The 225,000-nt window shown below is 41.6% G+C and overlaps 2 long non-coding RNA genes across 3 annotated transcripts; both read right to left on the bottom strand.

The window, feature by feature from the left end:
- Window positions 1-52,668: 52,668 nt before the first annotated feature.
- On the bottom strand, window positions 52,669-66,042 carry LOC125937962 (uncharacterized). Its single transcript, XR_007462572.1, has 4 exons — window positions 65,822-66,042; window positions 59,126-59,233; window positions 54,063-54,175; window positions 52,669-53,002 (listed from the first exon to the last, which is right to left on the bottom strand). It is a non-coding gene; the product is annotated as an uncharacterized LOC125937962 (long non-coding RNA).
- Window positions 66,043-75,737: 9,695 nt separating this feature from the next.
- On the bottom strand, window positions 75,738-187,307 carry LOC125937897 (uncharacterized). Of its 2 annotated transcripts, none has more exons than XR_007462552.1 (8): window positions 187,183-187,307; window positions 160,525-160,584; window positions 159,803-159,905; window positions 133,381-133,460; window positions 132,095-132,277; window positions 83,043-83,130; window positions 82,719-82,918; window positions 75,738-79,377 (listed from the first exon to the last, which is right to left on the bottom strand). It is a non-coding gene; the product is annotated as an uncharacterized LOC125937897 (long non-coding RNA). The 2 variants fall into 2 exon arrangements; XR_007462549.1 differs by lacking the exon at window positions 75,738-79,377 and adding an exon at window positions 81,066-81,527.
- Window positions 187,308-225,000: the final 37,693 nt, after the last annotated feature.

Here is a 225,000-nt window from a genome sequence, read left to right as displayed (position 1 = left end):
ACAAGATTGTCCATGGAGCAAAAATCATAGTGTGGTTTCAGGTTCTCCCCTCACCTTTCTGTGCCTGCAGCTCTGCATTTAACAAATGGGGATAATGTTATCACATGACCTCTATCTCACGAAGCTCTTGGATGAGAAATTAGATACTGTTTTTGACCGTGAACCTTTACGTCTGCAACTTCCTCCGTGTGAAGAATGTCATCTTCAGAAGCAGCGTTGCTTTTATTAATTTAATTTTTTAAGTGAAGAAAATCATATACTAGAGGATCAACAAGGATCTACAGTGTCGAGGTAACCCACACTCTCCAGGATGGACTAAAAAACAATCAGTTGAGAAGCCCCCTCTCTGCCTATTGAAAGGACTGCCTTGCAGCTGGCCATCATAAGAAATGTCAAGGCACTGAATGACCTCACCTCGTCTCGGAAGCACAGCCTGCCAGCTTCCTTTGCTTTGGAGATTGTGACACAGTTATGGGGCTGGCTGTGAGGACCGGGTTACCTCTGTACTGCCAAGGCTATGTTGGGTGTCTCATTAGAGGATTCCAGAGAGCTTCTTGTTAAGTTAGACTTTCCTCTTCATTCATCTTTTCATTCTGGAATATGATATATTTTGGCAGAAAAGAGGGTGTTCCGGAGTAGGTAGTTTTCTCCCTCATTCTGGATTTCAGTGGCTACTGGAGACAGACAGACAGAGAGACAGGGAGAGAAAGAGGAGAAACAGGGTTTTTAAATTTCCTGTTAAAAATAGGCTGTGAGTGAAACCCTATCTCAACACTTGTTAGCATTTAGCATAGGTCTTTGTATAAAGAAGGAAATGCCCCATTCTCCTATTTTCATAAGAACACTGAAAAGAGGTCATTATAGTCTAGCCCAAGACCCCTTCCATCCAAGAACCAAGGCCCTTTCCTGCCTTCTCCCAGCACATATGGTTTCTGCTTCCTTCTATATCCCCTGTACTTTCCTAAGGTCTTTTCTCTAGAACAGAGCCAAAACACACACGTGGAACCTAAGCCCACACATATTCAGCAGACTCAAGACTCTAATGGGAGCCAGTTTCTAAAACAAAGCAAAACACAGCACAAAAAAAAAAAAAAACCCTTTCACTTATTTTTAATCTTTTTCCTTCCCTCATCATCCTTCTTGATTACTATTTATTTTTCAGTATTTCTCAGCAACACAAGACTTTTGTTTCTGCTCTGTTTCCTATCACCTTTTCCAGACAGCCTTGGGGAGTGAAGCAGACGTAAGACTGCCATCTTGTGCTCAAGTCTGTTATCATTGTTTCTTCTGAAATCAAATGTGATTTGTGGGATTTGAGAGAAGGCTTTGGAGTCCAGGTCTGATGCTCCTTGACCTGGGTTTTCCCAGAAGCTTTTGAAATTTCCCCTCCTTTGGCACTGCTCTTTCTTGGCCTTCCCTCACCAGGATGCCATGAGTCATCTATTAGTTGAAAGGCTCTTTCCCCCCCCCCCCAAATGACTCCTAGTGTGACTTAGGATAATTATAGTTCAGATGCAGCTACCTATGATTTTATGACTGGACTCAGTGGGCCAACTCGGGAGAGTGGGCACTTAATAGCTAAGTCACAACAGGTGGTTTAAAAACAAAGACCTAGTGAGTATTCCCCACACCCTACCACCATCTCTACATTGGAAACTGACAAACAGTGCATGGCATGCCAAGACCTTGGCTGGATGTCCTTGAGGTCAAGATCCCATAGGACCTAGGACTACCAAGATGGGCCACTTTTGGGTAGCATGTTAATGCTTACCAAAGTTGATGGTGGGCTTACATCAATAACCTGGGAGAGACAAAGCAAAGGAGAGAGGTAGGGGAAATGGAAGGAAAGTAAAGAAAGAACCACAGGCGAGGAAGAGAAATCTAAGGAGGTCACCAATGTAAAGATCTAAAGTGAATAAAGAGAGCTCCATACGGGAACAAGCACGAGGTAACTGCAACAATAATGCCGGGAAAACTATAATGAGGGCAAGGGACACCGACAAGAACCCACAGTGTCAGGGAATTGACAGGGATTTGTGGAGACTCTAGTGAACAAGAGAGATCATGTCTCATCCAAAGGGACATCTCAACTCAAGGATGCAATTGTCAAGGAAGAATGTGGCTCTCCCGTTACTGAAGCTTCTGGTTTTGAAAGAGAATTCATAAAATATACCTTTGCATATGAAATTTTCAAATGTTTAAAGTTGGCTCAAAATGTTTTAAAAGACACTGTGTGGGACAAATACATAGTGTTGGATTTCATCTGTGGCTGCTGGTTTAAAACCCTCCCCTATGCCTGACACAAAATTTTACTTATATATGGGGCATAAATAGGTATGATAGCCATACCTTCCCCTGTGTCTCCCTCTTATTCAAGAAAGTTTATGAAAACACAAGTAATGTTGTGGATGGTATGATGGTTCCTCATTTCTTTTCAAAACGCATTCACACAAGTGGACGTCCGTAAGCAAAAACCTTGACCTAAACTTCATATCTTATAAAGAATTTATTCAAAATAGATCAAGAACTTAAATGTAAAACAGAAAATTGCAAAATCTTCACAGGAAAAAAAAAAGCATAGGAGAACATCTTTGGGACATGCGGCTAGATGAAGAGTTCTTAGCAAGATTTGGTGTGAAAAGTATAATCTATTAGAAAAAAATTGATAAAATAGACCTGATTAAAATTAAAAATGTTTGTTCTATGAAAGATCCTGTCAAGAGAATGAAAAGACAAACTAAAGAGTGGAAGAGTATATTTACAGACCACATAGCCAACCAAGTGATTATATCTAGACTTCACAAAGTACTCTCAAAACTCAACATGAAAAAAAAATACAATTCAATCAGAAAATGGGCCAAGACATAAAGAGATATTTCACCAGAGAAAATATGAACACATGAAAAAGTTTTCAAAATCATTAACTATTAGAAAAATGCAAATTAAAACCACAATGGAGATATCACTACACACCTACCTGAATGGCTAAAATGCAAAATAGTAATAACATCAAATCCTGGCACGAATGCAGAGAAACTGGGTCACGCATACATTGCTGGTGGGAATGTAAAATGGCACAGACACTCTGGAATATAGTTTGGTAGTTTCCTCTGAAACTAAAAATTCACATATCATAAGACCCAGCAATTGCATTTTGGGGCATCTATCCCAGAGAAATTAAAACCTATGCTCACACAAAAACTTACACATGAATGTTCATGGAAGCTTTATTCCTAATAGCCAAACATTGGAAACAGCCCTAATTTCTTTAATGGATGAATGGTTAAACTAACTGTGGTATATCCATGCCATGGAATACTACTCAACAATAAAAAAGAATGAACTACTGGTATACACTACTTGGATGGATCTCAAAATAATTATGTCATAGAGCGTATGCTTATAGTATATAATACTTATGATGTAAATTGTACGATTCCATTTATATAATATTCTCAAAATGACAAAATTATAGAAATGGAGAACAGATTAATGGTTGCCAGGGTTAAGTTTTGGCAGAGAGGATGAATGTGGATATAGCTATAAAGGGTAAGCATGAAGGAGTTCCGTGGAGGTGGTACAGTTCTGCATCTTGATTGTGAATAGCAGTTACACAAAACTATATGTCTGATATAACTGTAGCAACTGCACACACACACACACACACACACACACACACAAATGAGTGCAGGTATAACTGGTGAAATCTGAGTCAACTCTCAATTGTACAATGTCAATGTCCTAGTTTTGATATAGTTCTATAATTATACACAATATCAACACTGGGGAAGGCAAGGCAGGTAAAGGGGTTCACGGAAGCTCCCTGCACATTTCCTTGCAATTTCCTGAGTCTGTAATCATTTCAAATTAAAAAATTTTTTAATTCCTATATTTCAGCACATTATCCGTAATTAAGAATAAGCCATTTATGCTATACCTTGCAACAGGGTATATGCAACAAGTATGACATTGTGTGTCATTGCACCTGAATTGAAAACCCACACCTTTTTCCTTCTCTCCAAAATGGATTGCACTTAACCTCACATGATGCCTTTCACAATAACTGACTAATCCTATGGCCTCAGAAGTAACTAAATAAAATATCTCAGGAACAAAAGGGCCTTTGTCATTCCATCAGTTCAGGACTTTTCCTCACGTTAAGTGAACTGTGAGTCACCTGCCGTAAAGATGAGTTGATGGATAAGGATTGTTCACAAAGACAGTGGAGTGAGGCCCTGAATGTATCAGCCAGGACAGGCTACCTGCTCTAAGAAACAACTTTAAATTCCAAGTGGCCTAATACAATGAAAGTTTATTTCTCACTATACAAAGGACAAAGCGGATATTAGTGATTGGATGAGCCTCTTCCCATGATGACTCAGGTACCCAAGCCCCTTTCATGCTATGACTACCCCGTCATCAATAGAAGTCTGGGATCACCCAAATGCCAAGAGTGGGGAAGAGAGGGAATACATTAAATGGAACAAGATGCTTTTTGGGTCAGCTCTGGAGGAGCACGTATCACTTACTCCAGCACTACTCACACAGCTCCTTCTAAAAGCAGGCGGGCTGGGCAATACAGTTTAGCTGAGGGCCCAGGAAAAGGAAATGGTTTGGTGAGTATATATAGCCAGTCTCTGCCACATTAACCATTCTAGAGGATCCCTCCTGAGAGTGGAAGTTGGCTGTTAAAGCACTGAAGAGATGGTTAGGCAACATGCAATTGAAGTTACTGAAGTGTGAGACACAGAAGGTTCTATGTGGAAGCCCTATTTTCAGGATCCAACAGAAATAATAATTTGTTGGCATTCAGAAAGATCCTGAAATTTCTAGATGATTGAAAATTGCTCTTACAGCTGCTGTGGTGTGATGCCATATGTTTTGGCAGTTATTTTTCTTGTTACTTGCACTGATATTGTCCTGATGATTATTCACTGCATGTAATAGTTATACACTATAAATTATTCAGACTTCAATTCTCCTCTCTCATTTCTTAAAGGTGAAATAACTCGCCAAATGGAGCCACAAAAAGAGGAAACTTCTCCCACCAAATTCTCCCCTCATCAGAAGCTAGACCTACGTTAGAACATAGGATGTTCATAGCTTTCAAAAAATGCAATTTTCTAGTCATCTTTTCAACAGCATTGGACGTGGCCAGGCCTTGCAAACAAGAAATCTGGTTGCATCATGGGGAGAATAGACCCAGTAACACATCTGTTCCTTGGTCACACTCCCAACTGAGCTAAATTTAGCTTTTCAATGGCATAGGTGGGTTATAAATAGATTTAGTCATCATAAAAATGCTCTGAATGTGAAGCAAGCCCTCTAAACACTTCTAATACATCCTTTTCTAACCCAAGATGGGAAACACGGTTTATTTCCACCCAAAATCCCTGTAGATGCCCCACTGAAAGGCCCTTCTTTCCCTAACCTCCCTGCAAAATCCTTGCCTACAACACAGTGCCCCTCCTAAACAAGCCCTGCTCCCACTTGGTCCTGTATTGGGCTTTCTAGAGTGGTCTCTTCTGTTAGGTATGTCACCACGAACCTGTTGTCTTTGGTGTAAATCTGAGTCATTATTATACCTTCTTTCTCTCTCACTAGTGTATGACAACATCAACAAGCGACTTGGAAGTTGATGTGACCACTTCTCTTCAAACCAAGCAGCCGAAACTTCATTAGAAGTGCTTTATCAGAGCCAAAATAACTCCCACTTGCTATATTCCTTTTCTGGGTGAAAGAAAAAATAACAAAAACTAAGCTCCTCCCGGAGATTTATTCACAAAATCAGCTGCCAACTTGCGTTGTTGAGTCACTTAGCCCTATCTTCATTAACTATAGTTTTCAACAGGGAAAACCAACATTCACATGCAAAGAATGTTCATGAACATTCCATTGGCTTTAAACCCTAAACCAGAAGGTTTTAGTAACAGTAAATGAAACAACCAAGGTTCCAGTTAACTGAAGTAGTTCCCCAGATGTTACTGTTAATGGAGAATTTTGTTGTATATTGGAGAAGTTGGTGATTCAGAGATTGGGAGCACATTGGAAGACATTTACTGAAGTGCCATGGTCCTAGAAGTTCCAGTATAATGAGCAGTTAGGAGCTGAAGGATATATGCATGGAAGATGCTCAAAAGTAACACTGGGTGAAACTAATAAAATAATGGAAATAATTTAACTCGTGTTAGTGGAGCACCTACTCCGTGACATACATTTAGTCTTCACCTGAAGCCTACCATATAGATAGATAGATACATAGATAGATAGATAGATAGATAGATGATAGATAGATAGAGATAGATATACATATACATGTATAGATATATATTTGTGTTTCTTTGACAGATAAAGAAATTGAGGCTTTGAAGTAACTTGACCAAAGTCCTACTTGCAATCCAAGAGGAATCAAATTTCAATCCTTAGATTCCTTTTTACTGCTCCAGTCCCCAACCCTATCTCTCATTCTTTTTCCAGCTTTTTTTGAGGAAAATGAATTTTCCACACCATGGATCCTCCATTAATCTCAGACAAACCTCACTAAATTTACCTTTCATCTCTGAGATTTCTGTTAAGCCAAACTCTCTCCCCAGACTTGTTTCTGTGTTAACCCCACAACTACATGGTTTGACACCATTATGGAAACTGCTCCTGAAATTTCATTCCTTGAAAAAGTCGAGATCATTTGAGCACAGAGTGCCTTCACTACTCTCCCAGAACATTCTCCCAAATCTCCATCTCAATGATAAAAACCAAGCTTTAGATATAAGTCTTTCTCTTAAAATACCATTTTGTGTAAATGAAATGAATAAACATCACACCCAGCAGGGTGGGCAGAGAAAATAAACTTAAAAAAAAAAAAAAGCATAAAAGCTTCCAAGTGCAGCATTGAAAAGTACCCACCTAGATGTAGCCACCTGGAAACAAGAGCAGGCAGACAGACAGAAGGTCAAAAATGACCTGGAATAAATAGGATGGTTTTTTGCCAGGGCATCATGGATAATGTGACCCTCAGAGGTAGAAGTTAAAAGAGTGCCAGCGACTGCAAACGGCAGCCAAAGCCACAAATCAGGACACTGGAGAACCTGAGTGTGTTGAGAGTGGGGGTTCGAAGAGGGGGGTCACTAAATCCCCCCACTGGCTGTACCTGTGCAGAATGACCACAGTGCAAGCATGCATTTGTGGGGGGAGAATGGAAGAGTTAGTGGGCAGAGAGGCCCTTTGAGAACCAGACTGGGATAGGAAGTGAGTTCAACCAGGAGTAGTAATAAAAAGAAGACTAATAATCTAGCACCAACAGCAAAGGAAATAAGCTCTCATCCTTCAGAAATGGAGAAGCTGTTTTAAATATGTGGCATGGGGTGTAAGCCAGCCAGGCAACAGCGAGTATTTACTCCCACAGGCAGCCAGGGTTCCATGCTTGTAGCACGGTCTCCAGAAATTTGGGAAGTGACTATACTCCTCGATTCTCCAATGTCCTCCTAAGGAAGGAAACAAACATCCCTGGTTGTGGAAGAGAAGAAAAGATTTTATAAGCAGTAGATGCTCAGGAAATTTGCTTATCATTTTAACTGTGTGTTCCATACTCTTTCCCGTTCACTAAATTTTTAACTGTGGTAAGAATGCTTTTGATAGGAGTAAGATGCCACCTTATGAAATTGGAGGAGCTTGTGAAAAATTATCTGATGCAGGTACCAAATCCTCACACACCTAATGTGACCAGATATGGTCCTACCTATTCCAAAAACACAGGGAAAGAATGTCGTTTGTAATAATTTGGCAGAAGCAAATGGAGGTTAGCACTGTAGCTGAAAATTGCTTAGAAACTTAGTGCTCAAGAAAGCCATAAAAAATTAGATGATCACGCAAGTCATGTTCTGTCAATAGGAGACAATCTCCTTGTCCTCTGTGGGTGCGTTCACAACATTCACCCGATCCATTCTGTCATCTCTAACATCTTATTGTGAGAGAGGCTGTCAGAATCCCTGTGCACTGGCCACAAGATCCAAGGAACAAATTGGAGACATCTGGCTGGGAAAATCATACAGAAATCTGTTAAAAAGACATTCCCAATTATCTGTAAAATCAAATCTGGGGAATTCTTGGATAGAAACATAAGAGAACTCTACACATTTCTCACCTTGATGATCAATAGTTGTGAGAATGTGGGGGTTTTTTTGTTTTATTTTGATTTTATTTTAGTGTGCGTACATGTGTGTGTTCATATTCTTGCCACACTGACCTCACCAGCGTACTGTTTATTAAAAAATCAGAATTCATCAACGCTGTTTTGCATGATCACTAATTGAAATATTAATTCCAATGAGTTCTCCAAACACGTGTAGTGGGGCTGGATCAGGGATCCACAAACTTTTCTGCCAAGGGCCAAATAGTAAATACTGGAGACTTTGCAGACCATATGGTTTCTGTCACACTTTGTAACTCAGCCATTGTCACGTGAAAGCAGCCATAGACAATACATAAATGAGTGACGGGGGCTGTGTTCTAATAAAACTTTATTTGCTAAAACAGCTGGTGGGCAGGATTGGCCCCACAGGTCCTACTATGCTGACCTCTGTGACAGATTAATCTCCCATTAAAAAGATGCAGATCTCTACAGATGCTCAGGGTTTCTCTTGGATAAAAATGTCTTTTCATGATCAAGAAACTAATGTTAACGGCAAATCACTATGACAATTTCCTTGTGTGACACAGATCCACAAAACGAGACCTTTAGCTACCTCTGTAAAGTATCTACCACATTTCATGCATTGCCGGGGGGGGGGGGGGGCTGATATTAACGTCAGTTCACCCAGCCTCCATTCCGATGCTCTTTGGCACACCAGTTGGTTGTGTATGAATTACATTGACTGGACTCCCTTGCAGCCAGGGAACCAGTGGTGATTCTGGCTCCCTGACTGTGGCGAAGGCGGCAGCTTCCTTGGGAAGTCTAGGTCTGTGTGTGATTTGGGAGTGGTTCCTGTAAGTTCAGGCTATAACCTGTTCTCTGGAACTAATAACTGTAACCAATACAAGGGATGGTCATTTTAGGAAGTTAATAGAAAGCATCTCCCAAAATTTTATTTATAAATAGATATATAATGCTATTTATATATTTACATAAATATTATTTTACCACATGTAACATAACAGGGACTTTAGTGACAATAAATCTCCAAGATCTAAAGAAACCAGACAATGCACTTTGATAATGTAGCTAAATTAAAATAATTTATGAATTCCCGAGATCATTTTTTCAATTGTATACAAGTCAACAAGTGCTTCCTGAAAAAGAATTCCTTAGAAACAAAAATATCAGAAACAACAAAATATCAGCAACAAAATATCAGAAAAATAGTAAGTCTGTCATTGTGATCTCATGTCCCCCCACCCCTATATATATAGTCACCATACAACACTGTTACAATAATTTATGCCTTTTTTATGCTAAGTTTCCCATCACAGACAATAAAATGATTGGTGAAGGATCTGATTGCAAGTTAAAAAATCTCTAAACAACTGGATGTTGATGGGAGTAAGGCTGAATTTCTCAGTCTACTTGGTCCAGGGATCCAATATGCTATGAATTAAGAAGTCTCCTATTAGGAAGATGTTAAAAACTGAAGGAATAGAGACTATACCATTCTGTGTAATAGCTTTTGACTTCCCAATCTAACGAAAGTGGTTTCAGAGATATATACAAGGCAATTTTGATCACCAATCTGACATAACATTTACCAAAAGTAGGAAATTCTACCTGTCTATTGATCAGGATGTTTAATTTAGCCTCTTATTAATATGGTTGTATGATTGTGATGCTATACCTGGTTCTACCCATTATGACTTTGTGCAGAATATACTAGAACATTCCAGAACCTTCTGTCTGCCTCTATCAACTCTTTCCTTTGCTCTTGGGCATATCCAGGCAAGGGAACACGATTCTATGGCATGGGTGGTCTTTGCTTTTCTTTCTTTCATTAACCCTAAGCTGCACAGTCCAAAATATCTATTCCCAATGTGCCAGCCTCATCATCTCCTTTTAACTCTTTCTAACAGCCAGTTTCCTGTTTTCAATAACTTCTAACGAAATGGCAGGAAAATTATTCCAGTGGATAAGATGCTTGCATTTTAATTTCCTGGATTATAAAATATTAAACATTGTAAGGGAATAAACTCAAGGAAACATGAGAAATGATGAGATGGGGATCCTCTCTGAAGCCAAGATATATGTAATAACCAATGCTTATTGAGCCCTTGCAAGGAGTCATTCAGCATCTCATTTAATCTTGACCCCAATTTAAAACATAGATGCTGTCATTATCCCCACTTTACAAATGAGGAAACTGAATCTCAGAGATATTAAGTGTCTTGGCCAAACCACACACCTGGGAGCAGCAGGGCTGGGATTCAACCCCATATCTGTCTGACCTTAGTCATTGCTCTTAATTATTATGACAGGTGCTCCTAAACACCAGTCCACAGTTAAGGCCGGCTGGTGACCATGTTTTTGGCAGTCAGCAGTGCCAGAACAAAATTTATTTAATTTCTTAAAATTATGAGCTAATACCTTTCCTACATCTTTTTGTTTTAAAGCACTCTTCTTTTTATGGAAGGGTGGCATATTGGGTCATTAATGTTACTTATTGCCTGTCACATTGTAGTCCGTTGTGAGTCAGGTCGCTCTAATGGCACATTTCCTCCAAGCAGAGACTCGGGAATCCTGGTAACTTCCATTGTGTGAACCCACCATCTTGGAGTTCTTCACTTTACCCATGGGCATGCGGAATGGAAGAAAGAGGGGGAAGGCACTTTGGCTCTTCATTGCCTTGGTCTGGTGCCGAACCAAGTCACTTCTGCTTACCTTCCACTGGCTAGATCACAAATCAAACAGCTCCGCTTAACTAGAGGGGAAACCGGGAAATAGTCTTCCTATGTGCCCAGGAAGAGGCTTGAACACTGGAAAATGCTTGCAAATTCTGCAAGGGTTGAGGATAATAGGGAACACGTGTTTGTATCAGTGTCCCTGTTTAGCAAAACCAACTGTTGGCAACTTTCGGTTGAAATCCAAAAATATTGTTATTATTCTTCTTTTTCACTAGTACATAAACCCCAAACTCTCTATTGAACCCCAATTTATATGGCAAATGGTAGGAAAACACAATCACTTTTACAATAACTAGACTATAGCAAATTAGGGGCAACAATCTGATGGAAGCTTAGAAAAAAAAGTTCATTTCTTACTCACAAATGAGTTTTTATAGCAATATTATTAAAAGAGACAGACTGCCACTAATTTCTACTAATATTTGTTTCTCATCACACTTTTTGTACATCAGATTCTCCAATCACAGACCCCATGGAAAGAGTTGTATTGTGATACTGAAAACAGTAGTTCAATTATGGATAGATTATTACCATCAATAAGCAAATTTATAAATATCCTCTGTTTATAATAAAAAGCATCCATTAGTGTCTTCAGTCCAATACTCAAAAATCTGTATTTTTAAAACCTATTTATTCAACTTACAGAAGTACAAGAATTGGTATAAGAAAAATAAAAATGTAGTCATTTTCCTAGCAGAGATAAGTCTGTGTTCCTTTTTTAAACCTATCTTCTAGAAATTGCTTAGTTGCCACATTAATTCAGTGTGGGGGGAGAACAATGAAATGTCCATAATCTGAAAGCCAAATAAAACAAACAAAAATTCAAATGCCTGAAATTGCAATGACATTTCAAAAGCATTGTTTTGGAGAACAATCTCTGCTTTTGGACCGGTCACCAATTTCTTGACTTTAACAATGATTTCTGGAGTGAACTTTAAAATGTTTGATATGTTGAGGAACAAAAAAAGGGAAAAGTATCAGGGTGCTTTGCTGCCTGCATGTAAACACTAACTGATGCTTTTCAGCTCTGATGTCTGTGGAATTGCCCTCTGATCATCTACCACTTAAGTTCAGAACAAAAGTAGGTCAAGATTATTATTGAATACTTCAAATAATCTCTCAGAGAGAGTGTTGGTTAAAGTCGGAAACTCTGAGGGCTGAACATTTTGACAGTAATCTGCAAATCCACTAAACTCATCTGGTTTTGATTCTCTCATTGGAATCAACACAACAGTTTGAGATGATGTCATTTGTGCCCAAAGTGATTTTTTTAAACAATTGTCTTTAAAGCTTGATTCGTTAAAATTCAGCTACCTTTACACGGTGATGAAATAAAATCACTACTGAAAGGTTTATGTAAACTTCTAATGCAATGAGTTTTAAACACACCTGCTCTTGGAGAAAAAAAAAAAATCTCTGATTCCTAGTTTACATACACAGATTTTTAAATAGCAGATCAAAAGCTCAATAAATAAAGACCCCATCTGAAACTCTTTTAACTACTCAGCTCCTTATCCTTCCCACTTTGACGTTCCATAAATTAAATATAATAAGACCATTTTTAATATATTTTTGAATTGTATTTATTTACTCAGAGAGAGAGAGAGAGAGAGAGAGAGAAAAGAACAAACAGAGGAGGGGCAGAGAGAGAGAGAGAATCCCAAGCAGGCTCTGAGCTGACGGCACAGAGCTAGACAAGGGGCTCAAACTCACAAACCTTGAGCTCATGACCTGAGCTAAAATCAAGAGCCGGACGCTTAACTGACTGAGCCACCCAGGTGTCCCTACCATAGGACCATTTTTGATAAAGTACAAGTAAGAGCCTCTAAAAACCAGATTTTAATTTCCCAAATGCACATACAATACAAATACATATAGTATGGCCAAAATTATGTCAAACAAACATAAAAGCTCTTCCCAAGGGAAAAAAATTAAATAGCTCAAAATATAAATAATTGTGTATAAGTAGCCAAAAGTGGTTTTCTCCTCCTTCTACATGGGTGTTTCTTTTTTAATCTATTCTATAAAAACCTAATTTAATCTGTGTGAGTCTATTCTTAAAGCTATTATAAACTTTATCATTTCTACCTCAGTTTTTAGTTTAAATTTTGGTACTTCAGATTTTGATTCAGATTCGATTTTCATATTTTATTTTGGGTATAAAAGTTTCCCCTGTTTTATGCTCTCCATCTTTCTCCTCAGGTTAATGGTGAAGTTATCTGAACTTCATGTCTGCATGCTGAGTCAGCCTTATTCAAAATGAAATGACAGTGGCTTTGTCAGCGAAATGATGTTTGTTAAAGGGTGGGAAATGGAAGCAGCAAATCCTCCTGTTAGTATCCATCCACCTCCATGGGACTAGCCCAAGATTTATGAGCAACGTAGAAATTATCACTTTTCACGTAAAGCAACATTCTTTGTGGTTAACGTCTTTTAGACACACACACACGCAAATATGTTTCTTCCCCTTTCTCTTTCCCTGTTATTCTGTCCCACTTTCTTTTTTCCCTTACTCTCTTTTCAAAAGTAAACAGCAGAGCACTTAGAAATTTTTTTCAGAATTAGGCAGAAGGTGTAAATGACCACTCTTTGATTTTCCAAAGTAAGATGCAAGTCTTCACTGCCTGAGTTCCAATTTGTGGGGGAAAGAGGTACATTTTCCTATTTGGAATGCCTGTGGAAGAGCATATCAAACCAGCCCACAGAGCATTAGCTACACCAGGGTTCATATCATAGTAATCGAATTCTGTGAGTAGAAAATGATTTTTCTTAGGAAAATGAATATCTTTGTTTCTTCCTTTCCATGTTTGCTTCTTACTATTACTATTGCCATATACAAAATTCACGGTCATCAAGAAGATGACACAGACTCACTGCTGAAATGATTTTTCTGATACGGTCAGTCTCTCAGACTTGTAATTATGACATGCCTTCTTCCCTGTCATCTCTTTCCTATTAAAAATGAGACTTCAAACACGAATTTACAACTCCCTAATGATTTGACCAGAGAACCAACAGATAGTGTTGATCCACAGATCGACACTAAATCAACGAAATCCACAATTTAATTTTTAGTGATGGGCTAGGTCACGAGTTGACAGGTTAAACTGTGAGAAGAGGGGCACCTGGGTGGCTCAGTCAGTTAAGCATCCGACTTCCGCTCAGGTCATGGTCTCACGGTTCCTGAGTTTAAGTCCCACTTTGGGCTCTGTCAGCACAGAGTCTGCTCAGATTAGATTCTGTGTCTGCCTCTCTCCCTGCCCCTCCCCTACTCACACTCTGTCTTTCTCTCTCAAAAATAAATATTCCAAATTTTTAAAAAATAAAAAATAAACTGTGAGAAGCACCAGTTTATTGCATGGTGCCTGGTCAGACGCTGCCAGTAAGCATTGCTGCGAAGACACTACCACTCTTCAAATCTTTTGGAAAAAGTAGTCAGGAGAATATTTTCTACTCCAGCAAAGACATGCTTCGCTGCCTCAGGAAAGACTGATTAGCATAACATAAGGATGCAGGGGAAAATTCCAATCACCGGTGGAGAACGATCAACATGTTTTTCTGCAAAGTTTGTTGAAATTATTAAAGAAGATTGCCGTTCAACACAGGTGTTTATCTCCTGGAAAATGGGAAGCAAGGGATCAGTGAGGATTAGGAGATGCTGTCATGGAAACAGCCGTTGCCTAACATTTGCCTTTCAAGGACTTTTGAGACTTTCACGTACAATGAATTTTTAATAATTTTCTAGATAAGTGACCCCGTTTATGAGCACTGTTCACAACTGGAGCAACAAAGAATGCTGTGTTGACTGCGAATTTCAACATCTGTAATTGAGATTCTCCATACCTTTTTTTGAAATAGAATTTTTGCCTCAAGACTACTTACAAATAGAAACGAAAGGCAAGTGCCTGATAAAATTGTTTATCAGCCCATACCTCCATTTACCCTGAGAACAAGAGGAAAGACAGATGGGGAACATTGTGGAAACAATATAGAACCTCGTAGGTTTTATGGCAGGTCCAAGGGACTCCTCGGGACAAGAAAGAGGGGCTTCTCACTAACTTCCAAGGTGAAAATAATTGTTTTATATTCAAAGGTTAAGCTGTTCCATTTGGAGACAGCTAATTCAAGTGTCTCTCCATTCAATGGCAAGAGCCTGACATATGCAGGGTGAATGGAGGCTAATGCATTGATCCCCATGGCAAACCTTGCCTAGGTGCGGTCTGCCCCATCTGGATCTGCAGCCAGGCCCCCAAATCCATTCCTCGAGTATCTTCCAGGACCCCCGTCTTGATAGGTAGTTTTTATTTAACACCACAGATACTTCTTTTCCTTTGGATTCGCTAAATCCACAACTTGTGGTCAACACACTGAGCTGAAGGAGCAGTTCCTTGTGGTATTTACAAATAGAGGCTCTGAAGTCAGACTCCTTGGGTTCAAATCTTCACTCTTCTGAGTGACATGGGGAAGGTTACACAACCACGCTCTGAGCTTTAGTTTTTTCATCTACAGAAAAAGGATAAAGTAGTAACTTCCTCAGAGGCTGTTGTGAGATGCCATGTTAATGAATATAAAGTGTTTATATATTTAAGTATTTGCCATTGATAATTTCCAAGACCTTCTCTGAAACCATGCAGAGAAGTTCATAAAAGTAAACATATATTGTTAAAAACAGAGGCATATATTATTAAAAAACAGTAGAATGGGCCCAAGTTGGAGTCACTTATGTCAAGCCCCACAACACCAAACTGAGACTTAATTTAATTCTAGTCGTGGATCTCCCAGAAATGGAATCTTAACCCAGTCAATCAGGAATCATGTGATACGCATTAACTGGTAAGTAACCTGCCTGATAAATGCTGTAGAAAAAGTAACTTTGCAATAGCAGATCCATTATTTTGCCTAGTACAACCAATTTGTTTCTGCTCCTCTGCCTATAAATTCTCATGCCTTGCACAGCTCTTCAGATCTCCTTTCTATCTGCTAAGTTGGATGTTGCCCAATTCACGAGTCCTTGAATAAAGTCAGTAAGATCTTAAAAATTTACTCATTTGAATTTTTCTTTTCAACAATTGTCTATATATTCTGACTAATATAAATTGGTTTATCCTTTGTAACATCCACATGCAATAAGCTGCTCTTTAAACTGTATTTTCAAACTGTAGCTGAACCAGAGTTGAGATGGTTAGAAAGCACTGTGGATAGAAAAGTACTGTGGCCCAGAGAAAGTGGAAGATTTCACCCCAAACCATCTTTATTGTAAACACTCAAGCCTGCCCAAGGAGAAGAGAGAAAGGCACGGGAGCATAAATGCCTAGCTCAGACCACCTTTCAAGAAAGGACTGGCCCTGTGGCCATCAGGTGCCTGGTTGGCACACAGCCTCCAGGTGTTAGCTCTCGTAGGGTTTGGCCCAGCTTTCAGGGCCAGGTCACTGCCCCCTCAGACAATGACTGTGCAAGGCAGTGGTCCAAAGGTTCATATGAGGTCCCAGCATGGGAACCCAGTGCTTCCCAGTAGACTGGCTGAGATTTTGTCAACTCAGCGTCAGGGTCTGATGGCTTCCTCCACCTAACCCTGCTTCCTCTCTTTTCCTTCCCCGGATGTTATCCTTCCCTAAACTTTCCACATTCCCAACTGTCCCAGCACCTCCTTCCCCGAACCAAACTAGCATGGCATCTTTCATCCAAACTTCATTAGACCAGCATTGTAAGAACCTCAGCCAGTCTAGCCCATGCAGAAAAATTCCCCCAAAGGAATTTTTCAGTGTTTCATTTTTTAAATGTTTAAAATTTGCTGTATCTATTACGAACATAATTGCGTTCTTTATAAGAAATTCAAATGTAAGAGAAATTCATACTGTAAAAAGTAAATATCTGCAGAAGTCCCAAACCTCTTAGCCATCAGGTGCTTATTCCTCAAAGTTTTCTTCACATGCATATGCTAATATGTCTGGTGGCCAATATTTTTACAAACAGAATCAGAACACATTCTTTTATACTTTGCTTAAAAAATACATTCTAGACAGCACTATCAACAATAGCCAAAGTATGGAAAGGGCCCAAATGTCCATTGATGGATGAATGGATAAAGAAGATGTGGTATATATATATATATATATATATACACAATGGAGTATTACTTGGCAATCAAAAAGAATGAAATCTTGCCATTTGCAACTACGTGGATGGAACTAGAGGGTATTATGGTAAGCGAAATTAGTCAGAGAAAGACAAATATCATATGACTTCACTCACATGAGGACTTGAAGATACAAAACAAATGAACATAAGGGAAGGGAAGCCAAAATAATATAAAAACAGGGAGGGGGACAAAACATAAGAGACTCTTAAATATGGAGAACAGAGGGTTGCTGGAGGGGTTTGGGGGGGGACAGGTTAAATGGATAAGGGGCATTAAGGAATCTACTCCTGAAATCAATGTTGCACTAGATGCTAATTAACTTGGATGTAAATTAAAAAAATAAAATAAAATTTAAAAATACATGTTAGATATTACCTATGCCCACATATACAGAAATACCTCATTTGATTACCAGCTACAAGAAATTTCATTGGGTGAGTATTTCATAATTTATTTAAATGTTTCCACACCAAATGGGCATTTGTGTTGTGTCCAGTTTTTCCCGATTACAACAGAGCTCTCACACGGTTTCATTTGTGTTTACATATTGAAATGTCTGTGAAAGGGGCGCCTGGGTGGCGCAGTCGGTTAAGCGTCCGACTTCAGCCAGGTCATGATCTCGCACTCCGTGAGTTCGAGCCCCGCGTCAGGCTCTGGGCTGATGGCTCGGAGCCTGGAGCCTGTTTCCGATTCTGTGTCTCCCTCTCTCTCTGCCCCTCCCCCGTTCATGCTCTGTCTCTCTCTGTCCCAAAAAAAAAAAAAAAAGTTAAAAAAAAAAAAAAAAAAGAAAGAAAGAAATGTCTGTGAAAGACGTATGACTTCGTCTGTATTTTCATCATCTCTTTTGGTATGCTGGAGGGGGGGAGCATAACATGGAGTTTCAGGGACGGAACCCACACTTACCATTTTGGCTCTTTACAAAGTAAGGGTTTGTGAATCATTTTCTTCTAATGGGGTTTTGCCCGCAGTGGTGAGAAGCTCTCACACTCCACCCATCTCTCTCCCTCACCTGCCTTGTGACCTGGAAGGCAGGTTAACTGAGGGCTGGGGGGTGGGTAGGGGTGGGACACTTGGAGGTGCTCACTTGGAGGGCAGACCCAGTCGCTCGCCACCTACACATCTTCTCCCTTTTAAATCTTCATGGCTTTGTGCTTCCAAAGGCCTCCTCAGGAACACTGACAGCGTGTGCAGTAACCTTCTAGATTCTATTTATTGTTCAAACATAGCTTAATCTCTATCTCTAGAAAAGTAAGCTTTTCTCGCTTTTAATAATTTGTTATACAGACCTCCTCTGGTCAAACTTTTAAAACAGGAAACAATGACCAAAGGTAAGGACATGAAAGCTAAAGCCCAATCAATGTCGGTCTCGCTGTTAGCTGAGTTTGGCCAGTGAATCGGATGATTCTGCCAAGGCGGATTCAGCCTGTCAGACATTCCCCTGGTCTTAGCTCAAGAGCCACCGGACAGTTTCTGCTAGTGGTACTGCAGCAGAAACATCCTTGGTTTACAAATGTCACGTGCATTTGCTTGGTTCAAGCACCCAGATAACCTCTGGGAGGCAGCGGGGAGCTCTCTCAGATGAGCTCAAAAGTCAAAACAGAATATACAAACACCAGTAAATGAAGGTAGTTGATAGAATATACCCACCAGCATCTCATAGACAGCTTCGTGTTCTTCAAACAGCTCTTTGGAAACCATGAGAAGCATTTATAAGTCTGCTTTAAAAAAAAACAAAGTAGGGGGCACCTGGGTGGCTCAGTCTGTTAAGCGTCCAACTTTGGCTCAGGTCGTGATCTCGCAGTTCTTGGGCTCAAGCCCCACGTCAGGCTCGCTGCTGTCTGCGCAGAGCCCGCTTCGGATCCTGTCTCCCTCTCTTTCTGCCCTGCCTTGCGCTCCTTCAAAAATAAATAAAACTTTTTTAAATGTTAAAAAAAAAGAAAGTAAACCAGTATTTTTTTCTTTCAGTCTTTCTTTCCTATTTGAACCGGTTACTGAGTTCCTGAATTTTTCAGTGTATATTCCCATGAAGCCAAACAGTAAAGGTATAGATGGTGAAAAACCGCACCTAATGAGTCATTCTCAGACTTTAAAGCGCTGAGACCCACCTAAGGAGCTCACCACGTGGCAAACTCCTTGATCCACTTCCCAGAACTCTGCTTCAGTGCATCTAGGGCAGGGTCCAGGGAATCTGCATTTTCATGACCCCAGGGGATTTCCATGAAGAGGACAGGGAGACCACAACTTGAATTGGCTGAACAATGGCCCCATGCCTGCAAGTCTTTTTTTTATTTTTTTAAACTATTCCTAGTCCATTGGTGAGTTTCGATACAGCTTTGGGCCAAGTCACATCCATCCTGCCCCAATTTCAGTCTGCAAAGTAGGGTTGGTCATATTTGCCACCTACCTCATTATCATCACATGTAGATTCATGAGATAATGCCTGTGAAGTAGTTTAAATTCCTCAGTAGAAAGGTGCTACCTTTCAAGTATTATCAAGTATTTATTTCTAGTATTACAGTGACACTTTGTTTTATGGGGACCCACAAAATGTGGTATCATTGGTGTGAAAGTGTGGTAATAAGATGACCGCACTACAGGTTCAATCAAATTACATAGCTTGTCCACTGAAGGGACTGGCTTCTGCCTCAACTTTGACTTAAAAGCTGACTGACATCACGGCCAAGTCTATTTTTCAACTACAGACTGTCTTGAGATTCTGTGGTGTATCACTCAGAGTTCAACCAGAGAAACACAACCAGTAGAAACTGTATTATCTCTCTATATAAACACAAATATACATATTTGTATATACATATACATTCATACCTCTCTCCTTATATATATAAATATGTATAGTAAATACATGCATGTATGTGTATATATATATATATGTATATATATATAGAGAGAGAGAGAGAGAGAGCAATAGAGAGAGACAGAGACAGAGAGACACAGAGAGAGACAGAGAGAAGAACAAAGGAAGAAAGGGATGACAATAAACTTTTATTAAGCTCCAACTATGTGGCGGGCACTGTACTTTTCACATAACTTATCTCACTGAATCTTTGCCATGTTCTAAGAAATTCTATTAAATAGCTCTATGAAGTACTCATAGACATAAACGTTTGAATATAAATAGACACTATAGTCTAGCTAAGTTGACACATAAAACTAAGCCTCACACACAGCTTCGTGGTATTTTTCAGTGATTGGCAGTTAAGTAATTTATTGGGGGTGGAAACAAAGAATCCAAGGAACTTATCAATGGCACTGGTGAAGTAAAAACTTACCTTTGATTCATTCTTTTTGTTACTGGGTAGCTTACTAGGGAAAATAGGCTAATAATTCAATTTTTAATGGTCTTGGAAAAGGTCTTGTACTTTTTTTCTATGTTGTAATATAGACTTTCTTTGTAAGGTCTTTATATTATATAAGAAAAGGCTTAGAGTAAATTTCTACTGTTTTTACCTACTTTGACTCCTTCTGGTGCCAGCCCCTAGACTCACCTTTGGAATCATGTCTTCCCCATTCTTGGTCTACCTCCCCTTCCAGGAGGAGGCCTGGCCACTCAGACAATTGCACCCTATTTCCCACAGTGAAGGGTTCAGGGATGGGCAGATGCCTCAAACCAGACTGATGAGACTCAGGGTTGGAAGTCTTGCTGGAACCAATAGGTTCTCAAAAAGAGAGAGAGAGAGAGAGCACAGAGAGAGAGAGAAAGAGAGAAAGAGAGAGAGAGAGAAAGAGAGAGAGAGAGAGAGAGAGAGGGAGAGAGACAGAATCACAAGCAGGCTCCACCTCCATACCAAGCACGCAGCCTGACGTGGAGCTTGATCTCAGGACCATGAGAACATGACCTGACCTCAACGGGACTAAGCCACCCAGGAGACCCACAGAAGCTGTCTTTTTGCTGTGATTATAAAGTTGGGAGGAAACAGTCTGGGAATTGTTAGTGACCATCTTGTCACAACTACAGAAGGACTTGCCTCACCAGGCACCTAGGTGGCTCAGTCAGTTGAGCATCTGACTTCAGCTCAGATCAGTATCTTCCAGTTTATGGGTCTGAGCCCCATGTAGGACTCTGTGCTGACAGCTGGGAGCCTGGAGCCTGCTTCAGATTCCATGTCTCCCTCTCTCCCTGCCCCTTTCCTGCTTGCATTCTGTCTCTCTGTCTCTCTGTTTCTCTTAAAAATAAACATGAAAAAGAAGAAGGAGAAGTCAGAGAAGAAGAAGAAGAAGAAGAAGAAGAAGAAGAAGAAGAAAGAAGGAAGGAGAAGGAGAAGGAGAAGGAGAAGGAGAAGGAGGAGGAGGAGGAGAAGGAGGAGGAGGAGGAGGAGGAGGAGGAGGAGGAGGACTTGCCTCAGAATGTAGAGGTAGATTAAGAGGTACAGATTCTGAAGCCATTGCTGGAGTAACTGAATACAGCATTCCGGAAGCCACTCAGATTCAGGGTGGCTTAACCAATAATTCCCTCTCTATGCTTAAAACAAATTTGACCTGTAACTTGCCACTAAACATTTCTGACTACACTATATCTCATGGTATTCACAAGGAGTTTGCTCTGAAGAGAACTAAACAGAGAAGCATTTCTTCCACTCCTCCCTCGGGCTCACTGTTGGAGCCAGCACTCTGATGTTCCCAGGAGCGCAGCATCTCAGATGGCAGCCAGGGCCATCCCAGGTTACAGTGCTGAGCAAAGTGAGGGCACTCCTCTTAAAGGTTGCTGTCACTCCCTCCTGGCATCTTCTTCTTCTTCTTTTTTTAATGTTTATTTATTTATTGGGAGAGAGAGTGTGAGTGGGGAGGGGCAGCGAGAATGGCAGACAGAGAATCTGAAGTAGGTCAGCGCAGAGCCCGAGGCTGGGCCCGAACTCACGGACCGTGTGATCAAGACCTGAGCCGAAGTTGGACGCTTAACCGACTGAGCCACCCAGGCGCCCCGGCTGCTGGCATCTTCTGATGGGCGCTCACTGCTGCTTGGGGCTCAAAAGCAGGTAGAGCAACAGCAATGTAGAAGGGGAAGCAAGTCCTATATCTCGGATCAACTTCTGTTTACACCTAGGCCGCCTCCAGCTGCTTGCCGATGGGGCCAGAAGGGAGGGAGGCAGGAAGGAAGGGGAGAAGGGGATGAGAATGAACTTTTATTAAGCTCCTACTATGTGTCAGGCACTGTATCAAATACTTTTCATATAACTTATCTCAATGAATCCTCACCGTGTTCTACGAAGTTCGATGAAATAGTTCTATGAAGTACTTATTACCATATTCATTTTAATTGATGAGAAAATTGATCCACAGAGATTACCTGACCTGCCCAAGGTCACATGCTTAGATAGCCAGAGGCAGAAATGGAGATCAGACCTGTCTGATTCCAGCATCTGTGTGTGTGTGTGTGTGTGTGTGTGTATTCCTTTCTTTGAAAACATTCTTGTAAGGAACTCCAAGATATGAAAGGATGGCCCACCTATTTATCCTCTCCTCAGCACCATGAAAGACTCGGCATCTTCCCCTTGGAAATGTGGGACTCCAGGAGCACATTTTTTTAATGTTTTATTTATTTTTTGAGAGAGACAGAGACAGAGTACAAGCAGGGGAGGGGCAGAGAGAGAGGGAGACACAGAATCGGAAGCAGGCTCCAGGCTCTGAGCTGTCAGTACAGAGCCCGACGGCGTGGGGCTCGAACCCACGAACTCCGAGATCATGACCTGAGCTGAAGTCAGAGGCTTAACCGACTGAGCCACCGAGGCGCCCCTCCAGAAGCACATTTTGAAAAGCACAGACAGGTATGGTGGAAGAACCTCTAGACTGGTTAGGACTCAGCTCAGACACCAGCTTTTTCCATGATGGGAGAGAGTAAAGAAGATGGAATAAATAAGCTAAAAAAATTTTTTTTTCTAATTAAAACAAAAAAGGAGCTCCCAAGTCTCTTACACCTCCAGCACCCTCAGTACTGGTCAAATCACTAAGTTGTACACCTAAAACTAATGTTGCATTGTGGGTCAGCCATAGAACTGGACACAGGAGAGGTACTTACTAAATGAATGACTAAATTGATGGTTAACACTGAATCACTAACTTGCCTAATTACAGTAAAGATAAGTGGGAAAGTTTGGACTCCTGCTTTTCTTTTCCTTGCAATAACAAGTTCCCTTCACGCTCCGCACTGAATTGTGTTCTCCGATGCTGGGGACTTAGTGAGGGCTTGCTGGCAGACTGCCTGATAAGATATGGTAGGCACATTATCACCACTTGATCTCTGGTCCTCCTATCAGAAGAAAGGATGTGCAAGGCTTTTAGGATTGCTGGGGAAACAGGATGAGTGGGAGTGGAAGGAAATATTGAGTAAAAGCGAGGTAAGGATGTACTTTCTTGCAATTCTAATGATGACATCTATTACCCTGTAAAAACAAGGTTCTCCAAAAAGGCACAGCCTGAAGGAATGCAGTCCCTGATATTAGAAGAGGGACGTGACGGGATAGATGGTAGGTATATTAAGGGGAACATAGCATAACATATAAACTTGTCAAATCACTAAGTTGCACACCTGAAACTAAGTTGCATTGTGGGTCATTCATATTCAAATTTAGAAACAAACAAACAAAAAAAACCAGCAACAACAAGTTCTCCAATGCCATTCCAATTGACACAACCCTGAGAAAGATGCTTTGGAGGGGCATCTTGGGAGTCCCAACACAAGAATAGGTCTGGAACCAGCATTTGTCGAGTTCCTCACAAGGGCCAGGCCTTGTGTACACAGGAGGCTGGTTTCTGGTGCTCTGCATTTACTTAGGCTTATCTCCAGAAGGGCAAGCATCCTGATTGGCAGGGAGATCCCATCCCTGCTCTTAGCCTCTGTGCCTGAGGACTCCACCAGACTGAAGCAAGTGACTTATGTCTGGCCAACAGGAGCAAGCAATTTCCCCAGCCACAGTGATTGGCTGGAAGAAAGCCATGTGACTCAGGCCGAGCCAGTCAGAACTCATCAGAGCTAACTCCCAGGAATCCCAGCTAGTGCTTTCCAGCTAGTATTTGAAGGTGTGGTTGGAGATGTCTTTCCTTCCTGTGAAACCTGAGAACAAAATCAGTAAAAAGAAGAAAAAAGGAGGAGCACCTGGATGGCTCAGTCAGTTAAGTGTCCGACTTTGGCTCAGGTCATGATCTTGTGTTCATGGGTCCAAGCCCCACATTGGGCTCCACGCTGACAGCTCAGAGCTGTCTTTTTGGATTCTGTGTCTCCCTCTATCTCTCTGCCCTTCCTCTGCTCGCTCGCTCTCTCTCTCTCTCAAAACTAAATAAACATTAAAAAAAAAAAGAAGGAAAGAGGAAACTGGAACTGAGGAGTAGAGTAACAGCAATACAAATAAACAAAGAGGATCACTCCGTTTGGCTGTGGATCCAATCTAAAGATCACCCTGTGACTTCTCAGTTACAGGAGCAAAGAATTCCCACTAGTTTGCTTAAAAAATTGACTTAAGCTGCGTTTTCAGTCAATGACAACTGAAAGAGTTGCATATGACACAGGCATTTTATACACTGCCTTTACTTGATGTCCCTATCCCAATTATTCCAATTCTACAATAAGCAAACCAAGGCCTAGGAAGGTTAATTTACTTGTCCGAAATTGAAGAGGGTGTCAATTCTAATTTTAGAGAATAGGGATAATTCTTACTATCTGTGACTGTTTAAAATCATGTACAAGTTGCTGTCACAAGTACTGAAAAGAAGGATTTGCTGGAAATATGAGAATGGATAACTTTGACCCTTTGAGGTTCCTTCAATATCGTGCGCGTGTGTGTGTGTGTGTGTGTTCATTAAACATCAAAAAAAGATGGTCTGTGTAATGGTTAAGAGCTTGGACTCTGGGATATGTCCCCTGGTTCAAATCTCAGCTCCACCTATATCAACCATATGACCTTGGACAAATGAATCTGTGCCTCTGTGTCCTCATTTGAACTTTGGAATGAGGATAACGATAGCATTTGCCTTTGGGGATTATCAGATTAGGTGAGGTAGTATATGAGAAGTACTTAGAAAGTACCCAGCATATAGTCAGTGCTGCTATTGCTATAAACATAATTACATGTGATGTTCCCCGTATGTCCCAAATTATAAAAACATGTATTGCTTGTATGCCCTTTATGCTGCCCTAAAAGATATAATGGAGCACATATTTACCAATCTCTTCTCCCAAGCACAGTCCTTCAGTAAAGTCTTCATACATCGACAACTGCAAAGCCAGAGTAGTAAAAAAGTTGCCCGAGCTAGGAAACCATTTCAACGGGCACCTGGATGTCTCAGTCGGTTAAGCGTCAGAGTCTTGATTTTGGTTCAGGCCATGGTATCACGGTTCGTGGGTTCGAGCCCTGTCTTGGGCTCTGCACTGACAGTGCGGAGCCTGCTTGGGATTCTCTCTCTCTCCCTCTCTCTGCCCCTCCCCAACCCGAGCGCTCTTTCTCTCTCTCAAAATAAATAAATAAACTTTAAAAATAAAAAAGAAACCATTTCAAGACTCTCATGGTGTACTGTCATTATTTCAAAGATTAGAAACATTTTTTTGCAAGTGCGGTGTCAGCTTCTAAGCAGGAGTTGTTTCAGAGCCAAGTCACAAGAGATACCATCACACTCACGAGGAGGAGGAAGCGACTACATCCTGGCCCAGAGGAGTAGCGATAAGATCCCTCACCATCAGCGGGGATAATTGCAGATCCTTCGGTGTAAATGCCATCCCACAGCATTTTGCAATTTCTCGTTCCCAATATGCTTATGGATTTTAATTACATCCACCTTAAGTTTCTACCCTGGATACACTTTGAGCTGGTGAGTCTAACGGGAAGACCTGCTTGTTTGAAAAGCAAAGTGGACTTTGTACCAGAGCATTCGTGTTGTCCCTACTATCCTTATTATCTTCACCCACTACACACTCTTCCTCTGGAGAAAAAGAAATGGAATCAGGCTTCCCAGCATCACCTGGGCTCTTCTAGTTCTCTGCTGTAATTAATGCAAGGGATAAGCCCCACCAAATTCTTATCTTCCACAATATGGAACGGGACAATCAGGAACCCAGCTTTCTCTGATCGAAACAGCAAAGGCACCTGGCAAAAGTCAGATGGTGAGAAGTGGAAGCACTTAAAAGGTGGCAGAGCTTTCCACCTCCCCTTTATCACAGTGGGAAGGAGTCAGCTAAGCACAAACTCGGGGGAGAGTGTCTAAGCAGAGCAAGCACCACCATTATTGTTTTGACAGGGTTCTGTGGTCTGGTCTGCTGGCTGCAAAACGGTTGAATCAGTAAGTAGGCTTTGCTTCTCTCCAACTCACACTGCGTAATGTCCGCTGGGAATCACTTGGCGCAGGGCTGATCAACTACAATTAGGTTTAGGTGTAAGTGGGATAAAATCCAAATTAACAATAACTTGAATTCGCTAAAAGGACATTTTTTTTCATATCTAAACCAAAGCAGTCCAGGACTGATAGTGCTCTCCAGGAGGACAAGGGTCCAGGCTCACCCTTTTTACTCCATCATGGTATACCTCATGGTCCAAGATGGCTGCTGCATCCGCAACCATTATTTAAATTTCAGTCAACAGGAAGGAAATGATTGACTGACGAATAGGTAAAGATGGTAGAGAAGGTGTAGTATAAAATATACAGTGAAATATTACTAAGCCATCAAAAAGAATCAGATCTCGCTCTTTGTAATGAGCCAGGATGTGTTGTGCTAAGTGAAATAAGTCAATCAGAGAAAGACAAATACCACATGACTTCACTCATATGTGGAATTTAAGAAACAAAACAGATGAACATATGGGAATGGGGCGGGGGGAGAAAAGAGAGGGGGAAAAACCCACAAGAGACTCTTAGTGATAGAAAACAAGCTATTGGTGGAGGCAGGTGGGTGGGAGATGGGCTACATGGGTGATGGGTACTAAGGAGGGCACTTGTGACGAATCACTGACACTACTCCTGAAACCAACATTGCACTGTATGTTAAATAACTAAAATTTAAATTTTTTAAAAAAGGGAGTAAATGAGCCAGAAGGGACAAAGAACATATGTAAGCATTTTTACAAGATTTCCTGGAACTTGCCCATGACCTCCACCTAATCCTTGTTAACATAGAGTTACCAGATAGCCTAATGAATAGATATCTGGTCTAATGGACCCCACACACAAACTCATGTAATTACAGTCTAGATCTTGGTCCCCAGAGCAGGCAGAGTGGGTAAGCGTCATCTCTCATGGAAAGTATTGCCTTAGCCAAACTTCTTGTCTGTGGTGCTAGACATCTCACACAGAGAGACTGCCAGCTTCTCTAGAGCCTGTATTAAGGTTAGCATTTTCTCTTTCTCTGTCTCTGTCCCCCTCTTTTTTTAAACTATAAAACAGACTCGCTTGCATCTCAACATTTATTTCAGATCATTAAAGAAATTTAATTTGAATGTTTGAATATTTAATTTGAATATTTAAATTGAATTTAATTTGGCTAATTTTTGATTATTATTTCTCTAATATTAATATTTAAATATTATTACCATTAAGTTCTTAAAATATAATCCTATCATCTAGAAACCAGATGAAGGGTCCACGATACTGAGATCACAAATCCTTGGTACTGACCTAAGCTTTCAGACTCAGCCTTGCCACAGAAAACCTAACTGCTTTGGTTCCCTGTCTCCTTGAATCTGACAACCTGGAAGGGGATGAGGGGCCCAGCACTTTCTATCCTTTTATATTGCTCTTGACTGAAAAATAAAGATCCCAACTGTGTGGTTGGGCCTGGTGGGCACTGCAACGTGGAGTGTTTCTTCAGCAGATGAGTAATGCTTGAACTGTGGTACAACCATTATAACCAGGTAGCCTGGACTCAGAGCTCTCGGTTCTACCATTTACAGGGTGTGTGATCTGGGATGAATTACTCTCTGCCTCAGGTGAGTAGGATTCAACATATGTGTCATATACGTCAGGTGGTTTCCGAGATGAAATGATTCCATAGGTGTCATTGGTATTTCCATCCAGATACCTGATGGAAAATGATGTGCTTAGTAAGTGTTAACCATTATCATTAGTTTATATATTAGAGGCGCCTCTGTATGAAAAAGTAAGCTGGACAATATTTTTGCCTTTTTAAGGCTAATTAAAAGAATTCATTCAACAAATATTACTGATAAATCACTATGGTTTATCTCAGTTAAGCACCTTCACCTATAGAGGTAGAAAGGAGAGAGAAGGAGGGAGGAAAGGAGGTAAGTGGGCAAACAGAGCATGTGGCAGATGGCCTGTGAGTGTGTATTTGGGGACCCAAGGCCATCACTGAGAACAGGAAGATAAGTCCCTCCTTGAGTTTTTATGTATTTCCAATCCCTGGGGTGAGGCTGTTCTCTGCGACTAATGGCTGTGTGTGCATCTAGGCAGGGAGCAGGTGTTGATCTACACAGACTAGTTAATAGCCACTAACAGCACTTAAAAATCCAATAAACTGAGAAGGATGTTCTAACCATTCACACCAGAACCAGAATTCTGTGGGGCCCTTCTTATGCAGTAGCACACTACATCATCCCCGTCCCCATCATCATCACCATCACCATCACCATCCTCAGTGGCAAGTCTTCCTGCCTAAGAATCAACAACACAAACATTTTCCCAACCAACCCTGTGTGCTAGACACTTTTCCAGCACTGAAGATAAAAAGGTTAGTGAGATCTGCTCACTGGCCCTAGAAGCCTATGCTATGGAAAGCAAAGCTGTCTGGAACTGACCATAACATAGTGTGATAAGAGCTATGGGAGGAAATTGAATCAAATTCCACAGGAGACTCTGATTAATGGTCTGTTTTCTGCTTGAAGGGGGCCCTTTTTTAACATCAAATATTGTCCAAGAGCAAAGGGATTCACCAAACAAAACATCACCGATGGCACAAAGCAAATGAACACAACTGACTGCAAAGGAACATGCTTCCAAAAAACCTTGTGAAGCTTCACGTAAAATGGCAGACTGAAGCACTATGTTAGTATATGCCCTTCCCTGGCCAGGCTCCAAACATATAGTGGATAAAATATCACCATTTAAAAAAATTCTAAGCTGAATTCAAAATAAAGATTTGAATACCCTTAGGCACCAGGAAATTAAAAAAAGAAAGAAATTAAAAGCTACATAGTTATCTTACAGATGATACCATGGCTGCCCAAAGAAAGGAGTGAATGGTATCAGAGACAATGTAGGAATTTTGAAGGGATAGGATATATGGCTTTGAAACAGACCCTGGAAGCGTTATTTGCTTTGAGAAGGAAGGGTCTAGAAAAACAACAACACTATAATAGGGTCTACTGAATGGCAAGGAAGTATACCTCTCCCATGCCATTGGATGGATAGAACTAAAAACCACATGCCTGTGCCATGTGTGATTTGGAGATCTCAAGTACACCCTTCCCTGCAAGGTGCCATGATGCCAACCCAGGGAAACGGTCCAAAGCAAGTAAAACCTGTTGGACACCTGATGGAACAAAGCAAAAACCACTTTATGAGGATACTTCCACATTCCAGGGATCAGGGACACCCTTAGAGGAAAAAATAGCTCCATCTGAAAATGAGCTCCCACCTGCAGATGAACTTTTCAAAAATGAAAATCTATGATAGGAAACTATCCCTTGTCAAGAAGACCCAACAGATGCAACACAAGAATACAGCAGAATACCTGAAAGAGACATTTTTAAAACAACAAAACAATACAAAACGAATTGTCCACGTCGACTTAACATAGCTGAATAAGCAAACTCGTATGACTGAATGGAGGAAAGCCTTTGCCCAAAGGTCACTCCCCCAACCAGTGTTTGACTATCAACTTTTAGTAGATCATTCTTTTGTATGAGGCATTTTCTTCTTTCAGCTATCCTTTTAAAATATGCATATACTCCTGGGAGAATTAATACAAGTTAGCCTTTCTCAAATTTCAGTGTTTATTGGAATCATCTGTGGAGCTCTTTCAACATGAGCCCTACCCAACAAAATTCTGGTTTAAGTGCATTCAGCATGAGACCCACGAATCTATATCTTTAACTAGTGTCCCAGGTGATTTTCAGAAAGGCTCAGGAGGGCAGTACAGGGAGGATGGACTTGAACGGCTGACCAGTCTACTGTAGAAACTATTTAAGGGGCAGAGGACAGCATGCTGGGGAACCTTTAGTTAAGAACTTGTATTTCACAGTAGAATAACTTTATTCCTATAGAACTATACATAGTCCATAAATATTCTTCTACACACACACCTTTTAAACCATATTGACTTTCTACCTGTCATTTAAGATTGATTTTTAGCATACTATTATGGTTATTGGTGGTAGAAATGAAAAGAAAGGAGAAAAAGAAGGAAAGGGATAGTTGCTAGTCAAAGCTAACAATTAAGCAAAACAAGGAGGAATTATTATCGTTATTATGTCTCTCAAATCCATCTTGGGGTATCCGAGACGTTTACTGCTTGCCAAACACCCATTGGACTCTTTCACATTCCCAAACCTTCTTGCAGTGGCTATGGCCACGTGGCTAGAGCCTAAGGGCTGTGTGCAACTCTCTGGTCCAGTTCCCCACGCATGGAGGTCAATTGTCTAGGAGGGTCATCTGACGCCCATCAAGCTTGCACAAGCCATGAATAAACCTCTGTGGGGTTGTTGCTGAAATTGAGGGAAGGGGGTGTTTGCTACCACAGCATAGCCTAAACTGATACGCTAGTCTGTAAGAAATGGAAATAGGTATAATCTTGTTAAAGAAAATGGTCTCCCATGCCTTAGTAGTTATAGATAACAGTTCCTGTCTTGCACCCTCTTTAACTATTTATGTTCCACCACTGCTTCCAACATCTTTAAATTGCTAAAATTGAATAGAGATCCCAATAACCTCCAGGGAACTACTCACTTCAAGAGTTCCATGTTGTTTGTGTGTGTGTGTGTGTGTGTGTGTGTGTGTGATGTTATTTTTAGGAAACAAAAGATCCAGATATTTCTGATCCATACAAGCACTTACTGTCAATATACACATCTCACTGACCTCTTTACAGTTAGTTTTCTTTTGCTGTAAAGAGAATAGCAGAACCAAGCAGATGTTCTGGCCACTCTGCAGCTGCTTGATTTACAATGTGACACCAAATTTATGAAATCAGCTGGGGGACCCCATGGCATCCTAAGGTTTCAGGAAAGGAAATTCACAGGTTTGAGTCGACCCAGTTTCCATGTTGTCAAGTACTCTGCAATGGGAAGTTTCTGTGAGGTCCCCAAAGGACAGCCATGAAAGCTGGGGGAGAGCAAAGAATGAACATAAAGCAACATGCTTCCTTCCTTGACAAGACCAATGGGAGGGCCAAGAGGAGGAGGAAGGAGGGAGAAAAATCCCAAGAAGGAAGGAAAGAGACCCCATTTTTCAAACTGATAGTTTCCCCTAGGTTTGCCTCCCAACCCCACCCAGCATGGGAAGGATTCAGGAACGTTTTCCACCATCGCGAGAGAACACCTGCCCTGGGTTTGTGCAGAAGGTTGCACCATCTTTCTGCGTGCTTCCCACTCCTGTTGTGCTCACAATAAAAAATGGGGTCTCTGTGGGCTGAAAAGAGGTCTGGTTTGGACATTAGTGAGCTAAAGAGAGCCAAATAAAGTTTGACAACATCAGAGTTGAGAAGTCTGTCCTGAGGCAACACATTTAGTAATTTGCAATGAAGCTTCAGTGCAGGAACTTGCAAAGACACAATCCTCACCACCTATTGTTTTCTGCTTCTAAGTGGAGTGCATGATAATTGCATTTTAAAAGATCTCTTTGAACTCTCTTGCTTTTAAAAAAATTACAAAATCATTGCCCCGAAGTTTGCCAGCCACCCTCCTGGTAAAAACAAAAACAAAACAAAAACTCAAGTGTCCCATAGGCCTTGCCGCATTTGTTGAATAAATGAATGGATACAAGGTCAAGAGGAGAAAGTAACCTGGGGATCAGTGGGAAATGTGGTTTTAGACACTTTGGGTCTGAGATGCTAATTGCAGCATCTTACACTAGACTGACAGATTTGACTACTTAAAAATTTTAAATTCTGTATGACAAAGGACACCACAAATAAACCCAAGAAACAAGTAATACATTGTAGAAAAATATATACAATGTCCTAAAGAAAAGATTATTATCCCAAGTATACAGATTTCCTAAAAAACCTATGAGGCCCATATCTCAATTGTTAAGTGAGCAAACGCTATAAACAGGCAATTTGCAGAGGAAGAATTACAAATGTCAATAAACAGAGTGAAATGTCAATAAAAAGATGGTGATGCTTATTAATAATAAAAATGCATATGAACAACCAGATATCATAAGTTTTACCCATTAGCTTGGCAAAAAAAAAAAAAAAAAAATATATATATATATATATATATATATATGAGGCACCTGGGTGACTCAGTCAGTTAAGCATCCAACTCTTGATTTCGACTCAAGTCAGGATCTCACGGTTCAAGGGATCAAGCCCCATGTGAGGCTCCGGGCTGACAGCACAAAGCTTTCTTGGGGTTCTCTCTCTCCTTCTCTCTGCCCCTCTCTCTCACACTGTTTTTCAAAATAAATAAATAAACACTTTTTTAAAAAATGGGATGATTTCAAATGTTGAAGATGCTATAAAAGAAAGAAGCATTTTCATTCAATGTGGAAGAAATATAAATTTTAAAGCCTGTTGGGCGTAGGGAGAAACAATTTGGCAAGAGCCATCACAATTTTTAATGTGCCTGACACATACAGCACTTTCATTGCTACCAACCTATCCTGGACAAAAATACACACTTGCCCAAAGAGCAGGACTAAGCCATTCGTGGCTGTTGCGTCTGTAATAGTGCACACTGGAACCAATTCAAACATCCATCAATAAGGGAGTGATTATGTAGATTATAGGACAGCCTTATAAAGAAAATGTTTTACTGCTATTTAAAAAGGAATGTAGTAGATTTTTATATGCTGATATGGGAAGATCTCCAAATCGAAAAGCAAGTCAATTGGTAAAATACAGAACATGTGAGCTCATTAAATTCCATGGAAAAGGGATTGGAAAATATCTGCCAAAGTGTTAACATTAGTTTCCTTTGGGATGGGCGATGGTTATGGGAAAGGTACAGGGGTTACTCTTACATTTTACTTCAACCATTTCCATGTATGCTTTACTACAAGGAATTTTAGGAGACAGGAAATTGATGGAGTATGAGGCAAGAGAATCCATTTGCTTTTATTGCTTCGAAAGGCAAGAATAGTGCAGTGGTTAAGATCATGGGCTCTTGAATCATATTTCCCAGTTTCAAATCCTGTCCACCCTGTTCTACTAAATACTGTGTGACCTTGGGACAAGTTTCTTAGTACCCTGGACCTCTACATGCTCATTTTTAAAGTAGGATTGGTAGACTTCACCTGTAAGTGATAGCATATAGCATTTACCTTTCTCTATCTGATTTATCTCAAAAATACTGTATGCTGTCACTTACAGGTGGAATCTAAAAAAGCCAAACTCATAAAAACAGAGTAGAATGGTGGTTATCAGGGGCAGAGGGTGGGGGGAATTGGGGATATGTTGTTCAAGACTACAAACTTACGACGGGTAAATAAATGAGTCTTGGAGATCTAAGGCAAAGCATAGTGATTACAGACAACAGCATTGTATTATAAACTTCAAAGTTGCTAAGAGACTAGATCTTAATTATTCCCAACACACACAAAACAATGATAACTGTATGATATGATGGAGGTGTTAGCTAACACTACGGTGGGCATGATGCTGCAATGTCTAAGTGCAGGAAATCAACACATGTGCACCGTAAACTTACACAATGTTACGTATCAATTCTATCACACGCGCACACACACACACACACACACACACACATTTTAAAAATAAATAAGTGGGCTGGTGGTATTCCATACATATTAGTGTTATGATTAATATTGCTTTGGGTGTTAGCAATTTAGGTTATATTTCCCTCTCTCAGAGTCCAATCACAATAATTTGTTTGGAAATAAATAATATTTACATAATAAAATAGTGCTGATTTTGGTCATTGTTAATACTCAGAAGAACATATGGTCGATGCATGGAATAATTAATCCTATCTATAGAACAGAAAACAAATGTTATTAATACTGACACTAGAAAAGTAACAGTTGTCAAAGTTATAAAAATAACTAAAGGAAGAATGAAAAGAATAACTAATATAAAAATGTTAAAGATGACTTACACTCGTTAATGGACACGGATTTAGCTGAAGCATTTCATAGTGGAGAATACTAGACCCTATCTGAAGTCAGTAAGTCAATAAAAGTGAGTAAGTCAGATATATGCAGCTTATCTGAAATATGGAGCTAGACATCAAAAGTACTAAAAAATAAATACTTCAAATAATTTTCCTCAAGGAGAAGCATAAGGAGACTTTTATTCAGCAATTGATGTCTTCTCATACAATTTGAGTTTTGTAATATAATGCACGTTTTCATGATACTCAAAAAATAGGACACTCTTGCCATGGCAGAGGCATGGTAGTGTGTGGTGTGTGTGTGTGTGTGTGTGTGTGTGTGTGTGTGTGTGTTGATTGCATAAAATTCACTAGATGGAGAGTTATGCCCCAAAACGTGATAGCAGTTACTATCACTGGGGAAGGGATGTGGGTAGCTGAGGGACAGCATTAAGGTGAGTACCTTTCAGTAAATCCGTTTTGGGTCTTTTAACTTTTATGCCATGTTCATGCCTACTCCCAAAAATAATACTTTTGCAAAGCCTCTGCCTTTCACAACATGGCTCTGTCCATAAAGGTAGAGCCCTAAACTTCCAGATGAAAATGTTACCCAGGCTGGTCCCACTCTCCAGCTCCTATGTCCATACGCCCTGTTACTCCTTTGTCAACCCCACCAGAATTCTCACCCACAATCACCTCCAGAATTACAGGTGCACCCCTTTATAGAGGGCTACAAATTCACATTTTGACTGTCCATTTTTGCAAAATGTTACCAAGCAATAAAAATGACTCCCCTCCTCCCATGTTTTGGCCATTCCACAACTGTGCATTAGAGAAGAATGCAAAGCAATGTAGGTGCCTGGTGACAGGGTGAGAAGGAAGGATGCCCCGGGCTGGTGGCTGAACCACAACAGGGAGCGGAGTCATCTGGATAATTGCCCAGCTTTGTTGGACATGTGTCTGTAGAAAGGAAGATTGGTCATGTGCAACCTAACGTGTTCAAGAACTATCATAATTTCAAAGTAATGATGAACGTAAACAGTACTTCAAGAGAACTGAAACAACTGTAATAATACACGAAAGTATCATTGATTTCTTTTGCTGGCAAAGCCCCAGGGTCATAGGTACAGCTAATATTAGTAGGGTTCATTGCCAACATTCATAACTAAACGAAATGTTGTATTTCAGTTCGAGGTTAGTGAAAATAAATATGTAAGTGTTCCTATTCAAGATCATGGATGCCTTGAATTTCATCTGTGGACCTGAGACAAAGACCCTGTTCTAGATCCAAGTATACCCAGAATTATAAATCCTATTTAAGGAGGACTAGTTGATCTGTAGCCAGGCTTGAAGCCTTAGACACATTTTGAGAACTGTTTCAGACAGAAGCCACATGTCAGACTAGGGAGGATTCCATACCGACTCAAAGTCAAATATATTAAAATTCAAAGGAAGAAACTAGGCTTTTAAATAGATTACCTGGGATGTATAGCATATGTCATGGTTTTGAGCAATTAGAATTGTTCTCATTCACTTTATCTCCCCAGGCTAATGAGAGATGATTACAGAAACCACAGGTTAGAGATATTTTGAGCTTTTGAGAAACTTGACTCCTTTAGCTGTGAATGGCCTGCTTTATGCTACATGCACAAAGATGTCAGTTAAGGTGCCGATCTGTATCAGTTTTAAAATATGGCCTCCAGTTTTGTGTGTGTGTCTTTCTTTTTACCTTCTTCGCATCAAGAGGTGGCGATCTATCTCCCCTCCCTTTGAATTAAGATTGACTTATGACTGTTTGGCCCATAGCATACTATAGAAGTGAGGCTACATGACCTCCAAAGTTAAGTTATAAAATATTATGGAGCTCCCACCTTGCTTGCCAAAAATACTTGCTTTTGAAGGTCCAAGCCACCATGTAAGAAGTCTGCCCTGAGGCTGCCATGCTGCAAGGAAGCCCAAAAAACATGAGGAAGCCAGGTGTAGCTCCCCCTTGACTGTCCCAAATAGCCCAAATACTCACTTCCTGTGAGTGAAGGAAACTTCAGATGATTCCACCCTCCAGCCATTTAAGTAGGACCCCAGATGTTCAAGCACTCCCAGTTGAGTCTCCAGTCACTGAGGAGCAGAGCCAAGTCATTTTTGCCTTGCTTGCCCAAATTCCTGATCCACAGAATCAATGAGCGAAACAAAAGGATTGGGTGTTATCATACCATGAAACCCTGAAGTAGTCTGTTACATGACAAAAATTAACAAATTAAAAAAAAAAAAAAAGGTCCAGTATTTAACTAGGAGGAAGCCGATGGAGTCAATATGCAGACATAGTGAGCAAACACCAGTACAAATTCATCAGAGCTTCCCAACCAGACCCTTTATATACATTAAATTGTTGTTCTAAACCAGTGTATTGGCTATAAGGTCAGAGGTCAAAAATCCAATTGCCATAAGGGCTTCTGATCAATGTGAAATCTGACCCTTCTCTACCTTTTTTTCCCTATCCACCACTTGCATACAGAAGACTCCAAGGCTCAGATGGCTATGCCCATGAGATAGGAGGAACCTGAGTCCCTGAATGATTCATTGTGTGAAGGAGAGCTATCCACTCCCTGAGACACCCGCACTGGATTGTTACATGGGTAACATGATATACTTCTATAGATTATCGAGTCACTGGGATGTCAGAGTTTACTTGTTACAGCATCTCATGTAACCCTAACTGATACAGGAACTCACTCTTGACCTCAGTGTCGAAAGAGTACTAAGCAGGGGTAAAGACTACGGAGAATATAAAAACATCAGTCCCAACTCAACTCCAGCCAATTTTTGTCATGTGGAAATGTGGAACCAGTTGCCAGATGTTCCAATTTATTTGAGAGATGCCAGACACCCTTATTTTTATATGGAGTCGTAAGTTTAGTGGTTTACTCCCTTAAAAAAAAAAAAAATCAGTGAAGCCAAACAAAACTCACCTTCAAGCCCATTCTGCCACATTGCACCTCTCTGGGCTGTATACCAAGATTGGTGGGATCCCTTTATAATGACGGTGTTAGCTGAAGGGGCTAACCGCTATCAAAAATCAGCTGTATCGTACCAGACGTTTATTCCATCTGTTACTTCTTCATCAGAGCTGTCATCTCAGAACTGCTCATATCCTCCTCAAAAGACTTCCACTTCAAAAGCCTAAAGTTCTTCTTTTCTAGTTCAGCATTCAAAGCCCCCACAGTCTGGCCCTCACCTAACCTCCTGCAGTATCTTTTCCAGCTTCATCAGACTCAGCCCTCCTGTGTGTCTTCTAAACCCTGTGCTCCACTCATGCTGCCCCTACAGAACACATTCATCTCATGGTTCAAGGTTCAGCTGATGGACAGCACAGGGTGAGAAACCAAACAGATCTGTGCTCGGATTCTGTGACACTTGCCGAGTGACCTTAGTTAACTCACCTAAACTTCTCCAAGCTGCACACCATAGGGGCTGGAAATGCCAGAAACCCCAGCCATCTACTCAGCTAGTTCAGGGGTCAGCAAACTCTTTCTGTAAAGGACAAGAGAGTAAATATTTCAGCTTTGCAGAACATTTGGTCTCTGTACAGTGACCTCTGCCACTGTAGCGTGAAATAGCCCTAGTCAATACATAAACAATTGGACATGGCTGTATTCTAACAACACTTTTATTTATGGACATTGAAATTGGAATTGTGTTTAATTTTCATGTCATAAAATGTTAGTTTGCTTTTGCTTTTTCTTTTCTTTTTTTTTAACTTATTCTTGGGAGAGAGCAAGCAGGGGAGGGGCAGAGAGAGGCGGACAGAAGGTCTCAAGTGGGCTCTACGCTGACAGGCTGACAGCAGTGAGCCCAATGTGGGGTTCGAACTCACGAACCGCTACCTGATGACCTGAGCTGAAGTCAGATGCTCAACTGACTGGGCCACCCAGGTGCCCCACTTTTGATGTTTTGTTTCAACGATTCAAAAACATAAAAACCATTCAATATAAAAATATAAACAATAAATAAATATAAATAAATAAAATAAATAAATAAATATAAATAAATAAAAACCAATAAATATAAAAATATAAAAACCATTCTTAGCTTGTGGGCTAAACATGAGTAGGTGGCTGGCCAGATTTGCCAATCCCTGAACTAGTTCATGGCCATGGAATCTGTGGCAAAGTTTTCCAGAGTGGTTTCCGGGAAACGTGTCCTCTTCATTTGTCCTCCCATATCAGAGGAAACAAGAGGAAACACTCCTCTTCTTGGGCTGGACATTGCCTTATCTCCACCCAATGCCATCCTGGGCCATTTGAAGCAAGGCGGGTGTCTTATAAGGATACTGAAAGAGGAGTGACAAATAGAAAGACCCTAGATGATACCATTAAGCTGCCAAAGCAACCCTGAAACCAGCTGACTCCAGAATTTATTTCATTAGAAACAGAATTTTTCTCATTGTTTCGCTGGGTGTTTTGCAGCGGTATTACCAAGTTGGGTGGGCAGCATGCCGAGTAGGGGGTACCAAGTGGAGGGGCAATCTACGTGGGTGTGGGCAGTAAGGGGGTGTGTGGTCTGCAGGGAATTTAAAAACAGTAATAAAACCAACTAGAAGTGCATCTGCTGGTGATAAAAAGCACCAGCAATTCTAAACCATGCCAGTGATAAAATACTCACCCCCATCCGGTCCTCTGCTCCCAGCACTCCCCAGTCTTATTCCCCAACTAATACTTTGTGCCTTGCCCTCAAGAGGCTCCTAATGGATATGCATGTCCCAGCACCCAGTATAAATGTTTACTGACGTGCTGCAGAGCCCATGATCCACACACATGCACACGAGGACATATATGAACCCGTGAAATAGTGAGTCATGTTATAATTGCATTCTCCTGGCTCTGGAAAATGAAGAGTATTTAGGTTTCTGCCACTTGACATTTCTTAAACCCACAGTGGAATCATGAGGACTCTACCCTATTGTGACCTCATATAGCTTTACAATGGTTTCTCAAGGCCTGGTTGTGTTTACCAGGACGGCCCTGGAAAAGGGTGCATTTGAATCAAATGCAAAAGAATCGAAATCAACTTAAAGCGATGTATTTGAATTTACTCAGGAAATGCAGTGTCCCCAAATAAGAAAATTAGCCCAACCGAGGAAAATGTAGCCGAAGTACCCAGGAGTTAGAACCCTGTGAAGTGGCGTATGGGCGGCAGAAAGCAGGCACAGGTCCGATGCAGCATGCCTCACTCCCCCTGGCCCTGCTCTGGGATCCCCAGTCATGTAATCGGGACTACAAGGTAGCAGGTTCTATAAAAAATGTGTGCCCGTGATTTAAACATCAAGCTTTAATTGTTACCAAGATCCTTTCCCAGCTGTATTTTCCCTGCACTGTCAAATCACACATGCATTCATGCGTACCCATTCATACACACACGTACATAAGCACAAAAACACATGTGCTGGCAAAAAAAAAAAAAAAAAAAAAACAAACACCCATGTGTGTACAGACAGGCACACGAATGCATAGGAGCAGGGCAGGGCTATGGATCTCCTCTTCTCCTTCCACCAGAAAGTAGGCTGTCTTTCCCTGTGAGCTGGGGGCCTGCTGGGCCTTCAGCACACACGAGGCCACCAGTTAGCTGATGGTCTGGCAGAAGTGGCACTTCCTGGGCTGGGGTGACAGCTTTGCATCCCCTGCACGGCAGTCTCCGACCTCCAGGGTTGTAGCACCTGTTTCCCTTTGCTCTGCTCTTCCCTGCGCGCCTCTCATTCCCCAGGCAGAACGCCCCACCAAGGTTGGGGACTGGGATAGATTCCAGGCCCTTAGCCGACTTCTTAAAGCCTCTTTCAGGCTCCAGAAGCCCCCCATGTGCAGCTCGCTCTGGTGCACAGAAACATCCACTGGGGGGGTCAAGCACAACCCTGGCAGCGGTGGTCACAGACAGGAAGTCGATCCCCGCGCGCACGCTGAACCGCTGTAGATGGCGGCACCGAGCATCTGTAAGCAGCTGTGGCCCCTCTGCCACCTGGCGGCCACCTCTCGTGCCAAGGCGCTACCACCTGCAAACTGTTGGTTTGACGCAGAGCCCACGGTAGTTGGCTGAGCCCGCGGCCCTGGGCCTCTAGTTGGGCAGCTGCGGGCCCCAGAGAAGGCCAGAGGCAAAAGGGCCAACATTCTCAGTCACGGTTGGCACCACATATAATAACCAGGAGCCAGACTTGAGACCGTGCATGTGGTTACCTGGTTCTGTAAGATTAAAAGAACCAAAAAGAGTTTTGTGTGTCCCCACCTGTCAGAAGTAGGTGAGGGCCTGTTAGCCCATTGGTAGCAACCTGCCACTACCCCGAAAGCCCTGCCCTGGGCTGCCTTGCGTCCTGCCTGCTCCAGACACGGGCTCCAGCAGAGGCCCTGTGGGTTGGGAGGGTGTCTGGGTTGATTGGCTCCCTTCCACAGCCCCTTCTCCCTGCACATGGAGTCTATTCGTGAGCATTTCCAGGAATCAGAGCAAACAGTTCTCACTTTGGAGAGAGGTTGGGTTAATGCTAAGCTCGAAATCTCTGGGGCTCCATCAGGGATAGCCAGGCAGGCAGAGATGTGTGGCACCCCTCACCCTAAGGCCTGACATTGGAGAGAAAGATGTAGATGACAGCCAGCAAAGCATGTCCCAGACTGGAGCAGCGTCCGCACCAGGGAAAGGGATCAAGGAGCTGAAAGAGTGTCTGGTCAGTTAAGCCTGGGTGGCTCAGTCAGTTAAGTGTCTCACGTCGGCTCAGGTCATGACCTCATGGTTCGTGGGTTCAAGCCCCGGGTCCAGCTCTGTGCTGATAGCTCAGAGCCTGGAGTCTGCTGTGTCTCCCTCTGTCTCTGCCCCTCCACTTGTGCTCTCTCTCTCTCTCTCTCGAAATAAATAAATAAACATTAAAAAAAAAAAAAAAAGATGATGAGGGATTAAATGGGGAAAGTCAAGACAGAGGTGATGATGGGAAAGGAGAACAGGATGTTTTCATGGCAATATCTTAAAGCCAGCCTAGGACTGAACTAGAACCATCTACCTCTAATTAGCTTTCCCTCTCTCACTCGCTCTTCTCTGCTCTCCCTAGGAGCACATTCAAAAAGTTGCTATATTTTCCTGTTACTTCATGAACTAAAATTAAAAATAGGTTCAAGAATGGTTTATTATTAACTGAGCCAAAACATCTGCACCTCAAGCCAAGGTCTACAACAAACAGTCTGATGCTATCCTGCCTTGCAGGAGTGCTGTTCCGCCTAAAAGTGTAGAGAGACATACACCAAAAATAATAAAGAAAGAAAATAAACAAAATAAAATTCAGTGACACAAACTCCAGTTCAAATCTGTTCCCTTTTGCTTCCAGAAGAGCAATAAGTATTGTTGTCATCTGAAATTGGCTTAATGTTTTCTATTTGTCTAAGCCTCGCGGCTTTCCTGAAATGTATAAGCCTTTCATGTTTAACAAGTATGGATAAAACATGGTTGAAACCCAAGAGCAAAGTAGTTTTAAATGGAGATAATGGATGTTAAGTTCCTGATAATGGATGTAGCTTTGCTGGACCCTCTCAGGAAAAGAGACTGGGAAGCTTGAGTGAGGTCAAGCCAGTGAGACAGGCTGGCTTTTGTGCTCAGGGCACAGTGGATGCTTCCAAACAAATTCAAGATCATCTTTACCAATAGTTTTATATTTAGAAAAAAAAAAAAGAAAACAAGCAAAACATGGAATTTGGCATCCATCTATGAAAAACATGGTTGTAAACACATATTTGTATTTTCTTCTATGCTTTGCCCTTATAAACTCAATTTCATCTATCCCATCAACATGATTAGTGCTTTTCTTGGGTGACGGCAGCACCATTAAGAACTAAAATGCTTCCATTTACCTATCAGCAGTCACAAAAAAAGTGCTCTACATCTCAACCAGGAGAAACTCACCTGACTAGTAAACCAAGATTGTCTCATCCAGGCTAGGCAAAACCGGGCCAGCAGAATTCCCCGAAAAATGCTTTGCTATTAAGACTTAGCTAGGACCTAGTAAGCCTGCAGGAAAGCTTACTGTCTCCAATAGAATCAGCAAGGCCACCAGAAAAACAGGAAAGGGAAGAATGTAGAGCTACAGGCATCAAAAGTAGAAGAATTAAAGATTTCGCTTTAAAAATTTAGTGCTCGTCTTGATAGCATGTAATGATAACGGTACTTCATCTCTGTGGTCTTCCTCCCAAAACTCACAACCCCACGCTGACTATGAGAAAAACATCGGACAAATCCAAATTCAGGAACATTCTACAAGACACCTGACCAGTACTCCTCAGTGTTGTCAAGATCATGAATGACAAAGGAAGTCCAAGAAACTGATACAAGCCAGAGGGGCCCAAGGAGATATGACAGGTAAATATAATGTGGTGTCTTGGATGGGATCCTGGAATGGAAAAAGAACATTGGGGGGAAACTCATGAAATCTGAGTAGAGTGTGGAGTCTAGTTCATATTAAAGTACCTATCGATGTTGTTTCCTTAGTTATGCCGATGTACCACAGCAGTGTGAGCTGTCGACAGCAGAGGAGTCTGGCTGAGGGCTGTGTGGAAACTCTCTGTACTATCTTTGCAGATTTTCTATAAATCTAACACTTTTCTAAAAAATAAAAGTCGATTTTTTAAAAATATTAGTGGTCATAACAGATAAGGAAGTGAGTTTAGTTAAAAACAAGGACTACCAAAACGCCCCGACGTTATTTGTGATTTTCCTCTTAACGGAATTATTACTATTAAAGCCTGCTACGTACCTAGTGTAGCACTAGGACACGGGAGAGAAGATTCATTTCTCTAGACAAAGCCCAGTTGACTGAGAAGTGTGGTATTCAACAGTTGACCCCATTTCCACATCTGTGGGGTGCCCGGCTGTCTGGACCACGCAGTCATGGCCAAGTCAAACCATCCATTCTCTTGGGAGAGGCTCACCAATGTCCTAGCTCAGTGTCCAGGAGAAAATCAAGAACTAAGGCTTGGTGTCATACACATGAGTCATTCATTCTTTATTCCACCCTCTCATTTGTTTGCTTAATTTCACTCATAAAACATTCAAAAACATTCACCTGGGGCACCTGGGTGGCTCAGTCGGTTAAGCGTCTGACCTCAGCTCAGGTCACGATCTCGAGGTCCGTGAGTTCGAGCCCCGCGTCGGGCTCTGGGCTGATGGCTCAGAGCCTGGAGCCTGCTTCAGATTCTGTGTCTCCCTCTCTCTCTGCCCCTCCCCCGTTCATGCTCTGTCTCTCTCTGTCTCAAAAATAAATAAACGTTAAAAAAATTAATAAACAAAACAAAACAAAAACATTCACCTAAGTGGCCACTAGCTGCTTGTGCCAGACCCTAATCCCTGCACCACAGGGCTGTTAATTGGTTAAAACCATGTGCTTGGAGTCTGGTTTTGCCGCCCGGTCACTTTGCAACCGTGGGCAAACTGCATGGACTTTCCTTACGTCACTTCTGTGAGTTAATACATGTGATGTGTTGAGCACACCCATTGTCAGCTCTCGTTCTTTGTCAACACTAAAAGCTCTGGGTGCTCGGGTAGGAGAATGAATGGAAGGCAATGGAAACAGATCGTTTTTCTGCCGCCTGGAAGCTGGGTAGCCTTAGGACATACGGAAACACGCTGGGACTCAGTTTCTTTGTCTGAAAAGTAGGAGAAAAATGTCCCACCTTAGGCTTTCAAGGGAATTAAAAGAAATAAGACATGTGACACACTCACCAAGGTGCCTGGCAGGTGACAGACTCTCAGCCACTGCGGGCTGTTACTCCTTAAATACGATAGCAAACCTGACAGTCACAGAACTAGATGCAAAGGCTCCGAGAAGAGCCTGGCCAAATACAATTAGAAGATAGTTACAACAAAACAGTACCTGAGGGGGCAGTTTTGGTTCCTCACAAGATGGAGATGACAGGTTTTGCTCAGGAACACAAATCCACACAGCTCAGCGTGAGGCCCCTTTCCCAGGCTGCCTGAAGTTACCCAAACTCCTTTCCTGGCGTTCACGTGGTCTCAACTCCTTCACCTGACAACCGAGGCCCAGCCCCATCTGCCCCAAATGCCCTCCCCAACCAATTGTGTCTCTCCTCGCCAGTCAGACCAGACTGTCTGCTCCCACCCCTGTGTGTCCTCTGTGCCCACGTCCAGCCCACAATCCACCTCGTGTGTGGGGCTGGTTTAACCACCACCTTTTAAAGGGCTTTTTTCCTGGTACTTCCCATTAAAGTCAATTCTTCCTTGCTCTCCATTAATATCCCACAATCTTTTCTCTGCTCTTCTCTCCTTTTTTTAATGTTTATTAATTTTTGAGAGAGAGAGGGCACAAGTGGGAGAGGAGAGGGGCAGAAAGAGAGGGGGACAGACTATCCAAAGAGGGCTCCGTGCTGACAGCAGTAGGCCCGACGTGGGGCTTGAACTCCTGAATGTGAGACCATGATCTGAGCCAAAGTCAGACACTGAGCCACTTGGGTGCCCCTCTGCTCTTCTCTTGAAAATTTTTTTAACATTTATTTATGAGACACAGAGAGAGAGCACAAGCAGAAGAGGGGCAGAGAGAGAGGGAGACACAGAATCCAAAGCAGGCTCCAGGCTCTGAGCTGTCAACACAGAGCCCAATGCGGGGCTCAAACTTACAAACTGATAGATTATGACCTGAACTGAAGCCAGACGCTCAACCGACTGAGCCACCCATGCGACCCTACCTCTGCTCTTCTCTTGAGGCACATACCACTCTCTGTCATCTTGGAGAGATATTTATTTCACCCTGCACCAAGTTAGAAGCTGCTTGTGGGCAGGCTCCATTTCCTACCTCACTTCTTTACTATCCAAAGCTCCAGCGTGGCCTTTCCACACAGACAGTCTGTAAGGATTTGCTGAACGTTCTGGACTAGAAGGACTACCCAGGACAGCTAGCTGGCACACACCGAAACTGTAAAATCTGGTGTGATCACTCAGTAAATTCTAAATAGCAGCCCTATAAGGAAAGCAGTAATAAAGATGAATTTTGTGGCAATCATTTGGTTCCGTTGCCCCGCTTCCCGGCCCCACAGCCTCTCTACGGGAAGCAAGGCTGAGCTGTGAAGTCAGAAGCACTTCACCCAGCTCTGAACCCAGTCTGGTGGCTCCTGGGCCTGGTGGGAGCCACCTGCTCTAGTGCCCACTCCACGACCTGAATAAATCAAGCCTGGGATTAACTCATACTTTGAGGACAACCGGCACTCATTTCTGTTGCCCTGCTTCGACTGTGCTTGCGACAAAGAGAATTGCAGAATGAAGTTTAGCCCCCGGCGTCACTGTGACATAATAAGAAATAGAAATATTGGTCTCTGCCCCCAGATCAAATACGTATACTGATCCTGACACCGAGCTCCCCAAACCCTTGTAATGTCCTGAGTGAGAGGGGTGCTAGGAGCATCTTTTGTCCTAATATTTGGTCTTTGACCCCCGTTTCTGACTCAGAGTTCCTAAAACCCTTGTAATAGCCTGGGTGATAGGACCGTCTTTTGTTCCAACGAGGAGACTCTGGGGGCTCCTGGACGGGGTTGGAGGAGGGCCGGTCACCAGAAAGACCAAATATGATTGGTAGCTTGGAACTTCAAGCCCTGCCCCATCCTTCTGGGAGCTGAGAGGGGCTGGAGAATGAGGTAATAGTCAATCACGCCTACATGAGGAAACCTCCATCAGAAAACCCTCAAACTCTGGGTTTCAGAGAAAACCCAGAGGCACCACAGGGAGGTGCTGGGAGGGTGACACGTCTAGAGAGAAAGTGGAAGCTCCACACCCCTCCCCTACTCCTTGCCCTGTGCACTGCTCCATCCAACTTGTCACCCACATCCTTTGTAATATGCTTTATGATAAGCATAAATCAGTGTTCCCCTGAGTTTTGTAAGCAGTCCTAGCAAATTAGCAGACCCAAGGAGGGATTCCCTTATTCAGAACAAGTTGGTCCGAAGTAGACGTGACCACCTGGGGTTGGCATCTGAAGGCAGGGCAGTCTTGGGCTGAGCCCTTCACCCGTGCAGGCAGTTAGTGACAGTGTTCAGTTAAACCCGAAGACTCCCAACTGGTGGCCACCCACAATTGGCTTGGTGTGGCAGAACCCACACGTGCGGTGTCAGAAGTGTTCTGGGAGTACACAAGAGTGGCTTTTCTTCGCTTTTTGTTTTCTCGAAATATAATCGACATCTAAGGTGTTTTTTCTTTTACTCCCCAGATCTATTAGAAAGTCTCCCAACCCCTCCCATCCAGAGAAAGACTTCCAACGTGCAAAGGAAGGAAGGAGGGAATAGGGGAAGCAAGGAAAGGAGGGAGGGGGGAAGGACGGAGAGAGGACAGAATCTAGCCAGCCACGTGTACTTACAACCAACACCTCTTCAATTCTGGTCAGTTTGTCCATCATTTGCTGGTATACAGCTAACTACCACAAATTTTCACCCCGACGGTGAGGATATGCTTAATATATCCGCTGAAACTGGCATCTTTAAAGAAGGAAACAGATACTGCCCAGTTATGAAGTTAAACACTCAACTCTAATGTTCCTAGAAGGCCTGCCAGAGACGTGTAGGACCCTGATTTGAGGCCCGGCTTGCCTTTATGAACATACTTCTCTCTTAGACCTAACTCAGGTGAAGGGGTAGCGAACCACTTTTAGATGAAGGCCACAGAGTTGAGCAAATTGGCCATGGGGAAGAGAATTCCAGAAAGGTTTTAGATTTTTTTTTTTTTTTTTTGAAAAACCGAGTTTTCAGTCTCTCCAAACTTTGTCTAGTTTGACATAATGTTTTCTTCTTCCTTTAAACCCTTCTTTTTTTCCAAAGGAAACTTAATTTAAACAATGTGTTATTGTAATTAAATAAAGGACTTAACAGATACAAACACCAAAATTCTTGTTTGAGAGTAAAACTTTCCTGGCTTCCAGGACTGCCAGGGAATTTTTAAAAGAATAGTGGCAGCTTTCAAGCTAAGAGTTTTCACAGAGCCAGGGTGAGACAGTGAACCAGAAATTTATTATCTGAACACGTTGTATGGAGCCTCAGGTGGATGAAACTCATCCTCCTTGTCCTCATAATCCTAACTTCATGTGTAGATTAGTGACATTTCTGAGAGAGCTCAGAGGTCTCAATAATCTTTTATCCGTGGTGTGTCCCCACCACACAATGACAAATTATCTGGGAACTTCAGCTGTGTTAGTTTATCGCCAGCCACTGGCAACCAAAATGATCAGTTGAGGGTTATTCTCGTGGAAAAATGTGAATTTTTAAATGGAACTACAAGACAGAAAGAAGATGCTTGGAAATAACTGAAAAAGAACAAAGACCATCTCAACAGCAAAGGACAGAATAACTGCCTGGGAGAAAACCGGAGACGTTACAATCCGGGGCCTCAGGACATGCCTGATTATCTTCTGGATTCACGTAGCACTGCATGAATAGGGAGTCATTTGCTGTGTGCTGGACCAAGGGCAAAAAGTCTATATTTTCATCTGCTTCCAATTGTGTATAAGAATCTACTGGGTCAGCCTCAGGCAAGGCCACCCTCCCAAACACCATCAACAGTGAGGCAGACGGAGACTTGGAGAAAGAAATGTGCTAAGACTGTAAGGGGCTATGCTGAAAAATAAACCTCGTCCCCTTTCCTCCTCTTGATAACCACCTGGATGTCTGGGCGTCCTCTTCGAGATAAGGCCACGTCATTGCTCACCCCAACGTATGGTGCTGCTAGCATTTTATTTCAGCTCAATGCTAAAGATCTAGGAATTGATGAAAGCTCACTTGTAGGCAGAGGACAAGGGTCCTCCGTCACCACTCCTCACTAATTGGGGCCAGAGAGGGTGCAGAAGTGCAGTGTCTCTTGCCTGTGATATAAAAAGAAATATCCCTTTGGTACCTGGGTAGCTTAACTGGTTAAGTGTCTGACTCTTGATTTTGGCTCAGGTCATGATCTCACACCTGCTTAGGATTCTCTTTCTTCCTCTCGGGCCCTCCCCCACTCGCACGCACACGCTCGCTCGCTCGCTCTCAAAACAAATAAATAAACATTAAAAAGGAAAGTAATGTTCCAGAAAGACCATTCAAGGTCATAGGCAAGAAAGCCGGTCAAGCAAAATTGTCAGCTGAGGGCAGGGTATGGAAGCCCCGTGACGGTAGGCCAAACAACACTTCTGAGGAGAGGAAAAGAAGTGGACAGATCACAGGAACTGGGTGAAATCTGAATGCTAATTGTCAAAACGTGGGTTTTAATGGGTGAAACAGGCTCTGTTAAAAGGGTTGCAGAGGAACAAAGATCCCCATACCCTCAGTATACAATAATTGATAACATTTATTAAGCATTTACTATGTGCCAGACATTTCTTTAAAAATCTTAATTACAGTGTGGCTAACATACAGTGTTAAGTTAGCTTCAAGTGTACAATATAGTGATCTAGAGGGTACGATGCTAAGCGAAATAAGTCAGAGAAAGACAAACACCATATGATCTCACTCATATGTGGAATTTAAGAAACAAAACAAATGAACATAGAAAAAAAACAGATACTTTTCTTAGGGCTTTATGCATATTAACTCATATTAACTCATTGCTTCCTCACAACACAGTTCCCTGAAGTAGGTAGACTAATCTGCATCCCCCTGTGTCAGGTGAAGAAATCAAGGCACAGAGAGGTTGAGTAATTTGCTAAGTCATCCAATTAGCAAACAGAAGAGCTGAGATCGAAACCCAGGCAGTCTGGCTCCACAGTCCGTAGGCTTAATCAACAAGCTCGTGGGGTCTCCGGTGTCTACTTCTCAGCAAGAGTTTGTGTCTTTGCAGCACTTACAAGATATTCTGAGGCTCAGGCAACCCCTCGACCCTGTGGCAGGATCACTTTAGAGGTGGAGTAGCATCTGATCTTGAAAGTAGAACTCCCTCTTTCTCTCCAGTATGGAGGGCCCCAGAGCCCAAGAGATGCCCCTGGAGCAGGGTCACCAGGAAATTTCCATCCTAAAAGAACAGGAAGCTGCAATCCTAGACGGAAGCAGCCCTGTGTTTCCTCCTGGACCCTGCAGACCAGGATGTAATCTCCTCATATTTACAGTGTTCAGTAAAATCCAATTTTAGACTCAGTATTAACTAGCAATGCTTTCTTCAGAAAGTCAACCGGAAGAGTTATTTAAGACATGAACTAAAAGATAAGCGGAAAAAGTTGAGCATGAAAGTAAAGACATTCTCATAAAATGGTTAATTAGAAGAGTATTTTAAACATTGTAAATATTCACACTTGGAACATCCCAAATATTTGCAGAACTTTATTCCAAGAGGAGTCTCAATGAGGAGGTTTCAAACTTTTAAAGGCTATAAAAAGACTAGTGTGTTGTTTTCCATGTGCTTGTTTTTGAGCAGAGCTCAGGAATTGTCTGGCAAACCCAAAGTGGGCCCCATTTTCCTTCATTGAATGTGTCAGTATCTACCTTCATTTTGGATCTAAACTCTTGCACTCCTGCCCACACAATACCCACTTTGCAAGAAGTCAACTTGGCACCACACTAAGGGTCAAGGTTATAGAGGGACAGCATACAAACCATCACACGTGGAGCTTGTGTCCTATTGGGTAAGACAGACGGTTAAACAAGTGAATATTTGCAGGTGTTGATTAACAATGGGAGGTAAATACACAGGAGCATCTGATATATCATAATAAAATAATAGAAGGAAAGGCAATTCCGGGACTGATGGCCACAGATGGCTTCTCTGAGGATGTGGCATTTCAAACAAAATTAAGAAAGGGTTTTTTAAAAAAGATAAGCAAGGGGCGCCTGGGTGGCTTGGTCGGTTGGGTGTCCGACTTCGGCTCAGGTCATGATCTCACGGTCCGTGAGTTCGAGCCCCGAGTCGGGCTCTGTGCTGCCAGCTCAGAGCCTGGAGCCTGTTTCGGATTCTGTGTCTCCCTCTCTCCCTGCCCCTCCCCTGTTCATGCTCTGTCTCTCTCTGTCTCAAAAATAAAACAAACGTTAAAAAAAAAAAATTTTTAAAAAAAGATAAGCAAAACTAACAAACCTTTAGCTAGACTAAGAAAAAAAGAAAGAGGATGTAAATAAATATAATCAGAAATGACAAGCAGACATTATAACTGATCCCACAGAAATACAAAGGACCATGAGACTATTGTGAACAATCGTACACCTACAAATTGGACAACCTAGAAGAAATGGGTGAATTACTGGAAATATACAACCTACCAAGACTGAATCAGGATGAAATCTTTAAAAATCTGAATGAACCAATAATGAATAAAGAGATTCAATCATCAATAATCAAAAACCTCCCAATAAAGAAAACCCAGGACCAGATGGTTTCACTGGTGAATTCTATCAAACTTTTAAGAAAGAATTAAAACCAATTCATCTCAAAATCTTCCAAAAAATTGAAGAGGAGGGAACACTCCCAAACTCATTTTATAGCATTACTGTAAAACCAAAGCCAGACAAGAACACCACAAGGAAAAAGAAACTTAAGGCCAATATCCCTGATGAATAGATACAAAAATTCTCGACAAAATATAAGCAAACTGAATTCAACAACACATCTATAGTAATCAAAACAGTATAATAGTGGCATAAAAATAAACACATAGATGGATTGAACAAAATCAAGAGCCCAGAAATAAATCCTTGCATGTATAGTCAAGTAATATTTGACAGGGGAGCCAAGAATACTCAATGGGTAGTATACATCTGAAAGTTGCTAAGAGAGTGAATTTTAAATGTTCTCACCGCAAAAAAGAAACATTAGTTATGTGACCTGATGAGGGTGTTGGCTAGCCAGTTCCAGTTGATCCAGCATCAGATCAACATGTTTTGCCCATTAAAGTCGCACGATGCTGTATGTCAATCACATCTCAATAAAGCTGGGGCGGGGCAGGGGAACGGAGATTTCATTGTAGAAAAGGTACAAGGAGACCGAGAATTTGAGCTCTTCCTAGTGCCGGAGATTTACAGCTTACTCATGACAATCCAGGTGTGAATCAGTATTTATGAATTTTGCATATAATTCTGCAACCCCTTGCTTCCCCTAATCTATACTTCCAATTTTATCTTTTCCAAATTTTTCTTTCCCCCCAAATCTCCCATTTTGATACAACTGGTCTATTTGGTACTCTCTAAATATGTTATGTCTATCCTTACTTCCTCCTCCCCCTTTTCTGTGTGTTCTCTCCACCAGGACTGTTCTTTCTTTCTTTGCCCAAGCCCAGCTCATTCCATCTATTGTATGAAGCTTTCCCTGGCTACCTCTATCCACAACTGACCTGGGAACACCAACAAACCATAGTGCCTGTATCACACCTGTGATGACTGGCATTTAGTGCCTTGATTATGAGCTAACTTTTCAGCATTTACATCTAGCCTCTTCAGATACATTATATATGACTTGAGGTCCTTTGTGGGGTTTTCTGCATATACATTTGCTTATACCCAGCAACAGGCCAGATGCCTCTATAGTCTCTTAGAGCATTTAGCATACCGTATTGCATTTGGCAATTTACCTGACTTTCTCCTAAATAACTCCCACATCCAATTAAGCATCAAGTTCTGTTGTTTGGGACTCATTTATATCTCTTGTATCTATACACCTCTCAGCATCATTCTCCTACACCTACCCTAGTTGAACCTACCAGCATTTTCCCCTTGAATTACTAGACCAACCTTCTAGCTGGTATTTCTGCCTCCATTACTGCCCTTGCAAGCCATTCAATATGAATGGCCAGAGTAACCTTTCTAGAGTGCATGTCTGATTACATTCCTTCCCTGAGGAAATCTGCCCCATGTCTTCCCATTGCATTTAGCATGAAGACTGAAACTTTCCCACGGTCTCCAAGGCCCTGCTTGGTCAGGCCACCCTTCCTCTGGTACCAGCAAAACTCTCTCCTGTTCTAAAACTCTTATTTCTCTTCTCGCTCCCTCCAACCATATCTCCATAACGTTTATTCCTGTTCATCCTTCAGAGCACAGCTCACAGGCCACTTCCCGAGAGAACGCGTTCCATCATATCCTCACAGGCTTATGCTGGTCTAAGCCTTTGTGGCTCTGATCGCAAGAATGATTCAATGAATAAATATGTGCTGTGTGATTTAATATCGGGCTCCCCCACTGCATCTATGTGCCAAAGAATAGAAACTTTTATTTTCTTGTGCACAGCTTTATCTGAGCTCCTAGCACAGTGCCTAGATCATAGTCGGCCTGGAAAAAAGTATTTTAAATAAATAAACCAATTCACAGTCTAGGTAAAAGCTCTTGAAGGCAGGAAATACGTCTAACTCATGAGTTTACCCCTTATATCTAGCACAGGCCTTTCACACGGTAGACCCCAAAAAGATTTTTGTTTCAATGAATGTCTCTATCTCATGGTGTTAGCTTTGTATTTTACAAATGTTGAAGGATAACAAGAAAGTCATAAGTACGGAAGCTTGAAAAAAGAAACATTAAATAATGAAACTTTTTAGAAAGCTCAACTTCAGTGCTTCAGTGCTGATTTCAGTCAAGCATGTGACTTGTATTTACCTCTATTGGCCAGAGAGCTAAGGCTGGGATTTGCACGTGAAGATATGGTCTTCAGCTTCCCAATCTTTTCAAATTAAATATGACTCCGACCTAAAGTTTAGGCATCATCGATGAATACAGATAGGAGCGGTTTCCTATGCTGCCTATGGCTTCAAGGTCACTGGCTGTTTGGTTGTTGGATTCCGTGCTTTTACCTTGTCGCACTATAAAAATAAGCAGGACATTTGTTTTGAGTTATCAGAGAATTTTAATCTTGGCAGCTCCTACCTCTGCTATATGTAGAGCCAGGGTCTTTCAGACATAAGCTACGCCCGTAGACATTTTTCTGAAGCAACATTAACTGCTTCAGGCAAGTTGGACAACATGCCAAGACCAAATGGAGATGCTTCAGTAAGGAAAGGGGCACAGCAGGGATATATCTAGGTGATTAAACCAAGCCTGCACCCCCAAGAAACGAAAGCCATGGTGGGTGCTGCAAACATGTAATAGTAATATTACCTTCCTCCTGAAAAATAACCCAACCATGAGACAGCAGTACAGCCTGAAAGTCTCCAGAACCGCAGTTCTAATTTGCATGCCTAGAAATATGGCATGTGTCAGTAAAGAGACCAGTTTGCTGAGGTTAAGTGTGAGAAAATAGTGTTGCTGATTGCTTCAAAGTAGTGATTCATGCAATGTTTTCCGTGGAGCACTCACATCGGATGATGAAGGGGGGGGGGGTTCCTATAATCCCTCCTGGAGATTCACCATGCATGCAGTCACACGAAAAGCCCTATAGTAAAGAAATCTGTTAAACCTGGCATCTTCCAAAATTAATTGAGTGTGGAACCTTTTCCTATGTTACATCCTGTTGTCATTTATCATTTTTTTTTTTTTTTTTTTTTTTGGCTGGCTGGCATCTGAAGTAGCTTCTTATGTTTAGGGAGTCCCCAACTGTGTGCAAATCTTCCTGGGAGGCAAGGCCCACCTCTCCCTTCGGCAGGTAAAAAGGCAGATGGTGCCCCCTGGGAACTTCATGGGAACCGGGGTATCACATGCCCTCAGGGCCAGTTGGCTGCTGCCTCCTGGGACTTTGACTCTGGAGGAAGTGGCAGAGAAGCAGGGGCAGTGCAAACTCCTTCCGGTGTCTATGATGGGCACAAGGTTCAGAGGTCAGGGCCATTGGGGGTGCAAGGAAAGTGTGAAGTATCTACAGGTGGTGACAGTGATGTCCTACCAGGTGGTCCCCAGGGCATGATTTTGGCTGTGATTCCAGCCACCTACCTCTCCCTTGGCTCCTGAACTTGTCTCAACCTGTTCTCCAGTCTTCCATCAGGGCTCTGAATTCAAGTACTCTTCTCTTCCTATTTAAGTCATCCAGGGTTAGCCTCTGTCGCCTGTAAATAAGAATTTCACTATGACTTGTCCTTTAACATCTGGGAGAGAACAACTTTGGAATATGCTGCATTAGCTAATAATATAGTGAATTGGCATGCCTTTACTTCCTTGACCAGACATATTAATACAGCTTCTAAAAGCAATTTACTACCATGTATGAAGTTCATGAAAAAAAAGCCTCAAAGAATTTCATCTCTAATTTCACTGTCACATCTCAGTTCCTCTGATTTGATCATGACTCCTCTTCCCTGACCCTCCCCACACCTCATCTATTTAGTATCCACCTTTATCTTAAACAGACCCACCCTGTCTTAGGGCTAAGCAGTGTGAGTTTTGTTCAGATGATGTGAACTGAAAGACTAAAAAGAAATAATAATCGTGCAACACAAAGATGTTTCCAGCCAACAGAAGACTTGAAACTGTTACATTTTTTTGAATGTTGAAGTTCAAAATAAAATATGTCACACAAAGTTTTCTAGTAGCAAGAACCACATTCAAATGGACCACCTGAGTAGCCACTGGAGTTCGACTCCTCCAGCATCACTGGCAAGGAACTGAAAGACACAAGCATGCAAGTAGATAAAAATGCTAGCACTGCAGATGTATTTTTTCTCCTTTCCTAGTTGGTGAAAACAATCTAATATATTTCTACCTAATAACATCATATCTTGAGGGTGAATTTGACTTTTTTTTTTCCTAGCGTGGGTGACCTCTGGACCTCTGTTTCAAAATACACCGTCATTAAATCTGATAAGTTTCCATGTTGTTAATTGTGCTATCTTGGTCTAGCATCTCGCTTGTGATAATGGAATAATAACGGAGGAAATGGGATTGTCTGTTTGTAACTTAAAAAAATAATAATAAAAATAAATAAAATAAAATAAAAAACTTTTGGTTTCTGAGCATAGCCCCTCTCATCAATACATATCGGGTAACTTCAACTTATCCACCTGATGGTTCTTATTAGAAAATGGGAGGTTCCGAGGGGCACCTGGGGGGCTCAGTCGGTTGAGCTTCCGACTTTGGCCCAGGTCATGATCTCTCGGTTCGTGAGTTCGAGCCCCACATTTAAATTTTTTTTTTTAATTTTTTAATGTTTATTTATTTCTGAGACAGAGAGAGACAGAGCATGAATGGGGGAGGGGCAGAGAGACAGGGAGACACAGAAACAGAAGCAGGCTCCAGGCCCTGGGCTGTCAGCACCAAGCCCGACTCGGGGCTCGAATTCACGAACCGTGAGATCATGATCTGGGCCAAAGTCAGTCGCTCAACCGACTGAGCCCCCCAGGCGCCCCTAAAAAAATTTTTTTAATGGGAGATTCTATACTATGACTTTTCAAATGTTTGACTAACAGAAAAGATTTCTACCAAGTCCTTAGTTTTTCAATTTGCATTCAAAATACACACGGTGGAAGAACTGGCTTATTTGGAGACATGATACTTTGAGATATTAACTAGAATGTTCTTTCCCTTTCCTCTTTACTGTCCTTCTCTTGGGCTGCAAACATGCATCTATAGTTTTTCCAGGGGTGGGGGAAGGAGGGTTTAGCGGGTCAGAAAGGAAACAGAACGAAGACATCATATTCTTCAGTGTAAAGCTCAAAAGCTAGGGTCTCAGGTACAAAAAGACAGTATTAAAAAGTAGATGTGTGACTCAGGACTGGACTCGTCTCCCTTTCAACCACCCACCAAGGATATGAGAAGCACAAGGCTGCAGTTCAGCAGGTCAATCTAAGGACCAGGTGACACCAGGCACATATCAAGGGCTGGCAGCAGAGAACACTGTCAGGTAGACCTCAAGAAACAGCCAAGTGCTACTTGAGTAAACAGCCCCCTTCCTAGACCTTAACATCAACCTGAGGGGCATGGATTTCGTAAAAGAGGAAAAAAATCCCACGTGTGGTTAAATGTTTAACCCGAGGTGACTGAGAAATTATGAAAATTCACTGAACTTACCTGTGAGTAAAAAGAACCCATTTTCTATATTATGAGAAGTGGATGCTCAAGGCCGGAGATAAAAATTTTCTTCCTGAAAAAATACTCCATTATATATGTGAACTTGAGAATGGCACAGTCAGCATCCATCTGAGTCAGTTTTACGTAAAAGAACTAGGCCTGAGGACAATCCAGTCAGGACTAGCTTTTCTTTTTTATTTTATTTTCTTTTTTTAATGTTTATTTTTGAGAGACAGAGAGACAGAGACAGAGACAGAGAGACAGAGCACAAATGGGGGAGGGACAGAGAGAGAGGGAGACACAGAATCCAAAGAAGGCTCCAGGCTCTGAGCTGTCACCACAGAGCCTGAAGCGGGGCTCGAACTCGAACTGCGAGATCATGATCTGATGCTTAACCTGCTGAGCCACCCAGGCGCCCCGGGATTGGCCGTCCTGATCAACCTGCACCGCTCAGGTCTTCTGAGACTCTTACTGTGGGCAACGCAGAGATGGGAACAGACATGGAATGAGGCGGCACCTGGAAAAGTTATGAAAAGTCCAAGTAGGAAATGAGGCAAGGAAGGAAATGGGAAGGAGGAAGAGGAAGGTGTCATTGTCTGTCTTCTCGGAAGTCCCAAGGGAGCAGATCCCTTTGCTTATCACTTATTCAGGCTCCGAGTGAAAGGTCAGGAGTTATAGGCAAGTGGAAGGATGTCTGCAGATGATGTAGGAGAGGTGGACAGGACGCAGGCTTTGCAGGAAGTATCTCGATTGGAAAGATAATTTTGAGGAATTTTAAAATAAAACATTTTCATGCATTGTAGCATGAGAAATCTATGTGGTGATATGAGTAATGAAACTAAGCATAAGCTGACAGTGGTTTTATCACCTTGATCAGAAGTCTGAGAACTCGTTCTTACTAGTAGTATGGCATAGTTCCAGTACCCGTAATTATATTCTACTTCCTTAACTCCCCCTGGAACATCTATTAAGCATGTTTCCTTTCCCTTTTGGCCCTGGGATATTCCCTGTTCTAAATCTCTGGTTCCCAAGGAGCTGGTGAGCCACAGTGAGCTAGTGTTTATCACATACCTGAGATGTCTGAACGAGAAGTGTTCTGAAAGTGCCAATTGATCTTAGCAAGAGCAGGCCAGCTTCCCTTACACTGGAGCGTCCTATTTCCTGTTCCATGTATCTCCCCTCCTTATTTGCAAGTGCTTCACATTTATCTTGCTCCTTCCCCAGCGCCTCCACTGTGAGCATCTCAAGAACAAAGAGTATGTATGTCTTCTCTTCCTTTGGTAGATTCCAGTGAATAATAAATATGCCATGGCATTGGGTGACGGATGGCTTAACCATATGTTCATAAAGCCATGGCAGACTCCTACCTCCTAAAGCCCATCATAAACTCACACCCAGAATCCCCCCTGCTGGTCCTTCTTTCCCAGCCATCTAAACTAACATAGCTCTTAAAAATCATCTTTTCCAGGGTGCCAGGGTGGCTCAATCGGCTAAGCATATGACCCTTGATCTTGGCTCAGGTCATGATCTCATAGTTCGTGAGATCAAGCCCCGTGACAGGCTTTGCGCTGACAGCATGGAGTCTGCTTGGGATTCTCTCTCTTTCTCTCTCTGCCCCTCCCTGGCTTGGGCACTGTCTCTCTCTCAAAATAAATATTTTTTAAAAATGTTCTTTTCCCCATCTATCTGACATGGAAAAACTGCACAGTAAAGAGGAAAATATGAGCAAATGGATAATGTAAACAAGATAAGGAAGTGAGAGTTCACAAAAAAGCACCGCTTAATGGGTACTAATAATATTTCTGAATGTGCCCTGACACTCATGTGTGAATGAAGCGATCAATCAGTCGATAGAGATGGAAGAGTAAGTAACCTTTGTGGTTGCAGTGACAGATACCCAGTTAGACCTAGAGCATAAAAGGCACTATATTGGTTTTGATCCGGAATCCAAGGAATGTCACACCCCAGGCTGCACTCAGCAGAGTGCTGTTTGCAGAGCCTCCGGAGCAAAGAGAACTAACTGCACTTGGACCATCTCTCAGCTCTATTGGTTTCCACAGATTAACTTCATTCTTTTTTTCATTCCGTTGGCTTTCTAGACAAGGTCTCCAACAGCTTGCAGATGTTATACCTACAGTTCACTCACCACCTGAAGAGAGATGAATCCTAGAATGAGCCCCAAGTCCAAATGACCAACAAAGGTCCTCCTTGGCCCAGCTAGGGTCAGGTGTTCAACCCAGGACTGTAGGGTATTGTAACCAGGAGAGTGTGAAGGAGGGAGACCAGGTGGGAAGTTTCTGGGTGCACAATCCTGAAGGTCAAGGGTTTCCTGGAGGAGTCAGCAAAGAGCTACCCGTGGACGAAACAAAAGCTAAGAGATTATGTAGGATTGGGTGCATTCCGGCCTAACAGGCCAGTCCTGTGAGGTGGAGTAAAGAAATGTTAAAGGCTTGAACTTGTCTCTGTCACTTCTATCAAACCTTCCATAATGCTGGATGGGGTATACTGAGACTCCAGCACACTCCCCAGCCAAGGCCACCAATAGCCTCAGTGGGATGCTGGACAGCCCTTCAGTGCTCACCTAAGGGGCCATCCCAGATGTCAAGATTTTGTACCCATGCCCATAACAGCCCACCTGCCAGGCCTCAGGTTTCTCAATGTGAGGGGATATTGGCAACAGAGACAATGAGTGAAGGAGAGAGGAAAAGCAGGATGCAGGGACATGGACGGGGGACAATGGAGGCAGGGGGGTTGTTGGCATGGAATACAGAGAATATGGACTCACTGCTGGCCCAGGTGTGGTGACGCTCAGGAGAAGGAGAGGCCCAAGAGCAGGGGAGGTCTAGGAGAACATCACTTCTTTAGCCATGTGACTCCCAACCCTTTCAGAACCTCTATGCCCAGGCCCCAAGGCCAGTCATGCCACTAAGAGGCAGGCAGTGAGGTAACCAGGAAGGATCTGGGTTTTCATCCTGCGCTAGCAAGTCACTTACATTCTTAGCTTCAACTTCTCCCTTTGTAAACTTGTGGACTAGTCTGTGAGTTTTCCATGATTTCCTCTCTCTTCAGTCGTAGCTTTCATCCGTGTGAGAACAGCTGACCTAGGCAGGTGGAAAGATCAATAAGTTAACAGGTAACATTGCAGCAAAGGACACACAAGATGCGAAGCAATCTTTTAAATGTCGTTTGAGGACCCATGAAAATCTGCTGTTGGTCCTGCCTCTGCTAGCAAATTCTTACCAAATTTCATTGTCACCCCATAACTGACTTTCTTACTTTGGTGAGAGTTGAGAATTTTGAAGCCTTTCCACAAAGACTGCAATGCTTTTGGTTTCATGAGCTGAGGTATAAAAGGCACCGGTCCCACAGTGATTAACTGGGATTTCATAGGCAGTGATTCAAACCAGTGCCGTACTGCGTGTATTCAGTTACTGTAGTTATGATTTCATTAGCTTCTCTGATAAATAATGCAACGACTTTAATGATGCATTTCCTCTTTTAAAAAAAACAACCCACAATGGAAACGCCATTTCATAAAGCAGGGAAGAACAATGACTTCTGTTTAATTTTTATTACTTTTAAATTAATCTGTAAGGTTTTAAGAAGTGAAAACCACCTTCTGAGGAAAAACAAAACAAAAAGGAACCAGAAAGGTTAACCTGCTTTAAAGGTGCAATCATTTCTGGGTGAGTGCAGAATGGATATAGGTCAAGAATCAGCAAGGAAGCCCCACCTTCCTCAACTGAGCCCTTTCTAGATCACAAAAGGAAAGTGGTCCTGCCAAATTAAAACCCTCCATAACAATAAAACCTGATTTAATGCAGTCATTATTTTTCCATTAAATCTGAATATCGTCTAATGCATGGATGTTATTTTAAACCTACTACGCTAATGCAAATCCAGCATTGCTTGTAAATCAGACCTAAACATTCCATCAATTGTCATTACTGCTATTGACAATCACAATACTTCATCCCCAAGGACACCATCCCCTCAGCCCCTGACTCCAGAGATGTAGGGGGAGAATAAAGGAGAGGTATTTTAATTTCGAACAGAGAGCTGCTAACTGAGGTGTAGAGGTTGGGTCAGTCACACCCTGGAGGTCCCAGCTTAATTTGGTTCAACGTGTAACCCTTGCTTCTCCAGGCCACACCAGGCTGGAAAAAAAAAAGATCCAAGGCTTAGGTGTGGAACAACTGGGCAAAGACAAAACTCTGTGAGTATGTAAACCAGAGGAAAGTTAGCGCTAGGAGCTGGTAATACAGGGGATGGAAGTGAATGGAAGAGCTGAGAAGCCAAACAGGAGACACAGAGATGCAAACCAGACATCGGCCACATATTGGCTGGAAGGACAGAAGGAAGATGAAGTGGGACCAGGACCCTTGGGGCACAGATGTTAGGAGGATTCTGGAACCACACCAGGCCTGTGCACGGGGACTTGGAGCCATGGACTCCGAGGAAACATGCACTGCTGGATGTTACCTGGGGCACACGGTGGGTGACATACCCTGACATCTCTCTTTTCCTTACCACCCCCTGTATCCACCAGTCCCTCCCATTGGCAAAACCCAGCTAGAAGCCAAATGACCTCAGAGTGTGGGAAAGGCAGTTGGATGTCTGTCTTCTTGCAATGAAGAGCAGGAGAAGAATGAGGGAAAGGTATGAGGGAAAACAGGCCCAGAGCAGCAGAGGTTACAACCATGTTAGTATTTGAGTTCTGCCTCACTGGGTGGGGCTGCTCCGACTCCTACCTCAAGCTCCACCACAGACCCTCTGCTAAAAGTGGCAGAAGTCCACGGAGGCTCTGTTCCACAGTGTGTCAGCTCCGTTAATCAAGTTTCTTCAACCTCAGAGTCTGATGGGTGATGGGTATCATAGTTGACTCCCCAGAACATACCCCCCCAACACCCTGTGGAGAAGCCCAATGGTCTAGGAAGGATGGAATATCTCCATCTTGGCTCTAAGCTCAGGTCTTGTTTGGCTCTGCCTACACCCCCCACTACAGTGACTGGGGGAAGGGGGAGCACACAACACTGGTCTAGGTGGTCAGAGCATGGCATCACCCTAAGAGTGACTAATTCAGGGCAAAGCCACTGTCCCAAATGGGTATTTGTGCTACAAGGGAAGAAAAGATAAGCTTCAGATGAGGAAACATGTGGCCCCAGGAACTGACAGCAGAGATTTGGCTGCCAGCCTGAGAAGGAGGCAGCCACCCTGAGGAGGGCAGGACTAAGAGAAGCACATAGACCAAGCCCCAGCCCTGATGAACTTGTGAGCCTGGAGAACAAACCACCTCCCCACACACATGCCTCAGGACTTTACAGTTACGTGAGACAACAAATTCTCTTATGGCTTAAACCACTTGAGCTTTCTGTTGCTTGCAATAAGAGTCCCAACTGGTCAAAGAACTAGTTGCTCCTTCAAAGGTTTGGTACATGGTAGTTGTTAATGAACAATTGTTTGCTCTTGTTTTCTTACGCAGCTATTGAGAAACTTATGCCAAGCTCCCTGGGAACTGAAATGGGGGTGGTCTGGTATCTCTAGCATGACATGGTATTACATCTGATTTTTAATATTTTTAACTCATGCCAAAACTGCCTCCAATACGGGACACATACCCCAACCATTCCTCCCTACTTCAGGATGAGTTTCCTAACTTCCAATGGTTCTATCCTGCCACACCACACTATCCCCCCTCAGCCCCTGACTCCAGAGGATTGAAGCCTCCATTTCTCCTTCTTTGTTCAAACGGGTTCTGAGAGTCTAATTCTAACTATCTCACCTGGAGACAAGGGAGAACTCATAGAAGCCTCTCTGGGTTATAAAGACTAGGCTCACCCATGAATCTCCTCTTGTGGAGTCCTTCCCATGAGCCAGACACACAGAAGGGTGCAAAGAATAAATTAGCTGCATCAGGAAGTTGTGAGTAGAAACTTTCCCATAACAGAAACTCTTTTGCCTCAGCCTTCACAGTGGACAACTGGTGGTTAAAAAGCCTAGAACGCTACTAAACATCCTACAATGCACAAGACAGCCCACACAATAAAGAATTATCCAGTTTAAAATGTCCTAGTGACAAGGTCAAGAAACCCTGCTTTAGGGTTAAGGTCTTAAGTAAACAAGGAAGAAAAAACTATAAGAGTAACATTGCTCAAATAGGCCAAGTACATTTATTTTTGGTTTATTTTTGGTTGCATGATGCAGACAATCCTACATTTTTTCTTCCTTTCTATTTATTATACATTTAACTTCTTTATATTACTTTTCTACTCTAGTTAAGTACAGTAGAGAAAAGAAGTATAATTGCATGCACTCTTTCTTCTTCTTTTCTTCACCATTAAGTACAATATTTGCTGAAAGCATTTCTGTACTTACCTACTATCAGGTAGAGAAAGTTTCAGCCTGTTGCTAGTTTGCTAAAAGTTTCTTTTTATCATGAATGTTAAATTTTGTCAAGTGCTTTTTTTTCTATGTCTGTGGAGGTAAGCAAATAGTTTTACCCTTCCTATTAATGAAGTGAATTACATTAATCAATTTAATTATATATATAAAAATAACATAAGAATGTTAAACCAAGCTTTCATCTCTATCACACCAAGCTTGGGGAATGAGATATTGTGTTTATATATATGTTGAATTCAATTTGCTGGTAGTTTGCAAAGGATTTGAAAATCTATATTCAGAGATTAGATTGGCCTGTGATTTTTATTTCTTTTCATTTGCTTTTCTGATTTGGCATCAAAACTATGCTAGCCTCTTTCAATGAGTTGAGAAGTGCTCCCATTTCCATATTCTTTGGAAAAACTTCCATTAGACTGAAATTTTCTGTTTGTCAAGTGTTAAAGGCAACTTAACTTTTACACTCACCCAGGCATGCTGCTTTCTTTAAGGAAAGATTTTAAGGCTATTAATGACAGTTCTAGGACTATTCGGGCTTTCCATTTCTTCTTGAATCATTTGCAATAATTGTTACTTTAGATAGCATTGCAATTATTTTTTTTCAGAAATTTCTCCACTTCAGCTAACTTTTTAACTTCTTTTGTCATAAGCTAGTTTATGATATTTTCTCGTCATTTGAAATCTCTGACACATCTGTCACTATCTCCTTCATTCATATCTTATTTGGCTTATTTATGTTTATCTTTTCTCTTGCCAGAGTTTTGTAAATCATATTGGTGTTTACAAAGACCTCTCTCCTGGCTTTACTAATTCTCCATATCTGTCTGTGTTTTCAACTTATATTTCTACTACCATTAGGTTTTTCTATTGTTCTTTTCCCAATTCCTTAAATTGGATGCTTACCTCATTAATTTTTAGTCTTTTTTTTTTTTTTGTCTTCAATGCAAATGTATGGCTCCAAATTTTCCACCAAATCCTAGGTTAGCTGCACCTCACAAGTTTCAATGTCTTTAGAAAGGTTTGGTTCCATACACATTCTTATGTATATTATGATTTCCTTTTTACACATTGATTAATCAGTAAATATATTTTTATAATCCACACTGATGAATTTTTCTACTCATCTTTTTTGAGTATAAACAGAAAACAAGGGATGCCTGGATGCCTCAGTTGGTTGAGCAACCGACTTCAGCTCAAGTCATGGTCTCGCAGTTCACGAGTTTGAACCCCGTGTCAGGCTCTGTGCTAACAAACAGCTCAGAGCCTGGAGCCTGCTTCAGATTCTGTCTCTCTCTTTCTCTCTCCCCCTCCCCTGCTCATGCGCTGCCTCTCTCTGTCTCTCAAAAATAAATAAGTGTTAAAAAAATTAAACAGAAAACAAAAGCAGTTATTTTGTGGCCACATGGCATGCTCTACAAGTTGTCAGTCTTTTAAAATTTGTTAAGATGTGCTTTGTGGCTTAACAAGTGATTCTTTTTCATAAATGATTCACATGTGCATAGTAAGAATGTGTTTTTTAGAGTTAATTATAAACACATCCATTTGATCAAGTTTAGTTGTGCCATTCAAACATTCTATATGTTTATTGGCTTTTTAGAAATGTGTCCTAACACTAAATTTGGCGAGTGAAAATTTCCCACTGCCATGACCAACTTGTGTTTTACTTCTTGTACTTGTATCAGCTTTTGCTTTAGATATGTGTGGCTATTTTATTAAACAGCCACGTTTAGAACTTCCACTCTTCCACATAACTGACTCTTTTATATTTATATAGTGATTCATTTCATTTCTGCTAAATATTGTTGCAGGTCTATTTCATGAATATAATTATGCCAGCTCTTATTTGGTGCTACCTACCTGGTACATGTTTTTTTCTTCCCTCTATTTTCAACCTTTCTTTGTCCTTATTTTAATGTTTTTATTAATAGACAGCATAAAGATTTTTAATCCAACCTGATAATCTTTGTTTTTGATCAGATTGGTTTTTCATTGACGTTGGTTGGGATTACTGATGTTCGGATTTATTTCTATCATTTGGTTTTGTGCTGCCTATTCTGATTTTTCTTTTCTCTCTGTCTCTGTCTCTCTGTCTCTCTCACTCTTTCCTTTCTTTCTTGGCTTAATTTTTTTATTAAAATATATAGTAAAGTATAGTTATTAAAGTAATTTTTTTGTATTTACTTTTTTACTCCATTTTTTCTCATTCCAATTTTTCTAATTATTAAATAATTCCAATTATTAAATAATTTCTCATTTATAATTTTCCAAATTACTCTAGTAATTTGGAAATTATACATGATTTCTTTCTTTCTTTCTCTCTCTCTTTCTTCCTTCCTTTCTTCTTTCCTTTTTCCTTCCTTCCTTCCTTTCAATCTTTCTTTCCTTCTTTTTTCTTTCTTTCAGAGTGGTGGTTTTCCTAAATACTTTAACATAAAAATTTAACCTAAGAAATCCAAAACTGGTCACTATCTTAACCTTTATCATAAAGAATCCAAGAATTCCAGAATACAAACTATAATCACCTCTACAATGGTTTATATGCTAGTCTTAATCAGTTTTTACGTTTTATTGTTTTAATCCACAAATCAGACATCATTATCAGTGTTTTTGCCCAAAACTGTGTTTCTATGGACTTTTATATTCACCAATTTATATGTGTTCCCTTCCTTCCAGATCTTCTATCTGGGATCATTTTTATTTTCCCTGAAATAGACATTTCCAAATTTCCTCTACAGACATATTTGGGTTAGAAACACAATTTTTGTTTACCTGAAAATAACTTATTTTTTAACTGAAAGCCATTTTAATTAGATATGGAATATAGTGAATAGATAGGCACTAGATATAGATTCAGCACCTATAAATAATTTTTTATGGCCTTTTGGCTTCCTTGATGCTATTATGAAGTCAGCTACAAATGAACTGTCATTCCTTTGTAGCTGATTTGTCTTTTCTTTCTAACTTCTTTTGATTGTTTTTTCCTTGCCTATGGTATCCTGCAATTTCTCTCTGTTGTTTCTAGATATAGATTTTTCTTTATTTATCCCACTTAGGATTTCTTAGGCTTCCTTAAGCTGAGAATTGGTGCCTTTCAATTTTCGAAATACTAAGCCAATCTTGTCTTTGAATGCTGCTTCTCTTTCATTCCCCCTTTTCTATCCTTCTTGCATCTTCACTAACATCTTAAACCTGCTCCACATTTTCTATCCCTGTCTTATGTTTATTTTTCATCTTGTTTACCTATTTATCCCTTATGTAGCATTTAATAAGTAAATAGTAATCACACTTACTCTGCCTTTTGGGTCCAGTAGTCTTGGTTCCTGCTTTTATTCACGATGCTTTGTTTCCTTGAGCTCAAGTTCCTTGGATTTATAGATGTGGAGTCCTTGAGGCCTGGGTTAGAAGCACGTTAGTCCAGAAATATGCATTTGTTTCTGCCAGGCATCTTGGATTATAATAAAGTCATGGCCTTGTTTCTGTAAATTATTTGCTTGAAGTGTTTCAAACTGCATATAACATGGATGCTAGATATGGAAGTCAAAAACTATCAGAAATGCAAATAGTGGGCTTCTTACTGTACCTCTTTTGGAGCACATCTTGAAGGCAAAAAGTAAGTCAGGATATAGAGTAATTCATCCATATATAAGAACTGACATCCCTGAATAGGAAAATGTGTTTACTTTATGTCCAAAATAAATCAAATCCTTAGTCAAAAAAGAAAATTCAGAAATTATTTTTTTATGTTTATTTATTATTTTTGAGAGAGAGAGAGAGACAGAATGCAAGTGGGGAGGGGCAGAGAGAGGGAGACACAGAATCTGAAACAGGCTCCAGGCTCTGAGCTGTCAGCACAGAGCCCAACGCGGGGCTCGAGCTCATGAACTGTGAGATCATAAGCTTAATAATAATAATAATTTCAACTACTTGTAAACTGAGAAACAGTTCTATCCAGTCCTTACATCAAAGATGAAACTGAAATTTTAAACTATCTAGAAAGCCTTTAAAATGAGACTACTTTATAATAAAAACTGTGAGACACAGCAAAAGCTGCACTTAGAAAATAAATTGTAGCCTTAAATGGCTTCAAAGCCTAAAATTAAGGATACTTAGGTTCGTCATAATAAATTAGAAAAGGAATAATAGCATTAAGTGCAGCTAGAAAGAAAGAGGGTTAGAAAATATAAAAGAAAGGAGAGATGATAGGGGTGCCTGGGTGGCTCAGTCGGTTAAGCGTCCTACTTCGGCTCAGGTCATGATTTCACGGTTTGTGAGTTCAAGCCCCACGTCGAGCTCTGTGCTGACAGCTCGGAGCCTGGAGCTTGCTTCCGATTCTGTGTCTCATTCTCTCTCTGCCCCTCCCACACTGTGCTGTGTCTCTCTCTGTCTCTCAAAAATGAATAAAGTAAGAAACATTTTTTAAAAAAACAAAGGAGAAAGGGGAAATAAAGTCAAAATCTCTTTCTTTGAAAAGACCAACAGAAAAAGATAAACCTTTGTAAGCTTGACGAAGAAAAGAGAAAAAAAAATATGTTAAATTAGGAATGAGAAATGAGACATAACCACAAATACAGATGGACAAAAATCATCAAAAGACAATAATATCCTATACCATTTGATGGCAATGAGCTTGAAAACTTAGAATGGATACTTTCCTAGCAAAGGTTCAATAGAAAACTTGGCTATTGCAGTTAGAATGGAGGGACTGGGAATGTGATTCAAAGTCCTCTTTCAGAATAGAACTTCTAACACAAGAAAGCGTAATACCTTCTAGGGCCAAGAAATGCACAGAGGCTTCAGAGAAATTCCAAGGTAAACAGCTCCAGAGGAGTAATGACCCCAATACTCTTAAACACTGTGTACTATGTAATGTGTAAATCCAATATTGGGATAAGTGGGTCCAAGACTAGAACATCACATTGAATCTTATTGGAAACCTTGATTCCAAAACTAGTTGGGGGCAGATTAATTTAAAGAATCTGAGAAAATAACAGCCTATGGGGATGTTGAGTCCCTTTGGAATCAGTATGCTGGACAGGTAATAAATAACCTTCAGGTAAATCCTGAAGGCTGGGTCCTCCTGATTCCAATGCCTTACTTGGAAATTCCAACAGTTTCTCAGAATGTGCAAATCATCCAATCCAGCCTTGTCAAAATCTGCATTCTTGAGCTATGTTGGTATTGGCCATTTCTTGGAAGAGTGTCAACATCGTGTTCACATGATTAGTGTTCAGATGGAAACGTTTAAAAACTCATGAAAAGGAGAAATTAATGATAATGCAGTCTCCAAGGTCAGAGTCATGCATTTCAGTAAAAGTTTACCTCCTTCCAAAACAGAAAGTGACACTGAACCACAGTTTTAGTTGGGGGGCAGAGGGGAGGAGTAAATTAACCAGTATATTTATCAAATGGGCTGCAGAGACTATGTATTACAGGAGAGTTCTTTTTCCTTAACAATAGCGTCACCACTGAACCATGAAAATTGTTTTATTATGTTTTGCTGGAGGGTGACACCCTGGAGCAGAGAATCCAACTAAGCAGAGTCCAGAGTCCTGACCCACAGACACGGTGAGGTAATAAATACATGTGTTGTTTTAAGCTACTAAATTTGCAGTGATTTGTTATGCAGAATGGAAAACTAATACACACCCCTGTGACTCCTCACTCTTCCCAATGACCATACAGCTTCCCACCCACTCCCATCCATTCTCTAGACAGAGAATTCCTACCCACATTTCAAGGCTCAATTTAAACATCTTATCTTTCAAGAACTTTCTCTAAACTCTTCCTTTCACCCCTGTTTCTTAGACTCCATAAAACCTGTAGATACCTATTATTATATACACATGCTGCATTCGTGTTTGAATCATCACCATCTTATATGTGTGCCCCCTTGACTGTATGTGCATACCTTTGCAGCAAGAAGCTATGTATTCATCATATTTACATTCTCAATGACAAGCATATGCCTGCCACAGAGTAAAAACTCAATACATATTTGTGTGGTGAGTAGGCATCTAAGTCCAAAAACTTATTTTAAATAAATCAATGGAGGCTTACTAATTTCAAACCTCCTTTCCCATGCTGGCAAGAAATTTACCCTCAGTCCTTCCCTAGTTTTCTTGCCCCCTTCCTGAGGTTCATATCAAAAATCCAAGATCTTATGCTGTGCCAAACTACTATGGGTAGGAGGCTCGATTACTTGTCCGCCCTGGTTGCTACTAAGGTATTTGGTTGTCTCTACCTACAGCCTCTTTTGGTGCTTCTGCGCCTGGTATGGGATGTAGGAATTAGCTGTATTACCCAACCATTCTCCTCTGGAGACTTGTATTATCCTGGAGGACCCATCCTGGGGGCCCACTTCTCCTGGACCACAGGCACCCTCTGGCTCTCTCTTTCTCTTGCCTCTTTTTCCCCTCAGTCAATGGCTATCTCCTCTTCTAGGGGTGGGGGACCTTCTCCAAGACAAACTATCTAGAACATCAAGTGTCCTTCACCCCTTTGCCTCCTCTGTAAATCTCCCTGAGAAAACAAAAGCCAGAAATCCTTGCTGGCTTCCACTGCTTTAGTCCTAAGGGGAACCTTCTCTGAGAAAATGAAGTATAGCCAGGACCTACTCAGATGGAAGAAAGGCAAAATCACATGCATTCACATCTCAAAATAAGAACTCATTTTGGGGATGAATGTGTTAATTGATTGATCAAATTAGAGAAGGAGTAACAACACAAGGGTATCTAGGCAAAGGTAAGTGACTGATCAAGTATTAATCATACATCCTAAAGGAATCAAGGGTGGTAACCAGGTCGAGTCCTCACCTGAATGTAGGAGGAAAGAAACAACACTGGCAGGTAAGATCTACAGGTGATTTTGAAACCATCGGTTTAGGTCATCGATTGTAAACCCTGAGTATCAAATCCTTCTCTTAAGCTACTGCTGACTGATTTAAATTTCACCCTCTGTTAGGACACTTTGATAAGCCCACTGATTTTCGCACACCTGAGGTGGACAGTTCTGCCCCTGCTGCCTTCTTTCCATCTTGAGCCTCATCTCAAAGATCTCCCTGCTCTTATGCCTCCCTGCCTTTCTCCTCAGCCCTGGAAAACCTCTCAGCCTGAAGCTCAGGCCAGGAATAAGGAGGAGTTGATCCCCCCAGAGAAATCCTTTGCCATTGGGTCAGAGGAGATGGCAGATAAATGTGCCCAGGCTCCTAACTTTCAGAAGGAGGAATTGGAGAAGCATTACACCCAGGTCCTCAGAGATCCCCAGGGAACTGAACCTCTGATGCCCGTAGTGGAAACAGTTCAATTGCACCTCCTTTGTTGGATTTTTCTCCTTGTCTGTTTCATGCCTCACTCCCACACTCCAGCTTCCAGGAATCACTCCCAGATAAACTACCCAACCCAGGCTCTGCTGTTAGGGGAAACCACCTAAGACAAACCCTCTCTCGGGGACACCTTTCCTGGAGGAAGTGCTAATGTGGAATGACAAACCCAAGAGGTAAGTTCTAGACTGAGCAAAAGGGATGGGGAGGTGAGATGGGAGTAGATAACCAAAATGAGAGAATTGGATCATCCCCCAGAGCTTCCCCAGTGAAGGCTGTAAACTGCCCTGTAAGAGCTCATCTGTACAATGTCTGGAGCAAGTTCAAGAGGATGAGCACACTGCCTCCAGGATCAGTGTATTGACAGGTCGCTGAGTGTAGGTGGATGACAGGCGTGCAAGCTCAGGCTCCTACAGCCCCGCCTGAGCAATGCAAACATTGATGCACCAGCCACGCTGTGACCTCACCCTCAGCCTCTTAAAGTGGGACAACAGGAGCAGAGGATTGCTTAGGCAGCTGTCTGGGAGGAGGAACAATGCCAGCATAAACTGCGAGGTGTAAGCAATGGGGCTGCTGGGAAAGATTAGAGCATCTAGAGCAAGTCAATGAGGTCACAGGCAAGGAAGGGAGGGAAAGGGAGGAATGAGGCCAGCAATTTCCAGAACTCCTCCAAGGGGCTCAGTGCAGGGCTAAGAGTTGACACGTAAGCTGAGCTTCCCAGGCCGTACCAGTCCAGGGGTTAATATGGGCATGTATTATTTCAAAATGAAGGCTTGATTATTATTCAGGTCTGGTGAGGCCAACGGTATCAGGAGAGGACTGCCATGGGAAAGATAGCTTGCTACTCACCGTTTTCAAGAGGAGGGGGCACACGATGCCACATGGGGCCACACAAAGGAGCACCGGGAGGCATCAGGAGGCAGAGGGGTGAGCAGACATAATGAGTGAGAGCCTCTGTTGTGGTTTCCACTGGGAGGAGCAGGCAGGACAGTGTGAACAGGCTTGAGTTTAGCTAATTTGAATAACTTTCATGGGATCTGGGATGTAGGGGCTGTCCTGATTTGTCTGGTACCTGGCCCTGGGATGATTCATTGTTCTCAGATTCACCACCTGATATGAGCCTGATCTGAGGAGAGCTCAGTGTCCAAACAGCACGGTCATGATGACTTATGAATGACAACTCTTTCATCCTTGGGCTAAGAGTCATTTTGCTGTCTCAGATCAGACTTAGAAGAACCACAGGACTAGCTGTAATGATCTTCAGACATCTTAGAAGTGACATTAGCTTTGTTTCTATAATAGAGGGGCAGGAAGGAGGTGGTACATTCATCCTAACTCATCCTTACTCCAGCTGCTATTTCCAGGGCGGCCCAGGAAACAACTGGGCTTCAAGCTGTATGCTACTCTTAGACTGGCCCCAAATTTGGAGACTTTGTTTGCCAGACTCCACCTGACTTTGGGCTACCTTCTCTCCAGGGCTGCTCCTTATCTCCCCATGCACACAGATGACCAGAGGGTTCTTTACTCCCACATTTCTTGGAAGGCAGAAAAATGAACCCTTTTCTTATGATTATTGCTGCTTTGGTGGTGGCCATTGTTTTTAACCACACTGATGATTCTCTAGTATTCTGTTCCTAGGGATACTGAAGTTCATACACTAAGCAGTCCTGAGGTGTGTGTGTGTGTGTGTGTGTGTGTGTTACCTTCCTCCAATTCCCCCAAGAACTCTGTAAGTCAGTCTTAGCATTGGCCATCTGTCTAGACCACCCATATGGGAATCTAAATCACCATGAGGCCTCTCACTTGCCAACTTGCAGGGGAGCTATTGTCCCAAACAAGGATCCATTGGATTCTGTGGAAACAGCTTTGAAGCCCTTGGGTGAGGAGGACAGCAGCAGCTGTCTTTAGCTCAAAGGCAATAGCCCGAGCTTGAGGTCAAATGGGTTGACCATGGAGCCTTTTCCTCCATTACATCTTCTTCCTTCCCCTGGGTTCTCAGTTCTCCTGGTGGGTCTCCCCACTGAAAGTTATTCAGCCATCTCCCACCCACAAACTCTAATCTACACTCCACAGCAGGGAAAGGGCAGACTGAGTAGTCAGTTTGTGATCAGGGACGTGGGATTCAGAAGCCATGCCCTCACCACCAGCCCGGAATCTGAGCTACAGGTTGATGTGAGTGACATGGCTTATCAGGTAGGCAGGATGGGATATCAGGATGGCCAAAGAAGAATGGCAAGGGTCCAGAGCATAGGGGACAGTGGGCCAGATCCATGCCAGAGACATGTGTCACTTCCAGGGATAGATTCTTATATTGTAGTCTAAGCTTGAAGAGCAAGAGGGTTTATTCTCACAGTTACTGCACTTGTCCCCAGAGTCACCTCAGATACTCCTAACTTACCTCAGATCCCTCCCCCTTGCTTTGGGCATGATTTCCTGACTTGATTTAGCATCTTTCTCAACCATGACTCTTACATACCACAACCACGGCAGGAAGCTCTATTAGCATCCCGTGGCTGCTGTAACAAATACCACAAACATGGCAGCTTAAAACACACATTTTTTGTCTTATAGTTCTGGAGGCCAGAAGTCCAAAATCAGTTTCACTGGGCTGAAGAGAATGGTGTCAGCAGGGCTATGCTCCTTCTGGAGGCTCTAGGAGAAAATCGGCTTCTCTGTCTTCTCTAACTTCTAGAGGCTGCCGAGACTCCTTGCCGTCCTTGGCTTGTGGTCCCTTCCTCTGTCTCCACAGCCAGTAGTGTAGCATCTTCAAATCTCCCTCAGCTTCCATCCTTGTGACACTGCCTTCTTCCTCTTGTGCATCAGAAATCCCTCTGCCTGCTTCTTATAAGGACACTTGTGATGGCATTTAGGGCCCACCCAGATAATCCAGGATAATCTCCCCATCTCTAGATCCTTAACTTCATCATATCTGCATAGATCCTCTTTCCATATAAGGTAACTCCCCAGGATTCCAAGGATTAGGACCTGGGTATCTTTGGGGACCGCTATACAGCCTACCACAAAGACATCCTCAGCTGCCTCTCAGGCTTAGAGAGAGGATCAGATTCATGAGAGGATGAGCTAATAAATAGAGGATTTAAATCTGGGTGTTTTCACCTCTGGAGCCCCAGCTTTCCTCACACAATCATATTGCCTCCCATTAAATGGTAGTGAACTTCTGGATCCAAGGGGTTACAAATTTACCCAGGATCCCCAAGATGGAAATAGATTCTTGAGCCCCAGAGCCACTCAGAAGCAAGTGCCTGCTGCTTGCTGCCTGCTGCCTGCTGCCTGCTGCCTGCACCAGGGATGATGGAGACAGCTCATTGCCTCCTCTGGCCGCAGCCCTGTGCCAGCTCGAGGAAACAGGCTAAGTCATTCCAAACGTCTGATAGTCAGAGGAGAGAGTGAAGGGTTCAGGTGGTCACCTGAGCTTCGTCATGGCTTTAAAAGCACAACTGGTGCCAGTGGCCATATGAGAAGTGGTCAGGAGTATCATTTTCATGGAGGCAGGAAAGCGTGCTTAATACATTATAAAAATATCCGTGTTGGCTAAATGCTAAGCCAAATAATGCCACAGCCACAGCTCTGCCCTTTTTGTGTGTCATCACATGCAAATCTTGATTACTTTAATCTCACATGCATTCAGTTCGCCCCTTTAAGTTCTTTCCGGAGATGCAATTTCTCATCATCTGTGCAAGCAAAGCAAATGCAAGCAGCGGCTACCTCACAATCACTTGGAATCCTCCACAAACAAAAATTGTCCCGTGTTTCAGGAGATTTCGTCCTGCTGTTGTCATGTGCACCAAGGCCACCCAGCTGGACTCATAAATGCTATTACTTAAGAGGAATCCCCAAGCGATGTGGAGAAAGTTGGCAATCATATTTTGTTTTGAGATTTTTGTTTTTTCATCAGGCAGGTGTACTTAGCTTCACAGGAGAAGCATTCCTAAAAGGAGTTGGCTATATTGTACATTTTATAAAGCAAATCTCATTTTAACATTGATTTCCTTTATGTCAGAGATGTTCTCCCAAATCTTTTGGTCTTCTTGCTTAGTTGTGATGACTGTGCAGACTATGAGGCAGGGGGAAGAGCTTCTTAAGGGCCAGCTGTCTCCCTGGAAAGGACAATCAGACAAACAGAGAGCTTCAAGCCCAGACATTTGAATTCTCTCCTGTGAAGTCCTGGTCCATTCCAGCTCAGACAACCCCTGACCCCTCAGCTACCATGAACTTGTTGGTGAGGCAACAACAGGCAGAGACGTGCCATGGAGAGATACCAACCCAAGGTGCCATTTTGTTTCAGCAGAAGACCAGGCGCTGAGGTGGCCCAGTGGGGCCTGAGGGACCTGGGGGTGCAGTGAAGGTACTTGGAATTTGGTAACAACTAGATGGAGGTCAAATGCAAGTTTCATTCAGGCCTGGTGCACTCAGCCTCAGGCAAGTCAGGTCTGTTTCACAAGCCTGTTTCCCCATTTGCAAAAGAAGGGTAGAAATACTTACCAGGCCAGTGGTTGTATGGGTTAGACACAGTCTAGCACCAGGATAAGCAACTTTTTGTAAAAGGTCATATGGTCTTTTTCACAAGGACTCACCTCTGCAGACGTAGCATCAAAACAGCCATAGGCAATGTGTAAATGAGTGGATGTGGCTTTGTTCCAATAAAACTTTATTTACAAAACCGGGCAGCTGGTAGATTTGACCTGAGGGCCAGCCTGGCCACAGTCTGGTTAGGGTGCTGGACCTGGCCTGCTTCCCCTCGCATCCGTTCACAGGCCTCACGAGCACCTCTACAAAATTCAGTTCCCATCTTTCTCTGCCAGCTGGCTTCTGGATGGATCCAGCCAATGGGAGGCATTGAGAATGGGGAATTCTCCATTCAACCTGAACAAGCATTGGCTTGTTCCACTAGACAACCTGTTCCTCCACAACCCCAGCTCTCAGCTCCTGCTTGGTGGCTGCCTCAGCATCAAGCTCCAGTAGCATCATCTCCTCCTCCTGGCCACTCTCCAAGCTGCCTCACTATCCCGATGGCTTTCCAGTTCTGTTCGTGCCTTTGTCCCTTGTGTTCAGTGGCCTCTATTGAACTACGGTGTGAGCTCATTCGTTTCCCTGATTGGACTCTGACTGCAAGAGTTAGTTCTCCATAAATCGTTCATGTTCTTAATTTATTCATCTTAACACTCTGGAGATTTTTAATTTCATGAGGTAACATGTCTGCATGATAGATGTCCCAAAACAGGTTCTCATAAAATTCCCATCCGGTGAAATGCAAAACCTCAGCCATTCAGTCAACAAGCATATGTTGAGTAGCCGTTGTGTGCCAGGCACTGTCGCAGGCCCCAAGGTGTACAGTGTAACAAATGAGTTGATGATTTAACCATCATCCAATCCAACCCCTTCATAGTCACAAGGGAAAACAAGAAAAAAAGAAAAGATAATCACAGCTAATGTTTACTGGGAATGTAATTTGTCCCGGGCTCTGGTTTAAACACTTTGCATGAATGAACTTATTTAACACTCATAACACCTCAGTGAGGTAGGTAGTATTATTATCCCCATTTTAGAGATGACAAAACTAAAACACAGAGACATAAGACAACTTACCCAAAAACATTTAGCTCATAAGTTGTGGAGTTAGGATTTGAACCCAGGCAGTCTGACTCCACATCTCAAGCTCCTAATCACAAAATATGGTACCTCCCTCCCAAGAGAGTGAAGAGCGTGCTCAAAGCCATGGTAATTGGCATAGTCATGACTAGAGTTAAGTTCTCAAGTTCTAATTACATGTTCTGACCATTAGTGAATTGGCAGCCACTGCTGTAATCATTAAGGCAACAATCATCCCTCTAGAAGAAAGAACAAAAAGCCATTATATGTCTCTTTATAGTCTTTAATATACTGCATAGAAGGATACAAAAGTCGATAAGGAATCTGCTGTATCAGCCATCAACAAACACTTTCAAAATGTTCAATCTAAAGAACACTGGAAAAATCACAAAATCAAAATTTTACAGGTGAGAGATTATCTAGTTAAGTGGTTTTGAAATATTTTAAGTTTTGTAACTCTTTCTTTAAGTTTCTAGGGGACCCCAGTATGTAAAACAGTCAACAGATAAAAGTGGACCTGCCTCGGCTGGGGTAAATAGAAGATACTAGAAGGCTCCTCTCTCAGTTCTCACCTCCACTTTCCGCAACACTTGAGTAGACTCCCCAGAGCCCAGTTTGAAAGCCATCAGTGCTAGCTCACCCTGGTCTCTCTGAACCCCTAAGAAGTGGCTGGGGGCACCTGGGTGGCTCAGTCGGTTAATCGTCCAACTTCGGCTCAGGTCATAATCTCATGGTTTGTGAGTTCGAGCCCCATATCGGACTCTGTGCTCACAGCTCAGAGCCTGGAGCCTGCTTCAGATTCTGTGTCTCCCTCTCTCTCTCTGCCCCTTGCCCACTCACACTCTGTCTCTGTCTCTCTCTCTCAAAAATAAATAAACGTTAAAAAATTTTTTAAAAAAAGTGATGGAACTTCCCCAAGGTCATAGAACAGTCAAGATCAGAGCCCTGTCTCAGAGCCCCTCACCAATCCTGTTTTCAACATCACCACTGTATGCTCTTCTAACTTGGTTTTCTGGGAGCTGTGAATACCTTTGCAGCAGACAAGTGTCTGTGTCTTTTGAGCCCCTCCACATGGGCAGCAATAAAAGAAGCTGGAATGGCCAGCAGGGGGAGGATACATGGAGCAGAGCCTCAGCAAACTTGATGGAGCCCACCTAATTTCTGAGGATCTAACAATCCCCAGCTACATGGTCAAGGCTGCATTGAAATAAATGGAGAAGAAAACAGCTCTCTGATCTACTTGGGGTAACACTCCAAACTGCTCAGCAAGACCCATTTCCCAAGACATCAAAAGCCCACGTTCCTAGGACCGCTGTGAGCTGCCGATGCACATCCGCGTCCCCAGGCTTGCTGTTTGCAGTCATTTTTATGGCATAACAGAGGGGCTCCCACAGAGCTGGAGCCGGGAATCAGAGGGTGTCCGCGGGCTTCCATGGTGCAGTGGCTTTTACACAATATGTGTTTTTCTGAGGCTTTCCCCTGATGTAACCAACAACCTCCAGCTGCCATTTAGACTTCATGGGGGTTCCCAGATCTCAGCAGGGAGAAAGGAAAGCCCTGGAAACCCCAGCTTTGAAACCACTCTCTTAGCCTAGGAGACCAATCACGCAGAGACAAACCCGTGATGACTGAGCAGCAGAGCAGGCTGAATAGAGGAAGCAGGGTGGTAACCAGCCTCCCCCTCAGCCTTGTTATCTGCCATAGGCATTCCAGTACAGTGGCCAGAGCAAGGTCATTGAAGGTCATGGTCGTAAACCAAGAGAGGTTTCACCTCCAAAATCACCAGCCAGGTTTCACATCTGCGGCTTCACATCTTCTCTCTGTTCAGATTTCCTCTCTTCCTAAATAAATTATATTACCCAAATTTCCTCTCCACACTCTACTGAGGTACGCCGTTCCTCTTATGACTCCTTTTCTCTGGATGGTTTATTTTCTTTGCCATTAAGGGCTGGTTGAAAACCCAGAAGTTTTGCTTGAATTACCATCAAACCCAGTCGTATAAAGACATAAGGGACTGACAGTTTTCCATTTATGGATTAGGCACTCGTTATTTTTCTGGCTTTTAACAGCTTTTCAATCTAACTTGTCATTCCAATGTTCTTCCCATTCCAAGATGACAGCAAAATTGGACATAGACTATGCACTTACAGCTGCCCTTCCAGAAACACCGAGTACCTAATGGTTTATGAGGTTATTGGCTTGTGTTTTTTCTAGTAAATTCTTTTTAAAATTCCAGTAAATTGGTTAAGTTCGTGCCTTAGAGAGGAAAAAAAATAGTCAATGTCCTTAATTGCTCTCTCATCTTTTAGGGTGTCCTCTCGTGGGAATGGGCATCATCAGACTTGGCCAAGAGTCCAACATTGTCTGCCTTTCTTTAATGTTGCAAATGTTCCCTCTTCCTATTGTTAGAAGACTCTGTAGTCGTGTGCCTGACTTAGAAAACTTCATTTGGCAGGCAATGCCTGAGGCCCATGATGCAGCAGGCTCTACCCTGCCCCACCCCGGATGCATCCACAGTCATCATTCAGTTGCAGGTTGTTGCTCTCTTTAAAAGGTGGGGGGAAAAGTAGCACCCATCTCTAACTGGTGGAATAATTTGTGGAGATTTTGTTTTCTTCTCTTTCATGTTTTTTTCTAATTCTATCATGCATTTCTCTTGGAATAAAAAAAAATTATTATCGGCACTTTTGTGATAATCATCCCCCTGTGCTTTATTCTATCACCTGCTTACCCATTTCTAAGCAATACACTTTTACTTTTGCTTATTTTGAATTTTCACACAGAAATAATCATACTTTTAAAAAGTTTATTAAATAAAGGACAAAAAGGTGACAATGCAGAAAGAAGCTATCTAAAACTACACTGTCCAGAGGCACCTGGGTGGCTCAGTCAGTTGAGTGTTTGACTTTGGCTCAGGTCATGATCTCACAGTCCGTGAGTTCAAGTCCCACATTGGGCTTGGTGCTGACAGCTCAGAGCCTGGAGCCTGCTTCGGATTCTGTGTCTCCCTCTCTCTCTGCCCCTCCCCCACTCATACTCTGTCTCTCTGTCTCTGTCTCTGTCTCTCTCTCTCTCTCAAAAATAAATAAATGTTAAAAAAAAATTTTTTAAGCCACACTGTCCAATATAGTAGCCACCAACCGTATGTGGCTATTAGTACTTGAAGTGTGACCAGTCCAAATTGGGATGCGCTGGGAGAGTAAAACATACATGAGTTTTTGAAGACATACTTTAGTATGAGAGAAGGAATGTGAACTATCCCATTAATCCTTTTATATTGAAGACTTGTTGAAATGGTAATATTTTAGATATACTGCTTTAAATAAAATAAATCATCAAAATCAATTTCACCTGTTTTTTTTTACTTTTTTAAATGCAGCTACTAGAAAATTTTTAATTGCACATGTGGCTTGCATTATATTTCTGCTGAATGACGCTGGTCCACAAACTCTCTGAATTCCTTGCATTCAAAACCACAGTTCTAAATAACATTTGATGATTATCAGACATACATTTCAAACCACTAATTTTGCTGTTGTTTCTTTTTTTTTTTTTTTCCTTTTTGATTTCCCCTGAGTCTAACTCTTTATATTACCAAGGACTCCCTCGGCACCCCCTACATTTCTCTTCTAACAACTCTCATGCCAGCCAACCAAAATGAACACTGTACCAATTTCTCAGCGCCCTCCACAAATGGCCAGTGTTCTCATCCTCCAGTTCCTCTGACCTTCCCTTCTTTTCTTCCCACCTCCACTTCTCCTGCCCTCACTGCTAAGACCCTGCTCCTCCACACTCACCCCGTTCTTCCATCGAAGACATCCTGAGGCTTACACGGGACAGATCCTCATGACATCACTCACAGCCAACTCACCACTGCAAGAAGGCCTTTCACTCTCCATACAGTTAAAGGCTTGACATCTCATAAAACAAATAAACAAAACACAAAACACAAAACCTCATCATTATTTCTGCTCTGCAGCAGATTCTTTGGAGAGACAGGGGATCCATCCTGGGGCTCCTGCAATCACAGGCTGATATCCTGGCAGACGTGCGGACCTAGACCGGAGGACCTCTCCCTGGTTACCCATGCACCTCTAAGCAACTTGACCCCCACTGCCCCCAGTAGATTTCCTCTCCCTGAAGGCAGACTTCTGTACCCAGTGGTTTCCAGGGTTCCCTCGGCGATAATTTTCTACAGCAAGAAGTTGATTGTTTTGTTCCTTTTATTGAAGTCTCACTCCCCTCATCAGCAAAACCAGAACAACGGCAATGCTTACCCTGCCTGTGATGATAAGCACCCTGCCTGATACATATTATTTCAGACAAGCACGCTGGTTTGTGCAACAACCGGTAACAGCCCCTATGGGGGCACGTTGAGCTCATTTTAATGAATACTTAAATTCCATAGTTATTACTTCAGAAAAGTGATGCTGAATTTATTTTGACTTCCCTTGGTTCAGACATTCTCTCAGTTTCCTCTCCTCCCGGCTGATTTCGATCAGTTTCCAATGGCAACGTGATGGCAGAGTCACAGCCCATGCAGGTCTCATTTTCAGCTCTCCATCTCCCATTACCGCTCTGCCCAGTCTCCTTCCCATCCTTTCTCATCAGACCCAACACAAGTGCAGACAGAATTTTGAATGATCCTCTTGCCCACTTGGGAGACCCTGCCTCAACCTCTTCATCACCAGAGCACGGAGTCTTCTCACCCACTGTCTGAGATCATTCTCCGCCCCATCAGACATCCCACAACTGCACATGGAATTTGGCAAACACTAGCCACACGCAGCTATGGAGCTCTTGACCTGTAGCGAGCCCCAACTAAGATATGCCGAAAGTGTAGGATATACCCAGATTTCAAAGAGTAAGTGCAAAAATTAAAAAGGAATGTATGGGGCACCTGGGTGGCTCAGTTGGTTGAGCATCCGACTTCGGCTCAGGTCATGATCTCGAACTCCATGAGTTCGAGCCCCACATCAGGCTCTGTGCTGACAGCTCAGAGCCTGGATCCTGCTTCCGATTCTGTGTCTCCCTCTCTCTCTGTCCCTCCCCTGCTCACGGTCTGTCTCCCTGTCTCTCAAAAACAAATAAACATTTTAAAATATCATCCTTAAAAAGGAATGCAAACTATCTTATTTAAAAATTGTTCTATTGATTACACATTGAACTGATAATACTTTAGAAACATTGGGTTAAGTAAAAATGTGTTATTAATATCAATATCACCTGTCTGTTTCACTATTTTAATGTGACTACCAGAAATTTTCAAACCACGTCTATGGTTTGCATGATAGATCTGTTGTATGGCACCGCATCTCCAATGGTTGGCTTTTGTTAGTTACTGCTTCGGAGCAATATCAGTCTTCCTTTCACACTACTGCAACCAGTAAATTGAACAAATGGATATCTTGTATGTAAGAATAAAACAGCCTTATTTTCTTCTCCCACTGTTCCTTTAACTTGCTCAGCAGTGCTAGTTTTCCCCTGCCCCTGGATGAAACTTGCCTTTCTGGCCACTCTTACAGAATAGGACATCTTAGAGTCAACTGATTCCCAACACACAACTTGGAATGTCTACTTCGAATTTCTAACACGCATACTAAGAAAAGCTTCCAGGTTCATTCCAAGTTTCAAGGACTCACCCTTCTCTAGACAGAATGTGTTGTTAAAAGAAGAGGGAAAAAAAATGCTGCAGTCAGTGAAGGGGGCAGGGTCGTTGCATTCTTCTGTCCTCCCCTGTCACTCTTCCCCAACTTGCCAATCAGGTTTCTGATTCCTCCAGTATGGGAGAGCAGACTTGGAGGGAGGTGTGGTGCCCTTGAGAACAGGCTGTGGGTTCCCTGGGCCCTGGCAGTGCGTAGAGTTGCCTCTTCCTCTCACACAGATTCTGGGAGGTCTTTCAAAGCCTCCCTCTTTCCTAAGGGCCACTCACCGGAAACTTCTTTGGTGTGGTTGATACGTTCTCCTCCAACTTTCTGTTGACTCTTTCTTCAGCCAAGAGGAATCCAGCAATACTTTCACTTCTCTCTGATGAGGCTTCTTTATTCTTTTCTTAAAAGGTGTTTTGACTGAAGTATAACATATACATAAGTGCACCACTTGAAAAGTCTCTAAGTGAGTGAACATGTGTGCCCCCCACCTGAGGCAATAAATAGTCTGCTCCCTTTTATAATGGCCCGTCTTGGACAAGGTCTAAAACGCCAGCCCTTCCTCTGGTGTGGCTGCATCTGGTCCTGGAGATGCTCACGCACTCTTTGCCCCCACAAATTCTGGGAGGAAGTACCCAGGGCAGGAGCAGCCCTCCTTCATATCCACCATCAGAGCAGGAAGCAAGCTTTCTGCTTCTTCAGCTCTGAATTAGACACTTGTCTATTCAGTGGCTGAGACTGACATCAAGTTCACTGAGTGGACTCAATGTCCCTCCACTTGTTTGAGGGGGAGGGAGAGGCATCTCTCCTCAACCTTTCCTCTTAGGGTGTGGCAGGGGGGGACTCATAGCAAAGCAATGATTTTCACCGAAGACACTTCCTTCCAAATCCCTTTCTGCATCCTCACTCCCTGTGGGGGAAGGGGAACCCCACCCAGGTCTCAGCCACCTGTTTTGAACATGTTCATCTCGGTCTGATGCCTCACTTCGTGTCTTCTATCTTAGGATGTCAGCGGAAGCATGAGTTCTCATGTCCTATTTTAGCACCAAAAGCACCTAGTCACCTTCTCTTCTCTATTCTCCCCTTCCATCAGTAAAGAAAAAAGTAGGGGAGACATAATTCCTGCTTAAGTACTATATTTAATTCAAGGTCATGGAAATTTAGCTTCTGCCTTCTTATGAAGTTCTGCTTGCTATGGGAGATTCAAACGCCTCATCCAGACGGTCAAGGCTCCCATGTGCAGCCACTTACAGTGTGGGACCAGAGCAAGGCTGACGGAGGGTGGCACTTTGATTCAAATCCAAGCCTGCCATTTACTAGCCTCTCGGAACCCTGGTTCCTCAACTTGAATGATATGCCTCACTTTGCAGGGTGGGGAAGAGTGAGGTTAAATCACGGTAGTTGCTTAATGATAACTTTCCATGATTTTCCTGGCTCACAAGATAGTGTCAGTTTTCTCGACTCTTCTTCCAAATCCCTTCTTAGGTTACTCACTGGTCACATAACTTTCCACACCCATCTCCTACTGGAAACCTTTACCTGGGTCTAAAGAAAAGGGAAAGGGAATCTAAACCCAGAAATAAGAGAAAGTATTCTAAAAATTATACTCACTTCTGCATGGATCAGAGAGCTGGAGAGACCCGGGGATACCATCTCTCTGGTCCCGACCATGGTCATGATCCATGTCAGGTTCGATCTTCTTCACTACGCATGTTTTATGTGACAGACTATCACTGCTCCTAAAAGTCAGATTCCTTTTCTTCACGAGATATGCAATCTTCCAAGCAGATTCACTTGAAATTATACGGCCCCTAAAAGGATTGATACACAGGTATCATTTATACAGCCTCTTGAACTTGCAAGAAGTCCTTTCTAATATTGAACCCTCATCATTATTTGTTTCTTTGTTTTTTTGAGAAAAACGAAAGCTCTCACCTCCTCTGCCTCTACCACTGATGTACTTGTTTCTCTAAGGATTTCCACCATGCTCAACTCCTTGGGGCTGCTTCTCAGCCATGGCAATCTGCAGAGGCAGCAGAACAGTGGAGCAAACAGTGAGGAGCTGTTACAGGAGCAGACAGGATGCAGTTCCTGGTGTCCAGTACAGGACAGGGAATGTGTTCGGAGGCCGCCCGGCCTACTCTGGAATCCCACATGTGTTCCCTGAAGTATATGCCCAGATAATCCCATTGCAATGGGGAAAAAATGGTGGCTGTGACTCTTCTATTCCGACAGCTCCGTGCAAAGGTCTACTGTGGAAAAATCTACGCAGGGAAATGCTGCCCTCGGTCATGCACCCCGGCCTGAGATCATGCAGTGTGTGTGGTTAGTTAAAAAGGGAGTAGGACCAAAAGTACTAAGGGGTCATATGACCCATCTTCTCTGTTGGGAAAACAACTCAGTACCAGTCTTGCTGACTGTGGGACATCTCGGGAGGGGAGCATCCCACGCTGTGGGGAGACGTCGCTGGTCCCGTATGGGTCTTTTCAACCATGTTCACACACCTGGCCACTGAGTTTCATCAGATGTATCATCAGGGATATGAAAGGGCGGAAATATAATAGAAACCAAAGAGTTCCTGCGGTTGAGAGGGAGAATGATATTTGAAAAGCAGTGCAGATTTGCCTCTGGTCTAGGCCAGTGGCTCACCACGTTGTACAGCAAAGGAAAATGTCTGTTACTATTTGTAGGACATAACACAGATGTAATAAAACCCGGAATCAGCACCAAAGGACCCTTTATTATAAAACACTACAAAATACCCCTGTTCATTCTCCAAGTTTATAAAAGCTCCGAAATGGAGGCTGCCGTCTTGCCCTTTGATATTTGTCATTCAGATGAAGCTACTAGACTCTTGTATGCTGGTCAGAGGGGCAAAGGGAGGTCACTCTGATGCACCCTTGGCCTTTGTGCCCAGAGGGATAGCCTGTGCTTACTTTTGCATGCAGGAAACACCTTTGGAAATTTCTTCTTCCCGCTTTGACTCCACCTGCCTAAACCAATTTGTCACATGAAGAAAAAGAGGCAATGGGTTCTCTCACAAAATAGGAAATCCTCAAAAAGCAAAAAGATACACACACACATTCCACTGGGGCTTTCGCAGGGCAACCGAGAACATTTCCAAGCCCAGCCACCATCTGAGTAAAAGTAATTTTTTAATTAAAACAAACCCCAGCTCATACTTCACACAATGATGTAACAGCAGATCTTCATAGAGACTTTGTGACATACAGCAACACATGTGAGATGGAGGTAAAAGGAAAGATTAAATGAAAATACATATTTGAGCTGGTTATTAGGCACAATAACATTTCCAGGAATGGGCCACTTGGGAAAACAGTTGATTTGGCTGGGGATAAACAGCGCCTCTTAGGTGTGCCCTGAGAAGACGTGATCAGAACTTAATTTTAAATCTGAGGATTGTAATAAGAATTTGCTTGTTTCAAGTCACTGCCAAAAAAACAGGAGCAGGCATAAGCCAGCCCCCAGAGGACGAACTGTAAGATGCTCGTGTTACCCTTGGTGTCAGAAGGAGGGGCCGAGACGAGTTAAATATGCTAAAGCTAATTTCTACTTGTCTTTTCAAGCTCTAGCAATGGGAACCCTCTGATTTTACAGACCTCTGCACAAAGGGAGCAGCAATGAATTTCTGAGATCAGCGTGAATGTAGGGGCAGAAAGAAGAGAAAAGATTCATATTCCACCTCCATAAAGAGCTGTCTACAGGCTGAGGGGTTTTGGTGAGATGTTTGTAATCTGATGTTTTTGGTGTCAATCTTCCCATTTATAGACTGATGTTACATCGCTGGACACTCACTGTTCCTCCCCTACGGATGTTATTTCTGCAGAAAAGGACTACACAATAGACGATGTGACAATTCTCTTTTTGCCTAAGTTGGAGTCTAAAATTTGAAACAGCTGATGTTCTCTTCCTTTTTTAAATAACTAAAACACAGCTTTGGTACTTAAATTTGATGTTCCACTAAGAGTGTGCTCAGATGGGAGTATTGGAACTGTGTGAAGGGAAAGAATTGGATGGTCGGGCAGGGATTGGGTGCGTGGTGGGTCACTTCCTGACACTGTGCTCGGCGGGAACACCTCAGGGCAGTGTTGCATCCACTAGATAGTGGTTGGAAATGAAGAATTTGGAGCTGCCTGCCCGTTATGTATGTACTTAAGAGTAAGAGGAGGTTAATGAAAGAATGATTTTACCTTTTATGTCAGATTCACCTGAAATTAACCAGGTCTTCATTTTCCATATTATCATAAAGTCAACAAATAAATCATACCCGGTGTAAGCTTCCCAGAGAGTAAAACTGGCTATACTAATTTCCCTTTAAAGCATCATCGCATTTTTCTGGAATATAAAAGCAAATGCTATGAGTCACAAAAGTATGAAATTTCAAGGTCAGCTCGTACTGTGTCACTCAAGGCTTCCCAGATACCAAATAAAAGTTCCATTACTTTGTGTGTGTGTCTTACTCTCTTGCTCCCCTTGCCTCGCTACAACTCAATGACCTTCAAATGCAGTATCTATTGTTGCAGCTACTTTCATCTTTACCTGAGTGAAGCAGAATCAATGTGCTTGACCAGCAATTCCAATTAAGCCACTAGACACCATCCTGCTGAATCTGCAAACTGTGGATTTATATTGAATTAATGAAAGCTGAAAGGGGTTCCCATATCACGGCCACACTTAATGCATCCTTGTCAAAAAGAAATGTAATTACAATATTGCACATACATAATAGGTTGATCAACCTATGCAAGGTGACAACCATGAACTGATCATATGGAAGTGTCAATGAAAATCCCAGTAGCTATTATAAAATGTGCTACTTTATATCATTGGATCCCCTAGAGCCTGGGTGGTTCAGATGCTTGGCAAAGAAATACACCCTAAGTGTCACTTATTTTCAGGTTAATAGTTTAAACAGACCAATAGGTAGTATCAAAGTAACTGCTCCATATCAATTAGTTTTTATCATTTTTTAAAGCTTGCTTGTTTATTTTGAGAGAGAGAGAGAGAGAGAGCAGGGAAGGGACAGAGAGGGAGGGAGACAGAGAATCCCAAGAGAATCAGCACAACCTGATCTCCAGAGAATCATCTCAACCTGAGCCAAAATCAACACGGATACTTAACCTACTGAGCCACCCAGGCACCCTCAATTAGTTTTTATTATTTAGACACAATTATCTTCATCTAACAATTGATTTCCATGAGGGTAAATCCAAGAAAAAAAAATGTATTCTAAATGTTTACAGTTAATCTTTGAAGTAAAAAACAAATCACTCCTGAAAAAAAAAGTAAAGGAATTGATAAGGTGGAGTAGGCAAAGCAACACTGACATTTACTGGCTGGTGACTTTTCTGATTTAGACACTGGACACACCTCAAAGAATTAGCTTTGCTTGTCAACCTTATTATTAGCTTTTGGGTTGTTAGATTTAATTAGAAAAAAAGTCTAAGCTCCAAAGTAGTAAACAAACAAACAAAAAGGAGAAATGTATCTGATCACTTAAGTACTGTGATCAGTTAACCTACCTCATAACGTTGACATGATGGTTGTCAAACTTGACTATTTTTTTCTCTAGTATTATGCTAATTTCTTATTTGAGATAGTACAGAAAAGAAGTCTCTATTCACTCCTCTCCCCTAAAGTAACTAAAACTAACAAGTGTAACCAGGAAACACCTCAACCTTGAACCACAAGTTATGAAGTAGGGCTACCAAGTGCACTGGAAACTGTGTCCAGGGAAAGAGAGATTCAGAAAGAGAAGTCTGAGCTCTGCAGACCCTGAGATAACATGTTGTCTAGACTAGATGCTTCACCAGAGGGGTAACAAAGGTGCCCTGATTGGAGCAGGAAAGTCAGGGTGTGTGAACAAGCCAGGTGAACTTTCCATAGAGAGGCAGAGGACTTATTTTTGCAAGAAATAGGCTATCGGTGAGTCTGGATTTAGAATAAACCCAGGTGGCTCACTGAGCTGCAGTTTGATGACCTGAAGATGAGTAATGTTTAAATTGCCAAATAAGAACATGTGACCAAGAAGTGAGAATGATTTCCTCTAGCCAGAGGCAGAATCACACCAACCAGGTAGAGTACTACAACAAGTATTCAAAGCAACTTACAAACGTTCCTCTTCTCCCAGTTTATCCCAGCTTATCCCTGTACTTTTGTTCTGCAAACAGCTGCTCTAAGAAAACTTCCACCATTCAATGGTGGACACCAGCATGGAACTAATATAAAGAGGAAAGAAACATCACAAAACAAGTTAAATAAAGAATAGACACCATATATAGTAATAGCTATATTGATTTCAGATAAAACAGACTTCAGAAAGAAAGAAAATTACATGGATAAAGAGGAGCATTGCATAATGAAAAAGCGATCAATTTTTTAAGAAGATTCAATAATCCTTAATGTGTATGTATCTAACAACAAAGCATCATAATACATAAGGCAAAAAGTGACAGAACTGCAAGAAGAAATAGACAAATCCACTTTGAACTTTAACATCCCTCTTTCATAATTGATAGGTCAAACAGGCAGAAAATCAGTAAGGGTGTAGTTGACCTGAAAAGTACCATCAATCAACTGGTTCTAGTTGTATTATAAAATATTTCGTCCAGGGGCACCTGGGTGGCTCAGTTGGTTAAGTGTCTGAATCTTGATTTCGGCTCAGGTCATGATTTCATGGTGGTGAGGTTGAGCACTCTGTCGGGATCCGCACTGAGCTTGGAGTCTGAAAAAGATTCTCTCCCTCTGCCCTTCCTCCCTGTTCTCTCTCTTTCTCTACCTCTCTCTTTCAAAATAAATAAATAAACATAAAAAATATTTCATCTAACAATAGCAGAATATGCATTTTCAAGCTTACATTATATATTCGCTATGATAGAGCACATTCCAGGCCACAAACGGCACTTGGGCAAATTTGAAAGAATAGAAATCATGCAAAGTATATTCTCAGATCACAATGGAATTAAACTAAAAAGCAATAATGAAAAGATAGCTGAAAATCATCTTTGGAGATTAAATATTTGTAGATTAAACAAAACACTATTAAATAATACATGAGTCATAGAATAAATCTCGAGAAATTTTAAAATATTTTGAACTAAATGAAAATGAAAATAAAACTTACAAAGCTTGAAAAATGTAGCAAACAGTGCATAAAGGGCAATTGATAGCATTAAGTACACATATAAAAAAGAAGATAAATCTAAAATCAATAATCTAATGTTCCACCTTAATAAACTACAAAAATAAGAGCAATTTAAACCAAAAGCAAACAGAAGAAAAGAAATAATATAAATTAAAGTAGAAATGAATGAAATTTAAAAGAAATTGAGAAAATCAATGAAATAAAAAGCTGCTTTATTGTGGTTCCATACAAATTTTAGGATTGTTTGTTTTAGCTTCGAGAAGAATGCTGGTGTAACTTTGATTGGGATTGCATTGAATGTGTAGATTTCTTTGGGTAGTATTGACATTTTAATAATATTTATTCTTCCAATCCATGAGCATGGAATGTTTTTCCATTTTTTTGTATCTTCTCTAATTTCCTTCATAAGCTTTCTATAGTTTCCAGCATATAGATCTTTTACATCTTTGGTTAGGTTTATTCCTAGGTACTTTATGATTCTTGGTGCAATTGTGAATGGGATCGGTTTCTTTATTTGTCTCTCTGTTGCTTCATTATTAGTGTATAAGAATGAAACTGATTTCTGTACATTAATTTTGTATGCTGCAACTTTGCTGAATTCATGTATCAGTTCTAGCAGACTTTTGGTGGAGTCTATCAGGTTTTCCATGTATAATACCATGTCATCTGCAAATAGCGCCCCGAATAGCCAAAGTAATATTGAAGAAGAAGACCAAAGCAGGAGGCATCACAATCCCAGACTTTAGCCTCTACTACAAAGCTATAATCATCAAGACAGCATGGTACTGGCACAAAAACAGACACATAGGCCAACGGAATAGAATAGAGACTCCAGAATTGGACCCACAAAAGTATGGCCAACTAATCTTTGACACAGCAGGAAAGAATATCCAATGGAAAAATGACAGTCTCTTTATCAAATGGTGCTAGGAGAACTGGACAGCAACATGCAGAAGAATGAACCTAGACCACTTTCTTACACCATTCACAAAAATAAACTCAAAATGGATGAAGGACCTGAATGGTTTTGAGACAGGAAACCATCAAAACCCTAGAGGAGAAAGCAGGAAAAAAAACCTCTCTTACCTCAGCCACAGCAATTTCTTACTTGACACATCTCCAAAGGCAAGGTAATTAAAAGCAAAAGTGAACTATTGGGACCTCATGAAGATAAAAAGCTTCTGCACTGCAAAGGAAACAATCAACAAAACTAAAAGGCAACCGATGGAATGGGAAAAGATATTTGCAAATGACATATCAGACAAAGGACTAGTATCCAAAATCTATAAAGAACTCACCAAACTCCACACCTGAGAAACAAATAATCCAGTGAAGAAATGGGCAGAAGACATGAATAGACACTTCTATAAAGAAGACATCCAGATGGCCAACAGGCACATGAAAAGATGCTCAACGTCACTCCTCATCAGGGAAATACAGATCAAAACCACACTGAGATACCACCTCACGCCAGTCAGAGTGGCTAAAATGAACATATCAGGAGACTATAGATGCTGGAGAGGATGTGGAGAAATGGGAACCCTCTTTCACTGTTGGTGGGAATGCAAACTGGTGCAGCCGCTCTGGAAAACAGTGTGGAGGTTCCTCAAAAAATTAAAAATAGACCTACCCTATGACCCAGCAATAGCACTGCTAGGAATTTACCCAAGGGATACAGGAGTACTGATGCATAGGGGCACTTGTACCCCAATGTTTATAGCAGCACTCTCAACAATAGCCAAATTATGGAAAGAGCCTAAATGTCCATCAACTGATGAATGGATAAAGAAATTGTGGTTTATATACACAATGGAAAACTACTTGGCAATGAGAAAGAATGAAATATGGCCTTTCGTGACAACATGGATGGAACCGGAGAGTGTTATGCTAAGTGAAATAAGTCATACAGAGAAAGACAGACACCATATGTTTTCACTCTTATGTGGATCCTGAGAAACTTAACAGAAGACCATGGGGGAGGGGAAGGGAAAAAAAAGTTAGAGAGGGAAGGAGGCAAACCATAAGAGACTCTTAAAAACTGAGAATAAACTGAGAGTTTATGGGGGGTAGGAGGGAGGGGAAAGTGGGGGATGGGCATTGAGGAGGGCACCTTTTGGGATGAGCACTGGGTGTTGTATGGAAACCAATTTGACAATAAATTTCATATTGAAAGAAAAGCTGCTTGATTGAAATGATCACGAAAATTGATAAATCTCTAGCCACATGAACCAAGGGATAAAAAAGGGGGAACACAAATTACTAATATCAGAAATGAAAGAGGTCATCACCACTATTTCTATGGAAATTAAAAGAATGATAAAAGAATATTATGAAATATTATTGTTGCATATAAAAGAAATAAGAGCCATTTAAACCAAAAGCAAAGAGAATAAAGAAATTTAAGAAAGTAATTATAGCAATTCTCTACAATCTCTGTCAGAGAATAGAAGCCTCACTCAATGAAGCCAACAGTATCCTAATACCAAAACCAGGTAAAGATATTACAAAAAAAGGAAGCTACATGAGCATACATGCAAAAATCCTCAACAAAACATTAGTAAATTAAATCCAACAACGTATACAAAGAATTATACACAATGACCAAGTAGGATTTATTCTAGGTATGCAAGGTTGACTCAACATAAAAACCAATTAATGTAACCTACTACATGAGCATATTAAAGGAAAAAATCATATTATAATGTCAATTGGCATTGAAAAAATATTTGACAACATCCAACAACTATTCGTGATTTAAAAAAAAAAGGGGGCGCCTGAATGGCTCAGTCAATTAAGCATCCGACTCCAGCTCAGGTCACGATCTCGCGGTCCGTGAGTTCGAGCCCCGCATCGGGCTCTGGGCTAATGGCTCAGAGCCTGGAGCCTGCTTCCGATTCTGTGTCTCCCTCTCTCTCTGCCCCTCCCCCATTCATGCTCTGTCTCTCTCTGTCTCAAGAAAATAAATAAACTTAAAAAAAAAAATTCTCACCCAACTCATAATAAAACTTGACAAAGAACATTTACAAAAACCTCCAGCTGATACCATACCTAATGGCGTGAAACTGATACTTTCTCCCTAAGACTGGAAACAAGGCAAGAATGCACCTTCTCATCACTCTTCAATAAAACACAATACCATCTACAATGGCACCAAAAGAAAGAAAGAAAGAGTTTGATATAAATCTAACAAAATATGCACAGGATCTACAAGCAAAAAACCAAAACACCTTGATCACGGAAGTTAAAGAAGATTTAAATAAAGGGGAAATATTCTGTGCCATGGATTGAAAGACAATATTATTATGTGAATTCCTTCTAACTTGATCTATAAATTCAGTATGACTGCAATCAAAATCTCAGCAAGCTATTTTGTGAATATCAACCAACTGATTCTGAAAGTTTATAAGGAAAAGCAAAAGACCCAGAATAGACAACACAACACTGATTAAGAACAAAGTCAGACAACTGACACTACCCAACTTCAAGATGTACTACATGACTGTAGTAATTAAGACAGTGTTGTTACCAGTGAAAGAATAGACACATAAATCAACAGATCAGAATAGAGAGCCTAGAAGTACACCCACACAAATATTGTCGAGTGCTTTTACCAAAGATGTAAAAGCAACTCAATAGAGAAGGATAGTCTTTTTTTTTTTTAAGAGAGAGAGAGAGAGAGAGCACAAATGAGGGAAGAGGTGCAGAAGCAGAAAGGGAGTCTTCAGCAGGTTCCACAGTCAGCGTGGAGCCCAGCGTGGGATTCGATCCCACAATCCTGGGATCATGACCTTAGCCAAAATCAAGAGTCCGACGCTCAACTGACTGAGCCCCTCAGGGCCCCTGAGAAAGGATAGTCTTTCAACAAATGTTGCTAGAATGATTGGATTTCCATATGTAATAACAGCAACAAAAAACAATTCAAACACAGAACTTACACTTTTCATAAGAATCGACTCAAAATGGATCATAGACCTAACTATAAAATGTAATTCTACAAAACTTCTAAAAGAAAACATAAAGGAAAATCTAGGTAACTTTGGGTTTGGGGATGATTTTTTTCATACAACTTTAAAAAACACAGTACCTGAAAGAAAAAACTGATAAATTTGTACTCCATAAAATTAAAAACGTCCCGTATTCAAAAGACACTGATAAGAGAGTCAAAAGACAAGATACAGCCAGGAAGACAGTATTTTTCAGAACACATGTCTGATAAGGAACTTGAGTTCAAAATATTCAAGGAACTCTTACAATTCAACAATAAGAAAATCAGGAACACAATTTTAAAATGGGCAAAAACGTCTGAACAGACATCTCACAGAAGAATACATACACATGGCAAATAAGCATTTGAAATGTGCTCATCATTATTTGTCAACAAGGGATTGCAAACTGGAACAATGAGGTAGGACTGCACACCTGTCGGTGTGGCTAAAATCCCAAACCTAATAACACCAAATGCGGGTGTGGATATGGAGTAACAGGAACTGTCATTCACTGCTGCTGGAAATGCAGGATGGTGAACTTCAGAAGACAGTTTAGTAGTTTCCTACAGAGCTAAAATCTTGCCATACAATCCAACAACTGTACTCCTTTTTTTTTTTTTTTTCTTCCCAGCAACTACACTCCTGGGCATTTACCCAAATTAGCTGAAAACTTACGTCCACAAAAAAATCTGTACATAGATGTTTATAGCAGCTTTATTCACAACTGCCAAAACTTGGAAGCAACCGAGATGTCCTTCAGTAGGTGAATGGATAAACAAACTGGGGTCCATCCAGACAATGGAACGGTACTCGCTTCTAAAAAGAAATGAGCCACGAAAACACACAGAGGAACCTTAAACGCATATTGCTAAGGGAAAATAAAAAAGCATGACATTCTGGAAAAGGCAAAACTAAGGACAGTACAAGGTCAGCAGTTACCAGGGGTCTGGGGAGGGGAGGAGGGATGAATAGGTGGAACACAGAGGATTTTTAGGGCAATGAAACTATTCTGTATGATATTGTAATGGAGGCTCTTGGCATTTTATGTTTATCAAAAGTCGTAAAACTGTACAACACAAAAAGTGAATCCTAATGTAAACCATGGACTTTAATAATAATTTATCAATATTGGTTCATCAATTATAAATACTAACATATTAATTAATAATAGGGGAACCTATGAGGGGCGGGAGAGAGAGTAAGTATGGGGGAACTCTGTACTATCTGCTCAGTTGTTTTGTAAACGTCAGACTTCTCTAAAGTCTATTAAATTAAAAATGAAATAAAAAAATTTACTGCACAAATCCACGTATGAACACATCATAGTACAATCACAGAACGGAAACATTTGTTTTACATTTTAGAAACTTCCAAAAAGAAAATATAACCTAAAAAAAAAATCAGACTGTCTTTGGGCTTCGCATCAGCAACCATAAACAGCAGACAACAATTGAGTAATCTCTTAAAAAAGCTGAAGGAAAATAACGTGTCCAAGTATGAGTCCCTCAATCCAGAGAGAAGGGAAAATAAAAACATATTCAGGGGGCACCTGGGTGGTTTAGTTGGTTAAGTGTCTGACTCTTAAAATTTTTTTTTTTTAATTTTTTTTTTTTTTTTTAACTTTTTTTTTTTTTTGAGACAGAGAGAAACAGCATGAACAGGGGACGGGCAGAGAGAGAGGGAGACACAAATCTGAAACAGGCTCCAGGCTCTGAGCTGTCAGCACAGAGCCCGACGCGGGGCTCGAACTCACGGACTGTGAGATCATGACCTGAGCTGAAGTCATAAGTGTCTGACTCTTGATTTCGGTGCAGGTCATGATCCCAGGGTCGTGGGATCAAACCCCACATCGGGCTCCAAGCTAAGTGTAGAGGCTGCTGAAGATTCTCTTTCTTTCTCTGTGCCTGTCTCTATTTCTCTCTTTCTCTCTCTATCTCTATCTCTCTCTCTCCCTCTGCTCCTCCCCTGCTTGGTTTCTCTCTCTCTCTCTCAAAAAAATAAAAAATTAAATAAAATAATAAAACTAAAAACATATTCAGAAACATAAAGATCAAGATAATTCACTACTTCTGCACCAAGAATGGAAGATGATTAAAAGATATCTCAGCAGGGGCACCTGGGTGGCTCAGCCGGTTAAGCGGCCGACTTCGGCTCAGGTCACGATCTCGCGGTCTGTGAGTTCGAGCCCCGCGTCAGGCTCTGGGCTGATGGCTCGGAGCCTGGAGCCTGTTTCCGATTCTGTGTCTCCCTCTCTCTCTGCCCCTCCCCCGTTCATGCTCTGTCTCTCTCTGTCCCAAAAATAAATAAAAAAAAAAAACTTGAAAAAAAAAAAGATATCTCAGCAAAAAGAAAGTTGAACTGAGAAATAAATGCGGATACAAGAAGCATTCTCAGGAAAAAAAAATTGGTAAGATATCTTTGTAATTCCAATGATGATGATAATTGCAGATGGCAGTGTTACAAACAATTTGGAATTAAAACAGACATGGAACAAAGACATGGAATAAACTGGAACAACCACCACAACAACAACAAAAACCATGGAAGATGGGAGAACAAGATTTAGATTAATGGGTCATGGGCTTTTTATTTTTGAAAATCGGTATTTTGATGACTCTTAGGCTTCTGAAGTGAAGGATACAGGTTATATCTTTTTACGATAATCACTAAAGAATAAAATTAAAATATATAACTCCCAAAACTGTACCATGTAAGTGCATGTGCTATATTACTGAGTATATCTCTGAAAAGAGAGAACTTCCTTTAGATTAGGCATCAAAATTTAATCGTGTTCCTGTCTGCCGATTGAAGACTTTCCCATACACTAACTTTTGGCTCCAAAAATAGGAAATTTTGTTTCTCCTCCATTACTCACACCCTTCCTGTGCTGGGCACCATAGGAAACATCTGATATAACTTCTGGCCCTGAAATATCAAGTCAAAATATTAGAAAGGACAACAGAGAAGGATATTTCTGGATATCACTTCTACAAAAGTCACTGTGAACCATTTGAACCTGCCCCAACTAACCCCAAGTAAATGCATCCACAATTCAACTTCCCTTAGCCAAATCCCCCAAATCCCCGCTGCCCCTTCATCACCACCTGATGTGAGAAGTGTGATGGATGGAAATCTGAGTGGAAATAAAGCAGCAAACTTATGAATTTCACTTCATTTATCTCACTTTTGCCAAATTTACCAAAATGTGTGCCCACTTCAGCACATTGCGGTGGCTCCCCCGGCCTCAAAGGATATTTTGGCAGCTGAGTGACTCGGAAGTTAAAGCTTTATTACTTTCACAGTAAACACGGTTCTGCACTCTGTCTGAACACAAAACAAAATGAACAAAAACTAATGCATGGAAAAAGACTGAAAGGAAATAACCCCCAAAATATTGATGCTATTTGTATTTAGGTGTTGTAACTCTAGGTAGATTTTATTGTTTTCTGGATACTTTTCTATATCATCAAAACTTTCACTGACAAACCATTAAACAAACATTAAATTAGTTGAAGTGATATTTCTTCTGGCTTTAGCTGTTCTAAGGGCTATAATCTTTTCATTTGTTTTTTTTATCCAGATGAAGATCATGAAGAGTGCTTTAATTCCCAAGGAATTTCAGCCCTCTGATTAGATGTTTCTAGCCTTGTGCAGTGTGTATTCACAAGTTATAAGTCCTCAGCTAAGTCTCTTCTGAAAGACTATATAGATGCATATATAAAGTTGCAATGCTAATAACTTTTTGGATAAACAGCAATATACAATAACAAGGGCAAGACTTCGTTGGCAGATTCCACAATTCTTATCGACTATGAAACAAACACATGTAAAACTTTCTCCTCTCGCATACACGTGAAATGGTTCGTAAGAGGCAAAACTGCTCTTGATTTAGCTACATTTGCCCAAGTGTTCAAGAATAATTTGATGAATGCAAGGTGAACAAAATGAATGAATCCAAGAATGATTTGATTCACTCTCAGTTTTGTGTTTCAGTCTTTGTTTTGCGTTTTCCATTCAGGGCCTCTTGCCTAAACAGTGTAAGAATGCTCCACATTTCCGTCATAAATACAAAAATAAAACCCAGAGGAGTCTACATACAGTCAGTATTGGCAGATGGGTTTAGAGCAAACTTCCCAAACTGGTATTCCACAGACCTTCCTTTCAAAGGTACTTACAGATAGAGTATGGGAAAAACAATTCCTCTCAATATATTTGGTAAACATTGGGTTAAACAAATGGTGTGTGGGTGCGTGTGTGTACGTTTGCATGACTTGTTAGTTTTTGTCTTTTAACTAGCAGACTGCCAACTTTCATAGGTAAATAAGTACTGTAAATTGTCAAGAGAAAATAGAATATGCTGTATTCTATTCCAAACGTATTTGATCCTAGAACACATTTTTTATTCTGGAGCTACTAAAGTCTCTAGATAAATATTCTGAGGACCACCATTTGGGAAAATGGTGACTTAAATTCTGATGTCTGCTCCAATTTGTGTATTTTTGTGAAGACTGGTGTATAGAATCAATGAAAATGCATGTTTTACACCAACATTGAAAACTAAACAAAACATCGCTACTGGAAGTGGTTTACCTTTGCACGAAGGCAAATTCCATATTTATATTTTTAGCATAATTCAATCTGGAACATTGCAATATAGGGGGGAAAAAAAACCCAACCAGCCCAGGGTAGTCACTGTGGCAACCTGTTAAAAAAAAAAAAAAAAAAAAAAGGTGGGGGAAGAGGGGAGAAAGGAAGAGAGACGTGCTAAGGAATTATTAAAATATTCAAGATAAATATTAATTATTCAAGGTAAAATTGTAAGAGTTCACAAATATATTCAGCTCGATGCAGAGTTTTGCCAGGTCCCCGCCTCTGTTAGGTAAAGAGCCAAACATTCTAAAGGAAAGCAGGAGTGCAGAAAAGGACCTCACATTTATCTTTCTCCAAATTTTTGCTAGTCATATAAAATTCAGTGGCGTAAATAATGTGTTCTAGTCTGCCACTTCGTTAAGTGACACAAAATACTGTCAATAACATCAATGCTCAGTTCAGCTCAGTTCAGGAAAATGCTGTAACATTCTCAAATTAAAAGAAGAAAGTAAAAGTCATCGTGCCATCATAACTCCAAAAAGAATACATTGACGAGTTAAGGTAGCCATGAATCCCAAAGTAGTATACCAGATTACAAGTTATCGCAAATATATGAACCACGAAAATGGAATCTACTTGGTTACAGATCAACTCTTGAAAGGCAAGCAAATGCCGGGTGGAAGTAAGATAACCAAAGCAAAGATACCCCAAATTCCAATGGACAAAGGACACTGCACATTGGAAAAATGGAAAACATGCAGTGCCCACAATAGTATCTTTGAAAACCACTTACAATTTTCTAAATACAAGTTAGATATTCTCTTCCAAAGAATATGTCCAGAGTAGGAGCCACTCATCTTTTGTGGCTGCAGATAAAAGAATTTATAGACAGGCTTTGTCAGCTGCCCTTCAGATATGCTCTTTCCTGCAGCCACTGACTCTCTGGGACTAGTCCATGCTCAACATTAGACTTCAAGTTTATGGCCATTGTTTGCCTGCTGGATACTTTTTTGGACTGATTATTCTTTGAACTATGAAAATCCGGTTTCAAAATTATCACTAAAAATTTGAATACAAATATCAATGACCTACTTTATGTCATGCAATGTTCATGTAACATGCTCCAGTGGGGTGCTGGAGACAATGTCCTATGTATCTTTTCCCAACTCCATGTTCAGTGCTATCAGTGCAGTAATAGCTTGAAATCTGTCACAGTGGAAGTATCTGTACTACTGAAACTGGGAAAATACGACAAATCAGGCTTTTTCTTTTCAGAAAACCAATTGTTAGACACATACCAGTACATATCTATTAATATCTGTTAGCATTCTGCAGTTTTCTCGATTATTGGTTTTCATTATTAGCTTCCATGAAAATAATCAGGTTATCCTGATGCTTCTACCTAGATCCACTTTTATGGCATAACAAAAGTTATGATAAGAGATCTGGGATCCCTCCCGAATTCTGCCTAAAATACAGAGTATAATCTACTACAATAAATATCCAGCTTCTCTGACCAGAGCCCAAGTGCCAGGGGAATTTTGATGGTCAGTACATGCACAGGAACAGGAAAAACCCTGCACTAATACACAGCAACCAGGCTTTGGGGTAAGAATTCCGAAAGTGACATCAGTAAGTTCTAACAACGTGGTGATCGTGGTTTATAAGCACTGTTACAACTATTAGCAACCCTTAATAATTTACTTAGTAAGGTTGCTGATAAACAGAACCACCGTATGGGGGATTCAGTTTACGTGTCACACAAAGGCACCTGCTGAAGTGGTGAGTAGAGACTGAAGTGCAGTCTGACCCTCCCTTGCACGCTACAGGGCTGCAGTTACCTGGGCATCTGGTTGGACTTTTTACAAAGGTGTGGTCTGTGCTAAAGACGTCCCTGATGGTAAACAGCCTATGGTCGTAGGTGGACATAAAGGACTATAGAATTGGGAGTCATTCACATAAAAGAAAAACAACAGAAGACTTCCACTTTTCAGTCAGAGGGCTCCTCCTAAGACCAGCAGGCATTATGCTGGAGAATTCCACCTGGGATGGCTCTGTGACTTCAAGTTCTGACACACCTTTGCTACTACATAACAGGGGTAGTTTTTTGTTTGTTTGTTTTAAAGTAAAGCAAAGAAGTCACAGCCAGATACCAACACAGGACAAACACGTCTATGGACCAGAAACAGACGACAAGTACAAACTGATGAGCAGAGACGGAGCCATGGCAAAGGAGTGGGCGAGAAGAGGGAGAGAAAACTCAGTGGTAAACAGAGAGAGATGGACCGTGAGGAGACGTACAGATGGAGACAGTACAAAAGGTAAAGCCAAAACTCAGACAAAATACCTCCTGGGCTGATAGTTACTGAGCTGCTCCAGCACCTGGAGCTTCTTGTCATGTCGGGCAGGGGGACAGAAACACAACAACATTTGCCATGTTATTAGGAAGCTGTATGGTCGAACGTATGTTCAAATGTTAAGGGTAACCACTCAAAGAATGGAAATACAATCTTTAGCTTCTAAACAAGCAGAGAAGTCAAAGGGGAATATAGGAAAGTTTATCAGCCCATCAGGTACAGGGAAGGAGAAAAAAGAAATGAAGTAAAAGAATGTCAAACAGCATGAAATAAGGTGGCAAAAACTAAGTCCAGCCCAACAGTGCTCACAGTGAAACTTGCTATTAGAGGACAGTATTTGGGACACCTGGGTGGCTCAGTTGGTTGGGTGTCCAACTTCGGCTCAGGTCATGATCTTGCAGTTTGTGAGTTCAAGCCCCATGTCGGGCTCTGTGCTGACAGCTCAGAGCCTGGAGTCTGCTTTAAATTCTGTGTCTCCCTCTCTCTCTGCTCCTCCCCTGCTCATGCTCTGTCTCTCTCTACGGGGGGTTCCCCAGGTGGCTCAGTCGGTTCAGAGTCTCCGACTTCGGCTCAGGTCATGATCTCATGGTTCGTGGGTTCAAGCCCCACATCAGGCTCTGTGCTGACAGCTCGGAGCCTGGAGCCTGCCTCGGATTCTATGTCTCCCTCTCTCTCTGCCCCTCCCTCGCTCGTGCTCTGTCTCTCTCTCTCTCTCAAAAATAAATAAACATTAAAAGTTTTTAAAAAAAATAATGACTAAAACAGTCTATCAGAGAAATGTAAAAATCACGAATTTGTATGCAACTAAGAGTAGAGCCAAAAATACATATATAAAGCAACACTAAAAAAATGACAAGAATTTGGCAAATATATGCTCATGGTGGGAGATTTTAACAATTCTAACAGACGCTGATAGATCAAGTATACCAAAGGTCAGTAAAGATACAGAAGACTTAAACAACCAAGTTAACAAGCTTGGTCTAACGGATACATGTAACCCTGCAATAGCAGAGAACAACCATCTCTTCAAGTAAACACGGAGAATTTATAGAAACAGACCATGTACTAGGTCACAGAGGAGGCCTCAACAAATTCAAAGAATGACTATCACACAGGTCATGTTCTCCAACAATAAAGCAATTAAATTAGAAATAAGAAGATTATTTTCAAAAGAAGAGTCTTTGCTAGAGTAGGCTGAACAAATGGGCCATAAACTCTTGAGACACACACATTGAAATCAGGTTCAGCACATGCCTGCTGAGTGTCCTTGGACAAGGCACTTAACCTCTCTGGGCCTTGGTTTCTCCACATGTCACATGGGTAGAGTAATACCTCTCACAAAATTCTCATGCAAATTACATGGGGAAGTAGCTTAAAAGCACCTAGAACAGTATCTGGCAGACCCAAATCCTAGTTTCTGTTCTTTCACATAGCATGTGCTCATTAAACATCAATCAAATCGAAAGCTGCATAAATGAATACCAAGTAGAGAGAAATGTACATTCTTTTGCAACAGAATTTAGAATAGAATTTAATTAATCAACAAGGTTCTATCTGTTAAACAGAGACAAGAAAAAATACGGCAAATTCTATAGGGGTTTTTGTTTATTTGTTCTTAAATATTTATTTATTTTTGAGAGAGAGAGAGCACATGCTCATGCAGGGAAGGGGCCTAGAGAGAGGGAGAGAGAGCATCCCAAACAGGCTCCACAGTGTCAGCAGAGCCTGACGGTGGGGCTTGAACTCATGAACCGTGAGATCACAACCTGGGCCGAAATCAAAAGTCGGACGTTTAACCAACTGAGCTGCTCAGGTGCCCCACATTCGATGTCCTTAACTAGCCTCTATTCGAAAAGAAAGGAAAGGTCTTGCCAGGATCTTTGGATCCTTTGGATCTTTGGAAAGTCCAATGCCACATCCTGTTTGTCCCTCTCATTGTTAATTTTTATAATCAGTTCAGATCATGAGGTCATTTTATCCAAATAAAGAGAACTCTTGTGAAAGATGAGAATCACAGCGGGCAATGTTTGATGCAGCCCACAGTGCGGAGAAGAGCAAGCTGCAGGCACCAGTGTTCAGAGGCGACCCAACTAAATTCAATGACCCTAAGTCAGCTAGATGTGAGAATTTCCTGACAAGGGTTGCCACTCCATTACATCAGGCGGGGATCTGTGTGCTCTTCTTCCAAGTTTGATATTTCCAGACATCCTGAACTTGATACGGGCTGTGCGACAGGCTGAGATCCACCCAACTTGCTGCCGTGATAGTTAATGAGGTGTGTACAACGATGTGGCACCAAGACAGCCTCCATCACTCTCTACAGCCTGCTTGGCTCCCCTTCCCACAAGGCTTTTCAACTTGGGTTAGGGCCAATTATCTGCTTGGTTGCTTCATTTCTATGGGACTCAGAAGAAAGATTTTCTGCTCTCTTCCTTTTTTGTCACTGGTGCCAAAGACACATCAAGTTAATTGTTAGGGTAGAGCATGATGTTCCCCCGGTCCACATCAAGGCTTCGGTCAAAGAAGAAAACCTTTCCAGATTTTAGAGAAAGGCGGCCTTGGTGACAAGGCAGACAAGAACAGGATGGACAGTTCGGGAATTCAGCACCGCCGATAGGAAAACAGCATGTGGTTCTGACGCTATGAATGGTCCTTGACTTCATTCCTACCCAGAAACTATAACATCCTGGTTTTTCCATCCTCACCTAAAAAAATTTAAACATTTCCAAAGCACACACAAAAAATATGGATTAACCAGTGAAAAGGTAACTGGACTAGCTAGATCAGTTCTTTGTGTCATATACCAAAATAAATTCCAGATAGATTAAATATTTTTTTAAGTTTATTTATTTTGAGAGAGACACAGAGAGAGAATCCCAAGCAGGATCCCCACTGTCAGCGCAGAGCCCCATGTGGGACTCCGTCTCGCAAATCATGAGATCATCATGACCTGAGCCAACATCAAGAGTCGGATGCTTAACTGACTGAGCCACCCAGGCGCCCCCAGGTGGATTAAATTTTTAAGGTAAAATTAATACAGGTAAATGCTTTTATAATATTAACATGGAGAAGAAATTCATAAGCTTGAGTTCAGAAGCTGAAGGGAAAGACTGACATATTGTAAATATTTATATGGTTAGAAAAATCATAAATAAGTCTAAGACAACAAATAGGAAAAACAGTTTTAACATAGTCCATGACAAGGAGTTCCTGTTCTTAATATATAAAAAGCATATATCCAAAAATAAAAGGAAAATGGGAAATGGGCATGATCAGTCAATTCCCAAAGGAAGAAACACAAGTGACTAGTAAACAGACCTAAGAAAAAGTGCAACTGTGTTATTAAACAAGGAAATGCAAATTAAAACAATGAAATACCATTTTATTTATTTGTTTCTTTATCTTACTTATTGCATTGGTAAAAATTCGAGTAAATAGCCAATGTTATTGAAGCAAACTATTGACAACTATGTGGGGAAACATCAGGCTGGCCAGGGTAAAAACAATACAACTTCTAGGGGCCTGGGGATAGGAGGGAGATGGAAATTGACACACTACATTAAAATCCTTAAAAATGGACATATTCTTTGATCAAAGGATTTTATTTCCAGGAATTTATTCTGAGGAAATAAACAGAAGTACAGTCAACCCTTGAACAACACGGAGGGTTAGGAGCCCATCCCCCATGCAGTCAAAAATCTACATATAACTTTAACTCCCCCCAAATTTAACTAATGGCCTACTGATAACATAAACCAGAAGTCTTACTGATAACATAAACAATTAACGCAGATGTTGTATGCTATATGTACTATAGACTATATTCTTACAATACAGTAAGCTAGAAAAAAGGAAATGTTCTTGAGAAAACCATAAGGAAGAGAAAATACACTTACAGTATGGAAAGGTATTTATCAAAAAATAATCTGTGAACCCATGTAATTCAAACGCATGTTGTTCGAGGGTCACATTTACATAGATATGCCTTCAACTCTTCCAGGCTTGTTTATGATAGCAATAAATCAAAAAATAAAGAGCAATAAATCAAAATCAATAAATAAGTCAACCAACATGTCATTTAGTAGTGGCACTTTTAGGTAAATTATGAAACATAAGCACAATGAAGTACTTTGTGATGATTAAAAGTAAGGAGGTATAAAACCAGATCTACTCACATGCAAAAATGTCCACATTACATTAAGTGAAAAAAATGTAGGTAAACAGGATTTGTATATCCTGGCCCATTTTCCCCCAAACTTTAATCTAGTATGTATATTTGTATATGCCTATAAATGCATGGCGGGGGTGGGGGGGAGTCCAAGAGGATAAACAATGATGTTTTCAAAGCTGTGTTCTCTCAGTGGGAGATTACAGGGAATTTTCCCTTTCTTCTTTATGTTTTTTTGATTATCTTTTTTTTTACAATGAAAATTTTTTACTTTAAGGATCAGAAAAAATCACAAGGCAATTTATATTGAGGACTATAAAAAGAAGAAAGCATAGTTTAACTAGGCAAAGAGATTCTAGATTTGGAAACTTCTGGGTTTTGCTACAGAATTTAATTCAACTCATGAACTTTAACATCTCACGGGGTATCTCATGGTAACTCAAGAGCTTTTTCCTCTTCTCTATCTCACTGGTCAGCAAGACTGTGCAGACATCCAGTAGACATTCTTTTGGTCATTTCCCCTAACAATCGTTAGGGCCGCTGTCAGCTCCCCTGGTTCACCTGTAAGAGAGGCGTTCTGGGACCCCCCTGGCAGGTGGGTAGGAAGCCCAGAGAGGCATCACCCTCGGTGTCCTTCTCCTAGGGAGATATAAGATGTTTATCACACCAGTGCTGAAACCGAACTTCTGTGTGTTCAAATGCCCACTCTGTGACCTCGGCTGCATTGCTACAGGCAACTTATTTTGCCACAAGTGTCTCCATTTCCTCATCTACAAAACAAAGATGATGAAAATAGTCCCTACCTTAATAGCCTGTTGTCAGGAATGGGTCTATGTAAGGCACTTAGAACAGTGCCTGGCACTTTGGGAGTACTCCACATTTGGTTATTACTCTCCACATGGCTCACAGTCCCCCTGCTTCCCAAAGCAAGGAATGCATCCGGGCTTAGCAATGACCACATTCACGTACTAGCTTACAGTTACTGAAAAGGCCTATTCTAAAGGGGGTTTAGGAGGGGGCGGCTCCCTGCTTCCTACCTCTCCTTCTCTCGGCTATTTGTGGGTTTTTTAATAACATATGGGTGACCCAGTGAACCAAGGCTGATGATCTGGTGGAGTCAGAACTCAAGCCCATCTCCACCTGCCTTCCCTACACTCTCCACTTCCTCTTTCCTGTTGATAATATGTAAAGCGGTAAATGCATATTTATACCACTTGGCTTACCAGGTGAACAGAGATGAAAATCAAAGTGTCCAATGATACTTGCTTCCAGAATATCTCTGTTCCTGTGCTTGTTTTTGTTCTTTGTGGCACTTTAATGTTTTATCTTGCAGGAGACGTATTTGTGGAATTGCCAAAGATATTTGACGTCCAAAAAGAAGATAAGAAGTAAATCTGAAAAACGTACCAGATTTTCTTTTAAACACAAAAGCAGCCTCATACACGCTGCCTTAAGTGCCAAGAAACTTCAGACTCATGAAGCATGCACCTGCTTACCTCTCATCCCCCTGTCCCTCTATCCTTACCAGGGGACATCTTCTGGTGCCCCTAAGGGTCCTATTTCAGAAATATTGACTCTAAATATTCCACATATTGTGGCTTGGTTTCAAAGCAGATTTTGATTCGTGTTTCATGTTTTGAAAAAATTAGTGCAACTTAATGCTTACTGGGGAAAACCTTTCTAGTTTTGATTATCCTGACACCTAATAGTGGTTATGGGCATTTGTTCTATCATATAGTGGCCACAGCTTCTGAAACAAAAATCAGGGTATGTGGTTTAACAATCATGGGTATATTTATGAGGGCAGAATGGTTAGCAAACCAAAAATTCCAGGCCATATGCATGCCATTAACTATATATAAAGAATGATGCATATGAATAATGTATGAATACATGGGATGGTTTGCGTCTTTCAGCTGGCCAGTGTACGTGAACAGGTTTTGAGAAGTCAACTAATTGAAAGTCACTAAGTTGATTCTGCTCTCTTTCCAATTGCTTATTTAATTGATGTCAACTCTCTTCATCAGCTCCGTTAATCTAAAAAAAAACATGATAGATTATCCTTATATTTGCTCTTCTCTAAGATAAATATAAAATTATTTTATAAACCCTTTAAATTTTCTGGGAAACTTATGAGAACTATTATGTAAATAATCCATGGGTTTGCAAATCATGATTAGAAAAATATTGCATTAATTTACTGATTGCTGATGGATAAAAATCATGACCTGCAGGCATATTTTAAAATTATACATATAGTTTAATGGAAAATAAATGTCATGGCTCATTTCTCCAAACAGGAGAAATTTGCAAAAAAGCAGGAAAGCCTGTCTAGATGTGACCTAGGGAACAATGCCCAACAGTACCTACATCAAGGATTGTTCTGGGGATTCAATGAGTTTATACTGCAATGTGCTCAAAGCAGTGCATGGCACATGGTAAATGCTGTATAAATACTGTTGTTAACAGTGTTGGCTTTAAGGTGGAATTGTTAACTTTTCTTTCCGAAAGTCTTTTGAAAACCCTGTCAGAGGTTTCAGCTAACATTTATTTTTGATATGGGGTCTTTTTTGCTTTTTAAATGTAAAATCTGTAGATTAATCATCATGGATTAAAATTCATAACCTATTGGTACTTATTTATGGGCACTTTTTCCCCCCCTGCAACTGTGTGGCTGATGGCCTGGAACCAAATCTTTGCCTAAACATGATCTGCTGTTCTGTCTTCTTCTAGCCAATATGACCCTGGTGCATGACAAATATGACATAATACGCATACACAGATATGCTATGTTCCTAAATATGGTCTCTGAGCAAACACAGCAACGACATGAAACCTTGAATACATCAAAACATGTTAAATAAGTTTGGTTAATTACAATACAAACAGACTCTACGTTGTACTGAGTCCCTGATGCTCCCAGATGGTCTGAATAAAGTTCGATGGAAACTAAGGGAAAACAAGGTATGTCCTTAGATGTCAGGGAGCTGAGATGGATGGAACAACAGGGAAAGTGTAGTCAGCCTGTTTTGTGCTGGGGAGAACTGTCTGAGCCTGTCTGATAAGCCAGCAGGGTGTGGCCTTCCAGAAAACTCTATCCCATGAAGGCCTAAAAAGCTTTGTGGGAAAAGAATTCTTAAGAAAAGGACATTGAGGCAAGCTTGAGCTGGCAGAAAAGCCTACTATTGTTACAGAGATAATGTCCGAAACCTTAATCTGTGTCTGAAATGTATGTGGTATGTAAGAGTGTGGGTGAGAAGGGAAAGTCAGCAAAGGTAAACCCTGCAAATGGTGCTGCACAGGGTGCTCTAAGACCCTGAGACCTGAGACACACACACAGCTTTGGTATTCTCTAACAAATGTGATGGGAAGGAAGCTGGCTCTCCTCTCCCACCTTTCCACAGAATGTCATCCTGCTGGGAAGTTTGGGGTATCTATACCAGGAGGAGGGGTAGCTTCCGGCAGAAGCAGAGGAAGAGAGAAGTGGCAGCCTGTGTTGTGCAACGGCAGTGCCGTGAGCAGGCCCAGACAGAAAGGTCCAGAAGAAATGGCTGTGTCCAGCAAAGGGGCCCCAAAGAACATGACTCATGGGGATACAAGGGACACAACCATAAGCAGTATCAGGGCATGAAGATCCTGCCTCGCCCAGAACAGCAATAGCCACGGAGGGGTTCAACAGCAGATCTGAGCAGGCAGGAGAAAGAAGCAGCCGACGTGAAAATTGGACGGTTGAAATGATCGAGTCTGCGGAGCAGAAAGAAAAAAGGATGAAGAAAGGGAACATTCACTGAAAAGTGAATATACTGAACACACAATATAACCTGCTCATACACATAAATATGTGCCTACTAATTTGTTATGCAATAGATGTTTTTGAAAATAGAATTTTCAAAAGTGAAATTTTCAGAGGAGTCACTTGGTTACAGAATCTGTTAACTAATGAACGGCATTCCACAAATGCACTTGGCCAGTGCCTACCATGCATCAGATGTTCCGTGTGCTTGGGGTGCAGAGGTGAACACAACAGGGAGATCATTCCAGAGAGTGGGGCCAGGGCAGCGTCACTGCTGTGCAGGCTGGGCGGTGGCACAGTGCACTTGGTTCAGCACTGTCCTGTCACTGTCTCTGAATATATTTTGAATAACAGCAATCGGAGAGCCAGAACGCTGTTCCGGTTCATTCTAGAGTATTTCTCAAGCTTACTTAAAGTTCACTGGACTCTGTTTCTAGACCAGGGGTCAGAAAACTTTCTGTAAAGAGCCAAGCAGTAAGTATTTTCAGCTTTGCAGTTCATGTGGTCCCTGTCACAACCACTCAGTCTGCCACAGCGGAGTGAAAACAGCCAGAGGCAAGGCTAAATGAAAGGGCTCGGCTGTAACCCTAGGCTACCCAGAGCACCCTTGCCCTCCGGCACGTAAGGTTGACTCCCCATTTACTAGGATAAAGTCCCAGACTGGGTAAAGGTACTTGTTAACCTGTACGCTGATAAATGACAATTTGTCTGGGAAAGACCACAATTTCCGCACTTACAGGCAGGATGCTCTCCAGTTGTGTATTAATTGTGCATAGTCCTGCACCAGTGATCTCTTTCCCCTCTCACTACATATATATGTAGGTAGTACATACAGGTACAGATAGACATATAGGTGGAAATACCAGTTTCTCAGATCTTCCTTTTTTAAAAATGTTTATATATATTTTTTGAGAGAGAGAGACAGACAGAATGCAAGAGGGGTAAGGGCAGTGAGAGAGGGAGACACAGAATCTGAAGTAGGCTCCAGGCTCTGCACTGTCAGTACAGAGCCCGACCGGATGGCAGGGCTAGAACTCGGGAACGCCCGAGATCCTGACCCGAGCTGAAGTTGGACGCTTAACCGAGCCACCCAGGAGACCCTCAGGCCTACCTTTGTATCTGCTTTGTCATCCTGTCAGTATCCTAAATCTTTTATGACGGCTTAATGATCTATTTGTATGGAAATCATGTTTTTAACTCTTTAAATATTGTACTTTATCAACAATCATGAAGGGGGGCAGGGACAGGTACAGAACGAAAGATTCTCCCGAAAGTAGCTGCAACTCGCCTCAATTAGCCTGAATGAATCTGCTCCAATACAGAAATATCACAAGCTGCCTTATTTTCCCATGAAACCAGCTACAGGAAAAAGATCTGAGGAAGAATGGCTTCTTTTTTTATAACCAATGTTAAGTGATCATCATTAAATTACCAACATACAGGAAAACTTCACGTGAGGAAGGGTCAGTACACCAGGCTCTCCCCATTACCACCCACTCCTCACAAGATGGGGTGGTCTGTCCATCCAGCCTCCCTGCTCTAAACCAGGAAGCTGGAAGGTAAGGACTCCTAGCCCTTGTGCTGAATCCCTCCATGTTCTCCCCACCACAGAAAGCTTTCTCCTTAATTCCACTAAGAAGGAGCTAGAATTTTTCCAAGTAATGGCTTACTCTAAAACCAAAGGAAAGCAAAACATAAAAGGGGATCATCTGCAGGGGATGCTGTCCCAGTACTTTGCTGCTGGCCCAAGCCAGTATCTTGTGGCTCCGAGATACAAAGTGCCAGTAGCAAGGGGAGCCTGGGTGCCTCAGTCGGTTGAGCGTCTGAGTTGGGCTCAGGTCATAATATCGCGGTTTGTGGGTTCGAGCCCTGCGCCCCGGCTCTGTGCTGACAGCTCAGAGCCTGGAGCCTGCTTCAGATTCTGTGTCTCCCCCTCTCTCTGTCCCTCCCCTGCTCATGCTCTGTCTCTGTCTCTCAGTAATAAATGAACATTTAAAAAAAAAAAAAAAAAAAGACAAAGTGCCAGAAGCAAAACAAGATAGCAGTGGTGTGAGTGGCTACCCTGGGTCACTCTTCATTACCATAAAAACAGAGTGCAGCATAGGGATTCTAAACCATGTGTTCAGATAAGCTAGGGGTAACTGCTACTTTGGACAATGGAGGCAGAGCTGAGAATATGAAGTCCAGAAAGCTTCCCCACATCCCTTTCCATTACTCTCCAATCATTAGCCAACAAAAATTAGCTCATTTGCATTTGAATTCTATCGAAAAAGAGAAGCCCAGTGTAAAGGAATTCGAAGGACAGAATCTAAACAGTTTGAGGCAGCCTATTTGCTAATCGCATTCATGTTAAATGATCTCCAGAGCTTTCTGACATGACTTTTTTTAAACCAATAAGTAAACAAAAATGTATGACAACAGAGTACCTCCTGTGCAGATCTGGATAAATCAGGAAGTTGTGACCATTGCTCTCTCCCTGTTAATCCTCCTCCCCCAAAGTCAGTCACAAGCATAAAGTGAGCCTGTCAGTTCTTCCTTGTTTTGTTCCCGATTTGCTACAACTCAGCTCCCTTGCCCTACTTAAAATGGGTCTTGTCTGGATGTTTTTGCAAGCTTATCTGCAAGTGTTCCTCTTAAACTGACAGCAGTCAAGAATTTAGGATTAGTGACAAAACACAGTCCAAAATGCAAAATTGCAGTACCCTAAGGAGGGAAAAGCTATCTACACCTACCCTAATGGTTTGTTAAAATACTATTTGTCTTTGAAATCATTTCTTTCTTTAAAAAGTTCATATGACATATTTTAAAAAATATCTATTTTTTTGTTGTTTTTTTATTTTATATTTAGGAGAGAGAGAGAGACAGAGACGGAGCACGAGCAGGGGAGAGGCAGAGAGACAGAGACAGAATCTGAAGCAGGCTCCAGGCTCTGCACAGAGCCTGACATGGGGCTTGAACCCACAAACCATGAGATCATGACCTGAGCCGAAGTCGGACGCTCAGATGTTTAACCGACTGAACCACCCAGGCGCCCCACAAAGGCATCTGTTTTTAAATATACATAGATAGGGGCCCCTGGGTGGGTCAGTCAGTTAAGCATCCGACTTCAGCTCAGGTTATGATCCCGTGATTCATGAGTTCAAGCCCTGCGTCTGGCTCTGTGCTGACAGCTCAGAGCCTGGAACCTGCTTCCAATTCTATGTCTCTGTCTCTCTCTGCCCCTCCTCCCACTCTCACTCTGAGTCTCCCTCTCCCCCCCCTCATAAATAAATAAACATTAAAAGAAAATTAATGTACATAGATAGGTTTATATTACATGCCACGTGCATATATAATATAAAATTCAGTCCACTACAACACATCATTTATTTTTCACAATCTGAATGCCGTTCATAGCTCTCACCAAAGAGCTAAGGTGACACATTTCCGACTCTCACTCTTGACCAATGGGGGATTGTGTCCCACACTGTGAGTTCCTGCAGCCAGTGAGTACAGCCTCTTGCTCTTCAGAGTTTTATGTGCTGTCTCATGTGTGTTGTTTACTTTCCTGTATGTCACTTTCTTCCACTTATTTGTACTCTGGTCATTTCTACCCACTCTGGTTGATAAAAGTTGTACAAGTCACTCAAGATGTGAAAATACAAATTTTATGGCAACCCAAGGAGTCTTCAAGAAAACGGTCAAGAAAAGTGAAAAAATGGGTTCCAAGACCCCTTAAGATCTTATCAAGACTTTTCTTCTCTAGCTGAAACAAGGTTTAGTTTTTATCATAAAAGCAAAGCCACAAAATCCTGTAAGCAGATTGCATTCCCAAATCAGATACTCCGAGTCCTGGATCAAAGTAGGAAAAGTTCTTCTGGCATGGGGACTGCAAAGAAAAGTAGCCATGTGATTGCCAACTACAATTCTAATTTAAGAGACTCTGCGAGTGTGAAATCACAGAATTTTCCCTCGATCAACTCAATCTGATTACCAAATCCTCAAAATCCATGCCTGCTTTGTGACTGCAAGCACACCACTGGTGCAGATGGTCCTGGGTAATATCTTTTTGGCATGATGTGTGCACTGGGCTTGCTCACTGAGTTCATCAATAATTGTGTTTTCCTAATTTTTTTAGTTGAATTAAGTGTGGATTTCAGAACCGAGTTTCACTTTCTATATGGGCACGTGCTAGGGGCGCCTGGGTGGCTCAGTCAGTTCAGCGTCTAACTTCAGCTCAGGTCATGATCTCATGGTCTGTGAGTTCACGCCTCACATTGGGCCCTGCACTGACAGCTAGAGCCTGGAGCCTCCCTCAGATTTTGTGTCTCCCTCTCTCTCTGCCTCTCTCTCTCTCTCTCTTTCAAAAGTAAATAAACATTTAAAAAAGTAAAAGAATACACATATGGATATATATAGATACATATATGCATGTGCTAGGAAACCACCCATGCTGAAGAAGTAAATACTACTTTACTCCTTGCCCAACTGCTTATTGTTGCTCAATGCACCAGTTTACACAGAAAAACATATACAGTAAAACCTTGGTTTGGGAACATAATTCATTCTGGAAACACGCTTGTAATCCAAAGCACTTGTATATCAGTCAAAGTGAATTTCAAGACCATTGGCCCAGCTGTGATCATGTGACATCCGGCCTCATATACTACTCCTATTACTACTCTTATTGCAAGACATCACTCGTTTATCAAGTTAAAATATATTTAGAAATGTTTGCTCGTTTCACAGAACACTCACAAAACAAGTTGTTCACAATCCAAAGTCTTACTATAGATGCGTTAAAAATGCACACAAAAATACTGAATAGTCAATATTATAATTTGCCAGTTTTCTTTGTCCCCTTTGATGAAGAAAACAATAAACCTTTCCTATTCATTCTGGATAGGAGCAGGTCAGCCAGCACAGCCTGGCTATTAAAGGATTAATTGGCCTGTGTGTTTCGATAGTCTCTCAAGGTCATAAACAATTTCCCTTTGACATTAACAATTTCCTCCCTCTTCTCTGACCTTACCTTGTGGGTCTTCTCTGAAGCACCCGACACTTCTTGAATATCCCTTCTCCAAATGCTTCCCTAACTCTGCAGTATTCTGGTCCCTTCCAACATCTCCGTTTACTCCTCAGGTCTTCATGAGATCCTCCTCTCCTCTCCTACTGACACCTTAAACCCAGATGCTCCCCGAGAGAAAGTGCATTAACGGCCTGATCATTCACCCCACCCTGTACACATACTCTTTGCCACGTGTCTTTGAAATTCTTCCTATGGAAGAAGGGGAGTCTATTTCCCTGATCACCAAGTTTGGGTCAGGCATGTGCCTTGTTTGGACAAATAAAAAATTAGTACATGACAAGATCAAATGTTTCTTGGGTGATTGGGCTTGCCCTCCTGTGCCTCTGTTACTGCCATCACAAGAATATGCCCAGGCTAGCCCACTGGTCCCAGGAGAGTCAACCTGCTGGTGCCAAAGAGACCCTAGAAGCAGAGTTCAACCAGGGTTAGCTGAATGCAGGTCCATGGACAATAACCGATTGCTGCCTTAGCCACTGGGTCTTGAGAAGATTTGTTACGCGGCACTGCTGGGGGCATAGTCAACTGATAGAATCCCTGAGATTCTGTTGTCCTCCTTTTACCAAACCTTACTTATTCCTGACAGCCTAGGGGCTAAGCTGCCCTATCATCTGATAATAATATATGATAATAAATAAATAATAAAATTCAATGAGAGATAATATAATATTAACATATGAAAAAATAAATAAATTATAAAAATTAATAATAAATGATAAATAAGAGTTACCATTTTTAAAGCTCCTAATATGTTTCAAGGGTCACGCTAAGAGCTTTACATGTGCTATGCCCAACACTCATGATCTTCCAGAAACAGGAGCTATGGATTATGCCCATTATAAAAGTGTAAACTGAGGCTCAGAGAGGTAAAGATATTTGCCCAAGCCCTCAAAGTAAGGAAATGGTGTCTGGCATTTGTACCAAATCTGTTTTCTGCACAGCAGTGCATACTGAACACACACATTCCCTGATTACAACCAAAGCAGTTTTACCTTTATCTGTTTTCTATGTTGGTATTTCACATTCTCTATTTTGTTCTTTTTTTTATTATTTTCTTTTCAGAAAGAGAGAGAGCACAAATGCATACGAGCAGCAGAGGGGCAGAGGGAGAAAGAGAATTTTAGGCAGGCTCCACTCTCAGCATGGTTTCCACAACCCTGGGATCATGACCTAAGCCAAAATCAAGAGTCAGACCCTCAAATACAAATCAAAACCACAATGAGATACCACTTCACACCTGTCAGAATGGCTAACGCTAATAACTTAGGCAACAACAGATGTTGGCGAAGATGCAGAGAAAGAGGAACATTTCTGCACTGCTGGTGGGAATGCAAACTGGTGCAGCCACTCTGGAAAACACTATGGAGGTTCCTCAAAAAATTAAAAATAGAATTACCTCATGACCCACCAATTGCATTACTAGGTATTTATCCAAAGGATATAGGTGTGTTGTTTCAAAGGGGCACGTGCACCCCAATGTTTACAGCAGCACTATCAACAATAGCCAAAGTATGGAAAGAGCCCATCTATCGATTAATAAATGGATAAAGAAGATGTGGTATATATATACAACAGAATATTACTTGGCAATCAAAAAGAGTGAAATCTTGCCATTTGCAGCAACGTGGGTGGAACTAGAGTATATTATGCTAAGTGAAATTAGTCAGTCAGAGAAAGACAAATATCATATGACTTCACTCATATGTGGAATTTAAGATACGAAACAGGTTAACACAAGGGAAGGGAAGCAAAAATAGTATAAAAACAGGGAGGGGGATGAAACATAAGAGACTCTTAAATACGGAGGACAAACCGAGGGTTGCTGCAGGGGTTGGCAGGGGGATGGGCTAAATGAGCAAGGGGCATTAAGGAGAATACTTGGGATGAGCACTGGGTGTTATATGTAGGAGATGACTCACTGGATTCTATTCCTGAAATCATTATTGCACTATATGCTAACTAACTTGGATGTGAAAATAAATAAATAAATAAATAAAGTCAGACCCTCAACCAACTAAGCCACCCAGGCGCCCCTCACATGCTCTATTTTTCTTAAGTGTCCTGTTACTAAAAACAGAAGTTTCAAAACCAATGCCGTGTCTCCATGTTGCTTTCCCTCCTCAGGTCTTAAGATCTCCCAGCCAACCATACATAGACTGAGAGGGCAATGAAACAGAGACAACATCACCTTGAGCAAAAGCCCGGCTGCCAGAGTTGAATCACGCCTGCACAGCCCCTACCCTCCCTGACAAATACAACTGAACTCATGGCAGCCTGAGATTATGGAAGGACATATTGGATCTTCAGAAACAGAAGCCTCTTGGTCGCTAGAATCAGAGGACTCACTCTTTTAGGTCTCTAACAACTTTGTCTACATTGCCCCTCCCCCAGGCCCACACAGTGCAGCCCCAAGGAGGATACCCTCTGCTAGGATTTCTCTGATTTCTCCGTTGGGGGAGAGAACAAGGTAGACCTGCAACTTCCCCAGCATTCCAGAGCTCTGCCACAGAAGCCCACTTCTGTCTTGCCTCATGCAAAATAGTGGGGGAACTGGCCTGGCTAGATCACCAGGGACAGCTTAGAAGCAGAATAAAAGGAGGGCAGGGGGAGAGGAGGGGACAATAACAAAAGAAAGCTGGGAAACCTCAAGTAAATGGAAGTTCAATAACACACTTTCAAAAAACCATTGGGCCAAAGGAGAAATCAAAAGAGAAATTTAAAACTACTCAAGGCAAAAAAAAAAAGAAAGAAAGAAAAAAAACCACAACACAACACAGCAAAACTTATGAGACACAGCAAAAGCGGTACTAAAAGGGAAGTTTATAGTGATAAATGCCTTCATTAAAAAACAAGAAAGATCTCAAATAAACAACCTAATGTTATACCTCAAGGAACTAGCGGAAAAAAAGCCTCAAGTTTGCAGAAGAAAGTGTAATAAAGATTAGAGCAGAAATAAATGAAACAGAGAACAGAAAAACAAGAGAAAAACTAGATAATACTAAGAGTTGATGTTTCAAAAATGTAAACAAAATCAACAAACCCTTAGCTAAACTAAGGAAAAAAGAGAGAAGATTCAAATAAGTCAAATCCAAATGGAAAGAGGAGATACAACTGATACCACAGAAATAAAAAAGATCATAAGATCCTATTACAAACAATCATACACAGGCAACTTAGAAGAAATGGATGCATTCCTAGAAACATACAACCTACCAAGACTGAATCAAGAAAAAAGAGAAAGCTTTGGGGTGCCTGGGTGGCTCAGTTAGGCATCCGACTTCAGCTCAGGTCATGATATCATGGTTTGTGGTTTCGAGCCCCGCGTGGGGCTCTGTGCTGACAGCGTGGAACCTGGAGCCTGCTTTGGATTCTGTGTCCCTCCCTCTCTCTTTGCTCCTCCCCCGCCGCCCACTTGCTCGTGCTCTGTCTCTCTCTCTCTCTCAAAAATAAACAATAAAAAATTTTAAAAAAGAAGAAGAAGAAAAAGAAAGACTGAACATGCCCATAACAAATATGGAGATTGAAAAAGTAATCAAAAACCTCCCAACAAAGAAAAACCTAAAATCAAAAGTCTTCACAGGCGAATTCTACTATACAATTAAGGATTAATACTAATCCTTCCTAAACTTTTCCAAAAAATAAGAAGGAACACTTCCAAACTCATTTTGTGAGTCCAGCATCACCCTGACACCAAAGTCACACAAAGACACCACAAGAAAAGAAAACTACAGGCCAATATCTCTGAGGAACACAGAGGCAAAAATCCTCAACAAAATATTAACAAACAAAATAAATGGCACATGAAAAGGATCATACACCATGACCAAGTGGGATTTATCCTGGGATACAAAACTGGTTCAACATACCACTAAATCAGTAAATATGATATACCACATTAACAGAATGAAAGACAAAATTGTATCATTGCAAAAAAATGCAAAAAAAAGAGCATCTGACAAAATTCAGTACCCTTTCATGATAAGAACACTCAACAAATTAGGTATAAAAGGAACTTACCTCAACACAACAAAAGCCATATATACAAGCCCAAAATAACATCATGCTCAATGGTGAAAAACTTACAGCTTTTTCTCTAAGATCTAAAAAGATCTGGAACAAAGCAAGGATGCCCACTCTAGCCACCCTGTTCAACATAGTACTGGAAGTCCTAGCCAGAGCAATAATAGTCAAAGGAAAGAAATAAGAAACATCCAAATACGGGTGCCTGGGTGGCTCAGTCAGTTAAGCGTCCAACTCTTGGTTTCAGTTCAGGTCATGATCTCATGGTTTGTGAGTTTGAACAGAGCCTGCATCAGGCTCTGTGTTGACACTGCAGAGCCTGCTTGGGATTCTCTCTCTCTGTCTCTCTCTGCCTCTCCCTTACTCCTTCTCTCTCTCTCTCTCTCTCTCTCTCTCTCTCAAAAATAAATTAATAAACTTTTTTTTAAAATCCAAATGGGAAAAAAAATACAATCATCTCTGTCTGCTGGTGACATGAACTTTTTCATAGAAAACCCTGAAGATTCTACCCACTCCAAAACAAAACAAAACAAAACAAAACCACTGTTAGAAATAATAAACAAATTCAGTTAAGTTGCAGGATTGACAATCAACATACAAAAATTAGTTGCATTTCTAAACACTAACAACAAACTAACTGAAAAGAAAATTAAGAAAACAATCACATTTACAATAGTACCAAAAAGAAAACTATAAAACACTGACAAAAGAAATTAAAGCAGCCACAGATAAATGGGAATTTATCCATTCATGGATTGGAATGATTGATATTGTTAAAATGGCCATACTACCCACAGCTCATGGGTGGGTCAGCTGGTTGAGTGTCTGACTCTTGATTTCGGCTCAGCTTGAGATTCTCTGCCTCCATCTCCCTCTGCCCCTCCTCTGCTCACACACATGCTCTCTCTCTCTCTCAAAATAAAATAAAATCTTAAAAAAAATAAGGCCATGCTACCCAAAATGATCCACTCCTATCAAAATCCCAGACATTTTTTATGGAAATAGAAAAAAACACTCTAAAAATCATTTGGAACCACAAAAGATCCCAACTATCAGAAGCAATTTTGAGCAAGAAGAGCAAAGCTGGAGAACACTTCCTGATTTCAAAATATGTTACAAAGCTACAGTAACCAAAACAGTATGATACTGGCATAAAAATAGACATACGCCAGTGCAACACAATAGCCCAGAAATAAACCCATTCTTATACAAGAAAATTATCTTCAACAAGACTTCCAAGAACACACAATGGAAAAAAGATAGTGTCTTCAAAAAATGGCGCTGGGAAAACTGGATATCCTCATATGAAAAAATGAAACTGGACTATTATCTTACCGCAATATACCAAATTTAACTTAAAATGATTAAAGACTAAAATGTAAGATCTGAAATCTTAAAACTACTAGAAGAAAACATAGGAGAAAAGCCTCTTGACATTGGTCTCAGCAATGATTTCTTGAGGATGACCCCAAAAGCAGGGACAACAAAAGCAAAAATAAACAAGTGGACAACTCCAAACCAAAAACTTCTTCTGTACAGCAAGGAAACAATCAAGAGTGAAAGGGAGAAACCGATAGAATGGGAGAAAATATTTGCAAACCATAATCTGATAAGAGATTAATATCCAAAATATATTGGGAACGTCTAATACTTAATAGCAAAAAAGCAACCTGATTTTAAAATAGGTAAAGGACTTGAACAGACATTTCGCCAGAGAAGACATACAACTGGCCAACAGGTATATGAAAAGATGCTCAACTTCAATAGTCATCAGGGAAATGCGAGTCAGAACCACAATTAGATATCACCTCACACCTGTTAGGATGGTTGTTATCAAAACAACAAAAGACAAACATTGCTGGAGAGGCTTTGGAGAAATCAGAACCCTTGTGCAGTTGGTGGGAATGTGAAATGATGCAGCCATCACGGAAAACAGATAGAATTTCCTCAAAAAATTAAAAACAGAAATACCACATGACCCAGCAAATCCTCTTGTGGGTATATATGCAAAAGAATTGAAATCAGGATCTATCGGCACTCCCATGTTTATGGTGGCATGATTGACAATAGCCAAAGTATGGAAACTATCCAAATGTCCACCAACAGATAAACGGATAAGGAAAATGTGGTGTGTATATATATATATATGTGTGTATATGTAATATATATATATATATAAAATCTAATTATATATCCAATTATATATATATATATATATATATATATATATATATAATGAAATATTCTGTAGCCTTGTAAAAGAAGGAAATCCTACCATTTTCACCAACACAGATTGACCTGAAAAACATTACACTAAGTGAAGTAAAGTCAGTCATAAAAGAACAAATACTGCATGACTCTTCTTATATGAGGCATCTAAAATTGTCAAACATACAGATGTGGACAACAGTATGGTGGTTACCAAGAGATGGGGGAAAGGTGGGGGAGTTGGGAGCTGTTTTTCAATGGGTACACAAGATGAGTATATGAGATAAGTACGTTCCAGAAGTCCGCTGTAAAACATAGTGCCTACTGTTAAGGATAAGGTATTATATACTCAAAATGTTGTTAAGAGGATATCTCTTGTCAAATGTTCTTTCTGCAAAAAAAAAAAAAAAGAGAGAGAAAATATTTGCAATATTTATGACTAATAAAAAGCTGATTTCCTTAAGTTTATTTTTAAAAGTTCATATAATTCAATAAGTAAAAAAAAAAAAAAACTTGATTGGAAATGTTAAGAAAATAAAGTCAAATGTTCAAAAGAATTAAAAAAAGAAGACAAAAGAAAAAGAAAATCAAGAGAACCACCACAGGGTCAAATAACTACTACCATCCAGTGTTCAGGATGCTAAAGTAACTGCTGCTAATTATTGGCTCTACCAAATCCCTGAGACAGGTGAATGCCAGGGGATCCCACAGGCTGCTGCACAACCTCACATCTGGGGAAGCCATCCCTGCCAGAGGAGAAGAACGAGGCTTTTTATCTGTCTTCCATTTTTCAAAAATGGAAATTTTTGAAAATTTGCAAATCCATGCAAATATACCTCAGAGGGAGAACTTAAGTGGCTTCCAGAATGTCGGTGGCATGGGATTGTAGGAAATGTGGTTTCCAGGCTCCCAACCCTCATATACAGGGATACTTGAAAGCAGTCAGTCAGAGATAAGGGTTCAGGTGCAGGTAGTTTAGAAAGTGCATTAGTTTTGTATTGCTGCTGTAACAAATTACCACAAATTCAGGGGCTTATGACACAAATTTATCTTACAGTTCTAAAGGTCAGAAGTCTGAAATGAGTCATACACTTTAATTTTGTATTTGCAGCCTCCAGAACAGGGAGGCAATAAATGTATGTTGTTTTAAGTCACCTAGATTATACTATTTTGTTCCAGCAGCCCTAGGAGACTAATGCATGGGGCTGAAATCAAAGTGTCGGTAGTGCTGCATTCCTTCTGGGCAATCTAGGAAAGAATCCATCCTCTCCCTTTTCCAAGTTCTAGAGGCTTCCTGCATTCCTTGGCTCATGGCCACATCACTCCCCTCTCTGCTTTCATTGTCCTGCTTCCCTCCTATAAGGACATGCTTCCTCTTATAAGGACCCTTGTGATTACCTTGGACTATCTGGATAACCCAGAATCCTTAACTTAAAACCACATCTGCAAAATTCCTCCGCCATATTCACAGGTTCTAGTAACATACTCACAGGTATCTGGGATTGGGCCATGGAGGTACATGGGGACCATTATTCCACCTACCAAAGGAGGTGATCCTAGGAAGCAGGAATGGGAGAGAGAGTAGAGAGCCAGGAAGGAAGAAAAGCCAAGGTAAGAGTGTGTCAGCAAAGTCATAACTGGGAGCAACAGGGCACTGATTCTGCCAGGACCTGATTCACCTAGCAAATGCCCCGAGAATCGCCTACCTGAGCCATGGAGGGCTGGGGCATTTACTTCCTGGCCTCCTCCCCAGTTTGATTGTGGGTTGTGTTGGAGAATATCAGCCTCACTTCCAGGCTGCATTTTCATGCTGGCTGAGGAGGCTGCCAGGACATCAGAGAAAGCCCTGGGAATGTTCTTGAAGTGGGGCATTTTCGAACTCATCCAGAACTATGGATGAAATCAAAGATAGGCCAAGAGGATGTGATGTGGGACATAAGAGGCATCTGCTGCAAAGTGAGTGCTTAATGCTGCTTGCCAAAAATCCACATACTATCCAGCACACATATCCCTGGTAACTGCTTAGAATTTGAGATTTGATTTTTAAGTAACAACCCTAGCCTATTTCTAATCCCTGTTTCTTGTTCAACAGTTAGGCTTAGGGAGTTTTTACCTAACATGGCTGTTTTGTTGAAGGCACAGGGCAAGGCTTGCCATGTGGCTAGGGGGGAATATCGCTTCTGTTAGGATGGATATTACTAGTGTCAATGAATAGGCAGTAAGCAGGTCAGAAAATAGGGTTTTGTACAGAGTCCAGGATAGAGTCACAAAGGCAGGGAGAGTGGCTCTGGGCCACTGGCAAATGGAAAGGAATTTGCCAGGTAGACCAGAAGGTTGTTCCAACTAAGATTACGTGCTAACAAAAGTATATTTCACTCCATACAAAAATCCTGGTTTATTGAAACTGTCAAGGAATTCAATCTGTAAAAAGGCAAGATTCAAACTTAGATTCTCTAATTATAAATCCCATCCTCTTTACCCTACTCCAGGAGTCCTTTCATCTGTTAATGAAGGTCCAGAGGAGAATGTTTAGGTTTTTCACTAATGGGTAAGCAGTATCCCACCCTCTGCTGTCTGCTGCTGACAGAGGAAGGCAGAGAAGAAGGTATCTAAAGAAGAGGCAGGCTTCCAATGACCAGAAGCAGAATATGAACCAGGTGAACAGAGGAAGAGACAGATTTTTCTGGAGGCTTAATATTGTCAAGTATCATGTCCCTGCCCCAGGTCTCTTCTGATACAGGGTCCTGGTGAATAAGCTCTCTAGGATGACACTAGGCTGTTCTTGTCACATTTTCTAGCAATATAGGGGAGAAAATGCACCAAATCTCTGTGCTAAAACCAGCTGGCAGCAAAGGTTGTCAAAATATCCAAAATCTGAACAAAAGGTCAGGCGCTTCTGGACACACATTTATTTTCTGGAAAAATAAATAGCTTTGGATCTTGTTGGGTAAAATCGGGAGAAAAAAGGATCACAACATCTGAGTGGTAAAACCTCCAAGGAGAGCTGCAAAATCTGGGGGAGAGAGAGATAGAGAGGCAAACTCTCTCTGGAATCTTATGGAATTGTCTCAAGGAGAGTGTGAGGCATTATGTATGCCTTTCCGCCCTTTATAGCTAAGGAAACAAGACAAAACAAAGCAGAACAAAACACCAAAAGACTCTCCCAAACAAACAAAAAATACCTTCACTTAGAAAAATAGTACTCCTGGCTCATCCCCACCAGGTTGAAGTTCGACTCTGTCAACATCAATTTTAGTCAAAGAAATGGTGAATTTTAACCAAAGAGACATTCCAGAATCCACCTTTTTAAAAATGTAGCTACACTCCAAATGTGGAGTGGACTTGTGGACTTGACAAAAAAATCTACTCACATTCTAGTCTCTTATAACACAGCACAGCATAAGATAGACTAGAATGTAAATAGAGTTGTTTTGTGTGTGTGTTTGGAGGAGACTTTTGGTGTTTTGTTCTGGGTTTTGTTTTGTCTCTCATAATCATCTTTATTCTGAGAGTTTGAAAATTTTCCCAGCTAGATAAGGATAGACATCAGGGCCCTCTTCCTCTCCACACTGCACTGGAGAACACTGCTGTCCCATACGGTGGGGAGGAAAAACACAGAATTTTCAGTCAGACATTCCTGGGTTAGAATCCTGGCCCCATCATTACTGGTTACATGACTTGTGCAAGTTCCTCAAACTTTCTGTGCCTCAGTGTGTGTGTGTGTGTGTGTATAAATTTTATATATAAGACATAGAATATACATCATAAGACTCAGCACAAAGCAGGTACTCTAAATGTCAACTTCCTTTTTCCCTCTCCTTACCCTCCAGCTTCCCATCCCCCTCACACGGCAGAGAGTTTGCTATATACTATTTGAAACTGCCCCTTCCCCACTGTCTACATTTGAAAAGCAAGGAGAAATGGCTACTCTCTGGAGGAATAAAAGCTCTGGCCTTCTCTAAGATCATGTCCAAAAAGCCATTATTATACCATATACTTTAGTTACAGCCATAGTCAAGGCATTCTGTACTCATCATCATTGCAACTAACATTCTCTAAGAGTTTGTGGCAAGAATTGTTCTCAAGTACCCTCTACTGTACCTAACTACTCAATACTCACAACAACCCTATGAAATATGTATTATTACCATCATCATTTACAGAGGAGAAATTAAGGCTCAAAAGTCATATAGCTAGAATCAAGTAGAAAGGTAATCTGAATCCAGACCCCCCACTTCCAATGACCAAGCTAAACCCCGTGTACCTACAACATCCTGGGAACCAGGGAAGATGTCTCTTTAGTGAGTCACAGAATAATTCAAAGCTGTATCGAGTAGCTTGGGCCTGCTATATCTAGCTACTCAACAGCCCTGCCCCTGGCGATTAACGCAGCAATGGATGAGAGGGCAACACACAACATGGGAGTTAAAGTCAAATCAAAGGGGAAGTATTGTTAACATTCATGTGTCTCTATTACATTTGTCCAGAGAACCAAATAAGGTGGTACATAAGCACATTTTCTGAGAATCAGAAAAACAAGTTAAAGAAGGAACAAAACAGCAGGTTGGAGCTTGAATCCAGCCTTCTGGAGCTAAACTATAGTTATCTTAGTAACTGTGGGGAAAGAACAGTTAAAATGAAAAGAAAAGAAAAGAAAATCCAATAATGTCTAGGAACTTACAGTTGATTAAACAGTTGTTCTGGTTATTTACTGCTATGTAATGAACTATCTCAAAACTCAGTAGGTTAAGTGGCAACCATTATGACACCATATGATTTTGTGGGTCAGTAATTAGGGCAGGGTATGGCTGGGTGATTCTTTACCTCCATGTTCCAGGCTACTTGGTGGTATTCAGATGGTGACAGGCTGGTCCGGAGGCTTAGTAAACTGACTATACCTTTGAACTTGGGGTTGGTTGTATGATTCATATTTCCTAGGGTGATTTCTTCTTGCTTTATGCTCTTTAATAAGGTTTGTTTAGAAGATGTTGATCTAGGGGCGCCTGGGTGGCTCAGTCAGTTAAGCGTCCGACTTTCGCTCAGGTCATGATCTCATAGTTCGTGAGTTGAAACCCCGCGTCGGGCTCTGTGCTGACAGCTCAGGGCCTGGAGCCTCCTTTTGATTCTGTGTCTCCCTCTCTCTCAGCTCATCCCCTGCTCATGCTTTCTCTCTCTCTCTCTCAAAATAAATATTTTTTAAAAATTAAAAAAAAAAGATGTTGATCTATATCAGCTAACCTTAAGAATACAGAAGAAAGGGGTGCCTGGGTGGCTCAGTCCGTTAAGCATCCGACTTCAGCTCAGGTCATGATCTCACAGTCCATGAGTTCAAGCCCCGTGTCAGGCTCTGTGCTGACAGCTCAGAGCCTGGAGCTTGCTTGGGATTCTGTGTCTCCCTCTCTCTCTGCCCCCTCCCCTGCTCATGCTCTGTCTCTCGCTGTCTCAAAAATAAATAAAAACATTTAAAAAATTAAAAAAAAAAAAGAATACAGAAGAAAAAGACCAGACCTTGAAAGAGAGGATATATTCCTTAGGAGGCTGAGTGTGGTGGTAGAGTAGAAATGAACATGAGAGAAGGGAAGCTGGTGAGCAAATGTCAGCTGTCTATCTGCCACCACCTTCTGGGAAGTACCTTTCTGAAGCTTTTCTCCGTAGAAACTGTAGCCCAGCTGGTGATGGTGGGAAATGGCTTGTTTGAACAAGGGAATGTCCCCCTAAACCCTGTTGTAGTTAATGGACATTGTCTCCTGGTTGGTCAATTCAATGGCATTCTACATGAGCCCATGTGGTTTCTGGCTAATGCTAGTGTCAGCAGCCTCTGAAGTGTGTCAGTAACATAGGCATGGAAACAGCCACTGGCCAGCTGCCCTAGCCAAGCAACACTTAACACTGACAAATAAAAACGGTAACTGGTTTCATTTGGTGACTTTCCAACGTGCTTCTCTGGGAGAATGGGCAAGGAGGGTGGAAAATTGTGAAGGCTATATAATTATTTTAGCACCATCCACTTGGGAGTTGCTGTGCCATGAATTACAAACCTTTCAAAGACTAAGGATAGTACCAGGAAACACAAAGAATCACAGATGCTCTAACACAGAGCCCAGGGAACAAGGAATCTTTCCAGAGCTCCTTTGGTGATATCTTACTTGACTCTGCATACCTTCAGCACATCGTGACCATAGCCTGCACCATGGGCTCTTACATGTATTTGTCAGGAATCATATAAATGCTCTCTTGCTAGTTGTTTCCACTGTTTGTGATGTGAACACTATGGTAAATTGAAGATGGCCACACATTTTTCACTCCTTCTGCCATTGAGAGGTAGAGTCCAATTCTCTCCTCTTTCAATCTGGGCTGACCTTTATGACTTGCTTTTATGATGACTGGGTTTTATTTTGTTTTATTTTATTTTATTTTATTTTATTTTATTTTATTTTCATTTTAACTATTCCTTCCCCACACTTAACTTCACTCTTATCCACAAAACACCTTGCTATGCACCAAAGATAAACCTAGGTTTCCAGGTTTCTGGAATAAGTATATTTTCATCTATCTCTTCCTGTTTTATTAAACATCTAGGAAGGGTCCTCATTTGTATAGTGAACGAAGTCACTTCAGGTGAAAAAAAAACTGATTTAATTTGCCAATTTCCTATATATATTTAGAGAGGATCACTGTATAAAGTTCATGGGTTTAATATTTCCATTATTGGGGTGCCTGGGTGGCTCAGTCGATTGAGCGTCCGGCTTCGGCTCAGGTCATGATCTCACGGTTTGTGGGTTCGAGCCCCGCGTCGGGCTCTGTGCTGACAGCTCAGAGCCTGGAGCCTGTTTCAGATTCTGTGTCTCCCTCTCTCTCTGCCCCTCCCCTGCTCATGCTCTGTCTCTCTCTCTCTCTCTCTCTCTCTCCTTCAAAAATAAATAAAAACATTAAAAAAAATATTTCCATTATCATCTTCACAATGACTTCTTACAAAAAGGAAATGTGACTTTTATATGTGCCCTACTTCACTTACATTATTTGGAACTACTTGAAAGCCAGGTCTGACAGATGACCTCAATACAGTAAAGGTAGAAATTAGCAACCAAAGGACAGAGAATGTGGCCAAACTAGTGTCTGCTGTGGGGAATTTAATAAGATTTCCCTTGGGCCTAATATTTACACCACTACTCAGCACACTGTGAGCACTCAATAAATGTTAGCTACTTTTGGTATTAAAGACATACATAATTTTCAAACTAAGTTTTAGATCAGCAAGAGATAACTAATGCTACTCTGTGGAGTTCAAAAATTCAGAGCCAAAATGCCAAGAAATGTAATGTTTTACTAAGCCTGTGCAACCTCATCAGAAAATAGGTAATGTTTTTGCTAGACTTTTTGAAACATAAATAATGTGAGTATCCCCTTGTAAGCCCCATTGGGAATTACTAATATAGACACAGTCTTTGATTTACAAATGAGGAAACCAAGTTCCAAAGAGGAGTTAGCAATTTGCCCTGGACTCACTGTTGGCCCCAGAGCCCATGACTCTTAACTTTCCATCCAGGACTCTGTCCATTCACGCTGCCAGTCTTGAAATAAACCAGAATGAACCTGTTGTTTAGAAAACAGAAAAAGGGAAAGGTTTTGGTGGGGGGGGGGTGAGAGGAGGTTCTCCTTAACTCCACTGTTTTATGTTAGAGATAATGGCAGAGCATCAAGATAGACTTCATACTTGACTTTTACAACATACTAGATTAAGAGCTCACAGTGTATACTTTAGGAGCTATAGGAGTCTTCTGTAGGATTTCTTCCAGCTATGCCCTCAGACATACAGAAAATACTTGAGGCCTGAATCTCCTATGAACATCTATTGCAGCAAATGTAATTTATGAAAAGGAAATATTACCTGGTATCTAATAGAGATATTACCTGGTATCTAATAGGTATATCTAAATACACCTGGTATCTAATCTAATATTACCTGGTATCTCTATTAGATTTAGGCATAGCATCAACATATTTCCATCCCTTAGCTATAGCATTGTGCCCCTAATGAATCAAGGTTTACAATTATATTATTGTACATTCAAATGATCTATTGCCAAATATGCAGTGAGGTTTTTCTCCCAAAATCATCCTTCAGACAAATAGTCATTTTATACTAGTCCTTATAAATTCTCTCATATCATGGAGGTACTCCTTCAGTTGTCTTATTTCTGGCAAAACTACATTAGCCTGAAATTTTTCAATAAATGCTGGTTAAGCTGTTAGAGAAGTTGCTTCATGAAATTTATTTTTCTAAAAAGGTGGGGGGAATGATGTATATCAGTTAGTATAGGGTAAGCTATGCTGCAGTAACATTAATCCTGAAATCTTAGAGGCTTAAAACATAAAAATGTACTTGTCACTCACACAAATGCCACTGTGGGCCTGGAGTGACACTTAAAGTGGTTCTTCAAGTGGCGACTTCTCTTTAATCTTGTGGCTCTGCCCTCCAACACAAGGCTTTCTTAATTGCCAATGCAGAGCGAGAGAAAGTTGGAATGTCATGCAGGGGTTTCTCACTGCCTCAGACAAAAGTAACACATGTATTTCTACTCATATTTAATTGGATAGAATTGCCTGACTGCAAAGGGTTAGTAAGTGTGCCCAGGAAAACTGAATATGAAAAAAAGACCTAGTAAATGCAATGCATTCTCGTTCACAGGAAGTAAATGGTTGCACATATTTAGTAATTGTATGACCTCGCAATTGCAAGAATTGAAGGTCATCATTTAAAAGCTTCTTAAAAAAACACTTTAAGAAGCTATACGGGAGCCTGGGACAACTAGATACTCATTCAGAGAGGAAAAAAAGTCTCAACTTTTTCTTTAAGCATACACAAAAATTAAGTTGGTACGGGTCATAGATCTAAATTAAAAGCTAAAACTATAAAAGTTCTAGATGAAAAATAGGAGAAAATCTTTACACTTAGGGTAGACAAAGGTTTCTTTAAAAAGCACAAATTATAAAAGAAATATTGATAAATTGTACTTTATCAAAATTTAAAAGTTTTGCTCTATAAAAGACACCTTTAAGAAAATAAAAAGGCACTATATTATACATATACTACAACACCATATGTTAACTATACTGGAATTAAAATAAAAACTTAATAAAAAATGTTTTAAGAAAATAAAAGGCAAGTCAGAATCAGAGGGAATATTTACTATATCTATATTGAGTATATATTTATGAATATGTGTATTATAATTCATTAATAATAGGACACACAGTCCAATTTATTTTGATGGACAAAAGATTTAAACATACTTTCAAAGAAGACAAGCCCATAACCAGTATGCAATGAAAAGATGCTGAACATCATTAGTCATGAGGAAATGCATATCAAAACCCTAATGAAGACATGAAACCATAAAACTCCTGGAAGAAAACATAGGGAGAAAACCCCTTGGCATTGGTCTTGAACGATTTAGGGGCAGTATGACATCAAAAACACAGGCAACAAAAGCAAAAATAAACAAGTGAACAGTATCAAACTAAAAGGCTTGGCACAGCAAAAGAAATGATCAACAAAACGAAAAGGCAACCTACAGAATGGGAGAAATAATTTGCAAACCATGTATCTGATAAGAGATGAATATCTAAAATATATAAGGAACTTCGAAAACTCAATAGCTAAGAAACAACCCAATTTTAAAAATGAGTAAAGAACATGCATAGACATTTTTCAAAAAAAAAAAAAAAAGACATACAAATGGCTAACAGATATATGAAAAACCACTCAACTAACCATCATAGAATTGCAAATCAAAACCACAGTGAGATATCACCTCACACCTGTTAGAATGGCTATTATCAAAGAGACAACAGGCAAGAGTTGGTGAAGGTGTGAAGAAAAGGCCTTGTGCGCTATTGGTGGGAATGTAAATGGTACAGCCATTATGGAAAACAAAATGGAGAGTCCTCAAATAATTAAAAATAGAACCACCATATGACTCAGTAATCCCACTTCTGGGCATACATAGATGGGAACCCAGCTGATTTCATGAAAGAGGTTGTTTTGCTGTCCAAACAGAATCCCCATTGAATTTCTTCAAGTAGCCAGTTCAAAACTGTGCATTGAGATTACAATTCCATTTAGCATAAACATTTATAATACATGCCATCTCAGGAAATTATTCTGTGAAACTATCGGTACCCCTTTCATTTGTGCAGCACATTAAAAGAAAAATGGTTTAATGGACTTGTAAAAACAAGTCACTCCCAAAGCTGAGTTGAGGACAATTTCACCACCCCAGGGAGAGATTAAATTCGTCTGTCCAGCTGGCAAGCCTAGAAGGCCAATTGAGTAAGTAACTCAGCATCCCTAACACCGAGCCACTAAACCAACTAAAGGGGAATGTGGTTAACACTTGCTAAAAACACAAATCCAAGTCATTTATCATGTGCACCATCAGGGTACCAGGACCCCTCTAAGCCACTCCTTTAAACCTTTCCTAATCAGATATTGTTGGGGGAAATTCTGCTTGTTAGAAATGGAGAATCACAGCCTTTACCCCCAACCTATGGAATTATATGAGAATTAAATGTTCTCACGTTTAGAGAGACTCATGTTTAGATAAGCTGAAGTTGTCAGTGGGATGGAAGAGAGAAATGGATATAGGACAATTACGAAGGTTGACTTCACAAGGTTTAGTTTTTATGGGATTGGGAAAAAATGAAGTCAAATATGGCATCTGGATCTCTGGCTTGAATGACTGGGTACCATTCATCAAGATTGGGGACGCCAAAGGAGGAACAGAGCTTCTTATGAAGTCCTCTTCTGCCCCCACCTCCTCTTCTTAATGCTAAAATGTATTCCCTGGGGTTCTTAATTTGACCTTTGTTGCTTCTCTTTTGACACACCTGATCTCAACGGTTTCAACCCTCCGCCACACACATCGACAGCCTGCTCAAGGTCCCAAAGGCACATCTCAGTTTATCATCTTTCTCTCAAAACCTACTCTACCTCAATCTTTTAATTAATAGAATCCAATCTGTTATCTACCTATGCATTAAGAGGAGAGACCTAGAAGTCACTAGAGAGTTTAGCCTCTCACTTACCCCCACATGAAATCAGTCACCAACCCCTAGTTCCTCATTCCTTATGTCGCTAATATCTGCCCTCTCCCCCCAATCTCTCTGCTCCTATATTAGGCCATTATGGCTCACCTGAGTTCTTGACCAGGGTCCTATGTTTCCCCTATCACCACTCTGGTTAATCTACCTCTGCCTGCCCCCAAGCCTCCTTCTACTACACCTAAAGAGCTACTTCTAAAACACAAATCTCATTATGTCATCCCCTTGTTTATTACTCCTCAGTGGCTCTTCAGCCTGTTATTTGAGGCCCACCTTTCCAACCTTATCTCCTGATATTAGCCCAACATACTTTGCATTCTTGTTTCCTGCCAACTTACCACTCTGAATAAAAACATGGCCCAAATGGCAAGCACAGGCATCCTATATTGCTTTTAGTTCATTGAACCCTTGCAGAGCAAACAAAGTCAAAGCTTCTTATTGGGTCCCCAGCGTATTCACCATTGAAGGAATGAAATTCTTCATCAGTAGAAGTTTGTTGAGTGCTTTTTTGTGGGCAGTGTTCCCAAGATGCTCTGGGAAGTTTATTCTGTAAACTCTATTCTGTAAAATAAAGTTTCCTTATTCGAAGCCTCAGGAAACACGTTTGTCTTCTTATTCCTTAAACTTACCACCATTCTTTCTCATAGCCCAAAGCAGAATATATCATCAAATCCTACATTGGGAGCATTGTCTATCCATATGGTATTAAGTAGTTCCTGCTAAAGGCTCCCAAACAGTTACTGTTTATTGAGTAACTGCAAGCTCATTTATGCCTCACCTCAATCCCAAGAGTTTGGTATTATTATCTTATTTGACAGGTAAGAGATGCATCCATTGTATCCATGTATATCAATACACCCACTGGAGGCAATTGTAGACCACATGAGGTCAATAGTTAGCATGCATCTAGTTCACAGCTCCTGGAAGGTGGTGCTCAAACAAATGTGTATTGGATGAGCAAATGAATGAATGAAACAAATATCTAGTAAGTGGCAGAGCTGGTATCCAACCTAAGGGATCTAACCACAGAGTGACTGCTCTACACTCATAATAGAAAGCCCAGGGTAAGAAAATGTCCACCTAAGAAGAGGCCTGACCATGCTCCTCTTTTCTCCACTCTTTCTGGGTGTTCTGTATGTGGTTTGAAAGATGAGTAGGAGGGGAAAAACCTGACCAATCTCACAATGGTGCTGAGAAGAAAATTTAAGGAGCATTTTACGAAACCTTGTAAATACACAGCACTGAAGAATAATTAAAGATGGTTCCCGGTATCAGCATTTAAGGCCCATTGTGTGTTTCTTTATGAATGTTGAATATACCTTGTTTTCGAAGATTAAGGGAAGAAATGAGTGAAATACCCTTGCCTCATTCTCACCACTTCCCATCACCCTTACCACCCAGCTTGAAATGACGAGATGAGTGAGTCTGTGTAACCTCCAGGGGGGTTGTTACGAGGTCACACAGATCCATACGTGTCTGATAGATTTACACTGAACACCCCTTGTGGGAAAATTACATTAACTAAAATGAGGTGAATTAGGTCCAGCTTTAGACATTGCCTATTAAACATAATCTATTACACTGTCAGGGACACTAAATTGTTTAATTCAACATTTTAAATGTGAGAAGTTAATGTTGGTGGAAGAGTTAAGCACATTATACATTTATCACCCAAAAGACAGAGATATGAAAATGTCTAAACCATTAGCCATATAATAGCTTCAAAGGCTTTATTCTGGTAACCTTAAATTGGTTAAATTATGAAACTACAATTAAGAATAATTATTCCCGCAGTAGTCAAGTAGATGCAGAAACCCCAAGAAGCAGACAGCTTGGCACGGTAATATATCAGCTTACAACCTGAGTCAGCCTGAGTAGTGATACAGCCACCAAAACTACGTCCCTCTAATAACATTTCACAATGCATCAAGGAAGAGTTTGTGGCGATAAGCAAAGAAAAATTGGGAGATCCTAATCCAAACTTGTGTCCATCTAAATCAGGAAGTGAAAATATCCCAGAAATTTTGTCTGTTTGCTTAAATTATGAAAAAGATGATATTAAAGTCTTTACTTACATTGCAAGCCATCCATCTGCAAAACTATTCCATAATCCCTGGGTTTTAAAAAGACTTTTGTGTCTGTAGATTTCAATAAATAAGCCAGTATTTTTTAAGTTAGTCAAGGCTGGCTGATTCTTAACATGTATTTTTTTTCTTTGGATCTTCCTTCCAAAGCTCTCCCTTCAAGGTCTACCGTGTTTATCCTTCCTTTTTTCCCCATAACAACAATGCCAGGTCAAGTCCAAATAGTGACTACTCAACAAACATTTGCTGAACGAATGAGCAAAGACATGAATGGCAGACTTCACTGAGATACCTGAACAAAATCCCAGTTTTACCAAACTTCCCAGACTTTCTCTGCTCTTCTATGTCCCACAGACTTGACAAGTTAATCTGGCCCCAAACATGACTTTCCACACATCAGCCTCTTGCCCAAGAACTACCAATCACTGGTTTAATAATGAGATCCTACCTCACTTAGTTCCAGCTGACTGGACTTGACCCCTTTGCTCACATAGGTCCCCTTCCTGGAAATGAGCTGTGAATAGCTCTCTTTGAAGATCATGGGGGCTTCCCAATGCGTCAGAGTACAAATGTAGCTGTGGGCCACTCCTGATATACCAGGCCTCTCATTCCAAAGGCCAACGATGAGGTCCTGAAACAGATGGAAACATGCTGACGTTGCATGAATGCAGCTGCATTGAAGTGCTCCGAGGTTTTGTTAGCGATAAATATTTATCTATCCGAGAGATTCTCAAACTTCAATAAACTCAAGAATCACCTGGAGGTCTGAGAGTCTGCATTTCCAACAAGCTCCCAGGTGACATGGACCATGCTGGTCCATTTTGAGTATCAAGGATCCACAGCAGGGGTTGTCACACTTGGTTGCACATTGGAATTATGTGGAGTGTTTAAAAAATACTAATGCTTTAGATGAACCCAGATGATTCTTTTTTGATTGGTCTGGGGTGCAGTCCAAGCATTGCGATTTTTAAAGCCTGTCTGATAATTCTACTGTGCAACCAAAGTTGAGAACCACTAACTTAGACCAGTGTTTTTCAAACTTTTTTTCATTATTTCCCCCTTAAGAAGAGGTTTCTTTAATTTTATTTTATTTATTCATTGAGAAAGGGGGAGAAAGAGCATGTGAGGGGAGAGGGGCAGGGGCAGAGAGAGAGAGAGAGAGAGAGAGAGAGAGAATCCCAAACAGGCTCCACGCTGTCAGCACAGAGGCCGATGCAGGGCTCAATCTCATGACGATGAGATCATGACCTGAGCCAAAAACCAATCTGCCGCTTAGCGGACTAAGCCACCCAGGCGCCCCCTTAAGGAGAGTTTTTAGACATTTTCCCTCTAAATAGTCCTCATGAAATTTTAATATCACAGATATACAGTATGGCAGTTTATATATTGTATGCATACCTGGGCTTTATACACAGAAATGAAATTTTTTGTTCCCCAAGAAGCATTTTGCATGCTGTTGGGAGTGATATGACCCCTATTAAGAATGCATGCTTAGGGGCACCTGGGTGGCTTCTTTGGTTAAGCATCCAATTTTTGGTTTCAGCTCAGGTCAGCTAATGTTTCGTGGGTTTGAACCCCACATTGGGCTCTGCACTGACAATGCAGAGCCGGCTTGGGATTCTCTCTCCCTCTCTCTGCACCTCCCCTGCTTGCTCACTCTCTCTCAAAATAAATATATAAACATTTTAAAAAATTTTTTAAAAAGAATGCACGTTTTAGACTATGCCTACAGACCTGTCCAAGCATCCATACGTCTGTCTCCATCACAAATCCCTCCAAGCAGAAGCTGTAGGTCTAAGGCACGAAGGACCAGTCTGGAGAAAAACAACAGGAAGGCGATCAGATCATTGCACCCCCACTCCTGCATCCCAAGCCATGACTGACTGTATGGCCTGAAATTCCTTTGTACTTTCTACCACCTCACTATCCTATAACCACAAAGGACAGTGAATGTGAATGTCCTGCCTCATTCAAGTAAGTCAGCTATGGTACTTGCCAGGATATCCCTATGTGTGTTCAGAAGCCAAGCCTCCTTCATATTGCCTAGAGACAAATGGGCTTTCCATCACTGCGTAAGGCAAAACATCTATAGGAGATCTTTTTTTAATTCCAGTATAATTAACATACAGCTTTATATTAGTTTCAGTGTACAATATAGTGATTCAACAATTCTACACATTTCTCAGCGCTCGTCGTAAGTGTACTCTTAACCCCCTTCACCTATTTCACCCATCCCCGCCCTTTTCCCTCTGGTAACCATCTGTTTGTTCTCTATAGTTAAGAGTCTGTTTTTTGGTTTGTCTCTTTTTTTCCTTTGTTCATTTGTTTGTTTCTTAAATTCCACCTATGAGTGAAATCATACGGTATTTGTCTTTCTCTGACTGATTTATGTTGCTTAGCATCATACTCTCTGGATCCATCCATGTTGTTGCAAATGGCAAGATTTCATTCTTTTTCTTTTTGAGTAATATTCCAGTATGTGTGTGTGTATGTGTGTGCATATACATATGTGTGTGTATGTGTGTGCATATTCATATGTGTGTGTGTACATATATATATATATATATATGTCATGTCTTCTCTATCATCCTTCAATGGACATGTGGGCTGCTTCCATATCTTGGCTACTGCAAATAATTCTGTAATAAACATAGGGATGCATATATCTTTTTGATTTAGTGTTTTCATATTCTTTGGGTAAATATCCAGTAGTGCAATTACTGGATCGTGTGGTAGTCCAATTCTATTTTTTGAGGAACCTCCATACTGTTTTTCAGAGTGGCTGCACCAGTTTATATTCCCACCAACAGTGCAGAAGTGTTCCTTTTTCTCCACATCCTCACCAACAGTTGTTGTTTCTATAGGAGACATTTTTTAACGTACATGCTAAACCCTAATACTCCCTGAGGTTATACCACAACTTGTGTAAATTGTGTAGGAAAAGTGGGTCACAGCTCTCAGGGGAAAACAGCAGTGTTGTCTCTAATTCTAAAGACAGAGAGTACCCTCTAATTCTAGTGTTAAATCCTAACTATAGAGAAGGCCAGTGAAAATGTGGTAGCAAAAGGGGGCAGGGATGGGTGAAAAGAAAGGGAGGGAAAAATGAACTAACATCATCACATGTCTCCTTTGTGCCAGCGGATGATGTACATTAGTTCACTGAACTTCCGTCATAACTCTGAGAGGTGGATATCATTCTCCCATGTTACAGACAGAAGCCCTGAGATTCTGAAACTCCCCAAGATCTACTTCTAGTAAGTGCAGGAGTTAGCATTCAAATCCTCGTCTGCTGGGCTCCAAATCCAGTGCTCCTTCTGTTCTAGCATGCTGTTCTCCCAGCCTCAGGTGAAACCAAAAAACAAAAAATGAACCACTATAACCATTAAGGACAGTCTTCCACATTTTAAACCAGGAATATCGGGGTGACCTGACTGTGACAACAGGAACTCTGGGTCCCGCAGCAGCTCCAGAACATACATGAAAGGCTGAAATAGACATGAAAAATCTTCAAGGGGGCATCTGCAACCAGGACATCCACATGACATGGATTTAAGTCTGAACCCCAGTGAGACACCAGAGGTCATGAGGACTAAGGCACAGAAGGAAGAGAGAAGCAGTGACGAGGCAAGACTTGGCTCCATTTGACTTTAAATAGTACAAAAAATGGGGACCTGAGTTGCCTGAGGACACAATGTCACCAGAAGCTAAGGTGGCTCTTTGAGTCTCCCTTTTGTGGATAGGGTGTCTGATAAAGCATTTGTAGACTTTCAGGCATGTTCAGATTATTGTGGTTCAGATGGTGGTAAGAATTCCAGGAAGTAGAAAAAGATTGGAAAATGGATGCCCCCAGAAAAAAAGTAACTTGCTTTCCTTAAAGGGTAGGGCCCTGAGCTGACAGCCCTCTGCTCTACATGGGCCCTTCAGACCTCAGTGCAGAGGTAGAGGAAAGAGAACAAATTGTCAAGCCAACCCCTGAGACTCTAAAACTTGATATTCACTCCTTGGAAGAAAAAGACAGATTCCCCTCCATTCCCCACCCCGACCTAAAGCCTGACCTCATCAGAAAAAAGGCCTTTTTCCTTCCTTCTGGGGCAAAACCAAAGAGGCCCCAAAGCTCATGGAGGGAAGGATGCCTAGGAACCTGAGTTCTCACGTGCACACAGAGACACAGAACCCACAAGAAAGCTAATCATTAACATCTGCCTTTCTGCCTTTATCCAAGAGAGAATCTGCTTCCCTCTCGTTGGCTCTCTTTCTCTCTGTCTAGACTGTGTTGTAGCCTGAAACCCATCCACCACCATGATGGATCACCCCTGGTGAGTTACAGAGCTGGCCCACACATCTCTCTAAGAGGATTGCAGAGGAAATCCTAGGGGTGAACCATTTGTCTTACCGTCACCAACTGTGCTACTAAATACAGCCCCCCTCTCTTCCCCAGCAACACCACAGTGTAAAGACCCATGTGAGGGAGACTACTTCCTGTGGAAGCCTGCTACATCAAGTTATTTTTCACCATAACACACTTGTGGAAAGGGGGAATACTCCTGAATAATACACTGAAAGCTAAAGTCCCCCCTTCCTCCAACATTTTCCACTCATAACCACCCAAAGCCAGAAATTGCTCAGAAATATAAGAGCTGCTGCAGGCAGGGAAGAGACCTGGGCACCCACATTTCTCTCCCAGCCACAATAATCTGAACATGACTGAAAGTCTACAAATGCTCTACCAGAGGCCCTACCCACAGACGGGAGATTCAAAGGACTACCATGTAAAAGTTAATCTCCTCCGAGAAATTTGTTCAGACTATTGCCACAGTATTTTCAAATGGATGGATGGACTAAAAATAGATTTATTCCTAGCACCCCCTACAGTCAGGTGTCTGCCATGCTTGAATCAGGCAGAACCAGTCCATTAGGCAGAGGGAAGAGGGGTGCCCTGTCTACAGGTACTTGGGGGGGAGTTCGTGCCCTGTCCTCGCCTTGCTACATTGATCACGCTCCTCAATTTGTTTAGCCAGTTGACTTCCACTCAACATGTTTATTAAAATATTGAGTAAGAATTGGCAATGCTGGGTAATGCTGGCCTGGCAGGAGAATCCCCACATGGTGTTTTTACAAGAGCAGTTCAAAGGGCCCCTCTCAACTGGCATCACAGAAGTTCACGTTCCCAGGAGTAGTGAAGCGGAAATAGTTTATTTGCTGAATATTTACCCAAGCACAATTACACTTGATAGGCAGATTCATTCCAAGAGGCAAACTTTACTTTGAATCTCTCACTAAAGCTAACAGGAACATATCTGCACATTTTGAGGCAAGACATCTGCCAGCAGAGACCCATCTCTGTTTGGCATAAGAATTGTACAATAAGACCAAATTTCTGGTAGTTGTTCAGTGAGAGCATTATGGCTCAGCAGCAAAGATTGACAATGTTTGAACAGATCAAGATAGCAGCAAATACCTAGAGAATTTACCAACACTGAAATAAAAGGAAGGTAGGAGGGAAGAGGGGGAAAAGAGAGAGAAAATGAAAGAGAAGAAAGAAAGAAAGAAAGAAAGAAAGAAAGAAAGAAAGGAATACAGCAGGGGAGGGAAAGAGGGAAGGAGAAAAAGAATTTAAAACATGAGAAAGAAAGAAGTCCGACACATTCTTACTAGTCTGAACTAGTGGACATTCCCCGGATTCACTGCTCTATAAATTCATTGAGTAATTTGTGCAAATCCCCTGGACAGCTGTCAGATACTCCTCATCTCCCCACCAGCCCATCCCTTCATGGAAAAGCTCATTACATTAAAAGTGAAGGATTAAATTAAAAGTGTGGTATAGAATGCCACCATTCTTTTGTAAAAGGGCTGGGCATCAACATCCGTCGTAATTGCCTGTATTTTCGTGGATGCCCATACAACCAATCTGGAAGTACATATCGGCAATGCAACAGTGCTTACCTGGGGTGTGATGCAGGGCTGGGGGTGAGACAGAGGAGAAGAGAGACACTTCCTTGGCTGCCTTTTTATGCCTTTTGATATTTGAACCATGCGAACGTGTTGCCTATCTAAACAATGACATGAGAGAATGAGAAACTACAAAAATTATTTAAATGGCAGCCAGCAGCTCTGCACTGACAGCACGGAGCCTGCTGGAGATTCTCTCTCTCCCTCTCTCTCTGCCCCTCCTCAGCTTGCGCGCACTCGTGCTTGCTCTTGCTCTCTCTCTCTCTCAAAATAAATAAATAAACTAAAAACAACAACAAAAACATGGCAGGGATGCCTGGGTGGCTCAGTCGGTTAAGCATCCGACTTCAGCTCAGGTCATGCTCTCGATGGTCATGAGGCTCTGTGCCGACAGCTCAAAGCCTGGAGCCTGCTTTGGATTCTGTGTCTCCAGCTCTCTCTGACCCTCCCCCACTCATGCTCTGCCTCTCTCAAAAATAAATAAACATTTAAAAAATGGCAGGCAGCAGAAGTCCCACAGGTCTTTCATCATACTGGGAAAGAAGGAGGAGGAGAGATCCAACCTCCTTCCCTCCAATCCTGCCTCCTGCCTTTTCCCTTCCCTCCCTTAAAGTCACTGGGACATCTCAGGGCTCAGCAGAAGTTGAGGCTGTGACAGCTGTCTGGCCCTAGGAACAATAAGTAAGCCCCAAACTGGAAACCTCAAAGCAAAGAAAGTCTAAACCTTTCGGTCAAGACAAGAATAGAAGCACTTGGCAGGGAGAAGTGCCCGAGGGTTTGTGAAGCAGACCAGTTAAGAGCGGCTGATCTTGGGACACCTGGGTGGCTCAGTCTAAGTGTCTGACTTCGGCTCAGGGCATGATCTCACAGTTTGTGAGCTCGAGCCCCGCGTCGGGCTCTGTGCTGATGGCTCAGAGCCTGGAACCTGCTTCAGAGTCTGTGTTTCCCTCTCTCTGCCCCTTCCCCACGCATTCTCTCTCTCTCTCTCTCTGTCTCTCTCTGTCTCTCTCTCTCTCTCTCTCAAAAATGAATAAATGTTTAAAAAAATTAAAAAAAAAAAAAAAAGAGCGGCTGATCTGTGGCCAGAAACTTAAGGCAACGCCTCTCCTCTTGGAGCTTTGCTTTCCTCCTCCAAGAAGCTGGCATGGGAAAGACCCATTCAGGGCAGCTGAGACAGCACCCAGGAAATTGCCTGGAGGAGGGGCGGAGCTGGGGTATTGTTCTGCTTCACCGCTCTCTGTGACCACTGTTCAAAGCAGCCTTGGGCTCCGAGAAAAAAGAATAATAGGCACAAGATTAAGATTTCAGCAAATTCTATAAATGATCATTGGACAATGTGGGGTGTGTTTCTGTTCTATAAAAGTAGCACAATGGAGAGGGAAAAAACCTGCCTTTGAAACCAGAAAGACAGGCTTCACTCCAGATGCCTTCTACTTGCTAACTCTGAGCCTTCAGACAAATGGCTTAGTCTCTCTGTTGCTGAGTTTCTTCATCTGCTAAATAGGATGACCCCAGGATCTTCCTTAGGAGGAGCGATACATGTGAGCATGTGAGCGATACAGGGCCTAGACCAGAGGTGGTACCCAGAAAAGGGAACTGTTCACTGAAGTAGGAACCTGGGGGTGATGGTAACAGACCAGGATCTAAGTGAATGAGTGAGTTCCTCCAGCCAATATGTTTTGGTATTACTATTATCAATTTTGCAGTTAGTTCTTTGCCTTAACACAGAAGCTATGATTTGTTGTTGTTATTTTTACTTTCTGTTCGTTTGTTTGTTTAAGGCATAATATTTGCAATAATGCTGGAAAGAGTGCCACAGGGCCAATGTTGAACGCATCTCACTCATTATTCATTCTGTCATGCTGAAAATAGCATTATTACTCCAACTCGCAGCGACCTAAGACACCCCTCACAGAGAACCTACTATATTTGGTGCTTAGAGCAGATAGTTTTTTAACACCTTCTTCTCCACAAAACAAAATTAGTTTCAGTTATACTCATGTTGTATGAGTAATAACCATCATTTTTTGATGTATTTGTTCTTTAGTTGTAGAACGATTAATTTAAAAAGAAGAAATTGCTATTTTAAGGATGTTATTCAAAATTTAGTAAAATCTTTCATTTAAGAACTAATATCTGGACTTACTGCACAAAAGTGTTATGCTTTTCAGTTACTGTTTTGAATTTTAAACCCCAAATCTCCAAGTACTCCCATGGGTTAACAATTAAAATAACTTGGGCTCTGAGTTTTCATCTTTAGTTCACTGGGCTATCATTGTTTATTTTGAATCTTCTATTTAAATACAGACTATGAGGGGTGCTCAGTCAGTTAAGCGTCCAGCTCAGGTCGTGATCTCACGGTCCGTGGGTTCAAGCCCAGCGTTGGGCTCTGTGCTGACAGCTCGGAGTCCAGGGCCTGCTTCGGATTCTGTGTCTCCCTCTCTTTCTCTGTTCCTCCTTTGCTTGTGCTCTCTCTCTCTCAAAACTGAGTAAACATTAAAAAAAAATTATTTTTAATAAAAAAAAAATACAGACTATGCACTATCACAGGGGTTGGAGACACATACAATGCCCAAAAACAGCTTGAACAACTCCAGACTGTTACACATTTATTCTCAAAACGAACATGTAACTGAGTCCATGCCCATTGGAGATCCATTATATAATCCAAATTAACTTCCGTGAAGAATACAGTCCTTACTAAAGAGTAAGAAACAAAATCATGCTAATTTGAAGCTGACATATGTATTATTAAATCTCAACAGTAATCTTAATCATTTTAGAATGCAGACAAACAGAAAGATTTTTTTTTTTTTTTTTTGGATAGGAGTATTTTATCACTGACATGGTTTAGAACTGCCCAACTGCGAAAAAAGCAAACCGCTTTTAGTTGCTTTTATTGCTTTAAAATTCTCTGCAGATATTGCCGCACCCAAGGCAGACCACTTCTACCCACAATACCCCTCTATGTGGGCCCCTTACCCACCCATCAATCCAGCCATCATGGTCCCCAATTCCCAACCTTAGCGCATTGAAAGAAGAGATGCATGTTAATCAAAAGAGCATTTGTTGATGAAGCTGTTCCCATGCTTCTTTTCACATCAGGCCGTTTGGCCTTGGGATTGGTTTATATGCAATCTAAGGCGTTGTTGAAACTTACAAGAAGGTGTTGCCAAGAGTAAGCTGGCTGGTTGGCTGGCAGTGGAGGGTTTCACTTAGCATGGCATTATATTGAGGAGTTTACCATGTCTCAAGTTTATTCCACAGCTTTGCAGGTCTGGAAACTGGGGCTTTTCCACTACTCCCAGAGGATATATTGAAGATGCTCCAGTATTGAAACCAACAGTGTGTTCATTACAATGGAGAACATGGCATTCCCATGACTACAAGGCTAACCCACCTATCTGGCTTTTCCCATGTGATGGATTTTTGTTACTCTTTCCATATTTGGAGACGTTTCTCTTCGTGAGTGGCATCTTCCAAGGTAGAATCCAAAAGTAAGCTTTCCTAGACTCCCTTGAAGCTAAAGAAAAGCCATATGACCTAGACTTTTCCAATCAGACACACACACACACATGAGATTTTGATCTAACACTGAGCAGAATCTGATTTTTTTACGAGGATGACATCGAGGGTGCTTTTCAGGCAGCAGTGGCCAATGACTTAGTATCTGCCTTCTAGCCATTAACTGTGCACTCTCCCATATCTTTAACCATGGTGACAACAGTGAGATTGTCCCTGGAGCTATCCCATCACGAGGTCTGCTTCAGGCCCCAGAGCACCCGAGCACAACCCTCTGGACCCCCCAGAGAGGATGTAAGCTATCCCAGATCCTATAATAAACTTCATTTCTGTGTAATTTAGCTGGAATGGGTCTTGTTATTTTCAATATCTTAGGAAGCCAGATTAGTAATTAGAAGATCATATATAGTGTATACAGTGTGAGTAGACAGTACTAAGGGGTGTTTTATGCAAACCAGATAATAATTGTTTATAAGAGTACCTCGCTATGATTTCCCCCAAATAGGTATTCTACCCTAGACAGTGATATACGTGTATTGGCAGAGTTTTCTTCTCCTAAATCCACTTTTTATGCTATAATAAATCTGCTCTTTCTTGTACTATATTAATAATACTGGTTAAATTACAAGTCGAGCTGCTGTTCCCATGGGCTGACACCTCCCATTTAATTTTATTTGAGCAGTCTAATTTATTTCTACTTAATTCTGCAATCTTATTTCTAGACTCCCATGGGCCAACTCCTCCCTTTTAATTTTATTTAATTAGTCTAATTTATTTCTATTTAATTAATCCACCTTATTTCTGGGTTATTGATGAGCATCTCACTGGTACCCTCATATACCACCTACAGCTGACATAAGTTTTGGAGTGGTTTTTTTTCAAGATTTTTAAAGATATGGTAGAGTAATTGCACTGTGAACTAAGTAGGGCCGCCACTCACAGCAAACTTCCCCATACTCTCACAAACTCACCACGAGCTGTTTAATAAGTGTAGGAAATTCAATTGTTTCAACACTTTTAAAGCTGCCATTTTGTTTCAAAATAGCAGACCTAACCACAAATCAAATGTAACTGGCTACAACATTGGCTAAACATTACTCCTCCACTTCTAAAGTTGTTGTGACACATATCTACACATTGACTGATAAGAGGTGCTGCTGAGAAAAAGGACTCACAATGGTCAATCAGCTCCTGAAATAGGTTGTTTTCAGGCAACCCTGGCAAAGGCAGAGGGGACGAACAAGTTGCCCCTTGAATTCCACAGATTCCAAAATTACAGAATTCTGTAAGATCAGGCTCCTATGGGACCTCTATATGCCTGGATATACTTAAATTATTTTGCTGTCTTATGAAGTTATTTCCAAGCAAGGTGATTGTGGGCAGTGTAGAATACTAATTTTCTAATACAGCTCTCCTGTAATATTTTATTTATTGCATTGTTTGTCTTTGTTCTATTTTAGCCTTACAAGGTGAACTAAAGTTTACCCAGAAAGATGCTTTTGATAAGTTCACTGCATTCAGAAGATTTGTCAGCTGTCAAAAGTTTTCCCTGGGCTTTCAAACATCCTTCTTTACTTTTGACAAGAAAATGTTCACTAAGCCATTTAAATCATACACCAGCAGTAAGCCAGAAGTTTAAAAGAGAATATTCTATCCTCGGCCAGGATGGAACTTCCTTTAAAAAAAGAAAAATAATATACTTAGACTGGAAAAGAGTTTTTCTTGTAGTCACTCCTAAGAAGGACATTTTGAATGAAAATTAAATGTTCTTTCAATTTTGACATAGCAGAATATTTAAAACGAAGTTTTCTTTCCATTAATTTTTCCTCTCCTAGATTTCAAGAGAAATTGACTTAAAATTTCAAACTCTTAAAATCGTAAACTGCCAGACCCAAGAACTTTGTAGAACACTGTGGTGTCCATAAGTTGGTATCATCATAGAAGTGCATTGTAATCAAAATGTCCCCATGGCCGTTATCTGGTCTAGTGTTACTCAAACTTCAGGATTTTTGTCATATTGTGCATTACCTGCATATTTGTTTACAGTATCTTTCTATAGACCAACATACTTTGTATACTTATGTAAAATTGACTTTGCCTTAAGCATTAATATCCATAGAGTCAAGGACTTGGTGTATATGATAATGACTACTTAGATGCTCACCAATTTAATTTCCTGTTCTTAGTGACACAGGAAGACTGCCCTTCCCAACCTCCCTGTGTTAGGTTGGCCCCACATGACTGGATTCTGGCCAATGCAATCTGGGCAGAAGGGAAACACTTACAAAGCTGGTCGCTAAAACATCCTGCTTGCTTTCTCTTGCTCTCATTCTGCCACTTGTGTGACTAGAGACAATGTATTCTGAAATGGCAGCATTCAGCACCCTAACTGCTCAGAGGAGTGTTGGCCATAAGAGCATCCAGGTCTGCACCAGACTTTACATGAACAGCCAAAAAACAAAACAAAACAAAAACATTTTCTTTTATTGAGCTATGGAGATTTTTCAGTTGTGCCTGAGAGTCCCCAAAATCACCCCTGGATCCAGTGATTCAACTGAACGACTCACAGAACTTAGAAAGCTGTCATACAGAGGTCATTATAGTGGAGGATAGAGAAATCAGAAAAGGCAGAGGCACACGGGGCAGAGTCCAGGAGAGACCAGGCACAAGCATCCAGTTATCTTCTCCCAATCCAGTCATGTGAACATCACCTAATTCTCCCGGTACTGAGAGTGACAACATGCATGAAGTACTGCCAACCAAGGAAATTCATCTAAGCCTTGTGTCCAGGGCGTTGATCACCCATGTGTCTGACCCTTGTTCCATTTCCTTCAGAGATCAAACTGATACTGTGTGGCCCATGACCCCCACCATAAATCACACTGTGAATATAAACTATCTGACATGGCACAAGACCTCAGGTAAACAAAGACACTCTCAAAAGACAGGTTGTTTCAAGGGCTTAGAGGTTGTCTCCCAAGAACTAGGAAACAATCAAACCTTTCCTTGGAATGTTTGGAGTTTGAACCACCCAGACCTGCTGAGTTAATCTTTTACTATAAAATGACCTATTTGTTACACAGCATGGCCTAACTTACCCTGACTAATGTAGCATATACATTACAGGTTTGTCTCATACACATGAAGATACCCAAATGGTAAAAGAAATGTTTCCTCATGCACTTTTTAAAATTATCTTGTACACTAACAGTAGTACACAGACATATTGTGGGAAACATTGATCCGGTGCAACCTCACTTTAAATGTGTAAAAGGTGGAGACCTGGGAAGATTGCAGCGTAGGAGGATGCTGGGCTCACCTCGTCCTGCTGATCGCTTAGATTCCACCCACATCTGCCTAAATAACCCAGAAAACCACCAGAAGACTAGCAGAATGGACTCTCCGGAGCCAAGCGTAGACAAGAGGCCCACGGAAGAGGGTAGGAAGGGTGGAGAGGAGGTTCATGCTACACAGACTGGCCGGAGGGAGCCAGGGCAGTGGAGGGGCAGCCCGCCCTACAAGGCAGAGCCCCCGAAGTCTGGCTTGCAAAAGCAGAGGGGTGGGACTCCATGAGTTCTGACAGCCAGTGGGACTTAACCTCCGGAACGTTAAAAGTCAACAGCCCTGCTCTTGGAGAGTGGGGAGGGTGAGAGGATGCCGGGAGAAAGAGTTGTTGAGCCACGGAAGACAGAGCTCAGCTTGGCGGGGAACAAAGGTGTTGGTAAGTGCCATCTCCCTCTCCCATCCCCCAGCTGAAATTCCAAAGGGAACCAGTTCCCATCACTGAACTTTCTTCTACCGCGCAAACACCCAAGGCTGTGCTTCTGTGGATCCATCCCCCCGACGGGTCTGCCTCCCTCCTGGTGCTGCAGGGCCCCTCCCGCAGGGGACCACCGAAGGCAAAGTGAGCTAAGCCTACCCCTCCCACCCCTGTGCACCTTGTGGATCCACCCCAGCTAATACGCCAGATCCCATCGAAGCAGCACCATAAGCCTGGCAGTGTGCAAGTAGCCCAGACAGGGGCCACACCACTCCACAGTGAGTCTTGCCCCTGGGAGAGGGGAAGATAAGGTACACATCAGTTTGACTGTGGCCCCAGCAGTGGGCTGGGGGCAGACATCAGGTCTGACTGTGGCCCTGCCCACCAACACAAGTTACTCTAGCCAGCACAGGGGAGGTGCCCTGCAGTTTGGAGCCACGGCAGGGACTACCCAAAATGACGAAATGGAAGAATTCTCCTCAAAAGAAACTGCAAGAAGTAGTGACAGCTAACGAATGGATCAAAACTGATTTAAGCAGGGGCACCTGGGTGGCTCAGTTGGTTGAGCTTCCGACTTTGGCTCAGGTCATGATCTCACGGTTCGTGGGTTCAAGCCCCGCATCGGGCTCTGTACTGACAGCTCAGAGCCTGGAGCCTGCTTCGGATTCTGTGTCTCCTCTCTCTCTCTGCTCCTGCCCCACTCATGCTCTGTCTGTCTCTCTCTCTCAAAGATGAATAAACATTAAAAAAAAATAAATAATTTTTAAAAAACTGATTTAAGCTATATAGCAGAACAAGAATTTAGAATAATAGTCATTAAATTAATTTCTGGGCCTGAAAAAAGCATAGAGGACAGCAGAGAATCTATTGCTACAGAGATCAAGGGACTAAGAAATAGTCATGAGGAGCTAAAAAATGCTATAAATGAGGTGCAAAATAAAATAGAGGCAGCCATAGCATAGATTGAAGAGGCAGAGGAGAGAATAGATGAAATGGAAGATAAAATTATGGAAAAAGAGGAAGCTGAGAAAAAGATAAAAAAAATCCAGGAGTACGAGGGGAGAATTAGAGAACTAAGTGATGCAATCAAACAGAACAATATCCGTATCATAGGAATCCAGAAGAAGAAGAGAGAAAGGGGGTGAAGGTGTACTTGAACAAATCATAGCTGAGAACTTCCCTGATCTGGGGAAGGAAAAAGGCATTGAAATCCAAGAGGCACAGAGAACTCCCTTCAGACATAACTTGAATCGATCTTCTGCATGACATATCATAGTGAAACTGGCAAAATACAAGGATAAAGAGAAAATTCTGAAAGCAGCTAGGGATAAACAGGCTATAACTTACAAAGATAGAAATATAAGAGTAGTGGCAGACCTATCTACTGAAACTTGGCAGGCCAGAAAGGAATGGCAGGAAATCTTCAGTGTGATGAACAGGAAAAATAGGCAGCCAAGAATCCTTTATCCAGCAAGTCTGTCACTCAGAATAGAAGGAAAGATAAAGGTCTTCCCAAACAAACAAAAACTGAAGGAATTCATCACCACTAAACCAGCCCTACAAGAGATCCTAAGGGGAATTCTGTGAGTGAAATGTTGCAAGGACCACAAAGTACCAGAGACATCACTACAAGCATGAAACCTACAGACATCACAATGACTCTAAACCCATATCTTTCAATAATAACACTGAATGTAAATGGACTAAATGCTCCAACCAAAAGACATAGGGTATCAGAATGGATAAAAGAACAAGACCCATCTATTTGCTGTCTACAAGAGACTCATTTTAACCTGAGAACACCTTCAGATTGAAAGTGAGGGGATGGAGAATTATCTATCATGCTACTGGAAGTCAAAAGAAAGCTGAAGTAGCCATACTTATATCAAACTAGACTTTAAATTAAAGGTTGTAACAAGAGATGAAGAAGGGCATTATATAATAATTACAGGGTCTATCCATCAGGAAGAGCTAACAATTATAAATGTCTATATGCCGAACACGGGAGCCCCCAAATATATACAACAATTAATCACAAACATAAGCAACCTTATTGATAAGAATGTGGTAATTGCAGGGGACTTTAATACCCCACTTACAACAATGGATAGATCATCTAGACACAGGATCAATAAAGAAACAAGGGCCCTGAATGATACATTGGATCAGATGGACTTGATAGATATATTTAGAACTCTGCATCCCAAAGCAACAGAATATACTTTCTTCTTGAGTGCACATGGAACATTCTCCAAGATAGATCACATACTGGGTCACAAAACAGCCCTTAACAAGTATAAAAGAATTGAGCTCATACCATGCACACTTTCAGAACACAATGCTATGAAACTTGAAATCAACCACAGGAAAAAGTCTGGAAAACTTTTTCTTCCAAAAGCATGGAGGCTAAAGAACACCCTACTAAAGAATGAATGGGTCAATCAGGCAATTAGAGAAGAAATTAAAAAATATATGGAAACAAATGAAAATGAAAATACAACAATCCAAACACTTTGGGATGTAGTGAAGGCAGTCCTGAGAGGAAAATACATTGCAATCCAGGCCTATCTCAAGAAACAAGAAAAATCCCAACTATGAAATCTAACAGCACACCTGAAGGAAATATAAGTAGCACAGCAAAGACACCCCAAACCCAGCAGAAGAAGAGAAATAATAAAGATCAGAGCAGAAATAAACAATATAGAATCTAAAAAAAACTGTAGAGCAGATCAATGAAACCAAGAGTTGGTTTTTTGAAAAAATAAACAAAATTGATAAACGTCTAGCCAGGCTTCTCAAAAAGAAAAGGGAGATGACCCAAATAGATAAAATCATGAATGAAAAGGGAATTATTACAACCAGTCCCTCAGAAATACAAGCAATTATCAGGGAATACTATGAAAAACTGTATGCCAACAAACTGGACAACCTGGAAGAAATGGACAAATTCCTAAGCACCCACACACTTCCAAAACTCAAACAAGAAGAAATAGAAAACTTGAACAGACCCATCACCAGTGAAGAAATTGAATCAGTTATCAAAAATCTCCAAGAAATAAGAGTCCAGGATTAAATGGCTTCCCTGGGGAATTCTACCAGACATTTAAAGCAGAGATAATACCTATCCTTCTCAAGTGGTTCCAAAAAATAGAAAGGGAAGGAAAACTTCCAGACCCATTCTATGAAGCCAGCATTACTTTGATTCCCAAACCAGACCGAGACCCAGCACAAAAAGAGAACTACAGGCCAATATCCCTGATGAATATGGATGCCAAAATTCTCAACAAGATACTAGCAAATCGAATTCAACAGCATATAAAAAAAATTATTCACCAGGATCAAGTGGGATTCATTCCTGGGCTGCAGGGCTGGTTCAACATTCGCAAATCAATCAATGTGATACATCACATTAATAAAAGAAAATGTAAGAACCGTATGATCCTGTCAATCAATGCAGAAAAAGCATTTGACAAAATTCAGCATTCTTTCTTAATAAAAACCCTCGAGAAAGTAGGGATAGAAGGAACATACTCAAACATCATAGAAGCCATTTATGAAAAGCCCACAGCTAATATCATCTCAATAGGGAAAAACTGAGAGCTTTCCCCCTGAGATCAGGAACACAACAGGGATGTCCACTCACACCACTGTTGTTTAACATAGTGTTGGAAGTTCTAGCATCAGCAATCAGACAACAAAAGGAAATCAAAGGCATCAGAATTGGCAAAGATGAAGCCAAGCTTTCACTTTTTGCAGATGACATGATATTATATATGGAAAACCTGATAGACTCCACCAAAAGTCTGCTAGAACTGATACATGAATTCAGCAAAGTTGCAGGATACAAAAATCAATGTACAGAAATCAGTTGCATTCTTATACACTAATAATGAAGCAACAGAAAGACAAATAAAGAAATTGATCCCATTCACAATTGTACCAAGAATCATAAAATACATAGGAATAAACCTAACCAAAGATGTAAAAGATCTGTATGCTGAAAACTATAGAAAGTTTATGAAGGAAATTGAAGAAGATATAAAGAAATGGAAAAATATTCTGGGCTCATGGGTTGGAAGAATAAATATTGTTAAAATGTCAATACTATCCAAAGCAATCTATGCAGTCAATGCAATCCCAATCAAAATTGCACCAGCATTCTTCTCAAATCTAGAACAAGCAATCCTAAAATATGTATGGAACCACAAAAGATCCCGAATAGCCAAAGTAATATTGAAGAACAAAACCAAAGCGGGGGGCATCACAATCCCAGCGTCTACTACAAAGCTATAATCATCAAGACAGCATGGTATTGGCACAAAAACAGACACATAGACCAATGGAATAGAATAGAGACTCCAGAACTGGACCCACAAAAGTATGGCCAACTAATCTTTGACAAAGCAGGAAAGAATATTCAATGGAAAAAAGACAGTCTCTTTAACAAATGGTGCGGGGAGAACTGGACAGCAACATGCAGAAGAATGAAACTAGACCACTTTCTTACACCATTCACAAAAATAAACTCAAAATGGATGAAGGACCTGAATTTGAGACAGGAAACTATCAAAACCCTAGAGGAGAAAGCAGGAAAAAACCTCTCTGACCTCAGCCACAGCAATTTCTTACTTGACACATCTCCAAAGGCAAGGGAATTAAAAGCAAAAATTAACTACAGGGACCTCATGAAGATAAAAGCTTCTGCACTGCACAGGAAACAATTAGCAAAACTAAAAGGCAACCGACGGAATGGGAAAAGATATTTGCAAATGACATATCAGACAAAGGGCTGGTATCCAAAATCCATAAAGAACTCACCAAACTCCACACCTGAGAAACAAATAATCCAGTGAAGAAATGGGCAGAAGACATGAATAGACACTTCTATAAAGAAGACATCCAGATGGCCAACAGGCACCTGAAAAGATGCTCAACATCACTCCTCATCAGGGAAATACAAATCAAAACCACACTCAGATACCACATCAGGCCAGTCAGAGTGGCTAAAATGAACAATCAGGAGATTATAGATGCTAGCGAGGATGTGGAGAAATAGGAACCCTCTTGCACTGTTGGTGGGAATCAAACTGGTGCAGCTGCTCTAGAAAACAATGTGGAGGTTCCTCAAAAAATTAAAAATAGACCTACCCTATGACCCATCAATAGCACTGCTAGGAATTTACCCAAGTAAAGGTACAGGAGTGCTGATGCATAGGGGCACTTGTACCCCAATGTTTATAGCAGCACTCTCAACAATAGCCAAATTATGGAAAGAGCCTGAATGTCCATCAACTGGTGAATGGATAAAGAAATTGTGGTTTATATACACAATGGAATACTACTTGGCAATGAGAAAGAATGAAATATGGCCTTTTGTAGCAACGTGGATGGAACTGGAGAGTGTTATGCTAAGTGAAATAAGCCATACAGAGAAAGACAGACACCATATGTTTTCACTCTTATGTGGATCCTGAGAAACTTAACAGAAGACCATGGGGGAGGGGAAGGAAAAAAAAAGTTAGAGAGGGAGGGAGCCAAACAATAAGAGACTCTTAAAAACTGAGAACAAACTGAGGGTTGATGGGGGGTGGGAGGGAGGGGAGAGTGGGTGATGGGCATTGAGGAGGGCACCTGTTGGGATGAGCACTGGGTGTTGTATGGAAACCAATTTGACAATAAATTTCATATTAAAAAAATAAATAAAATATAACTATGATTTTGACTTAAAAAATAAAATAAAAAATAAATGTGTAAAAGGTAAGGAGCTTCACTCCACTGCTAAACTTCCTCCAGGGAAGGGACACTGGCTTGGAAGGGAGCATTGTTGAGAAGAGTGGGGTCTGATAAGTTCTCCAGCAGCTTCTCCAAGAATGATGTCTGAGGACTATGATAGGACATTTCCAGGAACTCTCAACCTATGGTTCTCACCAATCCCTGATCTCTGGATCTTTTAGATAAACTTGGTGCACCCTGCCCTGAAGAAAGATTTGTTACAAGAATTGTGATGATTAACTTTATGTGTCCACTTCGCTGGGCCATGGGGAGTCCAGATATTTGGCTAAACATTATTTCCAGGTGTGTCTGTGAGGGTGTTTCTGGATGAGATTATTATTTGAATTGGTAGGCCAAGTAAAGTAGACTGTTTTCCCCAGTGTGGGTGGGCCTCATCCAATCTATTGAAGTCCTGCATTAAAAAAAAGCCTGATTAAAAAAGACTTATTTCTGCCTGACTTTCTTTGAGTCAAAACATCCATCTTCTCCTGCCTTTAGACTCAGACTTAGACTGTAACTTACACCATCAGCACTATTGGTTCTCAGGCCTTTGGACTCAAAGTAGAACTATATACCATGGTAGTCCCCAGCTTACTGGCTGCAGATTTTGGAATTCTCAGCCTCCATAATCACAGGAGCCAATTCCTTATAGTAAAGATATAGATAGATAGATGATAGATAGATAGATAGATAGATAGATAGATGATAGATAGATAGATGATAGATAGATAGATAGATGATAGATAGATAGATAGGTCCTCTATTGGTTCTGTTTCTCTGGAGAACCCAGACAGTGTCAATAAACCAAGTGCTAACAGAACCTTAAATACGAATTTTTTTTTTTACTCTTTCCCTCTTGCTCTCTCTCTCCCCTTCTCTCTCTCCCTCTCCACTTGTTTCTGGGATAAACTTCATTAAAATCTCTTTTATGAGGATCATCTTCTTTGTTTCTGTTCCTTTATACCATGACAGGATGAGGAGAAGGTGAGGACAGGGTCCTGAGGCCATGATTCTGGCCTAACCCAATGTGACCTTACAAACCCAGAGTACTTAACCACCTGATTTACTCAGCTTCTGTGTCTTATGTTTAAAATCTAAGAGAGTAAAATGAGATTGGTCCCACTTGGCCCAACAAGCTGTGACTATAGGGTGGCAGGGAAGGTGGTCAAATGATATCAGCAAAAGAGATGGAGTTCAGATGGGGGGTGGGGGAAATGTTGATAAGTGTACCTAATATCATAGATAATAATGAAATAATAGAACAAGGGCTGAAAACCCATCCTTCAAGTGAACTACAGATGTTCCAGGATGAGAATCTGGCCCTTCACTTGAAAATTTCATTTCATCTGAACTAACCTTCTCTTCAAAGGGTCAATCGAATTACTCCAGACAAACACCAGTGGCTCTCTGAGAGCCCGTCAGTCCTCAGAGGAGATATCTGAAAGGGGTGGCAAGAGAGGGGGATGAAAAGAGAAGCAGAGTCTCCTTTCATGGGAGGTCCAAATGGCTGCTCTGTGTAGACTGCAGTTTAGAATTACAGGTCAAAGGGACCTGGATGAGATTAGTTCATGGGAGACCCCTGAACCCCCACTTCTCTGTATCCAGGAGGCCAGTGAAGGACTATTGTAGTTCTGCTACCAATTTGTTCTCCAAGCCCTTTTCCTTTCTTGTGCCGAATAAATTCAGCCACTGACCAACAGCAGCAGGTTTCTGGTTCCGGTTTTGTTTTTTAACTTCAGCTTGCTCCATTTCAGAGTTCCCTGATAGAGAGGACAAATGTGTGCAAACTCTTTCCTGGGAGCCAGTATAATATAGTCCCTCATCCAAAATTATGAAATCCCAAAGCTCTGAAAATCAAAAATTTTATAAGATAGGTGCAGAATCATTTGGCAACCAAAAAATAAGGCTATTTTTACTTTTTATTTATCCTATTTAGTTCCATTGTTGATGTTTCACTGCTAAAATATGAGTGGGTTTGACTACAGGGTGTTGTTCCAGATCCCCACCAGGAGTAGTAAGTAATATGTGGGATATGTATCACGTCCCCATTCTGGACCCTACTGAATTTCAACACACATCTGGCCCCAAACACGTTGGATAAGAAATCAAGGACTTGTTCAATAGAAATAGCAAGACTTTTGGCTCAGACAGCCAGACCTGAATCTGAATCCCCTCTCTTGTTGTATAGCAAGCGACTTAACTTCTCAGAACATCACTTTCCTCCTCTGTAGAGGGAAGGTCACAATCATAACTACTTCTTGGTGGCCGGTGGGAGGTTTATCGGATGAGACAAGTTCCATAAGGAATTTGACACTCTCCCTGGTACTGGTCACTGCACAACAAAAGCTCCTTTTCTTTCCCTAATAACACCCCCTCCCATTCCACAGAATCCAGGCACAGTGCTATGAAAATCAAAACACAGAAAGTAAAGAAAAGAAAAAACTCACTCCCAATAAAAACAGGGCACCAAAGCAGAGACTGACAGGATAATTTGTCAGAACTGTCATCTTGCTAATAAGGAGTAAGGTGCTCAAATATGGCTGTGAATGAAGACCAATAAAAACGAAGTTCTACTCTCATATGTATTTCTTTATGCTTCTCTTGGATTGATTTTTTCTATGGCCTATTAACCGATTCTAGCAATTGGTGCAATTATGTGGGTGGGTGGGTAATTTCCTTTCTCCATTGGCCCTGTCCATCCTGGTAAGTGATTGGTTGTAAACAACACAGCATTATTGACCATATTGACTTCCAGAATCCCACACTTTGCTTTATTATTTGGTCCCCTTTTGAGATGGATTCTTTACTTAAAGACTACCACATTCCAGTCAACAGCAAAGGCCATAAAGTGTCAGAACATTTTCTTCTTAATGTGAAATCTATGCATATTAAAAGCACAGGAACACGCATATTCGTTTAATGAACTTTGCTTAAACCTCAGAAGAAAGTCAGTTGTATACAGAATTTTGACTTCTTTCTTAACAATATTTCTAAAAAATTGAAGTTCCAAAAAAGAGTCTTTATGCTTTTAGTCCTCTAGAGTACAAAATATGGTTGATTGCTAGCTTCTATTTATAGTTCAAAAACAGTGTAAGGCAGCCTTTCTAATCCCCTGAAAGAGTGCTAAAATCTATTAACCATGACTTCCATGGGCACAGAGTTTGCAAATGGTAGCACATATGCCCCAAGTTTGCAAATTCCACTTTATGTTTTACAAGCATTTCTCTCCATTCATCCATTTATCCATCCATCCATTTCATTCATCCACCTACTCATCCATCCATCCATTCATCCATCCACCTACTCATCCATCCATCCATTCATCCATCCTTCCTTCCATCAAGAGACTCTGTCAAGCTATAAACTAACCCTAGGGGTACAAAGATGAATAAGACACAGCCCCCAGTGGGTAAGACAGATGTGCTTATCATTTGAGTTCATGAGTAACTGAAATAATGTTTTCTTGTTATATGAGAAACCTCATCAGCATCGCTGGAGCTCAAACCCCTTATGCCCCTTATGAAGGGTGAGATCTGGTCCCTAGAGGTTTCTTTGTTACTGAGAGAGCTGAGATGGGTGTGGTACGAGGGATAGAGGTAGACAGTGGGACACAACAAATTCTGAATAATAAAGGGATGGAAAGTATGAGGCTTCCCAGGGAAACTGAAGAAAATGGAGATTGGCACCAGCAAAACTGAGCTCTGGATGGAGGGAAAGGCTGAGAACTGGAATAGCTAGTAGCTGTGTGGGAAAGAAGAGTTTTAAGGAAGGAATTCATGATATCTAGAATCAGAGAAGCTCTCAGATGGGAAGTGGCCCTTGAACAAAGATTGGAAGAGGTTCTAGTTACTATTGTTGCATAACAAGTCACCCTAAAACTTAGTGGCTTAAAACAACAATTATTATTGTTCACAGTTTATGCACATCAGGAATTTAGGAAGAATGTAGTCGGTGGCTTTAGCTCAGGATCAGATGGTGGCTGAAGGGAGAAGAGTGTAAGTTGAGGGGAAAGGGACCAAGAGTAGCTTGAAAATGGCCCAGTAGCAATCTCTCTTCATGGAGTCTTAAAGCTTCTCCATGTGGTCTCTCCATGTAGGCTAGTTTGACCTTCCTCACAACATGGCAGCTAAAGAGAAGCTGGGCTACTTATGAGGTGGTTCCAGGTTCAGGATCAAGTCCACATCCAGGGCACCAGACGTAAGCAGCATTGCCTCTCATTACCTAGCCTCAAAATCATGCCACATCATATTGACCACATTCTATTAGTTACAAGGGAGTCATAGGTTTGCCCAGATTCAGGAGAGGGGAATTAGACCTCACTGTGTCATGGGGAGTAGCAAGTTTCCAAAGGGATGGGAGCTATGACTGTGGCCACTTTTGGAAAATGCAATCTGTCACAAAGAGTGATGGAGGTCAGGGGTTGAGAAATCAGGCCTTACCTGAATACCTTAGCGCTAACTGCTCCTGCAACCAGCCAAACCAACCAACCCCTAGTCTCATTGAAAAAGAAATCAGAGAGAACTAATCAGCAAACCCTTCCCAGCATGCACCCACTGCCACCATCAACTGCCTCCCTTTCCAGCATCTCTGAGGCTTCACTGTCCACCTGTAGTCTGAGGTGTGCTCACCATCACCCGCTGCCCTGAGGCTGAAGCCAACAGCCCATCACTTGCTGTCCTAATTTCCTAGGGCTGCCATACCAAAATCACAAATGAAGTGATTTCTGGCAATAGAAATGTGTGCTTTCACAATTCTGGAGGTCAGAAGTCTGAAGTCAAGGTATAGGCAGAGGCACACTCCCCCGCAAAGGGTCGGGGGAAGAATCCTCCCATGCCTCTTCCTGGTGTCTGGTGGTTGCTGGGATTCCCTGATTCCTGTTCTCAGTTTGTGTTTGCATCATTTCCATCTCTGTCTCTGTCACATCATGCCCTCCCTCTTTTCATAAGGACACCAGTCACTGAATTAGAGCCCACACTAATCCAGTAGGATCTCATCTGAACTTGATTATGTCTGCAAAGACCCCATTTCCAAATAGAACCACATTCACAAGTACTGGGGGTGAGGACTTGGACATATTTGGAGGGGGAACACCATTCGACCCCACAACACTTGCCATTGGATCCTGGAAGTGCTAGAGTCACCCCTACTCAAGCCCTACTTGAGTCACCTCAAGGCTCTAGGACTGTCTCTCCTTCCAGTCTCAACCCCTTCACCCCTTCAAAGCAAATCCACCACCTCCTCCTCTCAGGGCACAACTTCCTAACAAGACTCTTTTAGTCACACACAGTTTGGCAAGAACTTCCTCAATCTCTCTGCCCTTGTCTCTACTCTCCTGCTACATTAGTGTGTACACCCACACACATTCACATGTGCACACTTGATAGAGCCACCTGATTCCTGACCACAGAGCCACACATGAGAGATTATTGATTTTCTCTTCTCTCGGCTTTTTATTAGTGCCCACAATTGCTTTTTGTCCTGATGGCTTTCTTTAGAATGAGATTTGTTAGAAGAAGGATCCTTATTTTTGTCTTTGGTGCTCATGGAATTCCAAGAGGCTCTCATGGAATTCCTCAGCTCACCTTACATTGTTTTAGGACCATCAGTCCAGAGGACCATGAGTCCAAAGACATGCCATGCAGACCTCTTCTAACAGTCTGGATTTCAATCAAGGGGTGCAAGTCTGTAGCTGAAAGACTAGCCTGCATTTTGCAGGTCCAACCTGAAAGAGAAACGGAGCTACAGGCCCAGGTTGTGAATGTCCCCATGCTAACATGAGATACACTGCATTATGACAGGCTAGTCCTTTAAAGGGTCATATTCTGACCCTTCTCTGGTGGGGAGGGGTGTCTGCCTTCCCCTGTCCTATCCTGCTCTGAGACATGGGAGAAATAAAAAATCATCCACATATCAACTTGTTCACAACCATAATCTAACTGCACAGCCCCGTAAGAAGGGACTCAGCAATCCTTAGTTAGACCCCATTCATACACACATTACAGCTGATATCACAAAGTAAAGTCATTACAGCACATTTTTTTATGCAAATGAAATAACTATAGCATTCCAAATTTGTAAAAGCAGTTTTCTTCATGTTTGAGTACTTCTCTGCTTGCCTGGATAGTCCTCTATGGAGTAAGTAGTAAGAAGCCCTCCTCCCCTGCCTTGGAAATTGAATTCAGATCATAATTCATCTGAGTAGAAATACAAAAAAACTGTTGGAGAAACAGAACCCAGCCATGACAAGCCTAACTCCTGTCTCATTAAAAGAAAAGGGGGTGTAGGGGCGCCTGGGTGGTTCAGTCGGTTAAGCGTCCGACTTCGGCTCAGGTCACGATCTCGCAGTCCGTGAGTTCGAGCCCCGCGTCAGGCTCTGGGCAGATGGCTCAGAGCCTGGAGCCTGTTTCCGATTCTGTGTCTCCCTCTCTCTCTGCCCCTCCCCCGTTCATGCTCTGTCTTTCTCTGTCTCAAAAATAAATAAATAAACGTTAAAAAAAAATTAAAAAAAAAAAAGAAAAGGGGGTGTCAATAACAGGGACTCAGAAGCAGGAATGTTACTTACCCCCACCTACACCAGGTCTGTACTGTGTTTTCAGGATCAGTTTATCACCATTACAAGCCCTGAAGCCTGAAGCCTGAAGCCACCTGCATCTGAGGCATATTCCTGCTGCACCTTGCCCTGGTCCATGCCTTCCCATGACCTTCAGAAAGTCTAGTTTCCTCTAAGTTCACACATAGGGAGAGAATATGCCAAGTTTCCTAAAATAGGTTTGTTGATCAGTTTGTTTTTTCAATCAGTTTTGTTTTAATGCAGAGCCAGTGGGGTTTTTGAAATTCCTAAATAGAGATAGGTGAAATAAATAAAATCTTACCCAGGTGGGAATTATTTCAGCCCCCTTTCAAAGTCATCAAACTCAAATTACTTTCAAGCGGGTTTTAATATTTAGTTCATTGTATGTGCTGACAGAGAAAACACAATGCCTACAATTCCAATGATCTTCTCTCTGGGTCACTGATGTGTCACTTGCTTTTGAGAGGATTTCAATGCTTCTCTAGTTTTGAATGAGGCTCCCAAAGCTCTTAGGAGCATGCTTTTGCCCATATGGACTATCACACGTTCAATAAGGTACTGAGAAGTTGGACAAGCCTATGCTTAAGAGCTCAGATCATGGACAAAGCCAGAATTGAACTGGAATTTTAGTTCTGCCACTTAGTAGCTGTGTGACTTTGGGGAAATTACTTAACCTCTGTGAATTCAATTTCCATGGTGGTAAGTAGGAATAATGATGACTGCCTCCTGCTCCAATCCATGCCATCCTCACTCCAGGACCAAAGCTAACAAAGCCACCATGGCCTGGAGCATCACCATTCACCACAGCAGGAAGAATGAACTTGTAAAGTTATACACTTAGCTCTGAAAGGCTTCCAGCTGGAGGTGACACATGTCCCTTCTGCTCACATTTCACTGGCCAACTCCAGTGCTATGGCCACACCCATCTGCAAGAGGGAGAGAAGTTCAACCTGCCCATATACCCAGAAGTTTGAAAATCAGAACTGTTAGCAGCAGCACTAATGTTGGCCACACATGCTGAGCACAGGCTCTGGTGATGCAGGATATTTGGATCTTACCACTTGTCTCCTCCAATTTTGACTCAATGGACAACCTGGACCTCGAGTCTGATTCAGAAAAAACATCAGTGTGTGTTAACAACTACATTTTGATGCAGAATTTGTTCAACCAATATTTGTTGGGCATCCTATATGCCACGCTGTCTTTGAGACCCTGCAGACTGAGCTAACATTCTGGCCAAATAGGTAGAAGAATGGATAGAAATACCAATTACTATGAGAAAAAAGAAAGCAGGGTAAGAGGGTAGAGAGTGAGTGGGTAGCACAAGTTCTCCCTGAGGAGTGATGGTTGAGTAGAGGCCACCAGGAAGTGGCAGAATGTGCTTGGTGATATCTACAGGAAGAACATTCCAAGCAGAGGAAAGGGCAAGGCCCAAGGCCCAAGGAACACATTCTTAGCCTGTGGGACAAACAGCAAGGAGACCAGTGCAGCTGCAGCCTGGAGCACAGGGCACAGGGCTGGGTGGAGAAAATGAGAGCACTGGGGGCCAAGGGCCAGGCCATGGAGGGCCAAGGTCATAGCAAGGACTTGGGACTTGAGCTGACACAATATCCCTGGAGCCTGATGTACAGATAGGAGGCCTGAGTAGCACCAACAGTAATACCTCTTTATAAAGATGTACTTTAAAGAGTGAACTCCATTAAGTGAATTTAATTCCTGGATTAGTTAAATGATATTTATTTTTTTTACCATATTCATTTCTATTTTACTAAACTTCTTTTCATTGGAATTAATTATTTTTCTTATAAAATTTACAGCATAAATTTAGTTCACTGGTTAGTTTTTTTTAAGTTTATTTATTTATTTTGAGAGAGAGAGGGAAAGAGAAAGAGCACATGAGTGCATGAATGCAGGGGAGGGACAAAAAGAGAGAATTCCAAACAGACTCCACATTGTCAGTGTGGAGCCCAATATGGGCTCAAACTCAAGAACCTTGAGATCATGACCCATGACCTGAACAGAAATCAAGAGTCAGACACTTAACTGACTGAGCCACCCAGGCACCCCTCATTGATTAGTTTTGTATCCATGTATTAAATTTTATAAAATGTAGCACCTGCCATTGTGACATGTTGTTATTTTGTTTTGTCTTCCTGTGGCCGATATTTTTGCCAAATCCAATTTTTCTACCTCAAGCTTCTCAGATCCAGATTTTTCCACAAATATTTCATTTTTCCATCATAATTGTTCAATCAAAAAATTACCATGTGTGATTTTAGCCACTGCCTTTTTAAATTTTGTGTTGATTATTACTACCCAGGCAAATTTGCCCCAGATCAGTTTTTGCAGTTTTCTATGTAACTACCCAGATGTTGTTCTCTAAGTCAGAGTGATTCTTTAGCTAGCCGATTGTTTTGTTTTGTTTTGCATTGCTTACGTGTGTCAAAATATTATGAATTGGATTTAAAAAGAAAAAAACAACAACAACAGTTTCTACTGGTCTCTGTCTTAGTCTGTTCAGGCTGCTATAACAAAACACCACAGGGTGGGTGGCTTATAAACAACAGAAATTCATTTCTCACAGTTCTGAAGGCTAGACGTTCATGATCAAAGTGCCAGTAGGGTAGGTTCTAGTGAAGTCCCCGCTGGGTGCAGACTCTTAATTTCTGGCTTTGTCTTCACATGCTGGAAGGAGTGAGATAGCTCTCTGAAGCCCTTTAATAGGAACACTAATTCCGTTCATGAAGGTTCCACCTTCATGACAAGAACCTCCCAAAGGACCCACTTCTTAATATCAACACGTTTGGGAGTTAGGTTTTCCACATACAAATTTCAGGGGACACAAACGTTTAGACCTTAGCAGTTTTAGAGCAAAGAACAAAGTGAAAGATGTGGAAGAATCAAAATGTCAAAATAATGGAGACAAAGCCTCCTGCTTTTAGCATGCACTGACTACTTAGAAAACAATAATCATGGGGGTGCCTGGGTGGCTCAGTTCAGTTGAGCATCCGACTTTGGCTTAGGTCATGATCTCACAGTCCATGGGTTCGAGCCCCACGTCAGGCTCTGTGCTCAGAGCCTGGACCCTGCTTTGGATTCTGTGTCTCCCTCTCTCTCTGCTCCTACCCCACTCACACTCTGTCTCTCTCTATCTCAAAAATAAATAAACATGAAAAAAAAAGAAAACAATAATCATTATTGTCTTATGTTACAGGTGAGGACCACACACACCTGAATTCCCACTTATGCACTCCCAAGTAAAGTTGGGTTAACTTTATATTTTTAGGTTAAAGACAGGTGTTACCAGCTTGAGTAGGACTCCATGACTTCATTTCATATATCAATACAAGAAAGTGTCTCTGACCTGAAAAACAAGAGGTGAAAAATCAAATTTACCTATAGAATTTATTTTATTTTTACCTACAGTTACCAATGATTTTATATCAAGGTTGATATAAAAAAATACCCTTGCCAGCCATAGCCCTAATTAAATTGCTCAGCATTCTTTCTGACACAGAATACAGAGTTCCATCTTTAATCTGTAACCATAACACTGCTTTTCAGGGATGCTAAGAGATTTGAGTCTATAGAGTTAGAAGCTGCTGGATGACTCCACTTCTTCTTCAGAAGTATAGGAGAGGAAAAATTAAAGTTATTCGGCACTTATCCAGGTATTTTGTGTGTATCAAATCATCTCATCTTTAACACATCCTTATAAGGCAAGAATTTCCTCCCCATTTTAGAGACAAGGAGACTAAGATTCTAAAAGATGAAGTAACTTGCCCAAGATCATGTTACTGGTACATAATAGCATAGCCAGGAAATAAAATCCAGAGGCTGAACTGCCTCATGCATTCTAATCCCATCTAACTCATCTTCGTAAAGATTTGTAATTCACAGCACTGGAATTTTCAAGCACCAGAGGGTACCTTTTCCTTGGAGACTGCTAAGCATTTCCTCCTGCAAACTTTTGACCCCTACATCTTTCTCCCAATGTCAGGAAGAATTATTATGAAGAGACAATACCCAGTTTTGAGCTCATGTAGGGTACTCATGACCAACAATGGAAATTTGAGGTATGTCTCTCTTAAAAACATATACTCCCAGAACTATCCCTAGGCAATGTAACATCTACAAGAGCATTCCAGAGATGTTAGTGTACTTTGTGACATGCTACCGTAAGTGACATGCTACATACACACTATTAGGTACTGCTGTGCAGTGATTCCCGAGCCACCTTGTTCCAGATTTGCATTTAAAGAAAATAAATCCTAGTTTTGCTGGTTCTGTGACATACACCCCACATCACACAACCCAAGAGCTCCTGTATCATTTGGCCTATTATAGATATTACAACTCAAATTCACTCACTTTGTCAAAATAAGTCATTCCTTTGAAATGAACTGAGATAAGTTAAAAAAAAACAACAAGGGGAATCTTTTTTTTTTTTCATGTCTCTTTATCCAACCAGGGAGATCTATTTGAAACAGCCACTCAAAATGTATTAATAATAAAAGCCAACAAATGTGCTTTCTCTGACTTTATGATCTGAAAAGCTCCCAGTTAATGGCAGCCACTGATTTTCAGCTTTCCTCCATGGTAGACAAGGAAACTGATCATAAAGGACGGGGCCTAGCCCATCTGATTTATTGATACCATTGTATACTGTCAATTACTCATAAGCATGGCAAATGCTGAACATTACATGAATAGGAGCACTATACTAAATTATAGATGGCCAGTGTGGAGAAATGTAATATATGAGGTCCCATCAGCACACTGTCAGAGCAACCCTTCAAATAAAAGTCTCTGTTTTAATGAGCACCAAGGCCCTGTGCACATTAGGCATATGAACTGGAGGGGAATAAATCAGAGGATCAAAATTTACAATCCAAAAGGGGTGCATCAAGTTTGGGAGGAGACCAATTGCTGAGTTAAGAAGGCAAAGCAGTTCAGCATGTTATTAGTACAAAATATCACATAGTACCTATCTAAACACCCTCGAGAAGTCTTTGTATTCATCTAAAAGCCCAATATCAATAGAGTATAAATATGTATATATATATATATGGAATGAGTAAGCTGAAGAATAGTGTCTCAGACAGATTCCCTAAGGCACAAGACTAAATTATTTCTCTAACCTGGAGTGGAATGAAGGTGGGGAGCGGGTAAGAGGAGGTTGGGTGTGGAACAATCAGGAAGGCAATTCTGGGACCTCTTTGCACTGTGTATATAAATCATTAAACAGCAGACAAATGATTTAACACTAATACAAACATGGGTTCCCAGAGAATTAAATTTCCCTTCCCACAAATGAGTCAGAATAAAAGTGAACTGGCTACACCATCATCTCACCAAGTGCCAGGAAATGTGATGCCAGTACAAAATAAACCTTTTTGGGATTGATGTGACTGTATTCAAGACCATCCATGCACCCATGAAATTCCTCAACCCATTTAAACTAATGAAGCCAGATCTAGTCTGATACACGGGTCCCCGAAGACTAGACCCATGACCTGGGCTCACCATGAGGCAATTTGAAACACTTTAGAACAAAAGCATAGGTGGAAGATTACCCACTGTACTTTTTTAGGAAGGACTGCCCTTTAGTCTGAGGTTACGCCCTTCCCAATAATTCGCACAGTATTCTTTCTTTTTAAAATAATGACAATCAGCTTGCAGTTATCAAGGTCCTTTTTGTCTAATGTCCTTGATTTGGCAAATAAAAAGTTAAGAATTCTATGTTGAATGAATTTTTTTAAATTTATCAACCACAAAATCCAAAAATCTAAAAATAATCCTCTTATATTCTAAGGTAGCCCAATTTATACATCAATATACATGCAGGTTAAGACTCTATAAATGTCTGCTCTGCTTATTTTGCTACTTGAATGTGGTGGGAGGAAAGAGCCACACAGTATAATTTAAGAGGATTGGTCCCAGCTTCTAGCACAATGAATCCTGTAAATGATAGTCTCTCAAGCATTCACACTAAAGCAAAGTTTGATCATCTGGAATGCGGTGGTGGCCTCACTTTGTTTTCCACCTTGTCTTGGTATCTCAAACAAGTTGCGGATTCTTCCCACACCCTGAACTAGCAGTTTCTTGACCCCTTTCGTTTAATTTCTGCTCCCCATCAGTTACCTCAGTGAAACTCCTTTTCACTTGCATGATGGAACTCTCCTTTCCTTTGATCTCAGAGCAAGGAGGGGGGAAGCCCAGTAACTGAGAAGTGATGATTGGACATGACACCTCCTAAGGCTTGGTCAAGAGAAGAGCGCTTTGAAGCGAACCTCACATTTCAGAAGAATTTTTGGTGGACTTTTTACATAACGTGGAGCCAAGGTTATACTAGTAAGGACCATGAGTTTCTCATGCTCAAATCTACTGCATGGTGAGATAGCAGACCATTTTTTAGCAACTTAAGAAAGATCAAAGGAAACAATTAAAAACAACAGAAAATGAAAACAGGAGCACAACCCAGGTTGGGGGTCAAGGGGACTTCAAGCACAACCCAGGTTGGGGGCCAAGGGGACTTCAAAGTCACAGAGAAGCCTACTATTCAGAATGCACCTGTTTACTCCAGCCATTTCTCTGCTTGGATGCCCTCCCTCCCCGATCCCATTCTGTAGGTTCAAATCCTCCCCATTATCCAAGGCTCAGCCAGAAACCATCTCTCATAATAAGCCTTCCTGCCCCTTGGTGATAAATTCTCTCTCCCCTTCAGTGCAATCATAGCACCAAACTATATTTCTGTTATCAGAGGAATACCTTCATTTTCTACTTTGCATTATTGGTTTTTAAGATAAGAGCACTACTTCTCTTACCATTTTGAAGGAACCACAAGATCAGAACCATGTTTGATTTATCTTTGTATACAGTTAATGTTCAATAATTACTTTCTGGATGGAAATATGAATAAATGAATGAATGAATGAATGAATATGAAATGGTGTATATTAACTTTAAACTTTCTACGATTCCACAGAGGCATTTTTAATTCTCTGCTTCCTTATTTTTCTTTACATGGCATCAGTGGGCATCTCTGATGTGGTGGGGAAGACAAAAACAACCAAGTTGTTGGTGATGCTGGTAAGTGGCAATTACAAAAATTTCGCCTTTGGTTCCTATCACCACTTCTGGTTTTCCAACTCTATTCACAAGAAAATCATCTCATTTGATTCTCACTACTACCCTGCCATGGGGGAAATAGAAGCAACATAGGAATATACTCCCTATGGAGCAGATGGAAAACTGAGATTCTAAGAGAGGTGGTAACTCATTCAAAGTCACATAGATGACCAGTAGCAAAGAAAGTTTCCAATCCGGCTCAGTCCTTTGGTAGAGAAAACACACCTGGTTATGCCCCCCGGGTGGAATCCAGGAGTGGAGTGGGATCCACAAGATGAGGAAACCAGGTTAAAAAAGGGCCTTTGAGAGAGGAAGATAGTCCATATGAAATGAATAAGAACTAAGCGTGTACACTCTCCCCAAAAAGCATCCAACCTCACTGACATGCCCATCATTGTAAGGAACCCAAGTGGTGCCTTTAAAGGCTATTAGCAGGTCCATACAGGTATAGCTCCAAGGTCCCCAAGACAGTAGATGAGGTCAAACTTCAGTGCTGTGGTTCATTCATTTATTCAGCAAGCATGATTTGGGGGCTTACTCTACAAGGGGCCGAAAAAGTAAGTGTTGTTTCTGATTTCAAGAACTGCAAACCAGCAGACAGACTACAGTGGAAGGAAAAGGAGGAAGGAATTCCTTTAGAAGGAAATAGAGGTTTCAAAAATCAAACTTCTCTCAACTGTCCATGGTGGAGCCAGGATTGGGATACATGTTTTCTGACTCTTTAGTCTTTGGTTGGCTCTCTGATTTTATAGAAAGGGGGAACTAAGGCAGGATGAGGTTGGCTTAAGCCCCACATCAGGTCATTGGCAGAGGAGAGTTAGAATTTATGAGAGCTAAATCCCACGACTGTGTTTTAGCCATTAGATGAGGGTCTCTCCTGGTGACAGCGACCACATTACTTTCCTTCCTTTTACACCCAAAAGGCCAAAAGTTCAAAGTCTAGTCCCGCTGGAGCCCCCCATACCAGAGCAGCACCCTTCCCTGTCTGCAGTGCTCCCCTGGGACCGGCCTATGCATTTGCTTTGTAGATCTCGCCAAACAAGAACTGTACAAGTTCTCACCAGTAGACAATTGCTTATTTGCCTCCAATTCAAATTACTAATTGTCTTTTGATCACACATCATGTAATGAGAAAATTAATTCTGAAAAAGGTATGCTATGTCAGCAAGGAGCAAAACAAAAGGTGCTCAATTAACAAGTCATAATCTGTTTTTCATTCTATATCTGAAAGCTCTTCATCTGACTCTAGGCTTTAATATGTAGACAGACTATCCTCGCTCTTGGTGTTTCCCTATTAGAGGAGAGAATGATGTGTGTCTTGCTCACCACTGCATCGCTCACACAGTGGTTGGCATGTAGCAGAAGTCCAATAAATATTTCTTGGGTTTTGGTGTGCACATGTGTGCATGCAAAAGCTTGCAACGTAACCTGCAACGCTTGCAATACTTACTCCTCATGGAAAGACCCACCTGATTTCCAGAAAGCTTCCCTAGGTTTAGAAGGGCAGGGGGCAAATATGGGAGCTCCTTGCTTCTCCATTTTTACAGCAGTTCCAATGACAATGCCCTGGATGTTAGATACCCACAAGGATTTAAATATGCCCACCCACCCTGATAAGCATGTTTGCATGCAATTGCCTCCTCTAAGAGACATTTAGGCAACTGAGCCAATTATAGCAGCTGCATGCAGGCTGACCTTAGGACACCTGGATACCAGGCAGCTTGCAGAAATCTGCTGCTTTAAGTCAGTATCCAGGAAAAGCAACAAACGTTTCCACAAAGCCACCAAGACTATTTTGCCTCGGTGCTGTGACAAGGAACAGTGACAAGGAAGAAAGGGCAGAGTCACCATCTATTGAGCACCTGTTTTATGTCAAGCACATCACTAGGTGTTTTTACCTGCATTATCTCATTTGAAATTGGTGCTGTTATCCCCATATCAGAAATGAGAAAACTGAGCCTTTGGAAGGTCAAGCTAGCTTGCCCGAGTTTATTCAGTTCAAAAGGAGCAGAACTGAGAAGCAAACTCAGGTTTGTTTGAAGCCAAACCCCATGTTCTCTCCACCATTCCACCCCATTTGCTGAAGAGGCCACTAGATTCCATATGCAATTCTGTTCTTGCTTTCTGAGAACAGCACTTTGCCTGTAGCTGAGTATGTGGTGCTCCTGTTCCAATGACAGCCTGTTGTTCAGCGTGCTGGTGTAGTAAAATAGGCCAGGGAAGGTACCAGAAGTCAAGTTTGTGGCACTCCCTGTGGTGTGCTCCATCACTTACCCCTTAATCTCTTTATTTTTCCTCTGACTTCCTATCTCTTTCTACCTACATCTTAGACTTGCAGGGACAGCCCTGTTAACTTCCAAGCTAAAACATGTGCCAAGCCCTGGCACTAAACAGCTTAATTTAATTAGGTCCTGGGATGGCCAAGTTCACTGCTGACGTCATTTCTCAAAATCCCCTGGGGCATAACTCTGCTGGCTGCAATGCCTTAGGACACAGTGTTAGAGTCAAGAACCAGGAGATGACCTTGTACGCTAGAGAGCTAGGCTCCAGTGGGACAACCCTTCCTTAAGTGCTAGAAGTCCTCTCTGGAAAACTGAGCTGTCTGGGGGCAGAGGAGTAAAGATGTGACAGACAGGCAGCATTAAGTAGTTCTAACAGAGGGAAAAGTTACCCTGCTAATGTGAACACAGGACAATGGCAGGAAATTGGATAGTAGACAGTGCTTAGAGACCAATCAGGAGCCAGGCTCAGGCAACAGGGACACAGACACTGGGCTGATGGTCAAAATGAAGACCTCAGGTCCTAGAGGAAGTGGCAGGAACAAGGCAGAAGCCCAAGGGTGCAGGGGCCATGATCTGGGCAAGTTAACCAAACCTGGACTTGGGCAAGAGGTTCAGGCACCAGAACTAGAGTTTAGGGTGAAGACTGCATCTACAGATAAGGCCTGTTAGGTTTTTTCTTCACATCAACCAATTCCCTAATTCTCCAACTGGGTGTCCTACAATTCAATTCAGTTCTGACACTCTGGAGTCAGCCTCAGACCTTACAGGTGAAAGCCTCAGTCCCAGAAGACTGCCCTCACTTCAGAAACCAGTCCCCAGGTTACCTGCACTCTGTCTCACTTGGCTACAAAGTCAGGGGCTCCCACAATCCCCTCCTGGGTCTGACCCTCAGTCTTGATCATTCTCTAGAATAACTCACAGAACTTGGGGAAATGTTATACTTACTATAATGGTTTATTATAAAAGTACAAATGAATAGCCAGATGAAGAGGTATCACAGGAGCCTCTGTCCCCATGGAGTTGGGGTACACCACTCTCCCAGAATGTGGATGTGTTCACCAACTCAGAAGCTCCCTGAACCTCATCAATTAGGGGGGGTTCAATACATAGGTGTGATTGTGGCCATTGGTGATGAGCTCAATCTCTAGGTTCTCTTCTCTCCCTGGAGTTCGTGAGGTTGGGTTGAAAGTTCCAAGCTTCTAATCTTGGATGGCTTCTCTGGCAACCAGTCCCCATCCTAAAGCTAGCAGCCCCCCAGCCAAGAGTTGTCTCCTTAGCACAGCAAGGACATGCTTATCACTCAGGAGATTCCAAGGGTTTTAGAAGCTATGTGTCAGAAACAAGGGACAAAGACCCAACACTGTGCATTATACCACAGAGGCAAGTGTCCAGCTACCAGAATACATGTAGGAGCCATATTGGTGGCCAAGATGATCTAAGGATGTATCCTCCACACTGGACAGGGCCTCAGTGTTGAGAGTTGGGGCCAGCTGCAGAGAATAGGGCAGAAGTGAGCCTATAAATGTGAGGCCCCAGAAGATGTGGGAGAGAAAAACATAATTGCTTGGCCAGCGATGAGAGATCAAGAGGTATCTGGAAGAGCCCTCTGTTGTCCATATGGCTTCTGACCACCTCCAAAGTCTTGATAGTCACCATGGCTTCTCTGCTTTCCCCAGATACTTTATATTTTTTTAATTTTTTTGTTTTTATTCATTTTTGAAAGAGAGAGAGACAGAGCATGAGTGGGGGAGGGACAGAAAGAGAAGGAGACACAGAATCTGAAGCAGGCTCCAGGCTCTGAGCTGTCAACACAGAGGCTGACGTGGGGCTCGAACTCACCGACTGCGAGATCATGACCTGAGCCAAAGTCTGACACTCAACCAACTGAGCCACCCAGGCACCCTTCCCCAGAAACTTTTAAAAAATCAACTGAGGGACACCTGAGTGGCTCAGTCAGTTAAGCATCCTACTTCAGCTCACATCATGATCTTGCATTCTGTCAGTTCAAGCCCCAGGTCAGGTTCTGTGCTGAGAGCTCATAGCCTGGAGCCTGCTTCAGATTCTGTGTCTCCCTCTCTCTGCCCCTCCCCTGCTCTCACTCTCTCTCTCTTTCTCTCTCTCTTTCTCTCTCTCTTTATCTATCTCAAAAATGCATGAACGTTAAAAATAAATAAATAAATAAATAAATAAATAAATATCAACTGAAAAAGAAAAAAAGCTTAACTCCTAGACACAGAGAGTAGAAAAGTGGTTGCCAGGGGGTGAGGGATGGAGGAAATAGGAGGAAATTGGGAGTGATAAAAGGACATAAACATCCAGCTATAAGATGAATTAGGTCTGAGGATCTAATGTATCACATGACAACTATGATTGATAACACTGTATTATACAATTGAAATTTGCAAACAGAGTAGAACTGAAATTTTCTCACCTCCCAAAAAAGAAATACTATGTGTGGTGATGAATATGTTAATTAACCAGATGGGGGGTGGGGGGAAACCCTTTCAGAATGTAAATTATATCAAGTCATTACATTACACATTTGAAATATCTTACAATTTTGTCAGTTATACCTCAGTAAAACTAAAAAAAAAAAAAAAATCAATGATTATTAAGCCCCTTTAACTATGTGCCAGAGTTACAGAAGATTAACTCTTAGAAGCAGTCCTTGCCTTCAAAGTTCATTCTAGTCAAAGACATGTAAGTAATATACATGAAATCGAGAATTACAATATTTTAGTTCTAGAAAGAATCTTAGAGTTTGTACTAGTTTCTTACTGCCATGGTAACAAATTACCACAAACTTAGTGGCTTAAGACTATGCCACTTAGGGGAGCCCCTGGGTGGCTCAGTCGGTTCAGTGTCCCGACTTTGGCTCAGGTCATGATCTCACGGTTCATGAGTTCGAGCCTCGCATTGGGCTCTGTGCTGACAGCTCAGAGCCTGGAACCTGCCTCTGATTCTGTGTCTCCCTCTCTCTCTCTGCCCCTCCCCTGCTCATGCTCTGTTTCTCTCCATTTCTCTCAAAAATAAACACTAAAAAAATTTTTAAATAAATAAAAAAGACCATGCCACTTATTTATTATCTTACAGTTCTGGAGGCAGGAAGTCTGCAATGGTTCATCTGAGCTAAACTCAAGGTCATGCTACAGCTGCCTTTCTTCTGGAGGCTCTAGGGGAGAATCAATCTATTTCCTCACCTCTTCCAGCCCCAGTAGGCCACCTGCATTCCTCAGGCCAATAAAGCCCATTTTTCCACCTTCAAAGGGCATCGTTTCAACCTCCACTTCCACTATCACATGTCCAGCCTTTGATTCTGATCCTCCTGTCTCCTCTCTAAGGGTGCTTGTGATTACACTGATCTCACCCATGTCATCCAGGATAATCTCCTGCTCTCAGGATTATTAATTTAATCACACCTGCAAAGTCCCTTTTGTCACGTAAGATAACATGTTCGTGGGTTCCAGGGATTAGGAAGTAGACATTTTCAGGGAGCTCTTCTAACATAGCCACCCTCTGTAGATGAGGACATTAAAGCACAGGAGGTAAATGACTTGCCCAGAACCATGAGTTTGGACTAGACATCAGGTTCCTACCATACTTCTTAGGCAAGTGTTCTTTCTGTTACACTAGGCTGCCACCAAAATGAACAATACAAATCAGTATAACAGTAAGTGTGCATTATATTATACGTTTACAAATACACAGGATTACAGGATCAGAGAGTCAGTGCTCAGAGGACCTTAGAAGTCTTCATGTCCAACCATCTGATCCTGGCTGCATCCATATATTTCATATCTCCAGTTAGGGGGAACCCCACACCTGCCAAAGCAACCCACAGCCTATTTCTGCATGTGCGAACTGTGAGCAGAATGTTCTTGGAATGTCTGGATCACCAAGCTTCGGAGTTTGGACGATCTGCGCTGCACTCCACATCCCAGTTGTGACCCCTACTGCACTGGAAATCCCACCACAAGCCCAGATGCACCAGAAGCCCAGTGCAAACCCACGCAAACACTGCCAGGCATGTATCCAAACCTTCTCTCCTTCCTTAGTCACAGGACCTAACAGTCACAAGACTAGCCCACATTTCTCAGACTTTTTTGCAGTTATATGGACATAAGACTAATTTTCACCAATGGAATAGGAGGAGGAATGATGTGTACCATTTCAGGGCCAGGCTTTATAAAGCAGTGTCTCTTTTCTCTTTCTGTTCCCTCCTACCTAAATGCCAATGTCTCTGGGCATCTAGTGAAAGACACCTTGATTTCTGAATCATTGCCCAAAGGAGAGATACCCACCAACCAGGAACAGCCATGTTAGACTGCTATGTGAGTAAGAAATAAACTTCTGCAGCATTGCAGCCATGCTAACTTGGAGTCTCATTTGTCACAGCAGCTTAGCTTATCATAACTACAATAGTACCTCTTCACCACTACCTGACCAGTGTCATTGCCACTGGTCACAGCTAAAGGGCAGGTTCTACTTGTTCCCGCCAGCCAGGACCCTGTCATTCCAGCCATGGAGGCCTTGGGAGGTGGGATGGGAGACTCACAGTGGTCCCATAATCTCTATTCATACCCCCATGCTTTCACAGAGACTATAGACATTCTCTTAATATCATATAAGATACTATTCAGTCACACACACACACACACACACACACACACACACACACTCCACCCTTCAATGAGATGATTGTCCCAAACCCCTTCCATGTGGAAATTCTGAGCTCTGCACTGGTCACAACTGATACTCAAGTAGTCTAGAATGGAATTCTACTCACCACCACTGCCACATGCATCATGTCACCAGCTCTGGTCACATCACCCCACACTGCCGTGGAGCACAGCTCAATCTTGCAAAAGTCCTGCAAACATAGACTATCAAGATGTACCCCACCAAAGTGACGATGCTGCTTTTCCATACCCACGAGTACGAGCCCAACAGCTGAATGGCCAGTGCAGGACAGGTCGAGCTAGCCACCCATCATGGTCTCAAAAGAACTTCTCCCTTTTGACCACCTATGCGAGGGTCACCCCTCTGATCTCATCTCTTTTGATCCTCATAGTGAGTTTATTTTAGCCGTCTTGCTGATGACCTTTCCTGACACTGGGTCTATCTCAGGACCACTTTTTCCCCTCTAACAGCTTTCAATCATTTGAAAATTTCCCCATATCCAGTTTCTCTGTCAAAAAAATAGTTCCACCGGGGCGCCTGGGTGGCTCAGTCAGTTAAGCGTCCGACTTCGGCTCAGGTCATGATCTCGCGGTTCGTGAGTTCAAGCCCCGCGTCGGGCTCTGTGCTGACAGCTCAGAGCCCGGAGCCTGTTTCAGATTCTGTGTCTCCCTCTTTCTCTCTGACCGTCCCCCATTCATGCTCTGTCTCTCTCTGTCTCAAAAATAAACGTTAAAAAAAAAAAAATAGTTCCACCTTGCTAGACATTACATGAAGTTTCTGCCTTTTGGTAACTTAACCCACATAATCCTGATCACATATAGGACTGGGGTTCTAAAGTACCCAGAATAAGAATTTCTCTGCATGATAGTCCTCATAAAAACTAAGAATAACTCTCATGACCCCAAACAAAGTCATCTTTTCTTTCAGCCAAATATTCCCAATTCCTTTGACTAGCCCTTAAGAAATTAAATAAGAAAAAATGTAAAAGGAAGCACTCTGTGATCCCTTTAGCTCCCAAAAAATGTTGTGGCTGCCATATACAATCTCCATTTCCTTCACTGTCCTTGTCTCACCTCTCAACATGCCCACAAGAAGAAGGAAACATGAGGGGCACCTGGGTGGCTCAGTCGGTTAAGCAACTGACTGGCTCAGGTCATGATCTCACGGTTTGTGAGTTTGAGCCCCACATCAGGCTCTGTGTGGGCAAAGCCTGCTTCGGATTCTGTGTCTTTCTCTCTCTTCCCCTCCCCTGTTGACTCTCTCTCTCTCTCTCTCAAAAATAAATATTTTATTTTTTTATGTTTTATTTATATTTGAGAGAGACAGAGCATGAATAGGGGAGGGGCAGAGAGACAGAGACAGAGTCTGAAGCAGGCTCCAGGCTCCAAGCTGCCAGCACAGAGCCCAATGCAGGGCCCAAACCCACGAGCCGCAAGATCATGACCCTAGCCGAAGTCAGAAGCCCAACCAACTGAGTCACCCAGGCGCCCCAAAAATAAATAAATATTTTTTTAATATTAAAAATAAAAAAGAGGGAAATATGACAGAGTGGAGAACAAAGCTCCCTGGAGGAAGAAGAATCTGAGCAGGAGTTTGAGGATGTGTGCCATTTGGATGCATACAATGGGTGAGAAATCAAATAAAAAAGAGATTATGTATAATGACAGGACCAGAGAAGGTTCTGGGATGGTTAGGATGGTTAAGAGGGACTCACACCCAATTCCACCATAAGACAGGGTAGGACGTTCCCCATATCAACAAGCAATGCTCCAATACCAGCTAGGTGTTCTACAATCCAACTCAATTCTGACACTGTCTGCCTGGAGTTATAGTCAGATACCACCTGTTAAGGGTTCAGTCCTACAAGATTATCCCCTCTGCAACTGCAGATGCCAATCTCAAATTCAGGTTGTCACCTGTACTTTTGATGAACCAGCTATACATCAGAGGTTCCCACAACCCCTCCTCAGATTTGATTAACTTGCTAGAGCAGCTCTCAGAATTCAGAGAAACATTTTATGCAGTAGAGCACCAGTTTATTAGAAAAGGATAAAACTCAGGAACTGCTAGATGGAAGCAAGGAGTGGGGAAAGGAGCTTCCGTGTTCTTTTTAAGAACAACATACTCCTAGCAACAACTGGGAGGCTCTCTGAACCCCATCCTTTCAGGTTTTAATGAAGGAGGCTTTGTTATGCAGACAAGATTGTTTAAATCATTTGCCACTGGAAATTGATTCAACCACCAGCCCCCCTCCCTTCCCTGGAGGTCCAGAGTGAGGGACTAAATCCCCAGATTGGTTCCCTAGCAACCAGGCCCCACCCTTAGGTTTCTTCCAAAAGTCACTTCATTAACATAACAAAAGACACCGTGATTGCTTTCATCAGTTTGGAAATTTCAAGGGTTTTAGGAGCTCTGTGCTAGGGGTTGAAGACCAAATATATATTTCTTATTATAAGTCACAATATCACAATGGTTGATGAGGAAGTCAGTTTGCCTAGAATTAAAGGTATCTATATTTTGGGAAATAATAAATGGAGGATCTTGAAAGCCAGCAGGAAAAAATTTAATTCAATACTGTAGAACATCATGACAATGGATTTGGGGCAGGTAAGAGCTGTGATGTCAACAATAAAAAGATACATTTGGCATCAACGCTAGTTGGAAAGGAGCAGGAAGAAACAATGGCAAGAATTTTAGAATGAGGAGGTAAGAAAATTAACTAGTGTGGTGACAAAACTTCAGAGGAAAGAATGGATGATAGACACCTTCAGGGATTTGGTGACTGGTTGGATTCAGAGATTTATCCATTTACAAAATTTCACACTTGAATAACTAGGACAGTAATATTCCATCAATGGAAATTTGAAGATGCAGGGCTGGTTTGGGGAAGAAGATTAATTCCTTTAGAGATGTTGAGTTTGAAGCAAATGTAAAATATCCTAACAGAAATTCCTAGTAAGTAGCTGGAGATGTGGGACTCAACTGAAAGAGCAAATGGAAATACAGGGTCAGGAGTCATCACCATGCTGGTGATTAGCAGGAGCAAAAATGAATGCACTTTCCATCCACTGGGCCAAATAACTGAATGGTAAGAGAAAAGACAAGGGAAGACTTGTGACCATTCCTTCAAAAGTCAAGAGTGCCTGTTATGAGCCAGGTAATGTCCTAGGTGCTAGGAATTCAGAGTGAAGCCTCATTAGCCTCCAACTGAGCAACAGACTGATCCTGGGGCAAAAAGTCCAGGTTGGTCCAATGCCCAGCTCTGGACAGGCTACTGGACAATTACTACCAGCTCACGCCTTTCTGCATCCAGATTACTGGCTAGATTAGTAGATAGGTGGTTTTTCACTCCTGAAACTCGTGTGGTAGATATATCTTTGATTTACTTATGCCTCTCAAAAAGGCATAATTCCCTCCCCACCCCAATTTTCCTTATTTTTCTTCAAGCATTGGATTTTATCCAATGTTTTAAAATTCCTTTCCTCAAAAAAAAATTACCTTCCAAGAAAAGTCTTTCAGAAGAGTATACATTTAGAAGTTTAAAGTAATTGTAGATACATATATTCCAGCTCTAACAACTCTGTTTCTCCGTTGGGGGAAAGACTCCCACTGAGCAGTTTTGTGTAAAGAGTCAAGTGGCAAAAAGTCATTCCCTGCTGGAGATGGAGGCAGACAAGTCAGAAAATTGTGAGAATCTGGCCTTTGGCCTCTGAGTGGCAAAACACACACACACACACACACACACACACACACAGAAAGAAAAGAAAAAAAGAAAGGAGAAGAGAAAGAAAGAAAGAAAGAAAGAAAGAAAGAAAGAAAGAAAAAGAGGGAGGGAGGTAAGAAGGAAGGAAGAAGGAAGGAAGGAAGGAAAGAAAAAAATAAAGAACAGTACTCAGTCTCCATATCTTTCTGTGACCAATCACAATTCTGAGTTTGTTTAAAGATAGAATAAGAAGCTTTAATGATCATCATCATGAATATATATTTGACCAAGGGACTTTTCCCAGTGAACATAATTTTTAGAGAATGAAGTGCCAGGTAAGAGTACATTTAAGACAATGAAAACAAAATTTGTTCTTTATTCAGTGTTGCTTTTGCCTATTCAAGAAAGATGTTCTTCCATCAAAACAGTGTTTTTCTACTAGAGGCTGGGAAAAACCATGATTGGAAGGAATTGAATCTTGGGTCCTACGACAGTGCTACAAAGGAAATTTAAGAGTGTTAGCTAGAAATTTTAACATGGATACAGCATCCAAGCATGTGATTAGCAATTTGTCTCTTGGGACAAGGTGGAGGCCTGATTGAATGTGGTGCGAGGAACATAGTGGTTACTGGTCTATAATGGATTGGAGAGTTTTTAAATAATAATAATAAAAGAAAGAAAAAGAACTGGTCCTTCACCACAGATAGTTTGAGAACCACTGGCCTGCAAAGCTATTGGTTAGATGTCCATATTCTGATACACTCTGGGGCTTCCAGAATTTCAAAATACTAGAGTTAAACTTTCAAAGTATTCAAAACCAAAAAAATAAAAAAGAAAAAAGAAAAAAGAAAAAAGAATTCAATAAAATATCTGTGTGCATGGAAACTGAGAAGCTAAAATTTTTTAAAACCAAAAGAGTGAGGACTCAGATCATGATCTCATGGTCTGTGAGTTCAAGCCCCGTGTTGGACTCTGTGCTGACAGCTCAGAGCCTGGAGCCTGTTTCAGATTCTGTGTCTCCCTCTCTCTCTGACCCTTCCCCGTTCATGCTCTGTCTCTCTCTGTCTCAAAAATAAATAACCGTTAAAAAAAAAAAAAAAAAAACCAAAAGAGTGAAAAGACATTCTGAGTTGGTCCGGTGTTTATTTGTGGAAATTTTTAAGGAATATAGATACAGTTTTATATGACATTGTATGTAAAATAAGTTAAGTATAGGGAAAAATAATGTATTTCCAAAAGAACTCACAGCCACCTGTTTATAATAGCACAAGACCAGAAAAACCTAAATGCCATCAGAGGCTGGTTAATTCAAGTATGACATCATCATGCAACAAAATGTTTTGCAGTTGTTAGAAAAATTGAGACATCTCTACATATCCAGATATGACAAGATTTCTAAGACATATTCTTAAGTTAAAGAAAAAAGGGGGGTACAAAACAGCATAATATGGTATGATATCTTTTGTACGAAGGTGAGAACACACATATACGTGCATGTTTGAGGGCATGGAAAGGAGAAAGTAGTTGCCTCCAGGGAGATAAACTGGGTACCTGATGGACAGGGAAAGGGAATTTGTCCTATTTTTTACCTATGTATCTTTTGAATTTTGCACTATGTGCAACTAGTATCTATCCCGGACAACATATTAAAAATAATAATTAAAAATATAAAAAAAAACAAAAATGAGAAATAAATTATTCATGTTCCACCATACCCATAAACTGAAATGACATCTGCCCTTAAATCTCCCTGCAGGGTCTGGCACAGTGCCCTCCATTCAATATTTCTTAAATTGTTGAACTAAAAGTAATAGCTCATACAGAATTTAACAACATAACAAAACAAAACAAAACAAAAGGATCATTCAATATTTATAATTCATACTTGATATGTTTTCAAAGAACTAAATCATTTTAGCCGAAATGAACAAACCACATTATGGAAACAGAATAAACCTCTGAAGTTGTTAAAAGATACTCGAATCAGCTTTAGAATCCAAAACTTCCTAAAATGGAATAATTTATCCTGATAAATACAATCAGGAAATTTAAAAAATCATGCATTTATAATTACATTGTAATTTGCCTGGAGAATACAGGAATTAGATGCCATCCATGGGATGTTCTTCCATCTGTGATTAATTTGACATAAATCTGCAGATTCAGCAAAGCTATGTCATGTTTGTGTTTAGACTGAATCTGAGAAAATAACATTGCTTTGGATGAAAATGAAGATAACCGTAAGAAATAAAGTAAATAGTAGGGAATCAGATATTAGGAGCTCTCTGAGGGAATACTATTCAGAATTGAAAACATAAAAAAGTAACATTGAAACTGTTATAGTAACAAAATAACTATTAGCCCAAGCTTGTTTCTCAATTTTTCTCCTCCAGGTATATAGCTTGGCACGTCCAGGTATATAATAACCTATTAGGATCTCAGCCATGTTTGTACCTCTTCTTTACTGTTATTTCTATGTAATCTTCTCATATCCCTCTAACAAGTTCATATCCACATTAGATATCCTCAAGATTCTCCTAAGAGACTCAATTTTTTCTCCAAAAAAATGCTTAATTACCCAGTCATTCCATTTAGGGAATAGCAAAAGTGTTCGGCAAAAGTCTTCATGGAATCCCATGAAAAGTAAATGCCATCCCAACTCCCACATCCACATGTGTTGCTATGGGTCATTCAGTTCGCTTAATGAGGGAATAAAATGTGGTCACTCAGAAAAGAATAAAGTGAGGACTTGTTTTAACTTAAAAATGTCTCCCCTCCACATATAGACAAGGCTTTAAAACAGATTAAATAGCCCTAAGCATGTGATGTCAATCCCAGCACAAGTAGTTTAGGAGAAGCTCAACATTTTAATGCAAGAAATTCACTCTTTATGCAAGGAAATTCATGGTGCTTTTTCATTCCCATCCAAAAGCCTTTCTAACAACGTAGAATCTTGCTCTAGGATCTCACAGATTGCATCACCTGCCAAAGAAATATATACTAATCTGTCCAGGTCTCCCAATCCTCAGGGACCCAAGGCAGTAACAAAGTTAAGGAAGAAAGAGCTCATTTCAAACATTTCTTTTAAATCTCTGGGGTTCAGATGTTTACAGTCCATTCATAAGATCAATATAAAATACTCTCAAGAGAAAACCAGGGAAGGGCTTTTTGTCCTTCCACTTCTCACATGTCCCTCCATAGCTCAACCTTTTGGGTGTTCTTAATGAATGGTCATTTGAACTTGATTTCACTTAATAAAAATACCTAGTATATCAGTTAGTCATTGTTCTGTAACAAACTACCCTCCAAATTTAGCAGGTCTGAGGAAAGAGAAAGAAGTACACAAGTACTTATTCAAGCCTCTGCTTGTGTCAATTGTTTTGTCCCATTGACTAAAGTCATGTCACCAAGCCCAGAGTCCAAGTAGGAAGACCCCACCAAAGGGCTTCAGTAAAGGGAGATGCAAATAAATTGGGTCCATCTGTGTATTCAGTCTTCCATGCCTGGAGATGAGCAATACAGGGCAGACTTAGCCCCAGAATGACTGCAGCCCTAAACCTTCCACTCTAGTCACTTACCCTACGGTAGGGGGTAAGTTGCCATGTTGTCCAGCAAGTGAGAACTAAGGTCACCCCTGGCTTGTTTAGGTGCAGACTGACTCAGAATATAGGAGACATCATTTCCTGCCACACCAAGGCTGGTAAATGGAGTTCGGGGGCAAGACCCTTCCTCCCAGCCGTTAGGAAGAGACTCCCACTACTCAGTCCAGGAAAGAGTGAGCCCAATGGGAAGGAAAGATACACCCCAAGGGAGGACAGCCAGAGTGATCAGGCTAGGAAGAGACCAAGGTGGATCGCTTTGAGTTCTGTATAATGTAATGAAATTCAAATTCCTCTGGTCTTAGAGCCTAGGAACCTATCAGGTTTCCCAAGCTGAGAGTGGCTTCGATGAATTGATTAAAAAATTTACCTCTAGAAGCTACACGATGGAGGTGACAGAGAAGTTATGCTTAATGAGCACATAGCAGAGTCTCCAGAGCAGGAGAGCTTTTCACTAGCGATACATATTGGGAAGAATAATTGGCCCAGCAAACAAAAGAAGAAATCAAGCCACAATGTTGGGCTCATCCTGGCCAGGAAAAGTAACAACAGCACAGTGGATAGGACAGATGAGATGAAGCAGCCAAAAGGAGTGTGCATGAGCCTCCCTATAGGAGATGCCCCTAGAAGGTTCCCCAAATGATACAGGAGGTGAGGCATTTGCGGGCTGGGGCTTCAGTAATTTAGCTGGTGGGGAATCAGCTAGACCAGTGCATCTCAAACAATCTGTGCAGAAGAATGAGTTTCTTACATTTCTAAATTGTTACGAACTCAGAATTTATAAATACTAGAAAAATAAATTGCCCTCAAACTAAAACTTTTTAAAAAGCACAAATACAAACAAAATATAAGACCAACTGTCTTATCACTAGATTGAATAGACACAAAATTACTCTGTCAAATTATCAAAGTTTCTAAACACTCACTCTCCATTTCAGTCCTTATGTCATCAGGGACTGGTAACAACTTACCAACTAATGCAGGTCTGTGGACTATAGCAAGGGTAGTACTGACCTAGAGAGCTGTCAGCCTTTGTTTGACGATATAAAGACAATAGCTACCAGGTTTGGAACATCTCCTGTGTTCCAAGCTCTGTACTCAACACTTCACTTTTGTTATCTTTAATCTTTCGAAGTTATTATCCCCATTTTTTTCACATTTTTAAATTTTATTTTTTTAATTTACATCCAAATTGGCATATAGTGCAACAATGATTTCCGGAGTAGATTCCTTAGAGCCCCTTCCCCATTTAGCCCATCCCCCCTCCCACACCCCCTCCAGTAACCCTCTTGTTTGTTCTCCATTTTTATGAGTCTCTTATGTTTTGTCCCCCTCCCTGTTTTTATATTATTTTTATTTCCCTTCCCTTCATCTATTTTGTCTCTTAAAGTCCTCATATGAGTAAAGTCATATGATATTTTTCATTCTCTGACTGGCTAATTTCACTTAGCATAATACCCTCCAGTTCCATCCATGTAGTTGCAAATGGCAAGATTTCATTCTTTTTGATTGCCGAGTAATACTCCATTGTATATATATACCACATCTTCTTTATCCATTCATCCATCTTTGGGCATTTGGGCTCTTTCCATACTTTGGCTATTGTCAATAGCACTGCTATAAACATTGGGGTGCATGTGTCCCTTCGAAACAGCCCACCTGTATCCCTTGGATAAATACCTAGTAGTGCAATTGCTGGGTCATAGGGTAGTTCTATTTTAAGTTTTTTGAGGAACCTCCATACTGTTTTCCAGAGGGACTGCACCAGCTTGCTTTCCCAAGTTATTATCCCCATTTTAAAGATAAGGGAACCAAAGCCAGTGAGGCTAGGCACTCGCTCTATACTACATGGCCAGTACCAGTGACCAAGGAGGGCTTTCTTTCATTGATGGTCTGGTCCATAAGGCTTGAATAAAGATGGGAATGGGTATAAGCATGTACAAGTTTCTCTACCCTCTAAGACTCAAATAAGGGTGGGAGGTGCCAGGAAGACTTGCAAAGTCCCTGAGTATAAATGCCTTTGACATTAGCTCACCTTTGCAGCTGCCATTTCTACAACTTCCCCAAAGGTAGAGGCCTGGAGTTTTGCCAGATTCATTATAGTAACCATGCCAGCTCAGAGACCCATCCTGTTCTTACACTTCACTGCAGTTTTGTCCCACAAATGCAGTAAGAATATGAGCAAAATAAGTAACAATGCTAGGGGAATCTAAATTCCATTTTAAGATCTGAAAGTAGAAACCAAGAGTTTAGAAAGCCTCTAAATTCTACATGTCAAAGCAATCTGATCCCAGGAGCTCTTTTATGAGCTCAACAAAATGAGTCAAAATTATGAATTAATAATAAAAAGAGAAGAGTCCCTGTCAATGTCATTGCCAAGGATCAAGCTTTCTTAGAAATGAAAAATATTGCTCGAAATCCCTGAGAAAAACACCTCTGCCTTAAGTTTCAGGCCTTCTGGCTGGAAATGATTTTGTGACTTTTGAATCAGGTAGGATTAGCACAAAAACATCATATGAGGCTTCATCACAGCTATGACAGGCTCCTGACACTGTGTTTTAAGTTTATTGGAGGTCCTTTGTTGTGTTTGTGTGGTTTTTATTTGTCAGCCCAGCTGAGTAAGAGTGAGTTGTGCCTGATCGATTTGCCTCAGGTTCAAGGATGCTGCAGGAATGTGCAGGGAGGTCTGGCCTTAACTTCTCCAACCAGAACCAAACACAGCAGAGCCCCCCTCCTCAGTCTGCCCAAGCATAACAGAAGGGGCTCTTAGCACCAAGCAGCAGAGGAGAGCTTCCAAGGCAAGAGCCCAACACAAGATGAAGAGAGGGGAGGCTGAAAACACAGTTGGTGATTACATGGGTCGAGATAGACAAGACAGGAGATGGTGTTGTAGCCTCATTGAGGCTTTTCATGACCACCTCTCATGCCAAGTGGACCCTCCCTCCTTTGTATTATTACCATAGCCTCAGAGTACTACCATGGAGTTCTTCTCCTAGTGTAGAGCAATCACATATTCACATAGTCAATTCCCACAGCCTTTTATGGCCAGGGACTTCTTAGCCATTTGTGTGTCTAGCACCCTTCCTGGCAAACTATAGGCACTAAATAAGTGCCATCTGAGTCTTATGAACATTAGCCAGAGAAGTCCTTTGGGCAAAATAAGTAAGAATGCTAGGGGAATCTAAATTCCATTTTAAGATCTGAAAGTAGAAACCAAGAGTTTAGAAAGCCTCTAAATTCTACATGTCAAAGCAATCTGATCCCAGGAGATCTTTTGTGAGCGCAACAAAATAAGCCAAAATTATGAATTAATAATAAAAAAAAGAAGAATCCCTGTCAGTGTCATTGTCAAGGATCAAGTTTTCTTAGAAATGAAAAATGTTACTCAAAATCCCTGAGAGAGCACAGAGCCAGCTGGTCTAAACACTATCAGTCTATTTTCAGGAGCCATGTCATCCCCTCATTTAATTTTAAACAGTTTTGTTTTCCTTTTAATTCCACGTCCACAAAGAAGATTGGATTCAAATATAAACACAAAATCTCACCACTCTTTGCAAGATTTAAAATTTAAGGAAGGAAAACTATGTTCAGAGAAAGATAGCCACATAGGCAATGAAAAACAAATGCTTCCAAAATTTGGAAGGGGTTTCAGTCTAGGATTGGTCACCTACTCCAGCCCATGACTTCCTGTGCAATAACTTCACCATGCATGAGCTCAAGCCGGGAGCTGCCGTAATGAAGACAGAAAGAAGAAATCTAAAAGCTGCAATGCCATCAGGAGCTATGTCCAGTGCCACTTCAAGGAGCAATAGGCTCACAGAAGCCCTGGGCAGCTTATATACAGTTCTCGCAGTGAAGGAGGAGGGTGAGCTGAGCAGACAACTCCTGAGAGCTAGAGTGAACCACTTCAGAAGTATCTTCCCAACACTTGCCTATCTCTGCCCTGCTGAAAATTCACCCTCCCATCAGTGGACCCCAGGGCCACATTAGAACTGTGTGACTCTGCCACCCACCACAGCTAATGAGCTCAGGGCTGGATGCATGGACAAAGTTGGGGCAACCAAGACTCTCTCCCAGAATTCTGAAACTAGAATCCAGCCTCCATGGCCAGGATCTTCTCAGGACATCTCTTTTTCTGCTTCTATTGATTTGAAGTGGTCTCTGTTACTTTCAATCAAAGGGAACGCGACCATGTCAGGAGTCCATCAAAAAATCCACGGGGGTGTTCAAAGAACAAAAGTCAAATAAGCTCTCAGTTAGTGAGAGTGTGTTCAGATTGTGTTGCTGGTCAAGGAAGTGATCCTAACATCTGGAATTTTTAGCAGAGACATATTTCTCTATTCCTCCAAAAGGGCTGAGTTAACAGTGCTACAACTTTCCTTTTCCAAAGGAAAGTTACGTACATGTTTACATGCAAATTTTACCCAAATATATATTGAGGTGCCCAAAGTAGATACTATATTTTTAGTAAAATTAAATTAAAATTAAAGTCTTATGGGCAATCACTAATTAAACTTATTAATTGTATTAATTATACTAGAATTAAAATATTTTTTAAAATGTGTTCTTTGAGATTTGTTTTTCTACCATCATTATTTCTGGACAGACTTTCTTATTGTGGTGGAGAAAACCTCACAGCTACCAATAATTCTAGTTTATCTCATACCAAATAAGAAGAAGCCAGTATAATCTGAACATCTCTCCAGCATGTATTAATATTTCATTATGATTTAGCTTTATTTTTACATACTGGAAGAGCTAGGAAGATGAAGGTCTTGATGGTGTCTATATATCTGGCTGATAATGTAACGTAAAATTTGTATCTTAGCACTTAAAAACGTTAAGGGTCTTTTTAGGCCTCAATCTGCTTTTGTTTCTCATTGTTGCATTCTTTCCTGGACATCGGCGTGTCAGCTAGGACAGATGTGATTAGATGCTTCATCCCGTCTTCTGCTCACATGCGTTCCTCTAAGTGATGACCTCTTTAGAAGTCAAGATGAGTTCCATCTCTCTAAGGGGACTCAGCCTAAAGTATGGATCTCTTAGGTCAGCAAAAACTCATTCTTCCCCAAATTCTATATGGCTCTGCCCCATTAAGCCATTATATTAGGCCAACTAGAGGTTGTCTTCTTAACGTACTTAAGTAAATGTACACGTGAATTGATATTGATTCTTCCTATTTTATTTTATAAAACATTCCTTAGGTTGCAAAGATACAGGCAGAGACTGGCTTCTATTCTAAAGATCACCAAATATACCCTTAGTCCTAAATATTAATATTATGCCCTAAGCATCATCTTTGTGTAGATCTGCTACTGACCTGTGCTGTTAAGTGCAAATTAGAAAAAGTATATTGGTGCAAATAAGCAAGGTGCCACTGTAGGCAGACACTACCTTCAAGAGCTGAGCTTGGCAAGTAACCCAGGGGCCGGATTCCAGCCCCCACTCAACCCTCTCAAGCTCCTCATGCCGCAGACGAACAGCATAACCATAGACAGTGGGGTTGAAAAGCTATCTTTACTTATTTTTTCAGCTCTGCATTTAAGAGAGATGGTATAAAAAAAAGGGTTCAATTGCTGCTAACTTATGAACTTAGAAAAATTAAAAAGGTAGGGATGTTTGAGATCATCAATTTTAAAGTTCTTTTGCAATAGACACCAGGGCATAGACGCAGAAGAAGAAGCAAAACGCTGCATTATTAGCAGTGCTCTTTGAGAAGCAGCTGGTATCTTTACACAGTAAAGTGCATAAAGTATATTAATCCTAAGTCTACACCCCAATGATTTTTACATGTGTCTATACTCCATAACAACAGCTCAGTCCCGGATACAAAGCATTTCCGGCACCTCATACGATTTCTTCTTGCCACTTCCCAGAAAATCACCCCTGCCCCACAGCAATCTTGTTCTGATTACCTTCCATTACCTTCGATTTGTTTTGCCTATTCTTGGACTTGGTATAAATGGAATTGTACTGTATTTACTCTTTTGTGTCTGTCTTCTTCTAATCAGCACGATGTCTGTGGGGATCCTTCCATGCTGTAGTATGTATTAGCAGTTTCATCTTTTTGTTTCTGTGTAAAATTCCATTATATGATGATGCCACAATTTATTAACTCTCCTCTTGATGCATATGAGGGCTATTTCTAATTTGGAGCTATTTTTAATACAGATTCAGTGTTCCTTTGCATCCAAGGAATAGAATTTCATATTTTTACTCAATGTTATTCCACACAGTTTATACAATAAAATAACAGTAAAATAGAAAGACATAGAAAATTAAAATAAGGTAAAATACCAATGCATGGATGGATAAAGCACAACAGGCAATCTGTCGGGTCTTTATAGTTGTGATAATTGAGTCTCAAGTGAGACTCTGAGCTTCCTAGAGGCCAAACAAAGGGGGAAATATGAGAATTGTATAATTTGTTTTAAAGGAAAAAAAATAAGTTAGGGGAAGCAAAACTTCTGTTGCCACTAAGTTCCAAAGGAAGTTCTTCACATGGAGCTTCATGGTAGGAATTATTGAGAGATGGAATCAATAATGTCCTCGGGGTGGCGCCACAGGAAATGCATGAACAGATTTTAAATCCTTATTCTTAGAGTGGTCATAAGACACGACTCCAACCCAGCAGGTTATAAAACAGTATCATAGTTCTGTGGCATTGTGTGAGGTGCTGTTTTTAAGGAGGAAAAAGTATATTAGAATGTCACGTATACTAAGTCAGAAGTTGGCAAACTACAGCCCACTGACTAACTATGGCCTGCCACCTGTTTTTATAAATAGTTTTACTGGAACACAGCCACACCCATTCATTCATACACTGTCTATGGCTGCTTTCCTGGGACAACAGCAGAGTTGGATGGTTGTGACAAAGACCATCTGGCCCACAAAGCCTAAAATATTTGTTATTTGACCCTTTACAGAAAAAAAAGTGCCAATTCCTCCTCTAAATTAGCAATAGTATAGAATTCCAGGTATTATTTTCTTTTTGGTTACTGTTCATGTCTTGATGTAGTCTCCACCCCTTACAGTACAGAAAGAAGGGATTTTGCAGATGTAATTAGGGTGACAGATCCATTTATATTTATTTAATTGAAAGAGAGATTATCCCAGATGGGCCTGACTTAATCAAGGGAAAGTTCTAAAAAGAGGGACTGGGTCCATGCTACCATCAAAGATTTCTCTCTCTCTTGCTGGCTCACAAAAGTGGGCTACATGTGTGAGAGGGTCTCTAGAGAGAAACATGTGGCAGGGAGCTGTGGGTGGATTCTAGGAGCTGAGGGCCTCAGTCCAGCAACCACAAGGAACTAAATTTGGCCAACACCCAGGTGAGCGTAAAAGAAGGCTCTAAGCAATGGGGAACACCACAGCCCCAGCCAACACAGGACTGGTGAGACCCTGAAACAGAGAATACTTCCAAGCCAAATCTGGACTCTTCACCCATGGGAACTAGTAAATAATAGACGCCTATCCCCAATTTTTTCTACAATACACATATGGTTTAAACATGAGACAACCACAGTTTTTATAAAGAGTACTTATCTTTTAGAAGTACATACTGAATTATCTAAGGATAAAATGATATCATATCTGAGATTTGCTTCAAAAAGTGAGAGGGGACAATGCAATGGTACAAATAAGATGAGATTGCCGTATGTTGATAATTCTTGAAGCTAAATGATGAGTTCAAGGGGATTTATTACACTTCTCCTTGCCTTTTTGTATATGTTTGAAAGTTTCCATAATAAAAAAACTTTTTAAAAATTAGACTCCTACATAGAGAATTAGCTTAAAGGATGTTTATAGTGTCTGATACAGGAAAACTAAACAATCTAAATATCTACACAGGGAACTGGTTAAATAAATCACTATAGATATACAACATGTTCATATGTATTTTTTAAATTGCATAGAATAATGATGCTGGTAACATTAGCATATGGTCCGATAAGCCGATGTAAAATAAAATTGTTAGTAAGCAACAAAACAAAAAGCCACAAAACTTGTGCATTTTTTAAAAATTCATCTAAGTAAATTCTGCTCTGTCAGTGACTGAATCCAGCAGTGTAAGTGCCCTGCTGGCTCCCCTTGATTGAAGAAGCATAGTGGGGGTACCAAAAGGAGGGGAGAGCCCATGGAACCACCCAGTGATCCCCCCCCACCCATCACTGATCCCTCAATCATCTGCTGGATCAGAGGCAACTTTAGGTAGGCATGTTCTGGCTCTATGTTGAGAGTCTCTAGTCATGCTATGAATGTACAGAGGTTGCATAAGGAAGAAGGTGGAGTCAAATGGGTCATTCAAAATCCTAGGGCATCCTGAATAAATACAACCACAGTTCTCAAGAAAGATTTGAACTTTGACCATCTTTAGGGCCTTCCAGTTTTTACTTCAGCCCATGTGGCCTCAGATTTATATTATCACTGAGAGATTTCCCCAGTTTGCTAAAAACTACAAGTTCCTTGGTGTCACCAGCTTCTGTTTCCCCCATTCTCTTTGTTTGTAAGATCAAGGGACAAGCTATACCTGCATTAAACTGATTCTTGGGCCCAATTTTTCTTACCATCGCTATTCCAGATCACTTTAGGGCAGAATGTTCAAAGGCAGTGAGGACATGGTAAATGTTCTGCCAAATTATGTGCAATCACAAAATGCCAGAGATGAAAGTGCCCTTATAAATCATTTAAAGTTTCTTTGTTTTACCAACTGGAAAAAAAAGAGAGAGAGAGAGAGAGAGAGAGAGAGACAACACATAATGCAACAATGACCGATGTCACAAGGACAGAGTATCTGAGAGGAGGACCCAGACACAGCAGCTCTCAGGCCAGTGCTGTCTGCCTGGGACTGGGTGCCCTCTGAGTCAGTTCTTTTCGATCTTAATGGATAGCCTGAGTTTGAGCTAACACATAGACTTACAGAGCAGTAGCACAAAACCTGAAATAGGGGTGACCAGTGAATATAGGAAGAAAGGAGAAAAAGGAAGAAGGGAGAGAAGAAGAGAAAAAGAGAAAGTCCTAATAGCCAGTGGATGAATTAAAAAGTGTTCAAGCTCATTAGTCATCAGAGAACCACAATCAAAATCACAGGAAGATACCACTCTCCACCTATCAGGATAGCCAAAAGTAAAAAGACTGACATGGATACCTGGGTGGCTCAGTCAGTTAAGTGTCCAACTTCGGCTCACATTATGATCTCATGGTTTCATGGGTTGGAGCCCCACATCGGGCTCTGTGCAGACAGCTCAGAGCCTGGAGCCCGCTTCAGATTCTGTGTCTTCCTCTTTCTCTGCCCTACCCTGCTCGTGCTCTGTCTCTCTCTGTCTCTCTCTCTCTCTCTGTCTCTCTCTCTGTCTCTCTCTCTCTCTCTCCCTCTCTCAAAAATAAATAAACATTAAAAAAATTTTTTTAAAGACTGTACTAAATGTGGTACACATATGGTTATAACTAAAACTCTCATATGTCACTTGGAGGGATATAAGTACTGGATATTGGAATGAGTGATGCATTTACTTTGGAAAATTGGGTAGCAATCTCCACTAAAATTGAGCATGTGCCTACCTGCTAAGTCAGCAGTTCTACCTCAAGGTAAACTCCCAACAGAAAGGTGCAGATATGTTCACCAAACAGATACACTAAACTGTTCACAACAGCTCTATGTTTAATAGACAAAACTAGAAACTACTGAAATATCCATCAACAGTAGATGGATAATGACAGTGGTATATTCATAAATGCATATACAATGCAGAAGTATGAAGGCAGCATCGCTATAGGCAACAGCATGTGTGAGTCTTACAAAAATGTTGAGTGAAAGAAGCCAGTCACAAAATAAATTATCTCCATTTATATAAGCTTCAAAAGGTGGCCAAACTAATTAATGATGTGAGAAGTCAGGACCGGGATGATTTCTGAAGAGAGGGAGGTGGGAATGAATGGGAGTGGTCACAAGGAGGTCTTTGGGGGTACCGGTAGACAGCTGAGTCTTTCTGAGTGGTGATTACACAGAAGTCTTCACATTGTGATTATTTATTGTGCTGAATACTTGTCATTCGTGTACTTTTCTAAACATACACTATTTTTCAATAAAATAATTTATAAATATTTTTGGATGTTTATTTATTTTTGGGAGAGAGAGACAGAGCACGAGCGGGGGAGGAGCAGAGAGAGAGGAAGACACAGAATCTAAAGCAGGCTCCAGGCTCTGAGCTGTCAGCACAGAGCCCGACACGGGGCTCAAACTCACAAACTGTAAGATCATGAACTGAGCCAAAGTCAGATGCTTAACGGACCAAGCCACCCAGGAGCCCCGTTTATAAAGATTTTTAAAAGAAAGCAGCAGGCAGCTCTTTGGGTAGAAGTCTAAGGATCTCAAGATTCTTAATCTATGCAGCCTTCTTGAACTTCCTAACACCACAGGACATTCATTGACTGTGATCCCAAACATCAGCTCCATTTCACTGCTAGAGAGATGTCTACTAGATAGTGATACCAAAAATATCATAGACATCATAGTAGATCCCTAACAGTCTCAAAATAACAGAAGGAGACAGGGTTCAGAGATGTGCTCTGCACCTCATGTGTGTTATCTCCAGGGATTCTCTCAGTAACCCTTCACAACAGGTATTATTATTAATTCTATTTTATAAAAGGAGGAACTAAGTCTTAGTGAACTCAAGTAATTTGCCTGAGGTTGCAAAGGTTCTAAACAGCAGAACCTAGATTCAAATCCAGAATTTCTCTGCTCTAAAAACCCTCAAGATTTTTCCATCACACCCCATATGGCCCTGTGCTATTACTGCCTTTGACTTTTACCAGTAAAACCACTTCACAAAACTTGCACCCTCATAAATATCTCTTATAAACAAACTACCCTGAGGTGATTTCCTAGAAATATTATTGCTTTACACTCTGTTGCCATTGACAACCCTGAAAATGTCCCATAGCCTTCACTTTTTTTTAAATTTTTTTTTAATGTTTATTTTTGAGAGAGAGAGAGAGAGAGAGAGGGAGGGAATGGGGGAGGGGCAGAGAGAGAGGGAGACACAGAATCCGAAGCAGACTCCAGGCTCTGAGCTGTCAGCACAGAACCCAACGTGAGGCTCGAACTCAGGAACTGTGAGATCATGACCCACGCTGAAGTCAGATACAACCGACTAAGTGACCCAGGTGCCCCTGTAGCTTTCACTCTTAATAAGAAAAAAAAAAAATGGAGGTACAGATTCCTTGATTCCCAAATAACATTTAACCACCTGGAACATAGCCAGAGTACTCCTGTCCCTCACCTACTCTCCCCCCACCCCAGGGCCTTCTGAAAAGGGGGAGATACGAAGGCCAAGTTACCTTTTTAAAGATTTTCTTATTGTAGCTGTTTTATTATTCATATACTTTTAATAGCATCTCAATGATTGTTTTATAGACTTGCTATAGCTTAAGTTAATGCTAAAGACATTATAAGTAGCTCCCTTTTAAATTTTTAACCAGAATAAAAGTTTACGAAAAACACATACGCTCAGGAAACTATACGCTCTTCTACACAAAGGAGACAGTTTCACAAGGCAGCTTACAGAATTTAGGGGGTCCCACAGGTATTTGCTGCCCATTACAAGTGCAAAAACCAAAGTCTGGTGACTACCTATAGGCAAGTACATGATGTTTTCTGACTTAAAGGCCATTTTCAGGAAGTGTTATAGAAGAAGATGAAGACAAAAAACATTCTATTTCTCTCCTTTTCATTAGACAAGAAAATCAAATGTTTCCACAGTTGGGGTCGAGGAGTAGGGAGGAGACACTAAACAGGAAGACCCTAGAAGGTGCAACATTTTGCAATTATTAAACGAATCTACTTAAACTACCCAAATGGGTGTGCCTGGTTTAGAAGAGGTTAATGGTTTGTCTCTTATTGAAGGGGAATGAGTTTTGTTAAATGTATCGATAGTGCTAACTTATTAATAATTGAAGCACAGACCTTCTCCATTGCCCCATTAGACATGCTTTCTCATATACACAATGATGAATTTAATGCTTCTCCTTTTGTATAAAGGGACCCATAGCAGAATTCCTCCCTAATCTAGACTGGGGGGTTCTTGAAGAATCTTCCTGGTAGAAGAATCTGTGGCTGTAGAGAGTAACCTTAAGAGAAAAGCAAGGTGGAGGGAGTAAGGTCCTGAGTGAATCTTTGACAAATATTTTTATATTTACTAATATACAGTGATAAAGCCAGCACATTGTGAGTCAATAATGATATTTTACACATCTTAAATTAGTAATAGTGGCCTCTATACAGTCAATTTTCATCCCCCATCTCTTGACTCCATGGATATTTATTAAGATAAGATCTTCATCCCTCAAGTTTCAAAGAGATGCTAGTGAATTCATTTTATCTTTACAGATAAACTACAAGCTGAGGCAGCTTTTCCTATGGTTAGTTTTCCAGCCAAATATCTTTCTACAATTTGTATTTTACAACTCACAGCTGTGGCCACCACCTCCCTCTCCCACCCCACCCCAAAACCAACACAAAAGACTGCTTGACTTGGTCCCAGAGATGCAGGGATTTCTTTCAAATGAGAAACATCTTAGAATACCTGAACTGGCTTATGCATCCCAGATTAGGAAATTGTTCTTCATTCCTCTCTAATCCCAGAATGATAGCCTGAATGTCACGTACTCCTTTGTCCCGCCTCCTCACCACACAGCAAGAATCCACCTCAGGAACCCATGTTTCCTTTCCTTCTGATTCCTTCCACCTCATGGCAAAATCTCCAACTTTACTGTGATAGTTTTATGTGTCAACTTGGCCAGGCTATAGTGCCCAGTTATTCATTCAAACACTAATTGAGGTGTTGCTATGAAGGTATTTTGTAGTCATGGCTAACATCTACAATCAGTTGACCTAATTAAAGGAGGTCACCCAAGATAATGTGAGTGGGCCTCATCCAATCCAGTTAAAGTCCTTGTGAGAAAACTGAGAAAAGTAAGGTTTTTCAGAGGAGAAAAAATTCTCCCGAAAGACTGCAGCATTAGCTCCTGCCTGAATGTCCAGCCTGCTGGCCTAGACCGCAGATTTCAGATTTTGAATTTACCAGACTCCACCTCACAATTGTGGGAGCCAATTCCTTAAAGTAAAGCTGAAAAAGAAAGAAAGAGAAACCGTTCTGTTTTTCTGGAAAGCTCTGACCGATACACATATGTTCCTTCTTTCTTTATTCCTTCCCCCGCTAATTACCTCAAAACAAAGGACTCACAGGTCATTCATCTTAGAAATGGAATCTCACAGTTATTCCATAGCAAAATTTATATACTAATATTTCATGGAAGGGGAGCTTTAGCTTGTATAGAGATTGTTATCATTTTCAAACTGGCTTCTGACAAAGATACTTTGCTTGACCAAACTTTAGGCAGACTCCTAAACCTTCTCCTAGGCCCATCTGTACACTCCCGTGCAAAAATCTAGTTTTACCAAGAACCTGCTGAGTCATTGTAACCAGGATTCCTCACCTTTGGTCATCCCCCAGGTGATGTCTGATCACCCTAGCCTGCCTCCAGCAAGAATCCTGTTAGGCCAGTTTAACCACAACCCCCTCTCCATCCTCCCCCCACCCTTAATGTTTCCTCTTAGTAATTTTCCGAGCACTGACCCCCACTCTGCTCCTTAGCTATGAATTCCTATTTGCCCCTGCTGTATCTGCATTTGAGCCCAACCTCTCTTCCCCACTGTAAAATCCCATTGCAATGGTCCTTGTCCTTATCATGATGGTCCTGAATAATACCTTTCCATCTTTAAGTGTCACTGAATATTCTTTTCTTTAACTCTTCCAATTAGAACAATTTTCTCCAACACTTGATTCTAAGCCAACATGGAGATTTGTGTTATTCAGTTTAGAAAGTGTGGCAATTCAGCCAGAAGACTGTTTTCACCCTGCGAAGCTGAACACATCTGAATCCAAACCAGCTTCCTCAATCCTAAAGACGGTGAGAAAACGAGGTGCAGCTCCAGAACAGACTGGGACAGGCCTGGCCTGCACCAGCATGGAGGTGGACCTTTGGAGCTTCGCCCCACACTCCTATATCTACAATGGAATCAACTAAGGACCCTCCGCTAAATTGTCACCTAGAACCAGGTCAGACATATACTGCTTCTCCCCACGAGTACACCAGTTACCAAGTATGTCTCCAACTTTCTCTCAAAACTCTGCATAACATGTGACCAGGCAAGCAGAAGCCATATTCTTCCCAGCCTTTGAAGGGAAACAGTTACAAATCTTTGAAATCTAAACCCCCTACTCAGAACTGAAAGTATGTCCTGAAGAGATATACCACTTATCCCCATATGGAAGAAAGAAAATAACCCCCAAATTGAAATTCAAGCATTTATCAAACAGTTATTTCTCTATTTCTAAGAAAGTCCTTTTCTTCAAAATTCTTAAGGAAGAGAAAGAACAACATAAAACTTGGCTTATTTCCCATAGAAAAATACCTACAAATAATCCTTATTACCATTGGATGAGTTGTTACTGATTGAAAACTCACTAATGACAAATATTACTAATAAGGTCACTCCACCTACCACATAACTTGTCAGGAGATACAACTAGAAACCGTTGTTGGTGTCTTTCCAAGGAAAAACCACTGGCCAGCCCCAGTTGACTGGAAGGTTCTTTGCAAAATTGGTGAAAGTGAATCCTGGTGACACTGATGAATGAATAATGAAGTGAAGTTTTTTTTAAAGTTCCTCAGGTCATTAGTAAGAACAAAAGATCAAAGAGAACCAGGATATAGGTGAAGGGCCCCTGAGAAAAGGACTGTCCACACCCATTTACCAACCACTCCTTTACTCAGCCTCACAAGCACCAAAAAACTGACACCATCCCACCTGAGGTAACCAACCTCTGCAGGCCCTTGACAAATGGTGCTTCCTGGCCCAATGCCAATGCCACTCTGATGGGTGAGGCAGGGAGATCTTTACCCTTCCCCCTCCTGTGACTCTCATGGATACTACAGGAAAAGGAAGCCAGGGACTCCACAGATGCTAAACTGTGGACGGCTAAGTCTCAGGTCTCATGCTGCATTTACCCCATCATTTGTCACTGACTGAAAGAATCTCAATTAGGAACAGCTGAAGAATCAAACTGGCTTGCATGAGGCTGAAGAAACTGTCACGCAGGGATTAAATGCAACCCCATGTTTGCAAAGGCCTGAGCGTTTGGCAATGCATGTAGAATGATTTATTTGAATAATTACTATGAGTGAAACATTATACTTTATTATATAAACATGAATGAGTCAAGGTCCCCAACCTCAGGGGGCTTATTTCTGGTGAAGAAGACTGGCAAGTCCAGAGCTAAAAGGCAGGGGGATGAAGTTTGCTTAACTGAGGGCGACAATCCTAGAGAAACCCACAGGCGGAAACAATTAATTTCGACCAGGAAAACTAGAATAGGCTGCCTAATAAATTAGTAGGAATTAAGGTGGTTTCCCTTAGAAGCTCAAAAAGGAAATTTAGGGGATGCTTGGAACTGGAGAAGACAAGAAATGGAGAGAAGTGACATAGAAGGGTGAATGACTCCCAGAAACATGGCAGCAGGCAAAGGCCCCCGGAAAATGAAAACACTCTTTCTAGGCTTACAGACTGAGCCGTAATTCACCTCCTATTTTTTCTCAAACTTTCAGTAAAAGTCTACAATGCACAACAATCCTCAACAAAGTGCTTGGGAACAAAAATAGAAAAGGGCTGGGTCAATCCTTGGGGTCAGCAAGAAAAACAGTGCCCTTTTGCCCAAGATATGTAAATCTTAGAAGCTGTATTTGGAAGACTGTGCTTAAATATTAAAAAAACAGAGAACAGAGGGCATTTGGGTTTCACACATAAAAACGGTAAAGGAATAAATCTTAAGATGACAGGCAGCATGCAAAGGAAGGGAATGGCTTTCATATTCTATAACTCTGAGCTAGTCAGATGACCCAGCATCCATTCTTTCTCTTGCTTTCCTATTGTTAACTTATGCTACTCCCTCTGATAAAACACCTTCATATAGGTTACCCAATGCTACCTCCTCCAGGAAGACTTCTTGACTCTTCCAGAGATGCAGATCCTTCTGCTCTGCTCTCATGCACTTTCCTCAATTAATTCCATTATCCAATCGTCTAAGAAATGCTTATCCACTGGACAGTCTCCCCATTAAATGGAAAACTAGCCTCAAAAATAGAAGCTGTGTGTCTTTTTATCTGTGTGACATCAATGCTTCAATGTCCAACACATTAACTAGCACACAGTTGATGTGTTATTTTAATTTTTTAAATGTTTATTTTACTTTTGAGAGAGAGAGACAGAGAGACAGAGCACTAGTGGGAGAGGGACAGAGAGAGAGGAAGACACAGGATCTGAAGCAGGCTCCAACCTCTGAACTGTCAGCACAAAGCCTGATGCGGGGCTCGAACTCACAAACTGCAAGAGCATGAACTAAGCTGGAGTCGAATGCTTAACCAACTGAGTCACCCAGGTGCCCCACACAGTTGATGCTTAATCAAAGTCTCTACAAATAAGGAGAGAAAAGAGGAAAATTTCTACCAGATTGTGAGGTTATGGTTATGGTTATCAAGAGACCCAAAAAATAAGAGGAATGGACTGATTAAATATAGTGGCCTGAATAAATGCACTTATCTATACTCTCTTCTGAAATGTGAGAAAGTTAAGGAATCTTTTTTGAAACTATAAAGTCACAGAATAGACAGCCCTAGAGATATGAGAACATTTTGGGAAATTGGGAAATAGATGTGGAGTTAATGCAGCTGCAAAGAATGAAGACCAAATGCCTAGAAAGTCAAGCCAAAGAGCATAGAAATTCATGACTTAGAAATGCATGCCTGAGAGGGGTGCCTGGGTGGCTCAGTTGGTTAAGCATCTGACTTTGGCTCAGGTCATGATCTAGCAGTTCATGGGTTTGAGCCCCCATCAGTCTCTGGGCTGACAGCCTGGAGCCTGGTTTGGATTCTGTGTCTCCCTCTCTCTCTGCCCCTCCCCACTCGTGCTCTCTTTCTCTCAAAAATAAACACTAAAAAATTTTAAAAAAGAAATGCATGCCTAGGAGAGTTTGGATCTGAGACCAGCTATCACCAACCTGAAAACAGAGATGGGTTAAGTCTGAATATAGAGCTTCTAGAGCCTAGACTGTTCCTCCATCCATTCCCACCAAAATACCACCATCCCCAACTCTGGCAGGACACTAGAGTGTTATTCTGTAAAGATTTTGAACCAGATTCTCCAGACTATCAGTGGACATGCCATATCTTTTGAGATATACTACATATTAAATATTCACATACCATATGTTTCCCTTATACCAGACTCTTCAACAACATCAACCCAAGATCCTGAGGATCCCTCCATGGAAAAGTCCAGTTGGGGGCCTTATCACCAGTAGAACCCACTGGCTGGCAAGTCTACTCTGCATTCAGAACTTCTAAACACCTTTTTTAGTGACTCATTATGAAATAAAAAATTTTGACAGCCAATACTTTCACCCAATTTCTCCTTTTAATGCAATCTAATTTATTTACACTCTGCAGATGCCTAGTGTTTGTTTTAAAATATAAAGACCGTGGCCAAACAGAGAAGATGTCTAGAGGAAATGTGAAAAGCCAAATCCAAAATGATTTATTTTGGGTCAAGCATCCCCAGAGAGATGCATATAACTAGAGTCCCAGTTAAAGCAGAAGAGAGCTTGGTTTGTACTAAGGAAATTATTGTAATTAAAAAACAGTTTACTTTCCAAAGAAGCTTAGAAAACCCCTACAGAGACTATAAGGGGATTTCTGAATAAAGACATCAGACTGAGGTGAAGATCAAAGATTTTTTCTCCAATTCTTAAATAGAATAGAATTTTTTTTAATTAAAAAAATATTTTACCCAAATATAGTCAATGATAAGTGATGTAATGCTGCCTTAAATTTCAAAAGTGAAATGAAAGAAAGAAGATTCTTAACAGACTTAGGAAGTCTCCAGGATAGATTGGAAAAAGATTTACAATTCTTTACTTCCTCCCATTTATAGTCTTTATATCTTTGCCCTTTGTCATGTGATGTTGCTGACCCCCACTAGAGTTAGATTTGGCCATGTGCCTTTTCTGGGTCTATAGACTACTTAGCAGTCACGATGCGAATAGAGTCTTTGTTCGTGTAATGCGACTTGGCTTTTTACGCTGTTAGGATCCCACTAGGTAGCAAGTCCCTTCCATCTCCAAAGTGAGGATATGAAGCATCCCTGAAACCAAGTGCAAGCCTAGAGTCCAGCCTGGCCCAGCCAAGCCCAGCCCAGATCAGACAAACTGTGGCTTACTTGCAGATACCTGAGCATGAAGGTAAATATTTGCTGTAAGCCACTGAGATCTTCCAGTTTTTTTGCACAGGAAAAAAACCTATTATAGGCTCCTAACTTAAACACCACCTCTTAGAAGCAATACTAAGGGAAGATGAGTAGACAAAATGCTCAAATGTGCACATTACCCACGAATGTGAAGAGATGCACATTGAGTAGTTATACAGGCAGCCCAGGAAAGTGCAGAGAGGAAATCTTCAAGAGGAGAAGAATTTTTCTGTCCCTACAAGAGGTCAAGATCTCACAGGAGACAAAAACAAAACCATGAGGGATAAATTAGGGGATCTCTAAAGCCTGGGCTTCCATGCTCTTTGAGAGTAGAACACACTGAGGTAGAGGATAAGCCAAGGGCTCCAAGAAAGGCTTCCCATAACCCCAGCAGAACATTCCTCCACTGCCCCCCGCCACACACCTCCAACTGCACGTGTTCTGGTTTTATAAAAGTAACAAGAGTGCACAGAATACAATACTCAGCCTTCAGGCTGCAACTCAGAAAGACAAACAGGTCTTAGAGACTCTGAGAAAATTCATGTGCACTATATTATATTGACTAAAAAGTGGGCAGAGTCACTCATGCCAAGCTGGATCAAGATAAAAAGAAATGGCATGGCAGCTAAGGAAACAGTAAAACACAAGAAAAAAAGTAAAAAGAGTGGGAGAGATAGAAAGGAAGGAGGATGGAAGTAAGGAAGGAGGGTGGAAGAAAGGGATAGGGAGCAGCAGATAAAGGACACAATCAGAAAAAAGGAAAGTAAATATAATCCAAGGAAGAGAGGACAAATTCCCTGAGTGCTTCTTGCTACAAAAAAAAAAAAAAAAAAAAAAAAAAAAAAAACAACTTAAGAAAAACATGAATTTAACAAAACAATAATCCTAAGTCAAAATGAATAAGTAATGAAGCAAAATGAGAAGGAGATTGTGAAACTAAGGAAACCAAATAGGGATCAAAACAACATCATCATAGAAATAATAAGTAAAAATCGTGAGAAGAGAACAGCCAAAAATAAATTACTGACATAGAACAAAGCCTGAGTTAATCAGTGCAGGGAAGGAAAAAGTTTTCCTCAGCCTTCTTAGGGTCTTTGGCTGGCGCTGAAAATTAAACCAACAAAGATTGATTAACAGGAGAAAAGTATATGTGTTTTATTGAATCGTTACAGGTACATGGGAGACTTCACAAGAGAATGAAGACACGAAGAAGTGACCAGAGCAGGAAGCTTTTATACCTGTTAGACAAGGAAACGATACATCTGGGAAGAACTGACCAGATAAAGAGGTTTGGGCTAAGGGCAGTCCAAATAGAGTTAGGTGGTCCTTATTTCCCTAACTGGAAGAGAAAGATTAGTTTAGCAAGGTTTATTTGCAGTTTCCTCTGGTGCCTTCTGTGGGCTGATAAGAGTCAGTCTCCAGTCAAAAGAAAATTGATTTCCTGCTTTTAAGTAGAAAAGGAGGAGCTTTTTCTTCATTCAATGCTTCTTAATTGCCTTCGGCTCAAAATAATTTTATGTCAAAAAGGCATATTTGGGGTGACATATTCTGGTTTCTTTCAATAGCAAGTGAAAGCAAAGGTATAAAAGCAATTGAGAGGATATGCAGGAACAAAGATAGTGATATATGTCCTTAATATAAAGAGCTCAAAAAATGAGACAAAAAAGATAGTAGAAAACAAAATAGAAGAAAACTTCCATAACATAAAGGAAGGACTAAACCTAAAGCACAAAAAGGGCACAAAATTGATACAAAAGATTAATACTGTGACATGTTCTCAAGAAGATATTAATTCAAACAATAAAGAAAGATTCCTTCAGGCATGGGGGTGGGGGGTAAAAGGGGATAAAACAAATAAAATAGATAAAAATCAAGCTATGTTTGGGTTTCCCGAGAGCAATATCCAATGCCTGAAGGGAAAAGGAGCAATGCCTACAAGGTTCCCAGGCAAAGAGAGAGCACCCCAAGTGTGACAGACACAGCCAAGTAAGCCCTCCAGCATGAATACAAGATGGACACTTTCCAACAGGAAAGAACAGGAGAAATGTAACATCTCTACATCACAGAGAAAATGGGATTCTTGACCACAAAATCCAACCAGTCAAAAGATGCATAAAGAAGCTGTGACTTGAAAATTATAGCAAAAAAATAAAAATAAAAATAAAAATTTCACAATACTTGGTAGAAAATGTGACCCATGAACTGTACATGTACACAATTTGTCCTTTGAGTATGAAGCTAAGAGGAAAATCAGAGACTAAAAGTCCTATAAGTCCTTCTTGAAAAAAAATTACCAGGCAGTAAATCCAACTCAATAAGAGGTGAATCAAAACTGGAAAGAAAGAAAAAAAAAACAACACAGAAATGGAGAAGCTTTGATTTAAAAAAAAAAAAAAAATGGTGGTAGGCATTAGCCCATCTACTGAACATCTAAGACCAAAGGACTCACAGGTAATTATGGTGATGGCATAGAATGCAAATCATCAGCCTTGACAATTTAAAATCAATCAAATGAACAAAGGGAATTCAAGCAGGAGAAGTGGAAGAACACATATTTCCTTATCTGTCAGAGTAGGAAGTCAACTACTCCATCCAAAATTGAAAACTGGACTTTAAAAAGCAAAAAGATGCCCAATCTTTTCATCATCTTTTTCCCTCCTAATTTCAGAGGAACTAATTCAGGAACTATTATCACCCATGGTGAAGAAATGTGTGTCTGAAGTTCAGTAGCTCCTACAATCTTATTTCAGTTCATCCCTTCTGTTAAATGCATGTAAAATTAAATTTACTGTATTTTTAAATATAGCTTTCATTTTTATAAAGATGCTTTCATTTGTATAAAATTAGCTTTCTCTTTTTTCCTTTATGGATATATTCCCAAAGACACAAGTGAGAAGGAAAGAAAAAAAAAAGATTTAGGAAGTGATTTGCACCTAATATAAATGAGGGTTACTCTCCATCAATGGTTAGCAAACCTCAGTCTGCAGGCCAAATCTGGCCCTAAATAAAGTGTTATTGAAACACAGTCACACCTGTTCGTTTGCATATTGTCTATGGCTGCTTTCCTGCTACAACAGCAAAGTTCAATTATAGTGAAAGAGACCAAAGACAAAGATATTTACTACTCTGGACATTTACAGAATGTCCAGACATTTACAGAAAGCTTGATGACCCCCACACATAGATGGTGGGATATGGGGGTGTGGGGTGTTTGAGGTTAGGTTTTTATTTTCTTTTTTATTATTTGTTATATTGCCTAGAATTTTCATTTAAATTTAATTTAATTTTTAATCAAAAATGAAAACTTGTCATTTTAAATAAAGCTATGAAAACACTTTCATATTTAATTTTTTAATGGGTATTTTTTTTCCCGAGAGCTAGACAGAGTGTGAGGGAGGGAGGGGCAAAGAGACAGAAACACAGAATCTGAAACAGGCTCCAGGCTCCAAACTGTCAGCACAGAGCCCGACACGGGGTTCAAACCCATGAGCCGTGAGATCATGACCTGAGCCGAAGTCAGACCCCCAACTGACTGAGCCACCTAGGTGCCTGAAAACCACTTTCATATTTCAAAAAAGACTAGCCTCCATATGTGAGATTTAGGCTAAGTGACCTTCTGGCTCACCTACAGCTTCACGCACTCCCTTCTAGAGCAGCGTCTTTCCTCCTGAGAGGCTGGTGTTTCTGTGGAGAAGACTCAACACAAAGCTGGCTGGTGGCTATGGAAATCTGGGCCAGTTTGTCAGGTGCCCATCTGAAGAAGGCAGTTGTGTCACTGGCTTTGGCAAACAATTTGAGAACCCCATCCAAATAATAAGAGGATGAGTAGGGGAAGGCAGGGGGTGGGGAGAACATTTTTTTTTCTATTTAGCAGTTGCCAAAATCACAACCTTCAGCAAATATCACATAACTCATTAAAAGATTCCTCATTTACTGAAACTAAAATGGAAGTGGCCCAAGAATCAAAAGAAAAGAAAAGCTAATCAGTCCTGCTCACACATTTTAAATCTATTTCTCAACTGCATGCTAATTTCCCCATGCCCAAATAAAGGCCTTTTCTCAAAAATTGAAGTTATAAAATGTTTTGGAGTCCACACAGTCCAAGGGATAGTCAGAGTCTGCGAAACACCATCTGATAGATTTGTAAGAGACCTTGTCACACCCACAGCTGTGAGTGGAAAAGGCTGCCCAAATGTGTCCCCACTGTGAGCCTTTGCCCTTCAGCCTCTGGGCCATACTCTGCAGAGTCTTTCCACTGGGAAAACCTCTCTGATGAGTGAAGCAGCCAAAGCAATCCCAGCAAGGGATGAACGCCCGTCCCTGTACTATGTATCACTTCCCCCAGCATAAATTATTAATTAATTACAGAGCATTCCAAGGGCACAGAGGCATAATTCTGCAGGATGAGTTATCAGCCATTAGAAACAAAGAGAAAGATTAAGACCCATGAATTAAAGGTTTCATGATTCAAGATGTTTTCCGTCTTAAAATAATTAATAATGTTGATTTTATTCCCTATTGAATAAATGTACTTATTCCAAGAACAGTAAATTTCCCGAGTTCAATAGCAACCAGAATGAAAAGGTCTCCAACAGAAACCTTCTGCTTCCTTCCTGATTAGAAAGCAACTTTATTTTTTTAGGGAAAGTAAAAATCTATATTAAGGTCTGTTTTTACTAAAAATGCTAACTGATCAACTAATTATATCTAAAAGCAGAAACTGCAAATTTTTTTCTTCATGCTTCCTCAGGTTTCTCACACAATCAAAATTTTAAAAATCAGTTTTTATAGGTAAAAATTGAATTAGTTGGACACAGAACACAAGTTGAAGTTGTCTAAGAAAAATGCTTATAAGTTCTGTCATGAATCAAAGAGCTAAAAAATAATTCTTACAAAGGTTTTATAATTTTTGCTCAGATTTTACAGTTCCTCCTTATTTTATTATCAAATAAAACGCTGAGATCCAGTTAGGGAGGCCAGTCTATCTATAAAGGCACATTTCTCCATAAATAGGCAGAACAGACATAAACCAAGACATGAAGAGCAATTTGAAAACAATTCATGACTTTAGATCAGAAATCCAATCCTGGGAGGTGGGAGAAATGTGTAAAGGGGTCAAAAGGTACAAACTTTCAGTTATAAAATAAACAGGTCCTGGGAGTTAACGTGCCGCATGGTGACTATGGTTAATACTACCACACTGCATATTTGAAAGTTAAGAGAGTAGATCTTAAGAGTTCTCATCACAAGAAGAAAATTGTAACTTATTGTGGTGATCATTTAACAATATACACATATATCAAATCATTATGTTGTACACATGAAATTAACATAATGTTGTATGTCAATTATATCTCAATTTGAAAAAGAAAGCAATCCAGTTTTATTGCCAAAGCCCAGACATTCTTTGTTCCATTAATCATTTAAGCCAGACTAAAACACTCCAAAAAAAAAAAGAGCCAACTGGGAGAGTGTTTGGAGTTTCAAACATTATAAGGAAGGTCTACATATTGTACTTTATTCTTCACATGTCTAGACATGCAAACATTTTGAATGACATATTGCAGAGACTCTGGATTTTGTTGTATTCCTCTAAGGAGTGTGACATTTTGTCCTAACAAGCAGTTGAATTACTAACAGGTCATCTTGATCTTATTGAGTCTTGGGTTTTGGCTTTGTTAAGGCAGATATGTTTCATCTTTGTTCTCAATGCTATGGAATGCCCCTTATTCCTAGGACATAGTCCTTCCTCCTGAGGTGGACCCTTCCAGGATCTCAGATAAGCATCCAGCTCCACCTTGGCTGGATCAGAACTCCAACAGCTCTCTCACATGGCAACTTCTCAAGTCACTATTCACCTCTCAGTCCCCTAGAAGCTGTTCTCAGCTGACTTTGCAGAGTCCCATTCAGTACATATAATTCAGTACAGCTAAAGGGACTTTGCAGAGTCCCATTCAGTACATATAATTCAGTACAGCTAAAGGTCTGGCAAAGAAACTGAAGGAAACCCTTAGGCAGACTTCTGTGGCAATTTCTCTTCAGCTTCCTCCTCTCTGGTACCCAAACCTGCAAGTTCCAGCAGCCTTAGCAACTCTGACTTTCTATCTTTGTGTCCTTTCCCCAACCAGATTGCTGCTTCCACTTCCCTACCGTTTGGAAAATGCCTAAGGCAAAAAGCCAGCATGGGAGTGGACTTCACCTTGTATGTTTCTCTCCCTCAGGAACTGCAGCCCTGGGATGCCTGAAATTAGTTGTTCATATATTTTGCCCAATTTTATAGCTGTTAACGGTAGAAAAATAAGCCTGTTACTCTGTCTTGGCAAGAACTGAAACTCCTATGTATTTTAACACATCAATAATTTTCATTATTCTAAGAATAACAAAGACCTCTAAGCTAAAGTCATCAACACCAGCTTAAAATAAGCTCTGCGCTGGGAAGGAGAAAAACCAGTTACTTCCCCAGTTCCTTCACTGCCTGGCTGTCATTTAAGCTCTCTAAATCTCAGTTTTCAACTCTGTAAACTAAGCTAAGCTACATGATCATGAATGTCTCTTTTAGCTCCAGCACATGAAGGTCCTTCTGTCCTTTTATGTAATTGGGTTAATGAAATGTACTGCTTCAGGGATCAAATCAGCAGTTCTTTGTAAAGGGAAATCCCTCTCTGAAGCTGTTGGTCCACAGGAAACCTATTGGGCCTCCAGGCCCCCTGCAATCCCTCTATGCTTAAACGATGGTGCAGGGAGGTCCAGGTCAATACAGAGAGCAGGAGCCTGTGAGCCACACAGAGAATAGTGTGATGGACCAAATCAGACTTCAGGGTCCCACTGACCCAACATCCAAACTCCTCACTGTGCTTCTCCAAACCTGCCTCCCCATCTGTGAAATGGCTAAAATGATGCTACCTTACAGGGCTATTCTGGGGATCAAATTATATGATGCATCCCCCTGATATTTAAAGATGCACAGTGGCCTCTAAGAAATGGCAACCCATACACTAAGTTTTGAAATTTCTGGGGCTTCTGGGTGGCTCAGTCGGGTCAGGTCATGATCTTACAGTTCGTGAGTTTGAGCCCCACATAGAGCTTGCTGCTGTCAGAGCAGATCCGGCTTAAGATCCTCTATGCCCCCCTCTCTTTTTGTCTCTCCCCTTCTCGTGCTCTCCTTCTCTCAAAAATAAACCTTAAAAGAAAAAGGAAAAAGAAATTTCTTCCCCACCACCGTATCTTGCCCATCCTCCTTTGTGCTACTGCTACAAACCCCACGACCCGATGCTGTATGTATGGAGAGCAATCAGTGGTCAGCAGCACCCCCTATAGTGGCACCTCATCACCTATTCCTTCCTTAGGAAAAACTCCAATTCTTTTCACTTCACATGAAAAAGAATTGGGAAGGCTTTGACCAATTCACATGATCTCAAGAAGGGAATGGAATACATTTTTTAGATTTTTGAGGATTGCAAAGGAAAAACATCTCAACCCTAGTCTCAATCTCTCCACCTACCTACGCACAATATTCTCCAAAGTAAAGAAGAGCAGGGTTACAGATCTTAGGGGGAGGTCCCCTGAGCCACCTATGGAACACCACCCCCGGATGAGAATGACCAAGAACTGAGAAAACTCCAGACTGAGGCCCAGAGAAAGCGAAATCGCCTTCCTTTGAAGAGTACAAGCCTGTACTGGTGGAACAGGTATCAGGTGGTCAATTAGAAAGGGGGTTGGGGGGAGGGCAACGGGTTGAGACCAGGACAATCTGTTCAGCAGCGCCCCCAAGTGGCAAGAAACAGCCACTACAAAGGGCTGATCAACGGAAGATTTTCCGTACCTGAAAATGGAAGTTTGGAGAAATTTCCTTTTAGACGGCAAACCTTTCAAAGGGCTCATGAGTGACCCAGAAAGGAGAGGGAACTTCCAAGAGTATAATAATAAGCTTTTTGCCAATCTAGTGGTTGAACACTTGAGCTTATCTGTTCTGTATCAGCTGCCACCTATTATGTGCCTGAAGACCAGAAACAAATTTCAACACTCAACAAATTATTATTATGACTAAGCGTGAGCTGAATTAAATAAATACAAAGGCATATATGTCATGGTGGCAAGACTTGACATCCACTGAAATCCACTGAAAATGACATCCACTGAAATGTAAGCTTCATAAAGATGGAATTTTTGCTTGTCCGCTGCTATGTCCCAAGGCATTTAGCACAATACACATGCAGCATAACAAATTGAATGAATTGAAGGTTAAATGAATTGGAGGGAGGTAAGGACCTCTTATAATGTGTCACATCACTGTCACCCAATCCCTTTACTGTCCAATATACTTACCAGCAGCTTGAGGAAAGACCTAGAAAGTCCCTTTGCCAAGTTAGCCAACATCAAGGTAGAGAAAAGACTCGTGGATGATTTGCATCAAAATTCCAAAGGGGAAAAAAAGGACTCGAGTTAGAAAACTGGGCTGAGGGGTGCCTGAGTGGCTCAGTGGATTAAGCATCTGACTTCGGCTCAGGTCATGATGTCACAGCTCATGAGTTCAAGCCCCCTGTCAGACTCTGTGCTGACAGCTCAGAGTCTGGAGCCTGCTTCGGTTTCTGTGTCTCCCTCTCTCTCTGCCCCTCCCCCACTTGCATTTTGTCTCTCTTTCTCTCTCTCTCTCTCAAAAACAAACATTTTTTAAAAACTGGTCTGAAACCAACAGCATTAAATGTAATTCATAGAAATTTCTGCATATGGGCTGAAAAAAATAAAACGTACAATTTCAGGATGAAGCAGGCCTGGCCTCACAGCAGTGTCTAAAGAAAAGGACCAGAAAGTTTTCATTGGAAGCAAGGCCTGCATTTGCAACATTTGACACTGTTAGAACACCCATGCAGAGGCAGATGGCCCCATTGGAAGGGAGTGTCCAGAATAAGGGCAAAGTGGTGGAGTAGCTCTATGGAGCCATGTAGAGAATGTTACCTTCATCTGGGGTATTATGTAAGTCATGTGGAGTGAGCCCAGAGAGAAATGGGCAAAACAATGAATGGGAAATATTTAAAAAGTATCATATGAGGGACAGTTAAAAACAAAAACATTTGGGTTGGGTGTAGAGAGGAAAAGGCTCCTGAATGGACAAGATGGTTGTCTTCAAATACACGTAGATGGCCTTGGTTCTGTGTATACCCACAAGACAAAACTAGGGCTAATAGGTAGAAATTATAAGCAGGCTTTAGAAGAGCTTCTCACAATCCAGAGCTTTTTAGAAATGGAATCAGCTCTCTTGGGAAGTTGTGGTTCCTTACCACTGGAAAGAAAGAGAAGAAAATGAGAATTCGTATTTAGAGTGCCTGCTGTGTGCCAGACACTGGAGTAGAAAATTTGTGTAATCTCATTTCTTCCTCACATTCGTCCTCTGAGATAAGCATTTATTATTAATACAGCATCCTTATATCCAACATTATCCCCTGTAGATGGGTGGTTAATTGAAAAAAAATAAGTTAAAGCAGAGAATCATAAAAGATGGTACATACATACCTTAAATATTTAATTTCAACTTAATACATATGTTTTTTTCATTCCCCAATGCTGGTGTTGACCCAAGGCCTTTCTGTGAAGAAATCTGCTGATTAGATCTACCTGGTCTATCTTTCATAAACTCTACCTCTATGTGTTGACATTGATTTCCAGTTTCCATTTCCTTAAAGCGAGCAAGAACTTAAACTCTCTTAAGAAGCAGTCTGAACTTTCCCCAGGTCTTACAACCATCTCCTCTACACCCGATTCAGAAGCCAGTTTTTACCATATTATCTGGCAGTTCCACTTCTGAGTATCTAGCCAAAGTAAATGTAATCACTATCTTGAAGTGATAACTATACCTCCATGTTCACTGCAGCACTATTTACAAGAGCCAAGACATGGAAACAACCTGTGTCCATCAATGGTTGAATGAATTAAAAGAATGAGATGGCTGGCTGGCTGGCTGGCTAGATAGATAAATAGATAGATAGAAAGATATTATTCAGCCATAAAAAAGGAAATATGCTGAGCAAAATAAGTCACACAGAGAAAGACACTGTATGATATCACTTACATGCAGAATCCAAAAGTCAAACTCACAGAAGCAAAGGTAGAATGGTGCTTGCCAGGGGGCTGGGGGGAACAGGTGGGAGAAATGGGGAAATATTGATCAAAGGGTACAAACTTCCAGTTATACAATAAGTTCTGGAGATCTAATGTAGAGCATGGGGATGATAGTTAATATCCTGATGTATATTTGAAAGTTGCTAAGAGAATAGGTCTTAAAAGTTCTCTGGGGCACCCGGGTGGCCAGTCGGCTAAGCATCTGACTCTTGATCTCAGCTCAGGTATGATCTCACAGTTCTGCACTATCAGCAAGGAGCCTGCTTGGGATTCTCTCTCTCTCCCTCTCTGTGCCCCTCCCCTGCTTGCTCAAGTGTGCATGCACTTTCCCTCTCTCTCTCTCAAAATAAATAACTACACATTTACCAAAAAAATAACTTTTAAAAAGTTCTCAACACACACACAAAATTGTAGCTACACAAGGTGATGTGTATTAATTAAACTTACTGTGGTAATCATTTCACACATGCATATATCAAATCATCACACTGTACATCTTACACAGTGTTTGTATGTCAATTTTGTTTCAATGAAGTTGAGGATCAGGAGGCCACTTTTTTATCAGCTTGCCTCCCCAAGTCTTTACACTGCATCCAACCATTACAGACAAGATAGAGACACCTCTATTTCTTTTTGGCATCTGTATTTCAGCTATTTTTATGATATTTGATTAAATTCTGTGCGTATAATATCAAGGAGAGCTTCCATGGACAGATTTGGGGGAGAACACGTCTGCCTGTGGGAAGGCCTGCCTCTCAAGCTCGATGTGTCCAAGCTCCACAAGTGTCTCCAGCTGAGCCATAGGCATCTGTCAGCACATGGAGTGGACAAAGGGCAGCCACGCGGGAGACATGGTTAAATGGAGATCTGTTCAGCAAGCTTCTCCTCTACCTTCAGTGCTGGAGTGTTCTGACTTCCGGGGAGGTGAGGAACTCACCCAAGGTCAGACGGCTAATGGGCTTCTCTATTCCAAGTCTACACCCTGACCGTTGGGGGACCCAGGAAGAGTCTGGGGGAATGCTGAATGCACAGCAGTTCTTAACCTGTCAAAAAACTCCAACCAGAGAGAGTGGGAGCTGAATGATCCCCAAAACCCCTCCAACTCTGAACCTGTGAGGTTCCTCACCAGGGCTTTGTGTTTGGGACTAAAACATTGTGCTGTGTTTTAAACACCCCATCAGTGTACCTCTGCAACTGCACATTTAAGGAGATTTTAGGACATCATGTCAAAGTCTAGACTTCAAACTCAATATAAAAAGACTTGGGGTGCCTGGGTGGCTCAGTTGGTTAAGCATCCGACTTCAGCTCAGGTCATGATCTCACGGTTCAGTTCATGAGTTCGAGCCCCACGTCAGGCTCTGTGCTGGCAGCTCAGAGCCTGGAGCCTGCTTCGGATTCTGTGTCCCCCTCTCTCTCTGCCCTTCCCCTGCTCTCACGCTGTCGCTCTCTCTCTCAAAAATAAAATAAACATTAAAAAAAATTTTTTAAGTAAAACTACTTTTATTTTTTAGAGAGAGAGAGCACAAGCAGGGGAGAGGGGCAGAGGGGCAAAGAGAGAATCTTAAGTAGGCTCCTTCCTGAGCATGGGACTTGATCCCACAACCCTGCATCATGACCCAAGCTGAAATCAAGAGTCAGACACTTAGCCAACTAAGCCACCCAGACACTCCTCAAAAGATATTTTTGAGACAGTTTTAGAGAAATTTGAGACTAGATTGGGAATTAATAACACCTGGAAGCTATTATTAACATGTGACAATAGCATAGAAATTATGGAGAAAATGCCCTATAAAGGGAGATATGACTAGATGCTTTGTTTTTGCTTGAAAGTATCTTATCAAAAACAAAGACCCAAAAAATATCATTAGGTGAAACAATATAGCAAAATCTTAATAATTGTTGAGTCTACATAATGGAGAAATAAGGACTCATTAAGCTATTTGCTTTACTTTTGTATATATTTACATTTTTTTCATAACAAAAGGAATTTAAAGTCTAAAGCTGAGCCCCCCCCCCCCCCAACCCCATTATGAGATGAGAGCCAAGAGGCCCTCCTGGGAGTCATCACCCTCTGAGGTGGGAAAGCCTGGAATGGAAGGACAGGCCTCACCAGGCATAGAATCTGCTTTCTGCCCAGGGAAGGTCCAACAGCATCTTGAGAATATGAATGCAGACAAAACTCAGGAGCTTTAAGAAATGGATTCCAGGGTCATGTCCTCCGCATGGAGCTATCACTTCCACAGTCACACATTTCCCCCTGGAAGGAAATGCAAAAGCATCCCTAGACATTGGACCCCAGGGTCCTGTGGGTTCTCCTGGGAGCTTATTAAACTCCCACACTCCTGGGCTCCAACCCAGACGCACAGAACAGACTGAGCACCGGCATAGCCCCAGAATCTCGGTGTTCATTCATTTCCCCAGGGATCCTCTGGCAGCTGTGAACTGGGGTACCCGGAACCTCCAAAGTGAATCAGCACCCAAATCTCCCCAAAAAGGACCTTGGTCAACAAGCATCCCCTAACCTGCCCGAGGTCCTCATTCTTGTGCATTTCCCTCACTTTTGACAGCTTTGCCCTCTGGAGGTCTTGTGTGGAGGACTGTGCCCCTGCCCCCAGACCCCTCAGAAAGAATGGGCCCCAGGGCTCTGGCTGGTAGGTGGAAGTAAAACCCAAGCTCCCCATGAAAGCCAGTCAGTTCCTTAGGCTCTGGGGGACTCACACCGTCCCTGGCACCCGTGCAGGGTTGATGTGACCTCGCTCTCTTGCGAGGCACACATCAGCCCAATTTCTCCCTTGGATTCCTCTCTGCAATACAAACCCCCTGCCAGCAGCTAAGGGGCTCTTAGCCGGGAAATGTTCTAACAGAAGACAGGGAGGAGCCAGAGGATATCTGTTACAGCCATTATTTTCCACTCAGGATACTATTTTGCATCTTCACTTGAGGCCCATAAAACCCTAGAAGGAGGAGCCCAGAAATCCGCAGTGGGGAGTTCATTAAAACGAGGGCGGGTTGCCTTAGGCCGACCAAAGTGAAACACTGCCACCACATGGCCACTCTGGGTCATCACAGGCTCTCGCCCCCTTCCCCAGCGCCGCCAGTACCCGCGTGAGGCACAGGCGGCGTGATGGAAGGCACCTTCTCTTCTTGAAACTATTCTATTTATATTAATGGAAATACATTCACATGGCACAAAATTCAGAGGGTCCAAAAGCTCCACAATGGAACGTCAATCTCCCCACCCTTGGCCCCAGAGGCATTAATTACCTGAGCATTTCTTGTCTAAGCCTGAGGGAGGTGCTGTAAGCACACACACGGATATCCTCATTGTCTACACCAATAAGGGCACCTTTGCCTATTGTGTTCACTGCTGTATCCCTGGCTCGCTGCAGACACTGAATAAACATACGCCCCGCCCCATCTGCAGCTTGATTTTTTTTCACCTACTGTAGCTCATGCACAGTCCCTTTCTCTTGCAATTGACAAAATCCCATCTCTCACAAATACAACAGGAAAAAACGGTAAATAATAGATCACAGACAGAATTTTAACCAAATGGCTGTTCTTGCCCACATAAAATCATCTCAGACCACCCTTGGTGGAAGTCTCAGAAACTCCCTAGTCCAACCTCATTTTACAGATTAGAAAACAGAGAAGGAATGGGCCTTTGTGAGATTACACAGCACTTGCTTCCTGGGCTCATGCAGATTCACCTGAATACTTAGGGATCTATACCTTGTCATTAACCTCAAGTCCAGTGTCTCACCAGCATTGCTCCCTGTCCCTGCCCTAAGGGACCTGTTCTCAAGTGCCCAGCTCTAAGCCTCCTGCCAGCATTTAGCAGAAATCTGGGCTGATTCCACAGCACCCATGGTCTGCTGCTAAATGCTGCAACTCCAAGGACCCTCTCGGGTCCTGAACACTCCTGGGCACCAGCGCACAAGATGAGCCAGACCAGATTAGCTTCAGCTGCCCTAAGAGCCCAAGTGGTCCTGCTTTGTGAGAAATTTTAGTCTTGACAAACCCCCCAAAAACCTTCTATGGGCCAAGTGGTTATACTCCTGAAACGGGTGGCCAAGGGAACTAACAGAATCCCTTCCAAAGATCTTTACAATTAGTTACAAGAGAATGCTGTGTATAATAATGAATCTGTAATGCCATAAAACGTGAGGTAAAACAGTAAGAGACACTGAGGACTGCCTTGCATTTGAAACTCCAACATGCAATGACAGTATGCATTTTGCTATGAATATTTTATTAATTCATACAAGGTATGTATATTATACACCTAATTAGGCGATTAGGTGACCTGTATGTGCCACACTTCAAGCTGCTCTTAACATTGCTAACTTGAAGATTATCAGACAAAATGTTTACATTTACATTTCATGAGAGAGGAACCCAAACACTAGTTGTTTTTCCTTAATTGATAGTTTCATAATTAATTGGGTACATTGCAAGCTTTAACTTTTTGGTTTATTATATAATGAATCGTTTGAAACTGCCCAACAAAGTATCCTTTTTTCTAATGATGTGCTGTTAGAAGTAAATGCTAACTGGTAGTTGGTTTTAAGGAATTGATCAGATCATTGTGCTTTATGAAAATGGAAAACGGAAAAGCCAGAATGTGTATGGAAGGAATCGGAATTGTGGAATCTGGTGTCTGAGAGAGGGAACACTAGCACAACACCTGTGTTTTAATAAGAGGGGGAAACTGAGGCACAGATTGTTAAATGGCTTGCCCGAAGCCCCTCACTCACCTCACCACTCCACCACACGCCCTCTCTTTTGGGCAGCAGCTGGGAGCCCCGCCTCCCTGGCGGTGGGCGGGGTCTCTGGTTTCTCATTCTCACTCTGCAGCCATGTGGCTGTGAAATCCCAAGAAATTACCTACTCCCTCTAAGCCTCAGTTCCCCATCAGTATAATGAGGCGAGATGAGAAGACATCTATGATGCAGCGTCCCCCCCCCCCCCCAAAAGCCCTCCCATACTCATAAAACTAAGCATTAAATTCACACGCAAATCTGCAACATCATCTGTAAAACCGAAACCAGCCACAGCCTGCCGGCTCTGGTTTTCAGCAGGGGCGCTCCGTTCACCGCACTCCGGACTTCTCATCAGTCTGGCTGCTGTGTTAATGCCATTTTCTCCACAGCCGTGCCTGACCCCACGCTGCCTTCCCAGCGGCAGGTCTCGGTTGGGAGCAAGGGCAAGGTTCTCTGCGGCAGGCCGCATCATCCTCCCCAAGTAATTTGCTAGGAGATATTTGGAGATATATTCAGAAGCCCCTGTCATCATGTGGGTTACAGCCGCCACCCTTGGAGGGGAAGAGAGGCCAGGCAGAGTCCATGCTGCCCCCAGACCCAGAAATGAACTCAAAGGTGCAGGCCAGCCACTGGGCAGGTCCTGGCTCCCTCTAGGTCAGCGGCATCCAGAGAGATTTGGGGGAAATTTAACCTCTGCCTCAGCCACTCTGGCTGTGTTATGGGTCCCTGGTAAGCTCCCAGGGAGGGAACAGCAGGACATTTCGTCACCTTCCTGGCCGGCTACATGGAAGCAAACACACCTGGAATAGGTCAGAGCCTGTGTCTTCTCACCTCGGGCATGTGAAGTGACCCTCCTCCCAGCTCCCACCACCTCACCTCCCTGCCTTGCTCGCAGATCCCACCCCTACACCTCCCTCCAAGCTTTGACCAGCAGCCCCATCTCCTGATAGTTTTGCTTACATTGTCCATGAATAGCTGAGAGGCTCAAATGCCAGCTCCTGCTAAGCAGTGCCTGAATGACATGGGTTTGGAAAAGTAACTGGCAAATGTGAAACACCGGATGCTTTGGGAGGAACCCACTTTCTGTCACCAGAGTTACCCTGGGTCTTTGGTTTCCCTGGGGGAGCAGGTACTTAAAGGTACTGAGTCCTGGGGTGCCTGGGTGGCTCAGTCTGTTGAGCCTCCAACTTCGGCTCAGGTCATGATCTCAGTCTGTGAGTTCAGAGCCTGGAGAGCCTGCTTTGGATTCTGTGCCTCCCTCTCTCTCTGTCCCTCCCCCGCTCATGCACTCGCTCTCTCTCTCTCTCTCTCTCTGTCAAAAACAAATAAGCATTAAAAAAAAATACTGAGTCTTGGGGCACCTGGGTGGCTCAGTTGGATAAGCATCAGACTCTTGATTTCAGCTCAGGTCATGATCTCGAGGTTTGTGAGATGGAGCCCCGTGTCAGGCTCTGCACTGTCAGTACAGAGCCTGCTTGGGATTCTCTCTCTCCCTCCTTCTCTACCTCTCTCTCTCTCTCTCTCTCTCTCTCTCTCTCAAAATAAATAAACTTCAAAAAAAATTAAATAAATAAAATAAAAACATTTTTTAAAAAAGGTAAGGAGTCCTCCCCAAGGTCTGAATGACACCCATGATCCCACCCAAGACAGGGAGAGGTCCCGACTGCCCATAGACTTTTGTCATCAACGGGATGGCCCACTGGGAGGCGGAGAACGGAGAGAAGTGAACCACCGAGCAAGGATATGCAGTGTGAGTGAGGGGGGTGCTCCCAGCCCCCACTCTGCTCCAAGCCCTGTGCCCTAGCCAGGAGAGTGCACCTATGGTGAGAGGTATGGGGGCTGGGGGATGGGGGGTGAGCAGCAACTTTTCTGCTCCAAAGTTGAATTTCCCAGGACTGTAGTTGGAGTTTTTACATCAGTGCAGAAAGGACACTTTCTCCCAGAGCTTACACACAGAGGCCAGCAGGGGCCCTGCTTCCCCGAAACCCTGGACATGCCTCCCTGTGTCCTCCCTGCAGGCCTTCGGAGAGCACATTCAGTGCTGAGCACCTGCTGTCCCTTGCCAGCTGTGCAGGGTGAGGGCCGCTCCTGTCCCTCATGCAGACCCTGGACAAGGACCCAGAGGAAAAGTGCACGGGCATGACAGCCTTGACCCAGAGAAGAGTTTACTGCAGGTCCAGTGGCCCTTCCCTTTAGGAATGGTACTTGAGGCCATTCCATAAACGGTCCCATATCCAGTCATTTTTTGAGGATTCTAGTTGCATGATCCATACAAAATTAATTAAATCTGACCTCTACGCTATGACTGCATCAGTGCCTCTGAACCCAGGCTCGGAAAGCTGGGGCTTTGTTGAGCTCACAGACAGAGAATGAACTGATCTGTGCCTGCTTGCTAACAAATGTGTGTTTAATACATGTCTACATAGGGCAAAATTTGATCTGGGTCCATGAAATGTAACTTTAACTACTGGTGGCTACCATGATATACCAAAAAAGAATATAATCCCTGTGCATGACCCCACAAAGGGTCATTTCTTCAACATGAGAAGAAAGATGCAGGGGCCAGGAGAAGGTGGAGGGGTCCCAGGAAAACCCTGCTGCTCACAAACCTGCAGTTTCTGGAGAGCAATTCCACCAGGCAAGAAGCACCCAAGATCTGAAGTTTCCAGGACTCCAGGAAAAATCAGTCGTGTCTTACCCACACTTTTTGAACTCTTAAAAACTCCCTAGGGAGTATAGAATGCAGAAATGATGCTATCTCCTGCTGTACCTGTCTCCCTGGTTCATTCATCCAACACACAATAGAGTCACTACCATGTGCCAGGCACACTAAGGACTGAGGATTCAGCAGTGAATAGATCAGCCTGATGTCTGATGACTTCTGCCGGGTTGGTCCCAAATAACACTTCACTGCATTACTGTACAATTCTGGTTAGAGCCCACTGGTCAGTGTCGCTGGTGGATGATGTTGGTGCTCTACCCAGACCCCTCGGACCCTTTTTACCATCTCTGTACTCTTCACCTTCCCCGTGGGAGATCACTAGCCAGTGACTTGGGGAGGTGGACTTTAAAGCCCAGCTCCTTCATTTTCAGGTCTACTTTTGCAGCCAGATGTAACTTCCCCTGCAGAGTTGGTAGCCACCAGGCTGAAGCCACCCCAGCCGGCTTGATGTGCCCTCGCTGCTTCACTTGGTTTCCTCCCTCCCTGTCATGCCCTCCTCCCCAGAAGGTCTCCTTACCTGTCTTCCCAGAAGCACACTTCTAATATGTCAATTGCACACAAATCCTCATCTATGGTCTGTTTCTAAGAGCCACTGAAGACATCGATCATAACCCCATGCATGCTTACAACAGATGCCCTCACCCCATCACACCCCAGCATCACTGAGTGCCTTATATCTCAGCACTGCTGGGTTTGGACAGCACCCACTGAAGATGACTTGGTCCCACACAGGAAGGTGGTGCGGCAATTTAGCACGATGCACACTACATTGAAAGAAGTGGTGATGGGTGGGGGTAGGGGCTGGGGTAGGGCGAGTACAGGGAGTGAGAGATCAACTCTGCCCAGGGCTTTGGGGAAAAGGCTTCTTACTTATAATAAACCCAGCATGAGGATAGGATGCAGAAGCCCTCCTTCCTCTGACCTTCAACCTCCATGCCTTTCACCCTCTCCCAAATAATTGCTTTAACTTACTTTAACTCATCTGTGTCCCTTCTTGCTCATCTGGTCTCATCGCCCCTTCTTCCTTCTGTCTGCTCTTGACCAAACATCCTGGAGAACCAAATCCTGCTTTCAAACAAGACTCGGAGCATCCGGACACGCTTTCGGGAAGGATATATTCCTCCCAAAGTAAGGAAAGCAGGAAGCGTTCATGTAGGAAGACCTCGAAGGATGAGTGGAATTTTTGTATAGATCCCCAGGGAAAAGGAAGTGCCAGTGAAGAGAAGTAAGAAACAGGAAGGGAAGGGTAGCAGAGGTGATGGCTTTGGCTTAGCAGGATGCAAGAGCAAGAAGGGGAGAGAGGGTGGGCCAAGGTTTGCATGGCCTGACATGCCAGGCGCAGGGAGGTGGCCCCTGAGCGGGTGGCATGTGCGTGGTGATGGTGGATGGAAAGAACAGGGGTGGGTGGTGAGGGACAAGCCTCTGAAGGAAAGGTTGTTGGGTGTGGAAGTTGATTCAGTCTAAGAAGGGCAAGGGGCTCAAAGCCCTTGAAGAAAACCGGGAGGATTTGGGCACATGGATAATTGTAGAGTCACTTGAAAGGGCTGACACAAGAGTGGTTAAGAGCACCAGCCCACGGGCTATGTGACCTTGGGCTTGTTGCTGCCATACTCTGAGCCTCCATTTCCCTCCTCAGAAAAATGGAAATTACAATAATCTGCACTGTGATGGTTCATTTTATATGTCAACCTGACTAAGCCAAACATGTGATCAAACGTTATTGTGGGTGTTTCTGCTAAGCTGTTTTGGGATGAGGTTAACATTTTAACAGAAGAGGAAAACAGATCACTCTCCCTAGTGTGGGTGGGCCTTGTCCAACCAGTTGAAGGCCTGAATAGAACAAAAAGACTAACCCTCCCCCAAGTAAGAAAAAAAATTCTCCAGAAGACTGACTTTGGACTTCATCTGTACCAACTGCCCTCCTAGGTCTTAAGTCCTCCTGCCTACACTGCAGATCTGAACTTGCCAGCCTCCACAACCACATGAGCCAAGTCCTTGTAATAAACCTCTTTCTCTATAGGTGCATATTCTATTGGTTCTATTTCTGATATACATACTTCATAGCATTATTGTACCAGTTAAGTGAAATTATACTTGCAAACACTTAGAATTATGCCTAGCACATACTAAGCATTAGTCCGAGGAGTTTAGATACATGTAATTCAAGATTATTCTTCATCTAGGAAGGTTGGTCATCATTTGAAGACCCCAAATCAGGACTCCACACTGCAGAAGTGTTCAATTAGTGATACTCAGAAGAGCAGCAATCATAAATCCATACTCCTGTTAAAGGAAAACCATGCACCAAGCCTCTGAAAGGTAGAGGGATAATCGCTTCACATTTTATGTCCTGCTGGAGCACTTCCCAATAAGCCTGTCTGACCCTCACCTGACTCCCCCAGAGACTGTCACCGCATGTTTGACTAACAATCCGTGATAAGATGGCAGGCAGTTTTTAGCTCCATCAGGTTAGAAGTTAAACCTCCAGAAATCGATAAGTTGTTTTGACTTTACGACCTGGTAGAAAAGTGAGCCCCAAAGCTGTTGCAGTTTTCCTGGGCTTTAGAAAGTTACAGTCATATATATAACCTGGCTGCCTGATTGGGTATCCATTTCCCTAAAGACCACAAATCCTTCCCCTTCAAATGCTCTGAGCCAACACTTTGGTCTCCCTGCTGGTTCCCTCATTAAAGAATTAAATCAAGTCTTGACGCCCGGTGTCTATCTATTTGTAGGAAAATTATGTTATAACACTCCAGAGGGAGTCAAATATGCACCAGGAGGTTCATGATTTCACACAAGATGTTTGAAATAATGTTTCCATGGATGAAAACGTGCTGCCTGAGAAATGTGATTGTCACAGGGCTTGTCAAACTTTTTTTGTCTTACTGTCCCCCTTAAGGAGCCTTTTTAGACATTTTTTTCCCCTGATCATCCCCTTCCTGTGAAACTTTTGTACAACCCATATACTTACATCTGTTTGTAATACTGTGACTCTTTGGGGAGCCCCAAACTATTGTGATAGCTAGTATCTTCTCATTCCCCCTGAAGGACTCATGTGTTCTCAATGGGGCAATATGACCTCCCAGGGGCGGGGAGGTGGATTTTAAGCTCTACCCTCCCATCCATTTGATCTTGAGGAAGTGGCTTCCTTACTCACAAGACAGTTGTGGGACACAGACACGGGAAGAGAGGGGAGAATCACTCTTCCTAGATGTATCTGTCTGGGCAGAATAATTAGAGTCTAACCCCCGTCCCGGTCACCACTCCACTCCCCTATATATGGACACACTCATCTCACTTTAGTGTTTTGGTTTTGGGGGATTCTGGTTCATTTGTTAGGTTGGTAGGTTGGTTTTGGCCTTTCAGGTCACAATGTCTTGAAGCTCGCCTTTCTCTCTATATATTGCTAACTATATATTATTCATTATTTATTTCAATTTAATTCCATGTCCCTTACAAATGTGAAGCACTGATAGCCAGCCTCCCCAGTTAACTAGCTTCGGGGTGTGTCCCTTTAACGCCTGCTGTGAGTGATAATTTCTGAGGAAGAGACCATTTGTGTCCACAAGGAACATTCTAGAAAGACTGGAAGACCTACCAAAGCAATACTTCTACTCAATGCTTATACTAATATAAGAGTGGTGGTGATAAAGTCACAGCCTTAGAGGTAATCTTCACAGAACTCAAGATTATTTCCCAATCATGTGATTTTGTCCTTGAAATTTGAAAGACTTTCTCACTTCAGATTCTAAGAACCCTGGCTTCACCTAGCTGGGAAGAAAAGAAGCCCTGAGAGATTCAGGTCTGCTGTTCTGTGGAGATCCAATCAGGGCCAAGATCTAAAGGTGATTCCATGCCATGGAAGGCCCTTTTCTGGGAACCGGAAAAAGAGCCTACGGCGGTATGCACAGAAGGAAGGAGGGGATGCAGGAGAGAGAACTCCCATCTTAGCCCCAGGCCCATCAAAGCTTCTCTTACTAGACTGAACCTCAGAAGTTTGGTTAAAAAAAAAAAAAAAAAAAAGTAGGGCAAGAGTTTCAAACAGGCCATAAATCAATACTGATGCAAGAGAAGACAATGAATATATGACTAGTAGAGCCGGTAGGGTGGTCTAAGTAACAATGGAAGAGAAAAAGTGGGGAAAAGCATTTTTCCTTGAAGTTTCAAGCTAGCCCAAGGAATAAAGGACAAAGAAGTCAACCCTAGGCTCCTCAGACCAGCCTACTTGGTTTTCTTCCCACTTCGTTGGTCCTTCACACCCAGTTGTCTTCCAAATGCTTTTGCAATCCAGTTGTGTTCTCTACATGACTAGATTTAAATAAGATCTGTGTAGGGGTGCCTGGGCAGCTCATTTGGTTAAGCATCCGACTATTGATTTCAGCTCAGGTTATGATCCCAGAGTTGTGAGATCAAACCCCCCATTGGGCTCCATCCTAAGCGTGGAGCTTGCTTGGGATTCGCTCTCCCTCTCTCTCTGCCCCCCCCCACTCACATTCACATGCCTGTCTGTGTGCAGGCGCACGTGCTCACTCTCTCTCAAAAGTGAATGAATGAATGAATGAATGAGATCACTTTAATACGGGGAATTAAGCCCACCAGTAATTTACACGCACTTTCAGCACAAAGAGGAAATTAAGATTGGATTGCCATCATCAGAATTTTCCTCCAAAATATGAGCAAAAGAAAATATGTAATGAGTGAAATTTTACAACTGCTATCTGGGGTCAAATGAAAAAAATCTTTTGATGTCCTAGAAAGAAACATTTTCTAAATTGTCCAGAGTAGCAAAGTAAAGTTAGTCCTGCATACTTATTATAGTCACAAAGATTCACCAGATTTGTCAGCGCACTTTCCCTGTGATGCAATACATTTTGTAAGCTTCCACCTACTGCCACTGAAAATGTAGATTTTTCAGCTTTAGGCTGAATACAGTCAATTCTTGTTATTCATGTAGTTATGTTATAAATTCACTGTAATGTAAATGATGAGCACTGAACCATTGTTACTAGGGAAACTGCAGGGTCCAGTTCCTGCAAAACTCTGGTCACATTTTTGTCAATAGATCAATACATGGCTTTGTTTTGTATGTGCTTCTGTTTAAAGACCCTTTACTGAACATATAGTGCCGATCAAGTGCCATTGAACTCACAGCCAACAGCACTGTAACTCATGCCAGAACATGGCTTACCTAACACACATATTTTCTCTGTATGATACATCATAGCCTTTTTGCCACAGGAAACACTAGACAGTATTTAAGTACAGTGCTTGAAGACTATTTCAAACAGTGAAATCACCAACAATAAGCACAAAAATGCAAAAAGTGCAGCACTACATAGATTGGGGAAAGGACCCTTATTTACAGTACGGGAGCTGAAACAAGAAGTCAGCCTTGTCCGACCTCAGTTGGGAACGTACGGCTCAAACTTTTCTCCAGTCTGCACATGTCCACAAATGACTTGGCAAAAGTGCCATGAGTCTTGGCTTCAGAAGTAGAACGCAGTGATTCAACTTATGTCAATTTAATTATTAGACCAACCAAAGAATTTAGAAGGGAAGACAAAGACATTTTTCTGCCCCTACAGTAGCCAGTTTGATCTGTTAGAAAGTTCGTCCTGTCTTGCCAGGCCACAGAACTTCATGGTTAAGAGAGGACCCTAGAGCCTGACGTCCGAATTTGAACCCAGAACCATCATTTACAAGGCTTGGGCTTCAACAACTCAACCTCATTAACCTTCAATTTCCTTATCTTTAAAATGGAAATGACAAGAGTACCTACCTCATTGGGTTGTTACAACACTTAAATGATGCAATAAGTTTAAGGCACCGAGCCCTGTGCCTGTCATGTTCCCTCATCCTCAGTAAGTGAATATGATACTGAGTTGAACAGAACACACTTCCCATAGTACTCACATGGAAGGTAATGCAGGAAAGTGATGTTTCAGAGTGGTTTTCAGAGCAATGAGTTGTGCTGCCAACACCGTGAGAAAGAAGATAAAGTAGTGTTCTTAAAAGATTCATTTCAGGGGTGCCTGGGTGGCTCAGTCAGTTGAGCACCAGACTTCGGCTCAGGTCATGATCTCACGGTTGGTGAGTTTGAGCCCCACGTGGGGCTCTGTGCTGACAGCTCAGAGCCTGGAGCCTGCTTTGGATTCTGTGTCTCCCTCTCTCTCTGCCCCTCCCTTGCTCATGCTCTGTCTCTCTCTGACTCTCATCCCATCTCACTTATTCTTTCTGGCTTTCAGGAAAGCATAACTCATGTACCTAGTGATGCTTTTAAAGTCCAGAATTCTAGGGGTGCCCAGGTGACTTAGTCGTTTAATTGTCCGACTTTGGCTCAGGTCATGATCTTGCAGTTCATGAGTTCGAGTCCCATGTTGGGCTCTGTGCCAACAGCTCAGAGCCTTGAGCCTGCTTCTGACTCTGTCTCCCTCTGTCTCTCTACCCGTCCCCTGCTCTTGCTTGCTCTCTCTCTCTCTCTCTCTCAAAAAAAATATTAAAGTCCAGAATTCTTTTCTTTTCAGTTGATTGCCTCTCTTCTGTCCCCTAATCCTGCTGGGCTCAGAAACTTACCAGAATCATGACATGCTCTAACACCATTTCCTAGACTGTATCTGACCAACTTGCAGTGAGCACAGTCCCTTAACACTCCACACCAAGCAACAATAAGACAAGAGTTTGCTCTTGGACATCACTGTTTCAGCAACTCTTAAACCCATCAGGAAATCCCTTAAGAGGAAGAGATTTTGCACCAAGAGTGTGTGAAATAGTCTCACTCGGGTGAGCTCTTCCAGTCCAGGCTGAGTAAAGACCATGTAATTGGAAAAAAGAAAAGGAGAGAGGGGCCCGAGTAGCCCTCCACATTGCACCACTCTACTGCCTTACTAGGAGGGTGTTACAAGAGAACACCAGCAGCAAGGCACCACCAGGTTCTCCAATTCACTCCTCAGACAGGCCTGTGGATGACAGTCCTGGTATCACAATTTTGAATCACTTTTTCCATTTTTTCATTTTGTATGCATCATCTGATCAAGAGCAATGACTGAGATTATTGCCCTCATCTTGCAGACAAGGAAAATTGAGCTGCAAAGTTCTATGCCTTAGGCACCAGAGTACAGTCCCCCTCTCTTCTGACTGCCTGGCAAGATCATTACAGGAACACGAACTGAGGGGCGCCTGGGTGGCTCAGTTGGTTGAACGTCAAACTCTTGACTTTGGTTCAGGTCATAATCTCACAGTTCATGGGATCGAGCCCTGCCTTGGGCTCCAGGCTGACAGCATGGAGTCTGCTTGGGATTCTTTCTCCCTCTCTCTCTGCCCCTCCCCCCACCCTTATTCTCTCTCTCTCTCTCTCTAAGATAAATTTTCAAAAAGGAATACAAACTGAGATATTCTCACAGACTTCCAAGAAAGAATTGTACCTTCTTTTCACTAACAAAAACATTTTTGATAGTATGTAATGGAAATGTCCATGTTAAAATGTATTCCCCTTATCCTGTCTTTAGTATAATGTAGGCAAAGAAAAATTGGTTCCTTTATAAGTTACTGAATTCTTAATCCTTTTTTTTAAGATTTTTTTTTTAGTTTATTTATTTTGAGAGAGAGAGAGAGAGCAGAGAAGGGGCAGAGAGAGAGAGAGAGAATTCTAAACAGGCTTTGGGCCAATATCTTGGAGCCAGATGTGGGCCTCGAACACACAAACTGTGAGATCATGACCTGAGCTGAAACTAAGAGTCAGATGCTTAACCAGTGAGCCACCCCACTGTCCCTGAATTCTTAACCTTAAAATTTGCTAAATTTTACATATAACCCTAAGGTAGAAGTTATAATACCCTTGAGAAAACTGAGGTCTGAGGTATACTGAGGTAAACTGAGGTATACTCTTACTACATGAAATGTAATCATGCAACCTTGGTATTGTCTCAAAGCTGTTGAAAACTTATGTCTACACAGAAAACTGCACACGGATATTTTATAGCAACTTTATTTATAATTGCCAATACTTACAAGATGCCCTTCAGTAGGTGAATAGATTAATTCAGCACTAAAAACAAATGAGCTACCAAGCCATGAAAAGATCTGGAGGAAACTTAAAATGCATATCACTAAGTGAAAGAAGTCAATCTTAAAAGGCTGCACACAATTCCAACTACATGATATCCTAGAAAAAGCAAAATTAAGGGAAGAGTACCATGATTAGTGGTTTCCAAGGAGAAAGGGATGAATGGAAAGAATACAAAGGATTTTTAGGTCAGTGAAACTACTCTGTATGATGCCATAATGGTAGACACATGTCAATATACATTTGTCCAAACCCATATAATATACAACAGCAAGATTTAATCCTAATATAAATTATAGACTTTGGGTGGTAGTAGTGTGTCAGTGTAGATTCATCAGTTGTAACAAATGTGCTACTCTGGTGAGGGATGTTGATAACGGGGAAGGCTGTGCATGTGTGAGGACAGGGATATAACCTCTGTACCTTCCACTCAATTTTGCTATGAACCTAAAACAGTTCTAAAAATAAGAACAATTTCTATTTTTTTAAGAAAAAAAATTCAGCTCTTCTCAGAATATTTAGATATTGTCATCCTGGGGGGCTCTCCTATCTCCCAGTACAAGTTCTGTTACATCCATGTTTGGAAACCACTGGTGTAAATGAACTGCTCCCTGCCATTTAACAAGTCGGTGACTCTGTGACCTTGGACAAATTCCTTCACCTCTTACTTTAGTTTATAACTCATAAAATGAGATGATCACTCCCTCATGAGATTCTGTGAAGGATTAAAGGAGGATTCAATGTAGGGAAAATATCTAACATTATAATTCCATTCCTATCTCTAAAAAGTTTGGGTTGGGTCTAAGGGCATTTAAACAAGTCACCAAGAATTTTAAGGAGGGGAGTGATGTGATTAGCTTCCTTTAGAAAATCATTGATTAAAAAAAATAATTTAATCAGCGATGGAAAGATGGATAGAAGAGTTCAGTTGACAGCTTCTTGCAGTGCTCAATGAAGAGAGATGATAAGATCTGAGAGAGTGGGATGGACACAGAAGGGAAACATACATTCTGGAAGAAGTTAGGAGGTAACATGGACAAATTCTGGGGACTCAAGAGCCAGCCTTGACTCCTGCCTTTTTTCACAGCCCACAACTACTCTGATGGCAGGTCCTACCTTCTCTACTGTGGAGTCATCAGACCCCTAGGCTCTCCCACATATGCTGTGACTACTACCATCTACACTACCCAGTCCCTGGTCGTGGAACGTTACCAAAGGCTTCTAGTGTTCTTCCTGCTTCCAACCCCAAGCCACTCTCTACAGAGCAGCCAGAATGTTATTTAGATATGTAAATCAAATTTCTTTCACTCCCCACCTTAAAATCCTCTAGTACATTCCCATGGCATTGAGCAAAATAAAATTCTTTAACCTGGCTTTTAGGATCATACTGATTTCCTCTCCTATTTCATTGACAATTGCAGCAGCTAAATTCAAGTCCACCTAAGAGTGGGTGTAGTTTCCTGTTCCTTCTGTCTTCTCTCCCTGCCCTCCCTTCTAACTACCCACCCCCAACTCCCCACTCCACCCCTCCATACTTGCAGGCTGTCTCCCAACTCAAATCTGCACTGCAATGTCACCTCCTCAGAGAGGCCTGACCTTCCTGCTTTAATTTTATACGTAGCCCATATTGCCACCTACTATTTTTTGTGTTCATCTATTCGTTGATCACTGCATTGTCTATCTCTTCCTATTGGAATATTTCCTCTCTAAGAGCAGGGACTTTCTGTCTTGTTCCCCACTCCTGGCTTGTAATAGGCAAGCAATCTGGATTGTTGAGTGAATGAAGCAAAATCATGTAAGGGTAGAGGAGGTGTTTACAAAAATGTCTTTGATGATCACACCACCAATAACGATTATTACTTTCATAGCACTTTTAACCCTTGTTTCAGCACTTAGTGTACTTTATTGTATGACCCCTGCTCTGCTGTGCAGCCTTTCCCTACCCCTTTCAGGATAGGGAGCATTTTCTTATTTATCTTTGCATTCCCAACATCTCTTTCAGCATCTGACACATGGTAACTGTTCAGCAATTATTCATAAAATGAACGAATGAATGAGTGAATACTTCTCAGTTGAGGTTTCACTTCTTGTTGAACCAACTTTACTTTTCATGTAGTTGATTCCTGACTTATTCCTCCTGGCATTTCTTTAAACTTTGCCTCCTCTCCTCATTCTTGCAGTTGAGATCTGCTCACATTCAACACTCAGCTATCCTCATATCGAACTAGAATGTGCCCTCTAACCTTAGCTCCCCAGTCTTCTCTGTTTTCACCACACAATTTCTCTCAATTCTCTCACTTCCTCTTTCCTCCACTCTTGCCCAATTTTACCCACCCTCCCATCTCCCTTATATGC

This window comes from Panthera uncia, chromosome D4, assembly GCF_023721935.1.
Source record: "Panthera uncia isolate 11264 chromosome D4, Puncia_PCG_1.0, whole genome shotgun sequence".
NCBI lineage: Eukaryota > Metazoa > Chordata > Mammalia > Carnivora > Felidae > Panthera > Panthera uncia.
The sequence above is the reverse complement of the archived record's forward strand: the minus strand, read 5'-3'. Positions and strand labels throughout refer to the sequence as shown.